General features: G+C 41.9%; 7 protein-coding genes and 1 pseudogene across 22 annotated transcripts; 4 read left to right on the forward strand and 4 right to left on the reverse strand.

The window, feature by feature from the left end:
• Positions 1-71,745: 71,745 nt before the first annotated feature.
• Positions 71,746-88,964, reverse strand: GPRASP3 (G protein-coupled receptor associated sorting protein family member 3). Of its 2 annotated transcripts, none has more exons than XM_055393909.2 (5): positions 88,680-88,964; positions 76,677-76,775; positions 76,194-76,289; positions 75,781-75,859; positions 71,746-75,463 (listed from the first exon to the last, which is right to left on the reverse strand). In XM_055393909.2, the coding sequence occupies exon 5, from the start codon at positions 75,311-75,313 to the stop codon at positions 73,619-73,621; it is 1,695 nt and encodes a 564-aa protein (XP_055249884.2). In that variant the 5' UTR covers positions 75,314-75,463; positions 75,781-75,859; positions 76,194-76,289; positions 76,677-76,775; positions 88,680-88,964; the 3' UTR covers positions 71,746-73,618. The 2 variants fall into 2 exon arrangements, with proteins under 2 accessions (XP_055249884.2, XP_088689869.1); XM_088833743.1 differs by lacking the exon at positions 88,680-88,964 and adding an exon at positions 77,793-80,714.
• Positions 88,965-93,483: 4,519 nt separating this feature from the next.
• On the reverse strand, positions 93,484-185,846 carry GPRASP2 (G protein-coupled receptor associated sorting protein 2). 11 transcript variants are annotated; one of them, XM_088834036.1, is made up of 6 exons: positions 128,807-128,880; positions 128,439-128,499; positions 121,668-121,825; positions 97,425-97,488; positions 96,998-97,069; positions 93,484-96,670 (listed from the first exon to the last, which is right to left on the reverse strand). In XM_088834036.1, exon 6 carries the CDS (start codon positions 96,341-96,343, stop codon positions 93,842-93,844), a length of 2,502 nt encoding a protein of 833 aa, XP_088690162.1. In that variant the 5' UTR covers positions 96,344-96,670; positions 96,998-97,069; positions 97,425-97,488; positions 121,668-121,825; positions 128,439-128,499; positions 128,807-128,880; the 3' UTR covers positions 93,484-93,841. The 11 variants fall into 11 exon arrangements, with proteins under 11 accessions (XP_088690162.1, XP_088690158.1, XP_088690159.1 ...); XM_088834032.1 differs by having other exon boundaries at positions 96,998-97,074; XM_088834033.1 differs by having other exon boundaries at positions 97,256-97,488.
• Positions 122,531-128,445, reverse strand: GPRASP1 (G protein-coupled receptor associated sorting protein 1). Its single transcript, XM_088834030.1, is given in 4 exon segments — positions 122,531-124,175; positions 124,178-124,272; positions 124,274-124,355; positions 124,358-128,445. Coding segments are annotated over 4 exon segments (4,089 nt in total). The 5' UTR covers positions 128,175-128,445; the 3' UTR covers positions 122,531-124,080.
• Positions 181,073-183,419, reverse strand: ARMCX5 (armadillo repeat containing X-linked 5). Its single transcript, XM_088834042.1, has one exon. It carries the CDS (start codon positions 183,417-183,419, stop codon positions 181,950-181,952), a length of 1,470 nt encoding a protein of 489 aa, XP_088690168.1. The 3' UTR covers positions 181,073-181,949.
• A 6,905-nt stretch (positions 185,847-192,751) lies between the features above and the next one.
• TMSB15A (thymosin beta 15A) lies at positions 192,752-197,615 on the forward strand. Of its 3 annotated transcripts, none has more exons than XM_088833540.1 (4): positions 192,752-192,878; positions 193,041-193,132; positions 194,913-195,029; positions 195,990-197,615. In XM_088833540.1, exons 3-4 carry the CDS (start codon positions 194,930-194,932, stop codon positions 196,025-196,027), a joined length of 138 nt encoding a protein of 45 aa, XP_088689666.1. In that variant the 5' UTR covers positions 192,752-192,878; positions 193,041-193,132; positions 194,913-194,929; the 3' UTR covers positions 196,028-197,615. The 3 variants fall into 3 exon arrangements, with proteins under 3 accessions (XP_088689666.1, XP_088689667.1, XP_088689665.1); XM_088833539.1 differs by having other exon boundaries at positions 192,765-192,916; XM_088833541.1 differs by lacking the exon at positions 193,041-193,132.
• Positions 197,616-204,830: 7,215 nt separating this feature from the next.
• Positions 204,831-218,695, forward strand: LOC129564474 (T-complex protein 11-like X-linked protein 2). 3 transcript variants are annotated; one of them, XM_055438485.2, is made up of 9 exons: positions 204,831-204,975; positions 207,335-207,467; positions 212,860-212,980; positions 214,363-214,583; positions 215,472-215,608; positions 215,879-216,096; positions 216,192-216,373; positions 217,354-217,517; positions 218,345-218,695. In XM_055438485.2, exons 1-9 carry the CDS (start codon positions 204,831-204,833, stop codon positions 218,575-218,577), a joined length of 1,554 nt encoding a protein of 517 aa, XP_055294460.2. In that variant the 3' UTR covers positions 218,578-218,695. The 3 variants fall into 3 exon arrangements, with proteins under 3 accessions (XP_055294460.2, XP_088689751.1, XP_088689752.1); XM_088833625.1 differs by having other exon boundaries at positions 204,849-204,975; positions 207,350-207,467; XM_088833626.1 differs by lacking the exons at positions 204,831-204,975; positions 207,335-207,467 and adding an exon at positions 216,731-216,733.
• A 7,956-nt stretch (positions 218,696-226,651) lies between these two features.
• LOC148773371 (5.8S ribosomal RNA) lies at positions 226,652-226,798 on the forward strand (annotated as a pseudogene).
• Positions 226,799-261,678: 34,880 nt separating this feature from the next.
• LOC129563962 (melanoma antigen preferentially expressed in tumors-like) lies at positions 261,679-264,469 on the forward strand. Its single transcript, XM_055437625.1, has 3 exons — positions 261,679-261,968; positions 262,393-262,995; positions 263,956-264,469. Exons 1-3 carry the CDS (start codon positions 261,679-261,681, stop codon positions 264,467-264,469), a joined length of 1,407 nt encoding a protein of 468 aa, XP_055293600.1.
• Positions 264,470-288,358: the final 23,889 nt, after the last annotated feature.

The raw sequence follows: 288,358 nt of genomic DNA on the forward strand, positions 1-288,358 counted from the left end.
AGAATGTGTGGGTCTGGAGCTGGAGGATTGGAGAATATCAAGGAAGGCTGTCAAGCAAAGAGAGAGCAGGCCCCAAACTCGCTCTCAATGCCAAGCAAGATGGAGTCCTTACAGGAAGTCCTTTCCCCAAGGGCATAGAGGAGGAGAGCCCTGGGGGCCAGAGGAGCTTTAACTTCTTATAATGACAGCCCTCTGGGTTTTCTACCAGCTTAATACCCAGGGACCGTTTCCAACTAAACCACCCCTGCAGAGGTGTTAGGAGGCGCTGGGAACCCGGGTTCTTGTAGCTACAAACACAGAGAACTCTCTATGCCAGATTCTGCATCAGCTGCATTACACTGTGTTCCTTCATTCTGCAGACCCATAGAAGTGTGAGTGCCAGAGGTAGGAAAAGTTCTGTTCTTGCTACATTGCATCTGTTCTTTCATGTATTCCTCACCAGGAGATTCTGATATCAGAATCACCGACTTTTCAAGGTTGCTGAGGCTTACTGAGGTGCTGGAGCTTGTGGAGTCATTCAGATGCTACCTGGAGGAACAGAGACTGGAATTGAGCTCCAAGGAATTGGGTTGATTTCCCTATGCACAGATTCACTAAATTCTTGGTTAAGTTGGTACAAAGGAACAAAATGTTGTGATAATAGTCAAAAGTCTGAAATTAATACCAGTTCATCCTAGAGAGAATACCAAAAAAAAAAAAAAAAACGAACAGAGAAGAAACACCCTGGAATGAGTTGCCATGCCCTTCTCCAGGGGATCCTCCCCACCCAGGGATTGAACTCATGTCTCTTACATCTTCTGCATTCTCAGGCAGGTTCTTTACCACTAGCACTACCTGGGAAGCCTATATAATATATGATATATAGTCAATGTAGATAGATGACCCTAGTGGTCAGAACCAGAGTTGTAGCTCTAGTGCACCAGCCAGAAACTTCTGGAATTTTCCACTACTTTCTGGAATTTTCCACTCCTTGCCCACAACCCCTTCCTGAATCTCTGTCCTTCCTGAAAGAGGAAGTCCAGCCACAGAGAGGTAGAGAAAAATCTGCATGTGAGAGTGTGAACAGTTGGGGTAAAAGAAGCGTAAGACAGAAAATCACACTCAATACAGATAAACTGTCAAGTCAGAAGCTGAAATTTTTTTATTTTTTATAAAACAGTATCATGTGAACATTTTGATAACATGATACATATACATGAAATTTTTTGTCATTTGGTTATTATTTTCAATTGTTTAAACAAACTTTCCTTATCAAAACATATTAAACATTTAATAATCTATACTTTAAAATGAAATTATTCTACACATTCCATATATATGATCCCCTCACCATGACTTGCAGGTCCCAATATATTCAATGCAAAAAGATTGGTGTTCACACTGAAAGGTTGTTGCAGAAGGAAAGACGCCGGGATTCTTGGCCTCTGGAGGAGAAGAATTCAATCCAGGGCCAGAGACGAGGCTTGATCGCTCAGAGCTTTTGTGTAATAAAGTTTTATTAAAGTATAAAGGAGATAGAGAAAGCTTCTGACATCAGAAGGGGACAGAAAGAGTACCCCCCTGCTATGTTATATAGTCACTAGCAGTCTGTTAATGAAAGAAAGTAATGTCTTAAAACTCAGAATGGCACCAGGCCCCTCATCCATAAGATGCATTTTGGGATAATCTTGGCACCAGATGATTCATCCCGGGCCATAAAATGATTGACTTGAATTTTGTAGAAGGGAAGATTGCCATACAAATAATTTCATTTACATAGATTAGGGGAACAATATCTGAGTTTAACATGCTGGTTTGTCAAGTAGGTTCTGAGCCATTAGGTGGAACCAACTTGAAGACAGAGTCTGGGATAAATGCATAGTATATTAGCAGAGCTTAAGACATTTCCTTAAGAAAAAAATGTGTTGGTTAGCTCGAGGTTTGAGAATAGTTAACTTCATGTGAAACCAGGTGTCATTATGGCAACACAGTATTTTAAGAGAAACCTCCTTTTAAATTTGTGTAGAGAAGGAAAAAAATACGGCTAGTTTGTTTCCTCCTGTCACTTAAGAGAGATAAAAATGTCTGACACAGCCTATTTCCTCTGTTTGGAGACCCCTGGCCTTCCTGCCTATTACCTTCTCATCCCCCCCTTTTCTTTTAGGAGAATTATGTTGCCTTGGGAAAGGGGGCATCATTCTCGTTCCATAACTGCTTCCAAGCTGACAAGGGGCATTGTCCCTAAACTGGTGAGCAACATATTCTCTGAACCCTCATGCTGAGGATTTCTGATCCAGTCGCCCCCAAATAGTAGTTGGAAGAAGTTGCAGCAGTAGCAGGAGTTTGAGCAACCATTTGTAACTTAAAAGCTTTCATGTGACTAGAAACAAATCCAGTTACATAGGTACAGATGCAGGGAGCAAACAACAAAAACAAAACAATCAGAATTATTGTAAATTAAGATAGTTTTCCACCATGGGGAATTAGTTAACGTCTCCCCAAAGTGAGGCAATTGAGGCTTCAGGAGTATCCATGGCCCCAATCATCTTGTTCATGTGTTTAGTAAAATGAGTAACATTAGTGTTCATATCAGGTATAAATGTACAGCACTGGGTATGAATAACTGCACAAGTTCCTCCTTGCGCAGCTGTCAGAATATCTAAAGCCAATCTGGTGGTTACCTTTCTAATTTGTGCTTGTTCAATATTAAGAGCTGAAATAGCTTTTTGAGAATCTTGTAATGCCTGTTGAGTAAAATTAGTCAAAGCATCCACTCGTAGCGTAACAGCTGTAGTTCCCAAAGAGGGAACAAACACTGCAGCCAAATAATCATACCAGTGAAATACAGACCCTGCCCACCGAGTTTTAAGGTGGGGTAAATTAGCAGGCTTTTCTGGAAGCTCTGAAAATATAAAGCCGTGAGTAAAGGCTAGACCCAGGATGCATCTCCCTATCTAACCAGGGGGAAGCTATGCCCACAGGTAAGAGCCACATATTCAGTAAGTTCCGTTTGGAGCAAGCCAGCATGACTGAGATACCCAGTCCCAAATAGTGCCTGGCCAGACAAAGGGAGGACCTGAACTGGGGTTGGAAAACACGGGAATGATTATGTTGCATATTTTCTGGGGCAAAAATCCCAATTGTTTCCAATCATTGTAATTAAGTTGTTGGCTAACTTTCGGGGATGGCTCTGTTTATTCCCAGCATATAGGGGCAGTAGATATTAGACGTCCTTTTTCAGGAGTTAGCCATATAACCTCATCCCATATTTGATAAACGTCAGGTAAAAAACCATTAGATCCAGACCTATTTGCCTTATGTGTAGCGAAATAGTCATTAAACTGAGACAATCTATAATCAAAATTAAAAGTCATGTTATGTCCATAGTTAAAGTACAAAGTGTTGCACCAGTCCATTTTAGGGTTGTTAGATGTCATCAGATGAAGAAGAGGCATCACATATGATTGTTGTCGAAGGTATTCGCAGACTTGGAGAAAGTCTTTTCCTTGAAGTGGAGATGTCCACCACGGGAAGCCTTCCACCGATGAAGAGGGGATTGCTCCGCAGACACAGCAGTTAGACCGATTGTCGAATGTGAATGCAGCGTGGGAGTGAGCCCAGGACAGGAAGGCATTGTCTTGAGGATCAAACGGCAGACTCAGGATTTTTGGAGCCAGCAGAAGTAGGCTCACATAGATTATCAGGCCCATCTGAAAAGTACAAAGTCAGAGCATAGAAAGTAAAGACATGAAATGAAGTCACTTAGTTCTGGTCAGGGTGCCACCTCTTAACTCGAGTGTGATGTACCCACGAATCAATTCCTGGCACTTTGACAGCTGTGGGAGAAGAAAGAATAACCTGGTAAGGGCCTTCCCAGAGGGGCTGGAGGGATGGGCCCCCAGATCCCAGTGTTTTTATGAGGACCTCTGTTCCTGGCTCAAATAGAGGCTTGCTTGACTCAGAGGCTGGGTCAGGAGTCATCTCCCGGAGTTCTGTTAATGTCTGTTGAAAAGCTGAGAGCTGAGTTACTTAACTAGTTAATTCCAAGGCGTCAGGGTCTATAACAATGTCTGTGTGTAAGAAAGGCCTTCCATAAATAGATTCAAAGGGGGACAGTCCCTCCTTTTTGGGGCAGTTTGAGCCCTCATTAAAGTTATGGGTAGGACTTTAATCCAATTGTCCTGCGTCTCTTGAGTTAATGTGTGCAGATGTCTTTTGATAATGTCATTAGTTTTTTCAACCTTTCCTCAGGATTGGGGTCTCCAGGAACAGTGTAAGTGATATTCTATTCCTAGAGCTTTAAATACACCCTGAGTTACAGCAGCTTTAAAGGAGGAGCCATTATCACTCTGAAGGCTCCGTGGCAGCCCAAACCTGGGGATAATTTCATGGATTCAACTCTTTATAACCTCCTTAGCCTGTTCACTACAACAGGGAAAAACCTCGATCCATCCAGTAAAAGTATCTACCCAAACTTGTAAGCAAGAATATCCATTAGCTTTTGGCATATGGGTAAAATCAATTTCCCAGTCCTCTCCAGGATACTTTCCACTTCGTTGTAATCCAGGTTTTGCTAGCTTCTCAGTCTTTGGGTTATTCTTCTGACAAACCTCACACCTTTTGATAATGTTCTTTAAAGTTTTCATTACATTTTTACCTTCAAATAAATGAGAAGCCATTTGGTAAGTACTCTCTGCACCCAAATGAAAACTCTGGTGTAAACCCTTAAGAATTTTCCACTGAGCATTTTCAGGAATTATTCATCGTCCATCCTTGGACTGTAACCATCCTTTATCAGTAATCTTTGCTCCTCTTTTCTCATATCTTTCTAATTCTTTCTCAGTATATTTTGGTTTTTCCTGTTCCACAGGACCTGTCCAGATCAAAAGCGTCTGCAGTGAAGGGGTTTCATAAAGTGCCACTTTTCTGGCTTCACAGTCAGCCAACTGATTACCTTCGGCTACTTTACTTCCATCCCTGCTGTGCCCTTTGCACTGCATAACAGCTACTTCTTTAGGACAATATATAGCAGTTAAAAGTCTCTCGATCTCTCTGAAATGCTTAATAGGTTCTCCTGTTGCTGTTTTAAACTGTCTTTCTTTCCATATTGCAGCATGAGCAAGTGAAGTCAAATAAGCATACCTAGTATCCGTGTAGATATTTACTCGCTGCCCTTAGCTTAACTCTAGGGCTCGGGTCAGAGCCACAAGCTCCACTAACTGATCACTGGTTCCCTGGGGGAGAGATTTTGCTTCTAAAACCTGTTCAGCAGTCACCACAGCGTAACCTGCTTTACGCTTTCCATCCCGAACAAAAGAACTGCCATCTGTAAATATTTCCATGTCAGGATTGTCTAATGGGGTATCCATTAGATCCTCCGGAGCTGCATAGTTTACAGTTAGAAATTGGGAACAATCGTGATTGGATGTTTCATTTTCCTTCTTAGGAAAGAAAGTGGCAGGATTTAAATTTCCACAAACTTTAAGCTGGTCCTTCTAACAACAATGACTGATATTTAAGAAGCCTACTCTCTGTCATCCAAATATTAACCTTAGAATGTAAGATTCCACTCACATCATGAGAAGTCAGTGCAGTAAAGTTTCGTCCATTAATTATTTTTAAAGCTTCAGGTGCTAATAAAGCTGCTGCCCCAATTACTCTTAGGCAGTGGGGCCACCCACGTGAAATTACATCTAATTCTCTGCTTAGATAAGCAATAGGTTGCTGGTGAGGCCCTCGGGGTTGTGTCCAAACTCCCAAGGCCACACCCTTTCTTTCAGTGACAAACAAATTAAATTCTGACCCTGTGAGCAAGCTCAAAGTGGGAACTTGCAGGAGAGCAGTCTGAAGAACCTTAAAAGCCTTTTGAGTATCTGGAGACCAAACCAGTTTGTCTGTTTGGGCCTGCTGAGTTTCAGCTATAAGTTTATATAAAGGCTGGGCAAGTTCCCCATAACCTGGAATCCAAATAGGAGTAGCCTGTGATTCCCAAAAATCCTCTTAATTGTCTTAAAGTCATAGGTAGGGGATGATTTAGTATAGGTTTAATTCTCTCAGAGACTATGGCCCTAGTCCCTTCTAATATGATTAGGCCCAGATATCTAACAGATTGTTGACAAAGCTGAGCCTTTTCTCTTGATGCCTTGTAACCGAAGCCTGCCAGAAAGTTTAAGAAATCTTCCGAGGCTCATGAACAAGCTTCCTCTGTCTCAGCACAGAGCAAAATATCATCTACATATTGTAACACCACCTCTTTAGAGCTATTAAAGTTTTGTAGATCCCGTGACAAACTTTATCCAAATAAGTGAGGACTGTCACAAAATCCCTGGGGCAAAACTGTCCAGGTTAACTGAGAAGCTGGCTGTGTAGGGTCCTCAAAGGCAAACAGAAATTGACTTTCCTCTGCCAAAGGCACTTCTTTGTCTCTTTTCACAGCCTTTGTTTTAAAGTCTATTTTATCTGAGTATTGCTACTCCTGCTTTCTTTTGGTCTCTGCGTGGAATATCTTTTTCCAGCCCTTCACTTTCAGTCTATATGTGTCCCTCGTTTCGAGGTGGGTCTCTTGTAGTCAATATATATAGGGGTCTTGTTTTTATATCCATTCAGCCAGTCTTTTTTGGTTGGGGCATTCAACCCATATTGATAAGTATGATCCCATTGCCATTTACTTTATTGTTTTGGGTTCGAGCTTATACACTCTCTCTGTGTTTCCTGCCTAGAGAAAGTCCTTTAGCATTGGTTGGAGAGCTGGTTTCAGTTCAGTTCAGTCGCTCAGTCGTGTCCGACTCTTTGCGACCCCATGAATCACAGCACGCCAGGCCTCCCTGTCCATCACCAACTCCCAGAGTTCACTCAAACTCATGTCCATCGAGTCAGTGATGCCATCCAGTCATCTCATTCTCTGTCGTCCCCATCTCCTCCCACCCCCAACCCCTCCTAGCATCAGACTCTTTTCCGGTGAGTCAACTAGTCGCATGAGGTGGCCAAAGTATTGGAGTTTCAGTTTTAGCATCAGTCCTTCCAATGAACACCCAGGATTGATCTCCTTTAGAATGGACTGGTGGATCTCCTTGCAGTCCAAGGGACTCTCAAGAGTCTTCTCCAGTACCACAGTTCAAAAGCATCAATTCTTCGGTGCTCAGCTTTCTTCACAGTCCAACTCTCACATCCATACACGACCACGGGAAAAACCATAGCTTTGACTAAATGGACCTTTGTTGGCAAAATAATAATGTCTCTGCTTTTTAATATGCTATCTAGGTTGGTCATACGGAGAAGGCAATGGCAAGCCACTCCAGTACTATTGCCTAGAAAATCCCATGGATGGAGGAGCCTGGTAGGCTCCAGTCCGTGGGGTCGCTAAGGGTCGGACACGACTGAGCGACTTCACTTTCACTTTTCACTTTCCACTTTCACACATTGGAGAAGGAAATGGCAACCCACTCCAGTGTTCTTGCCTGGAGAATCCCAGGGACGGGGGAGCCTGGTGGGCTTCCGTCTATGGGGTCACACAGAGTCGGACACGACTGAAGTGACTTAGCAGCAGCAGCAGCAGGTTGGTCATAACTTTCCTTCCAAGGAGAGCTGGTTTGGTGATGCTGAATTCTCTTAGCTCTCCAAAGGCACTGAATAGAAGGCATCTTTCAAATCAATTACTGAGAAATATTTGGCTCGTTCAGGAATTTCAGACAATAGAGTATAAGGATTAGGCACCATGGGGTGTGAAGGAACTACAGCCTCATTTATTATTCATAAATCTTGAACTAGTCTCCATTTGCCATTTGATTTCTTTATACCCAAAATAGGAGTGTTGCATGGACTGTTACAGGGAACTAATAGTCCCTGCTCCTTTAAATTTTCGATGAGGGGTTTTAACCCTTCCTTAACCTCAGGTTTCAGTGGATACCACTTCTTATGTGGAAATATGTGCTGGTCTTTGAGCTTGACAACTACAGGATTAGCATTTTGTGCTCGACCCACAGATTTTCCATCAGCCCATACTCTAAGATTTACATTTTGTGTAACTAAAGGGAGAGAAAGGGAGGGCTCCATATTCATGAAAACAGAGGTATGGACCTTGCTCAGTATATCCCTTCCCAAAAGAGGTGAGGGAGATTCTGGCACGATCAGAAACTCGTGTGAAAATAACACAGAATCCCAGTTACAATATAAAGAATAACTGAAATAATACCTTTTGGCTCATCCAGACAGTCCCATTACGGAAGTGGATTGGGAAGAAAGTGGGCCAGGGGCTTCAGTAAGCACAGAGTAAGTTGCCCCAGTATCTAAAAGGAAATCGATGGATTGGCCCCCCACAGTTATTAATACCCAGGGTTCCTCAGGTGAAATTAGGACGGGAGCTTGTGTGGGGACTCCAGGGCACCTTCAGTCCTGATTGTCTTAGAGTCTGACCCCTGAGACCTATGCCTCTGGGGGCAGTCTCTCTTCCAATGTGGTCCTTTGCAGACCAAGCATGGAGCCTGGGGCAGCTTAGATGCCTGAGGGCAATCCCGCTTGAGGTGCCCCTCCTTTCCACAGTAATAGCACGCCCATCCCTTTTCACCTGGGTCCCTCTGGGCATTTTTCTCAGGCTGTTTAAGAACGATTTTCAAAGCCATTGCAAAGGCTTTTGCCTGTTCCTTTGTCTTTCTTTGCCTTTCTTTCTTTTCCTCATATTCCCAGCATAATAGACTGTCTGAGCCAGTTGTAACAGATTATCTAAAGACTTATTTGGTCCATACGCCCGTTTTAATAGCTTATGGCAGATATCTGGAGCCGACTGAGTGAGAAATCTATCCTTTAAGATCACTTTTCCCTCTTCACTTTCGGGATCAATCTCAGTGAATCTGCGAAGGGCTTCTCTCAGTCTATCTAGGAATTTACCAGGAGCTTCCTTCTCCTGTTCTATGTTTGCCAATTTGCCATAGTTTAAAGGCTTAGAATGTGCCTGCCTGAGTCCTTCAAGAATACATCTGACAAAATGACTCTGATCCCATCTTCCTTTAGCTGTGTTATAGTCCAAATCTGGTTCTGTAACTGGGACCACCTGATTCCCAGTGGGGAGGGCGGTTATCTCGTCCTCCCTCTTCCCTACTGATTCATTACCAAGCCATTAATCTCCGTAAGCAACCACTTTTCCCAAAACTCGACTTTTTGAGTTGGAAGTCAGCGTTTGTCCCAAGATATACATCACATCCTTCCAAGTAAGGTCATAAAGCAGAGTAACACCTTTAAAAGCTCTAATATATTTTTTCTGGGTCCCCTAAATAGTCTCTCAGATCTTCCTTGATTCTTTGTGTTTCTTGATAGAAAAAAGGCTTATTAACTCTCATAGACTGATTATTTCTCCCGATGGGTGCTTCATAAAGAGGCAACAGCTTGTGTGGCTGTTTCTCAGTCTCTCTGGCTGCTCTGTGCATATGATCCCAGGATAGATTGGAGAAACCTGGTTTTCTTTATCTCTTTGCCTCCTGTCTTCCATCTCATCTCTTACTTCGATGGTCTGAGTTTCTAGTGAAACCAGAGTAGTCTGAGGTCGTACTGAGACAGGAGTTGTTTGGACCTCTACGTGGGCAGTTTGAACCTCAGTTTGGGTTTCCACTGAGACAAAGGTAACCCTTCTTGCGGGGGTTCTCTGGCTTTCAGTTTGCTCAGTTTGGAGCCCCGGGTATGGGGGCAAAGTAGGACAGGAGGGAGCTGAAGGTTTCACACCCAAATCTATACCCTTAGGACATAAATCTGGCATATCTCGCAGAAAGAAAAAGGGCAACACATATGCTACTTCTACCCATTTCCCTTGTTTTTTACAGAACTGGTCTAATTGTAAAACTGTATTATACTTAAGAGACCCTCCTGTTGGCCACCGTTCGCCGTCCTCCAGTGGGTACCGCGGCCATGCAGTATCACATAGGAAGACTAGGTGTGTCTTCTTTAAGCCCTGGGGATCAAATCTATCCCAGTTTTTCAGGATACAGTTCAAAGGAGTGAGGCTGGAATTGTTAGCTCCTATCTGTAAGAGAGAAAAAAAGCGACCAGTGCCATCTTTCTACCGGAGGCGTCCCTCTAGATGGGGGTGTAGACAGACTTTATACCAAAAGCTTTTCTTTCCTGGTCGGACTTAGTCTGTCCGTTAGCAACGCAGGCATCATACTCGTCCCTTCCAGTTCTACCACCGAGACGGGGTGGGGATGCACCAGTGGTAGACCAGATGGCATCCCTGACTGACGTCCAGCTCTTCATCATTAAAACCTGGCTTGCCTCTGATGCCACCCAGGGTGCAATCAGAGTAATCTTCCGGAATGCCTCCCAAGCTAAGACCACTGGCAGAAACATTCGTCGCCTGAGTGCCTGTGCACGACCCTGAGTATATCCCTGACCAGAGTAAGACCGATACGAACATAATACTGAGATGTTCTTTCCAAGCATCACCATACCAGTATAAGAGCCTCCTCTGGTCCACTAAGAGCCAGTGTTACCAAAGGAAAAAACCCATTGCAGTCCCAATCTGAGTAACATTTAACCTCAGAGATATTCTTGGAGCTAGAGCTCCATCTAGCTCCCGAACTTCCGATTCCTAGTGAAGCTAGGCACTTCCTGATTACCAATCCAAATTTGGGACCTAAGTCACAGTACACAGTAACAGCATAGATCACAAGTCCCTTGAAAGTCTATGATCCAATAGATTAGGTTAGTACTTCTAATTCCCAAGGAGTTATGAAATGGTCAAAGAGACTGAAAAGTTTTACCAAGAAAGGAGAGTTCGGTCCACACGCTTTGCCCATTTCTGGTCAGTTCCCTAAGGAGACATTGGGTGCCCTTTGGCATTGGCAGGTCGGTATAAACCCCCAACAAGTTTCTTCCATAAGCTGTATGAGGTTGCCGTGGAACCCCACAGTAGGGCTCCTCACTTGCTTCGCTCAGGGCATTTCATCCATTCACACAAGCACACCATAGAGTTAGTAAAGTACAGCAGAAACGTGTTTGCTAGGAGAACAAAGAACTAGAGCTCCTAGCATCCTTACCTTGTCCTGAAGGATCCTGGACGAGCCCCCAAAATGAAAGGTTGGTGCTGAACGAAAAGATGCCGGGATTCTTGGCCACCAGAGGAGAAGAATTCAATCCGAGGCCAGAGACAAGGCTTGATCACTCAGAGCTTTTGTGTAATAAAGTTTTATTAAAGTATAAAAGAGACAGAGAAAGCTTCTGACATAGGCATCAGAAGGGGGCAGAAAGAGTACCCCCCTGCTAGTCTTCACTGGATGTTATATAGTCACTAGTAGTCTGTTAATGAAAGAAAAAATTGTCTTAAACTCAGAATGGCATCAGGCCCCTCATCCAAAAGATGCATTTTGGGATAATCTTGGCACCAAATGATTCATCCCGGGCCATAAAACAATTGACTTGAATCTCGTAGAAGGGCAGATTACCATACAAATAGTTTCATTTACATAGATTAAGGGAACAATATCTGAGTATAACATACTGGTTTGTCAAGTAGGTTCTGAGCTATTAGGTGGAACCAGCTCACTGGAAAAGACTCTGATGCTGGGAGGGATTGGGGGCAGGAGGAGAAGGGGACGACAGAGAATGAGATGGCTGGATGGCATCACCAACTCGATGGACATGAGTTTGAGTGAACTCCGAGAGCTGGTGATGGACAGGGAGGCCTGGCGTGCTGTGATTCATGGGGTCGCAAAGAGTCAGACACGACTGAGCGACTGAACTGAACTGAACTGAACTTGAAGACAGAGTCTGGGGTAAATGCATAGTACAATAGCATAGCTTAAGACAAACATTTCCATAAGAAAAATGCATTGGTTAACTCAAGATTTGAGAATAATTAACTTCAGGTGAAACCAGGTGTCATTATGGCAACACAGTATTTTAAGAGAAACCTCCTTTTAAATTTGTATAGAGAAAGAAAAAAAATTGGCTAGTTTGTTTCCTCCTGTCGCTTAAGAGAGATAAAAGTGTCTGACGCTTGCAGCCTATTTCCTCTGCTTGGAGACCCCTGGCCTTCCTGCCTGTTACCCTCTCAACACTCTAGATGTGTTTCTCTTTAAGTAATTCAGTTCAGTGGCTCAGTCGTGTCTGACTCTTTTGCGACCCCATGGACTGCAGCACTCTTTAAGTAAATGTGTATGCCTAACTTAAAATATTTGTGTATTTCTGTCATTTTAGATATTGTACATCCTTCTAAAATTTGCAATCACATACATACAGTTTTCTGTGGGTTTCTCCAGTGGCACTTGTGGTAAAGAACCTGCCTGCCAATGCAGGAGACATAAGAGACATGAGTTCGATCCCTGGGTGGGAAATATCCCCTAGGGGAGGGCATGGCAACCCACTCCGGTATTCTTGCCTCGAGAATCTCATGGACAGAGAAGCCTGGCAAGCTACAGTCCACAGGGTTACACAGAGTTGGACACGACTGAAGCGATTTAACATTCACAGTTTTCTGTAAATTGAGTTTTTCACTTATCATGACAGCTCCAGATTTTCATTTCCTCAGTTATTTTGGTTGGTCATCTTTCCTGATGTTTTTGGAGACAGCATTTTACTTTTTAGGTGAGTTATTTGTGATTATCTTTTGTCCCTTTTTCTGCTGATAAGTAAAAGTCCTTCCAATTGTTGAATATAAGCACAAAATCTGTAGCATTGTTTGAAATATTGACTCTCAGCTTTTAAATCTTTGGATTTTTTTCTTTTGATAGTACAGAAATTGCTTTAGATTCATGGATTTTTAATTTTAAGAATAATACAGCTATAATAGAAAAAAAATGTATAATACTTAGGATTGCATCAACTATTGGACTCACTGGGAATTCTAGACTCAAAGCCTTGATGACTTCAGGACAAAATGTAAGAAAACTTTAGACCAAATCCTACATTGATGAATAATGGGGAAAATATTTGAATATTTGTTTGCTTATGGGAGATACCATATAAAGTGTATCTGACCTAAAATAATTCCATAAATGATCATTTCCTTCCCTTTGCTGCTGCTACTGCTAAGTCACTTCAGTCGTGTCCGACTCTGTGTGACCCCATAGATGGAAGCCCACCAGGTTCCCCCTTCCCTGGGATTCTCCAGGCGAGAACACTGGAGTGGGTTGCCATTTTTTCTGCTTCGACCTGAGCGCCATGCAAATCCCTCACACAGTTCAACCCCTGGAGCCCTATACCCAAGGAGTCGATTTCACTTACATCATATTCAAGACCAAAATATGGGGAAGAGGGTTGTATCAGCATGGCATTGACACTAGGGAAACTAAAAACTGGGTATGTGGTGAAAGAAAAGCTTTTAATTCTGTTGCAAACTTATTAGAGAAATTTAGGCGAAGTTAAAAAAAAAAAAAAAAAACACCTTTCTCTATTCCCTCCAAAATTCTCATCTATAAAGGCATATGAATTTTAGGAAAAACATTTTATAAGCAACTGTTTAATATTATCTTATATAAACACATCTGATTAGTAAAAAGTGTGTCATTCAAATCTATTTAAATAATTTAAATAAGAACTATGCATTATAAACCTATATGATTAAACAATTATATATGCAGCTTAATACTTCATTTGCCACAAAAATCTTCCAGAAATTTCCATGTGATGGGCACGTTGATCTCTTCCTCCTTCCAAGGCTTTCTGCTAAGTGACAGTCAAGCTGCCATTCCAGATATGTTCACCAGCTGGCACAGACATCTAAATTTTGAATTTTATCCAGTGAAAAATGGATTATTTGGGAAATGGAATGAAAAATGTTTTAACAGTTTGAAAAGAACATATAAAATAAATTCATGCTTAAATTGCTTTGCCTAACGATTTTCTTCTTCCTTGTGGTTTTCCAGATAGAAATCATAGTAATAATATGACTCCTCTTAGGGGGTTGCTGATTAGCATATGCCTGAGCTGGAAAAGACTCTGATGCTGGGAAAGGTTGGGAGCGGGAGGAGAAGGGGATGACAGAGAATGAGATGGCTGGATGGCATCACCGACTCTATGAACATGAGTTTGAGTGAACTCCGGGAGTTGGTGATGGACAGGGAGGCCTGGTGTGCTGTGATTCATGGGGTCGCGGAGAGTCGGACACGACTGAGCGACTGAACTGAACTGAAGTGAACTGAACTGAGATGGGAGCAAGGAGGGCAGAAGGGATTCATGTACATATTGTCTATGACTGTCCTGTAAATTTCACAAAGTTTTTCCTGGCATGATAGAGTGCAGGGTAAGGGATTTCCACTTTGGATTTTCCAAAGGGATGAACCAGGTTACAGGATATTTCCTTTGGTTATATCTGACTTGTCTCCACTCTCTCCTCTTCTGCTGGCTAAAGCCTCCTTAGCCTCAGATCTCGGCTTAAAGGTCACTTCACGTGAGAAATCCCAGATATACCCTACTGGTTTGATTACCAAAGGCAAAGGCTAACAGAGTTTTGAAAAGAGAATTCACTGGTCATAGCAAACACCCTCTTCCAACAACAAAAGAAATGATTCTACACATAGATATCACCAGATGGTCAACACCGAAATCAGATTGATTATATTCTTTGCAGCTGAACATGGAGAACCTCTACACAGTCAGCAAAAAAAGACCAGGAGCTGAATGTGGCTCAGATCATGAACTCCTTATTACCAAATTCAGACTTAAATTGAAGAAAGTAGGGAAAACCACTAGACCATTCAGGTATGACCTAAATCAAATCCCTTACGATTATACAGAGGAAGTGACAAATAGATTCAAGGGATACGATCTGATAGACAGAGTGAATGAAGAACTCTGGATGGAGGTTCCTGACATTGTACAGGAGGCGGTGGTCAAAATCATTGCCAAGAAAAAGAAGTGCAAAAAGGCAAAATGGTTGTCTGAGGAGCCCTTACAAATAGCTGAGAAAAGAAAAGAAGCCAAAGGCAAAGGAGAAAAGGATAGGTATATATCCATCTGAGTGCAGAGTTCCAAAGAATAGCAAGGAGAGATAAGAAAGCCTTCCTAAATGATCAATGCAAAGAAAAAGAGGAAAACAATAGCTTGAGAAAGACTAGAGATCTTTTCAAGAAATTTACAGATACCAAGGGAACACTTCATGCAAAGATGGCCACAATAAAGGTCAGAAATGGTACGGACCTAACAGAAGCAGAAGATATTAAGAAGAGGTGGCAAGAATACACAGAAGAACTATACAAAAAAGATCTTAATGACTCAGATAACCACGAAGGTGTGATCACTCCACCTAGAGCCAGACATCCTGGAGTGTGAAGTCAAGTGGGCCTTAGGAATTATCACTATGAACAAAGCTAGTGGAGGTGATGGAATTCCAGTTGAGCTATTTCAAATCCTGAAAGATGATGCTGTGAAAGTGCTGCACTCAATATGCTAGCAAATTTGGAAAACTCAGCAGTGGCCACAGGACTGGAAAAGGTCAATTTTCCTTCCAATCCCAAAGAAGGCAATGCCAAAGAATGTTCGAACTACTGCACAATTGCACTCATCTCATACGCTAACAAAATAATGCTCAAAATTCTCCAAGCTAGGCTTCAACAGTACATGAAGCAAAAACTTCCAGATGTTCAAGCTGGTTTTAGAAAAGGCAGAGGAACCTGAGATCAAATTGCCAACATCCATTGGATCATAGCAAAAGCAAGAGAGTTCCAGAAAGACATCTGCTTCATTGACTACGCTAAAGCCTTTGACTGTGTGGTTCACAACAAACTGTGGAAAATTCTTAAAGAAATGAGAATACCAGACCACCTGACCTGCCTCCTGAGAAATCTGCATGCAGGTCAACAAACAACAATAAGAAACGAACATGGAACAATGGACTGTTTCCAAATTGGGAAAGGAGTACCTCAAGGCTGTATATGGTCACTCTGTTTATTTAACTTACATGCAGAGTGCATCATACAAGATGCCGGGCTGGATGAAGCACAAGCTGGAATCAAGATTGCTGGGAGAAATATCAATAACATCAGATATGCAGATGACACCACCCTTAAGGCAGAAAGTGAAGAGGAACTGAAGAGCCTCTTGATGAAAGTAAAGATGAAAGGAAAGAGAAAAAGCTGGTTTAAAACTCAACATTCAAAAAACTAAGATCATGGCATCTGGTCCCATCACTTCATGGCAAATAGATGGAGAAACAATGGAAACAGTGACAGACTTTATCTTCCTGGGCTCCAAAATAACTGTAAATAGTGACTGCAGCCATGAAATTAAAAGAATACATTTGAATCAGTTCTAATGAGGTGGATGAAACTGGAGCCTATTATACAGAGTGAAGTAAGCCAGAAAGAAAAACACCAATACAGTATACTACCGCATATATATGGAATTTAGAAAGATGCAAATGATAACCCTGTATAGGAGACAGCAAAAGAGACAGAGATGTATAGAACAGTCTTTGGGACTCTGTGGGAGAGGGTGAGGGTGGGATGATTTGGGAGCATGGCATTGAAACACGTATGTTGTCATATGTGAAATGAATCACTAGTTCAGGGTCAATGCATGTTATAGGCTGCTCGGGGCTGGCATGCGGGGATGACCCAGAGGGAGGATAAAGGGAGAAGGGAGGTGGGAGGGGGGTTCAGGAGGGGGAATTTATGTAAACCCGGGGCGAATTCATGTCAATGTATGGCAAAACCAACCAATATAATATTGTAAAATAATTTGCCTCCAATAAAAATAAATTAATTACCAAAAAAAATAAAATAAAATATACCTGCTGCTTAGAAGAAAAGCTGTGACCAATCTAGACAGCATATTAAAAAGCAAAGACATCACTTTGCTGACAAAGGTCCATCTAGTCAAAGCTATTGTTTTTCCAGTAGTCATGTATGGATGTGAGATTTGGACCATAAAGAAAGTGAAGTTGAAGCTCCAATACTTTGGCCACCTGATAGAAAGAACTGACTCATTGGAAAAGACCCTGATGCTGGGAAAGATTGAAGGCAGGAGGAGAAGTGGATGACAGAGGATGAGATGGCTGGATGTCATCACTGACTCGATGGACATGGGTTTGAACAAGCTCCAGGAGTAGCGTGCTGCAATCCATGGGTTGCAAAGAGTCGGACACAACTGAGCGACTGAACCGAACTGAGGCATCTAGTGACTACCACATTTGCAGTCCCCAGGTATCTATGTGAAAGCGGACCAAAGACTGAGTTCACAATTTGTCATAGGTTGTACCAACACACAATGGACTTAAAATGCTGAAGTTTTCAAATATCTTGCCTGAAGATTCACCTAAAATTCACACTCTTCCACTTTTGAAGGGGATTCCACTGGGTACACAGGTCACTTCAGCAATGAACTGCATAATTTTCCTCAGATAACAATTTAAGCATGTAGTTCAGAGGAACTAAGTGTTCATCAACAGATAAATGAATAAAGAAAATGTCATATATATATACATATATATATATATAGCGTAATATTATTCAGCCAAGAGAAGGAAGGAATTCCTGCCATTTGCAACAATATGGATGAACTCTGAGGGCATTATGCTAAGTAAAATAACTCCGAGAAAGACAAATACTATATGATCTCACTTATATGTAAAATCTAAAACAGACAAATTTATAGAAATAGAGAGCAGACTGGTGGTTGCCAGGGATTGGAGGTGGGGAAATGGGTGATGGTGATCAAAGATTACAAAGTTTGTTTATAAGATTAATAAGTTCTGGAGATCTGATGTACAGCATGGTAACTACAGTTAATAATACTGTTCTCTATACTAGGAAGCTGCTGAGAAAAGATTTTAAATATTCTTGCCACACACAGAAAGAATGGTAACTGTGAGACTGATGTATGTGTTAAGTAACCTTATTGTGGTAATCATTTTACAATATGTTCATATATCAAACTTCATGTTGTGTACCTTAAACTTACACAATGTTATGTTAATTATATCTTAATAATGCTGGGGGTGGGAGATCACTAAGCAAACTACAAAAAAGACCAAACACCCTCTTCTAATGCTGAATACGAGTGACTGATTCTTCTTTACCAATTATAGCTTTGGTCTTGCTCTACTGTTCTCTCATTTCAGTCAAAATTTATTAATATACTCATTCATAGAATCACTCCTGCTTCCTGACAGCATTAAATAAGGAGCAATATGAACCCTCTCCAAAGTCACCTAACACAAATCCAAGTCCTATAATACCTCATTTCCAATATCCTTTTAAGGAATCTACAGGGTGCATTCTGCCAAACTGTAATAAGGAAAAAAACCAACTTTGGCTACAGATGTGTTCCTCGTAGTCTTCTGGCTAGAGAACCCTGACAGCAGAATGGTCCTGAATTGGTTGACTCACTCCCCAGCGGAGGCAATGCAGATTTTCTTAAGTCCTACCACTCATCCTTTCCACAGTATCTGGTCTCCATGCTGATCATGAGTCCGTGATAGATGCTTGGACTAAGGTGTAGTTAGACTGAAATGGTATGATGTGTGGGATGGTAAGACTGATTAGTATGAAAGGCAGCAAATGGGAGTCCTGACCAGGAGGGTACAGGGGCAGCTTTTCTGTTCACTCTCTGGGCCCTGGCACACTCTGTTTAGGGATGGGGTCACAGAGGGGGCTGTGGAATTTATGTGGGATTAGGTCCAGGAATAGGCCTTATTTCCAGTATGTGTCTTCTCTTCTGCCCATTAAGTACAAAGGCATCAAGCTCATGGACACTTCCAAAGTGTGCTAAGTCACTTCAGTCATGTCTGACTCTGCGATTCCATGGACTGTTGCCCACCAGGCTCCTCTGTGCATGGGATTCTCCAGGCAAGAATACTGGAGTGGGTTGCCATTTCCTCCTCCAGGGGATCTTCCAGACCCGGGGATTGAACCTGAGCCCTTTTCATCTCTTTGCATTGGCAGGTGGGTCCTTTACCACTAGCACCACTTACAGAGATTGGGAAAAGTGCCTCAAAAACAGCTGTAGTAACTTTAGAGGAAGTGGCTTGATGATGCCCTTTTCCATCCTTCATCTCCAACTAAGTTGTGTTGTGATATTCCCTCAGAATATCTCTGGCTCCTGTGTATTACTCTCTGCTCCCAACACTTTGTCCCAGAACTTATCTCTGAGCTAATCAGAAACCATTGCCTCTGGGAGTGCTCCCTGTAATAACTGCCCTCCACAGCAGTGTGTAACTGTTGCTTATCTTCCTAAAAATAGATTCCACTTGATCCCGTGTGGCTTCTTATAGGATTTTAGTGTTATCATGCCCTTAATGATCACAGAATTCCTCTCCATTAACTTCCCCTTGTGATCCCACCACTCTGTAACCCCTGTGCTGGACTATGTCAGTGGTTGGATGTGAACACTGAAGAATCTCCTCACTGGCAGAAAACTCTCCTCACTGGCAGAAAACTCTCCTCACTGGCAGAAAACTCTCCAAAGGCAGAAAACTAAAAGGAGAGCATAAAAGTTTAGATACTGTCCCTCATTCCTCCAAGATAAAATAAGGCAGGGAGAAGTGGTGTCTGGCTGTTCTTAGCATACCAAACTGCATCAAAGAAAAATGGTGAAGTAATGGGAGAAGGGCACACTTTTAGCCAAGTACCTCATAGCTCAGGCAACATTTTGATCTCATCCAAACTTCCTGGACTTCCCTAGTAGCTCAGACAGTAAAGAATCTGCTTGTAATGCAGGAGATCCAGGTTCCATCCCTGGATTGGGAAGATCCTCTGGAGAAGGGAATGGCAACCCACAACAGTAGTCTTGCCTGGAGAATCCCATGGACAGAGGAGCCTGGTGGGCTACAGTCCATGGGATCACAAAGAGTCAGACACGACTGAGCAACTAACACTTCCACTTTCAGACTTCCTGGAAGCTCATGTGGTAACACAAAGAAGCAAATAAACAATAACCCTGCAATCAGTCCTTTTATAAATAACAATCCCAATCAGTCTGAGGATGACCTCAGATCCCTGGAGTGTCCCATCAGTTACCTCTGAGCCCTGTCTGCTCACCTGGGAACCCCCACTCTTCACTCGAGTCAGGATGGATTCCCCATCACCTCCCTTTCATCCAGCCCCCTTAATTCCTGCCCACTGTCCCAGGCCCAGCTCCTCTTTCAGGAGTCTCTGATGACTCTGGTGAGCACTTGTTCCTCTTTTTAAACTAAGGGGGTTCTACAGAGGTAATCCTGTAGAAGGAAATGCAACCCACTCCAATATTCTTGCCTGGATAATCCCATGGACAGAGGAGCCTGGTGGGCTATAGTCCATGGGGCCACAAAAGAGTCAGACATATCTTAGCAACTAAAACAACAGAAGTGACCACAATACCACAGGGATCGGGATCATGTGAAATGATTACCATGACCTGTGCAGCTCCTTGATCCTGGGACATGTGAAGGGAAACAGATACTCAGTGAACACCCATGTGATGATGCCGTTCACAACAGGAGAAGGAGCTCACCATTTGGTGGCTCCAGTACTGAGACCCAGGAGCTCCTGATTCTTGCTGTTTTGTCCTTCCCTGCAGACCCACAGTTACCTAATCTTGGAGCTTCAAGGAGGTCCCAGATCATCAGGTCTGTACAGTCATGATGTGAACATAGAGGAACCAACAGAGGACAGGAAAAGCATGATTATTCCATTGGGAGGGTGAGGGCTTAATCCCCAACCCAGCCCATTATACTGAAGATCACAATAATGGCCCCGAAATTCCTACACTATGTGGAGGAGTGTGTGTGCTTCCTTCCTTCTTCTTACATCCCAAATACTCACTTAAATATTGCAATGTTATTGAGGCAAGTAACCTCATCCCTGTAAAAGATAAAAGCATTTGGGATGGGAAGGCAGCAAATATTGGTGATGTAGTTATACCAAATACCATACTGGGATCTTGAGGGCAGTTCCCCTTGACCACCTCACAATGATCCCCTAAGGCAGGAGTCAGAATTTCCTTTTACATATTAGGAAGATGAGGCTCAAGGAGGTTAAGAATGTTTTGAGGTTTACACAGCTATTGAGAGACAGAGCCACTCTCATCTGGCCTGTTTGTCTGACTCCAGGAATTGTGTTTGAAACCAAGAATATAACCTCCCTTTTGGATGCATGATTTGGCAAAGGGGAACTAACAGGTGCCATGGTGAGTGTACAGTCACTCTGGAGAGCATGAAGGTGGCAGCTAGCAAATATCTAGTAAAGATAAAAGTGACTGGCTTGAAATAGGAAGCACTCATGTTAACCAAAAAGAGATGGTTAGGACAGCAATGGAGAATTCACTTAAAAATGTACATGCACAAAAGTAACTTCTAAATGCCAAAACCACAATAACCAATGAAAACATGTAAAAATCAAGATGAATGACATTAAACTGGAAAGCAAACAAAAGGCAGGTATGTATAATGTGATTATAATTTTGAAGAATGTGTGATTGTGCATATATATTTGCTTATCTGCCAAGTACAATTTAATACTCCACGTACAGAAATACATATGGAGAACATCTACCAATCTATTGACAGGCACTTTTTTGTACTTTTTGATGAGGTTTGGAAGGGGAAAGATACCAGATAACTTTATTTTATAAATACATATTCACTTATTGTTTGAAATTTTATATTATGAAATTTTATAATTATTAAGGAAATAATTTGGAGCGAAGATGTTTGTAAACAGATTGACAAAGACATACACATATACTTACTACCTTTGAAATATGTACAAAATATAGTGCTCCTGGAAGAAAAAGAAGGTTAAAATAATTACCTAGACATAGTAGACGTGTGTCTATTTGTGTTTACCTGGGTGTGTTTGTGTTTATATGTCTCAAAGCCTATCACTTCCCCTCCCAAGCAAAATGGAGACATGTGCCCCTTTGCTGATCACAACCAGAACTGCAGCTCTAAAAATCTCCATGAGCAGTGTGGGAAAGGAGATGGTTCTCACATCCTCACCAAATGTGTTGACAAACTTTTGCATTTGCTAGTGTAACAGTTTAGAAATGGTATCTTAGTGTGGTTGTAATTACATATCTCTTACTTGAATCAAGTTTGAGATTCTTTTCGTGTGTTTACGGACATGGTGCATATTTTTTGTAAGTTGTTTATATTTGTTACATTTCTTTGATAAGGTTGCTGTATTTGATGACTCTATATTTATAAACTTATTTATAAAAGGAATATCAATACTTTGTTATTGTATGTATCAATTCTAAAATTTCTCCTTTGCCCTATATCTTCTTTCTTTGTTGAGACTTCCCATTTTTTTGCTGTTTTTCAACATGCTGTTATTTACTCATTGAGCTATTTCTACGATTACTTTAAAATCCATATCAGATAATTTTAATATGTTTCATCTTGATGTTGGCATCTGTGGATTGTCTTTTCTCAGTCAAAGGAAGATTTTCCCAGTTTTTGGATAGAAGAGAGTTTTGCATCTGAGATATTTTGCATATTATGTTATCGACTCTGGGTCTTAATTAAATCATCTTTTTTAGCAAGGCTTCAGTGATGCCATGTTAGTAATGGAGCCACAACTACTAAATCTGTGCACCCTAAAGCCAGTGCTCTGCAACAAGAGAGGCCAACTCAAGGAGAGGCCTGTGCACCGCAGCTAAAGTGTAGCCCCCACTCACGGCAACTAGAGAAAAGCCTGCATAGCAGTGAAGACCCAGCACAGCCAAAAATAAGGAAAGAAATAAACTAAAACAAAAAACCTATTGAGGAGGGCATGAATTCTTCATACACAGTTGGAAGAGGACGAATTGGTACAATCTCTTTACAGAAACATTTGGCAACATCTATGAGTGGAGAAAGTGAGGACCCTTCAGTTCCTGCTAAAGGCAAGTACAAGATAAGATGTCAACTTATCTCTTCTAATGTTTGACATTTTTTAGGAGATATTTTACAATACAAGTGAAAAAGCAAAAAATTAAAAGCAAAAGGAGGTAGTTAAATCTATGTTTGCTGCTGATGTGATTACACATTAGAAAATCCAAAGAAAAAGCGAAAAAAGTTACCACAACCTAAAAGAGAATTTAGAAAAGTAGTAGGTATACTATTAACATCCACAATCAATATGATCTTTTACACAAATGTTTTAAAAATTAGAAGACATAATAAAAGAAAAAAAATGACTGGATCTTAAGAAGCAATGTTCAAAACCTGAGTAGAACACAAAACTAGATTTGAACATATAGAAAAGATATGATATTCTTGAGTAAGGAGAGTCAATAGCAAAAAGATGCCAACTTTTCCAAGTTAATGATTAAGTTAATGTGCATCTAATTAAATATCATTAATGTTTTGTATGAATTTAGACAATGATACTAGCAATATAACATCAGCCAGTCAGTTCAGTAGCTCAGTCAGACTGCAGCACGCCAGGCCTCCCTGTCCATCACCAGCTCTTGGAGTTTGCTCAAACTCATGTCCATCGAGTCGGCGATGCCATCCAGCCATCTCATCCTCTGTTGTCCCCTTCTCCCGCCTTCAATTTTTCCCAGCATAAGGTTCTTTTCCAATGAGTCAGTTCATTGCATCAGGTGGCCAAAATATTGGAGTTGCAGCTTCAGCATCAGTCCTTCCAATGAATATTCAGGACTGATTTCCTTTAGGATTAACTAATAGATTATTATAAAATTTATTTGATAATTAGTTGATTCTCAAATTTACTTGGCAGAAACAGCAAGAATAGTCTAACAAATCTTGAAAAAGAAGCATGATGGGAAAGTGTTGCAGCTAGTCCTACCAGATACTAAAACATATAATAATGTACAATAAGAGAATGTGATATTGTCCCATGAATCAACAGAAAGACTAATAAAACAGATTAGAAAATACTAATACAGGTCCTGTTATATTCAAAGATATTGAATATGACTGAGGCAGCATTCTTAGAGTAGAAATATGATGGGTGATTTAAGAACTAGTATTTTAATAAGCACATGGTTTAAAAGGTAAAAAGAGATCCATCTCTCCATTTTACATCAGGAGATATAACAAGGGGTTTAAATTTAAATGTAAATTAAAAAAAAGAATCTGTACAAGTATTAGAAGAAACTATGAGTAAACCTCTCTATAATCTGGAAGTTGGAGGTAACTTTCCTAACTAGAATTCAAAATCCAAGCACATCAAGGAAAAAAAGATTGACAGACTTAACTAAGTAAAAATAACAACAACTTTGCATGTCAAAGCACATGACAGCCAATTAAGAAGACACTAGGAAAGAATATTTACAACTAGTATCTCCAATAAATTGTTGATATTCCTTTTATAAATAAGTTTATCAATATAGAGGCATCAAACACAGTGACATTATCAAAGACATGTCGCAAATATAAAAAACTTACCAAAAATATGTTCTATGTCCATAAACACATGAAAAGAATCTCAAACTTGATGCAAGTAAGAGAGATGCAATTACAACTACACTAAGATACCAGTTCTAAACTGGGCTTCCCTGGCTCAGCTGGTAAAGAATCTGCCTGCAGTGCAGGAGACCCTCGTTTGATTCCTGGGTTGGGAAGACCCTCTGGAGAAGGGAACTGCTACCCACTCCAGTATTCTGGCTTGGACAGTCCATGGGGTCACAAAGAGTCAGACAAAACTGAGCATCTTTCACTTTCACTTTCAGGTACTTTCACTTTGTTAACACACTCAATAAGGATGTGAAAACCATGTCCTTTCCTACACTGCTCATGGAGATGCAAAATGTATGATCACTGTAGTAGGCTTAACATTTGCTTCCAAAGATATCAGACCCCAATCCCTGTAACTTCTGAATATGACCAAAATGGGGAGGTTATCCTGGATTATTTAGGTGGGCCCTAAATGCAATCACAAGTGTTTCATAAGAGAGAGGCAGAAGTAGAGTTGACACAGACAGAAACATTTTAGAAATCAACTGTAGTACCTCGGACAAGCACCACAGAATGAAACCCAGCTATATACCCTCACCACACCAGCAAAGGCTGAGTGAGGAGCTTTGATTTCATGCTCAATTAATTGTAAGCAGGCACCCCACCCCACCCTCTGAGCAGTATCAGAGCAGACTACTTGGGGAAAAGGGGTTTTTATCCCCACATGGTATAAATTAGTTCCACCCTTCCACACACATAGTGTCAGTGGAGACCATGCAGGGAGCCTGACTTCTGTTGTTATTTAGTTGTTAAATTGTGTCTGACTGTTTCTGACCCCATGGGCTGTAGCCTACCAGGATCTTCCATCCATGGGATTTCCCAGGCAAGAATACTGGCGTGAGTTGCCATTTTCTTCTCCAGGGGATCTTTCTGACCCAGGGATCAAACCCAAGTCTCCTGCTTGGCAGGTGGATTCTTTACCATTGAACCTCCAGGAAAACCCACCTAACTTCTACCCACACCCAATCATAATGAGGCTCTCCTTCACCTCCTCTCTGATAGAAGAGAAGGCACTCTTCCCCTCTCTGGGCGGGTGTCACCAGAAGCCAAACAGGACAGTGTAACTTTCATGGCCATCCATTGATGAGGAGGTCTCCTCCCCTCTACAGAGTCAGGGGAAGCCACAAAGAGGGCAGGTAGGAAGTGCCTTCCCACTCCTACCTGGATGGTGTCGGTGGAGGCCTGGTGGGCAGAGAAATCCTTCTTCCACCAAGCAGTAGTAACATGGCACCACTTCTTTCACCCACACACCTGCCCCATCCCCCATGTTAGTAGAGGCTGAGTGGGGAACCTGGACTTTTATCCCTACCTGGCAGTAATAAACACCCCCTCCCCCAACATGGTGTCAGTGGAGGTCACTTGGGGGATAGCAAGGAGGTGTGCTCCTTTTCCAAGCCAGGGTAGTATAGGGGAAGGCCTGGTGGTGAGTCTGAAATTCCACCTCTACCAAGCACTAATGAGGCACACTTCCCCTCCCACTCACCCTCCAGCTCTTGAGTCAGAGAAAGCTGAGTGGTGAATCTGGACTTTCATCTCCACCTGCTATTATACAATGTTATGAGTTTCTTCCCTAACTGGCATGGTGTCACAAGAGACTTACTAAAACTGATTATTTAATTAAGACCCAGAGTCAATAACATAATATGCAAAATATCTCAGATACAAAAGTCTCTTCTATTCAAAAACTGGGAAAATCTTCCCTTGACTGAGAAAAGACAATCAACAGATGCCAACATCAAGATGAAACAGATATTAGAATTATTTAAAGTAATTTATTTATAGAATTATTTAAAGTAATAATAGAAATATCTCAATGAGTAAATAACAACATGTTTAAAAACTGTGAAAAAAATAGAAAATCTCAACAAAGAAATAGAAGATATACATAAGAACCAAGGAGAAATTTTAGAATTGATACATACAAATAACCGAGATAAAAACTCAATGGATGATGCAACAGTGGAATGGAGCAGAGAGAGAACAAACATCAGTAAGCATGAAGATAGTACACAAAAATTACCCAATTTGAACAACACGAAAAAGATAGACTGAAAATAAACTAGAACAAAGTATCAGATACCAGTGATACCATAGTAAGAGATATAATATGTCATTGATGATTTGGGAGGGAAGAGAAAATGTGCATGCAATAAAAAGTATTCAGAGGAAATATGGCTGACAAACTTCATTATTTGGCAAAATATACAAGCCTACAGGTACTGACTATTGATCAGACTCCAAAAGGATAATCCATAAGAAATCCGTGAAAACACATCATGATCAAACTTCAGAAAATTAAATACATACATAAACTCTTGAAAGCAGAGAGTGAAAAATGATACCATAAAAGTAATGTGAATGACAGAAAATTTCTCATAAAAAACCATAGGGTACAGAAGAAAAGGGCAATTTTAAAGTGCTGAAGGAAAAGAACTGTCAGCATCCAATGTTGTATCTGGCTAGGCTGTCCTTTAGGAATGAAAGGGGATATAGACATTCTTAAAAGAAGGAAAACTAAAAGAATTTGCCAATAGCAGATGCTCTATAAAAGAATGGCTAAAGGAGATTCTTTTAAAAAAGGAATTGGCAAAAAAAAAATACACTTGGAACATTAGTAAGGATGAAAGAAAAACAGAACACAAATATAGGTAAATACTATAGTTTTTCCTTCTCCTCTTTAGATTTCTAAGTTCTGTCTGATGGTTAAAATAAAAACATAACACTATAACACTACCTGAAGTAGTTCTCAATTATTTCCTTATGAGGAAATAATGAAGACTAGAGGTGTGATGGTTAATTTAATATTTACTTGACTATCTAAGATATGCCAAGATAGGTGGTTAAACATTATTTCTGAGTGTGTCTGGTGTGAAGGTGTTTCTGATACAGATTACATTTGATCCAGGAGACTAAATAAAGAAATCCACCCTCTTGCGTGTGGGTGGGCATCATCCAATACACTGGGGGACCATAATGGGACAAAAAGGCAAAAAGGGTGAATTTTCTTTGTTCTTGGCCTGAGTTTTCCATCTTCTCCTGCCCTCAGACATTGGAGTTCCTGTTTTGGGGGCCTTCTTGGACTTTGGCACTTACATCAGTGGCCCTGTGGTTTTCAGGCCTTTGAGTTCAGAAGAGGCATTACACCATGGACTCCCCTGGTTATTGGGCTTTAGGAATTGTGTTACATTATGACACTAGCTTTCCTAGTTCTTCACCTTGCCCAGAGCAGACTGTGGGACTTTTCAGCCTTTGGAACAGTGTAAGCTTATATATAAATGTATATAAGCTTTATATATAAGCTTGATATGTTCTATCTGTTTATTATATATATGTATATAATATATATATTTGTGCGTGTATAAATATATATAAGCATGCGTGTGTTCTAAATCACTTCAGTTGGGTCCAACTCTTTGTGACCCTATAGACTTCTCTGTCTATTGGTTTCTTCAGGCAAGAATACTGGAGTAGGTTTTCATAACCTCCTCCAGGGGGATCTTCCCAACCCAGGGATCAAACCCACGTCTCCTGTGTCTCCTGCATTGCAGTGGATTCTTTACCCTCTGGGCAGTCGGGGAAGCCCATATATAAGTATACATGTGTATATATTCAGTGAAACACGAAGACAACAAGATTTAACATTCACATCATCAGAAAATCAAAATGAAAGGAGCGGGTGAGATTTAAAAATTATCCAAAACCTATCTTACAACACTCATACACAACACACACACACACACACACACACACACAGAGCTATGCTGTCAATTCCATTTTTATTCTCTCCTCACAAAATTGAACATGATGAATGCTTTTCCAAGGTAACGAATGTATGTGAGCATGTAGGTACAGTATGATCTTCATCATCAAGAGGGGTTTTTGAGTGAGTCCTCACAGTTTCACAATATCAGGGGAGAGCAAAATGACCATTTCTTCTGCCCTAAAAGCCCACTGTCTAAACGGGAGGCTGCTCTGCAGTCCATTGCAGAGGGCAGGGGATGGAACCTCATTCCCCTAATGCCAGTTTCTGGGAAGGTGATATATACATGCTCTACAAGGACTTGCTTGGTCATCTGTGACTGGGACTCACAACACCTTTGTCACAGAGCTGCCCTGAGAGATGAATGTGGAAACCTGCCCAGAGTGTATAGCACATGACAGGACTTCAAAGGCCCTTTATATGTTGGGGCACAGCAGTTGGGGCTGCCTGAGCCTCAGGGCTAAGGCAGGCACTGTGTAAAATCATTTCTCACTGTTCTCCTAATGAAAAGATAGATATCTTTATGAAGGAAGCAAATGTCTCTCTGATATGGCTTGAGTTCAAAGTTTTAAAGAGAGAAGGATCTCTAGTCTCTTGGGATACTTAGAAGCTCCTAAGAAGTGCCCAATATCATGCCTCTGAGCAGACTCTAATCCAGTCCCCACACTGGGAAGACAGGCTTGCTTCTGACTCACCTGGTGAGGTCAGTGAGAGATGGTACCAGGGGAGCGGGCTCTGGTGTTGCCTAACTGTTGCTCCTGGACTGTTCCCTGTGTTAATACATTGATAGGAAAATTCTAGACCTGTCTTCCATTCAACACTGCAGGGGGTTTCAGACCATGCAACATCCATCCATGTCACACCAGATTTTAGTCATCTACTATCTTCCTATGAAGTAAAAAAAAAAACCCTAAATTACTAGCATTTCATGGATGCACAATTGTCCATTCTTTCATTCATTAATAACTAAACATATATTGGCCTGAAAACTTATATTATTCCATTCAAGGTGTCTTGTTAACTCTATATGGAAATAAGATAATAAGATGGGAAATGAATGTATGGGCAAATTCAGGGATTAAAATGAGCTGGAATGGCTCCTTCACATTAACTCAAATTTTCTCAACTTTCAAGGCACTGAAGATAAAAAAAAAAAAAAAATTCCCTTCTTGGAACCTTCATTCCCATGCTATGAGACAGTCTCTCTTTCTCTCTCTTTCTCTTTTTCTCTCTCTCACTCTCTCCCTCCCTCCATCCCTGTCTTCTCTTTGAAAATGTAAGTTGCAGAAAGTTTTATACATCTTCTGTTAACATTCTTCAATTCCCACTAACTCCTTATTCCGCTGCATTATGTTTCTGTTCCCATGATTGCAATAAACATGCTCTCACCAAGGTTAAGAGCCCCCTTTTTGTCCTAGATCCAGATATTTTGTATAAGTAGTAACATACCAAACAAATAAATGAAAATGAATATTAGTGAAAGAGGGAAATCATAAAATATAATGAGAGATATGATGGCATTTCTGCAAAAGTATCAATATATTGGGTCAGCCAAAAAGTTCATTTGGGTTTTACAGAAAAACCCTAATGAAATTTTTGGCTAACTGAATAAATATTAACATCAACATGAATACACGTGTATATGATATACGTGTGTGATTACAAGTTAGTGTGCTTCGTGGAGAGAAAAATCTGGAGAAGAAACACCAATAAATTAACAGAGATGGGCTTTATATTATGGTGGTCAGAAGGTGGGAGCAGAAGGCAAAGAATAAATTCATCATCCAAACATTTCCATATGATTTGGTAGTTGTTGGAAAAGTAAAAAAATAACTGGTAATCTTAAATAGTCATTGAGATAAAGTTTTGTAAAACAAGATGTGTAAACTATGTTACAAAAAACAGAGTAGAAGTACATTTATTGACTTGGAAATATGTTCTTACACTATCTCATTAAAATATCACATTAAAGATATTTCTCTGATAATAATTCAATCTCTAGTCATTGGTGAGAGAGTGGATCCTTTCCTTTTTTAAATCTGAGTTTCTATACTATTTTAAATATGAAAACTTTTCAGGTGTACAGCAAAGTGATACAGACATATATATAAATATATATATATAAGAATTAACAAAAGCAGTTCCCGTCTTTTGATGGGGTGCTCATGGTTTATAACATAAATGGCATTATTTTGAGAGAAGGATAACTTAGGTATGCAGCCTGAGGCAGTTGTAAAATAACTTAATGTAGCTTTTTACAACTGTGTATTCTATAGTATTTTTTCATTTGGTGAAATTTTAACTGTTAATGTTTTTGGCATTGTGCTTTATACCATTTATTAAATAAAAATTTTAGAAAAAAAATAAATATGAAAACTTTAATAAAATGCTGAAAACTTTAAAATACATGAATCTGATTACAAATATGACATGTATATATCCATTGCTTTGGAAACATGATCATAGTATACAATTTTGCGGGTAAAAGAAGCAGACCAAGATAATTTACCTGACAATACTTTTGTGTGTGCATGCATGTGTTTCTATGTCACGAACTTATTCACACTAATTATTCACACTGATTGGTGCAGCATTTTATTCAGTTCACACAGGGGCTTGACTTCCAGCTGTAGGAGTTGAAGATCCCAGGATGGGTATCAGTATGAAAGGATCTCTATCAGTATCTGGAAAATTCTTGAAGGCTTTGGCCTATATGATGAATTCATCTACCTCCCTCACTTCCATGAAATCTATTCCAAAACTAGTCTCCTAATTGAGACTTTCACATCTGCAATTCTGACTCTGATCACCAGGTGGCATCTTTCTCTACTTTCTACAGGTTATTTTCTCCCAATTGAAAAGGCACGCTTTATAAAGAGATTTTTTTTTTCTCAAAGCAAATTATGAACCAAGGAGTACTGAGTGATCACAGCTCTCTCTGAAAAATTCATAATGTTTATAATAAAAAGACTGAGAGGAAATATTCTTAGATCTTTTTTTTTGCCTTCTCCTGCATCTACATCTCATTAATTTATTAATGTGTGTTGGGTGTCTACTGCATGCCAGACCAATTCCATATCTGCATCCCACACCTTCCTCCTCTTGATCTCTAGACCTACCTGAAGTGTAAATGCCCACAGGGAGTAACAAGTATGTTAGTACCCACCCAAGATGTATGACTTCAAACGGACTCCACTCTAACAAGGTTAATCCAAGCTTCTCCTTGAGTCCTGGAAACAAATTGCAGAAGATAATGAAAACTGACTATCAGGTGCAAATAACAATAAAATTAGACATTAAAGAATTCAAAAATTTTAGAAAACCTTTTTGTAAAACCACAGCAGTGCTTTTCAAACTTGGATGAATATCATAACTAGTTGAAGATATTATTGTAAATGTTTTTGATTCAGCAGACCTACATTGAGTCCAGGAATCTGTAATTTTAATAAGCACTCCCTGATTATTTTGTGTATGGTCCAAGGACCACACTTTGAGAAATTCTGACCTAAAGGACAGACATTTGTGTAGTATTAAAATTTAATGACTACCCTGCAGAGTTCTAAAATATCTGGGCATCTCTGTTGATGTAATTACTGCAAAGTGCACTGACCCTTCCCTTGCCCTATAAGCACATATTATTTTCCCATATGGCATCACACTTAAACTCCACAATCCTCTTGGGTGCTAGAGAGGATTGGATATTGTTATCCTGTTGTATGGACTTCTCTGATGGCTAAGATGGTAAAGAAAGTGAAAGTCAAAGCAATCTTGAGGAAGAAGAATGGATCTGGGGGAATTAACCTGCCGGACTTCAGGCTCTACTACAAAGCCACAGTCATTAAGACAGTATGGTACTGGCATAAAGACAGAAATATAGATCAATGGAACAAAATAGAAAGCCCAGAGATACATCCACGCACCTATGGACACCTTATCTTTGACAAAGAAGGCAAGAATATAAAATGGAGAAAAGACAGTCTCTTTAACAAATGGTGCTGGGAAAACTGGTCAGCCACTTGTAAAAGAATGAAACTAGAACACTTCCTAACACCATACACCAAAATAAACTCAAAATGGATTAGAGAGCTAAATGTAAGACCAGAAACTATAAAACTCCTAGAGGAGAACATAGGCAAAACACTCTCCAACATAAATCACAGCAGGATCCTTCAAGACCCACCTCCCAGTATATTGGAAATAAAAGCAAAAATAAACAAATGGGACCTAATTAAAATCAAAAGCTTCTGCACAGCAAAGGAAACTATAAGCAAGGTGAAAAGACAGCCTTCAGAATGGGAGAAAATAATAGCAAATGAAGCAACTGATAAAGGATTAATCTCCAAAATATACAAGCAGCTCCTGCAGCTCAATTCCAGAAAAATAAATGACCCATTCAAAAAAATGGGCCAAAGAACTAAACAGACATTTCTCCAAAGAAGACATAAAGATGGCTAACAAACACATGAAAAAATGCTCAACACCCCTCATAATCAGAGAAATGCAAATCAAAACCACAATGAGATCCCATTTCACACCAGTCAGAATGGCAGCTATCCAAAAGTCTACATGCAATAAATGCTGGAGAGGGTGTGGAGAGAAGGGAACCCTCTTACACTGTTGGTGGGAATACAAACTAGTACAGGCACTATGGAGAACTGTGTAGAGATTCCTCAAAAAACTGGAAATAGAACTGCCATATGATCCAGCAATCGCACTCCTGGGCATACACACCGAGGAAACCAGAATTGAAAGAGACACATGTACTCCAATGTTCATTGCAGCACTGTTTATAATAGCCAGGACATGGAAGCAACCTAGATATCCATCTGCAGACGAATGGATAAGAAAGCTTTGGTACATATACACAGTGGAGTATTACTCAGCCATTAAAAAGAATACATTTGAATCAGTTCTAATGAGGTGGATGAAATTGGAGCCTATTATACAGAGTGAAGTAAGCCAGAAAGAAAAGCACCAATACAGTATACTAACGCATATATATGGAATTTAGAAAGATGGAAATGATAATCCTGTATACGAGACAGCAAAAGAGACACAGATGTATAGAACAGTCTTTGGGACTCTGTGGGAGAGGGTGAGGGTGGGATGATTTGGGAGAATGGCATTGAAACGTGTATGTTGTCATATGTGAAATGAATCACCAGTTCAGGGTCGATGCATGTTACAGGATGCTCGGGGCTGGCGTGCGGGGATGACCCAGAGGGAGGATAAAGGGAGGAGGGAGGTGGGAGGGGGGTTCAGGAGGGGGAACTCATGTACACCCGGGGCAGATTCATGTCAATGTATGGCAAAACCAACCAATATAATATTGTAAAATAATTAGCCTCCAATAAAAAAAAAATTTTTAAAAGAAAGTGAAAGTCACTCATTAGTGTCCAACTCTTTGCGACCCCATGGACTATATAGTCCATGGAATTCTCCAGGCCAAAATACTGGAGTGCGTAGCTGTTCCCGTCTCCAGGGGATCTTCCCAACCCAGGGATCAAACCTAGGTCTCCCGCATTACAGGCAGATTTTTTATCAGCTGAGACACAAGGGAAGCCCAAGAATAATGGAGTGGGTAGCCTATCCCTTCCTCAGTGGATCATCCCAGCCCAGGAATTAAACCATGGTCTCCTGCATTGCAGGTGGATGCTGGAGATCTGGGTTTGATCCTTGGGTCAGGAAGATCCCCCTGCAGATGGAAATGGCCAGAGAAGCTTGCGGGCTACAGTCCATGGGGTCACAAAGAGTCGGACACGAGTGAGCAACCAGCACTCTCACTTTCATCCTGTTGAGGCATGGGAAAGGGTAGTGACTTACCTGAGGTGTCCAATGATGGGACCCGATCTCTTCACTCTTGCCCCAGAAACCTGTCTAGCAGACTCAACATCACACTTAATTCTTCTCTACTGGATCCTGTTTCAGGAGCTCAGTGTCCACATCCTTCCGTGATGTCTCACTGTAAGGAAGAGTAAGGAGATAAGAAAGCACGTGGAATAGAGTGGAAAGTGAGAGGAAGGGAAAGCACATGAAATGCAGGGTTAGGGGGTGAGGATGTGCTTGTCTGCCCCCTCTCATTTCCCTGGAAGTTGTGCAATGATGCTTTTCCTCTTCCCCAGCTCCATCACACAGCCTCCTCCACACAAGCAGTGACACTGAGGCTCTCACATCATGGACATATGCGCTTATCCCTGCCTGTGTTACATGTCCAAGTATACTCTCCAGTGCTGTGCTATGCTAGTTTGCTTCAGCCGTATCTGACTCTTTCCAACCATATGGACTGTAGCCTGCCAGGCTCCTCTGTCTGTGGGATTCTCCAGGCAAGAGTACTGGAGTGGCTTGCCATGACCTTCTCCAGGGGATCTTCCTGACCCAGGGATCCCAAGCCATGTCTCTTATGTCTCCTGCATCAGCAGACAGGTTCTTTACCAGCAGCAGTAGTGATGCTATTATGGTAATGTCAGAGGCATCATGCTAACAGGATGAAGGAGGTAATGCTGGAATGGGAGCTAACATTACTGAGGACCTACTAGATACTGTGTGCTATAGGTTGTTATTTTTATCTTCAAATTCTCAAAGCAGTGTTCTGTGGGCATCATTACTTACTTTCTACAGATTAGGAGATAGGCACAGAGAACATATATAGGCAAATAATTAGAGGGAGGTGTCAAATGGACACCTTGGGTCAACTTGAAGCACTAACACTGACCAATTTGGGGACAATTTGAGTATTAAAATACTTAATGATAAGGACTTTCCTGGTAGCCCAGTGATTAAGACTTTACACTCCCAACACAGGGGACCCGGGTTCAATCCCTGGTCAAGGAACTAGTTCCCTCGTGCCACAATTAAAAGATCCCACATGCAGCAATGAAGATCCTGCATATGAAAACTAAGGCCTGGGCCAGCCAAATAAAATTTTTTAAAAATACTTAATAATAAACACTTTGAGAAAAATGAGACTTTAGGGGTCATACTTATACAAATGAAAGCAATTATTTAATAATTAATTAGTGATAGGGATAGGGAAAAGGAAAAGCTTGACCCTACACTCAAATGCTAAGTATAAATTCTAGCAGGAATGACAAAATTGGAAAAGCAATACTTGGTAGAAACCATAGCAACAAGTGGTTTTGGTAAGAATCATAAATAGACACTCAGACTGCGTCAAATCTCACTGCAGTCACAGTTACCATGGTGACTCTGACTGCAGTGAGATTTGATGCAGTTAGGTAAAACTGGGAAAAAAACCAAACACTATTCACTCTGATTATGTTCCAATATGTGATAGAAATTACGACTGATAAAACGCACAGTAATTAACCTCAAGTATTCTGCACAATAAATATTCCTGGAAGCTCTAGCAATATACACATATGTGTATAGATACACACATATACACATGCTCTCCCTGTCCCTCTCTCTCCCTCTCCTCCCCAACCCTCATTCTCTCTCACCACTCAATATCCCAGGAATTCACTGAGGTAGATTCACTGGAATACAAAGAAGAAAATCCCCACAATTCACAGATTCATTTCTATAAATTTCAAAGCTACTGTGCTATTTTAATGATGAATTTTTCTGGAAGTGACTTGTAGAATTGTCTCTGGGACATTTTTCTCCACAGTTTCAGTAGATCAGCAATAAAGAATAAAAACTGATGTGGAAATACAGGAAATTCAAATTATACATCATATACCCTTTTCATTCTAGAGTATTCTGTGTTTTCAACCAAAAAGATTCCTCAACAGCTTCTGTTGAACATTTGATTGCTGCCAGTTCAACAAAAATAAAATACATGAAATTTTTAGCATTTTAATTAAAAATACTACCATATGTAAAATAGATGACCAATGCAAGTTCGATGCATGAAGCAGGGCGCTCAAAGCAGGTGCTCTGGGACAACCCAAAGGGATGGGTGGGGAGGGAGGTGGGAGGGGGTTCAGGATGTGGGGGGCGCATGTGTGCCCACAGCTGATTTGTGTCAATGTGGTGGCCCCTGCCACCACAGTGTTGTGAAGTGATTGTCCTCCAATTAAAATAAGTATTTTTTTTAAAATACTGCCATTTATAAAGCAGCAAGAAGTATGAGATACTTAGGGATAATTTGTCTATAGATGTACAATGCCTTTCCTGTCAACACTACAAAACATTGCTCAGAGAAATTAAATAAAACATAAATAATAGACAGACATGCTATCATCATGGTTTGGAAGACTAAGTATTGTTAAGCTGTCTATTCTCAAAATGATTTCTGTATTCAAGTGAATGAATTGAACTCAATCACAATAAAAATCCCAGCAGACACTTTTTCTAGAAACTGACAGGATGATTTCTAATGTCTTATAAAAATAAAAGGACCTAGACTATGAAAAATGACTTTGGCAATAACAGGGTGGGAAGATAAACACTATCTGATTTTAAGATTCTTTGTAACTCTATAATAATAAAAACAGTGTGGTATTGAGGTGAAGGTGGAAATGTATATCAAAAGAACAAAATGAAGAGTCAAAAATAGACCCACAAATATGTGAACAACTGATCTATAACAAAGCGACAAAGGCAAATTTGTGAACAAAGAATAGTCTTTTCAACAAATGGTGTTTGGAGAAGTGGATAGCCATATGCACAACCATGAAGTATGATTCATACACAGTACCATATGCAAAACTCAACTCTAAATGCATTATAAACCTAAACATAAAAACAAAAACTGTACCAGAAAACACAAGAGAAAGTCCTTGTGACCTTGGGTTAGGTAAAAATTTCATAGATAAGAAATCAATACCACAATCCATAAATGAACAAATCAATAAATTGTACTTCCTGAAAAGGAAAACTTTCTGCTCTACCAAAGACACTGTTGAGAGAATAAAGATAAGCCAACAACAGAATAGGAAAAACAAGAGACCTCTTCAAGAAAATTAGAGATTCCAAGGGAACATTTCATGCAAAGATGGGCTCGATAAAGGACAGAAATGGTATGGACCTAACAGAAGCAGAAGATATTAAGAAGAGGTGGCAAGAATACACAGAAGAACTGTACAAAAAAGATCTTCACGACCAAGATAGTCACGATAACGTGATCACTGACCTAGAGCCAGACATCTTGGAATGTGAAGTCAAGTGGGCCTTAGAAAGCATCACTACGAACAAAGCTAGTGGAGGTGATGGAATTCCAGTTGAGCTATTTCAAGTCTTGAAAGATGGTGCTGTGAAAGTGCTGCACTCAATATGCCAGCAGATTTGGAAAACTCAGCAGTGGCCACAGGACTGGAAGAGGTCAGTCTTCATTCCAATCCCAAAGAAAGGCAATGCCAAAGAATGCTCAAACTACCGGACAATTGTCCTCATCTCACACACTAGCAAAGTCATGCTCAAAATTCTCCAAGCCAGGCTTCAGCAATATGTAAACCGTGAACTCCCAGATGTTCAAGCAGGTTTTAGAAAAGGCAGAGGCACCAGAGATCAAATTGCCAACATCCGCTGGATCATGGAGAAAGCAAGAGAGTTTCAGAAAAACATCTATTTCTGCTTCATTGACTATGCCAAAGCCTTTGACTGTGTGGATCACAATAAACTGTGGAACATTCTGAAAGAGATGGGAATCCCAGACCACCTGACCTGCCTCTTGAGAAACCTGTATGCAGGTCAGGAAGCAACAGTTAGAACTGGACATGGAATAACAGACTGGTTCCAAATAGGAAAAGGTGTACGTCAAGGTTGTATATTGTCACCTTGCTTATTTAACTTATATGCAGAGTACATCATGAGGAACGCTGGGCTGGAAGAAGCACAAGCTGGAATCAAGATTGCTGGGAGAAATATCAATAACCTCAGATATGCAGATGACACTACCCTTATGGCAGAAAGTGAAGAGGAACTCAAAAGCCTCTTGATGAAAGTGAAAGAGGAGAGTGAAAAGGTTGGTTTGAAGCTCAACATTCAGAAAACAAAGATCATGGCATCTGGTCCCATCACTTCATGGGAAATAGATGGAAAAACAGTGGAAACAGTGTCAGACTTTGTTTTTTTGGGCTCCAAAGTCACTGCAGATGCTGATTGCAGCCATGAAATTAAAAGACGCTTGCTCCTTGGAAGGAAAGTTATGACCAACCTTGATAGTATATTAAAAAGCAGAGACATTACTTTGCCAACCAAGGTCCGTCTAGTCAAGGCTATGGTTTTTCCCGTGGTCATGTATGGATGTGAGAGTTGGACTGTGAAGAAGGCTGATCGCCGAAGAATCGATGCTTTTGAACTGTGGTGTTGGAGAAGACTCTTGAGAGTCCCTTATACTGCAAGGAGATCCAACCAGTCCATTCTAAAGGAGATCAATCCTGGATGTTCATTGGAGGGACTGATGCTAAAGCTGAAGCTGCAATACTTTGGCCACCTCATGCGACGAGTTGACTCACTGGAAAAGACTCTGATGCTGGGAAAGGTTGGGGGCGGGAGGAGAAGGGGACGATGGAGAATGAGATGGCTGGATGGCATCACGGACTCTGTGGACATGAGTTTGAGTGAACTCCGGGAGTTGGTGATGGACAGGGAGGCCTGGCGTGCTGTGATTCATGGGGTCGCGGAGAGTCGGACACGACTGAGCGACTGAACTGAACTGAACTGAACTGAATGGACTCGGAAATTGTTTGAAAATCATGTAACTGATAAAGGACTTGTATCCAGAATATAGAAGATCTCACAAAAGCCCATAAGAAGGAAACAGGCATTCAATTAAATAGGCAAAAATTATGAATAGACAATGCACACACACAAAAAAATCAAACATCAAATAAGTACTACCTGAAATGAAGCTCAACATTATTAATTATTCAGTTCAGTTCAGTTGCTCAGTCGTGTCTGACTCTTTGCAGCCCCATGAATCACAGCACACCAGGCCTCCCTGTCCATCACCAACTCCCAGAATGCACTCAAACTCATGTCCATTGAGTGGGTGATGCCATCCAGCCATCTCATCCTCTGTCGTCCCCTTCTCCTCCTACCCCCAATCCCTCCCACCATCAGGGTCTTGTCCAATGAGTAAACTCATCGCATGAGGTGGCCAAAATATTGGAGTTTCAGCTTTAGCATCAGTCCTTCCAATGAACACCCAGGACTGATCTCCTTTAGAATGGACTGGTTGAATCTTCTTGCAAACCAAGGGACTCTCAGGAGTCTTCTCCAGCACCACAGTTCAAAAGCATCAATTCTTCGGCGCTCAGCTTTCTTTATAGTACAACTCTCACATCCATACATGACCACTGGAAAAACCATAGCCTTGACTAGACGGACCTTTGTTAGCAAAGTAATGTCTCTGCTTTTTAATATTCTGTCTAGGTTGGTCATAACTTTCCTTCCAAGGAGTAAGCGTCTTTTAATTTCATGGCTGCAATCACCATCTGCAGTGATTTTGGAGCCCAGAAAAACAAAGTCTGACACTGTTTCCCCTGTTTCCCCATCTATTTGCCATGAAGTGATGCCATGATCTTAGTTTTCTGAATGCTGAGCTTTAAGCCGATTTTTTCACTCTCTGCTTTCACTTTCATCAGGAGGCTCTTTAGTTCTTCTTCACTTTCTGCCATAAAGGTGGTGTAATCTGCATATCTGAGGTTATTGATATTTCTCCCAGCAATCTTGATTCCAGTTTGTGCTTCTTCCAACCCAGCGATCCTCATGATGTCCTCTGCATATAAGTTAAATAAGCAAGGTGACAATATACAGCCTTGACGTCCTCCTTTTCCTATTTGGAACGAGTCTGTTGTTCCATGTCCAGTTCTAACTGTTGCTTCCTGACCTGCATACATGTTTCTCAAGAGGCAGGTCAGGTGGTCTGGTATGCCCATCTCTTTCAGGAAATGCAAATGTAAACTTCAATGAAATACTACTACACTCCCTGTGAGAATGACTGGGGTGAAAATGAATAAGACTAAACACATCAAGTCTTAGCAAGACCGTGTGGGATGGAATGCTCATACAACTGCTAGTGGAAATTAAAAATGGTGTTACTACTTTGGAAAATGGCTTGTCACTTTATTAACATGTTAATCCCACATCTACCTCATGATCCAACCATTGCACTCTTATCTTAGAGGAAGAAAGTCTTTATCTATACAAAAACTAATACATAAATGCTCATAACAGCTTTATTTTAAAGACCTCTGGGCTTCCCTGGTGGTCCAGTGGTTAATGCAGGGGAACAGGTTTGATTCTTGGTTCAAGAAGATCTCACATGCCATAGGTGAGTTAAGCCCATGTGCCACAACTTCTGAGATGGCATGCCTCTTGTGCTCCTCAACAAGAGAAGCCACTGTAAGAAGCCCACACACCGCAACTAGAGAAGTATATGTGTGACAAAGAAGATCCAGTGCAGTCAAAAATAAATAAATAAAAACTTCTAAATTTTAAACCACCCAAATATCCATCAACAGGTAAATGTGGGGCTTCCCAGGTGGTAAAGAATCTGCTTGCTAATGCAAGAGACTCAAGAGATGCCAGTTTGATCCCTGGGTCAGGAAGATCCCCTGAAGAGAAAATGGCAACCCACTCCACTCCACTATTCTTGCCTGGAGAATCCCATGGACAGAAGAGCCTGGTGGGCTACAGTCCATGGGGTCCCAAAGAGCAGGACACAACTGAGTGACTGAGCATGCATGTATGAAACAAATTGTGGTATAGTCATATACTGGAATACTACTAAACAATACAAGAGAATGAACTTTTGATATATGCAACAAAATGGACAAATTTAAAAAATAAGTATAATGAATGAACAAACCCAGACCAAAAATAAAGAAAATAAAACCTCTTTGATTCTATTTCTAGGACATGAAAACTAATTCACAGTGACAGATAACTGTTTTGGGCCCAGGAACAGGGCAGTGGGAGGGCGAGGGAGGCCATCTAGTACAGAACTAAAAATGTTATGTTCTAGAAAAATAATACTAATGATATTTAAATCTATCTGGTTATTTTAGGGGGCACGATTTGGTATCATTATAATAGGGCAATCTATAGGATAATTAATATTTTTGAAAATGCAAACATTTTTCTAACTGACATTTTAACAGTTGAAAAATTCCTGGCATCTTAAAAATTTCATTATACAATGGATAAAACATGGTGTTTATGGAAGAATCAGAAGACCTTTGAACCAATGGCATATTTCAACAACCATCTGAGAGGCATATAAGAATCACTGATTATTATTTATAGTCAGAAAAATATACGTAAATTTATGCACATGCATCTTAAACATAAAGATTCTTCCTCAAGCTAGACAATTCATTGCTTTCAAACAAAGCATTTGTAGGATGGGCAGCAGGGTTACTGCAAAGCATGTTGATGCTGATGGAATGAAATACCACCTGCTAAACCTCTTCTTCCATGAGGAGATCAAAGTAGCTTCTCTACTTTTAGGCTAATTTATGAACTTCATGGGCTCCCTTGATGGCTCAGATGGTAAAGAATTAGCCTGCAATGTGGGAGACCTGGGTTCGATCCCTGGGATGGGAAGATCCCATAGAGAAGGGAACAGCTACCCACTCTAGTATTCTGGCCTGCAGAATTCCATGGACAGAGGAGCCTGGCAGGCTACAGTCCATGGGGTCGCAAAGAGTAGGACACAACTGAGTGATTTTCACTTCATTTCACTTGGTGAACGTCATAGGAACTATCCCATAACACACTTTTTTCAGATCTATGAACTCACTTGAGTCAAGTGTCATATCTAACTGAAGATGTGAAGTGTTGGGGTCTCCCAAGGACCACTACCCTTGAACCTGGAGTAGAAGCTCCATCAGCCATGACACTGATCCTCAGAAGCTGCCTCCTTCAGACACCTGATATGAGCAAGGCTATCAGCATGAGTTGCTGCACAGGGAGAGATACATCCAGCATCACCATGGTTTACTGATGTAACTGACTTGCACAGTGCTAGGCACTTGGTTAGTGAAAATGACACTGAAACAAATGGGTAGTGATCATAACAACCAGATGTTACAATGGGTTTCCCACCACAGCCTTTTTCTTCTCCTTTCCTCATCTATCCCTTAACAACAAAGTAGAAAAGGAATAAGAAGTGGCATGAATTCATAAAAACATTCATAATCCCCCAATAACCACAGGACCATGGGTTTAGTCATATGTTACCACTGGATGTTCACAAGGATCCTGTAGGCGATATATTCTTACCATTTTACAGAGGGGAAAGTTGTGGCTCAGAGAGTCGCTACCTGTCCCACCTCCCACGACCCAGCCTTTGGGAGGAAGCTGGCTCCAGGACACCCCTGCAGCAGGAGGACACTGCACTCACTGGGGCCGGGAGGGACCCCAATGCTTTACCTTCGATACAGCCGGGGTACCGAGCCCCAAAGCGAGGAAGAGGTGACTTGGATGTGGATCCTTTTGTCTCCCCACATCCCAGAGTGATCCAGCCCCCACCTCCTCCCTCCCCGCGGGTACCCACACCCTGAGCTGTTTTCCAAGCAATTAAAGGCGTGACCTTCTCTTCTCAGGCCACATCTATTTCCGTAGAAAAGTCGTCATGGTCGCCATAGTGATATCCAGTTTCTATGGCAACCGCTTTCCGTAGGCTTATCCTCCGCATCGGAAATGTCTCCTCACATTGCTACACCAATGGTGTTTTCGCTGAAGAAAATCACCTTTGCTTCAGGCCACCACTTGAGAAAGCATAATGATTAGAGGCGCTAGACCAGGACCGGTAGTTGGCAGAACTCTACACATGTTGTTGGAACAAAGTATGTTCCTATAGTCAAGAAATGTTTCCTTTAAAAAAGCAATAGGGGAATATTGTCACTACACAGAGACCCAGGGAGGTATCCTAGGGTTCTTGGAGATGAGAGGGTGAACATGTAAAAATCACAGGCCATGCTAAGCACTTTGCCATCTGTAGCAGAAAACTAAGATGCGATCTATAACCATATGACTTGATACAGAAAAAAAGTCATTTGAGAAATCTCAGAATTTTTTCAAGGAGGCAGGCATAGAATAATAGTCATTTATTTGGCAGAAACCAAGTCAATTAATCCATAACTTCTCTTATCCTGGGGAACTCTTATCCACCATTCCTAGTTTCTTGCATGTGGAAGGACACTCATGAAAACACCTCCAGCCCCTCCACACTCACTCTTTCTCTTTTGCAGGAATGGCTTATCTTATTCATGAGGTTGGATGGAGAAATAGGGGTTTCACAGCACAGACCTCTTTTCAAAACTCTTATAGCAAGTTGCTCATAGGGAAGTATGTGTTCTACTCTGCCCTTAGGGGTGGGTCTTACAATTAGCTTACAGTTCTCCCTTTTTGTGTCTCTCTAGTTCAGCAACTCTTATGTTATTGTTTTAAAATGCTTAGGTCATTATTTCTCCCCCAAATATACCCTTGCTCTATGTCTGAGCTATGTAAACCAACTAAAAAATATGAAAAAAAAGAGCAATATATCAACTTGATTCCTTATGATGGTGAAATTGGAGAAAGCAGCCTAGGTTTTCTGGCAAATGGGTTTCCTATTAGTGATGTCCAGAACTGGACTGACTTATCCACTTGGCAGTGTTGCACTGGGACAGTCCCTAAGGTCAAAGACTGCAGTGGACAACTATCTGTTGTCTGGTTGAAGAGTCATGTCTATGTGTACTCAGAAAAGTGTCTTTCTTGCCAAAGGCAGTCTCTGTAGCAGGAGAAAATGTTTCAGGACATCTTTGAGAAAATTTTCTCTAAGTTAAAGAATACCCCTTGTTCTGAATAAATACTCACCAAGTCACCTTTGGAGTCTGCCTCCATAGAGCCATTGTGGCAACACTTTCTCAGTACCTTGATTTGTGTGATTGAAATGTGATTCCCTTATCATTAGGGAATTATTTTCCAACTTCCAAGACTAGTGTGAACATCATATATTGTGAAGATTTCTGTAGATAATCTTCTCAAGAAGGAATTGATGGAATGCTCAGAAATGCACTCCCTCTCATAAACCAACACACAAATTGTAGTCAAAGTGATAACAAAGTTCTATCAAGACTTCAAAGATAAGCGAATCCTTGTACTATCCAATGATAACAGATCACAGGGGGAAAAAAGAAGTAACATTCACAAGATCACAATGTTTTGAATGTCCATTTCTGCTTCAGTTCAGTCGTTCAGTCGTGTCCGACTCTTTGCAACCCCATGAATCACAGCACGCCAGGCCTCCCTGTCCATCACCAACTCCCAGAGTTCACCCAAACTCATGTGCATCGAGTCGGTGATGCCATCCAGCCATCTCATCCTCTGTCAGTAAACAAAATAATAACCATGTGTTATTGTTCAGGATTCTATGGGTCAACTGGGCTCAGCTGGGTGTTTTTCTGCTCTAACTGGTGTCTGTTACCTGAGGCTGCACTTATCTGGAGGCACCTCTCATCCAGAACATCCAAAAGAGCCCATTCACACGCATGAGGGTTAGTGCTGGCATCTCTTGGGAGCTCACTGGGAGCTTGGAATGTAAAATAGTGCAGAGTGCTAGTCGCTCAGTCATGTCCAACTCAGCAATCCCATGGACTGTAGCCTGCCAGCATTATCTGTCCATGGAATTCCCCAGGCAAGAATACTGCAGTAGGTAACCATTCCCTTCTCCAGGGGATCTTCCTGACCCAGGGATTGAACTCAGGTCTCCTGCATTTCAAGCAGATTCCTTACCATCTGAGCCACCAGGGAAGCCCACAAAAATATACAGAAAAACTATACAAAAAAGGTTTTAATGGCCTGGATAACCACAATGGTGTGGTCACTCACCTACAGCCAGGTATCCTGGAGTGTGAAGTCAAGTGGGCCTTAGGATGTATTACTACAAACAAAGCTAGTGGAGGAGATGGAATTCCAGCTGAGCTATTTCAGAACCTAAAAGGTGATGCTGTGAAAGTGCTGCACTCAATATGCCAGCAATATGGGAAACTCAACAGTGGCCACAGGACTGAAAAAGGTCAGTTTTCATTCCAATCCCAAAGAAAGGCAATGCCAAAGAATGCTCAAACTACAGCACAATTGTACTCATCTCACATGCTAGCAAGGTAATGCTCAAAATCCTTCAAGCTAGGCTTCAACAGTACATGAATGGAGAAATTTCAGACTTATAAGCTGAATTTAGAAAAGGCAGAGGAACCAGAGATCAAATTGCAAACATCCTTTGGATCATAGAAAAAGCAAGGGAATCTCCCTCTCCCTCAAAAAAATCTACTTCCAGTTCATTGACTACACGACAGCTTTATTGTGGATCACAATAAAGTGTGGAAAATTCTTAAAGAGATGGGAATACCAGACTATCTTACCCGTCTCCTGAAAAAAAAAAAAACTGCAAGCAAGACAAAAAGCAACAGTTAGAATCAGACATGAAAAAACAGTCTGGTTCAACATTGGGAAAGTAGTACATCAAGGCTGTATATTGTCACCCTGCTTATTTAACTTCTATGCAGAGTACATCATGCAAAATGCCAGGCTGGATGAATCACAGCTGGAATCAAGTTTGCCAGGAGAAATATCCATACCTCAGGTATGCAGATGACACCACCCTTATGGCAGAAAGCAGAGAGCAACTAAAGAGCCTCTTGAGGGTGAAAGAGGAGAGTGAGAAAGCTGGTGGCTCAGTTGGTAAAGAATCTGCCTGAAATGCGAGAAACCTGAGTTTTATTCCTGCATGGGGAAGATCCCTTGGAGAAGGACAAAGCAACCCACTCTTGTATTCTTGCCAGGAGAATCCCATATACAGAGGAGCCTGATGGGCTACAGCCCATAAGGTTGCAAAGAGTTGGACATGATCAAAGCAATTTAGCATGCACTCACGCAGACACTTAACATGAAATCTACCCTCCTAACATATTTTAAATGTACAATACAGTACTGTTAGCAGAAGACACAGTGTTGCACAAAAGATCTCTAGAACTTATTCATCTTGCAAAACTGAAACTTTATACCCGTTAAATAACTGATTTGCTTTTAAAAATGTGTGTTCCATGGACTGTAATATTCTGGGAGCTTATAAATACAGCAGAGTCACAGATTAATATACTGAATCAGAATCTACATTTTAATAAGATGCTCAGATGATTTGTATGTAAAATAAATTTTCAGAAACCTGCTTTAATGAATATGTATTATTTTTTCAGAGAAGACTATAAGAAATAATTGTTAATTTTGGAAAGTGGATTATGAAACTACAGTATAATATGATTCTTTCATCCCCACTTTGAGATATAATCAACATGGAGCATTTTATGTACTTAAGGTGTAAAGCATGATTTGATATATGCATATACTACCAAATGTTTACAACAATAAGCTTACTTAATACTCATCACCTCACATATGCATCTTTTTGTTTGATGAGAATTTTTAAGATCTGCTTTCTTAGCAATTTCAGATGTGCAATATAGTATTGTTAACAAAAGTCATGTTGTACATCACATCTCCAGAACATACTTATTTTATAACTAGAAATTTGAACCTTTTGACCACTTTCATCCTATTCCATCTCCCCCACCCTTTCCCTCTGGCAAGCACAAACCTGTTCTGTTTCTATGTATGAGGTTTTGTTTTTTAGATTCCACATGTAAGTGAGATCATATAGTATTTGTCTGAATATGACTTATTTTACTTACCATAATGCACTCAAAGTCCAATTATGTTTTTGCAAATGGCAGAATTACCTTTTTCATGGCTGAATAGTATTCTAATAACACACACACATATACACACATGTATATCACGCTTTCTTTATCCATTCATGAGGCCATAAATAATGCTGTAGTGAACATGGGGATGCAGATATCTATTTGGGATAGTGATTTCATTTCCTTTGGCTATATGCCCAGAAATGGAATTACTGTATTATATGGTAGTTCTATTTTTTAATTTTTTGAGGAATCGCCATACTGTTTTCCATAGTGGATATAACAATTTACACACCTACCAACAGTGCACAAGTGTTCACGTTTCTCCACATTTTTGCCAGCATTTTTTTATCTCTTGTGTTTTTGATGATAGCCATTTTAACAGTGAAATGACATCTTATTTGTGGTTTTGATTTGTGTTTTAGTGATAACTATTGAGCACCTTTACATGTACCTGTTCACCATATGGATATCTTCTTTGAAAAAATATCTACTCGGCTCCTTTGCCCATTTTTATTTAGATTATTGGTTTTTGTTTGTTTTCTGCTGTTGAGTTGTATGAGTCCCTCACAAAGTTTGATATTAGTCTCTTATGAGATATATGATTTGCAAAGATTTTCTCCCATTCCTTAGATTGCCTTTTCATTCTGTTGACCATTTCTTTAGCTGTGCAGAAGTCTTTCAGTTTGATATAGTGCCATTTGTTTATCTTTATTTTCTTGCTTGTGCTTTAGTTGACATATTAATAAATTCAACATTATCACGACTCCTGTTAAGAAGCTTTTCTCCCTATGATTTCTTCTAGGAGTTTCAGGTTGGATTTCTTCTAGGAGTTTCATGGTTTCAGGTCTTATATTTAAGTCTTTAATCCATTTTGAGTTAATTGTGGAGAATGATGTAAGACAGTGGTTTAGTTTTATCCTTTTGCATGTGAATATACAATTTCTCTAGCATTAATACCATTTATGGAAGAGACTATCTTTTCTCTATTGAGTATTCTTGGCTCCCTTGTCAAATATTAGTTTACTGTATATACGTGGGTTTATTTCTGGGCCCTCATTTCTGTTCCATTGACGCATTTATTTGTTTTTATGCCAGTACTATACTGTTTTGATTACTATAGTTTTTGCTGTTGTATAAGCATGTATACATATACATATTTTTTAAATTCCATAAATTTTCATATAACTTTCAGGTGTACAACATAATGATTTGATATTTGTATATACATTGTGAAATGATGACTATAATAAATCTAGTTAACATTAGGCACCTTATATGGTTACAAAGCCATATAAAGTCTTTGTGTGGATCACTAAAAACTGTGGAAAACTCTTAAAGAGATGGGAATACCAGACCACCTTCCTCAGCTGCCTCCTGAGAAATCTGTATGCAGGTCAAGAAGCAACAGTCAGAATCAAACATGGAACAGTGGGCTGGTTCAAAATTGAGAAAGGAATATGTCAAGGCTGTATACTGTCACCCTGCTTATTTAACGTCTATGCAGAGTACATCATGCAAAATGCCAGGCTGGATGAGACACAAGTTGGAATCAAGATTACTGGGAGAAATATCAATAACCTCAGATATGCATATGACACCACCCTTATGGCAGAAAGAAAAGAGGAACTAAAAAGCCTCTTGATGAGGGTGAAAGAGGGGAATGTACAAAAAAGATCTTCACAACCAAGATAATCATGATGGTGTGATCACTGACTTAGAGCCAGACATCTTGGAATGTGAAGTCAAGTGGGCCTTAGAAAGCATCACTACGAACAAAACTAGTGGAGGTGATGGAATTCCAGTTGAGCTATTTCAAATCCTGAAAGATGATGCTGTGAAAGTGCTGCACTCAATATGCCAGCAAATTTGGAAAACTCAGCAGTGGCCACAGGACTGGAAAAGGTCAGTCTTCATTCCAATCCCAAAGAAAGGCAATGCCAAAGAATGCTCAAACTACCACACAATTGTACTCATCTCACACGCTAGTAAAGTCATGCTCAAAATTCTCCAAGTGAGGCATTAGCAATACGTGATCTGTGAAATTCCAGATGTTCAAGCTGGTTTTAGAAAGGGCAGATGAACCAGAGATCAAATTGCCAACATTTGCTGGATCATGGAAAAAATCTAGAGAGTTCCAGAAAAATATCTATTTCTGCTTCATTGACTATGCCGAAGCCTTTGACTGTGTGAATCACAATAAACTGTGGAAAATTATGAAAGAGATGGGAATCCCAGACCACCTGACCTGCCTCTTGAGAAACCTGTACTGGTTCCAAATAGGAAAAGGTGTACGTCAAGGTTGTATATTGTCACCTTGCTTATTTAACTTATATGCAGAGTACATCATGAGGAACGCTGGGCTGGAGGCAGCACAAGCTGGAATCAAGATTGCTGGGAGAAATATCAATAACCTCAGATATGCAGATGACACCACCCTGATGGCAGAAAGTGAAAAGGAACTAAAAATCCTCTTGATGAAAATGAAAGAGGAGAGTGAAAAAGTTGGCTTGAAGCTCAGCATTCAGAAAGCTAAGATCATGGCATCTGGTCCCATCACTTTTTGGGAAATAGATGGGGAAACAGTGGAAACAGTGTCAGACTTTGTTTTTGGGGGCTCCAAAATCACTGTGGATGCTGATTGCAGCCATGAAATTAAAAGACGCTTACTCCTTGGGAGAAAAGTTATGACCAACCTAGATAGCATATTAAAAAGCAGAGACATTACTTTGCCAACCAAGGTCCGTCTAGGCACGGCTATGGTTTTTCCAGTGGTCATGTATGGATGTGAGAGTTGGACTGTGAATAAAGCTGATCGCCGAAGAATTGATGCTTTTGAAGTGTGGTGTTGGAGAAGACTCTTGAGAGTCCCTTGGACTGCAAGGAGATCCAACCAGTCTATTCTAAAGGATATCAGTCCTGGGTGTTCATTGGAAGGAGTGATGCTAAAGCTGAAGCTCCAATACTTTGGCCACCTCATGTGAAGAGTTGACTCATTGGACAAGACCCTGATGCTGGGAGGGATTGGAGGCAAGAGGAGAAGGGCACGACAGAGAGTGAGATGGCTGGATGGCATCACCGACTCGTGGAGGTGAGTTTGAGTGAACTCCAGGAGTTGGTGATGGACAGGGAGGCCTGGCCTGCTGTGATTCATGGGGTCGCAAAGAATCGGACACGACTGAGCAACTGAACTGAACTGATAGCTATAAACTATCACTTTCTAATATAGTTTGAAATCATAATGTGTGATGTCTTCAGCTCTATTATTCTTTTTCAATATTGTCTTGGCTATTTGGGGTCTTTTGTCATTCCATACAAATTTTGGGATTGTTTAGTCTATTTCTGTAAAAAAAAAAAAGTCATTGGAATCTTGATATGGATTACATTGAATCTACAGATGGCTTTGAGTAATATGGACATTTACATAAAATTCTTCCAAATCATGAACATGCAATATTTTTCCACTTATTTGTGTCTTCCTTATTTTCTTTCATTAATGTCTTCCATTTTTCAGTTTAGAGATCTTTTAACGCCTTAGTTAAAATTATTTCTTAGTATTTTTTTTATGCTGTTGAAAATGGGATTGTTTTATTTTCAGATAATTTGTATTGTTAGTATATAGAAATGCTTCTGAGTTTTTGTATGTTGATTTTGTATCCTGCAACTATATGATATTCATTGATTAGGTATAACAATTTTTGATGGATTCTTTAGGATTTTCTGTATAAAGATTATATACTCTGAAAATAGAGACGATTATGATGCCATTTGTTTCTTTTTCTTGCCTGATTGCTCTGGCTAGGAATTCCAAGGCTATGTTGAATAGGATTAGTAACAATGTCTTGCTCTGACCTTATAGGAATATGTTTCAACTTTCAGTGTTAAATATGATGTTAACTGTGGGCTTGTCATATATGTTCTTTTTATGTGTAGATACAGTGACTAACCAACAACCACAAATGATTCTTCTACATTGATTTATTGAGAGCTGTTATCATAAAGGGATATTGAATTTTGTCAAATGCTTTTTCTGTGTCTATTATGATCATATGACCTTTATCTTTCATTCTACCAATGTCATATATCACTTTTATTGATTTGCACGTGTTGACTCATCCTTGTATCCCAGGGATGAATCCAAGTTGATCATGATGAATGATCCTTTTAATGTATTGCTGAATTTGGCTTGCTAGTATTTTGTTGAGAATCTTTGCATCTATATTCTTTTTGGATATTGACATTTAGTTTTCTTTTCTTGTAATGTCCATATCTGGCTTTGGTATCAGGGTAATGCTGGCCTCATGAATTTCTTCTCTCCTCTTCAATTTTTTGAAAGAGTTTGAGATCGATGGGCATTCATTCCTCTTTAAATGTTTGGTAGAATTCACCAGTGAAGATAACTGGTCCAGGGCTTTTCTTTGGAATGATTTAATGTTCTTATTTGTTATTGGTCAATTCAGATTTTCTCTTTCTTCCCAATTCAGTCTCGGTAGGTTGTATGTTTCTAGGAATGTACCCATTTCAACTAGGTTGTCTAGTTTGTTGGAGTATAGTTGTTCATAGTAGTCTCTTATGACCATTTGTATTGGGTTGTCAAAAAGTTTGTTCATTTTTTTCTGTAAGGTGGTTCCAGTAGTGCTTAGATGTCTTTAACTTCATTTGAAACAATTTTGTTAGATTGCATTGTGACAGCTGTAATATCAGCATGCATTAAAAAAAAAAAAACTTGTCAAACCTGGTGAATTTTTGTGTAGCCATTTTAATATTGAAGATGGAAGAGAAAAACAACATGTTCAGCATATCATGCTTTATTATTTCAAGAATGGTAAAAACACAACTGAAATGGAAAACAAGATTTGTGAGTGTACAGAGAAGGTCCTGTGACTGATTGAACATGTCAAAAGAGGTTTTAAAAGTTTTGTGTTGGAGATTTCTCACTGGACAATGCTCCATAGTTGGGTAGACTAGTTGAAGTTGATAGCATTCAAATCAAGACATTAACTGAGGACAATCAGCATTATACCATGCAGGAGATAGCCAACATACTCAAAATTTCCAAATCAAGCGTCAAAAACCATTTGCACTAGTTTGGCTACACTAATCACTTTGGTGTTTGGATTTCACATAAGTGAAAAAAACCTTCTTGACCATATTTCCACATGCATAATGAAATGCTTCATTAAACACAATGAAAACATTCCATTTTTAAAACAAATTGTGATAGCAGATGAAAAGTGAATATTGTACAATAATATGGAACAGAAGAGACCATGAGGCAAGCAAAATGAACCCACCACCACCCATACCAAAGGCCACTTTTAATTCAAAGAAGATGATATTGTGTATATGGTGGGGTTGGAAGGGAATCCTCTATTATGAGCTAATTCCAAAAAAACCAAACAATTAATTCCAACAAGTACTGCTCCCAATTAGACCAACTGAAAGCAGCACTCTATGAAAAATATCTGGGATTAGTCCACAGTAAATGCATAATCTTCCATCAGGATACCACAAAACAATGTTTCTTTGATGACCAGGAAAAAACTGTTACAGCTTGGCTGGCAGTTCTGATTCCTCTGCCATATTTATCAGACATTGCACCTTCAAATGTCCATTTATTTTGTTCTTTAAAAAATTCCCTGAATGGAAAAAATTCCAATTCCCTGGAAGACTGCAAAAGGCACTTGGAACAGTTCTTTGCTCAAAAAAACAAACAGTTTTGGGAAGAGTTATGAAGTTGCCTGAAAACTGGCAGAAGGTATTGGAACAAAACGGTAAATACATTTTTCAATAAAGTGCTGGATGAATATATGTATTTTGTTTTTACTTAAAATTGAACACGCTGTTTGGCCAACCCAGTATTTTCACGGTGTCAGTCATAATGTCTGAATTTTGACTGATAATTTTGTTTTATTATTTAGGTCCTCTTTTTTTTTCTTGGCTAATACATTGGTTGTTCAGGACAGTGTTGTTTAATTTCCATGTATTTGTGAATTTCCCAGTTCTACTGTTATTGATTTCTGGTTTCATACCATTGTGGTCAGGAAAATATTCTTGGTATGATTTCAGTCTTTCTAAAATTTGCTAAGACTTATTTTATAGGATAACATATTATCTAGCAAATATTCCATGTGAGTGTGATAAGTCTGTGTATTCTGCTGTTGTTGGATGAAATGTTCTATATACGTCTGTTAGGTAGTATTTGTCTATAGCAGCAATCCCCAACCTTTCTGGCACCAGGGGCTGGTTTCATGGAAGACAACATTTCCACGGACTGGGTCAGGAGTGGGGATGGTTTCAGGATGATTCAAGCACATTACATTTATTGTACACTTTATTTCTATTTTGTGGCAATCTCAAAATATTCCACCTTGACTTTAGGATTAGGGTTCACACTCCTGTGTGAATCTAATGCCACAGCTGAGCTGACAGGAGGCAGAGCTCAGGTGGTAATGCAAATGATGGGAAGTGGCTATAAATATAGATGAAGCTTCTCACTGCAAGGAGATCCAGCCAGTCCATTCTAAAGGAGATCAGTCCTGAGTGTTCATTGGAAGGACTGATGTTGAAGCTGAAACTCCAATACTTTGGCCAGAACTGACTCATTTGAAAAGACCCTGATGCTGGGAAAGATTGAAGGCAGGAGGAGAAGGAGACGACAGAGGATGAGATGGTTGGATGGCATCACCGACTCAATGCATATGAGTTTGGGTAAACTCCGGGAGTTGGTAATGGACAGGGAGGCCTGGCGTGCTGCAGTCCATGGGGTCGTAGAGTCGAGCACGACAGAGCAACTGAACTGAACTCCCTCCCTAGTCTTGCCATTCAACTCCTGCTGTGAAGCCCAGTTCCTAAGAGGCCGTGGACCTGTACCTGTACTGGTTCATTTCCCAGGGGTTGTGGACCTCTAGTCTTCAGTGTTGTTCAAATCAGTTGTTTCCTTATTGATTTTCTGCCTGGATGATCTATCCATTGTCAAGAGTGGGGTATTAAATCTCCTAACTATCATTGCATTGCTGTTTATTTCCCTTTTTAGTTTTGTAGTGCATGCTAAGTGCCTTCAGTTTCAGTCATGCACAACTCTCTGTGACCCTATGGACCATAACCTGCCAGGCTCCTCTGTCCATGGAATTCTCCAGGCAAGAAGATTGGAGTGGGTTGCCATGCACTTATCCAGGGGATTTTCCCAAGCCAGGGATCTAACCCAGGACTCCTGCAGACAGATTCTTTACCATCTGAGACAGTAGGGAAGCCCGCTAATTTCATTAGCGTTTGTTTTATAAACTATGGTGCTATGATATTGGGTACATAAATATTTACAATTGTTATATCTTCTTGATAGACTCTGTCAATATATAATGACCTTATTTGTCTCTTTTCACCATTTTTAGCTCAAAGCCTGTTTTGTCTAATTAAAGTTGCCTCTGCGATGCTTTTGAACTGTGGTGTTGGAGAAGACTCTTGAGAGTCCCTTGTACCACAAGGAGATCCAACCAGTCCATTCTAAAGGAGATCAATCCTGGGTGTTCATTGGAGGGACTGATGCTAAAGCTGAAACTGCAATACTTTGGCCACCTCATGCAACGAGTTGACTCACTGGAAAAGACTCTGATGCTGGGAAAGGTTGGGGGCGGGAGGAGAAGGGGATGACGGAGAATGAGATGGCTGGATGGCATCACCGACTCTGTGGACATGAGTTTGAGTATACTCCGGGAGTTGGTGATGGACAGGGAGGCCTGGCGTGCTGTGATTCATGGGGTCGCGGAGAGTCGGACACGACTGAGCGACTGAACTGAACGGAACTGAACTGCATTCTTTTGATTACTATTTGATTGAATCTTTACTCTCAGTCTACATGTGTCTTTAAAACTAAAGTGAGTCTCTAGTATGTAGCATATTGTTGAACTCTGTTTTGTTATCTGGTATTCAGTCATTCTATTTTTTGATTGGCTAATTTAATTCATTTACCTTTGAAGTGAAGGTATTGTTAGCTAAAGACTTGTTGTTGTTGTTGTTCAGTCTCTCAGTCGTGTCCAGCTCTTTGTAACCACATGGACTGCAGCACGCCAGGCTTCCCTGTCCATCACTGTCTCCCAGAGCTTGCTCAAACTCATGTCCATCGAGTCGGTGATGCCATCTAGCCGTCTCATCCTCTGTCATCCCCTTCTCCTCCTGCCTTCAATCTTCCCCAGCATCAAGGTCTTTTCTAATGAGTCAGCTCTTCGTATCAGGTGGCCAAAGTACTGGAGCTTCAGCTTCAGCATCAGTCCTTCCAATGAATATTCAGGACTGATCTCCCATAGGATGGACTGGTTGTATCTCCTTGCAGTCCAAGGGACTCTCAAGCGTCTTCTCCAACAGCACAGTTCAAAATAATCAACTCTTTTGTGCTAAGCCTTCTTTATGGCCCAACTCTAACATCCATACATGATTATTGGAAAAACCATAGCCTTGACTATACGGACTTTGTTGGCAAAGTAATGTCTCTGCTTTTTAATATGCTATCTAGATTTGTTATAGCTTTTCTTCCAAGGAGCAAGTGTCTTTTAATTTCATGGCTGCAGTCACCATCTGCAGTGATTTTGGAGCCCAAGAAAATAAAGTATGCTTTGTAGGTCCATTATTCTTTACTTCTCATCTTGCTGTCTTTCTTTGATATAATGACATTTTTAGCTTTGTGCTTTGACTCTTTTATCTTTTGTGTAACTACTACAGGGTTTTGTTTTGTTGTTGTTTTTTTTAGTATATGGTTACCATAATGCTTTCATAAAATATAACATCCTATTTTAGGCTATAACAACTCAACTTTGATAGCATTCCTAAACTTTTACCATCCCCCCTTATGTTTTAGGTTATTGATGTTACAATTTACCTACGTTTTATATTATGTATCCAATAGCATATTAAAAAGCAGAGACATTACTTTGCCAACAAAGGTCTGTCTAGTCAAGGCTATGGTTTTTCCAGTGGTCAAGTATGGATGTGAGAGTTGGACTATAAAGAAAGCTGAGCGCTGAAGAGTTGATGCTTTTGAACTGTGGTGTTGGAGAAAGACTCTTGAGAGTCCCTTGGACTGCAAGGAGATCCAACCAGTCCATTCTAAAGGAGATCAATCCTGGGTGTTCATTGGAAGGACTGATGCTAAAGCTGAAACTCCAATACTTTGGCCACCTCATGTGAAGAGTTGACTCATTGGAAAAGACTCTGATGCTGGGAGGGATTGGGGGCAGGAGGAGAAGGGGATGACAGAGAATGAGATGGCTGGATGGCAACACCGACTCATTGGACATGAGTTTGAGTGAACTCCGGGAGTTGGTGATGGACAGGGAGGCCTGGTGTGCTGTGATTCATGGGGTCACAAAGAGTCAGACACGACTGAGCGACTGAACTGAAGTGAACTGAATAATAAATTATAGCAGTCATGATTATTTTTAACACATTTGCTTTTATGCTTCAATTGTAAGTGAATTACACAATACCATTCCAATGTTAGAAAATTTGACTTTGATCACATATTTACCTTTAGTAATGAGTTTTACACCTATGTTCATATGTTTTTATGATATTAATTAGCATCTTTTTATTTCTGACTGAAGAGTTCTCTTTAGCATTTCTTGTAAGGCAAGTTGAAAAATATAATACATATGCATAGGACAAGACTGTTAGGATAAACAGTGAGTTTTATTTGCTGATGAGTCCAAAGTTAAAATATTTAATTTTTTATCAGTTTTACTTAATAATATGGTTTTGATCGATATAACCCACACATAAACTAAAGCTCCTTGGGATCCTCAATAGTTTTTAAAAGTACAAATGTCTTCTGAGACCATAAGTTTGAAAACCACAGCTCTAGGTGAATCTCAAGCATACACGTGGGCTGGCTATCTATGATATCCTCTAAGCCCTAGAAAAACTAGATACTAGACAAAAATCTATGACATAGGTTTGCACAAAGGGCAAATGGAGTGAAGATTAGGAGGTCTAACTGGGTCCCAGTGTCTGAGCTACTACAGATTATAGTGTGCACATAAGCTAAGTGTCTGTGATACTCTTGGAGATCCAGAAGGACAATATATTACAAGAAGCACAATGACTGATCTGCTGGCAAAGACGTTGGGGTAAGGGTCAGGAGAGTTTCCATGGTCAGAGGCATCACCAACGATAGGACCCTGGGTGAATCAGTTTCCTTATACAGGCCCAAACTGATCACCAGGTTGAAACTGGGGAGCCTTCCCAGCTGTTCTGGAGTATTGTGGCAAACCACGAGATCCCAGCTGGGAAAACCCTCTAGGTTTTCAGAAGGGTAGGAAGAAAGGAAGGAACTCTGTTAAAGCCAAAGAATTAGTTTAAGTATAGATGGAAAAGTTTAACACAACAAAAAGAAAATTGCATTATGTTGCTTACTCTGATGTACTGATAGGAAGAAAAGAAGGAACTCTGTTGGGAACAAGGTCATCATTAACTCTTGTTATTAATGTTATTGATTAAAGTCTGTTGATGTAACACTAAGGTCACCTGAAATAACAAGTCTCCTGTTTTCTACAGAACTAGGGAAAATCACTAGCAGCCAGTGCCTGCTATGTGAGAGGAAAATTATGTTCTGACTATTCTCATTTTCTTGGAAATAATTTTGTTTTTAAATCCTTTCCTTTGCCTGAGGTTATTTTTAGTCACTTCCCATACAGGAGTTGTTTTGAAGTTATTGCTGCCACTGCTGCTAAGTCACTCTAGTCGTGTCCGACTCTGTGCGACCCCAGAGACGGCAGCCCACCAGACTCCCCTGTCCCTGGGATTCTCCAGGCAAGAACACTGGAGTGGGTTGCCATTTCCTTCTCCAATGTGTGAAAGTAAAAAGTGAAAGTGAAGTTGCTCAGTCATGTCTGACTCCTAGCGACCCCATGGACTGCAGCCTACCAGGCTCCTCCGTCCATGGGATTTTCTAGGCAAGAGTACTGGAGTGGCTTGCCATTGCCTTCTCCATTTGAAGTTATTAGGGAAAGATAATATGGATATAATTGGCAAATATATTCTCATTTGGATTTTTTGTGCCTGTTTTGAAGATCTTCAGGAAAAGCAAGAGAAAAGAATCTAATCCTATTTTGTTTTTTAATGGCAGCATCTAATTTCTGGCCCATTCTTTGCATTCAACAAATGAATTTCCTCAACTTTGTCAACACATTAACCAGGAGATATTTACCGAGCACTCACCAGTGGCAAAAGAGCAGTAAACGATAACATGATATTTGTAACACAAAGTGTTTCAGGGTAATGAAAATGATGTAAAAGGTAGGCTGGTGCTATACAGTTGTGTAACCTTAGGCAAATGACTTTATCTCTGAAAGTTTCCTTTAGGAAATATGAATGAAAATGGTGAAATGAGATGCCATAAAATGGTGAAATGAGATGCCATAAAGTGTTTAACATTGTGCTTGGCGCATGGAAGACAATTAAGAAATCCTACCTTGCCCTCAATCTTGCTTTTCTGCTCTAATTACTACACCTCTTGGTGCTCAGTTCAGTCTCTTAGTCATGTCCGACTCTTTGCAACCTCATGAACCACAGCACGCCAGGCCTCCGACCTCTTGGTGTTTGAGGAACATAAAATACATCTCCCAGATTGAGTTCTATTGTGAACAGAAGAAGCACATTACATTATTGTCATTAACATATACATACACAACACCCCAGGAAAAGCACATTACCTCTAGGGTGTTGTGTGAGTATCTATATGTTAATGATACACCATATGCATCATACCGGTTAAAGTTTACACCAGCCAAATCCTTTACCACAGAATATTGGAGTGGGTTGCAATGCTCTCCTTCAGGGAATCTCCTCCAGGGGCTTTTCCTGACCAAGGGATTGAACCTTTGTCTCTTATGTCTCCTCCACTGGTAGGCAGGTTCCTTACCACTAGCACCACCTGGGAAGCCCTGACTGAAGAAGGGACCTACTCAAACGCAATGCATTATTTCCACCACAGTTGAAATATCTTTAAGACTATCCATTCCTTTCAAGAGATTTTTGCATGAATAAAATTCCTGGTGGCAAAGGCTATCCACGGAACTAATACTTAGTTCTCAACTTACATTTGAAAGATGAGGGACTGGTTTTTCAATACCTAGGGCCTTGTACCTCATTCATTCATTCCTTTAATCATGTAAAAAAAAGAAACAGGTATAATTATTAGATTTTGTTGTTATTCCAGGTTTGTTGTCTTTTTTTTTTTTCTGGCATGTAAACTTACATAATGGAACTCATAAAAAATGACAATATATGTACATTTGCTCTCCATTAAAGGAATCAGAATGAAGAGGCTGAGCCAAAACAAAAACAATGACCAGTTGTGGATGTAACTGGTGATGGAAGTAAAGCCTGATGTTATAAAGAACAAAACTGCATAGGAATCTAGAATGTTAGGTCCACAAATCAAGGTAAATTGGAAGTGGCCAAACAGGAGATGGCAAGAGTGAACACTGACATTTCAGGAATTAGTGAACTATAATGGACCGGAATGGATGAATTTTATTCACATGACCATTATATCTACTACTGTGGGCAAGAATCCCTTAGAAGAAATGGAGTAGCCCTCATACTCAAAAAAAGAGTTCAAAATGCAGTACTTGGGTATAATCTCAAAAATGACAGAATGATCTCTGTTCGTTTCCAAGGCAAACCATTCAATATCACAGTACTCCAAACGTATGACCCAACCACTTATGCCAAAAGATCTGAAGTTGAACAGTTCTATGAAGAACTAACACCAAAAAAAAAATGTCCTTTCCATCATAGGGGACTGGAATGCAAAATTAGGAAGTCAAGAGATACCTGTAGTAACAGGAGGTGGTCTTGGAGTACAAAATGAAGAAAGGCAAAGGCTAACAGAGCTTTGCCAAGAAAACGCACTGGTCATAGCAAACATCCTCTTCCAACAACACAAGAGAAGATTCTACACATGGACATCACCAGATGGTCCATACTGAAATCAGACTGATTATATTCTTTGCAGCCAAAGATGGAGAACCTCTCTACAGTCAGCAGAAACAAGACCAGGAGCTGACTGTGATTCAGATCATGAACTCCTTATAGCAAAATTCAGACTTAAATTGAAGAAAGTAGGGACAACCATTAGATCATTCAGGTATGACCTAAATCAAATCCCTTACAATTATACAGTGGAAGTGATAGATTCAAGGAATTAGATCTGATAGACAGAGTGTGTGAAAAACTATGGATGGAGGTTTGTAACACCGTACAGGAGGTTGTAATCAAAACCATTTCCAAGAAGAAGGAATGCAAAAAAGGAAAAATGGTTGTCTAGTCAAGGCTATGGTTTTTCCCATGGTCATGTATGGATGTGAGAGTTGGACTGTGAAGAAAGCTGATCGCCGAAGAATTGATGCTTTTGAACTGTGGTGTTGGAGAAGACTCTTGAGTACCGCAAGGAGATCCAACCAGTCCATTCTAAGGGAGATCAATCCTGGGTGTTCATTGGAAGGACTGATGCTAAAGCTGAAACTCCAATACTTTGGCCACCTCATGTGACGAGTTGACTCACTGGAAAAGACTCTGATGCTGGGAAAGGTTGGGGGTGGGAGGAGAAGGGGACGACAGAGAATGAGATGGCTGGATGGCATCACCGACTCTGTGGACATGAGTTTGAGTGAACTCCGGGAGTTGGTGATGGACAGGGAGGCCTGGCGTGCTGTGATTCATGGGGTTGCGGAGAGTCGGACATGACTGAGTGACTGAACTGAACTGAACTGAACTGGGGAGGCCTTACAAATAGCTGAGAAAAGAAAAGAAGTGAAAGGCAAAGGAGTAAAGGAAAGATATACCCCTCTGACTGCAGAGCTCCAAAGGATAGCAAAGAATGATAAGAAAGCCTTCCTCAGTGATCAATGCAAAGAAATAGAGGAAAACAATAGAAAGGGAAAGACTAGAGATCTCTTCAAGAAATTTAGAGATACCAAGGGAACATTTCATGCAAAGATGGGCACAATAAAGGACAGAAATGGTATGGACCTAACAGAAGCTGAAGATATTAAGAACAGGTGGCAAGAATACACAGAAGAACTATTCAAAAAAGATCTTAATGACTCAGATAACCACGATAGTGTGATTACTCACCTAGAGCCAGACATCCTGGAGTGCAACGTCAAGGGGGCCTTAGGAATCATTACTATAAACAAAGCTAGTGGAGGTGATGAAATTCCACCTGAGCTATTTCAGATCCTAAAAGATGATGCTGTGAAAGTGCTGCACTCAATATGCCAGCAAATTTCAGCAGTGGCCACAGGACTGAAAAAGGTCAGTGTTAATTCCAATCCCAAAGAAAGGCAATGCCAAAGAAAGTTCAACTTACTGCACAATTGCACTCATCTCACACGCTAGCAAAGTAATGCTCAAAATTCTCCAAGCCAGACTTCAACAGCAGGTGAAGTGAGAATTCCAGATGTTCAACCTGGATTTAGAAAAGGTAGAGGAACCAGAGATCAAATTGCCAACATCTGTTGCATCATAGAAAAAGCAAGAAAATTCCAGAAAAAAAACATCTACTTCTGCTTCATTGACTACGCTAAAGTCTTTGACTGTGTGAATCACAAAATAACTGTGGAAAATTCTTAAAGAGATGGGACTATCAGACCACCTTACCTGCTTTCTGAGAAATCTGTATGCAGGTCAAGAAGCAACAGTAAGAACTGGACATGAAACAATGGACTTGTTCGAAACTGATAAAGGAATATGTTAAGGCTATATACTGTCATCTTGCTTATTTAACTTATATGCAAAGTACATCATGTGAAATGCTGGATTGGATGAAGCAAAAGCTGTAATCAAGATTGCCAGGTGAAATATCAATAACGTCAGATATGCAGATGACACCACCCTTATGGTAGAAAGTGAAGAGGAACTAAAGAGTCTCTTGATGAAAGCAAAAGAGGAGAGTGAAAAAGCTGGCTTAAAACTCAACATTCAGAAAACTAAGATCATGGCATCCGGTCCCATCACTTCATGGCAAATAGATGGGGAAACAATGGAAATAGTGATGGACTTTATTTTCTTGGGCACAAAAATCACTGCAGATGACTGCAGCCATGAAATTAAAAGACGCTTGCTCCTTGGAAGAAAAGCTATGACCAACCTGCTGCTGCTACTGCTGCTAAGTCACTTCAGTCATGTCCGACTCTGTGTGACCCCATAGACGGCAGCCCACCAGGCTCCCCCGTCCCTGGGATTCTCCAGGCAAGAACACTGGAGTGGGTTGCCATTTCCTTCTCCAATGTGTGAAAGTGAAAAGTGAAAGTGAAGTCACTAGTCATGCCTGACTTGTAGCGACCCCATGGACTGCAACCTACCAGGATCCTCCATCCATGGGATTTTCTAGGCAAGAGTACTGGAGTGGCCAACCTAGACAGCATATTACAAAGCAGAGACATTACTTTACTGACAAAGGTCGATCTAGTCAAAGCTATGGTTTTTCCAGTAGTCACGTATAGATGTGAGAGTTGGACCATAAAGAAAGGTGAGTACTGAAGAATTAATGCTTTTGAATTGTGGTATTGGAGAAGACCGGAGAAGGCAATGGCAAGCCACTCCAGTACTCTTGCCTAGAAAATCCCATGGATGGAGGAGACTGGTAGGCTGCAGTCCATGGGGTCGCTAGGAGTCAGACATGACTGAGCGACTTCACTTTCACTTTTCACTTTCACACATTGCAGAAGGAAATGGCAACCCACTCCAGTGTTCATGCCTGGAGAATCCCAGGGACTGGGGAAACTGGTGGGCTGCCGTCTATGGGGTCACACAGAGTTGGACATGACTGAAGTGACTTAGCAGCAGCAGCAGCAGCAGCATTGGAGAAGACTCCTGAGAGTCCCTTGGACTGCAAAGATATCAAATTAGTCAATAATAAAGGAAATCAGTACTGAATATTCATTGGTAGAACTGCTGAAGCTGAAACTCCAATACTTTGGCCACCTGTTGCGAAGAACTGACTCGTTGGTAAAGACCCTGATGTTTGGAAAGATTGAAGGCAGAAGGAGAAGGGAACGGCAGAGGGTGAGATCATTGGATGGCATCACCGACTCAATGGACATGAGTTTGAGCAAGCTCTGGGAGTTGGTGATGGACTGGCAAGCCTGGCATGCTGCAGTCCATGGGTTTGCAAATAAATCTCATATTGTCATATTGTATAGAATCAAGATAGTTCTGATAAAAGATCAATGCTCACATTCTTAAACACAGTAACATAGCTATACATGAAATTTACATAGTACTGCATTGGCCTAAAAGAAGCTACTCTCTCCAGTGCAACATTTATTTTCCACTTTCATGTTAACATGACATTGCATCATCAAGGAGGAAAGGAATTAGCAGTTTCTTGATTCAAAAGAAAACACTTGGAAACACACTATTTCTTTCTGCAATACTCTTCCCCCCAACCATGGCGAACATATTAGGCATCTTGTCTCTTCTTGACATATTTTAGACTGCTAAATGTTCAACATCCACAACAAACATTTTGCAAGTTTCTGGAGTCTTCCTCTCCTTCAGGGAAACCTTGGCAATGCTTATTGAGAGGGATATGGCACCTCTAGGAGAGAGATAGCCAGAGCTTCTCTCAAACTTGTTGACAGAGTACATAACACTGTTTACATATGAGCAGGTGTCCAGAGATAAACTAAGAAGGTTCTATGTATTCTTAAAGCAAAATCTGCATGTTGGTTTACTAAAGACTTTTTGTCAACTCATAATTAATTATAATACTGTTCTGAAGCTTATTTTATAAAATAATGTCCAAGTCTCTTTAATCTGAAGAACCTGAAATACATTTATATAATCTTTGAAAGTGAAAGTGAAGTCATTCAGTCATGTCTGACTCTTTGTGACCCCATGGACTGTAGCCTACCAGGCTCCTCCATCCATGCAGTTTTCCAGGCAGGAGTACTGGAGTGGACTGCCGTTTCCTTCTCCAGGGGATCTTCCCAAACCAGGGATCGAACCTGGGTCTCCAGCATTGCAGACAGACACTTTACCATCTGAGTTATAAGGCAATAAACAGAAAGCAATCTTGCTCACTTCAGAGCTTTTGCTTGTCTCAATAATAACCCCTATTCTGCCTTCAGCTGTACTTGTGTGTACATATCAGTTACTAGTCTACTGCCTGTGTTTGTTGCCTGAGTATGGGTCCATAAGAGAGTTCAGGACCTACACTCTGCAACATAGTATCAGCAAGCTAAACTCTTCACACTTCTGTTTTAAATTTAATTCACAAAGTGTAAGTGGTACAACTTTTCTGGTTGTCAGTTGGTGGTACTTGTGAAGGCTTGAATCTGGAGATCATATGGGAGGGGTAGTGATGAGGGGACATATGTAAAATAGCAAAGTGATGCATGCATATATATATATTTCACTGTACTCTTCTAGTAAGTGATGCAGCCATTCTTACATTCCTAGAATTAACCCAATGGAGTACAGCTGCTGCTGCTGCTGCTAAGTCACTTCACTCGTGTCCCACTCTGTGCGACCCCATAGATGGCAGCCCACCAGGCTCCGTTGTCCCTGGGATTCTCCAGGCAAGAACACTGGAGTGGGTTGCCATTTCCTCCTCCAGTGCATGAAAGTGAAAAGTGAAAGTGAAGTCGCTCAGTTATGTCTGACTCCTAGCGACCCCATGGACTGCAGCCTACCAGTCTCCTCCGTCCATGGGATTTTCCAGGCAAGAGTACTGGAGTGGGGTGCCATTGCCTTCTCCGAATGGAATACAGAGATGTGATTAAATTGTCACATTCATATACAGAATATTATATAACCTTTAAAATGTTATAAAAATAACAGAGGGATGATTTTTCTGTCTTTGAGAGTAGCAACGATGAAATTATTGATACTGACTGTTGACAAGTATGTGAAGAAATAGACATTCATGCACCATGGGTTGAGGGGATATATTTTGAAGATCAGTAAGCCAATATACGGAGAAGGCAATGGCAAGCCACTCCAGTACTCTTGCCTGGAAAATCCCATGGATGGAGGAGCCTGGTAGGCTGCAGTCCGTGGGGTCGCTAAGGGTCGGACACGACTGAGTGACTTCACTTTCACTTTTCACTTTCACACATTGGAGAAGGAAATGGCAACCCACTCCAGTGTTCTTGCCTGGAGAATCCCGGGGATGGGGCAGCCTGGTGGGCTTCTGTCTATGTGGTCACACAGAGTCGGACACGACTGAAGTGACTTAGCAGCAGCAGCAAGCCAATATATGTCAAAATTTGAAAATATCCATGTGAAGAAAAGCAGCCTCTGAAATCCAGGAGCTGGCCCAGCACTCACAGTTATGCCTTGGTATTCTTTCATTGAATACAAACATTTTCACAGAACATTAACATCTGATAAGGCCACTCTGAGACTGTTACCTATCAAGAGAAAAACAAGCTCACTCTGTGATCATGTATAAGCACAGAGAAATATTGCCCAATCATAAAAATGGCCAAATATCCTCCTATTCTGTCTAATATAAGTGGGTGCTGCTTCTTTACCTGTAATAACTTTAGCCTTGGCCTTGTCTTCCCCATTTGTAGAACAAGGTTTACTTAGATACCAAATCCTAGAATTACAGTTGATCTCTGGAAAACATGGAGGTTAAGGGAGCTGTGAGAGTTGGACTGTGAAGAAAGCTGAGCACCGAAGAATTGATGCTTTTGAACTGTGGTGCTGGAGAAGACTCTTGAGAGTCCCTTGGACTGCAAGGAGATCCAATCAGTCCATCCTAAAGGAGATCAGTCCTGGGTGTTCATTGGAAGGACTGATGCTAAAGCTGAAACTCCAATACTTTGGCCACCTCATGCGAAGAGTTGCCTCATTGGAAAAGACTCTGCTGCTGGGAGGGATTGGGGGCGGGAGGAGAAGGGGACGACAGAGAATGAGATGGCTGGATGGCATCACCAACTCTGTGGACATGAGTTTGAGTGAACTCCGGGAGTTGGTGATGGACAAGGAGGCCTGGCGTGCTGTGATTCATGAGGTCGCAAAGAGTTGGACACGACTGAGCAACTGAACTGAACTGAACTGAACTAAAGGGAGTTGACCCTCCATGCAGTTGAAATTTGTGTATAATTTTACAGTCAGCTCTCCTTGTATGCTATTGTACAACCATGGATTCAACCAACCACATTCATGTAGTACTGTAGTACTATTTATTGACAAAAATTCACATAGTTTTAACTCGTGTTCTTCAAGGGTCTACTGTACTCATATTTCCTGACAGCTTTCAATCTACAGCAAAGCCTCACTTCCTTAAACCCTCCTCCAAGTCACTGAACACGAGTTCTAATCTTAAAATAAGTTGTTTCTAAAACCCCCTTACTGAAGCACACCATGATGTGCGTTCTTCCTCTCTGTAACCTGACTTGTTCAAATACTGGTGGTTTTTGGCTGGAGGGCATTGCCATCCATGATATTTGACAAAGTAGTTCTATTTCAAGACATTTGTCATACAGAAATGTTCAAACAGGCATGAAGACATAAACAATGATGCATCAATTTTCACAGAAAAAAAAGAATATAAAAATATGCTAAATAATAAGTATATGAAAAAATAAACTAATAAGTATGTTGCATAAAAACTACAAAATGCTGCTGAGAAAAATTAAAAGAGACATAAATAGAAGATTCATTGTTAAGATGTCAGTTCTCCCCAAATTTATCTATTGATTCAAAGCTATCCCAAACAAAATCCCAGCTGGAGTTTTTGTAGAAATGGACAAGATGACTCTAAAATTCATATGGAAAAGCAGAGTAATAATAACCCAAATAACTGAAAAATAATAGAAGACTCACACTGCTTAATTTCAAGATATTATAAAGCTGCAATCATCAAGACAATGTGGATTGTAATGAAGATACACAAGTAGATCAATGGAAGAAAATAAAGAGTCCAGAAGTAGACCCATTACCTACAGAGACAAGTGATTTTTGACAGAGTTGCAAAGGCAGCTTAGTGGAAAAAGAAGTGTCTTTTAAGCAAATGATACTGTAACAATTGGATATCACTATGCCAAAATTGAACTTCAACCTTTGTATGTGTACCATATACAAAAAACTCAAAATGGATATTTTTCTAGATTCCATGTATATGTATTAACATACAATATTAGTTTTTCCTCTTTCTGACTTACTTCACTCTATATAATAGGCTATAGGTTTCTCCACCTCAGTTTAACTGACTCAAATTCATTCCATTTTATTGCTGAGTAATATTCCACTGTATACATGTACCATGGCTTCTTCATCCATTTATCTGTCAATGGACATCTAAGTTGCTTCTATGTCCTGGCTATTGTAAATAGTGCTGCAATGAACATTGGCTTACATGTCTTTTTGAAATATGGTTTCCTTAGGGTGTTCTTGCCTGGAGAATCCCAGGGAAGGCGGAGCCTGGTGGTCTTCCGTCTATGGGGTCACACAGAGTCGGACACGACTGAAGTGACTTAGCAGCAGCAGCAGCAGGGTATACTCCCAGTAGTGGGATTGCTGGGTCATATGGTAGTTTCATTCCCAGTTTTTTAAGAAACCTTCATACTGTTCTCCATAGTGACTGTATCACTTTACATTTCCACCAACAGTGTAAGGGGGTTCCCTTTTCTCCACATCCTCTCCATCAATATTCATGTTGCAGAAATTAATACAACATTGTATCACAATTAACTTCCAATTAAAAAATGAAAAATGGATCATAGACCTAAATACGAAACCTAAAACTGTAAAACTTGTAGAATATAAGATAGAATCTTTATGACCTTGGTTAGGCAATAATTTCTTATATATAACACCAAAACACAACTGATAAAAGAATTGTTCTTCATTAAAATGAAAAACTTCTGCTCTCCAAAAGACATTTTTAAGAGAATAAAAAGACAATTCACAAACTTGGAGAAAATATTAGTAAAACTTACACCTAATAATATACTTATATCCAGCATATATACAAAGAACTCTTAAAATCAACAACAAAAAGGAATCACTCAATTTAAAAAGGGGGCAAAATATTAATATATATTGATACTTCACTCAATATATATGGATGGCAAATATGCCTATGAAAAGACGTTCAACATCATTAGTGATTCAGTTCAGTTCAGTTGCTCAGTTGTGTCCGACTCGTTAGAGAAGTGCAATTTAGAACCACAATGAAATATGGCTAAAATTATAAGACCAGTCATATCAAGTGTTAGGAAGGATGTGAAGGAATCAGAACTTTCACACACTGCTATGAGAATGTAAAATGTTACAACCATTTTGGAAAATGTAAAAGTTAAATGTATATCTACCATATGATTCAGTCATCTTACTCCTAGGTATTAATCCAAGAGAAAAGCAATGCATATGTCCATAATAACAGTTCTACATGAAACAGTTGCAGCAGCTCAAATCTGGAAACAACCCCAAATCCATTAACAGTTGAATGGATAAACTGTGCAAATGGTGGTATAGCCATATAGTAGAGTACTACTTGGCAATGAAAAGCAATGAACTATTGATACATGTAACAACTCACATGGATCTCAAATAATTAAGCCGAATAGATAAATATGTGGTGTATATATATACATACAAACATACAAAAACACACACACACAATAAAATATTCAGTTTGGTTCAATTCAGTCGCTCAGTCGTGTCCGACTCTTTGCGACGCCATGAATCACAGCACACCGGGCCTCCCTGTCCATCACCAACTCCCGGAGTTCACTCAAACTCATGTCCATCGAGTTGGTGATGCCATCCAGCCATCTCATTCTCTGTCGTCCCCGTTTCCTCCCACCCTCAATCCCTCCCAGCATCAGAGTCTTTTCCAGTGAGTCAACGCTTCGCATGAGGTGGCCAAAGTATTGGAGTTTGAGCATCAGCTTCAGTCCTTCCAATGAACACCCAGGACTGATCTCCTTTAGGATGGACTGACTGGAACTCCTTGCAGTCCAAGGGACTCTCAAGAGTCTTCTCCAGCACCACACTTCAAAAGGATCAATTCTTCGGTGCTCAGCTTTCTTCACAGTCCAACTCTCACATCCATACATGACCACAGGAAAAACCATAGCCTTGATTAGACGGACCTTTCTTGGCAAAGTAATTTCTCTGATTTTTAATATGCTGTCTAGGTTGCTCATAACTTTCCTTCCAAGGAGTAAGCCTCTTTTAATTTCATGGCTGCAATCACCATCTGCAGTGATTTTGGAGCCCCCAAAAATAAAGTCTGACACTGTTTCCACTGTTTCCCCATCTATTTGCCACGAAGCGATGGGACCAGATGCCATGATCTTAGTTTTCTGAATGTTGAGCTTTAAGCCAACTTTTTCATTCTCTTCTTTCACTTTCATCAAGAGGCTCTTTAGTTCCTCTTCACTTTCTGCCATAAGGGTGGTGTCATCTGAATATCTGAGGTTATTGATATTTCTCCCAGCAATCTTGATTCCAGCTTGTGCTTCCTCCAACCCAGCGTTTCTCATGATGTATTCTGCATAGAAGTTAAATAAGCAGGGTGACAACATACAGCCTTGATGTACTCCTTTTCCTATTTGGAACCAGTCTGTTGTTGCATATCCAATTCTACTGTTGCTTCCTGACCTGCATACAGGTTTCTCAAGAGGAAGGTCAGGTGGTCTGGTATTCCCATCTCTTTCAGAATTTTCCAGTTTATTGTGATTCACACAGTCAAAGGCTTTGGCAGAGTCAATAAAACAGAAATAGATGCTTTTCTGGAACTCTCTTGCTTTCTCCATGATCCAGCAGATGTTGGCAATTTGATCTCAGGTTCCTCTGCCTTTTCTAAAACCAGCTTGAACATCTGGAAATTCACGGTTCACATATTGCTGAAGCCTGGCTTGGAGAATTTTGAGCATGACTTTACTAGCGTGGGAGATGAGTGCAATTGCGCGGTAGTTTAAGCATTCTTTGGCATTGGCTTTCTTTAGGATTGGAATGAAAATTGACCTTTTCCAGTCTTGTGGCCACTGCTGAGTTTTCCAAATTTGCTGGCATATTGAGTGCAGCACTTTCACAGCATCATCTTTCAGGATTTGAAATAGCTCAACTGGAATTCCATCACCTCCACTAGCTTTGTTCATAGGGATGCTTTCTAAGGCCCACTTGACTTCACATTCCAGGATGTCTGGCTCTAGGTGAGTGATCACACCATCGTAATCATCTGGGTCATGAAGATATTTTTTGTACAGTTCTTCTGTGTATTCTTGACATCTCTTCTTAATATCTTGTGCTTCTGTTAGGTCCATACCATTTCTGTCCTTTATCGAGCCCATCTTTGCATGAAATGTTCCCTTGGTATCTCTAATGTTCTTGAAGAGATCTCTAGTCTTTCCCATTCTGTTGTTTTCCTCTATTTCTTTGCATTGATTGCTGAGGAATGCTTTCTTATCTCTCCTTGCTATTCTTTGGAACTCTGCATTCAAATGGGTATCTTTCCTTTTCTCCTTTGCTTTTCGCTTCTCTTCTTTTCACAGCTGTTTGTAAGGCCTCCTCAGTCAGCCATTTTGCTTTTTTGCATTTCTTTTCCATGGGGATGGTCTTGATCCCTGTCTCTTGTACAATGTCACGAACCCCCGCCCAGAGTTCATCAGGCACTCTGTCTATCAGATCTAGTCCCTTAAATCTATGTCTCACTTCCACTGGATAATCATAAGGGATTTAGTTTAGGTCATATCTGAATGGTCTAGTGGTTTTCCCTACTTTCTTCAATTTAAGTCTGAATTTGGCAATAAGGAGTTCATGATCTGAGCCACAGTCAGCTCCTGGTCTTGTTTTTGCTGACTATATAGAGCTCCTCCATCTTTGGCTGCAAAGATGCAAAGATGGCTGCAAAGAAATCAATCTGATTTCGGTGTTGACCATCTGGTGACGTCCACGCGCAGAGTCTTCTCTTGTGTTGTTGGAAGAGGGTGTTTGCTATGACCAGTGTGTTCTCTTAGCAAAACTATTAGTCTTTGCCCTGCTTCATTCTGTACTCCAAGGCCAAATTTGCCTGTTACTCCAGGTGTTTATTACTCAGCCATTAAAAAGAATTTGAGTGAGTTCTACTGAAGTGGATGAACCTAAAACCTGTTACACAAAGTGAAGTCACAAAGAGGAAAACAAGTAATGTGAATCAATGCATATATATGGAATCTAGAAAAAAGGTATTGATGACTCTATTTAAAGGGAAAGAATGGAGATGTAGATATAGAAAACTGACTTGTGCACAGAATGGGGGAAGAAAAGAGTGGGACAAACAGAGAAAGTAACATTGACATATATACACTACCATGTGTAAAACAGCTAGTGAGAAGTGGCTCTATAATACAGGGAGGTCTGTGATAACCTAGAGGGGTGGGGTAGGGGGAGGGGAGGGATAATATGCATAATACAGCTGATTTGCAATGCTGTATGGGAGAAACCAATACTACTTTGTAAAGCAATTTTCCTCAAATTAGAAAATAAAAAAGAAATGAGATCTTCTTCCCTCTGAAAGAATATATGTTGTATGATTCCTTTTATGCAAAATTACAGAAAATGAAAATGACTCTATATTGTCAAAATATAGATTAGTGCTTGTCTGGGACAGCATAGGGAGAAATGGAAAGGAGAGATTACAAAGGAGCATGACAAAACTTTTGGAGCTGATGGACATGTTTGCTATCTTGATTATGGTGATAGTTTCATGTTTGTATACATATGTTAAAACTTATAAATTGTATACTTTAAATATGTAGGGTTTGATATATGTCAACTATATCTCAATAAAGCTATTAAATAAAAAGCATATGGTAGATATGCAGAATACTAAATTGGAAAGATAACTGAAAGGACCAAAAGGCAAACCGCAGAATACTATAGTCTTATTTTTATAGAATAAATTTATGCACATTCTTTATTAAGAAGATATGCAATGGAAGATTATAGAGTATTATGCACCAAATGTTAACACAAGAAAAACTTTAAATAGAGATTCAAAAATATTTGTAGAAGTCTATTTATTGATACAGAAAGATAGTCACAAGAAACAGTGGAGGACAGGGGAGAAGGCAAGTTACAAACAGTATTTACAGTACAGTCCTGTTTCATTTTTAACAAAGTATATAATCCAATATTTTTACATACCAAGACATTCACTTCAACTCAGATAAGAGGTTCTAATTCCTACCATGAGTTTTAGAAAACAGAGCTATAGTCCATAAGTCCTAGAAATGCTTTCTGGACCACAGACCTTCAGGAATCACTATCATGTAAACTTAAGCATCAACTTCTCTCCTAGCTTTCCTGTTTTGTGTTGACGAAGCTGCAGTTCTAGGCCTGGGCCTAAATTTCTCCAGTTAAGCTTATCCCGTACAGTTTTAGCTGGTACAAATACAGAGAGTAGGCTTGCCTACTAGTAAAAGATAGAACTGTTTTATCTTTTCACGACTCACAGGAGAATAAATTACAAATGGTAAACAAATCAAGGTAGCTTTGCAAGGAGGAAGAAAACAATTATCTTTTAAAACGTAAGGTATGAAACAATGTACAGAATGATTCTAGTTCTTTGGAGGGAGAAAGTACATACAGATTGAAGCCCATAAGGTCATATAGCAAATTTCAGTTGTTTTGACTCCAAATTTACATCTTATCCATTCAACTGTTTTGGGAACCAACTGTTTCCCAGACACTACCAGTTCAAATCCATACACATTCATCCTAGACTTTTCTTCGAACTCCAGCAAGGTTTAGCCAAATGCCTAATGGACATGTGCATTCAGAGGAAGTTAAGAATTTCAAGACTGGCAGGAGCATGATCTACAGCAAAATTTAATCATTAAAACCAATCTGTGAGCCTTGAAGGCTGCCACACAAAAAAGTGGAAGGGGGCTATAAGGTAGTGGGGCATTGAGAATGGGTTTGGTATCAGACAAAACAGCAATGCTTGTCTGCCACGTAAATCTAGGAAAAACGGTTTAACCTCCCTAATTCTCACTGGAGGTGATCCAGAATAATGAGTTATAATCGTAAAAAAATACCAGTACGTAGCTCAGAGAACCATTGTTGAAAAGAGGAAACCTGTAATATGTAGTGCTAACACAGTTACTGGCATTAACAGTAGGTACTCTGGAAATTGTTTCCTCTCTACACCTAACTCCTTTCTCGTCTGTATGACTTGACATAAATGAAATAGCCAAAAAATGAGCTATAAATGTAGTTATCAAAATAAAAATGAATATTACATTTTATCTGAGATTCAGGGCCATTTGTATGTTGTAGAATGAGCTATTTGATTCAGGTAGAATAGGGGAAAAACAGTTAATTCCTTTTACATTAAACAGCCTGTAGCAAGCAACCTTGCCATTATATATTGAGAGTGCACATTTGGCAATGAGCATGTACGGTATACATATATGTCTGTGTACATACATACGTATGAGTATATGTGTATCATTAGATATCTTTTTGTGTATATGCCTTGTTTATGCAACTAGATTATAAATTCAAGGATATTATCTTTTTTAATCATTTGAAGCTGCAAATGGATTTAAGCAGATACTAATGAACAAGTTTAGCTTACTTACAATACACCAGTTTACTATCTTAAATTAAGTAAAATGTTAAAAAGCTCTCCATCTACACAAGATAATAATTGACAGATGTTTTAAATTCATAATGAAACACTGACACCCCAAAATGGTCTAGCTCAGGCCTAGACTGTCACAGGTAATATTGTGTTAAGATGTAATTCATAACATGCACACTGTAATAACCAAAACATTATGCATGGCTCTTTGGGAACAGACAGCCTATTCAAGTGTGTAGATTGTTCAAAGCATTCTCTTTTATTTCTAGCTCATTTTACATTGTTTCAATGATCACTTTAATTTCACGGAAAATGGCCATGAGTGTACTATAACTGGAGTGATCAACAACTACAATCGAGCCCTTTCTGATATGCTCTTTTATGTTAATAAATATGGCCACAGCACTAACGAGATTGGCTTTTGCCTCTTTCTGGTTAAAGATGAGTTTTAACGCTGCTAATGATTCTGTATTGGTCATATCTCTGGCTGCAGTTGGATTTTCAGACATATTCAAAAGTACTTTCAAAACAAGATTTCTAGTTTTACGATTTCCAAGGGACAGCAAATGGAAAAGCTCTGAAAAGTAATTGGCAACAATGTGATGATGATTAGAATCAGCAGTCAGTTGTCCTAGTATCTTTAATCCAGACTGTTGTCCAGGTGAATTCAAGGGGAAAGATATGGTTTCTTTACACATATGCTCAACATGTAATTCAGCCTTGCGTTGTCTTTCATCCCCAGAGGGGGGAATCAGAGTAATGACAGCCTTTTTTCTCATTTCAGAGGAAGGAAAAATGAGCAAGGTTTCAATAAGTGTCACTACACCCACCTCATTAATTAACTCTTGAGCAAATGGATGAACATTAATGATCCCCATTGCAATTTGAGCTATTTTATGAATGAGAGGATCAGTAGTTGACTTAAGTAAGGTAATAAATCTTTCAAACTCCTCAGAATCCATGCAGCATTCCATTTTGCAAGGGCAAGCAAATGGCTTAATCCCATTCACCTCCCTGATCCTTATTTGGCGCCTAATTTCCCCTATGGTTTGGATGAAAGCGTCAGAACCAAATGGGAACTCAGAGACAGGCTGTGAGCTAGAGGGAGTGCTTCTAGAAGGGCATGCTGCCGCTGTTGCCTCAGGCGAAGAATGGGTATTTTCCTCATCAGAGGCCAGGACAACATATGAAGGAGGCTTTTCTTGGGATCTAAAGCCTAACACTGCTGGAGTTACAAAAGGAGCGTTGGGCCATATAGTTACCTCAGACCAGTCCTTGGGCCTATCTTTTTCATTAATTTCATCTACAGGCTGAGGCTTAATTATCCTGCTCACAGGTCTAGGGTTAGGGTCAAAACTAGTTTCATCTCCATCCCAAAACCAGCTCCCAATAAAGGTCTCCTCCTCCTCCTCCTCAGCTCCTGACCTAGCCTTACAACTGGTCCCAGCCACAGGCTCCAACTTCTCAGCACAGGATGGGGGAGCAGTATCAGCTTTACCTTCATCCTTAGCACTGCAATGTTTAACAATCTCTTCTCCATTCCAGAACCAGGAACCAACATTGGCTTCTTCTCTAGCCCCAAACCAGGTATCAATACGAGTCTTATCTTTACATGTAAACCTGGACTCAGCAGTAGCCTGAGCCGCAGAACAAAATGGAGCTGCTCTAGTGGCCTCATCTTCAGCTTTGGGACGGACATCTGGCAGATGTTCTTTCATCTCAGAAACAATCTTGTTTTTAGACGCTGCCTTCACCACTGCCACTGCATCTGCCCGAGGCCCTGCCTTAGTTATTGCTTTGGCCTGGGTTTTGGCTGCACCAGTAGCCTCCCTCTTTCCTTCAGTTGATCTGACTGTATCAGTGGCCTCCCTTTTTCCTTCAGTTTCTACAACAGCTCTTTTTTCAGTTTTTTCCTTCTTTTTATTCTCATTCTTTCTATTCCTATTCCTTCTATTCTTAGCTCCAGCCATAGCTGAAATCTAGTTATATAGATAGCTCTACACAGTCTTGGCCTTGGTTCTCAGTATGTCTTGGGTCAGTGTCCTAATATTCTTTTACTAGGTTGAAGGTGATGATCTTCTGTCACTCCAAAGCTACCACAGCTAGCACTGGAGATAGACCTGAGGTGGAAGAAGAAAACGAGCTTTCAGTCTCTTCCAACTGCATTTTTCGATGCAGAAAGTCACACAGAATGTGAGTACAGATGGGTTGCGTGGTAAGAGTAGAATAGTAGAAAATGTTTTTACCTCATTTTATCCCTACCATAGTCCCACTAATGCCCAACAATGCCCTATCCAGACACTTCTCTTTTCTCTGCATCAAATAGGAACAGAGATGATGAGAAAGTTTGGTGCAAGTGAGCAAGACTAAGGAGTATAGCCCCTTTGGAATATACCACTATACACTACAGGTCTATCCTGGTATGTCTCACACCAACCTGCACTGATATGGTGGACTTTTCTCCTCTTCTCTTGCTTCTGGTGTTGATAAGCCCTATAGACAACTCAGAGGTGGACCTGTGAACAAAAACACAGAAGGGACTGGAACTTTAAGCATTTGGTAGACAGATATGCACTCTGGCTTCTAAACCCAATACCTGCCTTTCCAAACCTAGAGCTTTGTTTCTGGCCTCCTTGATCCTCTTCCATGTTATCCACCACTTCCTGGGGATCTATCAATTACCCTATAGGCACAATCGTGTCTTATCCCATCCCCATCTCCTATACATAAATGTGAGGGCAAAGGTGTGTGGGAAGTTGGAATACAATGGCTTGAAGATATGATCTGGTCTTACTTGTCAAAAGCCAATTTCCACTCCAAATCAATGAGGGTGTTCATGCTCACACTCACCTTGGATTCAAATGAATAGCTTTCGTCCTCTTTCCTAGTCAAGTTCAAAGAGAACAGCTACCTGCAGATTTCTACAGGACTCTGAAAAGAACAAACCTATGAAAGACAAAAAAACAGGAAAGAAAACAGAAGATACTGAGATGACCCAACACCCATCACAAGTGTTACAACACACGCTTCTGTATATCCAAGGCCATGAAAAATGTCTCCCATCTCCCTGCTCTTCCCAAGTCATCTCCCATCCACTCCCCAGGTAAAGACCTGCATCTTGTCTAATCATACCTCCCAACTCTAAAGTCAGTAATTTTCCTAGCAGAGGCCACACATCCTCCCTTGACTGAAAATATGAGATGCAAGAGTAGATAGTGGAACATAGGCAACTGTATTTAAAAGGCAGGCAGTGAAGATAATGGGGACTATCATTTCAATACCATCTTGCATGCCACAGCCTTTTCCCCTTTCCCACACATACATAGTTCCTACCTCATTCACCACCTATGCCAGCCAGGCCACACAGCAGGTGGTTTCAGGAGATGCTATCTTTACCACTACAGAACAGTCCACTAGCTGAAGAGTCACACCCTGCATAAAAAGGAGGAACAGTCAGTAAAACACCAAAACAGTACGCTGACAATGGTAGAAAAGTATCAGGTTAGTGAACACATTCCCAGAATTCAGGTCCTAAGATGTCCTTTCGAAGAATCAAGGAATAAGTAAATAAACGTCTCTCACCTTCCAGAAATTGATACCCACTCCCAGTAACTCCAAAAAATCTGTGGGACTGCTTCTGCACCAAAATGAGAGGGGCTGTGAAGGGAAAATAGGTTTGGGTTTCCAGAACCAGAAACTGAATGGGTAGACTGACTTCATGCGTTCTAAACTGACCCTGCACAAAATTTTCCTCTCTATTCTGAAGAGCCATTCCGACACTTCAACATATTCCAGTGTGCTAGGATGTTCAGAAAACAGAAACGTGGATTAATACATTATTTATTTATATGGATCCTTCCGGTGAAAGCCTACGGACTCCTCACTGTGTCATCTGCTTGCATTTGACACGTAAGAGCTAAATACGGAAGGCAACTAAACAGCTGTATTAAGCAACAGATTTGTCATTTTGGTGTCTTCACAATCTACGCGCTCAGTTCCCCTTCCACTGAAGTCGCCAGATCAACTGCGCAGACAGGAGACTGACATCAAAGAGGTGCCTGTGGGAAGGGACTGTGGCCGGCACGAGGGACACTGCAGGCCCCTTGGCAGAATCACAGCCCAGGCTGCTCCCGTCCCGGCTCCGGCGGCCTCCCCGGAGACCCCACCCGGGCTCCCTCCGCCAATTCGGGCGTAGCAGCTTCCCGCACAGCCCTCTCCCCGCACAGGCACCGGGAAAGCCCGCCAGGGACTGTCCGCGCCGCACGCCTCCCCAGCATCCGAGGGAGCCCCTGTGGCCAAGACCCGGGCCCGGCCCGCGCCGGTCGCCGCCTTCTCAGCGCCAGTGGTTCCCCGGCGCTAAGCACCTCTCTAATGGGTCCCGCTTCGACCAGCTCGCCTCCCCGCCCTCAGGCTGCGAGCCGGTCGTCGCCCCGCGACACCCTCACTTGCCTTCGCAGGCGCAGGGTCCCGGTGGTCGGCCTCCCTCTCCGGTCGCAGCTCCTCTCTCGCTTCCCACCGCTCGCCGTGCAGGCAGAACAAAAAGACGGCTCCCGACCCCCGCGCCAAACCCGGCAGGAGTGGCGCAGGCTGCGGCACTGACGGCTCGCGGCGAGGGTGTCGAGAAGAGGGGCGGAGGGATACGGCACGAATGGGCTCGACGCCCCCTCCCAGGCCCACCGTAGTTCCGACCCACAAGGGGCGGGGCCGGGAGGAACGCCAGCCTGAGGGGCGGGGCCACGCCAGCCCTCCGCTGCCCGCTGTGGGCTGAGCACCCCACGCTTCTGGCCCTGCAGCGTAGCGGGGTCGCGGGCCGGGGCTGGGAGGGTCGCGAGGGGTCGCACCGCAGGGGGCAGCGGATGGATACAGGCTGCCCCGCAGTGTGTGTGTGTGTCTGTGTGTGAACCTGCAGACTGTTCGGTGTCCGCGCCCTCCCCTCCCCCATCGCGCCGGCCATCCTTCTTGGGCGCGGGTGGCTGGGGGCTGCTTTCGCCTTCGGGGCCGCGGGCTGGAGCAAAGTGGGCGGGGCGCCCGTGGAGGCCGAGCCCCTGCCCCTCTTCTAGGGAAGGCAGCCCCTGATCGACCGCTGGCTGAGGAGACAAACCACTTGTCTGCGCCAGTGTCGTCATTCTTTCTGCCACACTGCTGTTCTCAGTCGCTGTGGTGGCACTCTTTGCCAATTCACTGTCCCCACAGTTGCCCAGGAAACAGGACCTTTCCCTGACAGGACCCGCACCTGCTCAGACAATCCTGCTTCTCACCCCACAGCCGGGGGTCAGGCACCATGTAGGGGCAGTCCTGCCTCCTCTTCCTGGCTTCTGTCTGTCAGGTCATCTCTTGCAGGGGATTCCAAGGGCTCATCTTCTTTGGCAGGGTGGGAATACGCCAGGATTAGAGCCAACTGGGATCTCACATGCTTGCCATACACACCAGTCTAGTTTTATCTACTACGTCTATTAACATATTAATCATAGAGAATCCAGAAAAATAGTACTGATGAGCCTATTTAAGAGAAGAAATGGAGATGCAGACATAAAGAATAGACTTGTGGACGCAGTGGGGGAAGGAGAGGCTAGGGCAAACTGAGAAAGTAGCATTGACATATATACACTGTCATGTGTAAAATAAACAGCTAGCAGGAAGCTACTGTGTAACAAACACAGGGAGCCCAGCCTGGTGCTCTGTGATGACCTAGAGGGGTGGAAGGTGTGAATTCGGGGAAGCCTCAAGAGGGAGGGGATATATAGTAAATATATATAATTGTAACTGATTGGTGATGATATAGTGCAGAGACAACCATAATACTGTAAAGAAATTATCCTTCAATTAAAAAACCAAGTTAATCGTGTTTATTTTAAATTGCCTGTTTGATAGTCCCCAAATCTGCATTATATCTGAGCCTGGTTGTGATGCTTTGTATCCTTAAACAATGCTTTTTCTTACCTTTGAATACATCTTATAGTTTTGTGTTGAAAGTTGGATGATGGTAATAAGGTAAACCGACTTTTAGTAACTGTTGGGCTGTGCATAATGTTTGCTGTAACTGTAGGTGCCAGTGTTAAAATTCCTCTAGCCTCTTATTTTTGTTTCTCCTCTTAACTTTGGGCTTCCCTAATTATATCTTGCAGAGAGAGTCTGCATTTGCAACTCTTTCGGCTGCACTTCACTGTTACTGTACTGGAGGCCTGTTAGCATAATCTTACAGTTAAATTCCAGTCTTTTGTGGGCCTGTGCCTCTTGATTCTGCCCTTCACAAGTGTTTCTTTAGCATCTTTCTTCTCCTTATAGGAGAATGGAAGGTTAGAGTGGGCTGGATATAAGGAATGCCTTTCCCTTAGCTGGGATAATGTTCTGGGAAAGTCCTTTTCACTGGAGAGTAGCCCTTTGTTATGGAGAAGACTGGGGAGTGTATTTCTTGAGTGTACACTTGCCCTCCCACTGCCAGAGCCCTGAGATCTTTCTGGTATCTTCACTATGAGTTCCTGGAGGTAAAGTCCACTGCAGGTCCCTTAGGGGTTTCTCATTCTCATACATATAGCATTTTGTCAAAATTTCCACTTAAGTGTTCTTACCTGTTTACGTCTCTAGCAGTTTCTGCTCTATGTAGAGAGATAGGCTGTGACTCTCCGATTTGTCTTTTCTCCAGAATTTGGGGTGGTCATCTGCCTTGTGACCTAAGTTCTATGATGGTTCTAAGTCATTGATTCTCAGTTTGTTCAGCTTTTTTCCTGTTGTAAGTACAGGACTTCTAAGCTCTTTGCATGTCAGAACTGAAAGTGTGGCCTAGGGGATTTTTTTTTTGGGGGGGGGGATTATACATTTTATTATTATTTTTTTAAAGTAATTAATTTATTTTTTATTGGAGGCAAATTATTTTACCATATTATATTGGCCTAGGGATTTTAACAGGGTAACTAAAGATCAGTGGACACAGCTTTCATTCTCTTCTTTTCAGCTGAACTTCAGATCTGGGAATAAAGCTGCTCTTGAAAAGCTAGCTGCTCCATGAATATTTGCTCTTTTCTCTCCCAAGTATAGAAAATTTACATGACTCTCTGAACTTAGCATCTTAGCCCCCAGATTCTTAATGTGGAGTGCAGATTAGAATTCAGACTTCCTGAATCAAAGATCTGGTGAGGTCTGAACAACTGTGACTTAACCTCTGGAGAAAAGTCATCTCTGTTACCACCACCACCATAAAGAGGTGCTGCACTACACTACTAGGTGCTTTCGTAGATTAGAGTTACCAGTTTCTAAGCCCTATAGTGAGTGATAGTCACTCAGTCGTGTCCAACTCTTTGCAACTCCATGGACTGTAGCATGCCAGGCTCCTCTGTCCATGGAATTCTCCAAGCAAGAATAATGGAGTGGGTTGCTGTTTTCTTCTCCAGGGCATCTTCCCAACCCAGGGATCGAACACAGGTCTCCTGTATTGCAGGCAGATTCTTTACTATCTGAGCCACCAGGGAAGCCTGGTGACATTTCTAAGTATAAGACAGGTCATCTTAAAAAGTATCTGCAGATACATCCTTGACTTTATCTTATAATCTGTAGACAATATGTTAGAATATGTAATGAATCCATACACCTTTTCCAAAGGAATACCAGAGACAGAAGTAGCAATAAAGTTATACATGACAACCATCAATCAGATGAAATAATTTAGATGAAGCTGGTTTCTCTCAGAGAGAGGGGGACTAGGCAAGTGGTCATGAAGGAACTACTTTGCATGAAAAATAATGTTCAGTTCCATGCTGGTGAACATAGTTCTGTTTTTGCCACATAAATCCTCTACTTCAAATTACTGTCTGAATGCTTTACTAAAACTCTGCTCCTGGCCTTTGTTTTGGAAACTGTTACTTTCGTTGCCACCTGCTGATCACTGTCCTCTGAAGCTTCTACTTCTTTCCCACTGTCCCCTGACACCTTGGTTGCCCTTGTGTTGTCCCTGGAAACTTTGACTGCCTTCCCACTGTCCCCAGAATTTGTGATATCCTTCCCGTGGTCCTTCTAGCTCTGGTTGCTCTCTGGCCAGAGAAAGCTGCCAGTGCCGTGAATCATGCCACTTTCCTTGTACTTCTGTTACTGATGCAGTAGGGATATCAAACCAAACACCCTGCTTTCCTTTGAGAAAGATCATTCCCTTCACTTTGTAATCAATATCCTCACCCAGTTACTCTTTAAGTTCTTCCCAAGCATAACTAATGTTTGGCATTTCAAACATTTCAAAAAGCCCTGTAAGCACTTTCTCAAAGGAGGCTGCATAGTAGAGTAGGGACTCTTTCCTGTGGGCTCTACTCTGGGACATGGCCAGACTTCAGAGCTATACAGTCCAAAGCATGAGCAGAGACTTTACCACTAACTATTTGTGTCACTTTGGAAAAGGTACTTAATGTTTCTATAACTCAGTTATCCTTCCAAGGGGATTGGTAATTACTTTACAGGATTCTTGTATATACTAACTGAGGAGCTATCTGATATTCTGAAATATCTGCAAGTATCAAGTCTTTCTAGTTCCTTTTAAAACCGTGATCTAGTCATAGTATGGGGTGGGCTAGGAAAAGCAATAAGAGTAGATGAGATCTCCTTGGTGGCTTTTAGAGGTCATAATTGCTAAGACATTGCTATTGTGCTCTTTCTCACTGTAACGTTGGTGCTCTGTATATTCTGTGTTGCTTAACATAATCCTTTACTATATTAAAAGAACATCACTTTTACATAAATATGTCTCCCTTCTCCTTATAGTGATGTACCACAAGGAAGCTGATCCCAATTCTAGAGGTGAGTCTTCTCGGTCTAGGGATAATTCATCCCCTTGGCACTCTGGAATGGATGGTGATGTAACTCTGCTCAATGAGAAGTGAAGAGAAGATTGCAGAAGAATTTCTGAGGAAAGTGTCCTCACTCATAAGAAAAGGCCATCAGTAAAGATATCTTCTTTTCTTCCTTCGAAAGTTGCTTGACTCCTTGCACACATCAAATTTCTAGCCTTAGGATGGAAGCTGATATTGTGAGTGGCAGATGAAAGAGATGGGAAAAAAGCTGAGTCCTTAGCTGAATCAAACAATCATCAAGACTGCCCTACCTCAGTAATTCCAACCAGTGAATAATAAATGTCCTTATTAAGTTAGTTTTAGTTAAATTCCTCTTCCATAGAACAACCCTAAATGTACTGTATGCTCAAGCACAAAATAATGCTTCAGTGAGTAACAGTTTGTGACCTTTGTTTGTTGCTAAGCCTCTTACCCTGTTGGTGGGAATGCAAACTAGTACAGCCACTATGGAGAACAGTGTGGAGATCCCTTAAAAAACTGGAAATAGAACTGCCATACGACCCAGCAATCCCACTGCTGGGCACACACACCGAGGAAACCAGAACTGAAAGAGACACTTGTTCACCAATATTCATCACAGCACTGTTTACAATAGCCAGGACATGGAAGCAACCTAGATGTCCATCGGCAGACGAATGGATAAGAAAGTTGTGGTACATATACACAATGGAATATTATTCAGCTATTAAAAGAAACACATTTGAATCAGTTCTAATGAGGTGGATGAAACTGGAGCCTATTATACAGAGTGAAGTAAGTCAGAAAAAAAAAACACCAATACAGTATATTAACACATATATATGGAATTTAGAAAGATGGTAACGATGACCCCATATGTGAGACAGCAAAAGAGACACAGATATAAAGAACAGACTTTTGGACTCTGTGGGAGAAGGTGAGGGTGGGATGATTTGAGAGAATAGCACTGAAACATGTATATTACCATATGTGAAATAGATCACCAGTCCAGGTTTGATGAATGAGACAGGGTACTCAGGGCTGGTGCACTGGGATGATCCTGAGGGATGGGATGGGGAGGGAGGTGGGAGGGGGGTTCAGGATGGAGAACATATGTATACCTATGGCTGATTCATGTGAATGTATGGCAAAAACCACTACAATATTGAAAAGTAATTAGCCTCCAATTAAAATAAATTTAAAAAAGAGTCCAAGTTTCTTCCTCTGTGCTATCTATCATTCAACACTAGTTCTGTCTTATTCATTAAAAAAAGGCTCCAGTGCATGATACAAAGAAACAAATGCTAAAATAGGGGTGAATAAAATACTGTGTAAGTACACAGGATGGAGGAATTACTTCCTACCAAGGGACAAAGAGTAAGGGTGAGAGTTTCAGAGAGACTTCAAACAGGTCCTAGCATTTGAGCTGAGCCTGAAAGGATGGCTATGTTTCCCACAGGCAGAGAAAGAGCACGAGGATATTGAAGACTGAGAGAACAGCCTGGGGAAATGCACAAAAGTAGTAATGTACAGAGAACAGATGGGTTGGAAACAGCAGACAGTACAATGCAGCTTAAGTACAGGCAGTGGAGCAGGGCTTAGAGTGGATGAGGCATGAGTGAGTGCCTCCTTAAATTATGTCTTTATCTCATTCCAGGTCTGGCCCAGACTTGGAAGAATGTGTTGGAAATGGAGATGGAAAGGTAGAACTGTATGGGAGAACTGCACAGGGCCTTGAAACCCTCCATTGGGAGCCTGGTAGAATTTTCTAGATGAGATCCCACTGAAGGTTGCGTTTTTGAAACAGGGTAGAGCAGAGGATCAGTTGTGATAGACAGAATGTCATCTGTCCTATATCTTTCATTCATGATAAGACAGATGACAATTCCACTCTAATTTTATCCCCAGGCAGCAACACTGTAGGTCAAGTGACATCTGAACGGGTCCTGATATTTATTACACGTGATAACCCATAATATTTATCCAGAAAGGAGGGAGAAACAAAAGGGCCACATATGTGTTGAGGTACTTACTTCAACTACACTCCCAGTAAAAAAACTGAAGGATGATCTAGCCCTTGTAAGTGCCACCCAAGGAGTGATCAGAACAGAGGTAATCATATTTATGCATAGACACACACACCTCCACACCTCACACTTACATGTCCTTTGGCTGAGATTGAAAAAATCCACAGGCCTGAGTTAGTTAAGAATCTGCACTGGGATGCATGTGGGACTTAGAGGTATCTCGCTGGAGCACCCTGTGAAGTTTCCCAAATACAAATGCACCGTATGCACCGTGTGAAGTTTCCTTAACAGAAAGCAAAGGCTGAGGGAGCTCTGATAAGAAAAAACAAAATAGAAAAAGAACTTTAAAAATCATCTAAGTTGTAGATGTATGCCACAAAAACATAGGCTGCTTTTTTCACCGAATGTAACTTGTTTATGCATGATGCATAGGATCATACGTTGGTTTATAGATATGAATCGAGAGGTGCCTACTAAAAATAGTGTGTGACACTTTTTTTTTTACATCACCAGTTCTTTGACACCAACTACCCTGAGTCAGAGGCAGACTCCACAGGTTTAAGAATGCAGTTCCCAATAATACTGTCCCCATTTGAGATCAGATGCCAATTACAAGTCCTGGAGTACCACCCACAATTTTGACTGACCACTAATAAATTCAAGGGTTCCCATGACACTCTCAAAAAGGTCTTAATGACCCAGATAACCACAATGGTGTGGTCACTCACCTAGAGCCAGACATCCTGGAGTGTGAAGTCAAATGGGCCTTAGGAAGCATTACTGTGAACAAAGCTAGTGAAGGTGATGGAATTAAAGCTAAGCTAATTCAAATCCTAAAAGAGGATGCGGTTAAAATGCTGCACTCAATTTGCCAGCAAATTTGGAGAACTCAGCCATGGACACAGGACTGGGAAAGGTCAGCTTTCATTCCAATCCCAAAGAAGGGCAACACCAAAGAATGTTCAAACTACCATACAACTGCACTCATTTCACATGCTAGCAAGGTAATGCTCAAAATCCTTAAAAGTAAAAGTGCTAGTCACTCAGTTGTGTTCAACTTTTTGTGACCCCCTAAACTGTAGCCCACCAGGCTCCTCTGTCCATGGAATTCTCCAGGCAAGAACACTGGAGTGGGTTGCAATTTTTTCTCAAGGGGATCTTCCTGACCCAGGGATTGAATCTGGGTCACCTGCATTGCAGGCAGATCCTTTACTTACTGAGCCACCAGGGAAGACCTATAATCCTTCAAGCTAGACTTCAAAGGTACATGAAACAAGAATGGCCAGATGTACAATGTGAACTTAGAAAAGGCAGAGAAACCAGAGATCAAATTGCCAACATCTGACAGAAAAAGCAAGGGAAGTCCAGAAAAACATCTACTTCTGCTTCATTGATATATGCTAAAGTTTTGTGTGGAACACAACAAAATGTGGAAAATTTTTAAAGAGATGGGAATACCAGACCACTTTACCTGCCTCCTGAGAAACCTGTATGCAGTACAAGAAGCAACAGTTAGCCCCGGACATGGCAATGAACTGGTCGAAAATTGGGAAAGGAGTACACCAAAGCTGTATATTGTCACCCTGCTTATTTAACGTCTATGCAGAGTACATAATGCGAAATGCTAAGCTGGAGGAATCACAAGCTAGAATCAAGATTTCCAAGAGAAATATCAACAGCCTCAGTTATGCACATGATACCACTCTAATGGCAGAAATTGAAGAAGAGCTAAAGTGCCTCCAGATAAGGGTGAAAGAGAAGAGTGAAAAAGCTAGAATAAAATTCAAAATTCAAAAAATAAAGTCGTGACATCTGGTCCCATTAAACACTTCATGGCAAATAGATGGGGAAAAAGTGGAAGCAGTGACAGATTTTATTTTCCTGGGCTGCAAAATTACTGTGGATTTTGACTGCAGCCATGAAATTAAAAGACACTTGCTTCTTCAAAAACAAGCTATGACAAACCCAGGCAGCATATTAAAGAGCAGACTTTGCCAACAAAGGTTCATATAGTCAAAGCTATGGTTTTTCCAGTAGTCAGTATGGATGTGAGTTGGACCATAAAGAAGGCTGACTGCCAATGCTTTCAAATTGTGGTGCTGGAGAAGACTCTTGAGAGTCTCATGGACAGCAATGAAATCAAACCAGTCAATCCTAAAGGAAATCAACCCTGAATATTCATTGGAAGGACTGATGCTGAAGCCGAAGCTCCAATACCCTGGCCACCTGATGCAAAGAGCCAAGTCGTTGGAAAAGACCCTGATGCTGGGAAAGATTGAGGGCAGGAAGAGAAGTGGGTGACAGAGGATGAGATGGTTGGATGGCATCACTGACTCAATGGACATGGATCTGAGCATACTCCGGGAAATAGTGAAGGACAGGGAAGCCTGGAGTGCTGCAGTCCATGGGGCTGCCAAGAGTTGGACACAAATGAGTGACTGAACAACAATGACCCCCTCAGGTTTGATTTTTTACTAGAACAACTTGAAGAACTCACTAAAAGTGCTATATGTAGAGTTATAGTTTTACTAGAAAGGATACACATAGAACAAGGTATGGACATGTCTCAAACATACAGACAAATTCCATGCCTTCTTTTCATGGATTCGGGGCAAAATCATCCTCCCTGGAAATCAGTGTGGTTACCAACCAGGAAGAGTTTTCACTGAGGTTTCATTACATAGGCATGATTGAGTAAATTACTGGTCACATGACTGAACCCCAAATCTAGCCTCCTCCCCACTCAGGAGTTCCTGCTGGCCTAAAGTTCCAACTCTAAATATGTGGTTGTCCCTTTATAGTGACCAACCCAAATTCTCACATCCTGAAGCTAAGTAGGGACCAACCACAGTCCATTCATAAGCATAACAAAGATCCTCCCAAGGTTCAAGAAATTCCTGGCTCTGTGCAAGGATCCAGAAACAAAGGTCAGATGAACTCTCTCTTATACCACTTAAGGGCTTCCCTGATAGCTCAGTTGGTAAGAATCCACCTGCAATGCAGGAGACCTGGGTTCGATCCCTGGGTTGGGGAGATCCCCTGGAGAAGGGATAGGCTACCCACTTCAGTATTCTTGGGCTTCCCTAATGGCTCAGCTGGTAAAGAATCTGCCCTCCCAATGCAGGAGACCTGGCTTCGATCCCTGAGTTGGGGAGATCCCCTGGAGAAAGGAAAGGCTACCCACTCCAGTATTCTGGCCTGGAGAATTCCATGGACTGTATAGTCCATGGGGTTGCAAAGAGTCGGACACAATTGAGCGACTTTCACATACCACTTAATGTTTGAGGTGTTTTGTTAAACTCTAAAACAACACAGACAAGACAACAAAGTTTGCAGGGAAAGGCCAAAACTTAAATGTTGGTCACAATACATATATTACTAGAATTCTGGAGAATGGAGGGAAGAGGATAACAACAAAAGAGGCAGGGGGTAAGAGAGGAGGGGGCAGCCCTAAGGCCTCAATCTACGTAATTTTACCCACATGCCCACTGCTCTATTTCAGCTTTTAAATACAAACAGGAGGGTCTGAAGTAGAATTACTGCATAGTTTCAACTCCATACTGAGTATAAAAATAAGGATATGAGTGAGCTTAGGAAAATTCATTCTTTCCTAGTGGCACTTTCTTAAACTGCCCTGGTATCAGGTGGATATGGCGTTGGGAGGGAGTGGGTAGGTGGAGAGGGGATATTCACTTAGAAAGAGGATAAGGATATACCAAGGACCTACACCTAGTGTAAGGATACCAAGGAAACCACAAGGATCTTACACCTAGTGGAAAACCAAAGAAACATGCCTGAAGAAGTGGGCAGAAGGCAAAAGACAAAGAGAGCAAAGTGTCAGCAGAGCAGACACACATGAGACCATCCATAAAGCAGTTTTCATAGGTGGTTGCCAGAAAAACCCTATTCAGGAGGCCCAGCATGGCAGCAGGAGGGAGCCTCCAAGGAGTAGCATCATCCTGGGAATTGAGAAGCTTGGCAGTATCCCAAAGAGAATCCTATGTGAAGGGCCCCAAACAAACAGATTCACTCCTCCTGAGTCTGTTATCTCCCTTTCCCCAGAGCTGCTCAGATTGCGGTTAATTCCTCTCTTACATCTCCAGGCAGCTGGAGCCTTGGATATCCCACCCCCTGCCCCAGTTTTGAGCTGGTTTCACCAGCTGGAAAAGACAAACAGTAGAGAGTGCCAATGAGGTGGGAGGAAGGGAGTGTAGCTCACAGTTCTTATCTTCACACCTGCATTTCCTAATGTAAGACCATAGGTGTTCACGAACTGTCACTTCACCGTGTCCTCTTTCTAGGCACCCCTGAAGCCAACTGCTTCCTCGTGTCCACCTCCCCTACCCAAACAGAAACAGTCGCGCCACCGCTGGATGGGGAGACTGGGGTGGGGTGAGGGGCGTTCAGAAAGCAGGAGGGAGCAGGAGGGAGCACGAAAGTCCCAGGCGCTTCCTCCACGAGGATCTAGTCTCCACTACCACCTCCCTTGGACGCTATTTCCCAGCCGGCCTCGAACCCACCTCCTCCAACAGCGGCCGCTGCTTCTCTCCGCATACGCCTCCCTCAGGATGACTTCCGGCCTCTTGAGCTCCTGGTCAAAAATCAGGCTCCGGCTAAGGCGCTCGCGATTGGCTGAGGGACTGTGTCCTCTGCCAACAAATACCGTAATCCTGGGCACCTGAGGAATTCGTTTTCGTTTTCAGGCTAGTGCAGCATGAAGAGACACCCTACCACTCCTCCTACAGCCGTCTGTCAAGCGTCAGGTGCAAGTCTTGCCCGACACTTTTCAGCGCTTACACACCTCTAGCCGGTCCCAGCGAGAGCGCCGTCATGTGACCCGCCCTCAGCCTCACGTGACCGCACATTCGGCATGTCTGCCGCAGCCCTGCAGTAGCCAGTCAGGTACAGTCTTCTGCCTCTAGGGCTGAGCTGCTTGCTAGAACAACCTGAAGCTCCAGGTGGTGGTGAAGACAGAGAGCTGAAAGGAAGGCTGGATTGCAGCCAACGCTTCCAGTCCTAGGCCTGGGCTTTGCTCTGTAGCAACACAGGGCTGGCGAGGAGCACTCCGTGAGTTCACAGAAAACTCGTTTGAGTAGGCTCCGGGAGTTGATGATGGAAGCCTTGACAGCAAGGAGATCAAACCAGTCATTCCTAAAGGAAATCAACTCCGAAGCCTGGCGTGCTGCAGTCCATGGGCTCGCAAAGAGTCGGACACGACTGAGCGACTGAACTGATGAGACTTGGGTGATGTATTAAAACACACGCAAGATCTGTCTTGAAAATACTGATAGGCAAAACATTCGGTCTCCAATTTCCACCACCAGGACGATCTGTTATCACTTCTGGTTTGTGAATGGAGGTAAAACTGCCACTTTGCGCCAATTCCAAAAACCTTGGAGCCTAAAACTGGATAGGAGGTGTTGCACTGTCAGAAAAAGTATACAAAAATTGGGTAAAGACAACATAAGTTACTGGATACTAGTTAAGTGCAGTGCTGGGATTCACTTCTTGTTGACTGAGCAAGTTTTCAACGCTGAGAGGCTATATTAACTTGTAGGTATTTTGTCCAATAGATATGGAAATTATTCATGTCCAGTGGAATAGAAAACATAAATGATTTCAGTTTATCGCCTTTGAGTTATTAATCAATTTTGTACCTGATCCAGCAATGTTAAACTAACATTTATTGATTTTCTATGTGTATGAAATTTAATACATATATATTTTGTCTGCCTCCCTGGTGGCTCGGTGTAAAGAATCCACCTGCAATGCAGGAGATGCAGGTTCAATCCCTGATTTGGGAAGATTCCCTGCGGAAGGAAATGGCAACCCACTCCAGTACTCTTGCCTGGGAAATTCCATGGACAGAGGAGCCTGGCAGGCTACAGTACATGGGTGTTACAAAAGAGGCATTCAAATTAGCAGCTAAACATGTTTCATGATTATATTGTCTATATTGTATATACACATCTCCTTCAGCCATTCTCATAATCTTAGTGGCTGTTGTGTTGAAAAAAAAAACTTCCATATGTCCATTTCTAATTTTATTGTTGTTCAGTCGATCAGTCGTATCCGACTGTTTGCAACCCCATGGACTGCAGCACGCCAGGCTTCCCTGTCCTTCAACATCTCCCAGAGCTTGCTCGAACTCATGTCCATTGAGTTGGTGTGCCATCCAACTATCTTATCCGCTGTCACCCCCTTCTCCTCCCACCTTAAATCTTCCCCAACATCAGGGTCTTTTCCAATGAGTCACTTCTTTGCATCAGGTGGCCAAAATATTGGAACTTCAGCTTCAGTATCATTCCTGCCAATGACTATTCGGAGTTGATTTCCTTTAGGAATGACTGGTTTGATCTCCTTGCTGTCAAGGGACTCTCAACACCACAGTTCAAAAACATCAATTCTTTGGTGCTCAGCCTTCTTTATGGTCCAACTCTCATGTCTATAGATGACTACTGGAAAAGCCATAGTTTTGACTATACAGACCTCTGTTGGCAAAGTGATGTCTCTGCTTTTTAATACACTGTCTAGGTTTGTTATAGCTTTTCTTCCAAGGAGCAAGTCTTGTAATTTCATGGCTGCAGTTACCATCTGCAGTGATTTCTAATTTATGAATCATAAATTTACCATTTCAAAAATTAACAGCATCCTCAGACAAAACATTTTCACCGTGTCTAAAAATAACAAGACATATGGTATTTCCCACAAGCCTGTATTCCCTCTCCAAACCAACTCTATCCCTGACTTCTGCAATTCTTGTCTGAAGGTATTGTATGATATTTTTCTTGTTTTGTGGAAAATACACATAAAACTTACGATTTTAACCATTTTAAGGTGTACAATTCAGTGGCATTAAGTACATTCACAGTGTTGTGCAATCATTACCACTATCTGCTTCTGGAACTTTGTTGTCCACTACAAAATGTGGTGATCTTTGTATGCAACAGTCATGTCAAAAGGCTGCCATCTTCATACAATCAAGAGACTAGTAGAAACTTAGCAACCTTGGTAATTTTAATTTTCTTTAAAACATTTCATAAGCTAGTTTTTCTGAAGTCTCATTCCTTTTCAACTTTTCTAAATGAGTTTAATCTCTAAAAAATTATTTTAACACCTGTTCATTTACATAACTATATCCCTTCCAACCTGTCCACCTATAACTTAAAGCACTAGATATAAGCATATTAAAAGGTAAAACCATTGTCTTATTTTGTATCTCCCCAATGCCTGTCTCTGAAAACTTTAGCACAGTATTTTCTTCCAGAATATGGAAAATGTGAAGTTGCTTAGAAAGTCATTACTGAAATTGTACAGGAATTGTGTCTGTTTACACACAGGTTTTAAAACTGCCATACAACCCAGGAATCCCACTTCTGGGCATACACACTGAGGAAACCAGAATTGAAAGAGACACGTATACCCCAATGTTCATCGCAGCACTGTTTATAATAGCCAGGACATGGAAGCAACCTAGATGTCCATCTGCCGACGAATGGATAAGAAAGCTGTGGTACATATACACAATGGAGTATTACTCAGCCATTAAAAGAATACATTTGAATCACTTCTAAGGAGGTGGATGAAACTGGAGCCTATTATACAGAGTGAAGTAAGCCAGAAAGAAAAACACCAATATAGTATACTAACGCATATATATTAAATTTAGAAAGATGGTAACGATAACCCTGTAGGCAAGACAACAAAAGAGACACAGGTGTATAGAACAGTCTTTGGGACTCTGTGGGAGAGGGCGAGGGTGGGATGATTTGGGAGAATGGCATTGAAACGTGTATATTATCATATGTGAAACGAATCGCCAGTCCAGGTTCGATGCATGATACAGGGTGCTTGGAGATGGTGCACTGGGATGACCCGTGTCTAAAGGGATGGGATGGGGGTTCAGGATGGGGAACACATGTACACCTGGGGCAGATTCATGTCAATGTATGGCAAAACAAATACAATATTGTAAAGTAATTAGCCTCCAATGAAAATAAATAAGTAAATTAATTAACTAAAGGAAATCAACCCTGAATATTCACTGGAAAGACTGATGCTGAAGCTGAAGCTCCAACACTTTGGCCAACTGATGCGAAGAGCCGACTCATTGGAAAAGACCCTGATGCTGGGGAAGAGTGAAGGCAGAAGGAGAAGGGGGTGGCAGAGGACAAAAGGGTTAAATAGGATCACTGACTCAATAGACATGAACTTGAACGAACTGCGGGAGATAGTGAAGGACAGGGGAGCCTGGCGTGCTGCAGTCCATGGGGTCACAAAGAGTTGGGACAGAACTTAGCGACTGAACAACAAAAACAACATGTTTCATTTCAAAGTACTTGACAACTTCTCTCAGCACTCTGAACTCAGCAACTCTGAGTTTAGCCCAGCATCTGTTCCTGTCTGAAGAACACGTCTACACACCTTTCCCACTACCCCTCCAGTATTCTTTATATCACCCCCAGTGGAAAACCACTTGATAATAAAGATGGAAAGTTAGGTTGAATTAAACCAAAGAGAAAGTGATGCAATGATTCACTGCTTAGTAGAAAGATCCTTGAACTTGAAATCACAAGAATCAAGCTTTATTTCCTCATATCCTAAACTACTGTTATCTCAAGCCTCTACAAGAAAATAAAGATAACGATGAAATTTTGTCTACCTGATGGCAGGTGGCCATGACAAATAAATGGCTTTATGAATCCAAAAAAAAAGAAATCTATTAATAATTTTCCATAGATGATGTCAGAGCCTTCTTCATGTCACCAGATATAAAAGTACTGGTGTCATTCCATGCCAATAAATAGATCTCTTTTAATAGCTGCATGGTATTTCCTTAATACTTTCCTTGGATTAGGATCACAAAGGAAATCTTATTCCTGACTCTATTTAATTGGTATTCTACTCTATTGTCCTCTCTTCAGGTGGCACTGAGCAGTACCTCTACTTTGAGTTTCAAAATGTGCAGATTTGGCCAACTTAGTTCTCCAAAGTGGCCTCATTCCAACATATCCCTCACTAAACTTGTCTCACCTATTCCAGGAAGACAGGTTATAGCCATGCTACCGGAATAGATTTTTCTAGTTACACACTTTTCTTCACGCCACACTGCTCACTTCCAAGAATGACCCAATGGGTTGTCTCATCCTGCTATTCAGTGACCAATTTGAGTCCCTCTTCTCTGAAGCATTCCTCAAGTACCACAGCCCACAGTAATCCCTTCCTTTTTAAGCTCCAAGAATGGGATTTTCCAAAGAGGATATGTATGTCATACTACGAACTGTCTGTCACCGTGCACGATGTATCTATATCTAGATTTTAAACTGAAGAAGGGTCACTTCTGCCACTTTTCACACAGAACTTTATTTAAAACACTGACTCGAATAGAGAACAATATGTTTAAACAATGAATAGCAGGGTAACTTACACAGGCGGCTCAGTTCACTAGAAGCTCAATACTGAAAAATACAGCAATCTGGACAGCAAGACAAATATCAACAAATTTTTTCAGCACTAATAATCATTTGGCATCCACAAAATGATCCACCTCAAACAAAGAACTGGACAAACTTAACATCAGCATTAAAATATAAGTTACAATATAAAACCAGACTGAAAACCAAAGCACTACTCAGGGTTCTTTGGGAACATAAGGCTGATCAGAGGCAGGTGGATAATGATATTAGCTTTGCTGTTCCACCTCAGGATCACTTTGATTGTTTATCTGGACTTGCAGTTCCTCAGCTAACTTCTCAAATTTATGGAATGCAGAAATAAGCGGCTCAAGACTGAAATCATCATCAATTAAGTCCATTGTTCCATTTTTTATAATATTACTGATATTCTGAAACATTTTAATAACAATTTGAATGTTATCATTTGTCTCTTCTATGTTAAAGAGACCCACAAATATTGACAGAGCCTTGGCACTAAACAGTTTTTTTGCCACCATGGGATTTTCAGACAAATTCAATAGCATTTTCAGAACGTGAAACTTTGTTCTTGCGTTGCCTGTGGTTAATAAGTAAAGAAATCCAGACATATAATTGGAAACCAGTGTGTGATAGTCAGTAGTTGAGGTGAGGTGTCTAAGCATTCTTAACCCAAGCACCTGCTCAGGGGAACCCACACTATGAGCAAGGGTTTCCTCACACACTTGACACACAAATGTCTCAATCATGTTCAGATTTGGGTAAGGTGGAGCCATGTGAATCATATTTTCCAGAAAACTTGTCCTAACTCGGGAGGAGGGATAATTGAGCAAGGTTTCAATAAGTGAGACAACACCTGAATCGCGAATGAAATCACGAGTAAATTGAGAAGCAGCTCTCCTACCCATTGCAATCTTAGATATTTCATGAATAAAAGGATCTCGAGTTTTTTCTATTAATAGGAGGAGTTCTTCAAACTCTTCAGGACCAATTTTAAGCTCACACTGTATGCAGCTGCAGGACCAACTCTCAGGCTGTGCACTCTCCTTGGCCCTAAGATGCTCCCGAATTTCCTCGACTGACCGGTAGGGTGGATCATATTGAAATAGGAACTCAGAGTCAGGCTGATCAGACTGAAGCAAAGATTCCTGCTCTTCCCCTTCTGGGGTAACTTCCACATTCTTGGGCTTTCCCCCAAATAGTTCGGTATATACAGATGCTATTGCTTCTTCAGGAATTCTAATGCGGCTTGGGGATGGGAAGCCAACCCCACGATAAGAACCAGGTTTGAATTCGACAGTGACCTTCTCCTCAGCTACATCTCTGAACCTGGGACTAGCCTTGTACACAGGACGAGGATTTAAGTCAAAGCAGGCCTCATCCCTGTCCCAGAACCAGGACCCAAATATAGCCTCTTCTTCAGACTCAGGTCTGGTCTCTTCTCTGGCCACAGCTCCCAAACTGGACTTTTCCTCAGTCCAGAACAACGACCCACCAATGGCCCCCTCCTCAGCCCCTGCCTCAGATTCACAGATGGCTGAAGCTCCAGCCTCCATACTGGCCTCTTTTTCTGCCCAGAACCAGGACCCAATAATGACTTCCTCCTCAAACCTGGGTTCCTGTTTGACCCTTTCACTGTTATTAACAACTTTCTGGGTCCTGGGCTTCAAAACAGTATTAGGCTCTTCCTTGTCTCTGGGTCTGAATCTACTATTGGCCTCTTTTTCAGGCAAAAACCAAGATTCCTTATAGTACTCATCTTCAGACTCAGATTCAAAAAAGTCCTCTCTTTTTGTCCGGAGTTTGGACCTCATATTTGCCTCATCCCTAACTCTGGACCTGAACAAGTTATTGGTATTTTCTCCAGCCCACAAGCAGAATGGGTTGCCAGACTCCTCCTCAGACCCAGACCAGGAATCAATAAAGGGATCTTGCTTGGATCTGGGCCTAGATCTGGGATTAGGCTGATGTTTGGCCCTGTGCCTAGACCTGGTACTGGCCTCTTCCCTAGGCCATGATCTGATATTGGCCTCTTCTCCAGCCCAAAAAGAAGACATTGTAGAGGTCTCATCTGCTGACCAGAATCCAGACTCACTAGAAGCCTCCTCTCTGGCCTTGGCCCTGGGATAGCACCAAGACCGCATACTAGTTTCCTCCCCAGATCCAAACCAGGGTTGGATTCCTGTCTGAACCTGGGAGCTAGGAAAGGTCTCACTGTCCACACTGACCAGTTCCCTATCCACGGATAGGGCTGTAGGTTTAGTGACTGACCCAGAGTCAGTATTGACCAATGGCCAGGCTACTGCACTGGTTTGGGGCATGCCCTCTGCTTGCAACATTGCCTCAGCCCCAAACTCAGTCTGAGCCCAAGCTTGGGCTTCATCTTTGGGTCTTGCTCCAGGGATTGCCTTGGCTTCAGTCTTAGGACGTGCCCTGCCTACTGCCCTGGCCTCAGTTTTGGGCCTCGCTCCTGCCATTGCCTGGAATTCAGTTTTAGGCCTTGCCCCAGCCATTGGCTGCGACTCCATTCTGGGCCTTGCTCCAGCCATTGTCTGTAACTCAGTTTTAGGCCTTGCCCCAGCCATTGCCTTGGACTCAGTTTTGGACCTTGCCCCAGATGTTGCCTGGTTCCTAACCTTGGGTCTGACCACCATTGGGACTTCATTCTCTCTCTCAGCCCCACCCACAACCTCTTCTCCAGGCTTCTTTTCAGGCTTGGCCTGGGCAATAGGCTCAACTTCAGCCCCAGTCATAGTACAAGTTACAGAAAAGACCCAGTTAAATACCTCAATCCAAGTCTCAGTCTCTACCACAGATCTGTCACAGTTCTGAATCTTCACACTGTGTAATCTCTAGATGATTCAGACAATATATTTGGAAACAAAAGTTAGAGTCAATCACCAGTTCAGCACTCAATCAGCCTCCTTTCCAATCCCAGTCCCAGCCAATATCACAGAGTGCAGAAGCAGCCCAACCAAGCTGGGAGAGGATGGATGGTTCCCCAGGGCAGGGTGCAGACCTGTCGATGGTGATGGTCAGCAGCAATTCCAACACCACCAGAGCTGCCACTGGAAGTCAATCTAGGAAGCAAGAACAACATGGGACATTGAGTCTCTTTCAACTGTGTCACTCCATGCAAAAACTCACACAGAGAGACTGGACCTTAAAAGCTTGGTGGGAAAGTTAGGCTATTAGAAATTCTCTCTGTCATCCTCATTTTACCCAAACATACTCTGTAACTCCAGAGATGCCACATTGCTTTGCTTGCTACAACACACATGCATAAATAGTGTGAAAGTATCTTGGCAATGGGAGAGGCTGAGGAGCCCCAAGACCAGACCCTTAATCACTCTTGGACCTGTGTTGGTCTTTTCTACCTCACCCAAAAGCTGTACCCACTTTCATACCTGCACTAATGTGGCACAATCTTCCTCTTCTTGTTTTGTTCCAGTGGTATTAAGCCTTAAGCAAACAGCAGGCTGTCCTATGGATAAGTAAACATACAGTAAAAATGGAGTCTTGACTGCTTGGTTGACAGGCAGACACCCTGACCCCGGATACAAATATCTCTTTTTGTTTAAGTGTCTAATTTGTCTAATGTTTTCTTTCTCTTGGTCCCTGCTCTCTGGTCTGCTCCTCCCATTCACTGCCCAATCCACACCTACCCAACAATCCTAACACTCCTGCAGGACAGGAAATGGTCAAGGGGTTCTGCAGCAGCATGCAAATTTAAAAGAGAGCAGGAGATGTGAATCAGCGACAGCCAACTAGATGGAAAACACTTGTCAATCTTCCTCTGTAGCTGTCCCCTGCGGTGCTCCTCTTTGCACAAACCTTCAGAAATTTTAGTCTCTTTCTTCTTTCATTCCTTGCAGAAGTAACCAGCCTTAAAGAAGGTCTATGGACAAAAGATGAAAAAGACAGTCAGAAGACCAAGGTAGCAACTAAGAGGCGGGTGGACAGACCAACACCGAGTATTGGAATTCATATACTGTCTTTCAATATTTAGAGTCCTCTTAGTAGAATATTCTCATTTTATTTAGGTCCTGTATTTCAGCAGTCCAGATAAAAAAACAGCATCTCTTGACGTCACATTTTTCGCATTGCTCTCTTCTCCTATTATGAGGATTCACCACTAGGTGCACCACATCCCTTTGCCTTGCGCAGCATAAACTGGGGGAAGGGTGCCCACATATTCTAGAAAACAGGTTGTGCAGTGGTACCTGAATTTATGACTTCTGTCCCACCTTTACCTCCCAGTTCATCTTTTCCACCCCCAATTCTGGATTGCGAAGAGGAAGGAAAGCAAGGGAAGTGTGTAAAAACCTGGTAGACAAGAAATTTCCAAAGTATTCCTGCATGCCTGACCTGCGCTGGTCGCAATCACCCCACCCCGATTCAGATGTCCAGTCAAAGGCTGCTGCCCACCCCCACCCCCCAAACACCTTCAGAAAAACAGGTCTTTTCCTCGTCCCTCGTTTTCCTCAAGCCTCTCTACAGATGCACCCCGTGGCCTGAAATTGCCAGACCTACTGCACAGACAGTAGACTTTGGCATCAAAAAGGCGACTGTGGGAAAGGACAGCACCGGGCACGAGGGGTTCGACAGGCCCCTTGGCAGAATCATAGCCCAGGCTGCTCCCGTCCCGGCTCCGGCGGCCTCCTCGGAGCGCGCCCCCGGGCTCCCTCCGCCATTTCGGCCGTAGCAGCTTCCCGCACAGCCCTCTCCCCGCACAGGCACCGTCGAGGGCGGGGCACAGGCACCCGGAAAGCCCGCCAGGGACTGTCCACGCCGCACGCCTCCCCAGCATCCGAGGGAGCCCCTGCGGCCAAGACCCGGGCCCGGCCGGCGCCGGTCGCCGTTGTCTCAGGGCCAGGGGTCCCCCGGCGCTGCGCATCTCTTTAAGGATCCCGCTCCGACCCGCTCGCCTCCCCGCCCTCAGGTTGCCAGGGGCAGGCTGTGCGTCGGTCGTCGCCCCGCGACACCTCCACTTGCCTTCGCAGGCGCAGGGTCGCAGCTCTTCTCTCTCTTCCCACCGCTCGCCTTGCGGGCGGAATGGAAAAGAGGCGTCCCCACCTCCCGCGCCGCTGCGCCAAACCGGGTAGGGGCGGCGCAGGCTGCGGCACTGACGGCTCGCGGCGAGGGTGTCGAGAAGAGGGGCGGAGGGATACGGCACGAATGGGCTCGACGCCCCCTCCCAGGCCCACCGTAGTTCCGACCCACAAGGGGCGGGGCCGGGAGGAACGCCAGCCTGAGGGGCGGGGCCACGCCAGCCCTCCGCTGCCCGCTGTGGGCTGAGCACCCCACGCTTCTGGCCCTGCAGCGTAGCGGGGTCGCGGGCCGGGGCTGGGAGGGTCGCGAGGGGTCGCACCGCAGGGGGCAGCGGATGGATACAGGCTGCCCCGCAGTGTGTGTGTCTGTGTGTGAACCTGCAGACTGTTCGGTGTCCGCGCCCTCCCCTCCCCCATCGCGCCGGCCATCCTTCTTGGGCGCGGGTGGCTGGGGGCTGCTTTCGCCTTCGGGGCCGCGGGCTGGAGCAAAGTGGGCGGGGCGCCCGTGGAGGCCGAGCCCCTGCCCCTCTTCTAGGGAAGGCAGCCCCTGATCGACCGCTGGCTGAGGAGACAAACCACTTGTCTGCGCCAGTGTCGTCATTCTTTCTGCCACACTGCTGTTCTCGGTCGCTGTGGTGGCACTCTTTGCCAATTCACTGTCCCCACAGTTGCCCAGGAAAGAGGACCTTTCCCTGACAGGACCCGCACCTGCTCAGACAATCCTGCTTCTCACCCCACAGCCGGGGGTCAGGCACCATGTAGGGGCAGTCCTGCCTCCTCTTCCTGGCTTCTGTCTGTCAGGTCATCTCTTGCAGGGGATTCCAAGGGCTCATCTTCTTTGGCAGGGTGGGAATACGCCAAGGATTAGAGCCAACTGAGATCTCACACACTTGCCATACACAGCAATCTACTTCCCCCAGCCATTGTTTGGAGAAGGCCCCACCAGGCACCCACTTCCCCAAGGCAGAAATCTGCTGGTTCTTGAATCCTCTGATTCCTGCACTTCTACATCCTTCTTGTAGTCTCCATCCCCTTCATTTGTGCTCTGTTGGGCAAAGAGCAACCGTAGTTGAGAACATCTCTGGTTGAGCATAAACCTGTTGGTACTGTTGCCCATTTTAAAACCCAAGTAAATGGCACCCTCGCTTTGGTAGGATGAATAAAAGTCCCCCCAAAACGTCCATGTCCTGTTCTCCAGAACCTGTAAATATATGATGTTACCTTGCACAGGAGAATTAAGGTCGCAGATGGAATTAAGATTGCTAATCAGCTGAATGTAAAGAAAGATTACACTGCTTTATCTTGGCCAATGCCATGGAAGGCTACTTTAAATGTGGAAGAAGCAGGCAGAAGATTTAGTGTCACAGTGAAGTTGCATGCAAGATGCCACCAGTGGATAGGATGTCGCTGGTTTTGAAGAAGGAAGCCAGAGGCCAAGGCCCACATGCAGACCCAGAAGGTAGAAAAGGCAAGGAGCCAGATTCCTCTAGGACCTCTTGGAAGAATGAAGTCCTCCTATCACCCTTATTTCAGAACAGTAAAACCCTTTCCTATGTGCAACCTTCAGTATTTTTATTTTTTGCTTTTTTTTTAAGCCAGCAATATTGTGATAATTTGTTACAGCAGCAGTAGGAATGGAATTCAATCACCATCCTGACTGTCCATTCCTCTTCACTCAAACTGGGCTTCATGCCCTGGGAGGATCAATTTGGAGGCTCATCTCTCACCACTCACCACTATAACCACCCTCTTAAGAACCTTCTCTCTTTGCTAAAGGAGAGGGATTTTGCAATCCTCTGAGGTTCATCTTGGAGAATGTCCCTATTTACTGAAAATCACTGATGCTTACCAGAATGAAAAGGGAAACTTATTCTTACCATGAATTTTCATATATTTACCTATCAGCTTTTACTTGTTATTACATACTTATCATTGGGGTCACAAAGAGTCAGACATGATAACTGTACAATATTTATATGACAGAAAAAAATCTAGAGACAATTCTATACTGTATCTAGAGACAACAGATGTCAGTTGTAACAGGAAAGACTTTCACTGTGCTCTTTCAATGGCCTTAGCTGATTGTGGATTATGTTTTCTTTGTTCCAAAGTATACTCTGTCTTGAGTGAATGCCAGGCTTAAAGAAGGGAGTCTGAGCTCTGCCGAGATCTGTGGGTGTATGTGAATCTCTCTGCATCTCTGAACTGTTCTTTCTCCTTCAAGTGGCTGGTGCCTTGCGTTCATTCAACAAATATATATATGAGCAACTACTTTGTCCTCAGCACAACAAAAAAGAAGTCTCCACTCCCATGGAGGTAACCTTTACTTGCAGTTTCATTCTTATTAATTTTCTAAAAATTTACAGATTTATCCAAAGTCATATTAGCAATCCTATGTGGTAATTCTGGACATAATGAAATCTTGATTTCAAGATACTGACAGAGGAGTGAATTTACTACTAGCTGACAGATTATACTGTGAGATTTTGAAAAGTCTGTTAGACATTTTATTGTTAATTCATTTAGAGAACAGACAGTACAACTCATTAACATTTATTGAACCGAGGAAAGTCCTATTTTAAACATTTTGTGTATTAAATCACAAAAATATTGGACAGTATGAACTATTATTGAAATAAACAATTACTTTCATGTTAGATGTGAGGAAACCAGCTTGGATGAATTGTTTCATCTTTAAAGTCAAAGGGAAAAAGAAAAGCTTTAATTATTAAAAGAATGTCTGACTGGTAAGTAGTATTTATTTCATCCTAAATGAAATGATACATTGGATCATCAAAAAAGCAAGAGAATTCCAGAAAAACATCTACGTCTGCTTCATTGATTACACTACAGCCCTTGACTGTGTGGATCACAACAAACTGTGGAAAATTCTTAAGAAGATGGGAATACCAGACCACCTTACCTGCCTCCTGCGACACCTGTATGCAGGTCAAGCAACAGACATGGAACAAAGGACTGGTTCAAAATTGGGAAAGGAGTACATCAAGGCTGTTAATTGTCACCCTGCTTATTTAACTTATATGCAGAGTACAACATGAAAAGTGCCAGGCTGGATGAAGCACAAGCTGGAACCAAGATTCCTGGTTCAGTTCAGTTCAGTCGCTCAGTCATGTCCGACCCTCCACGACCCCATGAATCACAGCACGCCAGGCCTCCCTGTCCATCACCAATTCCTGGAGTTCACTCACACTCATGTCCACAGAGTCGGTGATGCCATCCAGCCATCTCATTCTCCGTCGTCCCCTTCTCCTCCCGCCCCCAACCTTTCCCAGCATCAGAGTCTTTTCCAGTGAGTCAACTCATCACACGAGGTGGCCAAAATACTGCAGTTTCAGCTTTAGCATCAGTCCTTCCAATGAACATCCAGGATTGATCTCCTTTAGAATGGACTGGTTAGATCTCCTTGCAGGTTTTAGAAAAGGCAGAGGCACCAGAGATCAAACTGCCAACATCTGCTGGATCATGGAGAAAGCAAGAGAGTTCCAGAAAAACATCTATTTCTGCTTTATCGACTATGCCAAAGCCTTTGACTGTGTGGATCACAATAAATTGTGGAAAATTCTGAAAGAGATGGGAACAACAGACCACCTGACCTGCCTCTTGAGAAACCTGTATGCAGGTCAGGAAGCAACAGTCAGAACTGTACATGGAACAACAGACTGGTTCCAAATAGGAAAAGGAGTACGTCAAGGCTGTATATTGTCACCTTGCTTATTTAACTTATATGCAGAGTACATCATGAGGAACGCTGGGCTGGAAGAAGCGCAAGCTGGAATCAAGATTGCTGGGAGAAATATCAATAACCTCAGATATGCAGATGACACTACCCTTATGGCAGAAAGTGAAGAGGAACTCAAAAGCCTCTTGATGAAAGTGAAAGAGGAGAGTGAAAAGGTTGGCTTGAAGCTCAACATTCAGAAAACAAAGATCATGGAATCTTGTCCCATCACTTCATGGGAAATAGATGGAAAAACAGTGGAAACAGTGTCAGATTTTATTTTTTGGGGCTCCAAAATCACTGCAGATGCTGATTGCAGCCATGAAATTAAAAGACGCTTACTCCTTGGAAGGAAAGTTATGACCAACCTTGATAGTATATTAAAAAGCAGAGACATTACCTTGCCAACAAAGGTCCGTCTAGTCAAGGCTATGGTTTTTTCCGTGGTCATGTATGGGTGTGAGAGTTGGACTGTGAATAAAGCTGATCGCTGAAGAATTGATGCTTTTGAACTGTGGTGTTGGAGAAGATTCCTGGTAGAAACATCAATAACCTCAGATATGCAGATGACACCACCCTGATGGCAAAAAGCAAAGAGGAACTAAAGAGCCTCTTGATGAAGGTGAAAGAGGAGAGTTAAAAAGCTGTCTTAAAACTCTACATTCGGAAAACTAAGAACATGGCATCCGGTCCCATCACTTCATGGCAACTAGATGGGGAAACAATGGAAACAGTGACAGACTTTATATTCTTGGGCACCAAAATCACTGCAGGTGGCTATTGCAGCCATGAAATTAGAAGATGCTTGCTCCTTAAACTTCCCTGGTGGCTCATAGGTTAAAGTGTCTTCTGAAATGCAGGAAACCTGGGTTCAATCCCTGGGTCGGGAAGATCCCCTGGAGAAGGAAATGGCAACCCACTCCAGTATTCTTGCCTGGAGAATCCCATGGAGGGAGGAGCCTGGTAGGCTACAGTCCACAGGGTTGCAAAGAGTCGGACACGACTGAGCTACTTCACTTTCACTTTCTTGCCCCTTGGAAGACAAGCTATGACAAATCTAGGCAGTGTATTGAAAAGCAGAGACATCACTTTGCCAGCAAACCTCCATATAGTCATATCTATGGTTTTTCCAGTAGTCATGTATGGATGTGAGAGTTGGACCATAAAGAAGTCTGAGCACCAAAGAATTGACGCTTTTGAACTGTGGTGTTGGAGAAGACTCTTGAGAGTCACTTGGACTGCAATGAGATCAAACCAGTCAATCCTAAAGGAAATCAACCCTGAATAGTCATTGGAAGGACTGATGTTGAAGCTGAAGCTCCAATACTTTGGCCACCTGAATCGAAGAGCCCAACTCATTAGAAAAGACCCTGATGCTGGGAAAGATTGAAGACAGGAGGAGAAGGGGACGACAGAGGACAAGATGGTTGAATGGCATCACTGACTCAATGGCCATGAGTTTGAGCAAGCTCCAGGAGATGGTGAAGAACAGGGAAGCCTGGTATGCTACAGTCCCTGAGGTTGCAAAGAGTCAGACACCACTGAGCTACTGAACAATAACAAAATGGATTCCAGTCTAATAAATTCTGATGGCCAAAGTTCCACTCCCCTATGCCTCCACCAGACCTGTGTAACCCTGACTTGCCTCTTATATCTAAATCTTGGAACCAAATAAATAACCCCCAAGCATTAAGCCCAGGATACAGACACAGCTGCGCTACATCATACCTACGGTTCTGCCCCAACCCCTCCTCCTACATACTTATGTACATGAACTTTCACAGGAGCATATTCCTTGCCTATGCAACATATATGATCTACGCCTCTTCCCTCTTACTCACCATGGACATAGACTTGTTTTTGTCTAGTACGCTTAACTTATTTTCTTTTTTAAAAAAATTATTTCATTTATTTATTGGCTATGCTGGGTCTTCATTGCTATGTGGGCTTTTCTCCAGTTGTGGCAATCGAGGGCTACTCTCTAGTTGTGATGCACGGGCTTCTCATTGCAGTAGCTTTTCTGTTGCTAAGCACAGGCTCTAGGGTGTACTGGCTTTAATACTTGTGGTTCCTGGGGTCTAAAGGACAGGCTCAATAGTTGTGACGCGTGGGTTTAGTTGCTCTGTGGTTCATGGGATCTTCTGAGACTAGGGATTGAACCTATGTCTCCTGCATTGGCAGGCGGATTCTTGACCACTGAGCCACAAGAGAAGTCCTATTTTCTGTTGTTTTAATTTGCAATTTCATAAGGTCCTCTGATGTTGACCATCTTTACATATGCTAATTTGTATATTTTATTTGTCAATCATCTGGTCAGATCATTCACCCCCTTTTAAAATGGCATTGATTGCTTTCTTATTACTAAATGTAAAGACTTTTTTGTATATTTTGGATACTAGTCTTGTATTAAATTCTGTTTTGCAACACTTTTCTTCTCAGTCTCCACTTCTCTTCATCCTATTAACAGAGTATTTTGCAGAGAAGATTTATCTTTAATTAAGTTCAACTTATCAATATTTTATTTCATGGATCACATTTTTGATGTTTTATCTACAAAGTCCTTGCCAAACACAAAGTTACCTAGATCTTTTACTATGTTGTCTTCCAGGAGTTTTACAGTTTTGTCTTTTGTATGTAAGTCTATGATCCATTTTAAGTTAATAATAGTGAAAGATGTAATTTATGAGTATAGATTTTCTTTTGCAGATGACCAATCATTCTATTAGGCTGGTGCAAAAGTAATTGTAGTTTTTGCATTGTTGACATTTGCCTTTGATATTGGAATACATTATTAAATGTGGTTATGTTATACATCATTTAATGCACATTACTCTGTGTTTTCTTGCCAATGGCATTGCCAATGACATTACTTGCTGTTTATTTAATATTAATTTTAGACTATGGAAATGATGTTACACAAAAAGCAAATTTGAGAGATTTTATTCCAGTTCAAAATGGGTCATAAAGCAGTGAGACAACCTGCAACATCAACAATGCATTTGGCCCAGGAATTGCTAACGAGCATCCAACACAGCAGTGGTTCAAGAAGTTTTCCAAAGGAGACAAGAACCTTGAAGATGAGGAGCTCAGTGGCCAGCCGTCAGAAGTTGACAACAACCGAGAGCAATCATCAGAACTGATCCTGTTATAACTACACAAGAAGCTGCCGAAGAACTCAACATCAACCATTCTATGGTCATTTGGCATTTGAAGCAAATTGGAAAGGTGAAAAAGCTTGATAAGTGGGTGCCTCATGAGCTGACCAAAAATTTATAAAATCATTGTTTCGAACTGTCCTCTTCTCTTATTCTATGCAACATCAAACCATTTATCAATCGGGTAGACTGTGACATGCTATGAAAAGTGGATGGTATACAACAACCAGTGACGACAGCTCAGTGGTTGGAAGACACTCCAAAACACTTCCCAAAGTCAAACCTGCACCAAAAAAAAGATCATGGTCACTGTTTGGTGGTCTGCTGGCAGTCTGAACCACTACGGCTTTCTGAATCCTGGCAAAACCATTACATCTGAGAATTATGCTTAGCAAATTGATGAGATGCGCTAAAAACTGCAATGCCTGCAGCCAGCACTGGTCAACAGAAAGGGCCCAATTCTTCTCCATAACATCGCCCAACCACACTTCGCACGACTAATGCTTCAAAAGTTGAATGAATTGGGCTATGAAGTTTTACCTCATCTGCCATATTCACCTGACCTCTCACCAACCAACTACCACATCTTCAGGCTTTTTGGAGGGAAAAAGCTTCCACAATCAGCAGGATGCAGAATATGCTTTCCAGGATGTCATCAAATCCCAAATAATGAATTTTTATGCTAAAGGAATAAACAAACTTGTTTCTCGTCAGCAAAAATTTGTTTACTGTAATAGTTCCTATTTTGATTAATAAAGATGTGTCTGAGCCTAGTTATTGTTGTCGTTCAGTTATTCAGTTGTGCCCAACTTTTTGCAACTCTCTGGACTGCAGAATGCAAGGCTTCCCTGTCTTTCACTATCTCCCAGACTTTGCTCAAACTCATGTCCACTGAGTTGATGATGCCATCCAACGATGTCATCCTCAGTCGCCTTCTCCTCCTGCCCTCAATCCTTCCCAGCATCAGGGTCTTTTCCATTGAGTTGAATTTTCGCAACAGGTGGTCAAAGTACTGGAGCTTCAACTTCAGCATCAGTCCTTCCAATGACTATTCAGGGTTGATTTCCTTTAGGATTGACTGGTTTAATCTCATTGCTGTCTAAAGAACTCTCAAGAGTCTTCTACAGCAGCACAGTTAGAAAGCATCGATTCTTTGGGGTTCAGCCTTCCTTATGGTCCAACTGACATCCACACATGACCACTGGAAAAACAATAGCCTTGACTATATGGATCTTTGTGGGTGAAGTGATGTCTCTGCTTTTTAACAACTGTCTAGGTTTGTCACAGCTTTTCTTCCAAGGAGTAAGTGTCTTTTTATTTCATGACTGCAGTCACCATCCACATTGATTTTGGAGAGCAAGTAAATAAAGTCTGACACTGTTTCCACTGTTTCCCCACCTATTTGCCATGAAGTGAGGGAACCAGATGCCATGATCTTTGTTGTCTGAATGTTGAGCTTTAAGCCAACATTTTCCCTCTGCTCTTCCACTTTCATCAAGAGACTCTTTAGTTCTTCTTCACTTTCTGCCATAAGGGTGGTGTTATCTGCATATCTGAGGTTATTGATATTTCTCCCAGCAATCTTGATTCCAGCTTGTGCTTCTGCCAGCCCAGCATTCCTCATGATGTACTCTGCATATTAAGTTAAATAAGCAGGGTGACAATATACAGCCTTGACATACTCCTTTTCCTATTTGGAACCAGTCTGTTGTTCCATGTCTAGTTCTAACAGTTGCTTCCTGACCTGCATATAGATTTCTCAACAGGCAGGTTAGGTACTCTGGTATTCCCATCTCTTTCAGAATTTTCCACAGTTTATTGTGATCCACACAGTCAAAGGCTTTGACTTAGTCAATAAAACAGAAATACATGTTTTTCTGGAAATCTCTTGCTTTTTCGATAATCCAGCGGATGTTGGCAATTTGATATCTGGTTGCTCTGCCTTTTCTAAAACCAGCTTGAACATCTGGAAATTCACGGTTCACATATTTTTGAAGCCTGGCTTGGAGAATTTTGAGCATTACTTTACTAGTGTGGGAGATGAGTGCAATTGTGTGGTAGTTTGAGCATTCTTTGGCATTGCCGTTCTTAGGGATTCGATTGAAAACTGACCTTTTCCAGTCCTGTGGCCACTGCTGAGTTTTCCAAATTTGCTGGCATATTGAGTGCAGCACTTTCACAGCATCATCTTTCAGGGTTTGAAATAGCTCAACTGGAATTCCATCACCTCCACTAGTTTTGTTTGTAGTGATGCTTCCTAAGGCCCACTTGACTTCACATTCCAGGATGTCTGGCTCTAGGTGCGTGATCACACCATCGTGATCATCTGGGTCGTGAAGATCTATTTTGTATAGTTCTTCTGTGTATTCTTGCCACCTCTTCTTAATATCTTCTGCTTCTGTTAGGTCCATACATTTCTGTCCTTTATTGAGCCCATCTTTGCATGAATTGTTCCCTTGGTGTCTCTAATTTTCTTGCTGCTACTGCTGCTGCTAAGTCACTTCAGTCGTGTCCGACTCTGTGTGACCCCATAGGCGGAAGCCCACCAGGCTCCCCCGTCCCTGGGATTCTCCAGGCAAGAACACTGGAGTGGGTTGCCATTTCATTCTCCAATGTGTGAAAGTGAAAAGTGAAAGTGAAGTCGCTCAGTCGTGTCTGACCCTTAGCGACCCCACGGACTGCAGCCTACCAGGCTCCTCCATCCATGGGATGTTCTAGGCAAGAGTACTGGAGTGGCTTGCCATTGCCTTCTCCGTAATTTTCTTGAAGAAATCTCTAATCTTTCCCATTGTATTGTTTTCCTCTTTCTTTGCACTGATCACTGAGGAGGGCTTTCTTTCCTCTCCTTGCTGTTCTTTGGAACTCTGCATTCAAATAGGTATCTTTCCTTTTCTCCTTTGCTTTTTGCTTCTCTTCTTCTCGCAGCTATTTGTAAGGCCTCCTCAGACAGCCATTTTTCTTTTTTGCATTTCTTTTTCTTGGGGATGGTCTTGATCCCTGTCTCCTGTGCAATGTTATGAACCTCCGTCCTTAGTTCATCAGGCACTCTATTAGAACTAGTCCCTTAAATCTATTTCTTACTTACACTGTATAATTGTAAGGGATCTGATTTAGGTCATACCGGAATATTCTAGTGGTTGTCCCTACTTTCTTCAATTTAAGTCTGCATTTTGTGAATAGGAGTTGATGATCTGAGCCATAGTCATCTTCCTGTCTTCTTTCTGCCGACTGTAGAGAGCTTCTCCATCTTTGGCTGCAAAGAATATAATCAATCTGATATCAATATTGACCACATGGTGATATCCACGTGTAGAGTCTTCTCTTTTGTTGTTGGAAGAGGGTGTTTGCTATGACCAGTGTGTTCTCTTGGCAAAACTCTATTAGCCTTTGCCCTGCTTCATTTCATGCTCCAAGGCCAAATTTGCCTGTTACTCCAGGTGTTTCTTGACTTGCTACTTTTTATTATAGCCCCCTCTAATGAAAAGGACATCTTTTTGGGCTGTTAGTTCTAAAAGGTCTTATAGGTCTTCATAGAACCGTTCAACTTCAGCTTCTTCAGCAATACTGGTTGGGGCACAGACTTATATGACCGTAGTATTGAATGGTTTGCCTTGGAAATGAACAGAGATCATTCTGTCGCTTTTGAGATTCCATTAAAGTACTGCATTTCAGACTCTTATTGACTATAATGGATACTCCAAATCTTCTAAGGGATTCTTGACCACAGTAGTAGATATAATGGTCATCTGAGTTAAATTCACCCATTCCAGTCCATTTTAGTTCGCTGATTCCTAGCATGTCTACGTTCACTCTTGTCATCTCCTGTTTGACCACTTCCAACCTGCCTTGATTCATGGACCTAACAATTCAGGTTTCTACGCAATGCTCTTCACAGAGTCCCACCTAGCTTCCATCACCAGTCACATCCACATCTGAGGGTTGTTTTTGCTTTGGCTCTGTCTCTTCATTCTTTCTGGAGTTATTTCTCCATTGATCTCCAGTAGCATATTGGGCACCTACAGACCTGGGGAGTTGATCTTTCAGTGTCCTATCTTTTTTCCTTTTCATACTGTTCATGGGTTCTCAATGCAAGAATAATAACAGAACTCCTTCTTTTGAAGGAGGTCACCATTATCTTCATTACCTCCACCATAGTTTGGCCCCAGGTAAATAGCAGGGGAGGAGGCCTTACAAATAGCTGAGAAAAGAAGAGAAGCAAAAAGCAAAGGAGAAAAGGAAAGATATATCCATTTGAATGCAGAGTTCCAAAGAACAGCAAGGAGAGATAAGAAAGCCTTCCTCAGTGATCAGTGCAAAGAAATAGAGGAAAACAATACAATGGGAAAGACTAGAGATCTCTACAAGAATATTAGATATACCAAGGAAACATTTCAAGCAGGTGGGCTCAATAAAGGACAGAAATGGTATGGACCTAACAGAATCAGAAGATACTAAGAAGAGGTGGCAAGAATACACAGAAGAACTGTACAAAAAAATCTTCATGAGACAGATGATCACAATGGTGTGATCACGCACCTAGAGTCAGACATCCTGGAACGTGAAGTCAAGTGGGCCTTAGGAAGCATCACAACGAAGAAAGCTAGTGGAGGTGATGGAATTCCAGTTGAGCTATTTCAAATCCTGAAATATGATGCTCTGAAAGTGCTGCACTCAATATGTCAGCAAATTTGGAAAACTCAGCAGTGGCCACAGGACTGGAAAAAGTCAGTTTTCATTCGAATCCCTAATAAAGGCAATGCCAAAGAATGCTCAAACTACCACACAACTGCACTCATCTCATACGCTAGTAAAGTAATGCTCAAAATTCTCCAAGCCAGGCTTCAAAAATATGTGAACCATGAAATTCCAAATGTACAAGCGGGTTTTAGAAAAGGCAGAGGAACCAGATATCAAATTGCCAACATCTGCTGGATAATCAAAAAATTAAGAGAATTCCAGAAAAACATATATTTCTGCTTTATTGACTAAGTCAAAGCCCTTGACTGTGTGGATCAGAATAAACTGGAAAATTCTGAAAGAGATGGGAATACCAGAGTACCTAACCTGCCTGTTGAGAAATCTGTATGCAGGTCAGGAAGCAACAGTTAGAACTAGACATGGAACAACAGACTGTTTCCATATAAGAAACGGAGTAGGTCAAGGCTGTATATTGTCACCCTGCTTACTTAACTTATATGCAGAGTACATCAAGAGAAACACCAGGCTGGCAGAAGCACAAGCTGGAATCAAGACTGCTGGGAGAAATATCAATAACCTCAGATATGCAGATGATACTTCACTTATGGCAGAAAGTGAAGAACTAAAGAGCCTCTTGATGAAATTGAAAGAGGAGAGTGAAAAGGTTGGCTTAAAGCTCAACATTCAGACAACAAAGATCATGGCATCTGGTCCCCTCACTTCATGGCAAATAGATGGAGAAAGAGTGGAAACAATGGCAGACTTTATTTTTTTGGGCTCCAAAATCACTGCAGATGGTGACTACAGCCATGAAATAAAAAGACGCTTACTCCTTGGAAGAAAAGTAATGACCAACCTAGACAGCATATTAAAAAGCAGAGACATTACTTTGTCAACAAAGGTCTGTCTAGTTAAGGCTATGGTTTTTCCAGTAGCCATGTATGGATGTGAGAGTTGGAGTATAAAGAAAGCTGAGTGCCGTAAAACTGATGCTTTTGAACAGTGGTGTTGAAGAGGACTCTTGAGAGTCCCTTGGACTGCAAGGAGGTCCAACCAGTCCATCCTAAAGGAAATCAGTCCTGAATGTTCATTGGAAGAACTGATGTTGAAGCTGAAGCCCCAATACTTTGGCCACCCGATGCGAAGAGCTTACTCATTTGAAAAGACCCTGATGCTGGGAAAGACTGATGGCGGGAGGAGAAGGGGACGACTGAGGATGAGATGGTTGGATGGCATCACCGCCTCAATGGATATGAATTTGCATAAACTTGGGGAGTTGGTGATGCACAGGGAGGCCTGGCGTGCTGCAGTTCATGGGGTTACAAAGAGTCAGACACAACTGTGAGACTGAACTGAGCTGAACTGAAATAGCAGGGAGGGAACACAGCTCCAACAATCAACAGAAAATTCGATTAAAGATTTACTGAGCATGGCCCCACCCATGAGAACAAGACCCAGGATGTAAGGATTGTTAAATATTTGAAAATCAATCAATGTGATCCACCATGTTAAGATATTCAAAGATAAAAACCATGATTATTTCAAAAGATACAGAGAAAGGCTTTGACAAAATTCAACACCCATTTATGACAAAAACTCTCCAGAAAGCAGGCATAGAAGTAACATACCTCTACATAATAAAAGCCATATACAACAAACACACAGCATTATCCTCAATGGTGAAAAATTGAAAGCATTTCCTCTAAAATCAATAACAGGACTACAGTGCCCACACTCAACACTACTATTCAACATAGTTTTGGAAGTCCTAGCTACAGCATTCATAGAAGAAAAATAAATGAAAAGAAACAAGATTGGAAAAGAAGAAGTAATACTCTCACTGTTTGCAGATGACATGATCCTGTACATAGAGAACCCTAAAGATACCGACAGAAAATTAATAGAGCTGTTCAATAAATGTAGTAAGTTTCAGGATAAAAAGTTAATACACAGAAATCCTTTGCATTCCTATACACTAACAATGAAATAACAGAAAGAGAAATTAAAGAAGCAATCCCATTTACCATTGCATCAAAAAGAATTGAATAGATAGGAATAAACTTACCTAAATAAACAAAAGATCTATATATAGAAATCTAAAACACTGATGAAAGAAATCAATGATGACACAAATAGATGGAGAAATATACCATGTTCATGGATTGGAAGAATCGACTTAGTGAAAATGAGTGTACTACCCAAAGCGATCTATAGATTCAATGCAATCCCTATCAGCTACCAATGATATGTTTCACAGAACTAGAACAAATAATTTCACAATTTGTATGGAAACACTAAAAACCTCAAATAGCAAAAGCAATCTTTAGAAAGAAGAATGGAACTGGAGGAATCAACCCTCATGACTTCAGACTTTACTCCAAAGCTAAAGTCATCAAGACAGCATGGGACTGGCACGAAGACAGAAATATAGATCAATGGAACAAAACAGAAAGCCCAGAAATAAATCCGCGCACCGATGGACACCTTATCTTTGACAAAGGAGGCAAAGCTATACAATGGAAGAAAAACAATCTCTTTACCAAGTGGTGCTGGATAAACTGGTCAAGCACCTCTAAAACAATGAAACTAGAACACTTTCTAACACCATACCCCAAAATAAACAAAATGGATTATAGATCTAAATGTAAGACCATAAACTATAAAACTCTTAGAGGAAAACATAGGCAGAACCCTCTCTGACATAAATCACAGCAAGATCCTCTAGGACCCACCTCCCAGAGTAATGGAAATAAAACCAAAAATAAACAAATGGGACCGAATTAAACTTACTTGATTTTACACAATGTGGAGACTAAAAGCAAGGTGAAAATACAGCCCTCAGAATGGGAGAAAATAATAGCAAATGAAGTAATTGACAAAGAATTAATCTCCAAAATATACAACCAGTTCATGCAGTTCAGTAGCAGAAAAATGAGCAACCCAATCAAAAAGTGGGCAAAAGAACAGATATTTCTTCAAAGAAGACATAGAGCTAATAAACACATGAAAAGATGCTCAACATCACTCATTATTAGAGAAATGCAAATCAAAACTACAATGAGGTATCATCTTACACAGTCAGAATGGCCACCATCAAAAAGTCTACAAACAATAAGTGCTGGAGATGGTGTGGAGTAAAGGGAACTCTCTTATGTTGTTGGTGGGAATGCAACCTGGTACAGCCACTATTGAGAACAATGTGGCGATTCCTTTAAAAACTGGGAATAGAACTGCCATACGACCCAGCAGTTCCACTGACTGGCATACACACTGAGGAAACCAGAATTGAGAGACACATGTACCCCAATGTTCACTGCAGCACTATTTACAACAGCTAGGACATGGAAGCAACCTAGATGTCCATTGGCTGAGAATGGATAAGAAACCTGTGGTACATATACAGAATGGAATATTACTCAATAAAAAGGAATGCATTTGAGTCAGTTCTAATGAGGTGGATGAAACTGGAGCCTATTATACAGAGTGAAGTAAATCAGAAAGAGAAAGACAAATACTGTATATTAATGCATATATATGGAATTTAGAAAGATGGTAATGACAATGCTATATGCAAGGCAGCAAAAGCAACACATATGTAAGGAACAGACTTTTGGACTCTGTGGGAGAAGGTGAGGGTGGGATGATTTGAGAGAACAGCATTAAAACATATATATTACCATATGTAAAATAGATGACCAGTGCAAGTTTGATGCATGAAGCAGGGCACTCAAAGCAGGTGCTCTGGGACAACCAAAAGGGATGAGGTGGGGAGGGAAGAAGGTGGGGCATTCAGGATGGGAGGACACATGTGCACCTGTGGCTGATTCATGTTGATGTATGGAAAAACCATCACGATATTGTAAAGTAATTATCCTGCAATTAAAATAAATTGATTAAAAAATAATACAAAATATACAAACAACTCATGTGCCCAATACCAGAATAACAGACACCCCAATCAAAAAGCAGGTAAAAGAACTAAACAGACATTTATCCAAAGAGGACATAAAGATGGCTAATAAACACATGAAAAGATGCTCAACATCACTCATTATTAGAGAAATGCAAATCAGAACAACAATGAGGTATCTTACACCAGTCAGAATGGCCATCATCAAAATGTCTACAAACAATAAATGCTGGAGAGAATGTGGAGAAAAGGCAAGCCTCTTACACTGTTGTTGGGAATGCAAATTGGTACAGGCATTGTGGAAAAGTGTGGAGATTCCTTAAAAAACTGGGAATAGAACTGCCATACAACCCAGTAATCCCACTGCTAGGCATACACCCTGAAGAAATCAGATTGAAAAAGACACATGCACCCTAATGTTCATTTCAACACTATTTATAATAGCTAGGACATGGAAGCAACCTAGCGATATCTACCAGCAGAACAAAGGATAAGGGAGTTGTGGTACATACAGAATGGAATATTACTCAGCTATAAAAAGGAGTGCATTTGAGTCAGTTCTAATGAGATGGATGAAACTGGAACCTATTATATAGAATGAAGTAAGACAAAGAAAGACAAATACTGTACGCTGCTGCTAAATTGCTTCAGTCATGTCTGACTCTGTGTGACCCCATGGACTGCAGCCCACCAGGCTCCTCCGTCCTTGGGATTTTCCAGGCAAGAGTACTGGAGTGGGGTGCCATTGCCTTCTCTGAAATACTGTATGCTGCTGCTGCTGCTGCTAAGTCACTTCAGTCATGTCAGACTCTGTGTGACCCCATAGATGGAAGCCCACCAAGCTCCGCCATCCCTGGGATTCTCCAGGCAAGAACACTGGAGTGGGTTGCCATTTCCTTCTCCAATGTGTGAAAATGAAAAGTGAAAGTGAAGTCGCTCAGTCGTGTCCGACCCTTAGCGACCCCATGGACTGCAGCCTACCAGGCTCCTCTATCCATGGGCTTTTCTAGGCAAGAGTACTGGAGTGGCTTGCCATTGCCTTCTCCGGAAATACTGTATGTTAATGCATATATATGGAATTTAGAAAGACAGTAACAGTGATCCTACATGTAGGGCAGCAAAGGAGATACAGACGTAAACAGACTTTTGGACTCAGTGGGAGAAGGCAAGGGTGGGATGATTTGAGAGAATAGCATGGAAACATGTATTTTACCATATGTAAAAGAGATGCCAGTGCAAGTTCAATGCATGAAGAGGGTTCCCAAAGCCGGTGGTCTGGGACAATCCAGAGGGATTTGGTGGGGAGGAAGGTGGGAGGGGGGGTTCAGGATAGTGGGCACACATGTATACCTGTGGCTGATTCATGTCAATGTATGGCAAAAACCATCACAATATTGTAATTATTCTCCAATGAAAATAAATTAATTTTATATGCAGATATTCTAAACAAAATGCTAGCAAACTGAATTCAATAGTACATGGAAAGGATTATATTCCATGATCAAGTGAGATTTATATCTGCAATGAAAGCATGGTTCATCATATACAAATCAACAAATGAGATACACTACATTAATAGAGGGCTTCTCAGGTGGTTCTATGGTAATGAATTTGTCTGCAATGCAGGAGATGAAAGTTCGACCCCTGGTCAGGAAGATCCCCTGAAGAAGGGAATGGCAACTCACTCCAGGATTCTTGCCTGGAGAATTCCATGAACAGTGGAGCCTGGCAGGCTACATTCCATGGGGTCGCAAAGAGTCGGTCACGACCAAGAGATTAACACTTTCTCTTTCACTAATATCTAAAACATTTCAGGAATCATACAATTGAATAGTAAAACTAATAATCTGATTTTAAAATTGGTAAAGAACCTGAATAATTAGTTTTCTACAGAAGAGATACAAATGGCCAACAGTTATATGAAAAGATGACATTACTAGTCCTCAGGGAAATGCAAATCAAATCACAATGAGATATCACTTCAGCCAGTTAGAATGAAGATTATCAAAAATACAAGGGATACACCAGCCCCGAGCGTCCTGTATCATGCATTGAACCTGGACTGGCAATTCGTTTCACATATGATAATATACATGTTTCAGTGCCATTCTCCCAAATCATCCCACCCTCGCCCTCTCCCACAGAGTCCAAAAGACTGTTCTATACATCTGTATCTCTTTTGCTGTCTCGTATACAGGGTTATTGTTATCATCTTTCTAAAGTCAGGATGGGGAACATGTGTACACCCGGGGCGGATTCATGTCAATGTATGGCAAAACCAATACAATAATGTAAAGTAAAAAAAAAAAAAATACAAGGGATAACACATGTTGACAAGAATATAAATAAAAGCAAACTCTTATACACTGTTGGTGGGAATGTAAATTAGTGCAGCTACTATGGAAAACAGCATGGAAGTTTTTCAAAAAAATTTTTTTAAATCACCACATGATCCAGTAATCCCACTTTGGTGTATATATTCAAAGAAAATGAAATCACTATCTTTAAGAGATATCTGTACTTCCATGTTCCTTTCAGCGTTATTCACAATAGACAAGACACAGAAACTACCTAAATATGCACTGACAGATGAACTGAAAAAGAACCTGTTATATATGACTATATATATATAACATTTATTCATATATGTAAATAAAATTCAGTCATGAGAAAAAAATTATGCTATCTGTGATAGCAACATAGAGAGATATTCTTTGGCTTGGCCAACACACTTTTCCTTTTTGAAACTCCAAGAGAATTTCAAAGGAGTTATATGAGAATATTAGTAACCCTCTACCTCAATCAATGTAATATTAAAGATAAGATAAAATGACAATATTAATTGGAAAGTAATCAGGTGTGAACTATAGATATTACATTTCAGATAACCCACAATATTTATTATAAACTGCAATAAGTAAGCCTGTATGCTTCTAACACCAAAGAGAATTTACCTCAGAAACATATTTGAAGACAACCATATACTATAAAAGAGACATGGGAAATTGTTGGAGTATGGGGCATATTATTTCATAAATGATACTGGTATTATGTGGAAAGAATCCATTTGCATTTCCCTCTACATATCACAAGCCAAAATTCATTCTAGGTAAATGAGTATTTATTTTTCTTTATCCTTCTGCATCTTTTGAAATATTTAAGATATCTAATCTTCCTGGAATTTGATTACATGTATTGTGACATATCTGTTTTAGCAAATGATTAGCTAATTATTCTAACACCATTCACCAAATGTGTAGAAAAGAGTTAGCATAGCAGATGTAAGATTGCAAGCTTTATAAAGACTTGCTTGCAAGGCTGGCCTTTGGCTGGATTCTGTTAACCTGGAGTTAAAGAAGGTTTCCACTATTCCCAAAACAGATTATGATTGGCTCACTGTGCCTAAACTCTCTGTGTGAACAATACAATTTATGCTAAATATTAACACCTTTTTATCTTCTGGGAGTCTCAAATTTTGGTGTATGCTAGGCAAAAGGTTCCGTTCCGTTCCGTTTAGTCGCTCAGTCGTGTCCGACTCTTTGCGACCCCGTGGACTGTAGCCTACCTCCCTCAAATCTTGGGCGCTGAGTATCTAATAAGCTTCCTTGATAAATAACATTTCACACATGTCATAAATTATTGAAGGAATTAAGGGTATCTTGTGGGACTCCAGTGGGAGAGAAATATTGGAAGTTTGCAGCAGTTTCTTTTGAACTTTGCTCCATGCACTTTTTTCCTTTCACTAATTTGGTTTCACATTCTTTTGTAATAAATCATAGCTGTGAGTACAACTGTATACTGAGCCTTATAAATCCTGCTAGTGAATCACTGAACATGCTGAGGATCCTGGGCACACTGAATTTTTCACTTTTCTCCATGAATTTGAACTGTCACCCTAATATAAATATGTGGAAACATATGGGCTCTATATCTGTATTCCATTTAACTTTTCCCAAGTAGTTCTACCATGTCAAGAGATTTGACAAAAATTTTAAAATTCTTTGTGGGAAAAACACTTTCCAACTTCCATATTATTTTTCTTTCAAAATTCTCTGGACTATTCACAGGCTTGTGGGTATGTGGAAATCAGTAAGAAGTTCTTGAACTTCTAAGAACCTCTAAAAAGCAAATGATAAAAGCTTACAAATACTCTGCTTACAAAAAGAAAACGCAATTGGCTAGGTTTAACCTCTGAAACATCTGAAAGTACATTTAACCTCATTAATAATACCAAAATAACAAGGCAATACCATGTTCCCCAATTCCATTAGTAAAAGGCTTAAAAATTTTGCTGATAGGCTTATAGACATATGGATCTACTAAGTTCACTATACGTTTCTAAGACAGATTACTACCCAGCCCACAGCCCCAATCTAAAGGGAGAAGTCCTTGCTTGACTCTTGAGTAGGCATGGCCAAATGGATAAGCACTGGACACCTGAAGGTGAGAGTTCATGGAACTGGTGAAAGGGGTCAGCAGTGTCACTGTGAAGGTGACAGATGGCCTTCTAGAAAATCTTTGAAGAATGGACAGGCCTCTGACAGAGATTACAGGGGGCTGGAGATGATGAGTGAGAAAGGATAAGTGAATGAGAAAGTTGACCTCTCCAGGTGCAAGGAACTGTGTGAATAAGCTGTGGTGAAGATGTCTGTGAAAGCCTATTTTGTGTGATCTGTAAAATGCTATATATGTTCCACCCTAAAAGGCATTAGTTAAAAAGGTTTTAAAGACAAGTTCTAAGGTATATGCAAGGTACAGATATTCTTTATGTTATACAAACTTCGTGAGACCAGAAAAAGAACAAAAGCTATCCTAACTCATTTAATGAAGCTAATATAACCTTGAAACTATAAGAAAACTACAGCATTAAAATATAAAATCATAGGTCAGTATCATTAATGAAAAAAATGAAAAAAACTGGCAAGTTGAATCTAGTAGTATATTAAAGAACAGTAACAACAAAAATACTGTGATAGAATGACAAGGAGAGAGGCATAACCATAACTGCAGTCAGATTTCAGCACAAGTACAGACAAAATAAGTAAAGATATATAATAGAAGACTTATAACTAGACCTAACCGACATTTATAGAAAAGTTCACATGACAACAGAAAGATACACGATTTTTTCAAGTGCAATCGGTATATTTACTAAAATAGACCATATTCTGGGCCGTAAAGGAACATTCAATAAATTAAAAAGATTTAGACCATACAGAGTAAGTTCTCTGACCAGGTCAGTACTGTAGAAATATATAACCAAAACATATCTGGAAAAGTCTCAAATATTTAGAAACTACATAGCCTACTTCTAAATAAATCTTGGATAAGAGAAGAAAATTAAAAAGAAATTAGTATATAATTTCCATTTAAAAATGAAAACACAATATATCAAAATTTGTGGGATGCAGCTTAAGCAGTATTAGAGGAAAATTTATAATACTAAAATGCCTATATTAGAAAAATGATGGCCTCAAATTAATTGACCTCAGCTTCTATTTCAAGTAGCTAGAAATAGAATAGTAACAAACACAAAGTAAACAAAAGAAAAAATAAGAGCAAAGTCCAATAAAAAATAGAAAACACAAAACTTTTTAAATCAATAAAATTTAACACTAGTTTGTTGAGGTCAATAAAATTGATCAGCCTCCAGCCAGAATGATAAAGGAAAACAAAAGAGAAGACACAATTACTGATATCAAGAATGAGAGAGATGACATCACTAGATAACAAACATCAAAAGGATAATAAATTTATTGGCAAGGCTGGAGGGAAACAGAAAACCCATAAACTGCTGATGGTAATGACAATTTGTAATATCCCTTTGGAGGGATATCTCAGAATATCTAATAAAACTACATATGCATTTATCATTTGAATCTACCTCTAACCATACAAAAATTATAATTGTACAAGGTTATTCTCCCAGCACTGTTGCAGCAAAATATTGGAAAATATTGGAAAGAAATACCCATATACAGGGAGTAACTGAACAAATTATAGCAGTGACTGGAGAAGGAAATGGCAACCCACTCCAGTATTTTGGCCTGGAGAATTCCATGGACAGAGGAACCTGGCAGGCTACACTTCATGGGATCACAAAGAGTTGGACACGACTGAGTGATTAACACATAGCAGTGACACAATGGAGGATTATGTAGCTGCAAAAAATGAATAAGATTGCTATGTACTGCTGCTGCTAAGTCACTTCAGTCATGTCCAACTCTGTGCGACCCCATAGACGGCAGCCCACCAGGCTCCCCTGTCCCTGGGATTCTCCAGGCAAGAACACTGGAGTGGGTTGCCATTTCCTTCTCCAATGTGTGAAAGTGAAAAGTGAAAGTGAAGTTGCTCAGTCATGCCCGACTTGTAGCGACCCCATGGACTGCAGCCCACCAGGCTCCTCAGTCCATGGGATTTTCTATTGGCTTCAAATCTGTAAAATGTGCAGATAAAGAGGTTAATAGGATTAGTCAATTTTTTTTCTAACTATACTCTCCTAAAAAGACTTTGGTATCCTGTAAATACCTCATAAAGCTGAGTTCTGATCAAAATGGATTAGCACAAATAAGGGAGTACCACTAAGGATAGATGCAAACCATCAAGAGGCATTGGCCAGAAAACAAAAACAAGGAAAAGAACAGAGTCAGTGAAAGGGAACCTGTGAGAAAATTCATAAATCAGTTCCTGTAGGTGGTTCCCAGAAAGGCCCTCCTCTAGGCCCAAGACTGGAAAAGGGAGGGAGCCTCAGATGGAGCAGGTAGAACAATGGCCCATGTGTCTCTGGATGGGAACTGTTGAGGGTGCAAAGGGACTAAGCCCTTTCAGAATCTCATCCAGGGCAGATCCCCAGGATGTTGCTGCCTGGTATGAGATCTAGGGATCCTCTTGAGGGTTGAAAATCTTGCTGATATCCCAATGAGAACCACTATGTGAAGGGCCCAAAGCATCTAGGTTCCCTCCTCATGAGTGTGTCCTCTCTCCACTACACTAAAGCTGCCCAGGTTGAGGTTCATGCCTCTCTTGCATCTCCAGGCACCTGGAACCGTAGAGCAAAAGTCAGTTCCGTTACTCTCTGATCAACCCCATACCCACTCCCACCACTAACTTGTCTGCAATATTGAATCCAGTCATCCCCACTGTCTGACAGATAGAAGAGAGAGTCCCAACTGGATGGTAGGAAGGGAGGGGTATGGTACCTCAAAGATCCCATCTGATCCCATCCCTGCCTCTCCAGAGCCAGCACTATGGGTGTACACAAATTGGGTGTTCACATATTGTCACTTCACCGTGTCCTCTTTCCAGACACCCCTGAAGCCAACTGCTTCCTCGTGTCCACCTCCCCTACCCAAACAGAAACAGTCGCGCCACCGCTGGGTGGGGAGACTGGGGTGGGGTGAGGGGCGTTCAGAAAGCAGGAGGGAGCAGGAGGGAGCACGAAAGTCCCAGGCGCTTCCTCCACGAGGATCTAGTCTCCACTACCACCTCCCTTGGACGCTATTTCCCGGCCGGCCTCGAACCCACCTCCTCCAACAGCGGCCGCTGCTTCTCTCCGCATACGCCTCCCTCAGGATGACTTCCGGCCTCTTGAGCTCCTGGTCAAAAATCAGGCTCCGGCTAAGGCGCTCGCGATTGGCTGAGGGACTGTGTCCTCTGCCAACAAATACCGTAATCCTGGGCACCTGAGGAATTCGTTTTCGTTTTCAGGCTAGTGCAGCATGAAGAGACACCCTACCACTCCTCCTACAGCCGTCTGTCAAGCGTCAGGTGCAAGTCTTGCCCGACCCTTTTCAGCGCTTACACACCTCTAGCCGGTCCCAGCGAGAGCGCCGTCATGTGACCCGCCCTCAGCCTCACGTGACCGCACATTCGGCATGTCTGCCGCAGCCCTGCAGTAGCCAGCCAGGTACAGTCTTCTGCCTCTAGGGCTGAGCTGCTTGCTAGAACAACCTGAAGCTCCAGGTGGTGGTGAAGACAGAGAGCTGAAAGGAAGGCTGGATTGCAGCCAACGCTTCCAGTCCTAGGCCTGGGCTTTGCTCTGTAGCAACACAGGGCTGGCGAGGAGCACTCCGTGAGTTCACAGAAAACTCGTTTGAGTAGGCTCCGGGAGTTGATGATGGAAGCCTTGACAGCAAGGAGATCAAACCAGTCATTCCTAAAGGAAATCAACTCCGAAGCCTGGCGTGCTGCAGTCCATGGGCTCGCAAAGAGTCGGACACGACTGAGCGACTGAACTGATGAGACTTGGGTGATGTATTAAAACACACGCAAGATCTGTCTTGAAAATACTGATAGGCAAAACATTCAGTCTCCAATTTCCACCACCAGGATGATCTCTGTTATCACTTCTGGTTTGTGAATGGATGAAATCTGCCACTTTGCCCTACTTACAAAAATCTTACAGCCTAGAATCTTATAGAAAAAAAATTTTTTTCCATCCTGAGACAAACCAAGGTGAATAAAAATTTGCATATTTTCCTTTAGCCTGGACTCCCTCCTACACCAAATCAACATAATCCCTGACTTTTAATCCTGTCTGAAGATACATTACCTTCGTGAATCCGAAAAAAATGTGTACCATAAAGTCAAAAACTTTAGAAAGTTTACAATTTACTCCCTTTAATTATGCATTTTTATTTGGCAACCCAGTCCTAAATTGTAGTCTCTCACACTTCTTTACTCTTTTGACATGTTTTAAATGGTTATAAGATTTTCCATAATCAAATAATATACATTTCATAAATTCAGTCCATTTCACACATTTGGGGAGTATCATCCTTCCATATATTTTACCAGTCTTTTCTATTTCATCAAATTTAGAAGGTATCAGAGCTTTTCTTAGCCAATTAAAAAAGCTGTATATCATCACTCTTAGTAGCTGTATGCTATTACCTTAACACTCTCCATGGCACCACCATGAAGAAATGGTCTTCCTGACCGTTAAATTTCTGGTCTTTTCTTTTTAACCTGTGGGCCAGTGGTCTCCAACCCTTCTGGCACCAGGGACCAGTTTCATGTAAGACAATTTCTTCACAGACTGGGGATGGGGGGATGAGGATGGTTCAGTTGGTAATGTGAGCAATGCAGGGGGTGTGTGGTTCAGACAGTAATGCAAGGGATGGGGTGAGCTCAGAGGAAACCTTCTGCTCACCTCCTGCTGTGTGGCCTGGTTCCCAACAGGACACAGACCAGTACTGGTCGGCACCCCGGACCCCTGCTTTAGGCAGTATCAAAGAAACACCCATACTTTGAACTGCAAAATGCAACTTCTCAGCTCTTCAAAACTTACCTCATTTTATATCGCTTAATACTTAATACTCCTCACAGCCATTCCAGGCAGACTGGATACCTCACTCCCACAGGAGCACTTTTCCTGAGAGCTTTTCTTCACAACATCCAACCTCTTCCCTACATTTCAGAGCCGAAATCAATTGGGTGCTTTTTCTCTAAATCATACCCTGAGTAGCAACCCATGGTAACATTTGCATTTACAGATATAAGAATAAGCTTTTTCAAGGAGCATTATTATTCATACATTAATTGTCTCTATGTTGTCATGTGTTATCTTGGCATCTATATTTTAAGGTCAAGGAGAAGGGTGATTTTTGCCTACTAAAACACAGAACTTTATTGAAAACAGGACATGACTCAAATCGACATCAGTAACACCAGAAAAACAATCAAAAGGGTAGCTTACTTATGATGGCTCAATTCACTAACTTTAAATACTAAATTCATAATCTGGACAAAAACAAATATCAACAAATGTGCTTTCAGTTTTAATATTCGTTTGGCATCAGTAGATCCAGCTCACACAGTTTGGCAAAGTTAGTATCAGCATTAAGGATATACATTACAACATAGAACCAAGTTTGAAAATATTATTCAAGGATCATAACTCAGGAACATAAGGATAATCAGAGCCAAGTAACTAATCTTATTCATTTTTTTGGTCTGCCTTGGGGTCCTTTTTATGATCTGTTTTGCCTTGCAGTTCCTTAGCAAATTTCTCAACTTCATGGAATGCAGAAGTGGCTCAAGACTGAAATCATCATCAGTGAACAACACCTCTTTTTTTGTATTGTTACCAATATTCTCAAGCATTGCTAGAACGACTTGAATATTATCATGTCTCTTTCCTGCTAAAAAGGCCCATAAATTCTGACACTGCTTCAGCTTTGAGTAGTTCTTCTGTCATGACAGGATTTTCAAATTCAACAGCATTTTCAAAACATGAAACCTTGTTTCAGTATTGCCTGTGGCTAATAACAAGAGAAACCCAGATATATACCTGGCAACCAGTGTGTGACAGTCAGTGGCTCTAGTGAGGTGTCTAATCATCTTTATTCCAGATAACTTCTCGGGGGAATCTAAGCTATAATCAAGAGTTTCCTCACATACTTGACACACATATGTCTGAATTATGTTTAGATTTGGGTAAGGTGGAGCCATGTGAATCATATTCTCTAAAAACCTTGTCCTAACTCGGGAGGAGGGATAATTGAGCAAGGTTTCAATAAGTGAGACAACACCTGAATCGCGAATGAAATCATGAGTATATTGAGAAGTAGTTCTCATACTCATTGCAATCTTAGATATTTCATGAATAAAAGGAGCTCGAATTTTGTCTATTAATAGGAGTTCTTCAAACTCTTCAGGACCAATTTTAAGCTCACATTTTATGCAGCTGCAGGAGCAACTCTCAGGCTCTGCACTCTCCCTGGTCCTAAGATGCTCCCAAATTTGCACGACTGACCAGTACAATGGATCATACTGAAATGGGAACTCGGAGTCAGGTTGATCAGGCTGAAGCAAAGATTCCTGGTCTTCCCCTTCTAGGCTCAGTTCCATGTGCTTTGGCTTTCCTCCAAACATTTCAGAGAATAGAAATGCTGCTTCTTTTGAAAATCTAAAGGGGCTTGGGGATGGGAAGCCAACCATATCCCATGGGCCAGGCTTGAAAAGAACAGTAACCTCCTCCCAGGTGTGGGGCCTGTGTGAAGCATCAGGCTCCTGCTCAACTGAACATTTGGACCTGCAAATGGCCCTGTACACAGGGCTAGGATCTGATTCAAAATGAGTCTCATCTCCTGCCCAAAACCAGGACCCCATGATGGCTTCATCCTCCTCAGCTATTGTCCTGGACTTACAGTTGGTTCCATCACCAGTCCTGTTATTGTCCTCGTTTTTAGCCATAAACCAGGACCCAACAACTACCCCTTCCTTATTTTCTGGCCTAGACTCAGAGGTGGCCCCAGTTTCAGTCTCATTAATGTGCTTGTCTCCAGACAAGAACCAGGACTCAACAATCATCTTTTTATCATCCTCTGGCTTGGACGCACAGCATGTTTTGGCTTCTACATTGACTTCTTTTGCATCCCAGAACCAGGATTCAGAAATGGTTTCCTCTCCAGACCTTGATGTGGTCTCTTCTACTGCCTGAGGTCTAATGTCAGTACTCTCTTCTTCAGCCCAGAACCAGGACCCAACAATGATTTCCTCCTTTTCAGCTCCATGCTTGGACTCAAAACTAGCCCCTGCCTTCAGACTGGTCTCTTCTTCAGCCCAGAACCAGGACTCAACAATGACTTCCTCCTCTCCAGCTTCTGGACTGTATTTGCTGCAAATGTTAGCCTCTTCCCTGGCCCAGAACCAAGACCCAACAAAAAGTTCTTCTTCAGCTGCCAGCCTGTCCTCTTCTCTAGCCTCTGCTTCTGTTTTAAGCCTGTCTTCCTCCCTAGCCCAGAACCAAGAACCAACAATGTCTTCCTCGTCAATATCCAGCCTGGATTCTTCTTTGTCTGCAGCCTCTGTAATGGTTTTATCCCCTTTCCAGAACCAGGATGTGGTCATGGTCTCCTCTTTGGTAGGTGGCTTGGCTTCTTCTTCAGCCCTATCATCTGTACTGCTTTCTCCCACAGCCCATAACCAGGGACCTACAATGGTCTCTGGCCCTGTATATTTTATGGACCAGAACCATGAATTAACAATGTCCTGTTCGTCCTCTAGCCTAGACTTCCAGCTGCCTTCATTGGCAGGAAACATACAGGGACCTTCTCCTGACCAGAAACCAGACTCACTGTTAATCTCTTCAGCAGCTGTCATAAATTTACACTGGGTACCAGCAGCATACTTCATACAGATCTCTTCAGTGGTCCCAAACCAAGATGATGTAATACTCTTTTCCTTGTCCTCCAGGCTAGACTTATTATCCATTTCAGCCCTCCCACAAGCTTCTATTCCAGGCCAGAACCATGACCCAATGATGGGCGCCTCCTCCTCAGTCCCTGCCATAGTATCACAGTTGACTTCAGCCCCAGAATCCATGTGGGCCTGGTTTCCAGCCCAAAACCAGGGCCAAAGTATTGTCTCCTCTTCAGCTCCTTGCCTGGCCTCTTCTCTGAACTCAGCCACTGTACTGATTTCTTCTCCAGCCCAAAACCAGGGGCCACTGACCTCTTCTTCCTCAGACTTTGGCCTGGACCCACAGTTGGCCCCAACCCCAGCTTCCACACTGGCCTCATCACTGACCCAAAACCAAGACCCAAAAATGGTCTCTTCTTCAGCCTCTGGGTTGGTTTCTTCATTAGCCCAGCAAAAACTGGCAATGACCTTTTCTTTGTCATCTGTTGGCACTGATTTGGAATTGTCATCAGCCTCAGTTTCTACACTGGTCTTTTCCCCAGTTCCAAGCACGGAACTGCCAATAGGCTCCTGCTCAGTCTGTGGTCTGAATGTACCACTGGTTTCTTCTTCAGTCCAGAACCAACTGCCAACAATGGACTCATCCTCCACTTGAGAACCAGACTTGACAGTGGCCCCACCAACTATGCTGGAGTCTTCTGCAGCCCAGAACCAGGCCCCGGTGAGGAACTCTTCCTCTGGCCTGGCTTCTTGCTTGGCCCTGTCTCTGGCCTTGATTTTGGCTTCTTCCTTTACCACTTCTCTGGCCCTGACCTCCTTCTTGGACTTGGGCTTGGCCAAGTTATTAGCCTTCTCTCTGGGCCAGAACCAGGGCTCTTCTTTGACTACATCCATAGACCCAGACATTAAATCAATGGAAGTTTCTTGCTTGGCCCTGTGCCTGGCACTGACATTGGCCCCCTTCCTGGCTCTGGGTTTGTACCTACCCTCCTCTCCAGCCCAAAACCAGGATTTGAGATTGTCTTCACATTCAGACCCAGAACTGGATTCAGAGACTTCTTTCTTAGACCTAAACCAGGACCTACTATTGGTCTCTTCCTTAGGCTTAGACTGGATACTGGTCTTTTCTTGGACGCAGAACAAGGATTTCTTGATAGATTCATCTTCAGAACCAGAACTGGAGGCAACATAGAGTTCCCAACTGGTTTTGGGCCTAGACACAGCCTCTTTGGCCATGTGCCTAGACCTATTACTGGCTTTTACCCTGTCTCTAGGATGAAGCCTTGTACTGACCTCTTCTCTACTCCAGAACCAGGAGTTCATAAAGGATCTATCCATCCATCTGAAATCACAATTGTGAAAAGTCTCTTTTTTAGATGTAGGCCTGGGATGGCACCAAGACCCCATATTGGTCTCCTCCTCTGACACAAGCAAATGATGGATTCCTGACTGGGACTTGACCTTTGTGCCAGGAAAGGGCTCAGCACCCATACTGGCCAGTTCCCTAATCATAGATAAGGTCTTAGGTTTCGCAACTGACCCAGACTCAGTACTGATCAGCGGCCAGGCTATAGCATTGTTTTGGGACACTACCTCTGTCTTCAGTAGGACCTCAGCATCAAACTCAGTCTTAGCCCATGAATAGGTTTCATCCATGGACCTTTTTACAGTGATTGCCTTGGCCTCACTCTTAGGATGTGTCTCAGTTACTGCCACAGTCTCAGTTTTGGGCCTTGCTCCAAGCATTACCTGGGCCTGGGTCCTAACCTTTGGTCTGACCACCACTGCGGGGACTTCATTCTCTCTTTCAGCCCCACCGGCAACCTCTTTGCCAGGCTTCTTTTCAGGCTTGGCCTGGACACCAGTCTCAATGTCAGCCCCAGTCATAGTACAGTTACAGAGGAGACCTGAATAACTACAACTATCCCAGTCTCAGCTTGTACCACAGATCTCTCACAGTTTTGTATCTTCACACTCTAATTTTTTGATGATTCAGGTGATACAGTTGGAAAGAAAACTTAGAGCCAATCACCAGTCCAGCAGTCAATAAGCCTCCTTGCCAATCCCAACCTCAGTCAATATTACAGTCAGAGTGAAGAGAAAACACAACCAAGCTGGGAGAGGATGGATGGTTCCTGGGTGGGTACACACCTGTTGAAGGTGGTGCTCAGCAGCAATTCCAACACCACCAGAGCTGCCACTGGAAGTCAATCTGGGAAGTGAGAATGACATGGAGGCTTGAGTCTTTTCCAACTGTCTCACTCCATGCAAAAACTCACACAGAGAGACTAGACCTTAAATGTTAGGCTGTTAAAGTCTATCACATTCATTTTATCTACAATTTTTATCCCCAGAGCTGCCATATTACTTTGTGTGTTATAAAATAGGTATGAAGTTGGTGGAAAAGTATCTTGGCAATGAGCAAGGCTGAGGAGCCCCAAGGCCAGATCCTAGTCACTGATGGACTTATGTTGGTCTCCTCTACCCCACCCAAAAGCTGTACCCACTCCCATACCAACCTGCACTGATGTAGCACAATTTCTTGCTCCTTTCCTTGATTCCAGTGGTGTCAAACTCTACAGCAGCCTGTAGGCTATCCTGAGAACAAGTAAACATATACGAGAGAATGGAACCTGACTGCTAGAAAGACAAGCGAGAACCCTGACCCCGATACAAACATCTTTCTCTTTTAAAGGTCTAATATTTTCTGTCTCCTGGTCTCTACTCTCAAGTCTTTCCCTCCCATTCACAGCCCAGTCCACACCTACTCCAATATTTCTAGTATAACCTGCAGGAAAGGCGAGGGTTTCTGTGGCAGTGTGCAAATTTGACACGGAGTAGGTGAGATAGAGAAGGCCCTGCAACCACTTGGATCAAAGATATCTGCCATATTACTCTGTAGCTGTCTCCTGTATTTCCCCTCTTTGCACAAACCTCCAGAGATTTGAACTGGACTCCTCTGCCTTTCCTTCCTTGCAGAAGTGACCAGACTTAAAGCAGGCCTATGGAAAAACAGATGAAAAGGTAAGACAGTCAAGAAATAATAGCAGCAACTGAGTACTTGGGGGACAGACAAACACCACAAACATAGGAGTTGCCAAGTTACCTGCCTTTTAACATTTAAGAGTCCCATTAGGTAGAACATTTCCTTTTAACTTAGGCCATCTGGATCAGGTTTCTGGATAACCCCTCAACATCATATCACACTCCTCCTCTTACTCTCTTCTTCAGTTCTGAAGTTTAACCACTTGTTGTTCACCTCCTTTGTGCCGCACAACAAACTGGGGGAAGAGCACCCACATATTCTAGGTTGTGTAGTGGTACTTGTATTTATGAATTCTCTCGCACCTTTATCTCCCAGTCCAGCTTTTCCACCTCCAATTCTGGATAGAGTAGAGAAAGGCAAGGGAGATGTGTAGAAACCAGGTAGATAGGAGAATTTTAGAAAGTATTCCTGGATGCCTGACCTGCGCTGGTCGCACTCACCCCACCCCGATTCAGATGTCCAGTCAATGGCTGCTGCCCATCCTCAACCCCCCATTCCCCACACACCTTCAGAAAAACAGGTCGTTTTCCCATTCCTTGTTTTCCTCAAGCCTCTCTCTACAGATGCACCCCGTGGCCTGAAATTGCCAGACCTACTGCACAGACAGAAGACTTTGGCATCAAAGAGGTGCCTGTGGGAAGGGACAGCACCCGGCACGCCGGGCCCAACAGGGACCTTGGCAGAATCATGGCCTGGGCTGCTCCCGTCCCGGTTCCCTCTGCCACCCCGACCATAGCAGCCTCCCGCACAGGCACCGTCGAGGGCGGGGCGTAGGAACCCGGAAAGCCCGGCGGGGACTAGTCCGCGCCACACGCCTCCCCAGCATCCGAGGGAAACGCGCCCCCACCCCACCCGCGCCCGCGCCGGTCGCCGCCTTCTCAGCGCCAGTGGTTCCCCGGCGCTAAGCACCTCTCTAATGGGTCCCGCTCCGACCCGCTCGCCTCCCCGCCCTCAGGCTGCCAAGGGAAGGCTGCGAGCCGGTCGTCGCCCCGCGACACCCTCACTTGCCTTCGCAGGCGCAGGGTCCCGGTGGTCGGCCTCCCACTCCGGTCGCAGCTCCTCTCTCGCTTCCCACCGCTCGCCGTGCGGGTAGAACAGCAAAGAGGAGTCTGGCTTCCTGCGCTGCTGCGCCAAACCCGGCAGAGGATGTGCAGGCTGAAGCTCCGACCGCTCGCGTCGAGGGTGTCGGAGGGTTACGGCAAGAATGGGCTTGATGCCCCCGCACCCACCCCCGCCAGGCCCAGCGTAGTTCCGACCCACGAGGGGCGGGGCCGGGAAGAACGTCAACCTGAGGGGCGGGGCCACGCCAGCCCGCCAAGCCAGCACTCCACTGCCCCCCGAGGGGTGACCCCCAACCACGCTTCTGATCCTGCAGCGTAGGCGGGTCACGGGTGGCGCGGAGCAGGCTGGTCGGGACGGGTCGCACCGCAGGGGGCAGCGGATGGATACAGGCTGCCCCGCAGTGTGTGTGTCTGTGTGTGAACCTGCAGACTGTTCGGTGTCCGCGCCCTCCCCTCCCCCATCGCGCCGGCCATCCTTCTTGGGCGCGGGTGGCTGGGGGCTGCTTTCGCCTTCGGGGCCGCGGGCTGGAGCAAAGTGGGCGGGGCGCCCGTGGAGGCCGAGCCCCTGCCCCTCTTCTAGGGAAGGCAGCCCCTGATCGACCGCTGGCTGAGGAGACAAACCACTTGTCTGCGCCAGTGTCGTCATTCTTTCTGCCACACTGCTGTTCTCAGTCGCTGTGGTGGCACTCTTTGCCAATTCACTGTCCCCACAGTTGCCCAGGAAAGAGGACCTTTCCCTGACAGGACCCGCACCTGCTCAGACAATCCTGCTTCTCACCCCACAGCCAGGGGTCAGGCACCATGTAGGGGCAGTCCTGCCTCCTCTTCCTGGCTTCTGTCAGGTCATCTCTTGCAGGGGATTCCAAGGGCTCATCTTCTTTGGCAGGGTGGGAATATGCCAGGATTAGAGCCAACTGGGATCTCACACGCTTGCCATACACACCAGTCAACGTGCCCCAGCCACTGTTTGGAGAAGGCCCCACTAAACACTTAAGAGAGAAACCTGCTGTTTCTTGAATCCTCTGATTCCTGCACTTCTACATCCTCCCTGTAGTCTCCATCCCCTTCATTTGTGCTCCGTTGGGCAAAGAGCAACCATAGTTAGGAACCTCTCTGGTTGAACACAAACCTGCTGGCATTGTTGCCCATTTTAAAACCCAACTAAATGGCACCCTCATTGTGGTAGGCTGAATAAAGATCTCCCAATGATGTCCATGGGCTTCCCAGTGGCACTAATGGAAAAGAACGCACCTGCCAATGCAGGAGACATAAGAGATCCTTTTCCTATTTGCAACCTTCAGGACTGTAAGATAATATTTTATTGTTTCTGTTTTTTTTTTTTAAACCATCAAGATTGCAGTAATTTGTTACGGTAGTAGTGGGAACCAAATTCTATCACCATCCTGATAAAGTCCATTTCCCTTCACTTTCTTGAATTGGACTTCCGCCCCCAGGAGGATCAATTGGGGGGGGGGAATCATCTCTCACCACTATAACTACCCTCTTAAGCGCCTTCTCTCTTTGCTGAAGAAGAGAAATTTTGCAATCATCTTTGAGGTTCCTCTTGGAGAAAGTCCCTATTCATTGAAAATCACTGATGCTTACCAGGATGGAAAGGGAACCTTATTCACAGCACAGCAGAGGATGAGATGGTTGGATGGCATCATTTGACTCAATGGACATGAGTTTGAACAGACTCTGGGAGATAGTGAAAGATGGGGAAGCCTGGTGTGTTACAGTCCATGGGGTCACAATCGGTTGGACATGACTGAGCGACTGAACAACAACAAATCATACCACAAATTTTCATATATTTTCACATTAGCTTTTACTTGTTATTATTTATTGTAACTGTACAATATTTCAGTGATAGGAAAAAAATCTAGAGATGATTCTATAATGTATCTAGACACAACAAATGTCAATTTCCATAGGAAAGTCTTTCACTGTGTTCTTTCAATTACCTTAGCTGAGTTGTGGATTATGTTTTCTTTGTTAGAAAGTATATGCTGTCTTGGATGAATGCCAGGTTTGAAGAAGGGTGTCTGAGCTCTGCTGGGATCTGTGGGTGGGTGTTAATCTCTTTGCCTCTCTGAACTGTTTCTTCTTGTTGTTAAAGTGTCTGGTGCCTTTCATTTATCAACAGATATATATGAGTGTCTACTTTATCCTAGGCACTAGACATGCAGTAAAAAAAAAAAAAACAGATATCTCTGTTCTCTTCAGTTTACATTTACTTGTATTTTCTATTTTATTTAGATTCCTACCTAAAATTTTATGGTCATATCAATGCAAACTTTTCTGCTAATTTCCAGATGCTGGGATATTGATCCCCAAAACATTTACTGGCAGGGGAGTGGATACTGTGAGACTACGAAATACATTTTGGACAATTTGTTCTAAATTTACTTACAGAACAGACACTATTGCTGTTAACATTTATTGGACTAGAAAAGTCCTATTTCATGCTTTTTATGATAGTTCTTTATGTGTGTGTATCAGAGAGACCGTCATGTTTAAAATGTAAGAGCAAATAAAAGATTTAAACAGGATGCTGACCTATGTCTGTCTGACTGTTAAATAATATTGATTTGTTGTTGTTGTTCAGTCACCCAGTCAAATCTGACTCTTTGCAACCCCATGAACTGCAGCACGCCAGGCCTTCCTGTTTCTCACCATCTCCCCAACTTTTCCCAAGTTCATGTCCATTGTATCAGTGACGCCATCCAGCCATTTCATCCTCTGATGCCCTCTTGTCCATTGTCCTTAATCTTTCCCAGCATCAGGGATTTTTCCAATGAGTCAGCTGTTCACATCAGATGACCAAAATACTGGAGTTTCACCTTCAGCATTAGTCCTTCTGTTAGGTAGTCAGAATAGGAAAAAGGAGTCCAGAATGGCGGTGGCTAAAAGACAAGGAAGGGAAAAGCCCTCAAAAATAGAACAAAGGAAGGTCGGAGGACTGGAGTGAGGACCTCAGGTAGAACAAACAGCACTCCTGGCTAGCCCAGGGGGAGGAAAAAACATATAAAAAGAGGAGGCAAAGGGTGGGGGGGTCTCTCTCCCACACGCACGTGCACATGCGCACTCTCTCTCTCTTCAGTTCTTTTGGGTCAGCATGCCCTCACGCCTTCAGGATGTGTTTTCCTTTATTTTCTAAATAAAACTGAGCTGTAACACCGAATTGTAACACTGTCTGAGAGCTGTGACTTGCCAATGGCTTTACCGTCTATTGCTTCAAATTTTTGTTGTGGCAAGACAGAACTGAGGAAATCACACACTCCCCTGACATCTATGGTGCTGTAACTCAGATTTAACCTGGCTGAAACAACCTCAGAGCGGCCCCCACAAGGAGGAGGCCAAGCACAGCAGGAGCCCAACTTGGGGAAATCTCCCTCAGTAGAAGTAAGAAAACCCAGCGCAGGGGAAGCGGCAAGAAGCCCATCATGATGGAAAGTGGGACAGTGAAAAACGAACTCAGGAGAAAGCTCACGTGGCTCAGTCTCAGATTCAAGAAGACCTCCGGTTAAGGTAGGAGGTCCTTGCTCCTATGGCTGGAGGAACATATGCCTAACGAAATCTTAATTCCTTTACAATCTCTCGTTTCTTATTTCCTCAAACAGGTGAGTGGCAGTGGGTCCAACTGAGATACTCTGGAGAGGCTACTCCTCAGTATGTCCCAAAAGCTCCACTCTCTGCTGAGCCCCAGTAGCTGTTACCCAAGCTGGTGGGAGTTCTTCGGTTCTTAATCTTCTTTGTACCAAGGATCAGGCCAATGAAAACTGTGAGCACAGGTCAGGTATTTAACAGATCTTCTGGCAGGCTATGAAGGGGATTCCTTGGCATGTTTTTCCCACTGCTTTTTCCTCCTGTCCTTCAGCTCCACTCTCCTGGAGCCCAGCCAAAACACATGATGCCTGGCTTCAGGACCTAATGAAGCTCAGGCTCTGATGTCTCATTGCAAAAATTCAGTGAGACACACAGCAATGGGTAAGAGGTTGATTTGTTAGGATTCAGAGAGTACTCTGCAGGGTGTGGGCCAGTGCAGAGGGCAGGGGCTCCAGCCATGGAATGCAGCCTGGCTAGGTTTTGCCAGCTGGGTGAATTCATATGCTAATGAGTGGGAGGATCATTCCAACCACTGGGGAAACACCCATCCACTGTCTTTTGACAGTGCCTTGGAGCTGTCCTAAGGGATTCCTGCCCACAGTAGTAGATATAATGGTCATCTGAGTTAAATTCACCCATTCCAGTCCATCTTAGTTCACTGATTCCTAGAATGTCGACGTTCACTCTTGCCATCTCCTGTTTGACCACTTCCAATTTGCCTTGATTTATGGACCTGACATTCCAGGTTCCTATGCAATATTGCTCTTTATAGCATTGGACCTTGCTTCTATCACCAGTCCCATCCACAACTGGGTATTGTTTTTGCTTTGGCTCCATCCCTTCATTCTTTCTGGAGTTATTTCTCCACTGATCTCCAGGAGCATACTGGGCACCTTACTGACCCGGGAAGTTCCTCTTTCAGTATCCTATCATTTTGCTCTTGCATACTGTTCATGAGATTCTCAAGGCAAGGATATTGAAGTGGTTTGCCATGCCCTTCTCCAGGGTAATACATTCTGTCAGACCTCTCCACTGTGACCCGCCCATCTTGGGTGGCCCCACATGGCATGGCTTAGTTGCATTGAGTTAGACAAGGCTGTGGTCCATGTGATCAGATTGGCTGGTTTTCTGTGATTATGGTTTCACTGTGTCTGCACTCTGATGCCCTCTCATAACACCTACTGTCTTACTTGGGTAAGTATCCATCATGGGCTGCTTGGGAGTACCCATCATGGTCAACAAAAGAGTCCAAAATGCAGTACTTCGATGCAATCTCAAAAACGACAGAATGATCTCTGTTCGTTTCCAAGGCAAACCATTCAATATCACGGTAATCCAAGCCCATGCCCCAACCAGTAACGCTGAAGAAGCTGAAGTCGAACAGTTCTATGATGACCTACAAGAACTTGTAGAACTAACACCCCCCCAAAAATGTCATTTTCATTATAGGGGACTGGAATGCAAAAGTAGGAAGTCAAGAAACACCTGTAGTAACAGGCAAATTTGGCCTTGGAGTACAGAATGAAACAGGGAAAAGGCTAATAGAGTTGTGCAAAAAGAACGCACTGGTATAGGAAACACCCTCTTCCAACAACACAAGAGAACACTCTACACATGGACATCACCAGATGGTCAACACCAAAATCAGATTGATTATATTCTTTGCAGCCAAAGATGAGGAAGCTCTACACAGTCAGCAAAAAAAAAAAAAAAAGACCAGGAGCTGACTGTGGCTCAGATCATGAATTCCTTATTGCCAAATTCAGACTTAAATTGAAGAAAGTAGGGAAAATCACTAGACCATTCAGGTATGACCTAAATCAAATCCATTATGATTATACAGTGAAAGTGAGAAATAGATGTAAGGGTCTAGATCTGATAGATAGAGTGCCTGATGAACTATGGACGGAGGTTCGTGACATTGTACAGGAGACAGGGGTGAAGACCGTCCCCAGGGAAAAGAAATGTAAAAAAGCAAAATGGCTGTCTGAGGAGGCCTTCCAAATAGCTGTGAAAAGAAGAGAAGTGAAAAGCAAAGGAGAAAAGGAAAGATATAAGCATCTGAATGCAGAGTTCCAAAGAACAGCAAGGAGAGATAAGAAAGCCTTTCTCAGCTATCAATGCAAAGAAATAGAGGAAAACAACAGAATAGGAAAGACTGGAGATCTCTTCAAGAAAATTAGAGATATCAAGGGAACATTTCATGCAAAGATGGGCTCGATAAAGGACAGAAATGGTATGGACCTAACAGAAGCAGAAGATATTAAGAAGAGGTGGCAAGAATACACAGAAGAACCATACAAAAAAGAGCTTCACGACCCAGATGATCACGATAGTGTGATCACTCACCTAGAGCCAGATATCCTGGAACGTGAAGTCAAGTGAGCCTTAGAAAGCGTCACTATGAACAAAACTAGTGGAGGTGATGGAATTCCAGTTGAGCTATTTCAAAGCCTGAAAGATGATGCTGTGAAAGTGCTGCACTCAATATGCCAGCAAATTTGGAAAACTCAGCAGTGGCCACAGAACTGGAAAAGGTCAGTTTTCACTCCAATCCCAAAGAAAGCCAATGCCAAAGAATGCTCAAACTACTGCACAATTGCACTCATCTCCCACGCTAGTAAAGTCATGCTCAAAATTCTCCAAGCCAGGCTTCAGCAATACATGAACTGTGAACTTCTAGATGTTCAAGCTGGTTTTAGTAAAGGCAGAGGAACCAGAGATCAAATTGCCAAAATCTGCTGGATCATGGAAAAAGCAAGAGCGTTCCAGAAAAACATCTATTTCTGCTTTATTGACTATGCCGAAGCCTTTGACTGTGTGGATCACAATCAACTGTGGAAAATTCGAAAATAGATGGGAATACCAGACCACCTGACCTGCCTCTTGAGAAACCTATATGCTGGTCAGGAAGCAACAGTTAGAACTGGACATGGAACAACAGACTGGTTCCAAATAGGAAAAGGAGGACATCAAGGTTGTATACTGTCACCCTGCTTATTTAACTTATACACAGAGTACATCATGAGAAACGCTGGGCTGGAAGAAGCACAAGCTGGAATCAAGATTGCTGGGAGAAATATCAATAACCTCAGATATGCAGGTGACACCACCCTTATGGCAGAAAGTGAAGAGGAACTAAAAAGCCTCTTGATGAAACTGAAAGAGGAGAGTGAAAAAGTTGGCTTAAAGCTCAACATTCAGAAAACTAAGATCATGGCATCTGGTCCCATCACTTTTTGGGAAATAGATGGGGAAACAGTGGAAACAGTTTCAGACTTTATTTTGGGGGGCTCCAAAATCACTGCAGATGGTGATTGCAGCCATGAAATTAAAAGAGGCTTACTCCTTGGAAGGAAAGTAATGACCAACCTAGATAGCATATTAAAAAGCAGAGATAATACTTTGCCAACCAAGGTCCATCTAGTCAAGGCTATGGTTTTTCCATTGGTCATATATGGATGTGAGAGTTGGACTGTGAAGAAAGCTGAGCACCAAAGAATTGATGCTTTTGAACTTTGGTGTTGAAGAGGACTCTTGAGAGTCCCTTGGACTGCAAGGATGTCCAACCAGTCCATCCTAAAGGAGATCAGTCCTGTTTGTTCATTGGAAGGACTGATCCTAAAGCTGTAACTCCAATACTTTGGCCACTTCATGTGAAGAGTTGACTCATTGGAAAAGACCCTGATGCTGGGAGGGATTGGGGGCAGGAGGAGAAGGGGACAACAGAGGATGAGATGGCTGGATGGCATCACCGACTCGATGGACATGAGTTTGTGTGAACTCCAGGAGGTGTTGATGGACAGGGAGGCCTGGCGTGCTGCAATTCATGGGGTCGCAAACAGTCAGACAGGACTGAGCGACTGAACTGAACTGAACTGGAGCTGTCCTACCACCTCTGGGTGTATCATTTAGCTTACAGATCAGAGATTAAGGTTTACTTGAATTTGACCTGTCATCTTGGACCCAACTGATTTTAATTGGTTTATGTTATGCCCGTGGGCTATGTGAATCTTTCAAAAGTTGTGCCCTGTCCCCTTTCCTCCTGTTTCATGCTCTTTTCCTGAGCCCTGTCCAGGCCCACAGTGTTGCCTCTACATTCTTCTGGAGCGACAACCAGAAAATAGCAAGCCCTTGGGAGGGAAATATTGTATAATATCCAATCCCTCTAGATAATCAGGCCTTCATCTTCCACATTTCCTACAACATGTGCAACATCAGCATCTCTCAGTGAACCTGCTAGGGCGGGCAACAGGCACACAATGCCTGCTAGAAGTCCATCTGCTGGCATTCCTTCAAGGGCAGTTGGGCTTCCAGGGATAATGTGTGCCACTTTGGGAGTTGGCCCTGCAGGCCATTTAGGCCCAAACCCTTACCACTCTTCTCCTAAGGTTACAAACATAACCCCAGATCAAATCTCCACTCCACTTTTATGGAGCATCTGGTCTGTTGCCTCTTACCAATTTGTTCTTAAGCCAATTACTAACTCCTACAACCAGGACCCTGCCCCCTTGTTGCTCCACCTAGCCTATTATTAAAATACTCTTAATGCCCCTAACAGGGCAGATAACCCACTCCTTTGTCATTACTTCTGTTATTACCTAAAGTGGGTCTATGACAATGAAATGTTTATATTGGAGACATCCTAGCCTGCTCTTATGGAGGACTAGGAGAGGAAATCAGTGACTTCTAATCTCTTAAAGCAGTAAGAGGATAAGGCTTATGACAGGTTCCCAGTCTCAGGGCACAGGCTTGGATTGCTTTACATCATGATGTCTATTCCTATCTGCAGTGAACAAACTGGCAATGAGTTAAAATTACAACCCCTTAATCCTACCCAGCACTGGTCACGCTGCAGACATTGGGGACGCCCAACTCCAGTCCAGGGGTCCCAGGAGGTCAACCTGCCTTGGCCTGCCTAGGGATCCAATTCTCGGGAGGTAGACCTGCTCGGGGATTTGATCTCCAGGAGGCTGTCATGCCTCAGCCTGCCTGGGGATCTGCACCCTGACCTGGGGACACCTGGCTCTCAGGTTGCAACAGCACTGGGTAGGATAAGCTTCAGAAAGACTCACCCCTAAGGAAATCCAACCATGGAAATAGAAGGAAGCCCATTACTTGTGGGACTGTGACCAGTCTCAGCAATAACTCAGGAGCCCAAGGAGACCCCATTGCCTTTCTGGACAGGCTAAAAGAGGCCCTTCAAAAGTTTACTAATCTAGACTTGGACTCTTACAAGGGTCAGGTGATTTTAAGGGACAAATTCCTTTCCCAATGTGCATCAAATATCAGAATAAAGTTACAACAGCTAGAGCAGCAGGACCCTGCTGCCTCTTTAGATGAGATGGTCCAGACAGCCACCAATACCTTTTATAATGGAGAACAGGAAAAGGAGGCCAAGGCCCAGGAGAAGGAGAAGAGGAAAGAGACAAGGCATGCCCAGATGCTGGCTGCCCTCTAGGGAAGCCCTATGGCAAACCTCAAGTCCTTGAAGGACAAGGCACCAGGCAAATGCCTAATCTGTAGACAGGCAGGGCAATGGGCCAAAGAGTGTCCATACCCTGACAAGTCTCCTAAAGTGGCTTGCCATAAATGCCACCAACTGGGACACTGGGTGGCACTCTGCCCTCAGGACCCAAGAGCCTCAAGGTCAAGTGCCAAGCCTTCCCTCACAATGGTTCAACAGGACTGAAGCAGCCCACTCCAGCCAGCCTGCCTGGCAGAGATAACCATCATGGAGCTGGAGCCAAGGGTACAACTGGATGTGGCAGGTAGGCCTGAGAATTTCTTGGTTGACACAGGGGCTACCTACTCTTTCCTGACCTCCTGCTCTAGTGCCTTCTCCTCCCAGACCTGTACCATTTGGGGTGCTTCAGGAAAAACAGCTACAAAAAGATTCACCTGAGCACTTTGTTGCCGGGATGGACAAATATTTCCCCACAAATTTCTAGTGGTCCCTGACTGTCTTCCTCCCTTATTGGGAAGAAATCTCTCCCTGCCTTCGAAACCTTGCAGCTATTGCAGTCCTGAAAGAAGATGCTTTAAAACTCTCTTTTGGGGGCAAAATATTTTTACCAGCCACCAAGTGAAACAACTAAATGGGAGAGGCCATTTATGGATGTCTGATCAAAGAATCCTCAGATATCAAGTAGTGTTGATGGAAAATCCAGGGCTCGCTATATCCCTTTGTGAGGTTCTTAATCCAGCCACCCTCCTGTCTACCACTGAGGGCTCTCTCCCCTTTCACTCTTGCTTAGAAACCTTGAACCATTGGACAAAACCCCAACAGGGATTGTTGGAAGATCCTCTGACCAATCCTGAGGAAATCTGGTACACTGATAGAAGCAGTTTGTCTTGGATGGAAAAATAAGAGCCAGATACGAAGTAGTCTCCCATTTTGAGAGCATAGAGGGTAAACCTTTGCCACAAGGTACTTCAGTCCAATTAGCTGAGCTCATAGCCCTGACTCGAGCTTTAGAGCCGGGAAAAGGAAAAAGAGTAGCCATTTACACTGACTCCAAGTATGCCTTTCTGATGCTACATGCACATGCAGCTATTTGGAAAGAAAGAGGCCACTTGACCACCCGAGGGTCCCCAATCAACTATGGTGATCAAATCCTTACACTCTTGGAGGCAGTCCATCTGCCCGCTGAGGTTTCAGTCTCCCACTGTAAAGGACACCAAAAAGGGAGCACGGAAGTGGCATGAGGTAACCAAGCAGCAGATCAGGCAGCTAAGCAGCATTACAGAACAATGACCTAACAGGGTCACCACCTTAGTTCCACAGACTAATTTGCCAGAAACTCCTTCACATACTCAAGGTGAGACTCTTAAAGCTAAGAGTGAGGGCGTTCAAGAAAATCATATAGGGTGGTTCGAAAAGGAGGGAGTCCTTTTTCTGCCTGGGAACCTCCAATGGAAGTTGGTTAACTCCTTACATGCCACCACTCATTTAGGGGAAAAGGCCCTCCAAAGATTACTAGAAAGGTCCCTCAGAGGAACAGGCCTCCAAATGACTATAAGGCAAGAGGTCTCCTCTTGTCCCACTTGCCAGTTAAACAACCCCCAAGGAGCTCAAAGACCCCAGCTGGCACAGCCAGTCCTACAACATGGGATCTACCCAGGAGAGGACTTGCAGATTGAAGACTTCATCCAGATGCTAGTTTCTCAAAGGTATAAATACCTACTAGTCATGAAAGATACATTCACAGGATGGACTGAAGGCTTTCCCATTAGGACTGAGAGGGGTGAGGAGGTGGTAAAAAAAAAAAAAAAAACTGCGCCATGAAATCATTTCAAGATTTGGCCTGCCCAGGTCACTACAAGTGACAATGGGACATCATTTACTTCTAAGGTCACCCAAGGGGTCTCTAAAGCATTGGGCATTACTTATTATTTTCATTGTGCCTGGAGGCCTCAGTCTTCAGGAAAAGTAGAAAGAGTCAACCAAATCTTAAAATCAGGGACAAAATGAATAAACCAGGAGAAGTCTCCTCCATGGGTTGGAAGGAGGCTTTACCAATAGCTCTCCTCCACACCCAGAGTGCCTCTAAGGAACAGGTTGGTCTTAGTCTTTATGAGATGCTATATAGGAGACCTTTTGTTTATGTCAATGACCTCTTCCTAGATCCAGAGGCTCAGACCCTCCAGTCTTATACCATGGCCACCAGACAATTCCAACAGGATATATGCTTGTGGCAGAGAAGGCAATGGCAAGCCACTCCAGTACTCTTGCCTAGAAAATCCCATGGACAGAGGAGCCTGGTGGGCTACAGTCCATGGGGTCGCTACTAGTCAGACAAGACTGAGCGACTTCACTTTCACTTTTCACTTTCACACATTGGAGAAGGAAATGGCAACCCACTCCAGTGTTCTTGCCTGGAGAATCCCAGAGACGGGGGAGCCTGATGGGCTGCGTCTATGGGGTTGCACAGAGTCAGACACGACTGAAGCAACTTAGCAGCAGCAGCAGCGGAATACGCTTGTGGGCTGTGAACCAGGACCCAAAAGATTCTAAGGAATCACCAATATATGCTCCAGGGACTCAAGTCTTAATTAAAGTCTAGAAAGATGGGTCCCCAAAGGCTCATCTCCAGCCCACATGGAAGGGCCCCTGCCCTGTAATATTTTCTACCCCCACAGCAGTCAAGGTACCAGGACATGACTCCTCAATTCACTTCTCATGAGTCAAGCCATGGAAGAAAACAGAAGAGGACACTTAATACATGTGTGAGCCCCTGGGAGATCTCAGATACCTATTCAGAACTACAAATGAGTGCCATTCTAATGAACACCCCCAAAATCTAGTTTCTAGGGATAAGATTTCTCAGGACATCACTAAAGAGCCAACACAGCTTGGCAAGGGTTGTACTCCAAAATAAACAGGAGATAGATCTTCTGATGGGAAATTAGAGTTGACAAAGATGGAGAAGCTCTATACAGTTAGCAAAAACAAGACCAGGAGCTGACTGTGGCTCAGATCATGAATTCCTTATTGCCAAATTCAGACTGAAATTGAAGAAAGTAGGGAAAACCACTACACCATTCAGGTATGACCTAAATCAAATCCCTTATGATTATACAGTGAAAGTGAGAAATAGAATTAAGGGACTAGAACTGATAGATAGAGTGCCTGATGAATTATGGACGGAGGTTCAAGACATTGCACAGGAGACGAGGACCAAGACAATCCCCATGGAAAAGAAATGCAAAAAAGCAAAATGGCTGTCTGAGGAGGCCTTCCAAATAGCTATGAAGAGAAGAGAAGTGAAAAGCAAAGGAGAAAAGGAAAGATATAAGCATCTGAATGCAGAATTCCAAAAAACAGCAAGGAGAGATAAGAAAGCCTTTCTCAGCGATCAATGCGAAGAAATAGAGGAAAACAACAGAATAGGAAAAACAAGAGATCTCTTCAAGAAAATTAGAGATATCAAGGGAACATTTCATGCAAAGATGGGCTCGATAAAGGACAGAAATGGTATGGACCTAACAGAAGCAGAAGATATTAAGAAGAGGTGGCAAGAATACACAGAAGAACCGTACAAAAAAGATTTTCACGACCCAGATAATCACGATGGTGTGATCAGTGACCTAGAGCCAGACATCTTGGAATGTGAAGTCAAGTGGGCCTTAGAGAGCATCACTATGAACAAAGCTAGTGGAGGTGACGGAATTCCAGTTGAGCTATTTCAAATCCTGAAAGATGATGCTGTGAAAGTGCTGCACTCAATATGCCAGCAAATTTGGAAAACTCAGCAGTGGCCACAGGACTGGAAAAGGTCAGTCTTCATTCCAATCCCAAAGAAAGGCAAGGCCAAAGAATTTTCAAACTACCACACAATTGCACTCATCTCCCACGCTAGTAAAGTCATGCTCAAAATTCTCCAAGACAGGCTTCAACAATACGTGAACTGTGAACTTCCAGATGTTCAAGCTGGTTTTAGAAAAGGCAGAGGAACCTGAGATCAAATTGCCAACATCTGCTGGATCATGGAAAAAGCAAGAGAGTTCCAGGAAAACATCTATTTCTGCTTCATTGACTATGTCAAAGCCTTTGACTGTGTGGATCACAATAAACTGTGGAAAATTCTAAAACAGATGGGAATACCAAACCACCTGACCTGCCTCTTGAGAAACCTGTATGCAGGTCAGGAAGCAACAGTTAGAACTGGACATGGAACAACAGACTGGTTCCAAATAGGAAAAGGAGGACATCAAGGTTTTATATTGTCACCCTGCTTATTTAACTTACATGCAGAGTACATCATGAGGAACGCTGGCCTGGAGGAAGCACAAGCTGGAATCAAGATTGCTGGGAGAAATATCAATCACCTCAGATATGCAGATGACACCACCCTTATGGCAGAAAGTGAAGAGGAACTCAAAAGCCTCTTGATGAAAGTGAAAGAGGAGAGTGAAAAGGTTGGCTTGAAGCTCAACATTAAGAAAACAAAGATCATGGCATCTGGTCCCATCACTTTATGGGAAATAGATGAGGAAACAGTGGAAACAGTGTCAGACTTTATTTTTTTGGGCTCCAAAATCACTGTGGATGCTGATTGCAGCCATGAAATTAAAAGACGCTTACTCCTTGGAAGGAAAGTTATGACCAACCTAGATAGTATTTTAAAAAGCAGAGACATTACTTTTCCAACCAAGGTCTGTCTAGTCAAGGCTAAGGTTTTTCCAGTGGTCATGTATGGATGTGAGAGTTGGACTGTGAAGAAAGCTGATCACCGAAGAATTGATGCTTTTGAAGTGTGGTGTTGGAGAAGACTCTTGAGAGTCCCTTGGACTGCAAGGAGATCCAACCAGTCCATTGTAAAGGAGATCAGTCCTGGGTGTTCATTGGAGGGACTGATGCTAAAGCTGAAACTCCAATACTTTGGCCACCTCATGCGATGAGTTGACTAACTGGAAAAGACTCTGATGCTGGGGGGCATTGGCGGCAGGAGGAGAAAGGGATGACAGAGAATGAGATGGCTGGATGGCATCACCGACCTGATGGACATGAATTTGAGTGACCTCTGGGAGTTGGTGATGGACAGGGTGTCCTGGCGTGCTGTGATTCATGGGGTCACAAAGAGTCGGACACAACTGAACTGAACTGAAATGAACATCCACATTGCAAAAACTGAATCTAAACTCAGACTTTACATCTTTCACAAAAATCAACTTAAAATGGATGACAGACCTAAATATGAAATGCAAAACTATAAAACTAGAAGATAACATGGGAGGAAACCTTGATGCATTTCCTTGGTGATTAGTGAAGTTTAGCACCTTCTCCGGAGAAGGCAATGGCACACCACTCCAGTACTCTTGCCTAGAAAATCCCATGGATGGAGGAGCCTGGTAGGCTGCAGTCCATGGAGTTGCTAAGGGTCAGACACGACTGAGCGACTTCACTTTCACTTTTCACTGTCACACATTGGAGAAGGAAATGGCAACCCACTCCAGTGTTCTTGCCTGGAGAATCCCAGGAACGGGGCAGGCTGGTGGGCTTCCATCTATGGGGTCGCACAGAGTCGGACACGACTGAAGTGACTTAGCAGCAGCAGCACCTTCTCATACACTTGTTGGTCATTTGTATGTTTTCTTTGGAGAAATTTCTATTCAAGCCCTTTGACTTTTTTTCTTTCTTTTTGGCTATGAAGTTGTAGGAGTTCCTTGCATATTATAGGTATGAGTCCCATAGATATATGTTTTGCAAATATTTTCTCCCTTTTCATTCCATTGATTATTTCCTTTGTTGTGCACAAATGTTTTAGTTTTAGTTTGATACAGTCCATTTATCTATTTTTACTTTTGTTGCCAGTGAGTTTAGTGCTATACCCAAGAAGTCACTTCTAAGACAACCATGATACTGTAATTAGCCTCCAATTAAATGAATTAAAAAACTTTTCTCTATTTTTTTATTGAGGTATAGTTGATTTACAGTACTATTGATTTACAATACTATATACTTCAGGTGTAAAACATAGTGCTTCACAATTTTTAAAGATTATACTCCAGTTATACAACTACAATAAAATACTGGCTATATTCCTTGTGCCATACAGTATATCCTTGCATCTTATTTATTTTACACATAGTACTTTGTACCTCTTAATCTCCTACCCCTATCTTGTTCCTCCCCATTTCCTTCTCCCTACTGGCAACTACTAGTTTGTTCTCTATATCTGTGAGTTTGTTTCTTTTTTGTTATATTCACTAGTTTATTTTTTAGATCCTGCATATAAGTAATAATATGTAGTATTTGTCTTTCTCTGTCTGACTTATTTCATTGAGCATAATAGCCTCCAAATTCAGTCATGCTGTCAGTCACAAATGGCAAAATTTCATTCTTTTTATGGCTGAGTAGTATTCCACTGTGTGTATATGTGTGTGTGTTTGTATACATTTTTTTTTTAATTTTAGTTTTTTGAAGTATAGTTGATTCAGTGTGTTAATTTCTTCTGTTCAGTTCAGTTCAGTTCAGTCGCTCAGTCGTGTCCAACTCTCTGCGACCCCATGAATCACAGCTTGCCAGGCCTCCCTGTCCATCACCAACTCCCGAAGTTCACCCAAACTCATGTCCAATGAGTCGGTGATGCCATCCAGCCATCTCATTCTCTGTTGTCCCCTTCTCCTCCCGCCCCCAACCTTTCCCAGCATCAGAGTCTTTTCCAGTGAGTCAACTCGTCACATGAGGTGGCCAAAGTATTGCAGTTTCAGCTTTAGCATCAGTCCCTCCAATGAACACCCAGGATTGATCTCCTCTAGAATGGACTGGTTGGATCTCCTTGCAGTCCAAGGGACTCTCAAGAGTCTTCTCCAGCACCACACTTCAAAAGCATCAATTCTTCGGCGATCAGCCTTCTTCATAGTCCAACTCTCACATCCATACCTGACCACGGGAAAAATCATAGCCTTGACTAGACGGACCTTGGTTGGCAAAGTAATGTCTCTGCTTTTTAATATACTATCTAGGTTGGTCATAACTTTCCTTCCAAGGAGTAAGCGTCTTTTAATTTCATGGCTGCAATCAGCATCTGCAGTGATTTTGGAGCCCCAAAAAATAAAGTCTGACACTGTCTCCACTGTTTTTCCATCTATTTCCCATGAAGTGATGGGACCAGATGCCATGATCTTTGTTTTCTGTACAGCAAAGTAATTCAGATACACGCACACAAACATATATATACAACATTTTTTTTCATATTCTTTTTCATTATGGTTTATCAGGGGATATTGAATACAGCTCCCTGTGCTATACAGTAGGACCCTGTTGTTTATCCATTCTGTATATAATAGTTTGAACTACTGGGAACAAGAATGGAAAGCAGGGAGACCAATTGGAAGCTGGGAAGTAATTGCAATGCTCTAGGTCAGAGATGATAGTGGCTTGGACTAGGGTGTTATCTGTGGAAATGGTGATAAGTATCCAGCTTTGGCATATATTTTGTAGGTAATGCCAATGGATATTATAGATGGATTGAATGTAAAGAGAGAGGAATCGATGATTCTGATGCTGAGCAACTGAGTGAATAATGGTATCATTTACTGAGATGAATGAAGACTGGGAAGAACAGGTTTTAGGGGGAGAGTCATGAGCTCAGGTTAGGGCATGTTAAGTTTTAGATGCCTTTTATACATATACATGGAGATGAAAAGTAGGCAACTGGATGTATGTGTGCAATTTTTAAATGAGTTCCAGATTAGAGACAGAAATTTGAGAGTCATCAAGATGTTTGCATGCACATTCAGTTCAACTCTTTGTGAATCTATGGACTGTAGCCTGCCAGGCTCCTCTGTTCATGGTATTTCCCAGGCAAGGCTCCTGCATTGAAAAAAATAAAAGCAATTTGAGGAGAATTCCCACAAACTCCTACTGCCCTATCTACCTGCATCTGTGCCCATAAATTCTGCCTTTTCTGGTATTCTCACAATGAACTCTTCATCCTATTATCTGGCCTTTTCATTTGTCCCTTGGATGATATCCTATTTCTTCTACTCAAGGTCATTGTTCCAAAATTTTATTCTCTCTTTCATCATAAACATTTCCCTCTCTAGTGAAATGTTCTCACCAATATTCAAACATACTGTACTATCTCCTATCTTCAAAATAAAATTCTCCCTTTACATCATATCACTCAGTAGTTACTACCTCATTTCTCTGATTCCTTTTGCTACAAAATTCCTTAAAACCGTGGTTTTTGGGTACTGTATCAATGCTGTCTCTCTTTTCTCTTGAAATCATGCTAGTCTTTCATCTCCACCATCCAATGGAGTTTCACTGCACCACTGAAACTACTCTTGTCAAAATTGCTAATGATGTCCATGTTGGTAAATCCAATAATCAGTTCTCAATCCTCACTGTGACCTACAATCCCAGTTACCATACAATTTACCATTCAAGTCAGAACATTTCTGAGAGTGAAAAAGGATTCTGTTGACAATTATTTCTGTACAACAGATATAAATTAGGACTGTCCTGGGAAAGGAGGGGTGTTCTGTCACCCTACCTATCAGCAGTGTTAGGCAGGGTTGAAAACTTCCTTCTTGAAACATCTTAATTTGCAGGATACCATACACTCTGGGTTTTTCTCCCATTATACTGGCCTATACATGCCCTAACCTGAGCTCTTCCCAGTCTTCATTCATCTCAGTAAATGATACCATTATTCACTCAGTTGCTCAGCATCAGAATCATTGATTCCTCTCTCTTTACATTCAATCCATCTATAATATCCATTGGCATTACCTACAAAATATATACCAAAGCTGGATACTTATCACCATTTCCACAGATAACACCCTAGTCCAAGCCACTATCATCTCTGACCTAGAGCATTGCAATTACTTCCCAGCTTCCAATTGGTCTCCCTGCTTTCCATTCTTATTTCTCTAGGATCCATTCTTTACACAGCAGATAGGATTATCCCTTTAAAAACGTAAGCTCTATCACACTACTCCCCTTGTCAAAATCATCTAATGGCTTCCCATAAAACTTCTTTTATCTAAACTTCTTTCCATCGCCTACAGTATCTCACAAGATCCAGCCACTGGCTACAAATTTACATTTCTTTCCAACCTCTCTGCTTACTCTATTTGAGCTACATTGGCCCCCTTGCTATTTATTTAACAAGCTAATCACTTCCCTACCCAAGGAGCTCTGCATTTATTGTTCCCACTGCCTCGAATATTTCTTCTGCAGATAGCTTCATGCCCCAATCCCTCATTTCATTCATTTATGTGTTCATAGAGAATTTCTCTATCTCATTAAAAATAGTACCTCACTTCCAGTATCCTTTATCCTCATACTATGTTCTCAATGTTTCTTCATAGAATTTACTACTAAATATTATATTACATATTTTATATATTTACTTTCTTATTATCTGTTTTACTTCATCCTAAATGTAAGCTCCATGAGGATCAGTTCAGTTCAGTTCAGTTGCTCAGTCGTGTCTGACTCTTTGCGACCCCATGAATCACAGCACGCTAGGCCTCTCTGTCCATCACCAACTCCCAGAGTTCACTCAAACTCATGTCTATCGAGTCGGTGATGCCATCCAGCCACCTCATTCTCTGTCGTCCCCGTCTCCTCCCACCCCCAATCCCTCCTAGCATCAGACTCTTTTCCAGTGGGTCAACTCGTCGCATGAGGGGGCCAAAGTATTGGAGTTTCAGCTTTAGCATCAGTCCTTCCAATGAACACCCAGGATTGATCTCCTTTAGAATGGACTGGTTGGATCTCCTTGCAGTCCAAGGGACTCTCAAGAGTCTTCTCCAGCACCACAGTTCAAAAGCATCAATTCTTTGGCGATCAGCTTTCTTCAAGTCCAACTCTCACATCCATACATGACCACGGGAAAAACCATAGCCTTGACTAGATAAAGGATAACAATTTATCTTTTTCTATGCTCTCTTCCCAGGACTTAGGATCAGTGCCTGACATATAATAGATTGCTTAATAAATACTTGTTAAATATATAAATGCCTCCCGAACCTTGGGAAAATCAACCTTTTCTGTTGATTATAAAAATCATATCAGTTTACACTATAATTTTAAATCTGAGGAGAGTTATTATCCTTTTAAATGCTTTGAAGTCAAGAGTTATCTGGAGAAACAGGGAAGTTTGGCCTTGGATTACAAAATGAAGCAGGGCAAAGGATAGTAGAGATTTGCCAATAGAATGCACTGGTCACATCAAACACCCTCTTCCAAAAACACAAAAGAAGATTTTACACATAGACATCACCAAATGGTCAATACTAAATTCAGATTGCTATATTCTTTGCAGCCGAAGATGGAGAAGCTCTATACAGTCATCATAAAAAACACCAGGAGCTGACCGTGGCTCAGATCATCAGCTCCTTATTGCAAAATTCAGATTTAAATTGAAAAAAGTAGGGAAAACTACTAGGCTATTCAGGTATGACCTAAACCAAATCCCTTATGATTATATAGTAAGAGTGATAAATAGATTCAAGGGATTATATCTGATAGACATAGTGCCTGAAGAACTATGGACGGAGGTTTGTAACACTGTAAGGAGGCAGTGACCAAAACCATCCCCAAGAAAAAGAAAAGCAACTAGGCAAAATGGTTGTGTGAGAAGGCATTACAAATAGCTGAGAAAAGAAGAGAAGTGAAAGTCAAAGGAGAAAGACAAAGATATACCCAACCAAATGCAGAGTTCCAAAGAATAGCAAGGAGAGATAATAAAGTCTTCTCAAGTGAACAGTTCAAAGAAATAGAGGAAAACAGCAGAATGGAAAACACTAGATATCTCTTCAAGAAAATTAGAGGTACCCCTGGTGGCTCAGATGGTAAACCATCTGCCTGCAGTGCACAAGACCTGGGTTTCAATCCCTGGGTCAGGAAGATCCCCTGGAGAATGAAATGGCAACACAGTCCAGCATTCTTGTCTGGAAAATCCCATGGTCAGAGGAGCCTGATAGGTTACAGTCCAGGGGGTTGCAAAGAGTCGGACATGACTAAGCGACTTCACTTTCACTTTCAAGGGAACATATCATTCAAAAATGGGCAAAATAAAGGACAGAAATGGCAAGGACCTAACAGAAGCAGAAGAGAGTAAGAAGGGGTAGCCAGAATACACAGAAGAACTATACAAAAAAAAGGTCTTAATGAAGATAACCATGATGGTGCCGTCACTCACCTAGAGCCAGACATCCTGGAGTGTGAAGTCAAGTGGGCCTTAGGAAGCACAACTATGAACAAAGATAGGGGAGGTGATGGAATTCCAGCTGAGCTATTGCAAATCCTAAAAGATGATGCTGTTAAAGTGCTGAACTCAAAATGCCAGCAAATTTGGAAAATAGCAGTGGCCACAGGATTAGAAAAGGTCAGTTTTCATTCCAATCCCAAAGAAGGTCAATGCCAAAGAATGTTCAAACTACCAAACAACTGCTCTCATTTCACACACTCATGAGGTTATGCTCAAAATCCTTCAAGTTAGGCTTCAACAGTACATGAACCAAGAACTTCCGAATGTACAAGTTGGGTTTAGAAAAGGCAGAAGAAACAGATATTAAATTACCAACTTCCGTTGGGTCATAGAAAAAGTAACAGAATTCCAGAAAAATATCTACTTCTGCTTTATTGACTACACTAAAGCCTTTGACTGTGTGGATCACAACAAAGTGTGGAAAATTCTTCAAGAGACGGGAATACCAGACCACCTTATCCGCCTCCTGAGAAAACTGTATTCAGGTCAAGAAGCAACAGTTAGAACCAGACATGGAACAATGGACTGGTTTCAAATTGGGAAAGGAGCATGTCAAGGCTGTATATTGTCACCTGGCTTATTTAACTTTCATTCTGAGCACATCATGCAAAATGCCAAGCTGGATGAAGCACAAGCTGGAATCAAGATTGCCAGGAGAAATATAATTAATATCAGATATGCAGATGACACCACCCTAATGGCAGAAAGCAAAGAAGAACTAAAGAGCCTCTTGATGAAGGTGAAAGAGGAGAGTGAAAAAGCTGGCTTAAAACTCAACATTCAAAAAATGAAGATCATGGCATACAGTCCCATCATTTCATGGCAAATAAATGGGGAAACAATGGAAACAGTGACAGACTTTATTTTCTCTTTGGCTCCAAAATCACTGTGGATGGTGACTGGAGTCATGGAATTAAAAGACAGTTGCTCCTTGAAAGTAAAGCTATGACAAAACTAGACAGTATATTAAAAAGCAGAGACATCACTTTGAAAATCCCTTGGACTGCAAGGAGATTTAACCAGTCAGTCCTAAAGGAAATCAACCCTGAATATTCACTGGAAGTACTAATGCTGAAGCTCCAATACTTTGGCTACCTGATGTGAAGAGCTGACTCAATGGTAAAGACCCTGATGCTGGGTGAGGGCAGGGGAGAACGGGGTAATATAGGATGGTATGGTTGGATGGCATTACCAACTCAATGGACATGAGTTTGAGCAAACTCTGGGATATAAGGAAGGACATGGAAGCCTGGAGAGTTGCAGTCCATGAGCATCACAAAGAGTCTGACGTGACTGAACAACAATGAGTGACTGAACAACAACAAATCATTGGCCAAACTAAGAAGCACCCCATTAAATATCTTTAAACGCATTAGTTTGTTGGAAATAATATTTTTTATTTGTAAAGGTGAAAGTATACTACCCAGTACATTTTTTTACTCTGCCATCTAAAACAGATTAAAAAACTAATGTATACACATTATCACACTGAAATTGTATATAATACTGAAAGGGGGGCTATTGGTTTGCTTGGATTTATAAAATTTGGAATTTTGAAGAAACGTGCACAAAATTCTATATATTAAGCATAAATATGGGTCTTCTGTCTCCCAAAATGGATGTTAGATGCCAAGTCAATAAATACAAATTTGACAATGTATTAGTTTCTTGGGGCTGTCCTAACAAAAATAGCACAGACTGGGTGGCATAGGCTAGAAGGTCAAGATCAAGGTGTTGGCAGGTTTGGTTTCTCTTGAGGCCTCTCCTCTTCGATTTCATATTATCACCTTCTTGCTGTACCCTAGTGTGGTCTTTCCTCTGTGCACATGCATGTCTGATGTGTCCCTGTCAAATTTACACTTCTTATAAGGACACCAGTCTAATGGACTCGTTTGAAGTTGATCACCTCTTTATATGCCCTGTCTCCAAATATAATCACATTCTGAGGTACGAAAGGTTAGGAATTCATATTAATTTAGGAAAAGAGGGACAATTTAGCCCATAACAAAGGGTTATCATGATAAAGTTAAAATGAACCCCTATCATATGTACAGGAAGTCCATCACAGAACAGTTTTCCAAGTTGTTCATTGTGAGGTGAAATTTATAGAACAGTAAAATTTCACAACTCCACTTTGGTAAGGAAACCTGGGGGGTTTATCACTCATCTGTTTTTACCTTATTATAATATGCCCTTGTGTGAATTCATGGATAATGATGGATGGATGTCTGTCAAAGATATCCATATAACAAAACTCAAATAATGTGAGTAGCCTGTTTTTCCACAGTATCTACACATTTGTAACTTGTTTTACTGTTTCTATGACCACTGCCTTTACTGTAAGTGGTATGGTAGACTGAATAAGGCCCTTTCCCTCCAGAGATGTCAGTATCTTGATCCCTGGAGCTTGTCAGTATGTTAACTTCAGTTCAGTTCAGTCGCTCAGTCGTGTCCGACTCTCTGCGACCCCATGAATCACAGCACACCAGGCCTCCCTGTCCATCACCAACTCCCGGAGTTCACTCAAACTCATGTCCACAGAGTCGGTGATGCCATCCAGCCATCTCATTCTCTGTCGTCCCCTTCTCCTCCCGCCCCCAACCTTTCCTAGCATCAGAGTCTTTTCCAGTGAGTCAACTCGTCGCATGAGGTGGCCAAAGTAAACTTACATGCTAATAAAAATAAGTTAAGGTCCTTGATATGGGAAGATTATCTTGGATTATGAAGATGGGCAAATGTAAGTACAGGATCCTTAAAAGAGGGAAGCAAGAAGGTCAAACACAGAAGGAAGAGATGGGACAAAGGAATCAAAGTTTGGAATGATACAAGAAAAGGACCATGAATCAAGGAAGTTACAAAGACTCCAGAGGCTGAAAAAAGACAAGGAAATGGATTCACCCTTCACAGCCTTCAGAAGGAACCAGCCTTGCCAATACCTTCACTATATTCCAGTGAGACTAATTTTGGATTTTTGATCTCCATAATACTAAGATAATAAACCCATGTTGTTTTAAGCAATTATATATGTAGTAATTTTCACAGGACCAACAGGAAACTATTATAAGAAAAGTTGCCTCTGATTTCAAGCAGAAGAGAAATACTAGAACTCTTCTTTAGGGAATTACCTAGGTGAATTGTTGAGAATATTGAAATTAAGCACACTGCAAAGTCTCTATCAATTCTGCACTAACCCTACTGCTGAATGTTTTAAGACAACAGCTGAGAAGATCTTTCTGGAGTTTAAGGGGATTACTTAGAATTTAGGAAAGAGTACCAAGGTCTATTTTCAGGCTTAAAGATCTCAAACTTGTCTACTGCTCTGTGAGGAAAGGTGAACTCATAATTATGATTTTGTGATAACAGTGGCAAATAAAAATAAAGCAGGTAGAAAACTCAGCATATTATCTACAAGCATATTATCATACAAGTATTACTAACTAGTATGTTCCCTAATGTCTAAAGAATCCTTAAAGGAATAGCAACATCCCTTCTTTTCCTAAGTCCTGACTGGTCTCTCTATTCTTGGAAAAAGCTATTTTTAATTTTCAAAAAGGTACAGAAAAGCATATATGATATTATCAAAGTTTTTAAAGATGCTATAACTGCCAGTGCCCTGTGAATAACAAACTATAATAGCATTTTCTAAATATTCAGCTCATTTCCTAAACATTCAAGTTCCTAAACATTCAGAAAGATACCATGAATGTATTAATGATGATAAATTATTTCCAACTAATACATAAATATGGTGGTTGTGGACCTCTGATACAGAGTTTACCAAAGTGATGAGGTTAAGAAGTCTCCACACTGTGTTTATCACCAGAATCTCAGATTCATGTGCATCTTTCACAGTGTAACTTGCTAAATAATAAAACAAAGCCTCATAATCAAAATGAAAAGAATAGACCAGAAACCATAAAACTCCTAGAGGAAAACACAGGCAGAATAATCTTTGTTATAAATAGTAGTAGCATTTTTAAAAATCTCTCTTCTAAAGGAAAGAAAATAAAAGCAAAAATAAACAAATGGGACATAATTAAACGTAAAAGATTTTGCCCAGCAAAGGTAACCACTGACATAACAAAGACAACCTACAAATTGGGAGAAAATATCTCTAAATCATACGACCGGTAAGGGGTTCATATCCAATATATATAAATAGGTCATACAACTCAACATCAAAAAAACCAGAGCAGCGGCCCCAAGATGGCAGAGGAATAGGACAAGGAGAACACTTTCTCCCCCACAAATACATCAAAAGATCATTTGAATGTTGAGCGACCTCCACAAAACAACTTCTGAATGCTGGCAGAGGACACCAGACACCCAGAAAGGCAGCCCAATCTCTTCTAAAGGAGGTAGGACAAAATACAAAAGACGTAAACAGAAGACAAAAGATTTAGGGATGGAGATCTGTTCTGGAGAAGGAGTCATGAAGGAGGAGAAGTTTCCACACAATAGGAAACCCTAAACCCTCTCACAGGCATGTCAGTGGTGAGCGTTGGAATCTCAGAGGGTAACATTAAAAACACAGAATATGCACCTAATCATAACTATCAGTGGAGAAGTGGCTCAGATGCTCGTGTCCACCACCACTGAGTGGGGACTGGATAGGGAGGCCCAGGCAGCACCGTCCTTCCTTAGGGTAAGGACCAGGCTTGAATGCCCTGAGGACAATCTGAGGGAGCTAATGTGACATAGCAACCCAAATCAGGGTATCGCCAGAGAGACCAAAAAAAAAGGGACCTTTCCTGTAAAGACTCTAACGCCACATGGTGATGCCTGGCAGGCTAACAGAACAAAGGATTGTGCCCTAGTGAATACCAAAGGAGAGCAAGCCGGCTGCCATTTAGGGTCCTCCCTTCCCTGAAGCAGAGGCAGGTGTGTGACAGCCAGAATGAGAAGGCAAGGGGCTGCTGCAATCTCAGTCGCAGAGACCGCATCTTCCACCAAACTGTGAGCAGACTGCCAGTTGCTAACCACATCTTCCTGGGATCGTGGATGGATCACATTTGCCAGGAGTGCCACAGCCTGAGATCAGCTCCCGAGAGGAGACACACGGCACACCAAGTGGCTGGGATGGCGGAGGTGCATAAGATGCATGGCCCACCTGGAACAGTGCACTCACCAAGCACCCAGTCGCGTGAACTGTTCAGACCTGGGAAGGGCACAAATGCACAGCCCATCTGGGTCTGTGCCCCTGCAGGGCATCCAAGAACCTGAGCAACTCAGACCTGAGAAGTGCATGAACTGTAGGGTCCACTTGGAACAATGCCATTGCAGAGCACCCTGGAGCCTGAGCAGTGTGGACCTGGCAAGTACACGCTGCCTTGGGCTGTGGCCAACCCAGGGTGGCCCATCCACTGCAAGCACTTCCCACACATGCCAGTGGTATTTGCTTGCAGTGTGCCTCACTCTCCACAGCACAACTGAACAAGTGAGGATAAATATAGGGCCACCATCACCTCCTCATGTCAGGGAGGAAATTAGACACTGAAGAGACTTGCAAACAAAGGAAGCCAAAATAAACAAAGAAGGGGGAAGAGCGTTCTGGAAGTGACAGGTGCAACAGATTAAAACCCTGCAGTTAATGCTGAGACTGTGCATTTGAGGAGTAACTTTAGACCCTGAGAACAAGTACAAGCTGGAACAAGGGACTTTATGACACTGAACTGACCCCACACTTCCCACAACAACTCCAGAGAAATTCCTAGATATATTTTTATTATTATCACTTTTTAATTTTTTAAAAATTTTAGTTCTTTATTACGCCTTTAATTTTCATTTTATAGCCTAATATTACCTTTAAAAAAACCCTATTTTAAAATAAATTCCATACATATTTTATTAACTTTTGTGATCAACTTTTTTGTATTTTTATATTGTATTTTTTGAGAGTCACCTGTATTCTAGGTTTTTAGTCTTTGCTTTATGGTATTTGCTATCAATTTTGTACCTTCAAGAATCTAATCTTCAGTATCCGTTTTCACTTAGGGATTTGATTACTGGCTTGATTGCTCTCTCCTTTTTGACTCTCCCTTTTGTCCTCCAGGTCACCTCTATTATGGTCCACCCCCTTCTCTTCTCTATATAACTCTGTGAATCTCTCTGGGTGTTCCTGGCTGTGGAGAACTGTTCCACCATTAACCTAGTGGTTTTACCTTCTATGCTGTATGGATGGAGAAGTCTTCAGGCTACTGTAAGAGAAGGACCAAAAGCCAGAGGCAGGAGGCTTAACTCCAGAACTTAGTACATCAGAGAACTCCTGAGTCCAGGTAATATTGATAGATAAGAGCCCACCCAAACGTCTCCAAACCTCACACTGAAACGAAGCACCACCAAAGAGCCAGCAAGACCCAATGCAAGATGCACCATGTTAATTTCACAGCAAAACAGGAATACATCCCTAAACATAAAAAGAGAGTCTGCCCAAAGCCATGCCAAACCTACAGACACCCCCAAACTTATAACTGGACACTTCACTGCACTCCAGAGAGAAGAGATCCAGCTACAGCCACCAGAATACAGAAACAACTTCCCCCAAACAGGATACCTTGACAAGCCACTGGGCCAACCCAACCCACAGGGAGCAGACTCCACAATCAAGAGGAACCACAAACTTCCAGCCTGCAGAAAGGGCACCCCAAACACAGTAATATATACAAAATGCAAAGGCAGAGAAATATTCAGCAGGTGAAGGAACATGATAAAAACCCACCAAATGAAGCCAAAGAGAAGGAGACAGGGATTCTACCTGAAAGAGAATTCAAAATAATGATGGTAAAGATGACCCAAAATCTTGAAAACAAAATACAGTTACAGATAAATAGACCAGCGACAAGGATTGAGAAGATGCAAGAAATGTTTAACAAGGACCAAGAAGAAATAAAGAAGTCAGTCAATAATGAACAATGCAATAACTGAGATTAAAAGCACTCTGGAGGAAACCAACAGTAGAATAACTGAGGCAAAAGAGAGGATAAGTGGGTTGGAAGATAGAATGGTGGAAATAAATAAAGCAGAAAGAAAAAAGAAAAAGAATGAAAGGAAATAAGGACAAACTCAGAGACCTTTGGGACAGTGTTAAATACCCCAACATTCAAATCATAGGTGTCCCAGAAGAAGAAGACAAAAAGTAAGGGCATGAGAAAATACTTGAGGAGATAATAGTCAAAAGCTTCCTTAAATGGGGAAGGAAATAGCTACCCAAGTTAAAGAAAACCAGAGTCCCAAACAGGATAAACCCAAGGCAAAACACCCCAAGACACATATTAATCAAACTACCAAAAATTAAAAACAAAGAGCAAACATTAAAAGCAGCCAGGGAAAAGCAACAAATAATGCACAAGGGAATTCCCATAAGGATAACAGTTGATAACTGGAGGATAACTCTCCAGGCCAGGCACAAATGACAGGACATACTTAAAGTGATGAAGGAGAAATACCTACAATCAAGATTACTCTACCCAGCAAGGATCTCATTCAAATATGAAGGAGAAATCAAAAGCTTTACAGACAAGCAAGGGCTGAGAGAATTCAGCACCACCAAACCAGCTCTTCAACAAATGCTAAAGGATCTTCTCTAGACAGGAAACACAGAAAAGGTTTATATAAACAAAGCCAAAACAACAAAGTAAATGGTAACAGGATCATACTTATCAATAATTACCTTAAATGTAAATAGGGTGAATGCTCCTACCAAAAGACAAAGACTGGCTGAATGGATACAAAACAAAACTGCTATATATGCTGTCTACAAGGGACCCACCTCAAACCTAGAGACATATTACAGACTGAAAGTCAGGGGCTGGAAAAATATATTTCATGTAAATGGAGACCGAAAGAAAGCAGGAGTAGCAATACTTAGATAAAATAGACTTTGAAATAAAGACTGTGATAAGAGACAAAGAAGGACACTATATAATGATCAAAGGATCAATTCAAGAAGAAGATATAATAATTATAAATATATATATATATACCCAACATAGGAGCCCCTCCATATGTAAGGCAAATCCTAAAAAGTATAAAAGGAGAAATTAACAGTAACACAATAATAGTGGGGGACTTTAATACCCCACTCACACCAATGGATAGATCAACCAAACAGCAAATTAGCAAAGAAACACAAGCTTTAAATGATTCAATGGACCAATTAGACCTAATTGATATCTACAGGGCATTTCACCCCCAAATAATGGATTTCACCTTTTTCCTCAAGTGGAAAAACCTGCTGTCTATGAGGTTGCACAGAGTCAGACACGACTGAAGCGACTTAGCAGCAGCAGCAGCACTCAGAACATTCCTCAGGATAGATCACATCTTTGGCCATAAATCTAGCCTTGGTAAATTTTTAAAAACTGAAATCATTTCAAGCATCTTTTCTGATCCCAATGTGGTAAGATTAGATGTTAACTACAGGAAAAAAAAAACCTATAAGAAACACAAACATATGGAGGCTAAAACACACTTCTGAATAACCAACAGATCAAGGAAGAAATCAAAAAGGAAGTCAAAATATGCACAGGAAAAAATAAAAATGAAAACATGACAGCAAAAACCTATGGGATTCAGTAAAGTCAGTGCTAAGAGGGAGGTCCACAGCAATATAAGCCTACCTCAAGAAACAAGAGAAACATCAAATAAATAACCTAACTTTACACCTAAAGCAACTAGAAAAAGAAGAACAGAAGAACCCCAAAGTTAGTAGAAGGAAAGAAATCATAAAAACCAGAGCAGAAATAACTGAAAAAAATGAAGATTATACCAAAGATCAACAAAACTAAAAGCTGGTTCTTTAAGAAAATAAATCAAATAAATAATAACTAGCCAGACTCATCAAGAAAAGAGAGAATCCAATTGATAAAATTAGAAATGAAAATGGAGAAATCAAAACAGACAAAAAGAAATACAAAAGATCATAAGAGACAACTATGAGCAATTATATGCCAATAAATTGAACACCTGGAAGAAATAAACAAATTCTTAGAAAAGTATACCCTTCAAAAACTGAACCAGGAAGAAATATAAAATCTTAACAGACCCATCACAAGCAAGGAAATCAAAACTGTAATAAAAATCTTCCAACAAACAAAAGCCCAAGACCAGATGGCTTCACAGGTGAATTCTACCAAAAATTTAGAGAAGATCTAACACCTATCCTACCCAAACTCTTCCAGAAATTGCAGAGGAAGGTAAACTCCCAAACTCATTCCATGAGGCCAACATCACCCTAATACCAAAACCAGACAAAGATCTACAAAAAAAGAAATTTACATACCAATATCACAGATGAACACAGATGCAAAAATCTTCAACAAAATACTAGCAAACAGAATCCAACAACATATTCAAAAGATCATACATCATGACGAAGTGGGCTTTATCCCAGGGATGCAAGGATTCGTCAATATTCACAAATCAATGTGATACACCATATTAACAAATTGAAAGATTAAAAACCATATGATTATCTCAAAAGATGCAGAGAAAGCCTCTGACAAAATTCAACACCCATTTATCATGAAAACTCTCCAGAAATCAGGCATAGAAGGAACATACCTCAAGTTAATAAAAGCCATATATGACAAACCCACAGCAAACCTTATCCTCAATGGTGAAAAACTGAAAGCATTTCCTCTAAAATCAGTAACAAGATAAGGGTGCCCACTCTCAACACTAGTATTCAACATAGTTTTGGAAGTCCTAGCCACAGTCATCAGAGAAGAAAAAGAAACAAAATGAATCCAGATTGGAAAAGAAGAAGTAAGACTCTCACTGTTTGCAGATGACATGATCCTCTACATAGAAAATCCTAAAGAGACCACCAGTAAGTTACTAGACCTAATCCTTGAATGTAGTAAAATTACAGGATATAAAATTAATACACAGAAATCCCTTGCATTCCTATATATTAACAATGAAATAACAGAAAGAGAAACTAAGGAAACAGTCCCATTCACCACTGCAATGAAAGGAATAAAATACTTTGGAATAAATTTACCTAAAGAAAAAAAAGACTTTTATATAGAAAACTATAAAACATTGATGAAAGAAATAAAAAATGACACAGATTGATGGAGAAATATACCATGTTTGTGGGTTGGAAGAATCAATACAGTGAAAATGAGTATACTACCCAAAGCAATCTATAGATTCAATGCAATCCCTATCAGCTATCAATGGTATTTTTCACAGAACTAGAAAAAATAATTTCACAATGTGTATGGAAACACAAAAAACCTTGAATAGCCAAAGCAATCTTGAGAAAGAAGAATGGAACTGGAGGAATCAACCGTCTTGACCTCAGACTATATTACAAAGCTACAGTCATCCAGGCAGTATCGTACTGGCACAAAGACAGTAATATAGATTGATAGAACAAAACAGAAAGCCCAGAGATAAATCCACGCACCTGTGGATACTGTATTTTGGACAAAGGAGGCAAAAATATACAATGGAGGAAAGACAATCTCTTTAACAAGTGGTGCTGGGAAAACTGGTCAACCACATTGTAAAATAATGAAATTAGAACACTTTCTAACACCATACGCAAAAATAAACTTAAAAAGGATTAAAGATCTAAATGTAATACCAGGAACTATAAAACTCAGAGGAAAATATAGGCAGAACACTCTCTGACATATATCACAGTAAGATCCTCTAGAACCCACCTCCCAAAGTAATGGAAATAATAAATAAACAAATGTGACCTAATGAAACTTAAAAGCTTTTGTACAATGAAGGAAACTATAAACAAGGTGAAGAGGCACCCTTTGGAATGGGAAAATAACAGCAAATGAAACAACTTACAAAGAATTAATCTCCGAAATACACAAGCAGCTCATGCAGCTCAATACCAGAAAATCGAACAACCCAATCAAAACGTGGGGGAAAGAACTAAACAGACATTTCTCCAAAGAAGACATTACAGATGGCTAATAAACTCATGAAAAGATGCTCAACATCACTCATTATCAGAGAAATGCAAATCAAAGGCACAATGAGGCACACACACACACACGTGTGCGTGTGCGTGTGTGTGTGTGTGTGTGCTTACTTTCTCCAACAGCATGCTGGACCTTCTCTGCTGAAAACCTTGAATTCCATAAAGGCTTTCTTGTCAAAGGGTGACTGTCTCATCCATAGATGGTTGACAGTGTTCTTCAGGGGCTCCTAGACCATAAATGACAAGGACTGGGGCCAGAGCATGGGTCACTGCAGGGTCTGAAGCCAAGATTGAGATCTGTATGTATATTACCTAACACATGAGTGGGTGAGACTCCGTCCAGGTCCTGTGGTATATGGTGTTGGATCCCACAGCTCTCACAAAGGCACTTTTGTCTGTGTGCTTAGACACTCCAGTCGCATCTGACTGTTTGACCTCATGGACTACAACCTGCCAGGCTGCTCTGTTTATGGAATTTTCCTGACAAGAATACTGGAGTGGGTTTCCATTTCCTCCTGCAGGGGATTCTCCTGACCCAGGGATTTAACCCATGTCTCCTGCATTGCAGGATGATTCTTTACCACTGAGTCACCAGGGAAGCCCACTTTAGTCTGTAGATAGATGCTAAATTGTTATTACTGAAAGTGAAAGTCAGTCGTGTCTGACTTTATGCGACCCTATAGACTATACAGTCCAGAATACTGGAATGGGTAGCCTTTCCTTTCTCCGGGGGATCTTCCCAACCCAGGGATCAAACCCAGGTTTCCTGCATTGCAGGCGGATTCTTTACCAGCTGAGCCACAAGGGAAGCCCGGGTATATATTCAAAGAATGTCTCACTTGTCCATTTTGCCTTTTTTCATTTCTTTTTCTTAGGGATGGTCTTGATCACTGCCTCCTGTACAATGTCACAAACCTCCATCCATAGTTCTTCAGGAACTGCCATACAAATAGCTGAGAAAAGAAGAGAAGTTAAAGGCAAAGGAGAAAAGGAAAGACACAAGCATCTGAATGCAGAGTTCCAAAGAATAACAAGGAGAGATGAGAAAGCCTTTCTCAGTGATTAATGCAAATAAATAGAGGAAAACAACAGAATGGGAAAGACTAGAGATCTCTTCAAGAAAATTAGAGATACCAAGGGAACATTTCATGCAAAGATGGGCTTGATAAAGGACAGAAATGGTATGGACCTAATAGAAGCAGAATATATTAAGAAGAGGTGGCAAGAATACACAGAAGAACTATACAAAAAAGATTTTCATGACCCAGATAACCAGGATGGTGTGATCACTCACCTACAGCCAGACATCCTGGAGTCTGAAGTCAAGTGGGCTTAGGAAGCATCACTACAAACAAAGCTAGTGGAGGTGACGGAATTCCAGCTAAGCTATTTCAATCTTAAAAGATCATGCTGTAAAAGTGCTGCACTCAATATGCCAGCATATCTGGAAAACAGTGGCCACAGGACTGGAAAAGATCAGTTTTCATTCCAATTGCAAAGAAAGACAATGCTAAAGAATGTTCAAACTATTGCACGATTGCATTCATCTCACACACTAGCAAAGTAATGCTCAAAATTCTCCAAGTGAGGCTTCAAAGTACATGAACCAAGAACTTCCAGATGTCCAAGCTGGGTTTAGAAAAGGCAGGAGAGAGAGAGGTCGCTCAGTCATGTCAGGCTCTTTGCAACCCCATGGACTGTAGCCTACCAGGCTCCTCCGCCCATGGGATTTTTTAGGCAAGAGTACTGGAGTGGGTTGCCACTTCCTTCTCCAGGGGATCTTCTTGACCCAGGGATCAAACACAGCTCTCCTGCATTGCAGGCAGATGATTTACCGTCTGAGCCACCAAGGAAAACTCTTAGAAGGCAGAAACCTCTTAGAAAGGCAGAAGAACAAGAGATCAAATTGCCAACATCTGTTGGATCATCAAAAAAGCAAGAGAGTTCCAGAAAAACATCTACTTCTGCTTTACTGACTAGGCCAAATCCTTTGACTGTGTGGATCATAACAAATTGTGCAAAATTTTTAAAGAGATGGGAATACCAGACCACCTGACCTGCCTCCTGAGAAATCTGTATGCAGGTCAAGAAGCAACAGTTAGAACCAGACACGGAACAGCGGACTGGTTCCAAATTGGGAAACGAGTATGTCATGGCTGTATACTGTCACCCTGCCTATTTAACTTATATGCAGAGTACATCATGTGAAATGCCAGGCTGGATGAAGTATAAGCTGGATACAAGATTTCCTGGAGTAATACCAATAACCTCAGATATGCAGATGACACCACCTTTATGGCAGAAAAAAAGAGGAACTGAAGAGCTTCTTGATGAAAGTGAAAGAGAGTGAAAAAGCTGGCTTAAAACTCAACATTCAAAAATCGAAGATCATGGCATCAAGTCCCATCACTTCATGGCAAATAGATGGGGAAACAATGGAAAGATCGATAGACTTTATTGTCTTGGGTTCTAAAATCACTGCAGGTGGTGACTGAAGCCATGAAATTAAAAGACCCTTGCTCCTTGGAAGAAAAGCTATCACAAACCTAGACAGCATATTACAAAGCAGAGACATTACTTTGCTGTCAAAATTCCGTCTAGTCAAAGCTATGGTTTTTCCAGTAGTCATGTATGGATGTGAGAGCTGGACCATAAAGAAGGCTGAGTGCCTAAGAATAGGTGCTTTTGTACTGCGGTGTTACAGAAGACTCTTGAGAGTCCCTTGGACTGCAAGAAGATCAAACCAGGCAATCCTAAAGGAAATCAGTCCTGAATATCCACTGGAAGGATTGATTCTGAAGCTGAAGCTCCAATACTTTGGCCACCTGATGCGAAGAACTGACTCATTTGAAAAGACCTGATGCTGGGAAAGATTGAGGGCAGGAGGAGAAGGGGATGACAGAGGATGAGATGGTTGGATGGCATCACCAACTCGATGGACATGAGTCTGATCAAGCTCCAGGAGTTGGTGATGGACGGGGAAGCCTGTTCTGCTGCAGTCCATGGGGTCTCAAAAAGTCGGACATGACTGAGTGACTGAACAGAACTGATTTGTGCATGCTGCTAACAACACTTCTAGCAATAAGTTCTTAAATATAGAAAGCATGATCCATGAAAGAAAAATCTGTGAAGTAGGACTTTATTAAAATTAAAAACTTTTCCCTGAAAAAACGTTTTTTAAGATAATGATAAACCAAACCAGGGACTGGTAATAAATCTCTTTAAAATACATATATAATAAAGGACTGATATCTAAAATATACAAGAAATTCCTAAAACTCAGTTCAGTTCAGTTCAGTCGCTCAGTGGTGTCCGACTCTTTGCGACCCCATGAATCACAGCACGCCAGGCCTCCCTGTCCATCACCAACTCCCGGAGTTCACTCAAACTCATGTCCACAGAGTCGGTGATGCCCTCCAGCCATCTCATTCTCGGTCAAAACTAAACAATAAAAAAATAAACATCCATTTTAAAAATGGGCAAAAAGTCTAATTAGACACCCATTTTATTTTAATGACTCAGACACTTACTCCTTGGAAGGAAAGTTATGACCAACCTTGATAGTATATTTAAAAGCAGAGACATTACTTTGCCAACCAAGGTCCGTCTAGTCAAGGCTATGGTTTTTCCCGTGGTCATGTATGAATGTGAGAGTTGGACTGTGAAGAAAGCTGATCGCCGAAGAATTGATGCTTTTGAACTGTGGTGTTGGAGAAGACTCTTGAGAGTCCCTTGTACCGCAAGGAGATCCAACCAGTCCATTCTAAGGGAGATCGATCCTGGGTGTTCATTGGAAGGACTGATGCTGAAGCTGAAACTGCAATACTTTGGCCACCTCATGCGACGAGTTGACTCACTGGAAAAGAGTCTGGTGCTGGGAAAGGTTGCAGGCAGGAGGAGAAGGGGACAACCGAGAATGAGATGGCTGGATGGCATCACCGACTCTGTGGACATGAGTTTGAGTGAACTCCAGGAGTTGGTGATGGACAGGGAGGCCTGGCGTGCTGTGATTCATGGGGTCGCGGAGAGTTGGACACGACTGAGCGACTGAACTGAACTGAACTGAAAGTTGATTTTAGAAACTGAGGACAAGAGACCAAATATTATGACAAAAGATACTCCAACTGCTCTTATCACTCAGGAAATTCCCAGGGTTTTGGGACCTGTGAGCTAGGAACCATGGATGGAGACCAAATATACATGATAAATAGATTTTGATCGTCTTAATAACAAATATATCACAGATCCTTTTTAGAAAAACAATAAAAATTGTTTAAAAATATAGCATATTACTAGAACCTCATTCAATCACTAATAACCATCCAATCCATTATCAAATCTTATGAAAATGTCTCCCAGGGAAAGGTCACTCTATTCAATCCTGTCAGGTTCCAAAAGCAGAAGTGGTATTAGCAATATACAGCTAAAGCATTTCAGGCATTGAGCTGAGAGACAAAAGAGATCTTTTGCTCTGGGCCTCTTTTGAGGTGCTCATGTAATACTGAATTTCTCTGATTACATAACCCATTTATTCATTTTCTAACCCTCAGTTACTAATCTTTTTCATTCTCTTCACTGAAACCCAAACTTTTCCCTCTTTGGAAAGGATGTTAGGTTCAGTCACTGTACTAGTATAAATGGTAGGCAGAAATACTAGTCTAGCAAGTCCTACTCCCTCAGTTCACTTTTAGTCAGATAAGGTAAGGCTACACATGAGCAGAAGTTACATAGGTGAGCTATCAATAGGCAGTACAGCTGTATTCAGTTAACCCTAATTTTACTAGATTGGGTGAAGGCATATCCTCCTAATATCCTTAGGAATTCTGACATAAAGGTAAACATTTTCTTGCTTGGGAATCTTCCCTGTTTCAGGCCCTTTTAGTTGGAGCCCTGGGCCTGAAACCATTGTAACAAGTAGTGCAGAAAAGAAGAAGTTGAGGTGATATGGAGAAGAGAGAATACCAGTATTTTCCACACCCCCTATTCCCTGGATCTACCAGAAAAAAACAGAAATCTATCCTGTGGGAACACTCTTTTAGCCCCACTCATATTCAAGTTGAGAATGAGTACATACTTGAAAAGGGACATAAAGCCAGCCCTTCATGCCTTTACCCGGCCCCCACCCCCACATTTTAGATAACCAATATTTTAACAGCCCATTTCAATTCTCTATCAAACTATGACTATAAAGAAGTTATTTTTTTTTCCATTGATGGACATCATGTGATGTAAAGTCTGTATGTTCCTTCATCTAAAAAAGTGATGCTCAACTGTCCAAACTTGTGCAACATCTTTTCTTACAGTACTTTGAGCATTTGCCATCTACCACCGGGTAGGCAAAACCCAGTAAAGAGTCAATATCTAGTCCTGCATTCCTATCAAGACTCATTTGTAGCCCCCAGGGCTACCAGCATTAGTCTGACTATAATTAGTCTGTCAACTATAATCAGAGCCTCCCCCCACCCCCAGGGAATCTGCCACATAGCCATCTGCAGTCTGTCTCTTTTGCTGGCATACAGAACAGTTCTTATTGGCATTGCCTCAGGTGGTGTAAGAGAAATATATCTGGATTCAGACCATCTTTGCCTTGCTGCCCTTCCCCTATGTCTACTCATTTCATGGACCCAGGTGGCAAACTCAAGGAGGCACACCAAAAGGTCCACTTGGTGGTTCCAATCACCTTCTGAACCTTGGAAGGGGGTTCTTCTGATGAGCATCAATATGTCCTACTTTAACGTACTGCCTTAAATTCCTAGTGATTTCCATGGAGCTGTGCCCTATACGGTCATCCCTTTAACAGTCCAGTTTTCCTTTGCCTATCTACCTGACCATATGGCCAGGCCATGGGTTACTGCCCAAGTGTAGGTAAAAACCAAAACATAAGGGCTTTTGCCATTTCTCAATTCTACCACTGCTAGGAAAACAGCATGCAATTCAGCACACCAGGGCTGATCTATTTTTACCTTCTTCAATCAGGAGTGCTGGCCTCCCAAACACTTCTAAAATATTGTCCATTTCCCATGGAACTGGCCATCTACAAGTCGAGCAGCTCTTTGTTGGTCAGTTAAGGGCTCTTTATATGGCACTGTACACATTACAACAGAATCCAGCAGCACCTCACGCAGTTTCAGAGTCAGCCCTTATTGAAAAGAGGCCCCCCCTCTCAGGAGTACCTCATCCTTGCATCACTCATGTAGCTTGTTCCTTTACCAACCATTTTCATTCTACTGTGGAACTCTTCTGGGCACTGCCAGTCCCATTATCCTAGACATTATGGCTATTCAAGTTTCAAGATCACTTTATGCCCTTCAGTCAGTCATAAGAGTAGCTTCAATTCATCTCTGATTGAAAGGTAGTAAAATGCCACTCAAATGGAAATCTTCTAGTCCAAAGTGCCAGTAATTGTCGCTGTGAGGTGCTCACAGACTCTTGCCATAAGCCCCATTCAGGAATGAAATGGCAACCCACTCCAGGATTCTTGCCTGGGAAATCCTATGGACAGAGGAGCCTGGTGAACTACACAGTCCATGGGGTTGCAAAAGTGTCGGACACAACTTATATGCCTCACATAGGGCTATCACACAACCTACCAACACCTCAGCCTCTATTCTACACTGTTTTGGCTCAGGTAATCTTACTGGTTCCCATTTAGCATGCCCAATTAACACTGCTTGAAAGGCGGATTTACCTGCCTTCTGTTTTACACTACTAGGTATGGGAAATATTCATCAGTCAGATACAATGTCCATCCCCATAATACAATCAAGTAAAAAAGAAAAAAAAAAGATGCAATCACTTCACATGAAACCTGTTAAAATATATCAATTCTCCTACAAACTTTTACCTTAACTTCATCAACCCTTACATTCATAACTGTAGCCTCCGTTAGGACTTCATCAATGGGTTTTGGTTTTACACTACTATGTAAGGGAAGCATTCCCCAGTCAGACATAATTTCCATTCCTAAAAAAGATTTGGGTAACATTCCAACTTTCATAATTTAATTAACTCTTACACTTATATGTTCTTTCAATTGAACTGCAGCCTGAGTCAAGGTTTCATCAATGGATTTTGGTACCAGTTTGTAGACTCCTGTATCAAGGAGTCTTGGAATCTCTTCTCCACCATCTGACTATTTTATCCAAGCTTATGCAAAAGGCTTTAGATCCTTAGCAAGAGTGCCAAGGGACTCTATAAGTCATAAAGTCTTATGTATAAGACATATAAAATGCTATATGTCTTAAATCTTATATGAGATTTATCAGTCTTATATAGATTGTCTTAATATTGCCCTAAGTGATTGGTCAGATTTCTCATTGTAATTTGTTTTCTGGCTTTCAAATTTTCTCAAAATTGTGCTAAACAGAGCTGACTTTTCTGGGGCTATTTAATGTTGGGGGGGCCAGCAAGTCCATTGGTAGTGCTGTCTTAAAATCTCTATGTTAAGCCCACCAATATCTGTTTTATTCATTCCACTCCTTAATTACTATCTAAAGATTTCCATTCTGCTAGGATGAGTTCCATGATTCTTTCTTCTTTGCTCCACTCCTATCAGCATTAGCTTTAATCACCTTATTCCTTAACTGTTTAAAATTTCTCTCCTGATAAAACCATTCTCTTGATTCTCTTCTCTGCCTTCTCCATTCTCTTGTTAATAACCTAATATTTTTACTAGCATCAATAAGACCACGAGAGGAAGCTGAGACAGTAAATGTCATAAGGCTTTTTGAACTGTCCCTCAGTTTTGTGGCAGAGGAGCCTGGTAGGCTGCAGTCCATGGGGTCGCTAAGGGTCGGACATGACTGAGCGACTTCACTTTCACTTTTCACTTTCACACATTGGAGAAGGAAATGGCAACCCACTCCAGTGTTCTTGCCTGGAGAATCCCAGGGACAGGGGAGCCTGGTGGGCTTCCGTCTATGGGGTCACACAGAGTCGGACACGACTGAAGTGACGCAGCAGCAAGGTTACAACAGGGTATCCATACAAAAGGAGCACTTTAACATAGCATCTACCAAGACTGGGTAACAAGTATATTCATTGGGTGAATATCCTGGTATTCATAAAGCCAGTCCCACATGGTTTGCATACAAAGCATAACAGCTGCTTCATCTGGGGTAACCCAGTTTCCATTCATACAGAAAGATGGGCAGTCCCCTTCTCATGGTAAACAGACCTTACAGTGACTTTTATCCCATCTACCAGGCTAGCTGTTCCTTCAAGAATAACCTCCTGTGTGTCTGAATCACATATAGCCATCTGTGATTGTTCTATAGTGACCTGTGCATCCTGTGCCAACCCAAACATGCTCTTTCATTCTGCAGCATTCAAAACCAGAGACAGTTCCTAAATTAGTCGCTCTCACAATCCATTTCAGTAAAAGTTCCTCAGGAGACTGATGATATTGATCTACAAAATAAAACAACTCCTTCACACTAATGTCCCCTGGTTTCAATAATGTTTTGGTTTTGCCCTCCCCCTACAATGACTACCTTCCTAGTAACTAGGGGTTTTAGAGGTACTTTCTGTTGCCTCTGCATAATTTTTACCTTGGGGTAGAGGCAGCTGTGAGGCTAGAGGCTGAAGATCAGACTCACTGAAATCTGAGCTTGGTCTAACATCAGGGTCTGATCTAACACTCTCCTTTACTTTAGCTATTAACAGATAATTACCAAGATTGTATACTTACCGTTTTTCTTATTATTCTGCACTTCCTTATTCATCTAGTGAGACAACTCCCCAGGATCTGATTAAATAAAATTCTAATTTTATGGCAAGACAAGAAAATGTAAACATAAACTTTTTCTCTGACCATTTGGGCCTCCTCCCTTCCCTTTAGTGTGTATTGTGCATCTGCACTAATCAGATCTCTCTAGGATATAACTTTCCTTCTTAATCTTGTAAGGAGTCATGGTGACCCACTACTCACTTTGTACTTACAGACCTGCATTGTATCAATATGTCAGTTGATATATAATCCTTTGTCTCAAAAACTGTATAACTGTGCTTTGACCTCTAACAAATGGGACAGTCCTCAGAACTTTCTGAAAGTCTGCCTCCCTAGTTATAATCCTCAGGTTGCTTCTAATAAAATTTTCATGTCTTTCTTAGATTGACTACTAATTTCTCATCAACAGATCCATCCCTAACTTCCACTGGTAACTTTTACCCTTCGTATCAGATTGTAGCACAGCTGTTGCTCCATACCATGTATGATCATGAATCAAAGTTTCCTCATCCCCCACCTTTTCATCCTTTCTTTTCCCAAACTACATGTTTACATGAGCCAGAGCTTTCTAACAAATCCCACTTCTCTGATACTAACTAAAGTGGTTCTGAACCCATTTCCAATGTGTATGTGTCAGAAGGTGGGGAGGGGGAGGTGGTTTCCTATACCAACAAGTAATTCTCAAACATCAGCAAGGTGTCCTACAAGTAAACTTAATTATGATACTATCTACCCAGAGATAGCATCAGATTCCACAGGTTAGGGACCCAGTTCCATAAGACTGCCTTTACTTCAAATGTCAATCTCAAGCCAAGGTTGTTGCCTGTACTTATGACCAACTGGCTATAAATCAGAGGTTCCTAGGCTTCCTCCTTGGTTTTAATTAATTTTCTAGAGTGATCTACAGAATTTAGAGAAACACTTTACCTACCAGATTACTAGTTTATTATCAAAGGATGTAATTCAAAAACAGCCAGCTGGATTACTTAGGACAAGGTATAGGGAATGGGTGCAGAGTTTCCATGGTATCTCCTAGTGCTCCACTCTCCCAGAATCTTCATGTGTTCTCCAAGTCTGAAGCTCTCCAAATCCCATCCTTCTGGGTGTTTATCGAGGCTTCATTACATAGGCATTATTGATTAAATCTTTGGCTACTGGTGGTTGATTCAACTTCTACATTCTCTCCCTTCCCAGGAAGTAAGAGGAGGGGTTTGGACTGACTATTACAACTTCTAATCACAGGGTTGGTTCCTCTGGCAATGGGTCACTATCTCTGGTGCTTTCCAAAAATCATCTCATTAACATAAACCCAGTTGTGGTGGAAAAAGGCAGGGAAGCCTGACGTCCTGCAGTCCATGGAGTCCCAAAGAGTCAGAAACAACTTAGCAACTGAACAACAAATGAATAACAAAACACACATTTCACCATAATGGCTCTGAAGTGGATTTCAGGAACTGAGGATAAGAGACCAAACATTATCACATAAGGTGTTCTCATTGCTCTTATTCAGTAAATGTCAAGGGCTTCAGGAGCTGTGAGCCAGGGACAGTGGATGGAGACCAAATATATATGAGAAATATATCTTGGTCATCTGAATGACCAATTATATTCCTTAAAAGTCACAATACCACACAAAGCTTACTACAGTAACTGCAGCAATCTCAACAGTATGGTACTGGCATAAAGATAGACACACAAACCAGTGAAACAGAATAAAGAGCCAAGAAATAATCCCTTTCATATATGTGGCCAAATGAGTTTTGACAAGGGTACCAAGACCATTCAATGGGGATGAGCATTCTTTTCAAGAAATGGTGTTGGGAAAACTGGATATCCACATGCAAAAGAATGGATTTGGAGCTTTACCACATGTGAGAGTGAAAGTGTTAGTCACTCAGTCATGTCTGACTCTTTGCAACCCCATGGGCTGTAGTCCACCAGGCTCCTCTGTCCATGGAATTCTCCAGGCAAGAATACTAGAGTGGGTAGCCATTCCCCTCTCCAGGGGATCTTCCTGAGCCAGGGATCAAACCCAGGTCTCCCACAGTGCAGGTAAATTCTTCAACATCTGAGCCACCAGGGAAGCCCCATACCACATACTAAAATTAATTCAAAGTGGATCAATGACCAACTCAAGAGCTAAAACGTTGAAACTCTTAGAAGAAAATATAGGGAAGAACTTAATGGCATTAAGTTTGGCAATGATTTCTTGGATAGAACACCAAAACATAAGAAAAAATAAACTGGACTCGGTCAAAATTAAAAACTTAAGTGTATCAAAAGATCCTTTCAAGACAGTGAAAAGGCAAGCCATAGAATGGGATAAAATACTTGCAAATGATGTATACAATAAGGGGTTAACATCAAGAATATTTAAAGGACTTCTAAAACTCAACAATAACAAAAAAGACCAAACATCCCTATTTTCAAGGGCAAAGTGAAGTGAAAGTGAAAGTCGCTCAGTCGTGTCTGACTCTTTGCAACCCCATGGACTATACAGTCTATGGAATTCTCCAGGCCAGAATACTGGAGTGGGTAGCCTTTCCCTTCTCCAGGGGATCTTCCCGATCCAGGAATCAAACCTGCATTGCAGGCGGATTCTTTACCAACTGAGCTATGAAGGAAGCCCTCATTAAGGGCAAAGGCCTCAAATAGACATTTTTTTCAAAGAAGATATGCAAATAGCCAATAAGCACATGAAAAGATGCACATCACTGGTCATTAGGGAAATACAAAGCAAAAACACAAGATACCACTTCATACACATTAAGATGGGTATTATACAGAAAAATAACAAATGCTGGCAAGGATGTGGAGAAATTGATACCCATGTGCATTGCTGATGAGAAGGAAAAATGATGTAGCCACTGTGGAAAACAGTATGTCAGTTCTTCAAAAAAATTAAACATAGAATTACCATATGATGTATCAATTCCACTTCTAGTTATTTAACAAAAATAACTGAAAGCAAAGACTGAATCAGATATTTGTGCCACCAATGTTCTTAGCATTATTCACAACAGCCAAAAATTGGAAACAACCAAAATGTCTATTGAAAGATGAATGGATAAACAAAATGTGGTATATACCAGCAATGAACTATTCAGTTAAGTTCAGTTCAGTTGCTCAGTCGTGTCCGACTCTTTGCGACCCCATAAATCACAGCATGCCAGGCCTCCCTGTCCATCACCAACTCCCGGAGTTCACTCAACTCATGTCCATCGAGTCGGTGATGCCATCCAGCCATTTCATTCTGTCGTCCCCTTCTCCTCCCGCCCCCAATCCTTCCCAGCATCAGAGTCTTTTCCAGTGAATCAACTCATCGCATGATACAGTTGTAAAAAGAAATAAAATTTTGATACATGCTACAAGGATGAACTTTGAAAATATATGAAGCAGTCAGACACAAATAATAAATATTGTATGATTTGTTCACTTACTGCACCATAATACCCCCCACCATCCTCCCCTCTGGCAACCATAAGTTTGCTCTCTGTATCTGTAAGCCTGTTTACATTTTCTAGTTTTTGTTTTTGTTTTTGTCTGCACAGATAATGGGATCTCAGTTCCCAACCAGGAATTTAACCTGGGCCATAGCAGTGAACATCACCGACTTGATGGACGTGAGTTTGAGTGAACTCTGGGAGTTGGTGATGGACAGGGAGGCCTGGCGTACTGTGATTCATGGGGTCACAAAGAGTCGGACACGACTGAACGACTGAACTGAACTGACAGCAGTGAAAGCCCAGAATCCTAATCACTAGGGCAGCAGAGAACTCCCTCTGTTTCTGTTTTCTTTGTTTCGTTTTTTAGATTCCACACGTAAGTGAGCTCATATGGTACTTGTCTTTCTCTGACTTACTTCACCTAGCAAACCATCAGCAAAATGAAAGAACAAGATATGGAATGGGAGAAAATAATTGTAAATGATATATCTGATAAGGGGTTCATATCCAAATTATTAAAAAATCACATAATTCAATATGAAAAGAAAAATGATCAGATTAAAAAATGGGCACAGAACCTGAATGGACATTTCTCTAAAGGACATACAGAAGGCCAAGAGACACATGAAAAGATGCTCAACATCACTAATCATCAGGGAAATGCAAATTTAAACCACAATGTGCTATTACATCATACCTGTTAGAATGGCTATTATCAAAAAGACAAGAAGTAACATGTTGGCAAGGATGTGGAAAAAAGGGAACCCTTATGCACCTGCTGGTGGGAATGTAAACTGGTGCAGACACTATGGAAAACAGTTGCTCAAAAAGTCAAAAATAGAACTGGCATATCATCAAGCAACCCCACTTGTAAGTATTTAACTGAAGAACACAAAAACACTAACTTTAAAAGATATATGCCCCCTATATTCACTGCGTCATTATTTACATTAGCCAAAATGTGGAAACAGCCTAGATGTCCATCAACAGTTGAATGGAAAAAGAAGATACACACACACACAGAGATTACTCAGCCTTAAAAAAGAATGAAACTGACAGAAAACAGCAAAAATTCTGTAAAGCAATCATCCTTCAGTAAAAAAGTAATTAAAAAAAAGAATGAAATCGTGCCATTTGTCAAAAGCCAAATGCATAAACTATAACTAAAAATCTGTACTAATGGACATGGTGTATAAAGATCTAATTTGTGACAATAACATAAAGAGGAAAATTGAGCGGTAAGGGCAGACTTTTACTCTTGAAACTAAGCTGATATTAATTCAAACTTGGGTGTTACGTAACTAAGACATGGTACACTGGGTTTCCCTGGTAGCTTAGGCAGTAAAGAATCCACCTGAAATGCAGGAGACCCGGGTTCGATCCTTGGGTCGAGAAGATTCCCTGGAGCAGGGAATTGCAATCCACTCCAGTATTCTTGCCTGGAGAATACTGGACATGGACAGAGGAGCCTGGTGGGCTACAGTCCATAGGGTCCCAAACAGTCAGACATGGCTGAGCGACTAACACACACACAAGAGAAACTGTCAAGTTGTTCTGTATGTTGGCTGCAACTTTTTACATTTCCACCAGCAGGTTCAAGGGTTCCAAAGTTTTTACATCTTTGCCAACACTATTATCCATTTTTTAAAGAATTATAGCTGTCCAGTGGGTGTGAAATGGTATCACTGTGGTTTTGATTCACAGTTCTCTAAAGATATTGGGCATATTTTCATGTGTTTATTGGATATTTACATATCTTCTTTGAAAGCATATCTAATCAAATCCTTTCACATTTTAATTGCTTTTTATTTGTCTTTATTGAGTGGCAAGAGTTCATTATATATTCTGGATACCAGTTCCATATCATATATATGATTTGCAAATATTTTCTCCTATGAGCTGTCTTTTTAATTTATAAATGGCATCATTTGAAGCATGTTGCTAATTTTAAAGCCAAACTGAGTAAGTTTCATGGTTTTGCTCTGAGAAGTGTTTAAGGAAAATACTTCTTCTTCATTACGTTATTTATCAAAGCCTGTTACTGATGTAGTGGAGTCAACATTTAAGTTACTGAAGATATCCATGTCATTGGTTTATTAAATCATTGTAACTCTTAGGATATTCTGGCAGATTGAGCTCTGGGGACAAAGATGCCAGAACAAAACTATTTCAGGGAAGTTTGATTAACCAAAAATGATTTTTTGCTTCAATCACAATAGAAACTTATCTGTATATGCTTTAAGTTATGACTGGTTAAAAAAAAATCTGATATGTCACAGTCCCCATAATAAAGAAGCTGACTTCATTTTTTTAACTTTGACTAGTTGATAGGTTTTAAGCCTCACCCCTCCCTCTCCTCTGCTCCACATATGAATAAGTTGATATCTTCCCCCTCTGCCCCACATCTGGGCAAGCTGATCAGAAAGCCAAGGTGCTCTCTCCTTAGGCACTGGCAAAAGTTCAAACCATCTACAGGAACCCTCACTCTGAACCTATCTCCTCAGTTCAGTTCAGTTCAGTTCAGTCGCTCAGTCGTGTCCGACTCTCCGCGACCCCATGAACCACAGCATGCCAGGCCTCCCTGTCCATCACCAACTCCCGAAGTTCACCCAAACTCATGTCCATAGAGTCGGTGATGCCATCCAGCCACCTCATTCTCTGTCGTCCCCGTCTCCTCCCGCCCCCAATCACTCCCAGCATCAGTCTTTTCCAGTGAGTCAACTCGTCGCATGAGGTGGCCAAAGTATTGGAGTTTCAGCTTTAGCATAAGTTCTTCCAATGAACATCCAGGATTGATCTCCTCCAGAATGGACTGGTTGGATCTCCTTGCAGTCCAAGGGACTCTCAAGAGTCTTCTCCAGCACCACAGTTCAAAAGCATCAATTCTTCGGCGATCAGCTTTCTTCACAGTCCAACTCTCACATCCACACATGACCATGGGAAAAACCATAGCCTTGACTAGACGGACCTTTGTGGGCAAAGTAATGTCTCTGCTTTTTAATATGCTATCTAGGCTGGTCATAACTTTCCTTCCAAGGAGTAAGCGTCTTTTAATTTCATGGCTGCAATCAGCATCTGCAGTGATTTTGGAGCCCCCAAAAAATAAAGTCTGACACGGTTTCCACTGTTTCCCCATCTATTTCCCAAGAAGTGATGGGACCAGACGCCATGATCTACGTTTTCTGAATGTTGAGCTTCAAGCCAACCTTTTCACTCTCCTCTTTTAATCAAGAGGCCTTTGAGTTCCTCTTCACTTTCTGCCATAAGGGTGGTGTCATCTGCATATCTGAGGTTATTGATATTTCTCCCGGCAATCTTGATTCCAGCCTGTGCTTCTTCCAGCCCAGCATTCCTCATGATGTACTCTGCATATAAGTTAAATAAGCAGGGTGACAATATACAACCTTGACGTACTCCTTTTCCTATTTGGAACCAGTCTGTTGTTCCATGTCCAGTTCTAACTGTTGCTTCCTGACCTGCATACAGTTTTCTCAAGAGGCAGGTCAGGTGGTCTGGGATTCCCATCTCTTTCAGAATGTTCCACAGTTTATTGTGATCCACACAGTCAAAGGCTTTGGCATAGTCAATGAAGCAGAAATAGATGTTTTTCTGGAACTCTCTTGCTTTCTCCATAATCCAGCGGATGTTGGCAATTTGATCTCTGGTGCCTCTGCCTTTTCTAAAACCTGCTTGAACATCTGGAAGTTCACAATTCACATAATGCTGAAGCCTAGCTTGGAGAATTTTGAGCATGACTTTACTAGTGTGTGAGATGAGTGCAATTGTGCAGTAGTTTGAGCATTCTTTGGCATTGCCTTTCTTTGGGATTGGAATGAAGACTGACCTTTTCCAGTCCTGTGGCCATTGCTGAGTTTTCCAAATTTGCTGGCATATTGAGTGCAGCACTTTCACAGCATCATCTTTCAGGATTTGAAATAGCTCAACTGGGATTCCATCACCTCCACTAGCTTTGTTCGTCATGATGCTCTCTAAGGCCCACTTGACTTCACATTCCAAGATGTCTGGTTCCAGGTGAGTGATCACGCCATCATGATTATCTTCATCGTGAAGATCTTTTTTGTACAGTTCTTCTGTGTATTCTTGCCACCTCTTCTTAATATCTTCTACTTCTGTAAGGTCCATACCATTTCTGTCCTTTATCGAGCCCATCTTTGCCTGAAATGTTCCCTTGATATCTCTAATTTTCTTGAAAAGATCTCGTTTTTCCTATTCTGTTGTTTTCCTCTATTTCTTTGCATTGATCACTGAGGAAGGCTTTCTTATCTCTCCTTGCTATTCTTTGGAACTCTGCATTCAGATGCTTATATCTTTCCTTTCCTCCTTTACTTTTCGCTTCTCTTCTTTTCACAGCTATTTGTAAGGCCTCCTCAGACAGCCATTTTGCTTTTTGGCATTTCTTTTCCATGGGGATGGTTTTGGTCCCTGTCTCCTGTACAATGTCACGAACCTCCATCCAGAGTTCATCAGGCACTCTATCTATCAGATCTAGACCCTTAAATCTATTTCTTACTTCCACTGTATAATCATAAGGGATTTGATTTAGGTCATATCTGAACGGTTTAGCGGTTTTCCCTACTTTCTTCAATTAAGTCTGAATTTGGCAATAAGGAGTTCATGATCTGAGCCACAGTCAGCTCCTGGTCTTGTTTTTGCTGACTGTATAGAGCTTCTCCATCTTTGGCTGCAAAGAATATAATCAATCTGATTTCGGTGTTGACCATCTGGTGATGTCCATGTGTAGAGTCTTCTCTTGTGTTGTTGGAAGAGGGTGTTTGCTATGACCAGTGCGTTCTCTTGGCAAAACTCTATTAGCCTTTGCCCTGCTTCATTTCGTACTCCAAAGCCAAATTTGCCTGTTACTCCCGGTGTTTCTTGACTTCCTACTTTTGCATTCCAGTCCCCTATAATGAAAAAGACATCTTTTTTGGGTGTTAGTTCTAAAAGGTCTTGTAGGTCTTCATAGAACTGTTCAACTTCGGCTTCTTCAGCATTACTGGTTGGGGCATAGACTTGGATTACTGTGATATTGAATGGTTTGGCTTGGAAACGAACAGAAATCATTCTGTCGTTTTTAAGATTGCATCCAAGTACTGCATTTCGGACCCTTTTAAAACCCAAAGGTCATTTTCTTGTCCTATTCTCTTAAGCCATTTTCAGACCTGTCTGGGAGCTACCCTGCTCTGCCCAGAAAGCCTCATTATTGAGTAATAACTTTTTATACTGTCTTGGTGTGTATATATGTGTGACATTATCAATACTGGCATCTGAACAAAATCTGGAGTGATAATGTATTTCATCTCTGAGGAGTGGCCACAACAGTCCCCAAAAAGAAAATATTTTTTCTGGACAATGGAGCCATATTTCTTGCAGAATGGAGAGAGGGAATTAACTGTGTTGTTCATCTAGGCTATCTTTGGAAATTTTAATATTATATTTCAAAACTTTACTACATATATAATGACATTAATGGATTTATGTAAATCATAAAAGTTCCTACCACTGTTCTTGGTATACCAGAAAAATCACATTACTTTAACAGGAATCTCAAGTGGAAAAGGTATAACCTTTGAGTCATTTCCTTTGGTCTTTTATCCACTTGAGATTTATATACCAAGGGATGACAGCCACAGAAGTTTTTGTTTTTCCTATCAGACTGGTTTTTGACTCAGAAGAAATTATGTTATGAAAACTGAAGGATGAGAGTGTGCCTCTTCTCTAAAAGCTTTTTTGTCCTTGGTCACTGGTTCACTGAGGGATGAACTGTTAGTTGTGGACCAGGATTTCTCACCTAAGGTGTTTCAGAGAACCTGAAGTCCCCTATAGGTTGAATGCAGGTCACGTAGTGGCATAAAATGCAGACAGCGGAAAGATACTGAAGGATATTGTGCCTTGAAAGCCTTGCTAGGGAATCTGGTGATATGTAGATGGATTTCCTCTGAAAGTTCCTCTTTTAAAATTAAGGGCACAGCAAAGGGTCAGTAAATGCTAATGATCCAGTTGCATTGCAGGAAGAGTTCTTGTTTTACTTAATGACAGGGAAGATGAGAAATCTACACTGGTTTTGACCCCCAGCCAGCAACATACCGAGATAAGTAATATCTGGATCAGCCCTGATACTACATGGGTTTGCTTGAATTATTTTTCCAGGAAAGGAGATGAAACAAGAGATGAGCAATGGGGTTTTGACTTCAAGTACACCCCAGGAACAATTTGGAAACTGATTCTGCCTTCCATAGTTCCCACCCAAGGAGAAACCATCAGCTTCTTGCTTTGATACACCTACACACCCTACACTCACCATTCTCTTTAGGGGATGGAAAATTCTACAGCTAAGTGTGTGCTCCATAGGGCATTTGAGACACAGAATACTTCCAAAGGGTCTGGTCCAACAGTTCCGTGAAGATTCCCAATTCTTAAGGCAGCACCCACAGATGCAACTCCAGGCTATGGGAGTTTGGTGGATTAAAAGCAAGTTATAAAGAACTTCAAACATCATCTAAGTTGCAACTGTATGTTGCAAAAAGCCGGCCTGCATTTTTTCACCCTTAATGCACATATGTGGCTGTCCTTCATTTCAACTCCTAGATATACAAAAGATAGATTCAGATTTGACCTTAATAGAAATTAAATGTAATTGCTAAAACTAGGGGCGCATGACATCTTGTAGAGATTTTTCAGTTTAGGCCTTCCCCTCAAACACATAAAAAGTAAGGAGAGGAAGTTCAATAGGAAGACCAGTATTTGTACACTGCATTTTCCAATACTCAATTTTCCAATGCTGGCAGTTAAGGAAAGAGGATGATAACAGCAAAGGAGATAGAAGGTAGGAGAGGCAAAGGGGACCCCAGATCCCAATCTAAACTCTAGCATTCTATGCCACAAACTCTTAACCAGAACCTAGGTTCTGTTAGGTATAAACAGGAGGAGCTGAGGTAGTATAGACAACATGGCTTCAGCTCTGTAAATTGTACAAATAAAATAGTGGGATTAGGGGAATTAATTTCCTCCTAACCACACACTCCAAAAGGACTTTGGTACCCTGTGGCTGTCTCATAGAGCTGAGCTCTGATCAAAAGGGATCAGCATAAACAGGGCACTGTCATCAAGTATAGGTGTAAATCACCAAGTCCAAAGCATTGGTTAGCAAACAAAAGCAAATATGAGAGCAAACAGTCATAAAGATGGGGCAAATGAGATTAACCATGAAGCAATTTCTGTGGTTAGACCTTAGAAAGGCACTCCTCTGAGACCCAGGAATACAGAGGGAGGGAGCCTCAGACGAAGCAGTAAACTTGGTACCCCAAAGATGGGCACCTGGATGGTGAGGACACAGTGAGACTGGGTCCTTTTAGAACCACACTACCATGGCTTTGCTAGTTGGGGATGAGAACCAGGAATTTTCTTGAAGGTTAAAAATCTTCCTGATGAGACATCACATGTGAAAGGCTAAGCACAAGTTCTGAGACTCAGACTGGAATGAAAGCATCTGTGTTCCTTTACTCCTAAAGTCTACGTCTTCACCCCTTTTTCCAGATCTGCCCAGATGTCAGCTAGTAGCACAGTCTTGTCTTCTTGTGTACAGAGTGATTCTCCTTCTTGAACATGTTGAAACTAAAAGATCTGTCAACATAAACTTGTTGTTTGTACCCCGCTACAGACACAGACAGTGCTCTTTATAATCCTGTTATTTGTGCTTTATCCCTCTGACTAGACTTCAACTGAAGAACTAGGACAATGTTTTCACCAGTTTTAGCATGCAACTTTATTCACATGTAATTGAAGTATTAAATGAATACACTTATGTTAATATAAAGCACAGAAGTATAACTTACTCAGGATGACTAGATTCATTATCAGATCATATTGCAAAAATACTAAAAATATCTGAACATCTATATAGCACACAGAATATCAACAAACATTCAAGCTCTCAAGATCATTTGGTATCCATAAAATTGGCTCCTTCAATCAGCATAGATAGCATAAATACTGAACTTATAAGTTGCATTGGTTTCATATTACAACACCAGAAAAACTGCTAAAGGTTTTGTGAGAACATACAGTTATTCAGAGTTTGAGCATTAACCTTATAACTTTATCTCTCACCTCAGGATCACTGTGCTCTGCTAAGTCTTGTAGTTTCTGACCAAACTCTTTTGCTCCCTGAAATATGGAAATAAGTTCATATTTAGTGAACTCTTCCTTGGTAAATAGCTTCACCTTCTTTTTAAATTGGAAATTTATATTCTCAAATATTTCAATGATATTAAGAATATTGGCCTTTGACTCATTTTTGTTAAAGGGTGCAACCAATGATGACAACACTTTGGCACTGATCAGTTCTCTTGTATTAGCTTGATTTTTAGACAACTGCAAATATACTTTTAAAACATAAAACTTGGTTTTGACACTTCCCTTGTTTAACAAAGTGAGGAAATCTGGACTGTAATTGACAATTATATGGTGGTACTCAAACTTTACACCCAGCTGCACTAATAATTTTAGTCCAGCCAGTTGCTCAGTGGAGTTCAAAGGATAAGAGATTATGTCCTTACAAACTTGATTTATGTACAACTCTGTTTGTGGTTCTCCAAAAGACTCAGAGTTGTCATCCACCATATTTAAAGTTCTAGGGTGTTCTTTAACATTGGGATTATTGACCAAGTTTTCAATCATAACTGTAATACCTACATTATGAATTATATCTTGGGTAAATGGATAAGCAGGACTGATACCCATTATCATTGTAGCTATTTCATGAATGAAAGGATCCCTAGTTAACTTAAGTAGGGCAACAAGTTTATCAAACTCTTTAGGCTCTAAACTAAAAACATGTGATTTGCAGCGACAGGTTTTTGGATTGGGCCTATACTTTTCCCTATACTTAACCTGCGTTTTGAGCTCAGCTAAGGTCTGAAAGTAAGGCCCATTATAGGGTGGGATCTTGGTCAGAGGTCGAATCCCTAGAGGAGTTTCAATCAAGGTATCAACCAGAGTCCAATTCCCTCCTGGAGGTAAGGATTGCTCCCCTCCATCTACCGGAACTAGGACACAAAACCTGGCCCTTGACCATGCTTTTGCTTTTTGCTTTATAGTAAGTTCAGGTTTGGGTGTAAGCTTGGGCTTTTCCAGGATCTTAGCTGGAGGCTTATACACTTGAAATGGGTTGTCTTCTTTAGGCCAAAACCAGGATCCTACACTAGGCTCTTCTCCAGTCCAAAACCAAGAACAAACATTTTCTTCATCCTCGTCACCAAACTGAGTTACAGTACCAGCTCTGTCCCCAGCCTTCAACTTGATGCTGGCCTCGCTCCTTCTCTGGGACCTGGACCCAATGTTGTCTTTGGAACCGATATTGGCTTCACTTCCAGCACCAGCCTTCACTTTATAATTGGTCACAGCACTGAGCCGGGACATAGGCATGGCCTTTGACTTGGTCTGGGACACTACACTAGGTTCTGTCAGGGGGGTTGCCTTGGTCTCAGCCATGACTCTAGTCTTAGATTCCATCTTGCTCACTTGCCTTGTCATAGCCATGGCCTCAGTGTAGGTCACTGTGTCCTGGCCACTGCTCCATCCCCAGCCTTGGCCTGGGTCACCAGTCCTGTTTTCAGTTCTGCCTCAGCCACTGCCTTGGCGTGGATCTTAGCCTTGGCTTTAGTGTTGGCAGGGCCACGGATGCCAGCTTTCAGGCCAGCCCCAGGCCCTCCTCTGCCCTTGCCTCAGCACCGAAGTCAGTGACGATCCAAGTTACAGGCAAGGCCAAGTTATATATCCCCAACCCGTCTCAGCCTTGACTGAAGGTCTCTCCCAGGTTGGTGTTTTCATACAAAGTCCAGTTGTCACTCAGCCCCCTTTCGAACTACAGGCTCTGCCAGTGATATAAACAACGTGCAGAGGAAGCTCACTCAGGGAAGGGAAGGATGGCTGTGTGCCTGAGCACAGCCCTGTGGAGGGTGGTGGTCTTCAGCCACTCCACGGCCACCAGATCTGCCACTGAAGTTGGACCTAGGAGTGGAGGAAGGAAATGGGGCTTTGAGTCTTTTTCCAAATTTTTTCCATGTTGATTAGCACAACATGGAAATAGAAAAGTATGGAAATTCAGTGCTAAGTGTAAAAGGCAGATAATTAGCAAACTCTTCCTCCATTTCATGTTCCCTACTATTGCAGGTAAAATCAATCTTTTTTCCAGACACAAAACAGGAGCATGGAGAGTGGAAAAGTTGGATGGGAGTAAGAGAGGCTGAAGAATCCCTAGGCTGACTCTCTACCTCTGCTGCACCCAAGCAGATCTCCACTACTTCATCCTACATGTCTACTGAGGAAGTCTCCACACACACAAACCTTCACTGATCTGCAGTAATTTCCTCCTCCTTTCCTTGTTTCCAGTGATGACAAGACTCACAGCAGACCTAAAGGCAGATCATGGACAAATAAACAGGAGGATATGCGAACTGATCTCTTGGTAGACTGACCTTGGTCCCTGGTCCCTACATTCGTAGTTTGTCTAGTGTTTCCCTCCTTCTGGTCCCTTTCCCCCATTGCTCTGCTTCATTCAGTACCATTCCTCCTCCCTGCTTCCCATCATATTCCTCTTTAGAGACTGCCCTAACATTTCCCTGTTTCAGAACTGGACTAGGAAAACCAAGTGGGAAGTAACAAAAGCAGGTATTACCCTTCTATACCCCTAAACCTTAGGAAGGCTTCCACCTAAATTGGCAGAAAACCAAACGGGTTAGTAAACTGGCAAAACAGAAGAGACAGATAACTCCCTAGCCTCACTCACTCTACCCTCACACCAATTTAAACAGATACAGGGCCCATTTCTCTTCCTCATTATTTCCAACCTTCAAGTTGGGTTCCCATTTCAAGTCTTCACAACTGAGAGGTCCGCAAACCTAAAGACAGATCTACACACAGACTCACAAGTGCAGAGATAAATAAATAAATACAGACACAGAAGACAGTGGAGATTGAGTCCTTGGTAGAGATCAACACCTAGGACACTGATCCTTTCTGGATACAAATACCTGACTGCCAAAAATTTATCTTTCTTCCTCTCCTCCCTCTGCTCCATTCTGCCTGACAATTCCCTTGCAGAGACAACTCAAAAATCACTGCAAGACTGTGCTGCTGATAGTAAGGATGGAATGCTCAAACCATTGAAGTTGTTTTGGACATCAATGAAAAGTATTATTTTCATGTTCTTATGTTTCCTTCTTCTTCCCAAAGCCTATCATTTTCTTCAACACTATAGAAAAGGGAGGATGGTTTGGAAAGCCGTCAGAAAGGAGATGCCAAGTTACCCCTAGTTCCCTACCTGCTCTAGTCCTAGCCACCTACCACACTGAAGCACTGCCCTGTCTACAGAGTTATGCCAATTTTCTTTTTCTTACTCCTCCTTTTGAGGTTCACTGCCCCCTACAGATCATGTTTACAGAAACATGGAGTACCACAAACGTAGAAACAGACCTACACAAATAAAGGCATGATACACACTCAATGACCCAATGAAAAGACAGTGGGAGAAACTTGGTTATTAATACTCAGCCTAGTAATCAGGGCAGGAGACTCTCTTCTAATCCAGGGCCTTGATTATCAAACACTTACAACCTCTTTTCACACTCTCCCTCCCAGGGCTCTCTAGACAACTGCTCTCACTGACAGCAGGAGCACCTCCTCCTATTACTGTAATCCACCATTCCTCCACTAGAGGCCGCTTCTACACTCCTTTCCCCAAACATGGTGGCGGGGTGCAGTGTCTGGAAGCCAAGCTAGCAAGAGGCAGATCATTCATTTATCATTGTGTGCCACGCAAATGACCCCTGTCCCTCTTTCCCTCTCACCAACCCTGTGCGCCCCAGGACTAAGTCACATCGCCCACGTTCACCTCTGACACCCGTATCCACACTCCCAAGCAGTGCCCGGCTCTTCATTGGCCTGCTCCGCTTGGATGAGAAGTTTTCTCATTTCTTTGCCTCGAGGGGGTCCAGACACCTACGAAAGAGGAACAGACAGTCGGATGAGCTCAAGGACCTGAGACAATGGCGCCGACTGTTTGGAGACTGGCCCGGCACCTGGGACTCAGGACGAGATACCTACTTTATCAGATGAAGGACCGCAATTGGCATACGAGTGTCACTTTGTGGTATTTCCTTCTTCTTGTCCCCAGGACACCTCAGGGACCCGCTCCTAGTAACTCTTTAACAGCCACCATTTCCTCCGCAGACTTTGTCTCGCCTCCTCCCAAGAAACAACACTGACAAACAACCAGAGCGGCTGGAGGGGAGTTGAAGGGGATCCGGCCTCACGGAAGCGGAGTGATCCCACGCTTTGCAAAGCGCCGCTCCTTCCTCTTCCGGCGCCCGGTCCCGCCCCCCTGGCTGTTTAGGCTGCTGGAGTGGGCGGTGACGGGGTTTGGATACAGAGAAACCCTCGCTGGTCGGTGGGAAGCCGACTAAACGGAAGGATCTGGTATTAGTTCCTTTCTCTTAGAGAGCTCCCCTACCGCAAACCTACAGTCTTTTCCCCTGAACTGAAATGTGTACGGTTTCGGGACGTGGCGTCAGTGAACCAGCTCTGACCTGATGAGGCAGATACCAAAATGTAGTTTTTACGCATTCCGCTCTCCGAAGTCCGAGGTCCGCAGCTCTGGGTGGGGTTAGGGGTGTGGGTAAAGGTTGGGAAAGAGGCTCAGGACCGACAGGCCCAAGACAGACACAGGAAGGTAAATTCTCGTCTATGCCGAAACTATGCGTCCCTTCCTTGAGAGAAGCCCTTCCATGAAAGTTCAGTTCAGTTGCTCAGTCGTGTCTGACTCTTTGCGACCCCCTGAACCGCAGCATCACCAACTCCCACAGTCCACCCAAACCCATGTCCATTGAGTCGGTGATGCCACCCAACCATCTTAACCTCTGTCGTCCCCTTCTCCTCCTGCCCTCAATGTTTCCCAGCATCAGGGTATTTTTCAAGTGAGTCAGCTCTTTGCATCATGTGGCCAAAGTATTGGAGTGTCAGCTTCAACATCAGTCCTTCCAATGAACACCCAGGACTGATCTCCTTTAGGATGGACTGGTTGGATCTCCTTTCAGTCCAAGGGACTCTCAAGAGTCTTCTCCAGCACCACAGTTCAAAAGCATCAATTCTTCGGTGATCAGCTTTCTTTATAGTCCAACGCTCAGATCCATACATGAACACTGGAAAAACCATAACCTTGACTAGACAGACCTCTGCTTTTTAATATGCTATCTAGGTTGCTCATAACTTTCCTTCCAAGGAGCAGGCGTCTTTTAATTTCATGGCTGCAATCACCATCTGCAGTGATATTGGAGCACAGAAAAATAAAGTCAGCTACTAATTCCACTGTTTCCCCATCTATGTGCCATGAAGTGATGGGACCGGATGCCATGATCTTAGTTTTCTGAATGTTGAGCTTTAAGCCAACTTTTTCACTCTCCTCTTTCACTTTCATCAAGAGGCTCTTTAGTTCTTCTTCACTTTCTGCCATAAGGGTGGTGTCATCTGCATTTCTGAGGTTATTGATCTTTCTCCTGGCAATCTTGATTCCAGCTTGTGCTTCCTCCAGTCCAGCGTTTCTCATAATGTACTGTGCATAGAAGTTAAATAAGCAGGGTGACAATATACAGCCTTGACGCACTCCTTTTCTTATTTGGAACCAGTCTGTTGTTTCATGTTCGGTTCTAACTGTTACTTCTTGACCTGCATACAGGTTTGTTAGGAGACACATAAGGTTGTCTGGTATTCCCATCTCTTTAAGAATTTTTCAGTTTGTTGTGATCCACACAGTCAAAGACTTCAGTGTAGTCAATGAAGCAGAAGTAGATGTTTTTGTGGAATTACCTTGCTTTTTTGATGCTCCAAATGATGTTGGCAATTTGATCTCTGATTCCTCTGCCTTTTCTAAACCAGCTTGAATATCTGTATGTTCTCTGTTCATGTACTATTGAAGCCTAGCTTGAAGGATTTTGAGCATTACCTTGCTAGCATGTGAAATCAGTGAAATTGTGAGGTAGTTTGAACATTCTTTGGCATTGCCCTCCTCTGGAATTGGAATGAAAACGGACCTTTTCCAGTCCTGTGGCCACTGCTGAGTTTTCCAAATTTGCTGGCATATTGAGTGAAGTACTTTAACAGCATCCTCTTTTAGGATTTGAAATAGCTCAGCTGGAATTCCATCATCTCCACTAGCTTTGTTTGTAGTAATGCTTCCTGATGCCCACTTGACTTCACACTCCAGGATGTCTGGCTGTAGATGAGTGATCACACTATCCTGGTTATCCAGGTAATTAAGACCTTTTTTGTACAGTTCTTCTGTGTATTCTTGACACCTTTCTTAATCTATTTTGCTTCTGTTAGGCCCATACCATTTCTGTCCTTTATTGCGCTCATCTTTGCATGAAATGTTCCCTTGGTATCTCTGATTTTCTTGAAGAGATCTCTCGTCTTCCCCATTCTATTTTTTTCCCTCTATTTCTTTGCATTGTTCTGTTAAGAAGACTTTCTTATCTCTCCTTGCTTCTTGGAACTCTGCATTCAGATGGGTATATCTTTCCTTTTCTCCTTTGTCTTTCACTTCTTTTCTCAGATGTTATTAAGGCCTTCTTACACCAACCATATTGCCAGCATAAAAAGTCAGGTGAGGTAGAGGAAATATCAGAAAAGGAGGAAAAGAGAAGCAGTTTGAGGCCAGACCACCCCAGAGGTTCTCATGGCAGATCCTTTAACTGCTCTCCTGACTCCTCCTCTTCTCTCACCACTGTGTCCTGCCTAATGAATGCATTGCTCATTCTCCCTGAATATATACATTCTTTTCAAGTTGAAACAAGTGAGGGGCCATTTAGTCATGAGAATTTCATGATATCTTCTACTGTTTGTAGATCAAGACCTGTCTCTAGGTTTGTCTTTGTCTTTCCCTGGTGGCTCAGATGGTAAAGAACCTGCCTGCGATGCAGGAGACCCGGATTCAATCCCTGAGTCAGGAAAGTCCCTGGCAGAAGGGAATGGCTACCCACTCCAGTATTCTTGCTGGAATAATTCCATGGACAGATGAGCCTGGTGGGCTACAATCCGTGGAATCACAGAGTCCGATAGGACTGAGCGACTAACACCTTCACTTTTCACTTTGATGTCTGTAAACCAAAGGCTTTGCCTAGAGTCTGCCACACTAAAGACGCTCTCTAATTTTCAGTGGAGGAAGGAAGCAAAGAATTTGTTTTAATATATTTTGGAAAGAAAATCTGGAGTATCTTAATAACATGTATTGCAATGAACATTTGGGGGGACACATTTGATAAGAGTTTTTTATCCTTTTCTGTCTTCTTTTCATACTTGAAACTGTACCTTACTAAACTCCTTAATATACAGCAAACCTCTATGAATTCATAAAGAAAAGACAAATGCCCAGCAACCCAGTAGAAAAATGGTAGAACATTGTTCATCAAAAGACAATGTTTCTCAAATATACGAGAAAATGTTTCACCTCACTGACAATAACAGAAGTGCAAATTATAATTACAATGATATACTATTTCTCATCAATCATGTTGGCAACTGTGGTGTTGGAGAAGACTCTTGAGAGTCCCTTGGACTGACTCTAAGATGAGCCACCATGTTAGTAAAAGACAGTGAAAAAGGCCCATTTGTTGGCTTAGCAATTTCCAATTCTAAAATGGCTTTAATGAGGGTAGATGGCTTATCCTCCAGATTTGAAGAACAAGCTTCCAAGATGTCCTTAACTACACATTCTCCTGTGAGAGTCATAATCTATTTTACTGGGTAAATCCATAATAAATGCTGTAAAGATACCGCTAATACTATTACAGATTATGTTGCTTTTCACTGAGGAGACTGTATCTGAATCCACATAAAAGCATGATGTGAAACAGCATTCTTGATACTCAAGAAACATCTAAAGAGCAAAAATGATAACTGCTAAAAATAATGATTATGGGAGATAGGCTTTCTATTTTTAGGCATCATTTTTGTTTTAGGGTGGTCCCTGATTTTGCCCCTTCCATTGGAAGAAACAAAGAACAATGAGATAGTTCTCATGATCATACTCTTAACTGAATTCATATGTTGCTTTAGAAATATACTTTGTTCTGAAAATAATTCAACTTCTTTTCTACCGCAATTTTTTTTTTCTATTGAACTTTCTGGGAATGTTTATTTTCCCAATCCTTTAACTTATTTTTTATTACCTAAGTTATATATGCTCATAGTAGAAAAAATAGTAAATATAAGAAAAATTATTAGAAAAAGTATAGAATATCCTGGGGCATCCCTGGTGGCTCAGATGGTAAAGAATCTGCCTGCAATTCAGGAGACCTGAATTTGATCCCTGGGTCAGGAAGATACCCTGGAGAAGGGGATGGTTACCTACTCCAGTATTCTTGCCTGGAGAATTCCATGGACAGAGAAGCCTGTTGGGCTACAGTCCATGGGGTCACAAAGAATCAGACATGACTGAATGACTGGCACACACACACATATACTATATCCTAACACTGATAAATACCACTAATATTTTGGTATATAATCTTCCCAACTTGTATCAGTGCCAACCTGTGTGTATAAACACACACACACACACATATATCTTAACCAAAAACATTTCATTATATTTATTTCATTGTAATCAGTTACCTTTCCAGCAGCTGGACCATGCTGTTATATTTCTTATTCTTAAAACATTCTTGGGAACCTATTTCAACATAATAAAGGCCATATACAACAAACCCATAGCAAACATCATTCTCAGTGGTGAAAAATTGAGAATAAATATTGTAAAAATGAATATACTACCAAAGCAACCTACAGATTTAAAATTAAATTATCAATGACTTTTTCACAGAACAAGCATGAAAAATTTTACAATTTGTATGGAAACATGAAAGGGTGGACGTGAGAGGAATTCTGAGGATTTGAGATGGATAGATTTAAGATAGACTTTAAAGTTTGGGGCAGGAAGTGGGGAGGTGCCTGTCTGGGGTTTCCTGTCAACCCAAAAGATGTGGAAATTCAGTCTTACACCTGGAGCACTGGACAAAAATAGTGTCCATGTTGCTCCTGGAAACAGATCATAGAAATCTATAATGATAGAAAACTTGGCTAGAAACTACATATCACATTCAGGATAGGAGTACCCCTGGGAAAGTGAGAGGGGAGTGGAAATGGAGTGAAGGTCAAGAAAACCTGAATTTTTCTGTAATGTTTTTATTCCTTAAAAAAAAGTAAATATACCTAAATATCAACAACATCCAAATCAGAGTGGCAGAAACACTGGTGTTTATTATATTTAATGCCTGGGACATTGTAGGTACTCAGTGAATGTCATTTGTTGAATGAGCTTGTTTTTCTGCTTTACAAGTTCACCCAACAAACATACAAAATTCTCAAGTTCGCACCCCATGCTACAAGAGCATAGAAAAATAAATGAAGAGATGTGGAGGAGGTCTGAGAAATCCTTGAGGAGAGAGTGATGATCTATATAGATCTCTACCACCATACAAGAGCCATATAGAAAATATGGAGTACAAGCTGAAGATATAGTCCTATCTCCATTTTATCCTAACACTCTAAGGTTCTGGGTGAACATACAGAAAATCACCTTGAGGACCGAGTTCGTCCAAGTAATTACCAGAGCCTCACTTTTCTCCCCAACATAGACTCTGGGTGGTGCTGCTGTCCAAAAATTCTGCTCTATTCTGGACTTATTACTTCAGTCTAAAGATGGGTATTTATCTAAGCAACTACTATGGATCAAGCAAAGTGATCAGGATTGGAGAAAATCAAGATGAATAGCCTCAGCAGATTCTCGGATTACCCTAAACTGACTGTTCAGTGGCTGAAAATCAGAAAATAAAACTGACATAGGAGGCCACCACTGTCACAGAAATGCTCAGCTGAGAGAGTGAATGACCCCAAACCGCCCACCCTCTTCATGAACATCCCTCCTCCATGACCTCGCAGAATTAGAACAGACAACACTGAACATTGCTTCCAAATCACTGTTTGGTTGTCACAACGTATAGCTCCTATGGCTATAAAAAGCAGGGAGTACCTGATTAAGGCTCCTTCAGCTTGGATCTTGGAGCTTCAGACGGATACAAAGCTAACTGGGTAAGATGTATCTAATTATTGTAAAGCCCCTATTATCATGGAGGAGTGAGCATACTTAGGAGGAAAGGAAGTGGACCCTCAGGATGGACGTAGTGGGAGAAGCAGGGGAGGTAGGCCAGCCATCAATCCCTGGAGGAATCAGAGTGAGTTTGAATGGGGCCTGGGGAGGCAAATCTGGTATGAAATTATTAAACCCTGATAGCTCAATTGGTAAAGAATCCGCCTGCAGTGCAGGAGACCCCGGTTAGATTCCTGGGTCGGGAAGATCCCCTGGAGAAGGGATAAGGCTACCCACTCCAGTATTCTGGCCTGGAGAATTCCATGGACTATAAAAGTCGGACACGACTGAGCAATTTTCACTTTCACTTTTTGGGGTTCCCTTGTGACTCAGCTGGTAAAGTATCTGCCTGCAATGTGGGAGACCTGGGTTCGATCCCTGGGTTGGAAAGATCCTCTGGAGAAGGGAAAGGCTACCCATTCCAGTATTCTAGCCTAGAGAACTCCATGGACTGTATAGTCCATGGGGTCACAAAGAGTCGGACACGACTGAGTGACTTTCACTTTCACTGGGGAAGTGAATCTGGTATGACATTATTAACACCAGGTTGCAGGGGTGAGGTCCTGAGAAAAGGAGAGATAGTAGACTCAGGCCTGCCAGGCTAAAGCGGTGGGAGGGGCAAGGAGGCGGATCTAGGATTCCTTGACCAATCGGAGATGGTTGGGGCGGGCTTGGGGGTCGCGGCTTGCCACGCAACTTATAACTGCAGGAGCTCGTCACGGTAACGCTAACCTTGTCCAGAGTGTGAAGCGGTGTCGGTGCAGCAGTCTACCTTTCTCTGGTCTTCAAGTCTTCGGGTGAGGATGTGCGGCCCCGCCAGAACTAGAGGGCTATGGTGAGAGGAGGGCGTGGTGGCTGCGGGGCTGGCGAATCCGGCCTGCAGGAATTGGAAGGGCGGAAGTTGGGATGCGTGATTTGTAGCAGCGCCTCCTGGCGAATGCACGCTTTTGTCTTCGCAGCGCCGCCTTCTGAGCTGGATTCGGATCCTTCCCGGGTCGGTCCCTGGCCGGTCCGGAGGCAGGAGCCCCAAGAGCGGCCGTCCGATGCGGCTGTAAGTCCGATGCTGAGGGGACGAGGAGTTTGGAACTCATAATGAGCACTCTGGGGCTGGCCCTTTGCTCCCTCCGCTCCTGTGACTGTTCGGTTGGACTGGGCTCCCAACAATGATGATAGTTATTTTATGTAAGCAAATTGCTGCTAACAACGTGGCTTATTTGCCCAGCCCTGTTATTTGAAGTCCCTATTTTCTGCCCTCTGGAGATTGGCTGCCAATCACTTGTCAAGGAGGGTCCTAGGGTGACCCTGACAGAAAGAAGGCATATTCGGGACGTCTGGCTGTTTGGGGGCCTCTCCATTCCAGTCTAGGCACTGCTGCTGCTGCTGCTGCTAAGTCGCTTCAGTCGTGTCCGACTCTGTGCGACCCCATAGACGGCAGCCCACCAGGCTCCCCCGTCCCTGGGATTCTCCAGGCAAGAACACTGGAGTGGGTTGCCATTTCCTTCTCCAGTAGACATGCCTTATTCCACTGGGTGAGACCAGACATGCGCAGGAGAGCCCTGCTTTCCGGCCTCAGAGGTCTCCTATTGTCTCCTCTGGACAAACCCAGAAAAATCACTGGGCACCTCACCTCCTAGCTTCATGTCCTCCTCTCTCCTCCTGAGGAGAAAACATAGTGAAATAAAAATCAACTGTGTTTGGTTTATCCCATTCTGCTGAAATTCCTAGTTTGATAATAATTAGTCGTGCTGTCTTACAGCATTTACAAACCAGTCCCACAAGGAGCTATTGTGAGACATGTCATTACGGGATTAAATTCCCCCTTCCCTTATTGCAGCACCTTGATCTATTGTCTTTGGGCAAATGAAATGGAAAGAAACTAGTACAATTTAGTTCAGTTCAGTGGCTCAGTCGTGTCCGACTCTTTGGGACCCCGTGGACTGCAGCATGCCAGGCCTCCCTGTCCATCACCAACTCCCGAAGTTTACTCAAACTAATGCCCACTGAGTTGGTGATGCCAGCCAACCATCTCATCCTCTGTCGTCCCCTTCTCCTCCTGCTCTCAATACCAGCATCAGGGTCTTTTCAAATGAGTCAGTTCTTCCCATCAGGTGGCCCAAGTATTGGAGCTTCAGCTTCAACATCAGTCTTTCCAATGAACATTCAGGACTGATCTCTTTTAGGATGGACTGGTTGGATCTCCTTGCAGTCCAAGGGACTCTCAAGAGTCTTCTCCAACACCACAGTTCAAAGCATCATTTCTTCGGTGCTCAGCTTTCTTTATAGTCCAACTCTCACATCCATACATGACCACTGGAAAAACCATAGCCTTGACTAGATGGACCTTTGTTGGCAAAGTAATGTCTCTGCTTTAAAAAAAAGCAGTACAACTTATGCCACCCTTTATTGTGTGCTGCTCCCTAACCCCAATAAAAATGCCATATAAGGTGAAGGTGTTCAAATAGTGCTATCTCCTGTTACAAATTCATTAGCTGGTTAAGCCCAGTCATTTTTTCTTCTATCTCTATTTGCTCTTGTACTTTTATCACTACCTCCAACTGACCTTGCTTGTGATTTTTTAAAAAGTCAGGCATATCAACTCTGGGTTTTAGAGTGAGTGCATCCTGATTCAGTGGTTTTTACTGACTATTGGAAATAGGGTAATGATGTGCAATTCAAAAGCATTTTGATAAAAACATGACTTTCCTAAGATGTGTGCTGTTTTCTTGTTGAAAATCAGAAGGTAAAATCCATATTGATATTAAACTTGGGGTTGTGATCCATTAGTATGATAAGAGTTTTGCCAGTAAAGTTAAAAAAAAATTTTTTTTCAGTCTTTCTTTTAGCCAAGATGAGTGATAAACCAGACTTGTCTGAAGTGGAGAAGTTTGACAAGTCAAAACTGAAGAAAACTAATACTGAAGAAAAAAATACTCTCCCCTCAAAGGAAAGTAAGTCATGGGGTGATGTGGGGGTGTGGCTCTAGTGAAGAAAAGCATTGGTGAGCACTCATAGGTTCAGTAAATAAACTCTCCTAGTAAATTTTGCCACAGAGTAAGCAATAATTAAGTAGCCACTGAATTTAATGCAACAAATAAAAATATCAAATAGTTGTCTAAGTACCTGGCTTTTATAAATGGTTTTTACATGATAAACTCAAGAAGTAATGGGGGAATAAAAAACTATTTTCTTGTTAGAAAATCACTAAAATTCACATTGCAATCAATTTTGGAATATTATACTTAGCACTCAAAAAATCTTAGTTTTGTCACTCATATGGTTATTTGGAATTTTCTGCATCTAACAACTTAGTTCCATGATCTCATTTCTGAAGAACTATATAAGCTCTGCAGTTTTGGCTTTCTGTACCTGACAGTGAGGCAGAGAACAAGGTTAGATATTCGGTTCACTCAGGGCTCCCGGACTCGAGGGATCAGTTTTGCCTTTGAGATTTACAACCTGATGGAGAAACTAAGTATATTCACAAAATTGAGGGACACTTTTTGTCATGTTGTTGTTGTTGTTATTTGATAGTTTATAAGTTAATCAAAATTGTCTGAAAGGGTATAATTTCCTAACTATATAGTGATAGATAAATCTGAGGAAAATACTTCACTTGCTCCTCAGTTTCAGAACATTCTATGAAAAAAAAAAAAACGGCAACAGCATAAATCAATCTCTGAAATGGAGAAAAAGATAGCTGATGTAGATTCTGATGTTCAGGTGGTTAACACACACACACACACACCCAACTGAGGATTTGCAGTTAGTGCCTTAGCATTCTAAATTTAAAGCAGATAAGGTAGCCTTCAGTGACTTGGCAAAGTGGCAAAGAACTCTCTTGGAAGAAACTGAACTTCATCTTAAGAACATACCCTTTTAATGATTGTTTGTGTTTGTCTTTTTCCCAGCTATCCAGCAAGAGAAAGAGTATATTCAAGCATCATAAGATGAGGATCTCCTCCCAAACACAAATTTCAACATTGCCTACATGTCTTGGTTTTAGATTTGTTTTTTGTAAACCTATGTGTTTGTAGAGATTTAAACTATTTTCTGATGTCTGCTCATCCATAACCCCTGGTTAAGAGGTCAGGAGTAGCCAATGTTCCCTTGCTGTGCTGTGCTTAGTTGCTCAGTCGTGTCTGACTCTTTGCCCACCAGGCTTCTCTGTCCATGGGGGTTCTCCAGGCAAGAATACTGGAGTGGGTTGCCATGCCCTCCTCCAGGGGATCTTCCCAACCCAGAGATCAAACCCAGGTTTCCTGCATTGCAGGTGGATTCTTTACCATCTGAGTTACCAGGGAATCCCAATGTTCCTTTACTTTCATTTTTAAACTTTCCATTTCCATCAACTGGCTGATGGAATAATCTCACCATTGATGATCTTTGTGCATGTAGTCCTTGCTTCCCTAAGGAACAAGCAACTTTTTATACTGGATGTCTTCATTGTTCCATAATCTTCATAAATTGGCAAGCATTTGCAGCTTCTCACCGTTTATTTCGCTTCTTACTTAGCAATAAAATAATAAATGTAATCATTATGTTGAGACTCCTGTGGTGGTCCATTCTTGGTGGTCTTCTAAGGACTGAAAGTACAAAAGGGTACCCTTCAAGCAAACAAAATTGATTGAAGGAAGTCCACTTTAGAAGAATAGTCACATGGAAAAGGCTCTTCTCTGTCCAGGTGCGGTGGTCATGACTTGCTTTTTTCCATAGTTGGAGTCACAGAATTTGAGAACCTTGGAAGAGGAGGTCATGTGGACTAGTATTCTTATCTCGAAGATGAGGAAATGAAAACCTGGTAAATAAGGATTGGGATTTAATATTACTCAGCCATTAAAAAGAATACATTTGAATCAGTTCTAATGAGGTGGATGAAACTGGAGCCTGTTATACAGAGTGAAGTAAGTCAGAAAGAAAAACACCAATACAGTATACTAACGCATATGTATCGGAGAAGGCAATGGCAAGCCACTCCAGTACTCTTGCCTGGAAAATCCCATGGATGGAGGAGCCCGGTGGGCTGCAGTCCATGGGGTCGCTAGGGGTCGGACACGACTGAGCGACTTCACTTTCACTTTTCACTTTCACACATTGGAGAAGGAAATGGCAACCCACTCCAGTGTTCTTGCCTGGAGAATCCCAGGGACAGGGGAGCCTGGTGGACTTCCATCTATGGGGTCACACAGAGTCGGACATGACTGAAGTGACTTAGCAGCAGCAGCAGCAACGCATATGTATATGGAATTTAGAAAGATGGTAACGATAACCCTGTATGCGAGACAACAAAAGAGACACAGATGTATACAACAGTCTTTTGGACTCTGGGAGAGGGCGAGGGTGGGATGATTTGGAAGAATGGTGTTGAAACATGTATATTATCATATGTGAAACGAATCGCCAGTCCAGTTTCGATGTGTGATACAGGATGCTCGGGCCTGGTGCACTGGGATGACCCAGAGGGATGGGATGGGGAGGGAGGCGGGAGAGGGGTTCAGGATGGGGAACACATGTAAACCCATGGCTGATTCATGTCAATGTATGGCAAAACCACTACAATATTGTAAAGTGATTAGCCTCCAATTAAAATAAATTAAAAAAATAAACTGAATTCTTTTGTTTTCTGAAAGAGTTTTTCAATTCAATAAGAGAAGACCCCCAAGACTGGGGCTGGATAGAGAAGGGGGCAAGAGACACTTACTAACACCCACTGCTAAGCACATCACATCTTCTGTTGAACATCAGCTCAAAAATCTAATATCTTCTGATGAGCTGCAGCACTGAACCTCTGGTCTATTTCTTGTTTTGAACAGAATCCACTGCCTTATGAACCAGTCATTTTTGGTGTTCATGGTGAGAACAAGGAATACATGCAAATGGGAGTGACCCAATCCCTGCCCATATGCAGTATTTTATCACTTTCAGTTTATAAAAACCAGTCACTTATAATCCCACCGATTAGAAGCATTAGCCTTTGGGTGCATAATCACCCATACTCTGGCATACTACAGGCATAGCTTAGGGATATTGTGAGTTTGGTTCCAGACCACTGCAATAAAACAAATATTGCAATATAATGAGTCACAAGTTTTTGGTTTCCCAGTGCATATGTTATGTTTAAGTTATGTTCACACTATACAATCAACCCTTGAACACTATGAGTTTGAATTGTGAGTCCACTTAGATTTTTTTTCAATAAATATGTGGGGAAAATGTTTTAAAATTTGCCATAATTTGAGAAACTCACAAACCACATAACCTAGAAATATCCAAAAAATTTTTTTAATTCACTATGTCTTGAATGCATTAAAATGTGTGTAAATATAATGTAGAATATATGTCTTAATCAACTGTTATCAGCAAGGCTTCCAGTCCACAGTAGGCTATTAGTAGTTAAGTTTTGGGGGAGTCAAAAGTTATACATGGATTTTTGACTGTGCAGGGGTTAGTGTCCCTAATTCCTGCATGTTTCAGAGGACAATTATACTGTAGTCTATTAAGTGTGTAATAGCATTATGTCTAAAAAGCAATGTATATACCTTAAGTAAAAAAAAACACTTTATTGCTAAAAAATGCTAGTCACCATCTGAGCCTTCAGTGAGTCATAATCTTTTTTCTAGTGGAGAGTTTGAAATATTGCAAGAATTACTATAATGTGGTACCAGGAAATGAAGTGAACCAATTACCAAGGTGTGACACAAAGATACAAAGTGAGCAAATGCTATTGGAAAAACATGGAGGTAACATACGCTGTTACACAAGGTTGCCACAAACCTTCAATTCACAGAAATAAAAAATAACATCAAAAAACCCAGCACAATAAAATGAGGTACATCTGTATGTATCTTTTCCTACAAGTAAAGGATAATGCTGTTCAGACCTATTTGAAACATCGTGTTATCTTACCACTCTTTTCTTTTTTTTTTAATTTATTATTTTAATTGGGGGCTAATTACTTTACAATGTAGTGGCTTTAGACATATATCGATATGAATCAGCCACGGGTGTACACGTGTCCCCCATCCTGAACCCCCTCCCACCTCCCTCACCATCCCATCCCTCAGGGTCGTCCCAGTGCACTGGCCCTGAGTGCCCTGTCTCATGCATTGAACCTGGACTGGCGATCTATTTCATATACAGTAATATGCACGTTTCAATCCTATTCTTTCAAATCATCCTACCCTTGCCTTCTCCCACAGACTCTGTTCTTTATCTCTGTGTCTCTTTTGCTGTCTTGCATATAGGGTCATCGTTACCATCTTTCTAAATTCCATATATATGCATTAATATACTGCATTGGCTTACCACTTCTTTCTAATGGACTACCCTCCAAGGGAACTGGAAGCTGTTTTCTTTGCTAGAGCATAAACTTCCACAAGCAAAATAGTAGATATGAAATGATGCAATCATAGGTCTTAGTGTTGCTGCAGGATTTGAGACTTGGAAGAAACCATGTTGGCCACCAAGACCCAACCTCTTGCTTGAAATAATTATCCTATAGAGTTGTTCAGTACCTTTTGGTGACCTGCTGCTTATACTGTGCCCGAACCTGCCTCCCTGTAGCTTTGATCAAATCGACCTAGGACAATATGCTGGAGACTCACACAGCAGGTAATCTCTGCTTCAGTGTTTGAAGATAGATATTGTGTGCCTGCTCCTGTACCTCTAAATCTTCTCCTAATGACATTTCTCAGATCCTTTGGACCCAAGTTGCTTGCATGGGGAACAACCCTGGTTGCCAATATGCTCAAATTTGCTCATCAGATCTCTTTGGATCCTAATCCCTTCACACAACACATTACTCTTCTAGTACTGCCACTTGCAAATTTGAGGAAGATACTATATATCCATGATAAATTGAGCAAACTCTGCATTTGTGCATTAATTACAAGATTAGGCCCATTTCAAAGGGCTTAAAGGAAAGCACGAGCATTGTCAGATAAGCTGGTGTTGGACAATAACTCCCATTGTTCAGCTGCATCTGATAACCATCCTTTTCATTAATGTTCTGACTCTACCCTGGGCAGTGTAAGTACTAAATTGAGTGGGAGCAGATGAGAGGTGTGTGGCAGGAGATGAAAAACCTAGAGCTTCTAAGTGAATACTCATACAAATATGAGAAAAATGATTGCCAAAATGGAGTCGTTTTACCCTGCCTTTCTTAAATATATAATATGGGGTACTCTTGTAGTTGGTAGATTTACTTGCCTACCCAAGTGTAATAATGTTTTCCCAGTAAGTTCACTATAAGCATTGAGATTTAGGGCCTGAATCAATTTATTAATTACAAAATTAGAGGAATGGTGTCATCCAGATTGCAATATACATCATTCCTGACTTCCTTCCCCCTCACAAGAAGACCCACTAGCAAACATCCATAGCCAAGACAGCATTGTGAAAATTCCAGAACACAGGAATGAGGGATGAGGTTGAAGTCTCCCTTGGACCACAGAGACTGAGAAGCATTGCATATTAGAAAGGCGAGAGGAGCAACTACATTCTGATCACTTCGCCTCTCTCTCAAGCTGATAAAGTGCTGCACCAAGAGGGACCTCTTGGACTTACAATTTCTCCACTGTGAAAATTAACAAAAGGTGGATGTCCAGCATCTCAGTGTTGTACGAAATTTTCCAGGAAACTCACACGGGCTGCACCTCACAGGGCTCACTGGGAAAATCTGCAGGGCTTGACCATTGGGGGACAGATCGAGATGGAAAAGTGGAGCAGGGCTTTCAAAGATTAGCACTCAGATCTAGGCAGACTACAATCTTGCTAACAATGGTGATGGAACAGACATCCTGGCCAGTAACTCTGACCATCTGCAGAGCTAAACTGGTGGCCACATCTAGCAAGGTACTTTAGTTGGCATTTCTGCCTGACTTTGGTCCTCAGCCAGTGAACCACATGGGCTGTGAAACCCTTTTTATGGGCAGAGAAATAGATTCACAGCCCTACCCTACTGCTAAGTATAACCTCTAGTCCTACCTGACCAGAAAGCCTGGCCAGAGAACCCAGCCAGCAATGGAGCCCATCTTACAGCCTGTCTTACAGACCTGCTTGGACACAAAGTCAAGTATGGGTCAACACACAAAAATAAATACATGATACACCTCATTAACAAAATGAAGGATAAAAATCACATGATCATCTCAATAGATGCATAAAAGCATTAAAAAAATTCAAATCTTTTTCAAGATAAAAACTCTCAACAAATTAGGTATAGAATAAATGTAACTCAACATAATAAAGACCATATTTAACAAGCCCACAGCTAACATCATACTCAACGTTGCAAAGCTGAAAGCTTTTCCATGAGATAAGGAACAAGACAGGCAGGACACTCTCATCACTGTACTAGAAGCTTTAGCTAATGCACAAGACAAGGAAAAAATATTAGGCATACAGATTGGGAAAAAGACATAAAACTATCTTTTGTTCATACATGATAATAATATATGTACAAAATCTAAAGGAATCAACAAACTCCTAAACAAGTGATTACAGTAAGACTGCAGGATATAAATATATATGAAACAACTGCTTTCCTGTATATCTCAATGGGGTAGCAAAGAGTCAGACGTGACTGGACAACAACCTTGGAAGACAGTTTCTTCTAAACTAAGCCTACTTATACCATATCATCCAGTAAACATATGCTTTGGTATTTACCCAAAGAAGTTGAAAAGAATATTACACACAAAACTCTGCACATGAATGTTTATAGCAGACTTATTCATAATTGCCATAACTTGGAAACAACCATGATGTCCTTCAGTTGGTGAAAAGATAAATACACTTTGGTATATCTAGACAATGGAATATTTTTCACAGCTAAAAACTAATGAGCTACCAAGTTATGGAAAGAAATGGACGGAACTTAAATCCATATTGCTAAGTAAAAGAAGTCAGTCTGAAAAGACTAATTGCTGGGTAATTCCAACTAAATGGCACTCTAGAAAAGGCAAAACTATGGAGACAATAAAAGATCAATGGTTGCCAGGGGTTAGGTGGAAAGGAGGGATCCTGTGGAACACAGAGGATTTTTAGGGTGAAACTACTTTGTATGATATTATATTGGTGGGTACATGTTGATATTGTTACTGTTGTTTAGTCACTAAGTCGTGTCTGACTCTTGTGACCCCATGGACTGTATCTGACCTTGTACAAAACCATGGAATGTACAACACCAAGAGTGAATCCTGATGTAAACTATGGATTCTGGCTGATAATGATGTGTCTCATCAATTGTAACAAATGTACCACTCTCATGCAGGATGTTGATAATGGGAGAGGCTAGACATGAATAGGGTCTGGGGGCATATGAGGAATTTTTGTAACTTCTGCTCAATTTTGCTGTGAACCTAAAAGTGCTTTATGAAATATACTCTATTTTTTTTCTTTGCAAATGATATAGTATTTTATTTTTTTGCCACAGTATTTGCATCTCATTTTTATTTTATTTTTTTATTTATTTTAATTGGAGGCTAATTACTTCACATTATTGTATTGGTTTTGTCATACATTGACATGAAACACAGTTTAACTTAAATTTAGTACTAACAGAATTTGAAGCATCACTGAGAAGAATCTTTTAAACACTGTAATTTTGTGAGGGAAAAAAATCTGTGTCATTCTGGATAATTTCTCTTTGAAGCCAAGTAGAAATCTTATTTTTAAAAAGATAAATCAATTTCTGGTTGATTCATGCTTTATCATGTAAAATTTGATGTTCAAATCGAGAAAAATAAAATTAATCATTTCTTCCGAGTTTTGTGTGACAGCATTTTGTTTCAAAGTTGATATTACTGAAGCAAATATCAAGAGAAGATGAGGAAGGCATTCAGATTTAGCATTTATTAATATTATACACTCTGCAACTAAGCAGAAACTTTACTGGTCAAGACCCTTCACATCCTTTTGGACCCAGAGGGTAGTTGGAGTTTCCTTAGACTGGAAAGCTCTTGGACCTCTCCTCTATAACTGTTGTGCAAGATATCCACATTTCATTATTGACCCTAACAAGGCAAGGGATGAGAATTTGGCCGAATTATAGTTTTGTTTTATGAAGTAAAGTTAGTGGGTAAAAAAACAGTCATCAGGATAAAAGAGCAGGATAGAATAGTGCAGAGTGGTGGTGGTGGTGGTTTAGTCACTAAGTCGTATCTGACTCTGCCACCCCATGGACTGTATCACACCAGGCTCCTCTGTTCATGGAATTCCCCAGGCAAGAATACTGGAATGGGTAGCCATTTCCTTTTCTAGGGGATCTTCCGGACTCAGGGATCGAACCTGAGTCTCCTTCATTACAAGCGGATTCTTTACTGACTGAGCCACCAGAGAAGTCCCTAGTGCAGGGTAGAGACATCTTTAAAAAAAATTTTTCCCCAAAATTTGGAAATGAGTCAATACAGGGGTCCTCAAATCACTGTAACTAACTGGCCGGTAGAGTGAAAAAGTAAACTAGGACTAAAGAGTGAGCAACCCAAGTGCCCTTAGAGTCATCTATTCTAGCACCCACACATTCTAGGTGATCTCCAAGGCTCACAATTGGATTATAATGAAGAAGCCAGGAAAATAGTTGGAAGAACCAAACCAAAACCTAGGCTCCCTCTGAGACTTACGATCTGGCCCCTTCACCGCAAAGTTTTTATAACCAGCCCTTTAAAATGATGCTTGGTTTCTATATTTGTAAAATGGAAGTTTAACAGCCTATTTGTCTCTACATTGTGAGGAGGATTGACTTAAACAAAAGGGGGAAAAAAAACCCTGAAAACATAATTCTGGATTTCTGTAACCCTGTTGGTTTTTCATTTCAAAGGTTACATGAGCTTGAGGTGAAACAAAAAATAATGCTCCTTTTCCTTTCTAAATTGTTATTTAAATGTTTTTCTCCCACTAGGCAGACAGTTCTTGCCTGGAGGGGAGGCACAGGACTTGAGAAGATTAATTGAAAACTTTCTTCCTGGAGAATCTCAGCTGCATACCTGCTCTATCACCAAATGTTGCATCCCCACTTGTCTTGCCTGCTCTCTAGGTTCCCATGGTACCCTGGGCACATGACCCTTTATGTTACCTGGACACCCTTTTTTTCACGTTTCGGACTGTTCTACCCAGAGTCATTGGCGGGGGTGTATGCTGGGTTGGTTTCATCATCTCCACAGTTGTGTCCAGCCCCTTCCTGCTGATCTCCCCTCCTGTCCTGTCCCCCATGGTATGCCCCAGGACTGCACTGGAGAGGCCGAGGGGCCTCACTAACAGACACAACAGTGGGGCAGCGGGTCGAGGACTGGGCTGAGGTTAGGGGCTGGGGTCCCGAGGGCCGTGGGGGTGTCTTGCTGCCTGAGTCCACCTGCCAGGCCTCTTCATAACCAAAGGCAAGTCTGGGGCAGAAGTTAAGGAGGAAGGGGGTTATTCCCAGACTAATTAAAGACAATTGAGTTTGAGGAAGTCTCTTGAGGAAGTTATTGTCTATCTCTGGGCCTTGATTTTCTCTCCTTCTTACCCAATGCTAACTTTCTTGAATTTCAGGATAGGCAACTCTTACTACACTCACTGTTCTCCTTCCCTCAAGGCTATATGAGAAACCTAGCTATTCCAAAAGAGACTCTTGAAACCCTTGTCCCCACCCTCAACTTGGAGCCACAGATTCAGTCAAAGCACAGACTGGCAACTGAAGAGAGCCCTCCTGTCCGCCTCCCTGTATCAGAGCCAAATCTTCCACCACTAACAGCTTGCCTCTTCTTTTTGCCCCAATGCCAGATACCATCAAGATGCCCAAGATGGAAAAAACTGTGCTCCAGAATGATTCCAGTGAAGCAGAGAGTGGAGCCCAAAAGCCTGAAACAACAGAGCAGACCCAAGAAAACCAGAGCTTCTGTTTAGATGACCACTCTGATGGTAGGTCTGGAATTCTATCATCATTTCCTTGGGAAGTGCCCGATAGCAGCTAGGTTAAAGGAATAGATATAATGTGGTTTAAGTGCCTTTAAGGAGCACAGAAGGCTCTTACAACCTTATGTTTTTTACTCCACATCCTTCTGCTAACTCCTCTTTCATACTATTCTTTTTCTTGTCTTTTTTCCCCTCTAATCTTTACATATTGGACCTAGGTCCCCAATTGTCAAGTGAAATTAAAATATATTTTAACTCTAGAAAAAGAGGCCAACAAAACATAATGACTTGTGTTTGACAAGACTTGAGTGTGTCTGAGTTAGTTCAAAACATGGGAAATTGGTGACATTCTTACATTTTGATTTTATAGATTGTAAATAATAAATCTAGAGTGGATTTGAGAGAATCCTAATTACCTAGTGCTGGAATTGTGTTCTGTCCACTCCCAAAGTACTTTGTTGACATAAGAATTATCACTGCTCTAGGGTAATGTTTTAGATCTATAATAACAGATACATAGAAGCATGAGGTCTCTTCTACACCTCGTGGTAGGCACTTATTTGAGATTTTTGTTTGACTAGTCCAAATCATAGGAACTCGAATTGCAATTCTCTTATGAAAATCCCCAGTGAATTCAACCAAACATAAATCTGAAGATCTGTCCAACTGTAGTGACTTGATATAAACTGTTGAAGACAGAAATGAGAAAAATAGTTGGAAGCCACAATATTGTTGAGTCATGTATGTTTTTCTAGTGGCCATTTAGGGTCACTGCTAGTAAACGGAGTGGAACAATTATTAATTCATAGTGTCTCTCAAATAAATGACTTAATGAATTGAATATATTATATATTTCAACATATGTAGCTTTTTAGTTAGAGCAGAAAGGAGACATGGATTGATGATACTAACTTCTGTTGAAAAATTTTTAAATAAGAAGTAAATTTGCATAAGTAGATCATCTCATTGGTGAAGTTTTAGGATTCTTAGATGAGTCTTATATTTTTGGTTATAAGTAGTTCTTTTTGAACAAATTATGGAACAGTGTTGAAAGTGAGAGAGAAAATAGTTTTATTGTATATACCAAGTAATAATTGTAACTACTGTGTGTGCTTAGTATTATCTCTCTGTAACTAAGTAGTCTGTACAACAATCCCTCTGTATCCACAAGAGATTGGTTCCAGGACTCTTCCTCACCCTCACCCCTCAGGATACCAAAATCCATAGTGCTCAAGTCCCTTATGTAAAATGTTTTAGTATTTGTATATAACCTACTTATATCTTCCTGTATAATATAAATCATCTCTAGATTACTTATAATACCAAATTCAATATAAATTATATGTAAATAGCTACCAGCATGGAGCAAATTTAAGTTTTGCCGTTTGGAGTTTTCTGAAATTTAAAAAAACATATATTTTTTTCTGCCATGGGTAGAAACTTCAGGTGCAGAGAGCCAACTGTATAATGAACTCAGAAAGTCGTTCCTAAATTCCTATGATACTGTGTAATAAAGTTTTTACCAATCTTGAAGGAAATAAAGCAAAAATATCATAGGTTTCAAAAATAGAGTTAAATTGATGCAATTTAAAGATTGCTGAATTCTGACTATTTTCTTTTTTGCCTTTTGAGACGTTAAAATATACTTTTTTTCCCACAAAATAATTATTTGGATTATGGTAAGGTGGGTTTTTTGTCACAACACCCATATGTGGAAAAATTAAAATTGGCATATTACTGTCACTCAGTACTGTGTGAAATTTTATTGGTCTGTGGAATCCCAAGATTTTGGAACAATGCTTTAAGAATGGTTCAGCTTTAGAACCATATACTAATACTTATGGTGTTATCTGTAAGGAGACTGTCATTTTATGTCTCTTCCTCTCTCATCAGAGATAGAAAAAGGATTTAGGAACCACTTTCTGAGTTCATTATACAGTTGGCTCTCTGCACCTGAAGTTTCAACCAATGGCAGATAAAAAATATTTTTTTAAATCTGTAGATAAAACAGTAAGTATAAAAAGTAAATTCTAGCTAAAGGTTTATTTTATAAACCACAACTTATTCATTATTTCTTTGCTATATTTCACTTATTGTTTTGTGGCAAAAGTTTTTGAAATAAGTTTCACTTTTTGTTTTTCATAAGGTAACTTCTCCTCATAGCTGACTTCTCTGCAAGTTTCTAGAGCTGTTGAATGGCAAAGAGTTCAGAAAACCTCAAATACTATAATGATCGAGTGAATCTGTTTAAGATCTGTTTGATAAATCTAAATTTGAGGAAGTTACTTGGCTGAGTGGATCTCTGATGAAAAGAAATTCTATTTGTGTGGGTTCCCTATTTACTGATCTCTATGCCTTTTTCCAGCAAGCCGACCTGAAGTACTTTCTGTCACGGATCTGATAGAGACAGTTAACGAAATTTCTAAGCTTAGCATTGCTCATGAAATCGTGGTAAATCAAGATTTTTACATGGAAGACAGAGTATTACCTCCCAACAGGTATCAACTCTAGTTTTTCCATTTTATTCCTCCTGGCATATGTACACAGCACAAATGACTTTGGATCAGGTTTGAAGCATTTTTATTAATACAGTTAATGTTTTAGCATGTCTTAAATGGTACCAACAAACAAAACAGGGGAGTAATCTGTGTAATTATTAGTTTTACAGACTGAAAGCAGAAAAATTTTATCTAAGCAGGGAATAAATTAATGAAATTATTGTCAGAACTTTCATTTTTGGTATCTCATTTAACAATGAAACAGTGAATTCCACATCTTCTTAGACAGCTTTGGAGGAAGTAGCTACTAGTAGTTATTCTCTTAACTGTCTATAGATCGATCGAGTACAAATGAAACTATTTCTTTTCTAATAGTGATATTGCCAACTCTTCATGGGATAAGAGATTTCAGGGAACATTTCTGCTTCATAATCAGATTAACAAAAATTCTGTGAACCAAGATCAAAACCCATTAATAAACAATGCCCCTCTAAAATCACACTTTATTCTGGCTCTTATTAATTTGTATTGATATTGTAATACATACATGAATCATTCAGGGAGTATGATTTGAATACTTCTAGTAGTTTGTTAATAGTTAAGTGAATAAATTTCTTTGTTTGACCCAATATTGCATATAAAATTCCAATTTTCCAGCTTTAGAAGTGGCTTCTATTTTGCCACTTCAGGTATTCTATCACTTAAGCACCTTGTTTTGTCAGTGTCTCTTGATCTTTACACTTCTTAGTTTTTCCCCTTAGTTTTCCAACACTGCCTTCACTGTCCCTGGAGCCTTAGTTAGATTTATTTTTCTGCTGGCAGGGGTGCAGAGAAAGTGAAACAAGGAGAGTGAAGATCTGTTAAAGTGGCTGAGGGTTTGTGGTGGTGATGAGGGGTGGGGAAATGGAGCAGAGGGAATAGTAGTCTTGAACTGGCCAAACAGTTTGTTCAGTTTTTCCTGTAAGGTGGCTCTAGTAGCATTTAGTTGACTTCAATTTCACTTCAAACGACTTTATTAGGTTGTATTGTGACAGCTGTGGTATCAGCATGCATTTTAAAAAAACATCAAAATTGCTGAATTTTTGTGTAACAATTTTAATATTGAAGATGGAAGAAGAAAGCAACATTTTGGCATATTATGGTTTATTTTTTCAAGAAAGGTAAAAAAGTTCCATTTTTAAAACAAATTGTGACAGATGATCAAAAGTGGATACTGTATAATAATGTGGATTAGAAGAGATCATAGGGCAATCGAAATGAGCTACTACCAACCACACCAAAGGCTGGTCTTCATCCAAAGAAGGTGATGTTGTGTTTATGGTGGGATTGGAAAGGAGTCCTCTATTATGAGCTCCTTCTAGAAAACCAAACAATTAATCACAAGTACTGCTCCCAATTAGACCAACTGAAAGCAACACTTAACAAAAAGCATCCAAAATTAGTCAACAGAAAACACATCGTTTTTCATCTGAATAGTGCAAGACTGCATGTTTCTTTGATGACCAGGTAAGAACTGTTACAGTTTGACTGGGAAGTTCTGATGCATCTGTGTATTCACCAGGCATTATACCTTCAGATGTCCACTTATTTCAGTCTTTACAAAATTCTTTGAATGGAAAAAGTTTCAATTCCCTGGAAGACTTAAAAGGAACCTGGGTTAGTTCTTTGCTCAAAAAGATAAAAAGTTTGGGGAAGATTAAATTATAAAACTGTATGAAAAATAGCAGGAGGAACAAAATGGTGAATATGTTGTTCAATAAAGTTGTTGATGAAAATGAGAAATGTGTCTTTATTTTTACTTAAAAACCGAAGGAACTTTTTGGCCAACTCAATGTTTAGAACTTGGTCTTCATTGTTTTGTTATTAACAGCCTTATTCTGGTGTAGTAATGCAAGAAGTATACCAAAAAAAAATACTGAAACAGTTGAGGGTTATCCATTATCTATAGGTAATCAATGACTGCTTTTACCTTTGGACTTATAAAGTGATACTAATTAGAGTTATGGATTCCTAAGAGAAATCTCATTGTCAGATATTTATTCTACAGACATTTATGGAGTATGTACTAGGTGGAAGGCTGAATGTTAAATGTTGGAGACATTGGAGTGTGATGCTGGCTTTGCCATTAAGAAGCTTCTGTAGGTGAGATAGTCAAATAGTATATAGTTCCTGTGCAGTGATAAGTTCTCTCACATCCAGTATATGGAGTTCCTTATTCCTGCTTAGCTGCCGAGGAGGGTATTGGAAACCTTCCTGATGAGGTAATGTTGAGTTGAGTTTTTAGATATGAATAGGTGCTTTTCAGGCAGTCTCGGGTTCATAAAATTGTATAGGAGAAAGGGACCAAAACCACCCCAAAGAAAAAAAATGCAAGATGGCAAAATGGTTGTCTGGGGAGACTTTACAAATGCTGAAGAAAGACGAGAAGAGAAAGCCAAGGGAGAAAGGGAAAGATATACCCAACTGAATGCAGAGTTCCAGAGAACAGCAAGAAGAGACAAGAAGGTCTTCTTAAGTGAATAATGCAAAGAAATAGAAGAAAACAATAGAATGGGAAAGACTAGAGATCTCTTCAAGAAAATTGAAGGTATCAAGGGAACATTTCATGTAAAGATGGGCACAATCAAGGACAGAAACAGTAGTGATCTAACAGAAGCAAAAGACATTAAGAAGAGGTGGCAAGAATGCACAGAAAAACTATGCAAAGAAAAAAGTCTTATTTATCTGGAAAATCACAATGATGTGGTCACTCACTTAGAGCCAGATATCCTGGGGTGTGAAGTCAAGTGGGCCTTAGGAAGCGTTAGTATGAACAAAGCTAGTGGAGGTGGTGGAATTCCAGCTGAGCTATTTCAAATCCTAAAAGACGATGCTGTTAGAGTGCTGCACTCAATAGGCCAGCAAATTTGGAAAACTCAGCAGTGGCTACAGGTCTGGAAAAGGTCAGTTTTCATTCCAAAAGAAGGGCAATGACAAAGAATGTTGCAACTACCAAACAGCTACACACATTTCACATGATCAGAAGGTTAGAACTGGACCTTTGTGAGTCAAAGTTAGAACTGGACATGAAACAACTGACTAGTTCCAAATTGAGAAAGGAGTATGTCAAGGCTGTATATTTTCACCTTGTTTATTTAACTTATATGTAGAGCACATCATGAGATATGCTGTGCTGGATGAGTCACAACCTGGAATCAAGATTGCTGGGAGAAATAACAACCTCAAATATACAGATGATACCACTCTAAAAGCAGAAAGGGAAGAGGAACTAAAGAACCTCTTGATGAAGGTGAAAGAAGAGAGTGAAAAGGCTGGCTTGAAACTGAACATTTAAAAAAGCAAGATCATGGCATCCAGTCCCATCATTTTATGGTAGATAGAAGGGGAAAACGTGGAAGCAGTGACACATTTAATTTTCTAGGGTTCCAAAATCACTGAAGACTGTGACTGAAGCCATGAAAGTAAAAGATGCTTGCCCTTAGAAGGAAAGCTATGACAAACCTAGACAGCATATTAAAAAGCAGACACATCACTCTGCCAACAAAGATCCATACAGTCAAAATCATGGTTTTTCCAGTAGTCATGTGTGGATGTGAGAAGTGGAACACAGAGAGACCGAGTGCCAAGGAACTGATGCTTTCGAATTGTGGTTCTGGAGAACACTCTTGAGAGTCCCTTGGACTGGCAGGAGATCAAATCTGTCAATCCTAATGGAAATCAAACCTGAATATTCATTGGAAGGACTGATGCTCCAATAACTTGGCCACCTTATACAAAGAGCCTACTCATTGGAGAAGACACTGATGCTGGGAAAGATTGAAGGCAAAAAGAGAAGGGAGTAGCAGAGGATGAGATGTTTAGATAGTACCACTGACTCAGTGAACAAATTCCAGGAGATAGAGGATGTCAGAAAAGCCTTGCATGCTACAGTCCATGGGGTCACAAAAAAAGATGAGGACACAACTTAGCAACTAAACAACTTTGGGGTTCCTCTGGTGGTTCAGCAGTAAAGAATCCGCCTGCCAATCCAGGAGACCCAGGTTCAACCCCTGGGTCAAGAGGACCCCCTGGAGGAGGAAATGGCAACCCACTCCAGTATTCTTGCCTGGGAAATCCCATGGATAGAAGGGCCTGGAGATCTATAGTCCATGGGATCACAAAGAACTTGGACACAACTTAACTACTAAACAACAATGACAACAAGAAAATCTTCTTGGTGATAGGGAGGTTCTAGAGAACTTTAAATGATCATGTCATTATGATCAGATTTTTTTCTTAGAAATATCATTGGTCTTAGCAAGAATATGTGGCATTGTGGGAGTAAGACTGTGATTGAGGGCCGGAATACCTTTACTGCTGCTGCTGCTAAGTTGCTTCAGTCGTGTCCGACTCTGTGCCACCCCATAGACGGCAGCCCACCAGGCTCCCCCATCCCAAGGATTCTCCAGGCAAGAATACTGGAGTAGGTTGCCATTTCCTTCTCCAATGCATGAAAGTGAAAATTGAAAGTGAAGTCGCTCAGTCGTGTCCAACTCCTAGCGACCCCATGGACTGAAGCCTGCCAGGCTCCTCCGTCCATGGGATTTTCCAGGCAAGAGTACTGGAGTGGGTTGCCACTGCCTTCTCCTTACTAAACTATTGCAATAGTCCAGGAAGGAAGTGATGGCAGGAGGAGATGGATTCCAGACATATTTAGGAATCAAAATCTCTGTAATTTGGGGACCAAGTGCATTAAAGGGATGAAGAGAAGTAATTATTATGCGTTAGATGAATAACAGTTGGTGACATCTCACAAATGGGATTGGTGTGTTGGGGAAGGAACTGTGACTTTTTTCATTTATCTCTGTATTGCTTGTAAAATTTTCAACAAAAGCCTGCATTACTACTCTATTTTTAGTGGGAAAAAATGTAAACTTTATGATTTGTTTGAAAAGACACAGGTTTGAGAAGGGAAGATAATGAGTTGGAGGTGCACATAAGATTTTCAAGTGTTATCAAGAAGGAAAATCCTTTCTTGGATTTTAAGGCTGAAGGGAAAAGATCATCTAGTCCAAAGGTATAAGTCTACAGGTACTAAAACCAAGGCATACATTTAAGTCAGATGAAGAACCAAGGCTAGAATTCAGGGCCTCAAATGCAAGTTCTTGGTTCTTCTCACTAGAAGGAGAGCTTTTCTGGAACCATGAGGAATCCTTCTGAGAGAAATTGACCAGTGCCTTTGCACCTGAGACTAAACTCAGTTTATTCAACTCTGCTAAAGTCTAAACATAGCTCCTGCCCTATCAACATAATGGTCTTTCATGATCTTAAATGATGTTTGGGATTTAGGAGATTAGGATCCTATATCAACTCTCTGGGTAAAGAGCAACTTGTTCATTTAACCGTTTTATAGTCTGGAAGGCAGGATTATGGAGACAATGTACAAGGCTTTTTGGGACCATCTGAAAGTCCAGCTATCAAGTACTCCAGCTGACTTCACTTCTGCACTTGAACTCCTAAAAGAAGTTAAGGCGGTGAGTAACCAACTTCCCATTTGTGGATATTAAATCTTAGTTGTGGCATGGGGGATCTTTCATTGTGGTGCATGGGCTTCTCTCTAGTTGTGATGTACAGACTCAGCACTTGAATCTTGTAGGCTTAGTTGCCCTGCAGCATGTGGGATCTTAGTTTCTCTGAGCAGGGATCAAACCCATGTCCCCTGTATTGCAAGGCGAATTCTTAAATACTGAACCACAGGGAAGTCCTTTTTTTTTTTTTCTTTAAATTGCAGACCTTTTAATTGTTGATAACTAGGAATTATTTTGGGGCTTCCCAAGTGATGCTAGTGGTAAAGAGCCCACCTGCCAATACAGGAGAAGTAAGACACTCGAGTTTGATCCCTGGGTAGGGAATATGCCCTTGAGGAGGGCATGGCAACCCACTCCAGTATTCTTGCCTGGAGAATCCCATGGACAGAGGAGGCTGGCAGGCTACAGTTCAGAGGGTAGCAAAGAGTCGGACATGACTTAGCATGCCTTCATGCACAAGCTTCCTTTCTACATATGTTGCACTACTTGAACAGATAATATGGAGAAACTTCCATTTTATTTATACGAGATGAAGCTTGAAAGTTGAGATCTTGCTGTAACAACACAGTATGTCATTCAATTAAACAGATTTTCGCTTAACTCCCATTATGTTTTCTGTGTTTCAGAAGCACATAAATACATAAGAGAGCCTTTGCCAACAAGAAACGTGTACTTTAGAGTGAAAAGATTATTTCAAGTGACACTTAAAGGTTTCCCTGCCTATTTCATCTTTTCCCTTTGTAGTCAAACAATCTAATAATGTCCTTATCCCTTATTAAGAATATCTCACCACCACAAGGCTATATTTAAAATGGATAACCAAGGACCTACTGTATAGCACATGGAACTCTGCTCAATATTGTGTGGCTGCCTGAATGTGAAGGGAGTTAGGGGAAGAATAGATGCATGTATATGTATGGCTGAGTCCCTTCGCTGTTCTCCTGAAACTATCACTTTGTTAATTGGCTACCCGAATACAAATTAAAAAGTTTTATAAAAAGAATATCCCATTACCTTGTGATGGTATGTATTTTATATTTTTTATATCCTGCATTTGTTTTTGTCACAGTTATTTTTCTTCCTATCTTTATCTCATTCTGCCCAGAAACTAGTACAGCACTGCTGTTACTACTAACCCCAGTGAAGCCTTAAATTATAACTGGCTCCTAAACAGAGAGAAATCATATTCTGTATATGCAATTGGGAAACCTAGTTTCCGGAGCCCCAGTCGACATAGGCTGGCATGCCTTTGCCTTAAGGAGATTGTTCATCGGAGAGTGTTTGGGTTCTAAATAATTTGGCTACATTGATTTTATTTTTCTGGGCAGATCCTGCTATCACTGCTATTACCACGCCAGAACAGCTTAAGAGATGAGATTGAAGAAACTCTGGACATAGATCTCCTCAAGCAGGAAGCAGAGCATGGGGCCCTGAATGTCCCTCATCTCTCCAACTACATTCTTAATTTGATGACCCTGTTGTGTGCACCAATCCGAGATGAAGCAGTGCGAAAACTACAGAGAATAACAGATCCTGTGCAATTACTGAGGTGAGAAACTAGACGTACTGTTCCTGAACACTAGATGTACTATCCTGTCTTAGACACTATACCAGAAAACTCTGGGCCAGCTATTGGGTTATAGCCCCTGGCTTGCCTAGCTCTTCTATACTGAAGAACGGACTAATACCTCTGTTGTTCCTCTCTGGTTTATTGGCTTTTATTTTCAAAGGATGGATTCTCAGAACCTTTTGGATGATCTTCAGATCATTTAGACACTTTCTAAGAAATGATGCTGTTAAGATACTGGCTTCCCAGGTGACACTAGTGGCAAAGAATCCCCCTGCCAATGTAGGAGATGCAAGAGAAGAGGGATCGATGCTTGGGTCGGGTTGATTCTGTGGAGAAGGAAACGGCAACCCACTCCAACATTCTTGTTTAGACACTAGAGTACAGTAACTGTTTCTTTGGGAGATTTCAAACAGCACTTTCGCAGATAATTTCTAATGTCCTAACTCAAACCCTGTGGAGGAACAAGAATGAGGATGATCCTTGTTTCACAGATAGAAGAAGCAAGACCCAGAGGTAAAGTGATAAGCCTAATGAGTTAGAAATTCAACCAACATCATCCCAACTGCCCACAGAGAGTTAGAATTTTAGTCATTTTTCTGATATGGAGTACCTACAGTGGAAAGAACTCTAGACTAGTAACTAAAAGGTCAGAAGATGTATCTGTTCCTAGCTCTGATAACAACTCATTCTGTGGCCTTGGGTCCCTGGCTCCAATGTCTGTATTTGTAAATTGAAGTAGGACTGTGGTTTTTAAGGCCATTTTTAACTCTAAGATGCTGTGATTTTAGGACTCTTAGCTTGAATTCCACCTCACTCCACTAGATTACCTTTCAGAGTGTAAGCATTTGATTTTTCCTCCATTGACAGGGGTATCTTCCATGTTCTGGGCCTGATGAAAATGGACATGGTGAACTATACTATACAGAGCCTCCGACCCTACCTGAAGGAACATTCTATCCAGTATGAACGAGCTAAATTCCAGGAACTCCTCAACAAGCAACCCAGTATGTTCAAAATTTAAGGACAGGAGAGGGGGAGATTTGACTTTGGGTCTGATTTCTTACAGTGATACAGTACGTTCTGTTTTGTTTTTTTTTTTTAATAGCTTCTCCCTGTTGGACAGGGGGTGAGGGCACGGGGTAGGAAGAAGGAACATTTCTCTAAGAGAAAAGATGTACAAAATCACTTATTTATTGAGGAAGAATATATCCTCAAGCCTTACTTTTCAAGCCTTGGTGTTTGAAGATATTTACATATTCCCTTCTATGTCATAGATCTCCTTGATTGCACCACAAAATGGCTAACCAGAACAGCTCTAGACCTCACTACACCACCTTCAAGTTCTCCTGACTCTCCCAGCTCCTCCAACATGGCCCGTTCATCTCCAAATTGGGCAGTGGACAACCCACAACTTCCCAGTTCCACAATGGTGCTATACCAGGGTTACCTGAATCTTCTTCTCTGGGATCTTGACAGTAAAGAGTTTCCTGAGGTACGAACATATATTAGAATATTGCCTTTTTGTTTTGTATTTGATACCTTTACTAAAACACTCTTCTGACAGCTTGCTTTTCCCTACCTCTCCAGACTCTGCTGATGGATAAAATCCGACTGCGGGACATGCAGTCCCAGTTGAAGCAGTTGGCCATTCTGGCCTCAGTCTTGCTAGTGGCCAGAAGTTTCTCTGGTAGTGCTTTATTCAGTTCGACTGAATTTGTGAATAAACTGAAACACATAACCAAGGCCCTGATGGAAGAATTTAAGTCCAGGTAAACTTCATAGAGGCTTTCCTGGTGACTCAGTGGTAAAGAATCTGCCTGCCAATGCAGGAGACCCAAATTTGAACCTTGGGTCAGGAAGATCCCCTGGAGTAAGAAATGGCAACCCACTCCAGTGTTCTTGCTTGGAGAATTCCATGGATAGATGAGCCCGGCAGGCTACAGTCCACAGGGTTGCAAAAGAGTCAGACATGACTAGAGACTATACAACATGAGCAACAACAAATTTCCTAGATCTTTCTGAAAGCTGAAAATAGTATGTTAGTTTTGAAACTTAGGCAGTTAATGTATTACTGCCTTATTCTTTATCATAAACCACTCAGAAGACCTTGGGCATCATCTGCAAAGGTCGTTGGTGTCTTTTGATAAATTGTATTAAGGCTTGTGATGGAAACAAAACCTATTTCCAAGGAGGTGAGTGTGGAAACTAGTTTGCTATGAATGATTCAGTACTGCTTTTGCTAAAAATGAGTAATTATGTACTTAAATAAGTGACACTGGATTTGTGTATGTATATCCAGAAGTTGATCCCTTGGTCAACATGTATCCATAATTTGCTTCATGCAGGGCACCTCAGCCGAAGTAAAAAGAAGAACTGGAAGTTCAGATCTCAATATATTTACAAGTTAATTGGTAAAGTAGGGAAGACAATGATGAAAAATGCTTAAGAAATCTTAACACAGAATTTGAATAAAGTTTATGATACTAAAGAATACTGAGTAGATACAAGAATGGTCCAATTTGTTTCATTTGAAGTGGAGAATAGTATGAATTAGTTAATATGTACAAATTAATATGTATGAAATAGTTGACATCTTGAGGGTAACAATGAAATGATTTGAAATGCTGGGTCCTCTGTTAGTGGTGGAGAGCTGGAATTCTTTTGTAAGTGGACATGGCTTCTGGTGTTGGACTCTCTGGGCTTTGCCCCTGTGCTAAGGACACTCTGCTTTCTATCCTTCATTATCTAGGCCTGAAGAGGCTATGGTGAGTGTGAGTGAACAAGTGTCTCAGAAAATCCATGAACGCCTCAAAGACATGGGCCTAACTGCCCTGAGTAGTGAAAAGAAAGCCTCTCTTAGAGGCCAACTTCAGAACATCGCCAAGAAAGAGAACCGTGTTCGTAGCATCATTGGTAAGAGTCCTCCTCTGGTGGTGGGGCTGGGAAGGGGTGGCAAGAATGTGGAAGGTGAGAAGGTGGACTCAAGCCTGGAAGTCAGTTGTGAAGCCATTCAGAGGATGGAATGATCTTTGGGAAAGTCTTTTGGCTTTAGTTTCCTCATGTATAATGTGTGGAATTGAAATAGATCTCTTTCAGTTTGAAGAGTGAACATATGGTTTTAAGGTCAGCTAGGCTGTGTAACTCGCAGGTGCTAGTGCTGAGTGATTCTTGGTCATTCTCTTAACTATAACCCAAGACCTGTGATGGGAAACCCTTTCTCTATCCCATGCTTTATTTTACCATGACAGTCCCTACTTCCCTCTAAGGAACAGATGCTAATTTAGGCCGCAGGATATATTCCATGCTAGAATGGAAGCAGTGAACTCGACCACCTTGCTTCTTACTTTTGCACCTTGACATAGTCTGATATGGCTGTGTGGACCCAGACTTGGTACACTGGCTGCAATGTGTGTCCTTAGAATTTCACGTACAATGTCTAGGATCCTCTTGTTAGGTCACACACATTGGGAGCTCACTTAGTATCCCATAACATTATAAACAGCCAGAAACTTACTGGCTATACATCTTTCAATAATGCATTGCTTTTAGGAGCTTTATAGCATTCCTTCTTCCAAAAGAAAAGGAAAAAAAAATCTCATCAACACGTTTTACCTGAATGAGTGGGTAAGTCAGTGAAAATGTGTTAATTTAAACGTTGGCGAACAGCGAGTGCAAGGGCATTGTGAATTTCTTCTGAAACCTCTTTGATCTTTCCCTTTTAACTTTCTTCTTGCACACAGATCAGCGGATCCACTTGTTTCTCAAAGGCTGTTTGGTTCGCGGGATGCAGGAGTCTCTGCTAGACTTCCCTGTTGGCCTTATTCTCATCAAGGGGGAGTTGACAAAACTGGGTTGGAAGTTTTTCAGTCTGATGCATCACAATCAGCAGGTATTTAGCCCCTATTATGATGAAATCCTTAAAGATATCATCCCTCCAGCTCAGGCACAAGAAACAGAAGTGGAGTCTATCTGAGAGTGCCAGACCCCAGTCTGGCAACTGGGATCCAGGAGAGAGGGCTAAGTATGTTCCCAGGATGACATCACCTGTGCCCAGCAGAGTAGCTCTTCCTCACTTCAGCCTGGACTCAGGGCTGCAGGATTCCAGCATGTAAATACAAACTGGCCCAGCCCCCTTCATAATAAACTTCTGCGCTGCAAGAAAACCTCAGTTCCTTCTGTGTTGTGACTGAACCCAGGTTTTGTGCCCTTATCCCCTACTATCTGAGAACCAGTGATCCCTCAGTTCTCCTTCACTGGCTAATCATTCTTCAGGATGCTGGCTTGAGCAGGCATCAGGGCATCGGCTGCTAGCATTGTTTCCTCCAATGGAAAATCATTTCCTTGAGGGCTGTGAGAACTTTCTGTGGAATTTTTGCAAAGTATGAGTTCTGGAAGTATAAGGGCTTCTAGAGGTTGGGAATACGCTGAGTTACAAATCAGGGGAAGACATAGAATCCTATTTCCAGTATCACATTTTCCCTGTACTTTTAAAGCTGCAGTAATAGTAAAAGCCCTCACATCCTGTTCTGGTGTGGGGCATGAAGCAGTATGCAAACTACGGAGTGGATGAAAGTCAATATTGCCTGCCAACAAGCATTCATTTGAGGATAGTTCTCAGCCTCAATGGACACGCGCTATTCTCTTTCTGTCTTTAGTGATCCTGGGGGTAAGTTTTAGACTCTCAAACCAATTCCAGATGCAAGCACTTAGGTCACAGAAACTTGTTTCAAGTTCATCTCTGGTTCCATTCTGTAGCTAAATTTTCTACTGTCACATTTCAAGGCTTACAACACTTCTTGAGATAAATGACCTGGGTATTCAAGAGTGGGACAGCCACCCTGTTTCTTCCCACTTGCAGTCTAAGCCTCTAACTCCCAAATTGTGATTGTCAATTCATTTGGCATCACAAATGACAAATGTCTTAGACTCACAAATATCTGGGCTTGTTTTCTTCAATTGTGGAGATTCACCGTATCATTTGAACTTTGACTGTGTGGATCACAACAAACTGTGGAAAATTCTTAAAGAGATGGGAATAACAGACCACCTGACCTGCCTCCTGAGAAATCTGTATGTAGGTCAAGAAGCACGAGTTAGAACCAGACATGGAACAACTGACTGGTTCCAAATCTGTAAAGGAGTACGTCAGGGCTGTATATTGTCATCCTGCTTATTTAACTTATATGCAGAGTACATCATGAGAAATGCTGGACTGGATGAAGCACAAACTGGAATCAGGATTGCCGGGAGGAATATCAATAACCTCAGATATGCAGCTGACACTCACTTATGGCAGAAAGCGAAGAACTAAAGAGCCTCTTGATGAAAGTGAATGAAAAGAGTGAAAAAGTTGGCTTAAAACTCAACATTCAGAAAACTAAGATCATGGCATCTGGTCTCATCGCTTCACAGCAAATAGAGGGGGAAACAGTGGAAACAGTGACAGACTTTATTTTGGGGGGCTCCAGAATCACTGCAGATGGTGATTGCAGCCATGAAATTAAAAGACACTTGCTCCTTGGAAGAAAAGTTATGACCAACCTGCTGCTAAGTCACTTCAGTCGTGTCCGACTCTGTGCGACCCCATAGACGGAAGCCCACCAGGCTCCCCCGTCCCTGGGATTCTCCAGGCAAGAACACTGGAGTGGGTTGCCATTTCCTTCTCCAATGTGTGAAAGTGAAAAGTGAAAGTGAAGTTGCTCAGTCGTGTCCGACCCTTAGCGACTCCACGGACTACAGCCAACCAGGCTCCTCCATCCATGGGATTTTCTAGGCAGTAGTACTGGAGTGGCTTGCCATTGCCTTCTCCGATGACCAACCTAGACAGCATATTAAAAAGCAGAGATATTACTTTGCCAACGAAAGTCTATCTAGTCAAAGCTGTGGTTTTTCCAGTAGTCATGTATAGATGTGAGAGCTGGATTATAAAGAAAGCTGAGCACCAAATAATTGATGCTTTTGAACTGTGATGTTGGAGAGGACTCTTGAGAGTCCCTTGGAATGCAAGGAGATCCAACCAGTCAATCCTAAAGGAAATCAGTCCTGAATATTCATTGAAAGGACTGATGCTGAAGCTGAAACTCCAATACGTTGGTCACCTGATGTGAAGAACTGACTCCTTTGAAGAGACCCTGATCCTGGGAAAGATTGAAGGCAGAAGGAGAAGGGGATGACAGAGGATGAGCTGGTTGGATGGCATTAACTACTCATGGACATTAGTTTGAGTAAACTCCCAGAGTTGGTGATGGACAGGGAGGCCTGGCGTGCTCCAGTCCATGGGGTTGCAAAGAGTTGGACACAACTGAGTGACTGAACTGAACTGAAGTGACCCTATCATTTACAGGCCAACTACAACAGACCACCAGCAATCTAGGAAAATAGGGTGAAAAGTAGCTCACCTTTGGACTTGTTTGAAACAGACAGGAGAAAATAAAAATTCACTTGTGGTATATTATAACTGGATGGGGGGAAATGTCCTCACCATTTCATGGGATGGGAAGAGCTGAGTATAATTTACTTAATCCAAGAATAATAACAGATGAGATTTGAGTTCCATTAGTCCCAGGGTAATTTTTCTAGAAGATGGATCCCAGGTGGTTGCTACAGCTACTTGAATAGAGTGATATCTTTATTGACTGAATATAAGGCACACAGAGGAAGGAGCCTGGCAGGATATAGTCCATGGGATCACAAAGAGTCAGGCATGACCGAGTGACTGAGCATGGCACAGAGGGAAGCTGGGGAATGGATCATTCAAGGGTCCTAATCTTGTGACTTAGTTTTAGGAAAGAAACAATGGCTGGTTAATGTGCTTTTCATAAATAGGGTGTGAATTTTGTCTAGCTGGATTTTCTAATCTGATTTGCCATTATTAAATGCATTTAAAAAAATCTTCATTTTGGAGTCCTGATTGTTTGTATTGTTTACAATACAATTTATACAATTTTACAATTTATTATACAAATTTTACAATTTATTATACAAATTTACAATTTGTACAATTTATATTGTTTACAGTTTGGAGTCCTGATTGTTTACATTGTATATAAAAATGTACTCTGAAGGGATCCCTGTGGAAATGACTGTTGGTGGCAGGAGTGTTGGTGGATACAGACATTAAACTGAAATGAAATTTTGCCTTATAGTTTACAATTGAAATTTGGTATAATTGATTTATTTGAGATTCTGAGTTAGTTTTATATCTCCACATGGAGAGAGAAATCTTAAACAGGGAAAGATGGCGCCATTCAATCCTGCTCACCATTTAAGGGGAAAATATATACATATATACACACCCTGAAATGGTGAGGACACTTTCCCCCATCCAGTTATAATATCCCACAAGTGAATTTTTATTTTCTCCTGTCCATTTCAAACAAGTCCAAAGGTGAGTATGTGTGTATGTGTTTCAGCTCTTCTTCAACTCAAGCTGAATAAAAAGCCCAGAAATGTGCAAAGATGTTCCCTTAACTCACTTAACCAGAGAAGATAAACAAAAAACAGAAACATGGTATCTGTCTAACCCATGAATACTCACGTCATTTCTCTGAAGAAAAATGAAGTGTTCTCAGCCTCAAAACGTGACAAAAAGATTGGTTCATCTGTAGGATGGGACCTGTGTTCACAGGCAGATAGTTTACCAGTGATCCACCTGGATTGGCAGTATGTGCACACGATTAAATATGGTAAAAAGCCAGTTTCTGCAGCACGCTTGTGTTTCATTCAACCGAGAAGAAATCCCCATTTTTACAATTTTGTGTATCCTTCCAGAGATATTCTCTGCAAATGCAAGTACACATTATAATGTTATGGTCACATACAGGCCAGGCACTCTTTTAAACTTTCTACATATATGGTTTTATTTATTCCTCCATTGTTTATTTCCAGTCTATGTTTCTAGTTCTAGTGCAGTATTCTTGCCTAGAAAATCCCGGATAGAGGAGCCTGGTGGGCTACAGTCCATGGGGTCACAAAGAGCTGGACACAGCTGAGCAGACAATCACAGAGCAGTGTGGAACAAGAAGCGCTGACGGGAGTTAGAACCTGTTTTGCTTTTTGTTTATCTTCTCAGGTTGAGTGAGTTAAGGGGACATCTTTGCACATTTCTGGACTTTTTCTTTAGTTTGAGGTGAAGCAGAGCTGAAAGAAGTTCTTTTGAGGATTTTTTGAAGCCACTGGACTAGATTATCTTGAAAGGTTCCTGGGTTATTTTCTTACAGTGGCTGTAACAAATTACCATGAACCTGGTGGCTTAAAATAACACACATTTATTCTCTTCTAGCCCCAGAGGTCAAGTACAAAATCAGCTTTACTAGGTACAAACCAAAGTTTCTTAGCAAGGCCACTGTCCCTTTTGCAGGTTTTCTCTAGGGGAGAATTTCTTAAGTTGCCTTTTTTACATCTAGAGCTGCATTCTTACAGTCGTTGCCTTGTGACCCATTCATCCATCATCTGAGCCAACAGCATAGTAACTTGCTTCAGTCATAACACTGCCCTCCTTTTTCTGTGTCAAATGTCCTTCTCCTTTCCTCTTTATAAGGACACACTACTACATTTAGGGCTCACCAAGCTAGTTTCCTGGTGACTCAGACGGTGAAGAATCTACCTACAGTGCAGGAGACCTGGGTTCGATCCCTGGGTCAGGAAGATCCCCTGGATCTTCCAGTATTCTTGCCTGGATAATTCCATGAGCAGAGGAGCCTGGCAGCCTATACTTATGGGGTCACAAAGAGTTAGACACAACTGAGTGAGTAACACTTTAACTTTTCGCTTTCAAGATAGTCTCCCCATCTCAAGATCCTTAACTTAATCACATCTGCAAAGTCCCTTTTGCCAAAGCAGATGATATTCACAGATTTCAGGCACTAGGGCATGGATATCCTTAGAGGGCATTGTTCAGCAGACAACAGTCTGTCTTCTGATCCCTGCAAAGATTCAAATCCATCCATTATGCAAAACACATTCATCTCATCCCAATATCCCCCAAAGTCTCAACATAACATATCAAGTCCAGAATCTCACCTGTAAATCATTTAACCAGATATGTGAGAAACTGGGTATGATTCTCCCTGTGGCAAAAATTTTCTCCATCAGTGGGTCTGTGAACTAGTGAAAAAGTTACCTCTTCCCAAATTACAGTAGTGGGATAGGTATAGGATAATAGTTACAGACATTCCCACTTCAAATGGGAGAAAATAAAGAAAAGAGTTATTGGCTCCAAGCAATCTTGAAATCCAACCAGGTAAACTCCGTAAGGCTACAAGGCCTGGAAATCATCTTCTGTGCCTGGAGATTCTGGCCTTTGTGCCTGAGGGTCTATACTTCACATCAAAGGTTCTGTACTCAGAATCATCCTTCCATTTTTTCTGAATGATACCACATATTTGCTGCTGAGTACTTTTTATCAATTTGTCTCCTACCTGTAGGTTTTTGGGAATCTAACACCCTTCTTAATTTATATGCTGAAAATTTGCTTATAAAACATGTCCTCAATATTTTTTTAAATAACTCACCATTCTTTGTAGGAGATTTTTTTGGATGCATAGACAAGATCTTCTTAACTTCACTTTAATTTTTTAAAATAAATTTTTAGCATAGTTGAAAGCTTTTTCAGAGTCATGTAGCCAGTTTTTAATTCCTTTGATGATATCTATACTGTGCCTCCAATGTACACAACCCACCTACTTGGTGCTGAAGAAGATGAGGAAGATGAAATCCTGCTGAAGACCTGGATATAGAGCTGTAAGAAATGGTAGTGTGTGGGGCGCAGGCAGAAGCACTGGAAAGGTGTGACCTCTGAGGAGAGAAGGGACTTAACAAGAACAGAATTAAGAAACTAGTGTCTTTTAATTAATTTATTTACTGAACGCATGCTGCAACATGTGGGATCTTAGTTCCCCAACCAGGAATCCACCCCAAGACCTGCTGCACTGGAAATGCAGAGTCCTAACCAACCACTGAACTGCCAGGGAAATCCCACAAATAGAATTAAGTCAGAGGCATTTTCTATGGTGTCTTCTTTAAGCCAAATAAGCATTCAGTTATTCACAAGTTGTATAATTTTTGCATTTAAAAATATCAGTGAGAACTCCACTGGTGCTCCAGTGGTTAGGACTCAGTGCTTTCCCTTCCCTAGGCTGGGTTCAATATCTGGTTGAGGAACTAAGATCCTGCAGTGCAAGCTGCGTGGTCCCCACGCACCCATCCCCAAATAATCAATGAATAAATTTAAACAGCTTCTGTACTACCAAAAGAAGGAATCGTGTTAAAAGTAAATATTATAGACTTTATGCTAATATGCTTGCCCAAAGAAGTGCTTTACTAATCAGTAAAGAAGTAGTTGCTACTGCCCCCTTGCTACTACTAATTGGATCGATGGTTTAGTGAGGCACTGGGATGGGCCCGGCCAGGGTCTGCCCAAAGCCCTAGCTGAGCATTAAGACAGTGAAACTTTACTATCTACATAGCTGAACCTGCAGGAGGATCATTAACGCGGTTCTGAGAGCGTGGAGGCCTCTCCAGGCAGCTCCCCAGCCTGCCCCCCTGAGGGGCGGGAAGGGGGCACGGAGGCTACCGGAGGCCGGTCCGCTCGTTTTCGAGGTCCCGGCGCCTGGACGGCTGGCAGTCGGGCCGTGGTCTTTTGAAAGGGAGGACAGAAACGGTGGCGTGAAGCGATTAGGTGGGAAGGCAGCTCCTCGCCTCCCCGCCCCGCCCGTCTTCCTCTCGTGCCTACACCCGGGACACCCCGAACCCTGTCTGGAGGGCCGAGGCGAGGCCTGCTCCGCGTCTCGCGAAGTCGTCTCTGGCGTGTCTTACTTGCCCAACCTCCCTGCCACGTCCCTCGAGGTTGTGTTCGAGGGTTCCGTGGTGCCGAGCACCCTCCCCCGGCCCCCGCCCTCGTCTCTGGGGCCAGTTGCGACAGCCCGTTCCCCCCACGCCCGTCGCGACCGGCCAGCGTGGAGCCCCTGGCGTGTCTCTGGTATTCGGCGCGGTGGAGGCGGCTCCTCTGTGCGGACCTTTTGCCCGCATGTTGCCCAGCGCCTCTGTGCCTCGGGCCTCCCCTCCGTCGGGCCAGCTCTTTCTCGCCGCCTTCCCGTGTGGCCCTTCTCGCTTGCGCCCCGCTGCCCATCGGAGTTTCCCTTCCGCCATCGGTGGCTGGGAGGGTGCCTGAGACCTGGGTGCGGGGAGGGCCCTGGGGTTTGGGAAAGAGAAGGGGCCATCGGAGAGCCAGGGTGTTCTGCCTGCTTTCCAGGGGACCGGGGTTGTCGTCAGGCGGCAGTCGACCAGCGCCCAGCGATCCCGAGTCACGGGCCCATAGCACCGAAACCTGAAGCCTGCGTGCCCCGGGCGGTCGCGGATGGAGCGTGGTGGTCCAAGTCCTGCGGCAGCCGTGGGGCGCTCCGCCCCCGCTCTGCTGCCTGGCTTTTCGCAGGTACCTAGCCTGGAGAAGGAAATGGCAACCCACTCCGTGTTCTTGCCTGGAGAATCCCAGGGACGGGGGAGCCTGGTGGGCCGCCGTCTATGGGGTCGCACAGAATCGGACACGACTGAAGCGACTTAGCAGCAGCAGCAGCAGCCTGTCCTAGGGTGGAGGTTTAAAAACTCCTGGGGAGGTGGCCCGTCCGCCTTGGGGTCGGACCCGCGGGTAGTCAGGAGACTGGTCTCTTGCCCAGATCCCCCACCCCCCGCAAGGGGCCATGGCGCCGCTGGGCAACACGGTCACCCCGGCTGAGGCAGCCCGGTGGGGGCTACCCGGCGGAAGTTCACTTGGCTGCGGCCGCTTGTTCCGCTGGTGCAACTGGCCTCCCTGGACGAAGGCGGGAATCCGCCTCCGCACTCCCCCTACCCGCCCAGCTTATATGGAGTGTCCTAGGCAGCCCCTGCTGGTTGGTGCCTGATGTCCCATCTGGAAACTTTCCAGATCATCAGGTCTGCTGTTTCCCTCTGACTTGGCCTGCCAGAGGTACCCTCCTGGGCGAATGTGCCTCACCAGCGGCGGGTCTCTCCTTGGAGTGGGAGGGGGCCTGAAATAAAAACCAAACTGGTAGGACTCTGAGAAGTGGATCACTCTGCTCCAGCATCCATGAAGAATGCTGTGAAAATCAATGTGAATTGCAGGATGCAGTGATCATTCACACTTCTGTTGCACGTGTAGTCCTGGGCCTCTTCCAGCTGCTAGGCCTATCTGAGTGTGGCTTGCTGATTCAAGTTTCCCGCCACCTTCCAACGCATGCCTGCGCCCTCCCCCCCGCCTCCCGCCCCTGCCAGGTTTGCTTTGATGGGGATGTCCTCGCAGGGCCTCCAGTTCCTCCTTCCCCCTAAGTATAGATATAGTGGCACACGCCTTTGAGGTAGATGCCTGCCCCCATGCATGACGGGAAGGAGGGAAGCAGTGTGCAGGCGGTCCGCGCGCTTAGGCTGCCGGAAGTAGGGTTGGTGGCCTTCTGAAAGGGACGACAGTGAGAAGGGGTGTCCTGAAGCAATCGGGTGGGAAGGCAGCTCCTCGCCTTCCTCCCGCCGGTCTCCCTGGCGCGCCTACTCCCTGGACACCGTGAACCCCGTCTGGCCGTTCCAGGCGACGCTCGCCGCGACGTCGTCTCTGGCGTTTCTCTCCCACCCAACCTCCCTGCCACGTCCTTCGAGATTAGGTCCGAGGGTTCCGTGGGGCCCAGCACCCCCACGCTCCTTGGTCTCTGGCCAGTTACGACACCTCCTCCCTACCCCCACCCCGGTTGTGACCGACCAGCGCGTAGCCTCCTGCGCGCCTGGCGCAGAGCCTCAGGGCTACGCGGCGTGGCTGAGGCTGCGCCCCTACGGGGGCGGCTTGCCTGCCTGTAGCCCAGCGCCTCTCCCCGCCCTCTGTGCCTCCGGCCTCTCCTCCGTCGGCTAGGCAATTTCTCGCCCTCCCCGCGTGTGACCCTGCTTGCTTGTGCCCGGCTTCTGGTTGAAGCCTCCCCTTCCGCCCTCGGTGGCTGGGAGGGTGCCAGAGACGTGGGTGCGGGGAGGGTCCCGGGGTTTGGGAAAGAGAAGGGGCGATCCGGGACCCAGCTTTCCAGGGGACCGGGGTTGTCGTCGGGCAGCAGTGTACCAGCGCCCAGCGATCCCTAGTCACGGGCCCATAGCTCCGAAGCCTGCATGCCCCGGGTGGTCTGTCGATGGAGCTTGGCGGTCCAAGTCGGGGTGCCGGCTGTGGGGCGCTTCGCCCATGCTTTGTCTGCCTCGCCTTTCGCAGTTACCTAGCCTGTCCTGGGGTGGAAATTTAAAGACTCCTGGGGAGGCCGCTCCTCCGCCTGGGGTTGGGCCCGCGGGTAGTCATGAGACTGGTCTCTTCCCCAGATTCCGCCGCCCCAAGGGGCCGTGGCGCCCCCTGGCGCCACGGTCACCCCAGCTGAGGCAGTCGGGAGGGGGCTACCGGCGACTGTTGGCTTGGCCGCAGCCGCTTGTTCCCCTGCTTGAGACCCTCGTCCTGGAGGGAGGAGGGAAACCGCCCCCCCGCTGCCCACACCCCCGCCCCAGCGCCTATGCAGTGTCAGAGGCTGCCCCTGCTGGTCCCTGCCTGGTGCCCCATCTGGAACTTTCCAGACTGTCAGGTCTGCTGTTTCCCTCCTGGGCATCCTCCTGGGTGAATGTGCCTTGCCAGGGGCGGGTCTCTCTTGGGATGGGAGAGGGGCTGAAATAAAAACCAAACTGGTAGGACTCTGAGAAGTGGATCACTCTGCTCCAGCATCTATGAAGAATGCTGTGAGAATTAATGCGAATTGCAGGATGCAGTGATCATTCACACTTACTTTGCCCTGGGGTTGTGGTCCTGGGGTTCCTCCAGCTGCTAGGCCTGAGTGGGGCTTGCTGATCAAAGGCCTGCGCACCCTTCTACCCCACTGTTGCTCTGCTGGGGGTGTCCTCTCAGGGCCTCCAGGCCCTCCATCCCCCTAAGTGCAGACATGGTGGCCACTGCCTTTGTGGCAGACGCCTGGGAACACTGCCCACTAGAGGGAAAATAGGAAGACAGCTTACATAGAGGCCCTGGCTGTGGCCTCTGTGATTGGCCCCCCTCGGCAGCTTCCACGTGCTTCAAGCTGTTTTTGGGTGTGCCCCTCTGGGATGTCTAGCATGGGGAAGATCTTGCACTCCCCGCGGTGCATGTGGTGCCAGTCTGAAGGTGGTCCCCTCCCTGCTATTGGCCTAGTCGGGCTTTCCCTGCCTCCTCTGCGGCCCCCTCCCCACTGTTTTTTTTTTAAATCTACTAACTGGGGCTTCCCAGGTTGGAGGTGGGGTGTGCTTCCCTGGTAGGGGGACGAGGCTTCCCTCTTAGGGAGCCTGATGACTAAGTGGTAAAGCATCAGCCTGCAATGCAGAAGACCCGGGTTAGAGCCTTCAATCCTTCCATTGGGAAGAGGCCCTGGAGAAGGAAATGGCAACCCACTCCAGTATTGCCTGGGAAATCCCATGGACAACAGAGCCTGGCAGGGCTACTGCCCATGGGGTCCAAAAGAGTCCGACATGGCTGAGTGACTAAATATGCCATGACATAAATGTGACAAAGTAGAGATCAACAAATAATACACCTAAAAAGAAAAATATTTCTACAATGATCCTCTAGACAGATGCCAAAACACATTAGCTTAAAAAATGAAAATTAGGAGATATAATAAGTGAGAAAGCCAGTTTGAAGAAAATTTTGTGTGATAGTAACTTTTAAAAATAATATACAAACATCCTAAATACTTTAAAGTATTTTAGGTAGGTAAGCACAATACCTAAGGACAAATGCATTTGGAAAGTTTGCACCAACCTAGTAAATATTGGATATCTAAGAGTCACAGTGATGAAATGATATAGATGGAAGATGCAGAATGACTTAATCTTCTAAATACATATTTAGAGTGTTTAATATTTTGTAATTAGCAAAATTTGTTGAGTGAAACACTGGAAAATATATGATAATAAATTGACCAAACATTCACATGTATTTTTAGGTTTTCTTGAAGGTTTATTTCAGTGTGTATGTATTTTCTGTCTTATACTTCCATCATCCAAAATGTTCACAACTCTTGTGCAGATTTCTCTCCAGCTCATGCAGGAGATGGATTTCTTCTCTTAGGTCATAGAGACTCAAGAGGAACTTACTGTTAGGAGATAGAAAACTCCAGAAAATTCAGCCTGATGCCCTGTCTTCACTCCCTCTCCCTTGCTAAGTAAGCTGGTCTGAGACTTCCAGAGTTCCAATTCTGTCTCTGACAAACAGGGAACATCGATCCACATTGTCCACATTTTTCAAAAGGAAGCATCTTGACTTCCCCCTATTATTTCAGTGACCACTAAGCTCTGCTTCCTATGTCCTTTATGCTTTTCATTTCTGTCCCTAGTATGCCCTCCCTGGAATGGGCTGAACTGTCATACAGCTACTTCTTTTCAGTTCTTTTTGCAACTTTGATCGTCCTTCAGAAAAATGCTATAATATGGCAGCGGGAGTTTGTTAAAAATTATCCATGGTGGTATCATGTTCATTCAGTAGAGCTCAGTCCCAGTGCCTACATCTCCGAGTAGCATCCGAATGACTCCTGACAAGCTCTTATATTTTATTAAGCTTCAGCAGCCTCAGAGAGGGCCAGGACCTGGCGATTCTGCATATCAGAGTCCTGATCAGAATGTCAGAAGGAGGAGAATATGAAGCAGGAGGCACAGGGCCTGGCATGCAGCAGGCCCTCAGAGTTCCCTGGATTTGTACATACAAGTAGCTGGGCCGCAGGCCTCCTGATTCTAGCTGTTTCTGCATGGGTGGCTCAGTTTCTAAGGGTTCTCTCGGTGTTACACTGGTAGCAAAGTGGGGGGGGGGAGAGGGCACTAAGAACTGGGAGCTCAGTCTCCTCTGGCCCCCAGGGCTCTCCTCTCTATACCTTTGGAAAAGGAGCTCCTTTTGAGGACTCATCTTGCTTCTGTGGCCTTGACAAGGTGATTGGGGCACTACTCTTGGTTTCTTTGACTATTTGCCTTTTTTTTCCAAAAACCCATGACTTCATCCCATAGACTCTCCTCACTAACACTCTGTGAAGATGTGGTCACTGCCCACAAGCCAAACTGGGTGAGTCAGTCACCATGAGGTCTTGGCCTTAGGACTCTATATGGTAGGTGGGATTGAGGGATTCTCCCCACCCCAACCCATAGGACACCCAGTGGACTCCCCTTCACACAGACGATGGTGGTACAAGGGCTCAGGTTGATTGTTTTCCACTCTTCTAAGGATGTGGCTTGAGTGAGCCCTAAGACCCATGGTATGATTACATGTGATGAACCTCTCCTCTTGTGGCTATGGTCACGGCTGATATAGGATCATCCCGTTCCTAAAGGGGAAAGGGTCTAATCATGTGATTCCTTGAGTCTTGCAGAACTCTAGGTTCCTAACTACCCCTTCAAGATCTCTGCACTGAAACACTTGACTAAACTCAAGCATGGCTTCTAGCAGCTTAAGGCTATGTCCTAGAGATAACCCCAGCCCCACCCCCTCACATTTAATTGTATCCTTGAAAAAGCTCAATGCTAACAATAGAATTTGCTGTTTGTTTCATCTAAAACTTGGTTCAGTTCAGTTCAGTTCAGTTGCTCAGTCGTGTTTGACTCTTTGCAACCCCATGAATCACTGCACGCCAGGCCTTCCTGTTCATCACCAACTCCCAAAGTTCACCCAAACTCATGTGCATTGAGTCGGTGATGCCATCCAGCCATCTCATTCTCTGTCGTCCCCTTCTCCTCCTGCCCCCAATCCCTTCCAGCATCAGAGTCTTTTCCAGTGAGTCAACTTGTCAGATGAGGTGGCCAAAGTATTGGAGTTTCAGCTTTAGCATCAGTCCTTCTAATGAACACGCAGGACTGGTCTCCTTTAGGATGGACCGGTTAGATCTCCTTGCAGTCCAAGGGACTCTCAAGAGTCTTCTCCAACACCACAGTTCAAAAGCATCAATTCTTTGGTGATCAGCTTTCTTCACAGTCCAACTCTCACATCCATACATGACCACTGGAAAAACCATAGCCTTGACTAGACGGACCTTTGTTAGCAAAGTAATATCTCTGCTTTTTAATATGCTATCTAGGTTGGTCATAACTTTCCTTCCAAGGAGTAAGTGTCTTTTAATTTCATGGCTGCATCACCATCTGCAGTGATTTTGGAGCCCAGAAAAATAAAGTCTGACACTGTTTCCACTGTTTCCCCATCTATTTGCCATGAAGTAATGGGACTGGATGCCATGATCTTAGTTTTCTGAATGTTGAGCTTCAAGCCAACTTTTTCACTCTCCCCTTTCACTTTCATCAAGAGGCTTTTTAGTTCCTCTTCACTTTCTGCCATAAGGGTGGTATCACCTACATATCTGAGGTCATTGATATTTCTCCCAGCAATCTTGATTCAAGCTTTTGCTTCCTCCAGCCCAGCGTTTCTCATGATGTACTCTGCATATAAGTTAAATAAGCAGGGTGACAATATACAGCCTTGACGTACTCCTTTTCCTATTTGGAACCAGTCTGTTGTTCCATGTCCAGTTCTAACTGTTGCTTCCTGACCTGCATATAGGTTTCTCAAGAGGCAGGTCAGGTGGTCTGGTATTCCCATCTCTTTCAGAATTTTCCACAGTTTATTGTGATCCACACAGTCAAAGGCTTTGGCATAGTCAATAAAGCAGAAATAGATGTTTTTCTGGAACTCTCTTGCTTTTCTGATGATCCAGCGGATGTTGCCAATTTGATCTCTGGTTCCTCTGCCTTTTCTAAAACCAGCTTAAACATCTGCAAGTTCACGGTTCACGTATTGCTGAAGCCTGACTTCAAGAATTTTGATCATTACTTACTGCGTTTTGCTGGAGCAGCCATGAAGAGATACCCCATGTCCAAGGTAAGAGAAACCCAAGTAAGACGGTAGGTGTTGCGAGAGGGCATCAGAGGGCAGACACACTGAAACCATAATCACAGAAAACTAGCCAATCTGATTACATGGACCACAGCCTTGTCTAACTCAATGAAACTAAGCCATGCCATGTGGGGCCAACCAAGATTGACCGGTCATGGTGGAGAGGTTTGACAGAATGTGGTCCACTGGAGAAGGGAATGGCAAACCACTTCAGTATTCTTGCCATGAGAACCCCATGAACAGTATGAAAAGGCAAAATGATAGGATACTGAAAGAGGAACTCCTCAGGTCAGTAGGTGCCCAATATGCTACTGGAGATCAGTGGAGAAATAACTCCAGAAAGAATGAAGGGATGGAGCCAAAGCAAGAACAATACCTAGTTGTGGATGTGACTGGTGATAGAAGCAAGGTCTGATGCTGTAAAGAGCAATATTGCATAGGAACCTAGAATATAGGTCCATGAATCAAGGCAAATTGGAAGTGGTCAAATAGGAGATGGCAAGAGTGAATGTCAACATTCTAGTAATCAGTGAACTAAGATGGACTGGAATGGGTGAATTTAACTCTGATGACCATTATATCTACTACTGTGGGTAGGAATCCCTTAGAGGAAATGGAATAGCCATAATGGTCAACAAAAGAGTCCGAAATGCAGTACTTGGATGCGATCTCAAAAATTACAGAATGATGTCCGTTCGTTTCTGAAGCAAAACATTCAGTATCACGGTGATCCAAGCATATGCCCCAACCAGTAACACTGAAGAAGCCGAAGTTGAACGGTTCTATGAAGACCTACAAGACCTTTTAGAACTAACACCCAAAAAAGAAGTCCTTTTCATTATCGGGGACTGGAATGCAAAAGTAGGAAGTCAAGAAACACCTGGGGTAACAGGCAAATTTGGCCTTGGAGCACGGAATGAAGCAGGGCAAAGGCTAATAGAATTGTGCCAAGAGAACGCACTGGTCATAGCAAACAGCCTCTTCCAACAACACAAGAGAAGACTCTACACATGGACATCACCAGATGGTCAACACCGAAATCAGATTGATTATATTCTTTGCAGCCAAAGATGGAGAAGCTCTATACAGTCAGCAAAAACAAGACTGGGAGCTGACTGTGACTCAGATCATGAACTCCTTATTGCCAAATTCAGACTTAAATTGAAGAAAGTAGGGAAAACCCCATTCAGATATGACCTAAATCAAATCCCTTATGATTATCCAGTGGAAGTGAGAAATAGATTTAAGGGACTAGATCTGATAGATAGACTCTCTGATGAACTATGGACAGAGGTTCGTGACATTGTACAGGAGACAGGGATCAAGACCATCCCCATGGAAAAGAAATGCAAAAAAGCAAAATGGCTGTCTGAAGAGGCCTTACAAATAGCTGTGAAAAGAAGAGAAGTGAAAAGCAAAGGAGAAAAGGAAAGATATAAGCATCTGAATGCAGAGTTCCAAAGAATAACAAGGAGAGATAAGAAAGCCTTCCTCAGTGATCAATGCAAAGAAATAGAGGAAAACAACAGAATGGGAAAGACTAGAGATCTCTTCAAGAACATTAGAGATTCCAAAGGAACATTTCATGCAAAGATGGGCTTGATAAAGGACAGAAATGGTATGGACCTAACAGAAGCAGAGGACATTAAGAAGAGGTGGCAAGAATACACAGGAGAACTGTACAAAAAAGAGCTTCACGACCCAGATAATCATGATGGTGTGATCACTCACCTAGAGCCAGACATCCTGAAATGTGAAGTCAAGTGGGCCTTAGAAAGCATCACTACGAACAAAGCTAGTGGAGGTGATGGAATTCCAGTTGAGCTATTTCAAATCCTGAAAGATGATGCTGTGAAATTGCTGCACTCAGTATGCCAACAAATTTGGAAAATTCAGAAGGGGCTACAGGACTGGAAAAGGTCAGTTTTCATTCAAATCCCAAAGAAAGGCAATGCCAAAGAACGCTCAAACTACCACACTCATCTCACAGGCTAGTAAAACTTGGTAGTAGACAGATATTCCCCAGTACTCACTCTTAGAGCAATTAGATATCTTAGAGTTATAATCCTTTCTCTTCATTTTGGGATAAAAACATTGCCTCAAGGACCTGAGAGTCATCTCTGTGAAGTGCAAACATTCAGGGAGATAACCCTCCCTGTTGTTCCCAGTCCCTATGGAAGGATAATGGCCTAACTTCAGTGAGCACTGTTTCAATTTACACCACTGCTTCCTGTCATGAATACAAGAGAAGACTGTTTCTCTTCCAGATAAGTGAAAGAGTGAAAGTGTTACCCTTAAAGTCTGGTATAACAGTTTGCAACCCCATGGACTGTAGCCCTCCAGGTTTCTCTGTCAATGGATTTCTCCAGGCAAGAATACTGGACTGGGTAGTCATTCTGTTCTCCAGGGGATCTTCCCAACCCAGGGATCGAACTCAGGCCTCCTGCATTGTAAGCAGACTCTTTACCATCTGAGCCACCAGGGAAGCCCCACATAAGTGCTAATTAGCAAATCCAAGTAGCTGCATCATAGGAACTAACCCTTTACTGCACCCCCATTCAAACACCCCTCAGTGACTTTCCCTTAGCATTCACCCATCTGTAAAAATGTCTCCAGCCTTCTTTTCGGGGATTCAAGTTCAGCTCACACTGGGCAGTTTACAAGTTCAGTTCACAGTGGACTTTCTTCCTATATGTTGTTGTTCAGTTGCTCAGTCATGTCCAACTCTTTGAAACTAGTGCTTGGCCTTGTTTGTCTTTGATACCTCTCAAGATAAGTGTTTGGAGAGAGGGAAGCGTCCCTGGGGTGGAGAGGTGTTGGAAATCTTGGGATTGATTCATAATTGGATGAGGGAGGGGCAGAGAAACCACCCTTACCTTTGAATCCTCACATGAATCATTTAGGGTTGACTGTATTACTCTCATTGAAGTTTCTTGACACTTGATTTATGGCCAAACGTATTCTGGAATGTTTCAGCCCCAGTTATATGCAGTGTTCTACTCTGAATTAATTTTGTCACTCGTGTTGTTCAAAATTTCTCCATCTAACTGATTTTTTTAGTCTGTTTTACTTGTAATTCAGTGAGCTGTTAAAATACCTCACTGTGACAGTGTATTTGTTTATTTCACCATGTACTTCTGTCAATTTTTACTGCATGTATTTTGACTCCTATGATAAGAAGTGCATAAATTTGAATTGCTTTATTAATATATTCTTATCAAATCAAGCCTTTTATAATTATGAAATGTTTCTTTTCTACAGTATAGTTTCTTAAAGTATTTCTCATTGATGTGGTTATAACAATATCTTTTGTTACTTTTATATATTTCTCAACCATGATCTCTTCAAATACTTCTCTATTCTTCTCTTTCTTGAACTCCAATGCTCCAATGAAACGTTTATTAGATTTATTCACCTTTCATTTAACTCTCATCTACTCTCTTTTCGTACTGTCTATCGTTCTATCTCTCCAGGTTACATTCTGTACAGTTTCTTTAGACCTATATTTCATTTTTCTAACTCTTCTTTCAAGTAGGAAAGTTAGCTTTGAGCTTTGAACCACAGCACAAAATATTCAGGGTATATTTTATTATGCCTCTAGAGTATTAAAGGGAGGAAAGTGTTAGAGATGTTAAGTGAATGTTCTCAGGTGACCCAACATGACAAAGGCAGAGCTCAAACTAACATAGGTCAGACCCTCAGCCCAAGTCCTTCCCGCTGTACTTACTTTCTCCTGGGCTATGAATCCTCCCAATCTCTCATATCCCAGAAAATAAACTATAGTGAGGTCTTCCAACATTTTTAGAACTGTGCAATACTTCATTTTAGCTTTTAAAAGTCAGCAAAAGAGACACAGATGTATAGTATAGTCTTTTGGACTCTGTGGGAGAGGGCGAGGGTGGGATGATTTGGGAGAATGACCTTGAAACATGTATATTATCATATATGAAATAGATTGCCAGTCCAGGTTCAATGCATGTGACAGGGTGCTCAGGGCTGGTGCACTAGGATGACCCTGAGGGATGGGATGGGAAGGGAGGTGGGAGGGAGGGTCAGGATGGGGAACACATGAACATCCATGGCTGATTCATGTAAATGTATGGCAAAACCACTACAATATTGTAAAGTAATTAGCCTCCAATTAAAATAAATAAAAAATAAAAAAAATAAAAGTCAGTGATTCTGCTTCATTAAGCATGATATTTTCCTAGGACTTTGTTCTGGCCTTTGGAGCATTTATGTACTGTTCCCAAATCAGATTACAATGATCAAGGTATTTCATTTCCAAGAAGCGCAAACCCCAGCATGTTTACTCAGAGAAGCATGGGACTTGATCGGAACAGTTTTGATATACCTCTTTCATCCCACCAGGAGCGAGATGGACACACAGCAATAAGTGATGTCCACATGGGCCCCTCAGTATGGCTGCAACATGTCAGCAAGCAGAATAGATGGCCAGACATTTAACACTTTCATTCTTTTCCTTTCTCCAGCTTGGCAGAGGTGTTAGAGGAGATTGCAGGACAGGCCTCTTGGGGGACACTGCCTGTCCCTCCCTGCACTCGTCACATCATCCTGCCTGTCCTCCAGAGGAACCCCAGGAAGCCTGAGACAGATGTGATTCCTCAGAGAAATATCCAACTCAGACAGGCACAGGGGCCATCAGGAGAGAAAGTGGTGATCATAAGGGTGGGCCAAAGACCCTCAGTCCCATACTGAGCAGGGACCCATCCCTTTACTCCTTCTGGGGACGATCTACCCCCATGGCTGCTGTGTTTCCCATGGCCAAGTCTGACTGAGCTCACACAGGTGACAAAGCTTCAACCAGCATCCAGTGACTCCCAGTCCAACATGTGCATAGTTGGAGGAACAGTGCCTGGGCTCTTCTGGGGCAGGAGAAGGAAAGGGCTGCAGCAGGGGCACCGCTTCCCCTTTCTTCTCCCTTCTCCTCTGACCCCCGCCATAGTAGAGCTTCCTTCTCTTCCCTTCCTTTCCCTTCCCTTTCTCGCTCTCCCGTGTCTCTACACCCCTATGAAACATCTCTCCTCTCCTCCCTCCACTCTCTTCCTGTCTTCATCTTCCTCCCTCCTTCCTGAGCCCCACCACACTCACCTCCCTGCCACAGCCTCCTGGGCCATCCCTGAAGTCTGTCTTGACTTGACAGTGCTGGACCCCCAGTGAGGTAGCACAGCCCTGGCCTTCCATACCTCCACTCCCTCTTCTCTCCACAGCCTTTACTGGGCACTGGAGAAATGATGGCAGGGAGGGGAGGAAGACCTGCAGATTGGATTTGAAGTGCTAGTCCTTGTGGCACAGGAGATGGGAGTTCGGACAGTCTGGAAGGGAGCTACCCAGGGGAGAAAGGAGAGGGAAGATGGAGAGACTGAGGGCAGGGCGAGAGGCTTCACAACCCTGAACTGTCAATCACTTATTTCTTTTTTTGGTTTTGGACTGTGCCATCTGGGATTGTTTCATCATTGACTCTTACAAACATTGCTGATATCCGCACCTACCCTTGAGTCTGTTAAGTTGGGGGTAATTATCCGCTGTTCCCATTGTGTTGAGAGAGATTTTATAATGAATGACTGTTGGATTTTGTCAAACACTACTTCTGCCTCCATTAATGTAATCCTGACTATTTTCTTCACAAATTATTCAGTCTACCATTCCCTTCCCCCTTCCCTGGGGTCAGCCTTGCCTAGAAGGGAACTGAGCTTATACTCCCTTTCTGAGGCTACAGAAGGGTTGTGAATTGGTGCCTCTCATTGATTAGGACGGTATCCAGGGCTGAGGTGGGTGGTTGCTACCACTGAGGCAGCATGAGTCAGCAATCCACTTTTGCTATAGTGGAATCAGAGCAGGAATCTGAAGGTACAGCCCACATCACTGTGTGTTGCACCCAAGTATCATACAAAAATACAGATGAATAGGGTCCAGAATCCTAGAATGTGGTATTCAAAATGCCCAGGATATGATAGAGATCACAGTACCCAGAATTAAGAAAATCACAGCTTGAATAATAAAAGACATTCTACAGATGCCAGCACTGATGTGAATAATGTTGAAATAATGACAAGAAGTTTGAAGTGACCATCATAAAAGTGATTATCAAGTAGTTACAAATTCTCTTTATTTTTTTTATTTTTTTTTTTTTTGAACAGAGGAAAATTTATGCGTCGAACCTGGACTGGTCACTTATGATAATATACATGCTACAATTCCATTCTCTCCAATCATTCCACCTTCACCCTCTCCCACAGAGTCCCAAAGACTGTTCTAAATGCCTATGTCTCTTTTGCAGTCTCTTATACAGGGTTCAGGTTACCATTTTTCTAAATTCCATATATATGCATTAATATACGGTATTGATGTTCTTCTTTCTGGCTTACTTCACTCTGTATAATTGGCTCCAATTTCATCCACCTCATTAAAACTGATTCAAATGCATTCTTTTTGATGGCTGAGAAATACTCCATTGTGTATATGTACCAAAGCTTTCTTATCCATTCATCTGCAGATGGACATCTAGGTTGCTTCCATGTCCTGGCTATTATAAACAGTGCTGCAATGAACATTGGAGTACATGTGTCTCTTTCAATTCTGGTTTCCTCGGTGTGTATGCCCAGGAGTGCGATCGCTGGATCATATGGCAGTTCTATTTCCAGTTTTCTGAGGAATCTCCACACTGTTCTCCATAGTGGCTGTACTAGTTTGCATTCCCACCAACAGTGTAAGAGGGTTCCCTTCTCTCCACACCCTCTCCAGCACTTATTGCATGTAGACTTTTGGATAGCAGCCATTCTGACTGGTGTGAAATGGTATCTCATTGTGGTTTTGATTTGCATTTCTCTGATGATGAGGGATGTTGAGCATTTTTTCATGTGTTTATTAGCCATCTTTATGTCTTCTTTGGAGAAATGTCTGTTTAGTTCTTTGGCCCATTTTTTGATTGGGTCACTTAGTTTTCTGGAATTAAGCTGCAGGAGCTGCTTGTATAATTTGGAGATTAATCCTTTATCAGTTGCTTCATTTGCTATTATTTTCTCCCATTCTGAAGGTTGTCTTCTCACCTTGCTTAGAGTTTCCTTTGCTGTGCAGAAGATTTTGATTTTAATTAGGTCCCATTTGTTTATTTTTGCTTTTATTTCCAATATTCTGGGAGGTGGGTCTTGGAGGATCCTGCTGTGATTTATGTCGGAGAGTGTTTTGCCTACGTTCTCCTCTAGGAGTTTTGTAGTTTATGGTCTTACATTTAGATCTTTAATCCATTTTGAGTTTATTTTGGTGTATGGTGTTAGGAAGTGTTCTAGTTTCATTCTTTTACAAGTGGCTGACCAGTTTTCCCAGCACCACTTGTTAAAGAGACTGTCTTTTCTCCATTTTATATTCTTGCCTCCTTTGTCGAAGATAAGGTGTCCATAGGAGCGTGGGTTTATCTCTGGGCTTTCTATTTTGTTCCATTGATCTATATTTCTGTCTTTATGCCAGTACCATACTGTCTTACAAATTCTCTTTAAACAAGTGAAAAATTTGAAAATCTCAGCAAACAAGTGGAAGATAAAGAAACAAGTGGAAATTATAGAACACAACAATGGTACATTTCTTACTGAAACCTGGGAGAAAGATTTTAGACTTAAAAGCAGGCTTCTTCTACCTTGCTTTCTATCTTATTATCCACTGAGTAGTGTTAGATTTGGAATTCAGAAGGAAGATACTATAGAGTGTCATTCACACATTTATTGAAATTGAAAAATGAAGTCAGACTTTTACTTATAAACTATAATGCTATTAATAATTGAAAATTTTCAGTGAGAACTAGATTTCCAATTGTTCAGTCATATGCTGAACATTTTTCATAAACTGAGTGAACTACACTTGCAGTAACAAGATTTAGAAAAAGGATATCTAAAACACATTTATCTGGTATATCTACAATATTCTAGAAATTACATCCTTAGCAAATTAAAAATATGAGAAGCCAGTTTTCAAAATTCTTATAGAGGAAAATAGTTACCTTGAAAATTCTCCTTTTCAAAAGTTTCTGTTGTTCTTATCTTTACCCAGGAGTGGTCCATCTAGAGGAAGATGTTAAGTGCATTATCATTGTAATTTGCCCAGTTACTGTCTGTACAAGTGGCACCTGAATTGGACCTCTCAGTTGTTTTCTGCTTAGGATTCTGTGGGCAGAACCTGACATTAGGCTGGGCTAATGTCTGTTCCTCTGAGCAACAGAGAACAGGATTTTTCATTATCCTTGCCTGGGGTTCTTTAGAAATTTGTCTGGACACTGGAAGCACTTCAACCAACCATTACCCATTAAAAAAGTGGTACTGGGTTTGAGATGAGTTAAATACTTAGACTTTCCTTAAACTACTTATGGGAAACAAACAATATTGACAGGCATTATTATTCTTTTGGACTGAAGCAGAATCTAAAGCACAGTGTGCTCTAAGGTAACTTTGTGGAAATTGCAAAATATTTTTAAGCAACAGAGACTAGGAAGAAGCCTAGATCTCTTGACACTCAATTCTGATAGCATACAGTCAATGATTATGATAATAATCATCCATTTATCATCACTGTGAAGCGTTCTGCTAAGCCCTATATATGCATTATCTAAATGGAAGCCTATCAAGAGTCAAGAAGTTACATCAATTGCCATTCTCCTTTTGAAGATGGATAATGAAATCTTGGAGGTGTTAATGTGCCAGGCCAAGGTCATGGAACTTATGGTACCACTAAGTGGTAAAGTCATGAAGCCAGGGATCCAGTCTTAAGATATTTAATGCTATTACCCCCATCTACTGAAAGATGACATTATATGGCAAAAATTAAAACAGTCATGGATGGTTTACTTCGTTAGCAGCAATTAAAAGAGTATAAGAAATGTTGAAAAAATAAAACAGAAAAAAGCAAAACTAAACTAAAGCAAAGTAAAAGCAACAACAACAAATCAGAGAAACAAAACATACTCAGAAAAGCTATGATCAAATGCTAAGTGAAGAAAAGTAAGCCTTGGCTAATAAGGTGAGCAGAAAAGTGAACTGAGTAAGGATGGTGGTTATAGGAACATCTGCGAGCAGGTTGTTACAGGAAAATACATAATGGTATGAGAACATATTTGGTGAGCTAGGGTTAGAAGCACAAAAAAAAGAGGCTAGAGTAGCTGGAGAACAATTCATTGAACAAATGTTGAAGTATACATTATACCAGGCATTACTATAAGGATATGTTAATGAACAAATAAACAAAGATTCTTGCCCTCCAGGAATTTATATTTTTCCATCAGAAGGAGACGGCCAATTTAGAAAAACAGCATATAAATAAAATGTATTGTATTCTGAAAAGTGGTAAACAGTTGGGAAGAGAATAAGAAACCAACGGCGGAATCAGGATTTCAGGGAGAAAGTGAAAGCGAAAGTTGCTCAGTGCTGTCCGACTCTTTGTGACCCCATGGACTATACAGTCCATGGAATTCTCCAGGCCAGAATGCTGAAGTGGGTAGCCTTTCCCTTCTCCAGGAGATCTTCCTAACCCAGGGATCGAACTCAGTCTCCCACATTGTTGGGTGGATTCTTTACCAGCTGAGCCACAGGGGAAGCCCAAGAATACTGGAGTGGGTAGCCTATCCCTTCTCCAGTGGAGCTTCCCAACCCAGGAATCGAACCGAGGTTTTCCACATTGCAGGCTGAGAAGGTTGGATACAAATACAGTGAATGCCCCTTGCTATTAAAGGGGTCGCAGTTTTCTCCTTCCCCAGAGAAGGGCATAGCCTTGCACTCCAGTATTCTTTCCTGGAGAATCCCCTGGACAGAAGGACCTGACGGGCTACAGTTCATGGGGGTCACAAAGAGTCAGACAAGGCTGAAGCAACTTAGCATCCATGCAGTTTTCTCCTTTATGCTGCTTTTGTCAAATGTCAATGTCATCGCTACGCTGGCTTTACTGCACAGAGGCCAGAATACATTTTCCCTATTTGGTGTGGACTCAACCCCTTATTTACCATAGGAGAGCCCTGTGGACACTAAAGTCTGATGGCTTTTTTCATCAAGTGCTAAGTCGCCCGCCAGTCTCCTCGTCCATGGGATTCTCCAGGCAAGAATACTGGAGTGAAAAATAAAGAAAAGAATACTGGAGTGGGTTGCCGTGACCTCCTCCAGGGGATCATCCTGACCTAGGGATCGAACCTCGACTCTGGCATCTCCTGCATTGGCAGGCAGGTTCTTTTCCACTAGCGCCACCTGAGAAGCCTCTTTTTTATCAAAGGGCCAATCACTTCCCTGGTGGCTCAGACGGTAAAGCATCTGCCTGCAGGGAGGGAGACCCGGGTTCGATCCCTGGGTTGGGAAGATCCTGTGGAGAAGGAAATGGAAAATTCCATGGATGGAGGAGACTGGTGGGCTACAGTCTATGGGGTCGCAAAGAGTCGGACACAACTGAGCGACTTCACTTTCTGTCTCTGGGTTTGAGTCCTAGCCTGGCAGAAACCCTGGCCAGGTGATATCTAGGCCACACAGAGAGACGTTGTGTCCAGCTTTCCACCCAAGGGGTTCTAGAGGCGAGGAGCCGGCGCCTGAGAGGAACCCTCTCACCCATAAGCCTCTCTGCCCTCAGTCCCTGTGGGCGGGTCTAGAATTTGGCCCCGCCTCCCGGTACCTAGCTGAGTGAGTGAGTGGGTGGCATCTGACGTGAACATACGCCAATCCAAGTGCTCTTCTGGCGAGTTTAACCTGAAGCGGGAACCGTTAAGACGCCAGTCGCCTCCAGTGTCGCGGCTTGTTGGCAGCGAGCTGTGGAGAGGGAGGAACGCACTGCCACTGCTGGGGTCTTGGACGTCTCAACCATTTTCCGACTCTTCTTCCAGTCAGGTACATCTCAACAGTATTCTTTCTACAAACTATGTCTCTACTAATATAAATGAAATTAACTAGGACCAAAGTTTGGGGGTTAATAAGAAAGGCGATCGATTGAACTGCTTGCCGGCCAACTCTCCTGTCCACCTTCTGGGCAACCCTCTTTCCTTACCTGTGATTAGCTTCAATTTTGTGGTTAATCATTTCTTGCTCTCTTTAAAATCCTTCGATCCAACAAAATAAAATAAAATCTCTCGATCGTGTTCAGTTCAGTTCAGTTCAGTCGCTCAGTCGTGTTCGATCGTGTTGCGCTCCTTTAAAAAATTGTATTTCCCACCTCCCTCCCATTTCATCCCTCTGTTTCATCCCAGTACACCAGCCCCGAGCATCATGTATCATGTGTCGAACCTGGACTGGCGATTCATTTTACATTTGATAATATACATGTTTCAGTGCCATTCTCCCAAATCATCCCACCCTCGTCCTCTGTATGGCAAAACCAATACAATAATGTAAAGTAATTAGCCTCCAATTAAAATAAATAAATTTTAAAAATTAAAAAAATTAAAAATTTAAAAAAATAAAAAATTTAAAAATAAAAATCTTAAAAAATAAATTTAAAAAAAACTTGTAAAAATAAATAAATAATCGTATTTCTTTGCATCTAATTATTTTTGTGGTTCGTATTGATATGCCAAACTTTAAATTCTAAATGTTGATATGCATATTTGTATACATGTGTGGGTGTATATACACGCATATGTGTCTGTGTGTGTGTGTGTGTGTATATATATATATATATATATATATGCTGTGTTGTGCTTAGTTACTACTCTTGCCTGGAAAATTCCATGGATGGAGGAACCTCGTAGGCGACAGTCCATGGGTTCGCAGAGTCGGACACGGCTGAGCGACTTCCCTTTCACTTTCAATTTCTGTGACCCTATGGACCATAGCCTGCCAGACTTCTTTATCCATGGGATTGTCCATGCAAGAATACTAGAGTGGATTGCATCTCCTTCTCCAGGGGATATTCCCGACCCAGAAATCGAACCCAGGTCTCCTTCATTGTAGGCGGATTCTTTACCATCTGAGCCACCAGGAGCCGATAAATATTCATCTACACCTTGGAAATGGTTGCACTTTCATTTATGTTAACGGGCCCTCTAAACAGGAAATGACAATCCACTCCAGTATTCTTGCCTGGAGAATCCCATGGACAGAGGAACCTGGCAGGCTACAGTCCATGGAAGCACAAAGAGTCAGACATGACTGAGAAACTAACACTCACTTTCAAACCACTTTGAAATAGTTTTTTAATGGATCACGAGGCACGAACATTTACCCATCTTTATATCCATCCTCCTAACCTTATTTCAATTGGTTAAACTACTACTAAAAGGTAAGATTTATAGTATAATCGTGGGACTTCTCCTGAGGCTCAGCTGGTAAAGACCCCACCTGTCAATGCAGGAAATGTAAGAGACTTGGGTTTGACCCCTGGGTCGGGAAGATCCTGTGGAGGAGGACACGGCAACCCACTCCAATATTTTTGCCTGGATAATCCAATGGACAGAAGAAGAACCTGGTAGCTTACAGTCCTGCTGCTGCTACTGCTGCTGCTGCTAAGTTGCTTTAGTCGTGTCCGACTCTTCGCGACCCCATGGACTGCAGCCTACCAGGCTCCTCTGCCCATGGGATTTTCCAGGCATGAGTACTGGAGTGGGGTGCCATTGCCTTCTCCGAGCTTACAGTCCATAGGATGGTAAAGAGTCAGACAAGACTGAAGCAGTTTATCACACAGATATCATTATGGTTCCTTTCAACAGTGAGTGAATCTTTAAAAAAAAAAAAAAGGTTTTTTTGAAATAACTTTAGACCTGAAAAAAGTTTGCAAAAAACAGTATAGAAAGCCTTAATCCAGATTTCCCTACTGTTAACATCTTACATAGACATAGAAAAATTATGAAAGTTGAAAATTAATATTGATGCAGTACTATTAACTAATTTACATACTTTATTTGAATTCTACCATTTATCCCAATAATCTCCTTTTTCTGTCCCAGCATCCCATTCCGGATACCACATTTGGCCATCATTTCTCTTTAGTCTCCTCCAGGCTGAGAATTCCTCAAGCTTTCTGGGTCTTTCCCAACGGTGACAGTTTTGGAGATACTGGTCAGGTATTTTATAGAATGTCTGTCAATTTGGGTTTGTCTGGTGTTTTCTTAGATTAGATGAAAGTTACACATTTTTGGCAATAATACCTGTTTTATTTCCTCTCCTTCATTCTAATGGTGATGGAGTGGTTTCTACCATAGGGATCTGGGGGTGGCTGCTGAGCATACACACCTGACACTGGACAGGTGCTACCCACAGCAGCTTCTCAGTAATGTTCACTCACTGCCTGAGGGCAGAGGACACTACTGGCGAGGTCGAGCCTCAAGGGAGTCATGCTCTGGAAGAGAATGAACAAGTAGGGCTAGGGGAGGCAATCGGTAGTAACAAGAGGAGGAGGTGACCCTTGGTTCCCAAGGAAGGATGTGATTAGCTTCTTTGAATACTTCTGTGGGCTGGTGGGGAACCAAAACCTGATAGTCAGGGGCAAGCAGACACTGTCACTAGTTCCTATGATAAGGCTGCTTTTGGGCTAGGGGAATTCTTGCTGCGAGCCAAAAAGAGGGATAGGATTCTTCTCAGACTTTTATTCACTGCTTTTAAATTCATCTGTTGATTTGGCCTACAACAAATATGACTAAAAGGTGACTTTCTATTTCCTTATTCCTGCCATATTTGTTCATTGGAATTCTGTAGAGCTGTCTTTTCTCCCTCATATTTTTATAAATTTTCAAATATAAAATTTTATAGAATGCATTTCTAATTATCAAATCAAATAAGTAATCAAATTCTTTATGTAAATATTGAGTCATGAATAACTTTGTTATATTGTGACTTATAATCAAATTATATCATTTAGTTTCTTGCATTTTTCCAGCTTTGATTAGGAACTCCTTCTTGTGGGGTTTGTGTTCTTTGAGCACGACCTGGTTCTTTTTTGTATACTTCCTTGCTGGCATTATAAGGTATTCCTGTTCATCTTGTGTTTTCTTTCCCCACCATGACCCTGAAATCAGAACACTTCTGCCAAAACCCATGTTTCCTTTCCTTGGAAAATGACATTTAGCAACTAATATCTCCCTGCATGTTCATTGCTACTGGGGTTTCCTTGCAGCTAGGTCCTCCTTCTCCATTCATAAATGAAGGAAATATATATGTGTATACTTACGCTTCCAGATACATTGGAATTTCTCTAGATATTTCTGTAGATAGTGAAAGTAGGAGCTCACACTGATACTTCTTTTTTTAATTAATTAATTAATTTTAATTGGAGGATAATGACTTTACAATATTGTTATGGTTTATGCACTATATCAACAATTCACTCTAGCCTTATTTGTAACTTCTTTGTCTCTCCTGGCTCTCCTTATCTTCAGTATTTACTTATTTGTTCACATCTGATTATACATGATGTAGTTGCAGAAATGCTATCAAATGGTTAGATAGTATGACCGACCTAATGAACATGAATTTGAGCAAACTCTAGGAGATAGTGAAGGATGGGGAGACCTGGTGTGCTACAGAGACAGGGATCGCAAAAAGTCAGATACAACTTAGCGACTGAACACAAAACACACACCTGTTAGAAGCAGATCTGATGACTTGTGTTTGTGTACACTTCTTTATATTTTAAGGCTCAGAGGATGCAATCAAAGTACTGTTTCTCCAAGTTGCTTAGCTTAGCTATTTTCTCCCTCACCCCTTCTCTTGTGGTTAAGACATTCATTTGTAATATATTTAGGTTAATTTGTTGGTGTTTCTAATTTGAGTTTGCCCTCTCCCTCCATATCCTAGTTCATTTTAATTTTTCACTTAATCTTGGGGTATGTGAAACACTACTGTGATTCAGACTCAGAGCTACACAAAAACACATACTGTAGGAGTATGATTCTTTCCCCATGCCTTCTACCCCCTTCCCATTCCCCATTTCTTTTCCACAGTCCCCGTGTAGATAACCAATCTGGTTATCTGGTTGAATCTTACCTGTATTTACTCTAAACATATGGGTTTTCTTATGTTTCATTGTTTATTAAATGAAAGATAGCATTTTCTAAAGCTTCTTTTCACTTTTCCTTTTTCAATAAACAGCATTCCATTAAAAAAAACTCCTTATTCTGTACTCCTTCATTCTTTTTTACAGCTACATTAGATTACACTGGTTTCTATAGGGGCATTTCAGTTGTTTTCAACATTTCTTAATTATTAATACAAACAATGCTTCAGTGAATAACTCGGGTACACGTATTTTTGTGTTGGTGGAAATGTCTCTTCAAGTTTCATTCCCAGCAATAGGATTGTTGGGCCAAATGTTAAATGCATCTGTAGTTATGTTGTGTGTGTGCATGCATGTCTGACTCTTTGCCACCCATGTACTATAGCCCACCAGGCCCCTACGTCCATGGAACTCTCCAGGCAAGGATACTGGAATGGGTTGCCATTCCCTACTCCAGGGGATCTTTTTGACCCAGGTATCAAACCCATGTCTCCTGTGTCTCCTGCATTCGCCAGCAGATTCTTCACCACTGCACCACCTGGGAAGCCCCAAAGTGAAAGTGAAAGTCACTCAGTCATGTCCGAGTCTTTGCGACTCCATGGACTATACAGTCCATGGAATTCTCCAGGCCAGAATACTGGAGAGGGTAGCCTTTCCCTTCTCCAGGAGATCTTCCCAACCCAGGGACCAAACCCAGGTCTCCTACATCGCAAGCGGATTCTTTACCAGCTGAGCTATGGGAAGCCTGTAGTTATGTTAGGTATTTCCAAATTTCTCTCCAGAAGAGTTGTACCACTGGCCACTGGGATTGTTTCCTTACTGCCTCATGGTCAGAACGTGTTTCTCTATCTTTGTGACCTTTATTGTCATGGTAGGTGAAAAATGATATCTCTGTGTTGTTTAGTATGGTGGTGGCTTACTTACTCAGTTGTGTTTGACTCCTGTGACCCCATGGACTGTAGCCTACCAGGCTCCTCTGTCCATGGGATTCTCCAGGCAGGAAGAGTAGAGTGAGTTGCCATTACTTTCTCCAGGGGATCTTCCCCACCCAGGGATTGAACCCTAGTTTCTTGCATCTCCTGCATACCAGGTGAATTCTTTACCACTGAGCCACCAGAGAAGCCCTTGTTTTAGTATGTACTTGTTTAATTATGAGAAAGTTTGACACATTATACTTTGAGGACTGTTTATATATATATATATTACATATATATATATTATATATATATAATATATATAGTGAATTATCTATTTATAACTTTTTCCATTTTTCTGAAGAAATATTAGCCCTTTGTCCTGCAGTACTTGACTTCCGTATGTATACTTGGACTATTATTCATTTGTCTGTGGGACATTCTACAAATACTTTATCCCAGTTTCTCCAGTGCCTTTTATTTTAGCTCAGCTGGTGAAGAATCTGCCTGCAAATCGGGAGACCTGGATTCAATCCCTGGGTTGGGAAGATCTCCTGGAGAAGGGAATGGCTACCCACTTCAGTATTATGGCCTGGAGAACTCCATGGACGTCCATGCAGTCCCAAAGAGTCATAGTCCCAAAGAGTCATACATGGCTGAACCACTTTCACTTGCCAAACATTTAAAAAAAAATTTTTTTTAGTCACATAAAATGTTCTTTTCTTTAATCACCTCTGGAAATTTAAGTCATAGAAAGCCTTTCCCAATGATGATATTGAAGAAGAATTCTGCCATATTTTCTTCAAGATTTTCTTATGGTTTCATTTTTTGTTTAGATTCCTAAACACATTTACAGTTTATTTTTGTGGATGGTATATCATGGATCTACACTATTTTTTTCAATGTCTCAGTTGTTCTAGCATTACTTATTGAATGTTCATCTTTGCCTCAGTGATTTTACATGCCTTTGGATCATATACTAAAATCCCCAACTATAACTGGTGTTATTCTGAGTTTTTTATTCTATGCCACTGGCCTATTTATTAGTCTATTCCTGTACTGGTACCCCAGTAGTATAAATTTGGGGCTTTATAGTGTGCTTTTATGTCTGATATGATTAATATTCACTCATAGGTTTTCCTTTTTACTTATATCCTGGCTATTCTTGCATGTTTTTTGAAAAATAGGAACTAAATTATCCATTGGTCTAACTCCATAAAAATATTTGCCAATATTTTTGAGATTATATTCAATGTATACATAACTTTAGAGGGAATCAATATCTTTTTAATACTGAGTCATTCTATCTAAGGTCATTGAAAATCTTCCTACTTATTCAAGTTTCCTTCTATGTTGTCTGAGAGTGTTTACAAATTATCCTTGTATAGATGCTTTCATTAAGTTTATTTCTATACATTTAATCTTTGTTATTGCCATTGTATATGGGATTTTCTCTCCTAAAGTGTCCTCCAGCTGTGTGTGTGTGTGTGTGTGTGTATGTTAAAACAAAGACTAATAATTTTTGTATGTAACTTTATATCCAACTACCTTGCTGAATTCTCTTTGTTTTAGTTAATTTGTCACGGTTGCTATAAGACTCTTCAAGTGTGCTATGATATCACCTGCACATAGAGGTGGCTTTACATCTTATCCATTCTTAAAAATCGTATTGGCTTCTCTAGTCAACTGACTAGTGCTTGCTGTTGAAGACTGAACAGAAATGATATAGTGGGCCTACTTTTGTATTTGCATGAGAAACTACTTATATAGTTTTATCATGTTAATAATGCATCCCTGATTCCTATTTCTTGAGTTTTCTCTTTTTTAACATGAATGCCTATTGAAGTTTTCCAAAGATTGGTTTGGCATCTATGGTGATAGTCATATGATTATTGTTGTTCACTTGCTATGTCATGTCTGACTCTTTGCAACCCAGGCTCCTCTGTCCTCCCCTATATCCAAGAGTTTGATCAGATTCATATGTATTGAGTCAGTGATGCTGTCTAACCATCTCATTCTCTGCTGCCCCCTACTCCTTTTGACTTCAGTCTTTCCCAACATCAGGCTCTTTGTCTTTAAATATGTTACCGTGGTGAATGATATCAGTGAAATTCCTAATATAGAGCCAGCCTTGTATTAATGGAATAAGTCCCACTTTATCACAGTATCAGTTCAGTTCAGTTCAGTTCAGTCGCTCAGTCGTGTCCGACTCTCCACGACCCCATGAATCACAGCACGCCAGGCCTCCCTGTCTATCACCAACTCCCGGAGTACACTCAAACTCATGTCCACAGAGTCGGTGATGCCATCCAGCCATCTCATTCTCCGTCGTCCCCTTCTCCTCCCGCCCCCAACCTTTCCCAGCATCAGAGTCTTTTCCAGTGAGTCAACTCGCTGCATGAGGTGGCCAAAGTATTGCAGTTTCAGCTTTAGCATCAGTCCCTCCAATGAACACCCAGGATTGATCTCCTTTAGAATGGACTGGTTGGATCTCCTTGCAGTATAAGGGACTCTCAAGAGTCTTCTCCAACACCACAGTTCAAAAGCATCGATTCTTCGGCGATCAGCTTTTTTCACAGTCCAACTCTCACATCCATACATGACCACGGGAAAAACCATAGCCTTGACTAGACGGACCTTGGTTGGCAAAGTAATGTCTCTGCTTTTTAATATACTATCAAGGTTGGTCATAACTTTCCTTCCAAGGAGCAAGCGTCTTTTAATTTCATGGCTGCAATCAGCATCTGCAGTGATTTTGGAGCCACTACTTTCTAAATGTATTGTTGGATGTTTGCTAATATTCTATTTAGAGTTTTGGTATCTATGTTTATGTGTTAGTATCCTACTTGCTTCCTAAAAGAAATTAGGGACGTTTCCTTCCTTTCAAATGTTCTTACACAAGTCATAAAGCTTTGGTACTATTTTATCTTTGATGGTTTACTAGAATTCACCAATAAATACATCCGAGCAAGGTGCTTCTTGGGGGTAATTCTTGTAATAACTTTATCCATTTCTTCTGTGAAAATTGGCTGATTTAAACTTTCTAACACTAGAGTCAGAATTTTGGTAGTCTGTATTTATCTAGGAAGTTAGGATTTTCAAGTTTATATGAATATAGGTTGACAAAGTAATCCCTCAGTTTTCTTTTTTTTTATTGGAGGCTAATTATTTTACAATATTATATTGGTTGGTTTTGCCATACATTGACATGAATCCACCCTGGGTGTACATGAGTTCCCCCTGAACCCCCCTCCCACCTCCCTCCTCCCTTTATCCTCCCTCTGGGTCATCCCCGCACACCAGCCCTGAGCATCCTGTAACATGCATCGACTCTGAACTGGTGAGAATTGAAAAAGACACATGTACTCCAATGTTCATTGCAGCACTGTTTATAATAGCCAGGACATGGAAGCAACCTAGATGTCCATCTGCAGAAGAATGGATAAGAAAGCTGTGGTACATACACACAATGGAGTATTACTCAGCCATTAAAAAGAATGCATTTGAATCAGTTCTAATGAGGTGGATGAAACTGGAGTCTATTATACAGAGTGAAGTAAGCCAGAAAGAAAAACACCAATACAGTATACTAATCCCTCAGTTTTTAAGTTTCAATGATTATTTCTCCTTTTTCATTTATTATTTAGTCTGTCTCTGTGATCTTCCTTCCTTCATCAAGCCAGCTTATGGCTTGTCTGCTTTGAAAAACGGGATTTCAATTTGTTATTCTATTTTGTGTCTCACTCATTTCTGCTTTTATCTTTTGTTTTATTTAGTTGTTCTTTTTTTCCTAGGTTTTCTTTTCAATTTTCTGAGGCCATACTTTAATTCATTTATCTTCATTTGTTTATTTTTACACATAAATGTGTTTATGGCTGTGAACTTGCCTCGGATCACTGCTGTAAATGTCTCTCATACATTCTGATATGTAGTTTTCCATAGTCATTTTTATAACTTGAGTTTCTATTTCTTTAACTCAACATTTTTAAAGAAAAGTTAAAAAAAAAATTTCAGGTGGAAAAGTCTTTGTGTTTCAATTTTTGTCATGAACTTTTGTTGCATTAGGATTAGAAGAGATTGTTTGTAATATTTCTACTTTATAGAAATTAATGATATCATTTCTGTGAGATAATTATGATCCATCACTGACAAGTATATATTCTCTAGTCTCTTTTTGTTGTTGTTGTTAATTTATTTATTTTACTTAGAAGCTAATTAGTTTACAATATTGTGGTGGCTATTGCCATACATCAACAGGAATCAGCCATGGGTGTACATAGACCCCCAGTCCTGAACCTCCCTCCCAGTTCCCATCCCACCCCATCCCTCTGGGTTGTCCCAGAGCACTGACTTTGAGTGCCCTGCTTCATGCATCGAACTTGCACTGGTCATCTGTTTTACATATGGTAATATGCATGTTTCAATGCTATTCTCTCAAATCATCCCACCCTCGCCTTCTCCCACACAGTCAAAAAGTCTGTTCTGTATATCAGTCTCTCTTTTGCTGTCTTGCATATAGGGCTGTCGTTACCATCTTTCTAAATTCCATATATATGCATCTACATACTGTATTGGTGTTTCTCTGTCTGACTTACTTCACTTTGTGTAATAGGCTCCAATTTCATCCATCTCATTGGAACTGACTCAAATGTGTTCTTTTAGCTGAGTAATAGTCCATTGTGTATATGTACCACAACTTCCTTATCCATTCATCTTCCAATGGACATCTGGGTTGTTTCTGTGTCCTAGCTGTTGTAGGGTACATGTACATGTGTCTCTTTCAATTCTGTTTTCCTTGGTCTGTATGCCCAGCAATGGGATTGCTCGGTCATATGGAAGTTCTATTTCCAGTTTTTTAAGGAATCTCCGCACTGTTCTCCATAGTGGCTGTACTAGTTTGCATTCCCACCAACAGTGTAAGAGGATTCCCTTTTCTCCACACCCTCTACAGCATTTATTGTTTGTAGACTTTTTGATGGTAGCCATTCTGACCAGCATAAGATGGTACCTCATTGTTTTGCTTTGCATTTCTCTGATGAGTGATGTTGAGCATCTTTTCATGTGTTTGCTAGCTATCTGTATGCCTTCCTTGGAGAAATGTCTATTTAGCTCTTTGGCTCACTTTTTGATTGGGTCGTTTATATTTCTGGTATTAAGCTGCATGAGCTGCTTGTGTATTTTGGAGATTAATTCTTTGTCAGTTGCTTCATTTCCTATTATTTTTTCCCATTCTGAAGGCTGCCTTTTCACCTTGCTTTAGTTTCTTTTTTGTGCAAAAGCTTTTAAGCTTCATTAGGCCCCATTTGTTCACTTTTGTTTTTATTTCCATTACTCTGGGAGGTGGGTCATAGAGGATCTTGCTGTGATTTATGTCAGAGCATGTTCTGCCTATGTTTTCCTCTAGGAGTTTTATAGTTTCTGGTCTTATGTTTAGATTTTTAGTCCATTTTGAGTTTATTTTTGTGTATGATGTTAGAAAGTATTCTAGTTTCATTCTTTTACAAGTGGTTGACCAGTTTTCCCAACACCACTTGTTAAAAAGATTGTCTTTTCTCCATTGTATATTTTTGCCTCCTTTGTCAAAGATAAGGTGTCCATAGGTGTGTGGATTTACCTCTGGGCTTTTTATTTTGTTCCATCGATCTATATTTCTGTCTTTGTGCCAGTGCCATACTGTCTTGATGACAGTAGCTTTGTAGTATAGTCTGAAGTCATGAAGGTTGTTTCTTCCACTTCCTTTCATCTTTCCCAGGATTGCTTTGGCTATTTGAGGTTTTTTGTGTTTCCATACATTTTGTAAAATTATTTGTTCTAGTTCTGTGAAAACCATTGGTAGCTTGATAGGGTTTGCATTGAATCTATAGATTGCCTTGGGTAGTGTACTCATTCTCACTGTATTGATTCTGCTAATCCACGAACATGGTATATTTCTCCATCTCTTTGTGTCATCTTTGATTTCCTTCATCAGTGTTTTAGCATTTTCTATATATAGGTCTTTTGTTTCTTTAGGTAAATTTATTCCTAAGTATTTTATTATTTTCGTTGCAATGGTGAATGGGATTGTTTCCTTCATTTCTCTTTCTATTTCTTCATTGCTACTGTATAGGAATGTAAGGGATTTCTGTGTGTTAATTTTATATCCTGCAACTTTACTATATCCATGGATTAGCTCTAGTAATTTTCTGGTGGTTATTTAGGGTTTTCTATGTAGAGGATCACATCATCTGCAAACAGTGAGAGTTTTACCTCTTGTTTTCCAATCTGGATTCCTTTTATTTCTCTTTATTCTCTGATTTCTGTAGCTAGGACTTCCAAAATTATGTTGAATAGTAGTGGTGAGAGTGGGCACCCTTGTCTTGTTCCTGACTTTAGGGGAAATGCTCTCAATTTTTCACCACTGAGGATAATGTTTGCTATGGGTTTGTTGAAACAGTGTCAGACTTTATTTTTGGGGGCTCCAAAATCACTGCAGATGCTGATTGCAGCCATGAAATTAAAAGACGCTTACTCCTTGGAAGGAAAGTGATGACCAACCTAGATAGCATATTAAGAAGTAGAGACATTGCTTTGCCAACCAAGGTCCATCTAGTCAAGGCTATGGTTTTCCAGTGGTCATGTATGGATGTGAGAGTTGGACTGTGAAGAAAGCTGATCGCCAAAGAATTGATGCTTTTGAACTGTGGTGTTGGAGAAGACTCTTGTGAGTCCCTTGGACTGCAAGTAGATCCAACCAGTCCATTCTAAAGGATATCAGTCCTAGGTGTTCATTGGAAGGGCTGATGCTAAAGCTGAAGCTCCAATAATTTGACCACCTCGTGCAACGAGTTGACTCACTGGAAAAGACTCTGATGCTGGAAGGGATTGGGGGCAGGAGGAGAAGGGGACGACAGAGAATGAGATGGCTGGATGGCATCACCGACTCAATGGAGGTGAGTTTGAGTGAACTTCGGGAGTTGGTGATGGACTGGGAGGCTTGGCATGCTGTGATTCATGGGGTCGCAAAGAGTCGGACACGACTGAGGGACTGGACTGAACTGAACTGATGGGTTTGTTGTATATGACTTTTATTATGTTGAGGTATGTTCCTTCTATGCCTGCTTTCTGGAGAATTTTTCTATCATAACCAGGTGTTGAATTTTGTCAAAGACTTTCTCTGCATCTATTATTTCTACTATTCTATTTCCCACCTCACTTATCTTCTCTTCTGCCTCAGTCATTCTGCCGTTGGTTTCCTTCAGAGTGCTTTTAGTCGCAGTTATTGTATTGTTCATTAATGATTGACTCTTCTTTATCTCTTGCAGGTCCTTTTTAAACTTTTCTTGCATCTTTTCAATCCTTGACTCAGTCTATTTATCTGTAACTCCATTTTGTTTTCAAGATTTTGGATCATCTTTACTATGATTATTCTGAGTTCTTTTTCAGGTATACTCCCTATCTCCTCCTCTTTTGTTTGGTTTGGTAGGTTTTTATCATGTTCCTTCACTTGCTGAATATTTCTCTGCCTTTTCATTTTGTTTAGATTGCTGTGTTTGGGGTGTCCTTTCTGCAGGATGGAAGTTCATGGTTTCTTTTAATTTTGGAGTCTGCTCCTTGTGGGTGGGGTTGGACCAGTGACTTGTCAAGGTCTCCTGGTTTGGGGAGCTTGTGTCTGTATTCTGGTGGGCATAGCTGGATCTCTTCTCTCTGGAGTGCAATGAAGTGTCCAGGAGTGAGTTTTGGCATGTTTATGGCTTTGGCATGGCTTTAGGTAGCCCCTCTTTAATGTTCAGGGTCTTTTCCTGTTTTGCTGGAGAATTAGCATGGCGTTTCTTGCACTGGAACTTGTTTTCTTTTGGGTGGATCTTGGTTTCAGTGTAGGTATGGAGACTTCTGGGTGAGCTCTTATCTATTAATGTTCCCTGCAGTCAGGAGTTCTCAAATATTATAACGTTCTGGAGTTAATCGTCCTGCATGTGGCTTTTGGTCCTACTCTTACAGCTGCCTCCAGACTTCTTCATCTATACAACACAGAAGATAAAACCCCTAGGTTAATGGTGAAACAATTCTCCACAGCCTGGAACACCCAGAGAGATTCACAGAGTTATGTAGAGAAGAGAAGAGGGAGGAAGGAGATAGAGGTAGCCTGGAGGAGAAAAGGGATAGTAAAAAGGGGGAAGAGCAATTAATCCAGTAATCAAATTCCTAAGTGAAAATGAATACTAAAGATTAGATTCTTAAAGGTACAAAATTGATAAAAAATATCAGATATCAAATTTTAAAAACCTAGAATAGAGGTTAGACTCTCAAAACTACAATTAAAAAATAAAGTGCAAAATCAATCACAAAAATAAAAAATATATATGCAATTTGTTTTAAAAAGGGTTTTTTAAAAAGGTAATTGTAGGCTATAAAAATGAAAGTTAAAATAATAAAAAGGAATTGAAATTTTTTTTAAAGTTAAAAAGTGATAATACTGAAATTATATCTAGGAATTTCTCTGGAGATATTATGGGGAGTGTGGGGTCACTTCAGTGTCAGATGATCCCTTGTTTCAGCTTGTACTTGTTCTCAAGGTCTATAGGTGCTCCTCAAATTCACAGTCTCAGCATTAACTGCAGGGTTTTAATCTATTGCAGCTGTCATTTCCAGAGCAGTTCCCCCTTCTTTATTTATTTTGGCTTTCTCTGTTTGCAGATCTCTTCAGTGTCTAATTTCTGCCCTGAGAAGAGGGGGTGAATGTGGCCACTGATTTAGGCTCACTTGTTCAGTTGTGTTGTGGGGAGAGAGGGACACTGCAAACATATACCACTGGCATGTGTGGGGAGTGATCGCAGTGGATGGACCACACCGGTTTGGCCACAGCTCCAGGTGGCGTGTACTTTCTGGGTCCACACTGCTCAGGCTCCAGAGTGTTCTGCAAGGGCACTGTCCCAAGTGGGCCCTGCATTTCATGCACTTCCCAGGTCTAAGCTGCTCAGGTTCTTGAGTGCTGCACAGGGGCACAGACCCAGATGGGCTGTGCGTTTTGTGCCCTTCCCAGGTCCAAGCAGCTCAAGCAACCAGGTACTTGGCTAGTGCACTGTCCCAGGTAGGCTATGCGTCTTATGCAACTCCCTGGTTACAGCCGCTTGATTTCCTGGGTGTGCTGCAAGAGCACAGTCCCAGGTGTGCCATGTGTCTCCTCTCAGGAGCTGATCTCAGGCTGTGACACTCCTGGCAGATGTGAACCATCCAGGATCCCAGGAATGCATGGTTAACTACTGGGAGCCTGCTCACTATTTGGTGGAGGATGTGGTCTCTGGGGCCGAGACTGCAGCAGCTCCTTGCCTTCTGGCTCTGGCTGTCACACACCTCTGCCTCCAGGGATGGAGGGCCCTATACGGCAGCCAGGTTGGTCTCCTTTAGTATTTGTGCAATCACTTGTTCTGTGAGTGTGCCAGGGGTTACCGTGCGGCATTAGAGCTTTACATGGGAAAGTTTTTTCTTTTTGTCTCTCTGGCAATCCCATGGTTTGGGTTGCTATTTCACATTAGGTCCCTCAGATTGTCCTCAGGGCATTCAGGCCCACTCCTTACCCTAAGGACATATGATGCAGCATGTGCCTCCCTGCCCATCACCTCCTTGCTGGTGGCAGATGCCAGCATCTGTGCCACTTCTCCATGTCCACTTGTAGTTGTGGTTAGGTGGGTATTCTATGTTGTTGTTTTTTTTTCCTCCTGGTTATGCTGCCCTCTTTTGTTGACTATGATGGCTACTCCATTTCTTCTAAGGGATTCCTGCCCACAGTAGTAGATATAATGGTCATCTGAGTTAAATTCACCCATTCCAGTCCATCTTAGTTCACTGATTCCTAGAATGTGGATGTTCACTCTTGTCATTTCCTGTTTGACCACTTCCAATTTGCCTTGATACATGGACCTAACATTTCAGGTTCCTATGCAATATTGCTCTTTACAGCATCGGACCTTGCTTCTATCACCAGTCCCATCCACAACTGGGTGTTGTTTTTGCTTTGGCTCCATCCCTTCATTCTTTCTGGAGTCATTTCTCCACTGATCTCCAGTAGCATATTGGGCACCTACCGACCTGGGGAGTTAATCTTTCAATGTCCTATCTTTTTGCCTTTTCATACTGTTCATGGGGTTATCAAGGCAAGAATACTGAAGTGGTTTGCCATTCCCTTCTCCAGTGGACCACATTCTGTCAGATCATCGAAAAAGCAACAGAGTTCCAGAAAAACATCTATTTCTGCTTTATTGACTCTGCCAAAGCCTTTGACTGTGTGGATCACAATAAACTGTGGAAAATTCTGAAAGAGATGGGAATACCAGACCACCTGACCTGACTCTTGAGAAACCTGTATGCAGGTCAGGAAGCAACAGTTAGAACTGGACATGGAACAACAGACTGGTTCCAAATAGGAAAAGGAGTACCTCAAGTCTGTATATTGTCACCTTGTTTATTTAACTTATATTCAGAGTACATCTTGAGAAATGCTTGGCTGGAGGAAGCACAAGCTGGTATCAAGATTGCTGGGACAAATATCAATAACCTCAGCTATGCAGATGACACCACCCTTATAACAGAAAGTGAAGAAGACCTAAAGAGCCTCTTGATGAAAGTGAAAGATGAAAGTGAAAAAGTTGGCTTAAAACTCAACATTCAGAAAAATAAGATCATGGCATCCAGTCCCATTACTTCATGGGAAATAGATGAGGAAACAGTGGAAACAGTGTCAGACTTTATTTTTTGGGGCTCCAAAATCACTGCAGATGGTGATTGCAGCCATGAAATTAAAAGAGGCTTACTCCTTGGAAGGAAAGTTATGACCAACCTAGACAGCATATTGAAAAGCAGAGACATTACTTTGCCAAGAAAGGTCTGTCTAGTCAAGGCTATGGTTTTTCCCGTGGTCATGTATGGATGTGAGAGTTGGACTGTGAAGAAAGCTGATCACCAAAGAATTGATGTTTTTGAACTGTGGTGCTGGAGAAGACTCTTGAGAGTCCCTTGGACTGCAAGGAGATCCAACCAGTCCATCCTAAAGGAGATCAGTCCTGGGTGTTCATTGGAACGACTGATGTTGAAGCTGAAACTCCAATACTTTGGCCACCTGATGCAAAGGGCTGACTCATTGGAAAAGACCCTGATGCTGGTAAAGATTGAGGGGAGGAGGAGAAGGGGACAGCAGAGGATGAGATGGTTGGATGGCATCACCAACTCAATGGACATGGGTTTGGGTAGACTCCGGGAGTTGGTGATGGACAGGGAGGCCTGTCATGCTGTGGTTCATGGGGTCTCAAAGAGTCGGACACAACTGAGCGACTGAACTGAACTGAATGTTGCCCTCTGAGATTCCAAAACTCCCCACAGACATGCCTGTGAGAGGGTTTCCTACTGTGTGGAAAATTCTTCTTCTTCACAACTCCCTCCCCAGGACAGGTCTCCGTCCTTAAATCTTTTGTCTCTGTTTTCATCTTTTGTATGTTGTCCTACCTCCTCTCGAGAGTTTGGGCTGCCTTTCTGGGTGCCTTGTATCCTCCACAAATGTTCAGAAGTTGTTTTGTGGGAGTTGCTCAACATTCAAATGATCTTTCATTGAATTTGTTGGGGAGAGGCTGGTTTCCCCATCCTATTCCTCTGCCATCTCGGGACCACCCTATTCTCTAGTCTCATACAATCTGATCAGCCTTAGACTGAGTTTGATGTATTAAATCTTCTATTGTTATTGTTTTCTCTTATTGCTGTTATTTTATCTACATATCCTTCCCTTTTTACTTTTTGAAGGTGTTTGCAATACTCCTGGTGCATAAATATTCCTAAGGATTATATCTTCATTGTGAGTTTTTGCTTTTATCATTAAGACATGTTCTTCATCATGTTTAATGCATTGTTAAAACTCATCCAGGACCACTTATTTCCTTAACACTTTACTCTTTAGTCTATGCATTTTTCCTCCAGTATCATTTAACACTCCCCTATTGCATTATGATAAAAAGGTTGTTCTATTTTTTTATACTCTTCTCCCTTCTCTCATTTTACTTGCACATTTTCTGTTTTTTCACAACATAAAACTTCTGTACATTAGTCTTCTCCTCTTTCCTCCATGTTGATTTTAGTATTACATGTAAAATACTCACCGTTAGATTGGTGAAGTTTTCCTTCTCATCACCTGTTGGAACACAATCTCAGTTCCTCTTTTAGATTACTTGGCAAATATTCTGTAAAGAGACGTGTAGGGAATATTGTAAGTTTCTGGGTCACAGTGTTGCTGTCACTTTACTCAACTTTGCAACTGTAGTGCCAAAGCATTCAGAGACAATACATAAATGTTAGATTGTGGCTTTGTTCCAATAAAACTTTATATATAAAATCAAGCAGTGGGCTTGATTTGGGTTAGTGGGCCAGTATGAAGACTGATCCCTACTCTAGTAGCTTCCTTAGTTGAATATAAAATCTTTATGTCAACCTTCCATTTTGTTTGTCTTGGAGATTGAGGGAGAAGTCATGAGTACTCTGATTTGTGGTTTTCTTATGTATTGCAAGATCCTTAATTTTCCCTTCTGTTTATTTTCCCTATCATTACCCAAGTGCCAACAGAGGCTTTTCCCTTCTTCATCTCCTTATTCTTTCCTAAAAGCTGTTATCTTTCAAAAACTGCACGTTTAAGTCATCCGTGTCCCTTAAAAAACTCCTATTAGGAATCCCTCCCCTGTAGTCCATGCTCTCATATGCTAGGACACCTTTTCAGTAATTTTAGATTTATTCTGTGCTTGGTCATTCTGCTGTAGTTTTAGATCTGCTTTAAGCCCTTTCCCATCTTCCTTCCTCTCTATCTCTTGGAAGATTTCTATGTCTTTTTTCTTGCTACAAAGCCTAGTCATGGGAATATGAAAAATCATGCTGAGATTTCATGATTTTTGTTTTATTCAAAATTATTTTGAATTTTTGGCATTCTCCATTTTAAAGGAATTGTGAGGCATTTATGTTGATACACATTTTCCTTCTTATTGGTTTGTATCTTTGGGGGAAAAAATAATTTGAAGAAGGTCAAGATTGGATTCTGCTAAATTACCTATGACTTATAATGGCATTTTATCTTATGTAAATATGTGTATGTGTGCATGTATATAATTAAACACACACACAAGTCTATTTTCATTCTATTCCCAGAGGAGCGGTCACTTGAGTTGGCCATATAATTTGCCCATATACTTATTCAATAAGCATTTTGTCCATAGGTATCCCCGGAAACAAACAAGACTATAGATTTCTTCTGAGAACTTCTAAATATTCTCCACTCTGAAGCAGGTTTGTGAAGATGGACCAAAAGACCACAGCTACACTCCTCGAGCTTGCTGCAAAGAGTCTGCTGAGTAGTGAGCCTGCAGTGATACATGCTCTGGAGGAAATCCCAAGAGATCTCTTTATTCCATTGTTCAGCACTGCCTTCTTGGGTGGGCATAAGAAGATCCTAAAGGCAATGGTGAGGGTCTGGCCTTTTCACTGTCTCCATCTTGGGTCACTGAAGGCACAGGAGTCATACTATGACATCTTGGAAACCATGATTGATGGTCTGCCAATCCCCCCAGCCCAGAACTCTTCTTCTAGGTAAGTCTATGACAAGAAGATGTATAGGGAGTCAGCAGGAGAGTATGCTGTAGCTTGGGGCAGGGAGTATCTAACTTTCTCCCAACACTAGCCAATGAGCTCAGAAGTTGGGGTCACCTTCAGTATTTCATTGTCTTATAGAGTTGATTAAAAAATAGAGGTGATTGAGGGTACTATAAATGAATTTGAGTGTGATTACATAGAAGTGGGACATGGGCATTGAGACAGGGCAAGACCAGAGGTGAAGGAAGTGTGGGGAAAGGATGAAAGATGCTCAGTTTGTGTGGAAAGAACTTCTTGGTGAATGGTGATGAAGTGAAAACCAGGATTCAGGTGTTCTCTCCCTGTTTCCCACCATTGATCTTGCTGGGTTATGTTCCAATCAACCACATCTCATATGTTCTGTCTTCTCCTTTCCTTACAGGGGCCACAAACTGAGGATCCTAGATTTAAGGCACAACTCAAACTGTAAGACAACATGCTCTCGAGTCAGGATCACATTCCCTTTCTGTTTACAGTCATGCAGATCCTCTCAGCACGCTGTCCTTAACTTAGAAAACACTCAGCATCATGTCAGGTGCCTTGGGATTGGTAATTCTGGGTCTGAGGTTGAGTCAGCTCAGGAAACCATGGAATTACTAGTGGATATTTCCCTCAATAATACCTTGAGAACACAGCAGTTTCTCACTTTCCTCTCTAATAAAGTTGAGCAGAGCTCTGGGTTCTTGCACCTCTGCTGCAGAGATCTGCAAATCAATAGAATGTCTGCCAACAAATCTATCCTTCAGATTCTGAATCTGGGGTGCATTGGTCATCTGGAAATGGATCAGGCTTATCTGGGTGAGATCATCACCGTTTTTGCTGGAATGATCCACCTGCACAGCCTTAGTTTGTCTAACATCCCTTTTAGATCTTATAGGGGAAGGAATCTCAAGTCTTTTCTTGTCTGGCTTGGGCAGCTGGAAAACCTCCAGGAGCTCAGGTTGTCTTTCTTCTACCTCAAAGATCAACTGGACAAACTGCTCAGGTGAGGGGGTTGGGAGAAATCTGGGTTCCCTGAAAACCTCATTGTTAAGATAGAAGGGACCATTCTTACATCTTCCTATTACTCCTATTTCTCTTTTACCTCAGCATAGGCATTGCTGGGAGCTTGAACCTAGCTGGGGGAGAATGGGGTACCTTATGGTGAGGGGCAGATGAGATTAGTGAAGGAAGCTGTGCTCACTCATTCATTCAGTGACCACAGGCAGACAGTTAGAATGTGTCTGTACATAGATTTCTGAAAAAGACTCAGTCCTTCTGCTCCTGGATTTTATAGCTCTCTAGAGAGGAAGGGGCGGAGAAGGCAATGGCAACCCACTCCAGTGTTCTTGCCTGGAGAATCCCAGGGACAGGGGAGCCTGGTGGGCTGCCATCTATGGGGTCGCAAAGAGTCAGACACGACTCAAGTGACTTAGCAGCAGCAGCAGAGAGGAAGGGGAGGCACTCAGAGAGAAACATTATGTTGTAGTTCTAATGCACATGCCCGTGGATGGGTCACAAGAGTTAACACTGCCAGATAATTTTGCTCCTGTATTTTCCTGAAGACTTAGACCCTTGAATGGAGAGCTTGTCATCTGGAAAGTAGTTAAAGGAAACCCTCAGTTGGCTGCTTTCCTAGACCCATCCTCACCAAATAAGTGAACCAGATCCAACATTTATTATTTTGTATATACTGAGTGCATGTGATTTTTTTCACTTAATCCTTCTTGTAACCCTGTATAATAATTACTGGTGTGTACATTTTCAAGGTTAAAACCCTCTTCCTCAGAGTGGTAAAGTAACTTTCTCAGGGTCTCAAATTTATAATCTCTGATCCTAAAGTCCACATTGATAACCACCTATTGGAAACTAGTATATAGAAATTTATTCTAGAGGAATATATTCCTGTAATTTGGGGCTCTTTGCTGTCATTCTTCTGAAATAAACTTACTTTTTCTCTCTTTAGCGTCCTGCCACCCCATATGGATACATTGTGTCTCTCTTTCTGTGGCATTTCTATGAGAGATGTCACTTTCCTGTCCCAGAGCTCTCAGGCCACACAGCTCAGGGTATTGAATCTCAATAACAATCATATCTTTTCAGAAGCTTATGAGCCCTTCCAGGTTCTGCTGGAGAAGATCTCAGGCACCGTGCAACATCTGGAGATAAATAATTGTATGATGACTGATTCTATTCTCTCGGCCATCATCCCAACCCTGAACCAATGTATCAACCTCCGTGTTTTTAACTTTGCCTTCAACCCCATTACGATGCCTGTGCTCAAGAGCCTTCTGCAGCACTTGGCATCCTTGCCAAGGCTGAAGCATGTGATTTATCCTGTTCCTATCCATTGTTACCATGAGCAGAATTTTCATCACAGCTTGAACCGACAGAAACTTGCTGAAGTTCAGGCCCAGGTCAAGGCGATGCTGCACATGTTACACAAGGATCATGTGAAATGGGCCACTTATTCTGATTGATTTCCACTGTATAAGGAGTTGTTTCCTCACTGATGTGTGGCTGTTAAGTGTTCATTGTTTTCCCTGAAGCCCAAGTTTGTAGAGATACATATACAAAGTTCTACTGTTCCAGGAAACTGGGGTTTAGGAATGTTGGATATGTAACTGACCTCTATAAAAGAGAAACTTTAAAAAGGAAATAGAGGAATTTGAAAGGTCCTCTGGATCTCGTGCTCACTGCCCTCTACATCTTCTTCTCATTACTAACCAAGTTATGGCTATGTGATATAAGCTGACCGAGGCATAATACATCACATCATTTCCTTCTCCACACTGATTGGTCCATTTATCAATTTATGGGCACTTGACACAATTCAGATCTGCTGAAACTCTTCCTAAAGGTGGTAGTTGTTGAGTAATTTTGCCCTCTAGGTACCTGCAAATTTCCTCTGTTTCTGATTCGCTCAGGTTGTTTATCAGGAAGCATACGCAGGTAAAAAGAAACAGGCTATGCCCACTACCTAGTGGTATCTTCATCAGCATGTTACTGCCTGATTTCTCAGGTCTCAGAACCCTGGCTTTGTTATTGGCTATTCCACACACATTCACCAAGTGCCTGTTATTATTTAGGTACTTTTCCACATGCTAAAAAAAAATGAAGTCCCTGATCTCACTTTAAGTGTAGATACTCCTATCGTTTACTAGTTTGTCTGTTTTCCCTAGAGCATTTGAGAACTTATTTATCCCCCATACCCCCCCTTTTTTTTTACATTTTCCCTTACATGATTGGCTCAAATGATATTGGCCTCTTTTGTTCTGTTGGATAGCTGCTCAGTCCTCACATCATGGCTTGAATGTTACCTCCTCAGATAGGTTTTCTGTTGTCTTTATTTCCCCATTTAAGTAGATTTATTCTGATGTTTCTTTGTCTTAATGTACCATGTACAGTTTCTTCATGGGACACGTTGTTCCATATGTATTTATTCTGTCTGCTCTTACACTAGAGTTGCACTTTCAGTATGGTACACACTAACCATATGTGAATATTGAGGTCTAGAAATTTGGCTATTCTCAAATGTGATGTACCCTAAGTGTTAAATGCACACTGTGTATCCAAGAGTTAATAAGAAACAAAGGATGTAGAATAACTGATTAATCATTTATGTATACTGTTTACATGTTGAAATGATAACATACTGCATATCAAAAACAGTAAAGATAAGAGAATGTAAATTCTTTATATTGTTATATGTTAAAATGATAGCATTGTATTTCAAAGAATTAGTAAGAAAAATGTTAATATAGTTACCTGCTCATATGTTTACAAGTCAATGTGATAAAACAAGGCATTTCAACACTTACTGAGAGAAAATACCATTAATTAATAGATTGTTCCTAGTGTTTGTATGTTGAAAGGATAACACAGAAAATGTCAACAATTTGGTAACCAAAAAAAAGAATAGAAAAATAATTAGTAGTTTGTGTATAGTGTTTCCTTGTTTAAATGAAAAGAGATTGCATTTTAAAGACTCAGTAAGAAAGAAAAATGTAATAGTAATTAATGATGTGTTCATTGTTTCCACATTGAAGTGATAAAACAATTTTTAAAACGCAGTAAAAAAAATTTACTTATTTTTCCTACGTGTTGAAATGATAAACCACTTCAAAGACTTGAGAAAATATAAAAATTAATTCATAATTGATAAAAATAGTGAATAACTTGTTCCTAACTGCATTTATCTACTGCCTTTCTGAATTAGAAAGACTAATGGAACACATGTACACCCGGGGCGGATTCATGTCAATGTATGGCAAAACCAATACAATATTGTAAAGAAATTAGCCTCCAATTAAAATAAATTAAAAAAATATTTGGACTTGAAAAGTTAAATAAATAAATTGTGTATGTTGTTGCTTTTTTTGAAATGATAACAAATGGCATTTCAAAGGAATCATAAGAAAATTAGAATGCAACAAGGTCACCATTACCCTGATACTAAAACCAGAGAAAGACATACAGAAAAAAAAATGACATGGCAACAGCTTTGATGTATATAAATAGAAAAATCCTAGACAAAATATTAACAAAATGAATCCAACAATATATAAAAAGGACCATACACCATAACCACATAGCATTTATTTCAGGGTCACAAGGATGTTACAACATTTGCAAATCAATGTGTGATGCACCATTATAATATAACAAAAGTTAAAACTCACATAATTATCTCAGTAGATAAAGAAAAACTGTTTGACACAATTGAACATCCATTCATGGAAACAACTCTCAACAAAGTTTACAGGGAATATGTCTCAAAATAATAAAGGCATCTATGAGAAACCCACAGCCAGCATCTCAGGGAGCAATGAAAGGCTGAAAGACTTCCTGCAGAATTCAGGTACTAGACAAGGATACCACTCACACTACTTCTATTTAACATAGTATTGAAAGTCCTACTAGCCACAGCAATCAAATGAAAAAATAAAATAAAGTCACCCACACTGGAAGGGAAGAGATAAAACACACCCTTTGCAGATGACATGATACTTTGTATTGAAAGCTCTAAAGACCACCTCAAAACTATTATAACTCATGAATGAATCTATTAAAGTTGCAGGGTAGAAAACTAACATACAGAATTCTGTTACATTTCTATACACTAATAATAGAATATCACAAAGAGAAAGATTTTTTAAAATTCTGTTTAAATTGCATCAAAAAGAATAAAATACCTAGGAGTACACATAATCAAGGAGTGAAAACCTTATACTCTAAAAACTGATGAAAGAAATCAAAGGTGAATAAAGAAATAGATATTCTGTGCTCTTGCATTGAAAGAATTAATATTGTTAAAATGTCCATACCACCCAATGCAATGTACAGCTTTAATGCAATCTCTATCCAAATACCCATGCCATTTTTCACGAAACTAGAACCAGTAATCCAAAATTTACATGGAACCACAAAAGACCTCAAATTGCTAAAGCCATCTTGAGCAAAAAACAAAGATGGAGGTATAACCTTCTCAAATTCCAGACTGTACAATAAAGCTACAGTAATCAAAACAGTATAATACTGATACAGAACACAGACATAGATCAATGATGTAGAATAAACAGTCCAGAAATAAACCCACGCACCTATGATCAATTAACCTATGAAAAAGGAGGCAAGATATACAATGGAGAAAAGACAGTTTTCAATAAGTGGTGCTGGGAAAACTGGTCATGTACATGCAAAACAAAGATTAGAACTTTCTTTCACACCATATACAAAAATAAGCTCCAAAATGTTTAAGACCTCAAACCACAAAGCTCCTAGAAGAGAACATAAGCAGAACACTCATTGACAAAAATAGCAGTATTTTTTTTTGATGAGTCTTCTAAGGCAAAAGAAATAAAAGCAAAAATATTCAAACGAGATGTAATTAAACTTAAAGAGTTTTTGCACAGGAAAGAAAACCATAAAAAATGAAAACTTAAGGATCCCCCGTTCATTAATCCATTCAGGCAAGAATACTGCAGTGGGTGGCCATTTCCTTTTCCAGGGGATCTTCTTCAAGCAGGGGTCAAACTCAGGTGTCCCACATTGTAGGCAGATTCTTACCAACTGAGGTACAGGGAAGCCCACAAAAGTAGGAAGATCGCGTGAAAAAGAAATTCGTGTTTGATTTACAGGTATGAGGATTCATGCATTGATAACAAAGAAGAAGCAATATGATTGCTTTATGGTTGTCTAGTGTGATGGATACCGTTTCCTCAAGGTAGCCTAGCCTATAAACTAATGAATGAGTCATTATAAAACTTTTATGTCATAGAGTGTCACAGTCATGTACGTAGTACCACATTGGAAACATTGTTTTATTAAAAAACACACAGACATGTGGTGATGACAGTCTGATGGGCAGTTTCTCCAATTACATACTTACATGAGAGACACAGAAGGAGCAGAGAGAGGGAGGGAAGGAGGGAGAGACATACTGTATGGTTATGCAATTCTTTGAGATCAAAGTTATAAAATAGTAAGAGAGCTAACAGGCGATTAATTTCTCTCAGGTATCACTCATTTCACGCCTGTGTAAGGATGGACGATCCACTCAGTACCTGTCTTGTACATGTTTCACCCATGTATTTCTTATGCATTTGTTGGAGGGAAAATGCACATATGAGCAGCTCATGCAGTTCAAACTCTGTTGTTCAAGGCTCAACTCTACAGTAGAGATGCTATTACTTCAGTGTGCTGGCTTCCTCTTCCTCTCCTCTGTCATCCCTTTGTCCTCCTGCCTTCAAACTTTCCCAACATCAGGGTCTTTTCCAATGAGTAGACTCTTCCCATCAGGTGGCCAAAGTATTGGAGCTTCAGCTTCAGTGTCAGTACACCAGTGAATATTCAGAGTTGATTTCCTATAGGATTGACTGGTTTGATCTCCTGGCTGTCCAAGGGACTCTCAACAGTCTTCTCCAGCACCGCATTTAAAAGAAGCAACTCTTCAGTCCTCAGGCTTCTATATGGTCCAAGGCTCACATCCATACAAACGTATTAATAGATGAAAATGAGGAACTATCATGTGTTCCAACCAGCCATTCATAAACACAGTTGACATTCTAATGTGTTCCTCTACTTTGACTTTTTAATCTTTGTATTTACACATAAAACATAAACATTAATCATGTCTGAGGAACCATACAAAACATAAAAATTCATTACTATATTTTTTCTGAGGAACCCTATTGTAATATATAGCATTAAACCTTGAATTTTTCTCCCATTGTATCATATGGTGTCAGGAACATTCTCTCTTGCTTTTTGTAATCTATCACTTAAGCCCAAACTGTGTCTTGAATGATGATGCTTTTTCTTTTTTTGCGCAGAGTTTGTTCTGCTCCTCCCCCAACACACACACACTTAACCCTTCCATATGCCTGTTTCAGGCTCTGAAGTTTTCATTTTGGTTCCCTTAAACAGTTTGTCACATTGTTACCCCCTGGGACTGCTCTGTGTTATAGTTGCTACTTTTATAAGGTACACTATTAGCTGCCACAGCAGCTGCCCCCATGCAACCATCTGTTTTCCTTTTTGTAACATCAAATGCCACTAACACACATTCATCCCTTACTAAACACCAGCTCTGGTAGTAAGTACCTGACCTAGTAATAGCTAACGTTATTTGTAGTGCTCGTCAGTTCACAGGCACTCTGGGCGCTTCAGGGGCTTTCCATGTATTTCCATATACCAACTTAATTGTCACAATTACCTTATGAGATAAGAACTATCCCCGTCTTCAGCTTGGTGGAGGGCAGGAACTCAGCCACTGAAAGGTCAGAGTTGCTTGGATTGGGTCATAGGATTTAGCACCAGGGTTGAAACCCTCATCAATCTGACCTCACACCCTTTGCCCATAATCAGTAAGAGGTGATTCTGTGTTCAGACTGAAATGAGCACTGGGATGGGACTGACAAAGTCAGTGGTGGGTGTAGGGTCTGTGACCAAGATCCCCTGAACTCCAGCGTTCCGGCCAAGAGACACACAACACCATTGCACACTCTTCCCCTGTGCTGCCTCTCCTTGCTCAGACCGTGTGGGAACTGCTTTCCTGGTGTTCAAGGTAAAGGTGAAGTAACAGAGGCAGACCAGCTACACATGAAAAGGAAGGAAGGTTCTAGAAGGTGTGTATAGCCAGGATGAATTCAGTCTCAGGGGCTTTTTTATTTGTGTTTCATTGTCTTCCCAGTGCTCACTCTCCTCTTTCTGCCCCATACATCCATCTCTTGGCCTTTTCACTCCATATGCCAGGTACTCGCGTCCCTTCTTTTCCACCTATGTTTGATTCCACGGACAATCATTTCTACTCCTCCTGTGGCTGCAGCAGCCACTCTCTGGTCCCATCGTACAGGAAACATTTTGTATGATAACTGGAAACAGGGGAATGTCCAAGTCAAAGTATATGAATGACTTTGAATGGTTGAAGCATGCTATAGGCAATTAGGCTCTCTAACACTGTGAGTGGAAGTGTATATTGCTGTAACTATCATCATGTGTCCTTAGAAAACTGTATTTAACATTGAAAAATATTGAACCCAGTGGTTCTTCTAGGAAGCTGAAGAGCTGGGACTTGGGTCCTGGACCTACCCTGAAGCCCAAGCTGTGCTGCACTGGGTTCTTTGGCCTCCACCACTAGGGTTGTTCCATAACGCTGGTCACCCCATGGGTATTGTTCCCTTGTTTGGCGGGGAGGGTACAAAGACTTCTATTCCTGCTCTAATTTAAAGAAATCATTCAAACGCCAATATGAAAAAAATCATTAAAAAGCATATTAAGACTAAGACCAAGGAGCAAACACTGATGATATGTAAAGGAGGTCAGTCCTGGGTGTTCATTGCAAGGACTGATGCTGAGGCTGAAACTCCAGTACTTTGGCCACCTCATGTGAAGAGCTGACTCATTGGAAAAGACTCTGATGCTGGGAGGGACTGGGGGCAGGAGGAGAAGGGGACGACAGAGGATGAGATGGCTGGATGTCATCACTGACACGATGGACATGAGGTTGGGTGAACTCTGGGAGGTGGAGATGGACAGGGAGGCCCGGTGTGCTGCGATTCATGGGGTCGCAAAGAGTCGGACATGACTGAGCGACTGAACTGAACTGACTGAATACAGTGGAATCCAGAGTAGAGTAGGATTCAGTTTGGGAGGCAGAACATTTGCCAAAATGAGTTAGAATATGTGTATCTGTAAAAGGTTAGTTATAAACTAGTTATAAAAGCTTGTAATGTGGAATATTAACACATGCCCATGCACACACACACTTCTCTCTTCCTCTGAGACAGTAGCCATGCTTGAAGTCTGTCACAAAGCTGAGCACCCAGAGACATGCCAGTGGATCCAGAGCTTTCTCCTTCCACCACCCCACACCAGATGTCCAGGAAGAAGCTATGTCTGCTGGATTCCAGGAAAAATATTCCTTGTTTCTGAGCCCACTGTTTGCAAAGTCCTCCTTTCTGTGATGAGGAAAGCGGTCATCTCAATATTGGTCAACAGGGAGGGGCTTAGCTGTATTTCTCACTGTACACAAATGAAAAATATTAATTTTGCAAAGGCAAGATTCAACACATGCTAGTTTTTCAAGCAGGCTATGAAACAGTTCTTCTGCACAGTTTTATTTTTTTCTGAAATAAATAAATATGGGTAGAAATGGTTAAGATGTGTGGATTCTCAAATGTTGCTTTGTTGATGACCCCAAATTGCCATTATACACGTTCATTTGACAAATATTAATTAGTTGTTATGCTATGCCAGGCATTATCAGCCGAAAGGAATTTCTAACATGCGAACCCTGTGATCGAAGCCAATTTCTCCTCTAGTTCAAGTCATATGTGTCCACTTGGTTCAAGGCACCTGGACCCGCCCAAGAAAGAGTGAGTAGCATGAGGTCACAAAGCATCATCTCAAGTCTGCTTACAGAAGTCTGTCTCCAAGACCTGAAAGCTCACCATTAAAGGAGAACCAGTGCAGTAGCTGGAGGAACACTTAGGTTGTGGAAGGAGACTCATATAGGTGGGGCACAATCCCGCTTCAGCCACTTACTTGGCTGAGAATCCTGGAAGATGTAGCTCACCCCTGTAGGCCTCGTGTCCCTGATTTGAGAAAGGATTGATTGTGGATGCCATCATCATGGGGGTATCTGTGAAGAGGTTGAAGAAATGTAGTGAGTCTACCCAGCACTGAGCATATGTCATTTACTACTGGAAAAGTGTTGGCTTGCTTCTCACCCTGTTCTCTCCCTACCATGGCAAGAATACTCTTGCCATTTACTCAGTGGCATAGTGATGATGTAGGCAGAAATCCAGAATGACACAGGAAGTTGCCATATGAACACACGAGATGTCATAAAGATACCAATGCTTATTTCTTTGTGGGATCATCACCTACTAGTTGCTGGAGATTGAGAGGCAACCCAGGCAGCCTGAGTGGGAGGTGCTGGTTGCTCTATAATATTCCTATGATTACCTTTGATTCTGGTAGCATAACTGTGAGACAGGGAAGAGACTGATATGCATATGTTCACTAAGTGAATGTATGTGTGTGTGTTTGTGGGATGCCCCGTGGTGGCGGGGGAATGCATGTGAGTGTGGCTATTCACCCATGGTGTCTCTCCCAGAAGGGTTCCTAAACAAGGTGATGCTTGAGATTGCTTGTGTCTGAATCACCTTCAGGAGAAAGGGCTCTGGCCCTGTTTCGGCGCCTGACTTAGTTGGACAGCCTGGGGACTGTCTGTCATAGCTGTTAGCTAGCTCACTTTTACATTTTTCCCTCAGCAGCACTATTTCTGAAGTAACGCTGGTTCTCAAAAATGACTCTGACTCTTCCGATACAGAGTACGAAGACTACATGCCCTCACTCCTCCCTTTCATAAGTGGGTTTTTTTCCCCCTTTCATTGCTGGATTTTCTTGAAGGCAGATTGGTTGCTGGCATTTGCCAAAGGTCAGCAATAAAGTCCCTCTTTGTTGTTGTACTTGTTGATCATTAGGAACTCCTGGTTTTTTAACATGCTTGTGGGCTTCAAGCCATTGTTATATGGTGTTGAGCAGAGGACTGAAATGATTTGACTTGCGCTGTGCTGCCGTGTTTAGAACAGACAGGTAAGGCAGCCAGGCTGAAACCAGAGGGGCCAGTTGGACGGCAGTCCAGCCCAGGAGATAGATGTTCATATCTTGGCCAGGATGGTGGTCATGGAGGTGGTGAGAAGTGGCTGGATTCTGGACAGACTTTGACAGAGGAGCCGAGAGAATTTCCTGACCCATTGGATGTGGGGTGTGTGAGAAAGAGAGCCTGCCAGGCTTACTCTGATTTTTGAGGACTGGGCAAGTGGCATTTGTGGATCAAATGCTCTGTCTGTGTTTAATTTCTCTTCCAGTGCCACACAGGAAAAGTGCCAAGTCTGTGAGTAGCAGGACTTTCCTGACAGTGGACCACACAGGGAAAGCAGTGACTTCCCAGAAGAGTTCCTCTGAGGCTTGTTGGTAATCACTCCATTGTGGAGTGATTGAAAGTGCACAGATCGTTACTCACAAGCCTGACCCAAGACAACATGGAACAATTCATGTACAAAATGCACAACACACAAACCTACAGAACCTCAAGTATTACAACCCAAAGGAAGATGGTTTCTAGCAGGATAATTACCACAATCTTCCCTCCCCACGAACCACTGCTACGCTTACCTGCTGGTTCAGTACTTCAGTGGAATGTGGTAAAAATAAAATACGCTTCGTGAATTCACCAATGGGAGAGAGTATGCCATGTCCCCATGCCCAGTTTCTCAGTTGTGTCTGACTCTTTATGTCCCAATGGCCTGTAGCCTGTCAGGCTCCTCTGTCCATGGGAATTTTTAGGCAAGAATGCTGGAGGCAGTTGCCATTTCCTCCTCCAGGGGATCTTCCCGACCCAGGGGTTGAACCTGGTCTCCTTCATCTCCTGCATTGGCAGGTGAGTTCTGTATCACTGAGCCTACCTGGATAGACCAGGGCAGAGAGCACAGACCCTATCTTATTTCTTCAGATGCCACAAAACTTGCAAGTCTTTTCACATGGTGAATTAGATATGTTGGTGGGGAGAATTTGTGGGTGGAGAGGTGAACAGCAACACAGCCTGTGGCATGAATACAAGGTGAGATACAACCAAGATACTTTCTAAGCACACCTGTGGCTTCAGTATCCAGTAGGGTAGATGTCAAAGTATAGAAGTGAATAAGAGACAAAGAAAGGCCTTATAGAATGATGAAAGCATCAGAACACCAGGGAGACATAATGATCCTAAATGTATGTGCATGAAACAATGGAGCCTCAAAGTACATGAATCAAAAACTGATGGAGCTGAAAGGAGAGTGAGCCAGTTCTGTAATTACAGTGGGGGCCTTCCACACCCACCTCATTCTTTGCAAGTGGCAGAATTACTAGAGAAAAAAAGTAGCAGGAATTTAGGAAACCTGAGTAACACAGTAAACCAGAGATATCTACATGACATAAATTAAAAAATCCACACAACAGAGTACAACTTTTCTCTCCAAGGGTCTATGTAACATTCACCAAGTTAGACCACTTCCTCAACCATCAAACCTCAATAAATTCAAAAAGAAGTGAAATCTCCCAGGTAGGCTTTCTGGCCACAATGGAATCAATTTAGAAACCTGTAATAGAAAGCAGAAAGAAGAATCCTTCAACACTTGGAAATGGCAGGCAGTTGATACAACATTCCAGGTTGTCATTCACACCCTAGTGATAGTAGAGCTGAGGTTAGGAAGAGTTGCCTCTATGACTGAAAGGCATTTCAGGCTGGCCCCCAATAAGAGCTCATTCTGGATATTTCAAACAAAGTGTCCTGGAGGGCAAGGCTGGAGGAGGCTGTTCTGGCAGTGCCACCTGACATTAAAGCTTATACTGCACTGGCAAAGGAAGTACAGTTTACTGGTTGCTAGTGCATTCATTTGGTGGCTGGTTGGATTTGGGAAGCTCAGAAGAGGTTGCATGCCATTTAATGGTGTGGTTGTTAGAATGTCCTGAGAGAAGACAAGTTTAAGGTGCCCTCCTGGTGTATGACTAGTGTCCAGTATATCCATGGTCCAGTACAACACCTTCCTTTATAAATCTTGCTCCATTTTCCTAAAAGGATCAACCCAGTTGTCCTCTCCTCCCTTCTCCTCTTCCCTCTTTCCCCTCCTCTTCCTCATCCTGCTCTTGATTCCTCCCAGGATAGTGCCATCTGTTAGATAAAGCTTCCCTGAGGGCTCAGCAGGTAACAAAACTGCCTGCATTGCAGGAGACACAGGTTCAAAATCCAGGCTGGAAAGATACCCTGGGGAAAAAAATGGAAACCCACCCCAGTATTCTTGCCTTGGAAATCCCAAGGACAGAGGAGCCTGGAGGGCTACAGTCCACTGGGTCCTAAACAATCAGACAGGACTGAGCAACTGAACACACATCTGGAATGGCAGAAGAGCTTCCTTTTTGGACTTTGTGGGGTTGGACCCTTAGGCCAGGTTGGCACTTTGCTTGCCTGTGGTCCTGTTAGCCTAAGATATCATGCATGGTGAGTGGACCACTGATGTGTCTTAAAGCACGTATTTTTGTTCTCCCTTTCAGAATACAATGACGATGGTAGACCACCTCAAGGAAGAAAGAAAAGGTGGAGTGTTTTTGCAGGTAGTTCTGGCAAGAAGAACCCTCATTATGAATATGATGGATATGACCCTCAGCCTTCACACGTCTCCAAGAGGATGACGTAAAAGTGGTGATGAGGGATGTCCAGATGGACCCCAAAGCAAGAGAGTAAGTGTTCAGAGCTTGCACAAGCCCTTGTGGCTTTTTCTTTTTTTTCCTCTCACTGCAAAACTGAAGCATGCTAGAAGAATAATGGTTGAGCATTCCTAATTGTACTGCTGGTGTCAAAGGGATGAGGGTGTACAGAAGACTTTCTTAGTGCTTATGGTCACTCACCCTCCATCTCTCCATGTCAGCTCACCCTATTCTATCCAAGGCACTAAGAGAAGAGTATGGTGGCAGAGAGAAGGCCATATCGATATTACCAGACGAGGCACACACACACAAAAATCAAACATCAAAAAAGTACTACCTGAAATGAAGCTAAACATTATTAATTATTCAGATCAGTTCAGTTCAGTCGCTCAGTCATGTCCGACTCTTTGCGACCCCATGAATCGCAGCACACCGGGCCTCCCTGTCCATCTCCACCTCCCAGAGTTCACCCAACCTCATGTCCATCGTGTCAGTGATGACATCCAGCCATCTCATCCTCTGTCGTCCCCTTCTCCTCCTGCCCCCAGTCACTCCCAGCATCAGAGTCTTTTCCAATGAGTCAGCTCTTCACATGAGGTGGCCAAAGTACTGGAGTTTCAGCCTCAGCATCAGTCCTTGCAATGAACACCCAGGACTGACCTCCTTTACATATCATCAGTGTTTGCTCCTTGGTCTTAGTCTTAATATGCTTTTTAATGATTTTTTTCATATTGGCGTTTGAATGATTTCTTTAAATTAGAGCAGGAATAGAAGTCTTTGTACCCTCCCCGCCAAACAAGGGAACAATACCCATGGGGTGACCAGCGTTATGGAACAACCCTAGTGGTGGAGGCCAAAGAACCCAGTGCAGCACAGCTTGGGCTTCAGGGTAGGTCCAGGACCCAAGTCCCAGCTCTTCAGCTTCCTAGAAGAACCACTGGGTTCAATATTTTTCAATGTTAAATACAGTTTTCTAAGGACACATGATGATAGTTACAGCAATATACACTTCCACTCACAGTGTTAGAGAGCCTAATTGCCTATAGCATGCTTCAACCATTCAAAGTCATTCATATACTTTGACTTGGACATTCCCCTGTTTCCAGTTATCATACAAAATGTTTCCTGTACGATGGGACCAGAGAGTGGCTGCTGCAGCCACAGGAGGAGTAGAAATGATTGTCCGTGGAATCAAACATAGGTGGAAAAGAAGGGACGCGAGTACCTGGCATATGGAGTGAAAAGGCCAAGAGATGGATGTATGGGGCAGAAAGAGGAGAGTGAGCACTGGGAAGACAATGAAACACAAATAAAAAAGCCCCTGAGACTGAATTCATCCTGGCTATACACACCTTCTAGAACCTTCCTTCCTTTTCATGTGTAGCTGGTCTGCCTCTGTTACTTCACCTTTACCTTGAACACCAGGAAAGCAGTTCCCACACGGTCTGAGCAAGGAGAGGCAGCACAGGGGAAGAGTGTGCAATGGTGTTGTGTGTCTCTTGGCCGGAACGCTGGAGTTCAGGGGATCTTGGTCACAGACCCTACACCCACCACTGACTTTGTCAGTCCCATCCCAGTGCTCATTTCAGTCTGAACACAGAATCACCTCTTACTGATTATGGGCAAAGGGTGTGAGGTCAGATTGATGAGGGTTTCAACCCTGGTGCTAAATCCTATGACCCAATCCAAGCAACTCTGACCTTTCAGTGGCTGAGTTCCTGCCCTCCACCAAGCTGAAGACGGGGATAGTTCTTATCTCATAAGGTAATTGTGACAATTAAGTTGGTATATGGAAATACATGGAAAGCCCCTGAAGCGCCCAGAGTGCCTGTGAACTGACGAGCACTACAAATAACGTTAGCTATTACTAGGTCAGGTACTTACTACCAGAGCTGGTGTTTAGTAAGGGATGAATGTGTGTTAGTGGCATTTGATGTTACAAAAAGGAAAACAGATGGTTGCATGGGGGCAGCTGCTGTGGCAGCTAATAGTGTACCTTATAAAAGTAGCAACTATAACACAGAGCAGTCCCAGGGGGTAACAATGTGACAAACTGTTTAAGGGAACCAAAATGAAAACTTCAGAGCCTGAAACAGGCATATGGAAGGGTTAAGTGTGTGTGTGTTGGGGGAGGAGCAGAACAAACTCTGCGCAAAAAAAGAAAAAGCATCATCATTCAAGACACAGTTTGGGCTTAAGTGATAGATTACAAAAAGCAAGAGAGAATGTTCCTGACACCATATGATACAATGGGAGAAAAATTCAAGGTTTAATGCTATATATTACAATAGGGTTCCTCAGAAAAAATATAGTAATGAATTTTTATGTTTTGTATGGTTCCTCAGACATGATTAATGTTTATGTTTTATGTGTAAATACAAAGATTAAAAAGTCAAAGTAGAGGAACACATTAGAATGTCAACTGTGTTTATGAATGGCTGGTTGGAACACATGATAGTTCCTCATTTTCATCTATTAATACGTTTGTATGGATGTGAGCCTTGGACCATATAGAAGCCTGAGGACTGAAGAGTTGCTTCTTTTAAATGCGGTGCTGGAGAAGACTGTTGAGAGTCCCTTGGACAGCCAGGAGATCAAACCAGTCAATCCTATAGGAAATCAACTCTGAATATTCACTGGTGTACTGACACTGAAGCTGAAGCTCCAATACTTTGGCCACCTGATGGGAAGAGTCTACTCATTGGAAAAGACCCTGATGTTGGGAAAGTTTGAAGGCAGGAGGACAAAGGGATGACAGAGGAGAGGAAGAGGAAGCCAGCACACTGAAGTAATAGCATCTCTACTGTAGAGTTGAGCCTTGAACAACAGAGTTTGAACTGCATGAGCTGCTCATATGTGCATTTTCCCTCCAACAAATGCATAAGAAATACATGGGTGAAACATGTACAAGACAGGTACTGAGTGGATCGTCCATCCTTACACAGGCGTGAAATGAGTGATACCTGAGAGAAATTAATCGCCTGTTAGCTCTCTTACTATTTTATAACTTTGATCTCAAAGAATTGCATAACCATACAGTATGTCTCTCCCTCCTTCCCTCCCTCTCTCTGCTCCTTCTGTGTCTCTCATGTAAGTATGTAATTGGAGAAACTGCCCATCAGACTGTCATCACCACATGTCTGTGTGTTTTTTAATAAAACAATGTTTCCAATGTGGTACTACGTACATGACTGTGACACTCTATGACATAAAAGTTTTATAATGACTCATTCATTAGTTTATAGGCTAGGCTACCTTGAGGAAACGGTATCCATCACACTAGACAACCATAAAGCAATCATATTGCTGCTTCTTTGTTATCAATGTATGAATCCTCATAAAAAACACGAATTTCTTTTTCACGTGATCTTTCTACTTTTGTGGGCTTCCCTGTAGCTCAGTCGGTAAAGAATCTGCCTACAATGTGGGACACCTGAGTTCGATCCCTGGTTGAAGAAGATCCCCTGGGAGAAGGAAATGGCTACCCACTGCAGTATTCTTGCCTGAATGGATTGATAGACAGGGGAGCCTGGTGGCTACAGTCCATGGGGTCGAAAAGAATTGGACACAACTGAGAAACTAGCAGTTTCACTTCTACTTCTGATGTCCACTGTTAGTAGTAGGTATAAAATCTATATGTACTGGATCATCAAAGATGGTATTGATACAGGTACTGAAAGACTGATGATTCATTTTGTAAACAGAAGATGTAAATTTTAGGTATTTATAAATACTGTACAGTAGTATAGAGTGTATTTTCTCTTTCTTATTCTATTCTAATAACATCATCTTTTCTCTGGCTTCTTTATTGCAATAATATATAACACATATAACCCAGAAAATATGTGTTAATCCATTCTTTATGTTATGGAGAAGGCTTCCAGTCAACAGTAGGATATTAGTAGTTACGTTTTGGGGGAATCAAAAATTATCTGCAGAGTTTCAACTGTGCACCAACAAGCCCTGTGTTGTTCCAGGGTCAAGAGTATATATATATATGTATGTATTTTATTAAGAGAATAACATACAATGATGTAGAAAAGGGTATAGAAGAACATTGACTGGAAGACATACCTGCCTAGATTCAAATCCTCTTCTGTCCCTTACTGCCCATGTGAGTTTAAGGAGGTACTCAGTCTCTCAGAGTTTCAGTTGCATCATGCAGTAGTCAGTGTTCCTATATGCCAAGTGTTTCTATTTCTCCCCTGTTCCAGGCATGTGGCAGAACTGCACTTCTTGCTTTATCCCCTTTGTTTGGGCGGGGCCGTAAATGTGACTAGTTTTCCTTCATGGTTTGAGTGATATGTGTTACTTCTGGGCAATATCATGTGCTTGTTGGCTTGAGATATTGCTCACAGCCCCAGGGCCCTGTTTCCTTCAGGCACAGTGATCTGACAACTTTCTAGATGGTGACAGCTCTGTCAGTTTCAGTCTCCAAATCATTCCACTAAAAGTACATCGGATCTCTGAATCCACCATCCTGTGATGGCCATGCACGAGTCATGGACATAAGCCACTGAGGTTTGGAGAATGTCTAGGACCTCAGCAGAGCTCAGCCTCTCCTGACTCATGTATCTCATCTTGAGAGGGTAACAGACAGGGGTCTCCAAACTTGGGAAATAGCCTGCAAGTGTCAGACATTTTTATCTCTCTTAAGCGACAAGAGGAAACAAACTAGGGATATTTTTTTCTTCTCTACACAAATTTAAAAGGAAGTTTTTACTGTGTTGCCATAATGACACCTGGTTTCACCTGAAGTTAACTATTCTCCAATCTTGAGTTAACCAATGCATTTTTCTTATGGAAATGTTGGTCTTAAGCTATGTTAATGTACTACGCATTTACCCCAGACTCTATCTTCAAATCGGTTCAGCCAAATGGCTCAGAACCTACTTGACAAACCAGTATGTTATACTCAGATACTGTTTCCCTAATCTATGTAAAACGAAACTATTTGTATGTCAATCTGCCCTTCTACAAGATTTAAGTTAATCATTTTATGGCCCAGGATGAATTGTCCGGTGTCAAAATTATCCCAAAATGCATCTTATGGATGAGAGGCCTGGTGCCATTCTGAGCCTTAAGACATCCCTTTCTTTCACTAACAGACTGCTAGTGACTATACAACATCCAGCTGAAGACTAGCAGGGGGGTCCTCTTCCTGCCCCCTTCTGATGTCTATGTCAGAAGCTTTCTCTATCTCCTTTATACTTTAATAAAACTTTATTACACAAAAACTCTGAGCGATCAAGCCTCGTCTCTGGCCCTGGATTGAATTCTTCTCCGGAGGACAAGATCCTTGTGTCTTTGTGTCATTCTGCAACAACCTTTCAATCTGTCAACTAAAATAGCACTCTTTCAGGATTTTTCTGAGGGTTAAATGACTTAATGTACAAGACGAGGTTATCACAGAGCTTGACCCATAATAGGCACTCAAAACAGGGAAGCTGAAGTTACTAAAGGATAATAGCAAAAACATTTTGGAAAAGTATGGGATATTTGTATTAAACGACAGGTATTCAGTCTGCTCATCCTGATGGGTCAGTTGTTTCTTGTTTTCCAGAAGAGGGCACTACATTTCTTGCTATAGATAAGACTGCTGAATGATTTGCATTTCTGCACTTATGTTTGCTACCATGCTATCAGACATATGCTCAGAAAGAGATGCTATCTCTGAAGACTAAAAAACAACAACAACAACAAAAGATTTCAGCAGGAGAGACACAGGCTGATGAGACAAGATAAAATGAATTTCATAGCAATAACTAATTTCTGAAAGAGAAGAACAGGTCATAATGATTATGAACATACATTTCATTGCTCTTAGTAAACAAAGGCACAAAGTTTTAAAGTGGTGGGAAATTCAGTTTGGACAGGTATTCACAGAATATTTTCTGTGCACATTAGTTCTTCAGATGCTCTTTGGAAAGCTGTTTCCTTCCCACACAAGTTGGGGAAATTATCCCTGCCTAAGAAACATCTTACAGCATGGAAATTCATTTACCTTTAGTCCTTTATGTTCCACACTTTGTTAGAGTAGAGTACATTCATGTTGTTGCTGGTTTTTGGTCCTCGGCTTTTGCAAAACAAGCGTGGAAATGCTGAAAATGAGGGGAAAATAAAGCAGATTATTTAAGCTACACGTAAGATAAACTATCACAAGTGACAATATTGAGCCATGAATCAAGAAGTATTTACTCCCATAAATGTAAACACAATCTTGTTATCTTCTCAACTTTACTTCTTCTATACCATTTTCATGATGGCCCAGGGCCCTGCTGCTTAGAGATGACTTCCAAGTCCATGTACCCCAGCTGGCCCATCCACTGCTACCCCCACCCACCCAGGCAGGACATTCTCTCCTCCGTCTGACTCTTCGCCAACAACAGCTCCTCCGAGTCCAGGTTTAGGATGCACACACCCACAGGTTTACTCTGCCAGCTCTACAACAGTTGGGCCACATTCAGAAGCCCTCCACCTACCTCTGTCCAACCCTCTTGGACCCTCTGCTCTTCGTGCAATCTCAGTCTGACAGTCTGACGTTGCTTGGGTGCTTCTAAAAGCCCGCTTCTCTGAGGAAACTGCCAGTATCGGCAGGCGCCTCTGCTCGCTCAGTCCCACCTACTGTGTCAGGATATAAAAGTTGGTGGCAAGTTGGAAATGAGCCAGTCTCCTCAAAGTCTCCCCTGAGATAGAGCGCCCACCACAGGTATAAAGGTCTTCTGCACCTATAGATCTGACTTCTCTGATTGCTAACCTCCCCACTCTTAAAGGGCAGACCCTCTTGCAGGATCACAATCACATGACATTGCAGACCACCGGAACCCCAGAAATGAAAGCCCTCAGTTCTCGTGTGACCACATCCTGGTATGTGACCAGAAGAGCCACATGACCAGCTGAGGTCTGGAAGGTGCATTGCTCACATGGGAGGAAAGGCTTTCTGTGCCACATGTGGTAGGAGCCACATTGTTGCGCATAAGTGGATCTAGAGAGTTTAGTAGCACAAAACCTTCACGTGATGGCGACTGCTGAACTTGACATGTACCATGCTGAGAAGGGTTCCAGACCATAGCATCCACATAACCCTAAGCAGTAGGTCAAGTCCAGGGCTGAGGGGACCACATGCTGGTAGCTAGTGAGGGTCACATGAGAGTAGGAACCATGTGAAAGGCAAGGCTTAGGGGTCCATCATGATACAGAGACTAAAAGGGCTGAATCTACCACAAGGGTCATAGTTGCATAGGGCTAACGTGACCATCTGACATTTGGGTTTAATAGCCCACAGTTCTGACAGAACAAGGGCTAAGCCTGTCATGTAACTATTGTCCACAGGATGGCAGCATCTACGTGACCTGCAGCCTTAGGAACCCACAAGGTTCAAGTGCCTGGGAGGGCTGAGTCAACTTTCTGACAGTAGGGTCCAATGACAGTGAAGTTCTCCTTGATCTGCATGTTTCAGGAGAACATTACCTTCAGGAGACTTGGAGATCTTAAACTGCCAACATTCCTCTGAGATGTGGGTATCCCCAGGTGACCTTCCTCTAAGCCTCTAAGCTTGAGCTTTACCCATTCCCATCCCTCTCTAATATGCTTTTCCCCCTGCTAGCACAAGTTTCAGTTCAGTTCAGTCGCTCAGGCATTTCTGACTCTTTGTGACCCCATGGACCATAGCACGCCAGACTTCCCTGTCCATCATCAACTTCCGGAGTTTACTCAAACTCATGTCCACCGAGTCGTTGATGCCATCTAACCATCTCATCCTCTGTCATCCCCTTCTCCCTCTGCCTTCAATCTTTCCCAGCATCAGGGTCTTTTCCAAGGAATCAGTTCTTTGCATCAGGTGGCCTAAGTACTGCAGTTTTAGCTTCAGCATCAGTCCTTTCAATGAATATTCAGGGATGATTTCCTTTAGGATTGACTGGTTGGATCTTCTTGCAGTCCAAGGGACTCTCAAGAGTCTTCTCAAACACCACAGTTCAAAAGCATCAATTCTTCAGGACTCAGCTTTCTTTGTAGTCCAACTCTCGCCTCCATACATGACTACTGGAAAAATGATAGTTTTGAGTAGATGGACATTCATCTGCCATGTCTCTGCTTTTTAATATGCTGTCTAGGTTAGTCATAGCTTTTCTTCCAAGGAGCAAGCGTCTTTTAATTTCATGGCTGCAGTCACTATCTGCAGTGATTTCAGTACCCAAAAAGATAAGTCTGTCACTGTTTCCATTGTTTCCCCATCTATTTGCCATGAAGTGATGGGACTGGATGTCACGATCTTAGTTTTTTGAATGCTGAGTTTTAAGCCAACTTTTTCACTCTCTTCTTTCACTTTTCGTCAAGAGGCTCCTTATTTCTTCTTCGGTTGCTGCCATAATGGTTTTGGTCATCTGCGTATCTGAGGTTATCGATATTTCTCCCAGCAATCTTGATTCCAGCTTGTGCTTCATGCGGCCCGGTATTCTGCATGATATAGTCTGTATAGAAGTTGAATAAGCAGGGTGACAATATATAACCCTGATATACTCCTTGCCCATTTTGGAACCAGTCTGTTATTCCATGCCCGGTTCTAACTGTTGCTTCTTGGCCTGCATACGGGTTTCTCAGGAGGCAGGTAAGGTGGTCTGGTATTCCCATCTCTTGAAAAATTTTCCATAGTTTGTTGTGATCCACACAGTCAAAGACTTTGGCATAGTCAATAAAGCAGAAGTAGATGTTTTTCTGGAATTCTCTTCCTTTTTTGATGACCCATTGGATGTTGGCAATTTGATCTCTGGTTCCTCTACCTTTTCTAAATCCAGCTTGAGCATCTGGAGGTTCATGGTTCATGTACTACTGAAGCCTGGCTTGGAGAATTTTGAGCATTATTTTGTTAGCATGTGAGATGAGTGCAATTGTGCGGTAGTTTGAACATTGTTTGGCATTGCCTTTCTTTGGGATTGGAATGAAAATTGACCTTTTCCAGTCCTGTGATCACTGCTGAGTTTTCCAAATTTGCTGGCATATTGAGTGCAACACTTTCACACCATCATCATTTAGGATTTGAAATAACTCAACTGGAATTCCATCACCTCCACTAGCTTTGTTCATACTGATGCTTCCTAAGGCCCACTGGAGTTTGCATTCCAGGATATCTGGCTCTAGGTTAGTGATAATACCATCGTGGTTATCTGGGTCATGAAGATCATTTTTGTATACTTCTTCTGTGTACTCTTGCCATCTCTTCTTAATATCTTCTGCTTCTGATTGGTCCATAACATATCTGTCCATTATTGTACCCAACTTTGCATGAAATATTCCCTTGGTATCTCTATTCTTGAAGATATCTCTAGTCTTTCCCATTCTATCGTTTTCCTCTATCTCTTTGCATTGATCACTGAGGAAGGCTTTCTTATCTCTCCTTGCTGTTCTTTGGAACTTTGCATTCAAATGAGTATACCTTTCCTTTCCTACTTTGCCTTTGGCTTCTCTTCTTTTCTCAGCTATTTGTAAGGCCTTCTCAGACAACAGTTTTGCCTGTTTGCATTTCTTTTTTGTGGGGATGGTCTTGATCACTGCCTTCTGTACAATGGTACAAAGATCGATCCATAAATCTTCAGGCACTCTATCAGATCTAATCCCTTGTGTCTATTTGTCACTTCCACTGTATAATCACAAGGGATTTGATGTAGGTCATACCAGAATGGCCTAGTGGTTTTCCCTACTTTCTTCAATTTAAGTCTGAATTTTGTGAATAGGAGTTGATGATCTGAGCCACAGTCAGCTCCCAGTCTTGTTTTTGCTGACTGTATAGAGCTTCTCCATCTTTGGCTGCAAAGAATATAACCAATCTGATTTCTGTATTGACCATCTGGATGTCCATACATACAGTATTCTCTTATGTTGTTGAAACAGGGTGTTTGCTATGACCTGTGAGTTTTCTTGGCCAAACTCTGTTAGCCTTTTCCCTGCTTTATTTTGTACTCCAAGGCCAAATTTGCCTGTTACTCCAGGTATCTCTTGATTTCCTACTTTTGCATTCCAGTCCCCTATGATGAAAAGGACATCCTTTTCTGATGAGACCACCATAGCTTGGTCTCAGGTCAAACAAAAGGGAGGGAACACAGGACTGCCCATCAATAGAAAAATTGAATTAAAGATTTACTGACCATGGCTCCGCCCATCAGAACAAGACCCAGTTTCCAGTTTCCCCCCACAGCCAGTCTCTCCCATCACGAAGCTTACATAAGCCTCTTATCCTTATCTGTCAGAGGGAAGTTCAGTCACTCAGTCCTGTCCCACTCTTTGCGACCCCATGAATCACAGCATTCCAGCCTCCCTGTCCATCACCAACTCCTGGAGTTCACTCAAGCTAATGTCCATCGAGTCAGTGATGCCTTCCAGCCATCTCATTCTGTCGTCCCCTTCTCCTCCTGCCCCCAATCCCTCCCAGCATCAGAGTCTTTTCCAGTGAGTCAACTCGTCACATGAGGTGGCCAAAGTATTGGAGTTTCAGCTTCAACATCAGTCGTTCCAATGAACACCCAGGACTGATCTCCTTTAGGATGGACTGGTTGGATCTCCTTGCAGTCCAAGGGACTCTCAAGAGTCTTCTCCAGCACCACAGTTCAAAAGCATCAATTCTTTGGTGATCAGCTTTCCTCACAGTCCAACTCTCACATCCATACATGACCACTGGAAAAACCTTAGCCTTGACTAGACGGACCTTTGTTGGCAAAGTAATGTCTCTGCTTTTTAATATACTATCTAGGTTGGTCATAACTTTCCTTCCAAGGAGTAAGCGTCTTGTAATTTCACAGCTGCAATCATCATCCACAGTGATTTTGGAGCCCCCCAAAATAAAGTCTGACACTGTTCCCACTGTTTCCCCATTTATTTCCCATGAAGTGATGGGACCAGATGCCATGATCTTTGTTTTCTGAATGTTGAGCTTTAAGCCAACCTTTTCACTCTCCTCTTTCATCGAGAGGCTTTTGAGTTCCTCTTCACTTTCTGCCATAAAGGGTGGTGTCATCTGCATATCTGAGGTTATTGATATTTCTCCCAGCAATCTTGATTCCAGCTTGTGCTTCTTCCAGCCCAGCATTCCTCATGATGTGCTCTGCATATAAGTTAAATAAGCAAGGTGACAATATACAACCTTGACGTACTCCTTTTCCTATTTGGAACCAGTCTGTTGTTCCATGTCCAGTTCTAACTGTTGCTTCCTGACCTGCATACAGGTTTCTCAAGAGGCAGGTCAGGTGGTCTGGTATTGCCATCTCTTTCAGAATTTTCCACAGTTTATTGTGATCCACACAGTCAAAGGCTTTGGCATAGTCAATGAAGCAGAAATAGATGTTTTTCTGGAACTCTTGCTTTCTCCATGATCCAGAAGATGTTGGCAATTTCATCTCTCGTGCCTCTGCCTTTTCTAAAACCTGCTTGAACATCTGGAAATTCACGGTTCATATATTGCTGAAGCCTGGCTTGGAGAATTTTGAGCATGACTTCACTAGCGTGTGAGATGAGTGCAATTGTGCAGTAGTTTGAGCATTCTTTGGCATTGCCTTTCTTTGGGATTGGAATGAAGACTGACCTTTTCCAGTCCTGTGGCCACTGCTGAGTTTTCCAAATTTGCTGGCATATTGAGTACAGCACTTTCACAGCATCATCTTTCAGGATTTGAAATAGCTCAACTGGGATTCCATCACCTCCACTAGCTTTGTTCATAGTGATGCTTTCTAAGGCCCACTTGACTTCACATTCCAGGATATCTGGCTCTAGGTGAGTGATCACACCATCGTGATTATCTTGGTCATGAAGCTCTTTTTTGTACAGTTCTTCTGTGTATTCTTGCCACCTCTTCTTAATATCTTCTGCTTCTGTTAGGTCCATACCATTTCTGTCCTTTATCGAGCCCATCTTTGCATGAAATGTTCCTTTGGTATCTCTAATTTTCTCAAAGAGATCTCTAGTCTTTCCCATTCTGTTGTTTTCCTCTATTTCTTTGCACTGACCACTGAGGAAGGCTTTCTTATCTCTCCTTGCTATTCTTTGGAACTCTGCATTCAGATGGGTATATCTTTCCTTTTCTCCTTTGCTTTTCGCTTCCCTTCTTTTCACAGCTATTTGTAAGGCCTCCTCAGACAGCCATTTTGCTTTTTTGCATTTCTTTTCCATGGGGATGGTCTTGATCCCTGTCTCCAGTACAATGTCATAAACCTCTGTCCATAGTTCATCAGGCACTCTATCTATCAGATCTAGGCCCTTAAATCTATTTCTCACTTTCACTGTATAATCATAAGGGATTTGATTTAGGTCATATCTGAATGGTTTAGTGGTTTTCCCTACTTTCTTCAGTGACAGGATGAAAACCACAAACACAGAAAACTAATCAAACTGATCACATGGACTACAGTCTTGTCTAACTCAGTGAAACTATGAGCAATGCCGTGAAGGACCACCCAAGTCGGATGGGTCATGATGGAGAGTTCTGACTAAATGTGGTCCACTGGAGAAGGGAATGGCAAACCATTTCAGTATTCTTGCCTCAAGAACCGCATGAGCAGTATGAAAAGGCAAAAAGATACGACACTGAAAGATGAACTCCCCAGGTCAGTAGGTACCCAATATGCTAT

This window comes from Moschus berezovskii, chromosome X, assembly GCF_049115385.1.
Source record: "Moschus berezovskii isolate FMDL1 chromosome X, NW_MosBer_1.0, whole genome shotgun sequence".
Classification (NCBI taxonomy): Eukaryota; Metazoa; Chordata; class Mammalia; order Artiodactyla; family Moschidae; genus Moschus; species Moschus berezovskii.

Excerpts from the sequence above, each read along its gene's own strand:
- GPRASP3 (XM_055393909.2), bottom strand. The coding sequence starts at position 75,313 with ATGGCTGGAGCTAAGAATAGAAGGAATAGGAATAGAAAGAATGAGAAT.
- GPRASP2 (XM_088834040.1), bottom strand. The coding sequence starts at position 96,343 with ATGACTGGGGCTGAAGTTGAGCCTATTGCCCAGGCCAAGCCTGAAAAG.
- ARMCX5 (XM_088834042.1), bottom strand. The coding sequence starts at position 183,419 with ATGGCTATGACAAGGCAAGTGAGCAAGATGGAATCTAAGACTAGAGTC.
- TMSB15A (XM_088833540.1), top strand. The coding sequence starts at position 194,930 with ATGAGTGATAAACCAGACTTGTCTGAAGTGGAGAAGTTTGACAAGTCA. Across the intron at positions 195,030-195,989 it reads TACTCTCCCCTCAAAGGAAA|CTATCCAGCAAGAGAAAGAG; the intron begins GTAAGTCATGGG and ends TCTTTTTCCCAG.
- LOC129564474 (XM_055438485.2), top strand. The coding sequence starts at position 204,831 with ATGCCAGATACCATCAAGATGCCCAAGATGGAAAAAACTGTGCTCCAG. Across the intron at positions 207,468-212,859 it reads AGAGTATTACCTCCCAACAG|TCTGGAAGGCAGGATTATGG; the intron begins GTATCAACTCTA and ends ACCGTTTTATAG. Across the intron at positions 217,518-218,344 it reads CCGTGTTCGTAGCATCATTG|ATCAGCGGATCCACTTGTTT; the intron begins GTAAGAGTCCTC and ends TCTTGCACACAG.
- LOC129563962 (XM_055437625.1), top strand. The coding sequence starts at position 261,679 with ATGGACCAAAAGACCACAGCTACACTCCTCGAGCTTGCTGCAAAGAGT. Across the intron at positions 261,969-262,392 it reads GCCCAGAACTCTTCTTCTAG|GGGCCACAAACTGAGGATCC; the intron begins GTAAGTCTATGA and ends CTTTCCTTACAG. Across the intron at positions 262,996-263,955 it reads CAACTGGACAAACTGCTCAG|CGTCCTGCCACCCCATATGG; the intron begins GTGAGGGGGTTG and ends TTCTCTCTTTAG.